General features: G+C 37.6%; 7 protein-coding genes and 1 non-coding gene across 14 annotated transcripts; 6 read left to right on the top strand and 2 right to left on the bottom strand.

Annotated features, from left to right (window-relative positions):
* Positions 1 to 108889: 108889 nt before the first annotated feature.
* LOC134675501 (neuronal acetylcholine receptor subunit alpha-3-like) lies at positions 108890 to 110207 on the top strand. The gene has a single exon (XM_063533765.1). The coding sequence runs from the start codon at positions 108999 to 109001 to the stop codon at positions 110205 to 110207; it is 1209 nt and encodes a 402-aa protein (XP_063389835.1). The 5' UTR covers positions 108890 to 108998.
* A 961-nt stretch (positions 110208 to 111168) lies between these two features.
* Positions 111169 to 112445, top strand: LOC134675497 (acetylcholine receptor subunit alpha-like 2). The gene has a single exon (XM_063533762.1). It carries the CDS (start codon positions 111233 to 111235, stop codon positions 112424 to 112426), a length of 1194 nt encoding a protein of 397 aa, XP_063389832.1. The 5' UTR covers positions 111169 to 111232; the 3' UTR covers positions 112427 to 112445.
* Positions 112446 to 114334: 1889 nt separating this feature from the next.
* LOC134675505 (neuronal acetylcholine receptor subunit beta-3-like) lies at positions 114335 to 115513 on the top strand. Its single transcript, XM_063533769.1, has one exon. The coding sequence runs from the start codon at positions 114398 to 114400 to the stop codon at positions 115511 to 115513; it is 1116 nt and encodes a 371-aa protein (XP_063389839.1). The 5' UTR covers positions 114335 to 114397.
* Positions 115514 to 116021: 508 nt separating this feature from the next.
* On the top strand, positions 116022 to 117365 carry LOC134675511 (neuronal acetylcholine receptor subunit beta-2-like). The gene has a single exon (XM_063533776.1). It carries the CDS (start codon positions 116115 to 116117, stop codon positions 117342 to 117344), a length of 1230 nt encoding a protein of 409 aa, XP_063389846.1. The 5' UTR covers positions 116022 to 116114; the 3' UTR covers positions 117345 to 117365.
* Positions 117366 to 117543: 178 nt separating this feature from the next.
* On the top strand, positions 117544 to 118922 carry LOC134675396 (acetylcholine receptor subunit alpha-like 2). The gene has a single exon (XM_063533604.1). The coding sequence runs from the start codon at positions 117679 to 117681 to the stop codon at positions 118885 to 118887; it is 1209 nt and encodes a 402-aa protein (XP_063389674.1). The 5' UTR covers positions 117544 to 117678; the 3' UTR covers positions 118888 to 118922.
* A 14261-nt stretch (positions 118923 to 133183) lies between these two features.
* LOC134675475 (uncharacterized) lies at positions 133184 to 144898 on the bottom strand. Its single transcript, XM_063533745.1, has 9 exons — positions 144792 to 144898; positions 144594 to 144715; positions 143391 to 143495; positions 141851 to 142520; positions 141418 to 141505; positions 140395 to 140487; positions 137959 to 138150; positions 136670 to 136777; positions 133184 to 135393 (listed from the first exon to the last, which is right to left on the bottom strand). Exons 1-9 carry the CDS (start codon positions 144820 to 144822, stop codon positions 135132 to 135134), a joined length of 1671 nt encoding a protein of 556 aa, XP_063389815.1. The 5' UTR covers positions 144823 to 144898; the 3' UTR covers positions 133184 to 135131.
* Positions 144899 to 146007: 1109 nt separating this feature from the next.
* Positions 146008 to 263543, top strand: LOC134675427 (solute carrier family 41 member 2). 7 transcript variants are annotated; one of them, XM_063533685.1, is made up of 14 exons: positions 146010 to 146388; positions 171921 to 172057; positions 204436 to 204528; positions 228480 to 228604; positions 240727 to 240831; positions 241523 to 241589; positions 247043 to 247155; positions 251482 to 251626; positions 252336 to 252482; positions 252827 to 252904; positions 253550 to 253697; positions 253816 to 254021; positions 254703 to 254851; positions 255786 to 263543. In XM_063533685.1, exons 3-14 carry the CDS (start codon positions 204438 to 204440, stop codon positions 255960 to 255962), a joined length of 1551 nt encoding a protein of 516 aa, XP_063389755.1. In that variant the 5' UTR covers positions 146010 to 146388; positions 171921 to 172057; positions 204436 to 204437; the 3' UTR covers positions 255963 to 263543. The 7 variants fall into 7 exon arrangements, with proteins under 7 accessions (XP_063389756.1, XP_063389755.1, XP_063389753.1 ...); XM_063533683.1 differs by having other exon boundaries at positions 146010 to 146682; XM_063533686.1 differs by lacking the exon at positions 171921 to 172057 and having other exon boundaries at positions 146008 to 146682.
* Positions 147240 to 147321, bottom strand: Trnal-aag (transfer RNA leucine (anticodon AAG)). Its single transcript has one exon. It is a non-coding gene; the product is annotated as a tRNA-Leu (tRNA).
* Positions 263544 to 288358: the final 24815 nt, after the last annotated feature.

The raw sequence follows: 288358 nt of genomic DNA, 5'->3' as shown, positions 1-288358 counted from the left end.
AGGCCCTCAGATAGCGTCATCGCCATACATTTTTTTATTCGTTTTGTGCTTGTCGATATACGATTGTCATTTTGGCTAGACCCCCAATGATCCCAAGCAGAAACCCAGGCCTAAACATAGCGCTTAAAGTGACGGACGCGCGTGTTTCTCCACTACAGTTGCAACCGTCCATAAGCTGCGGTGGCTGCATAATAACAGGCGCGCTTGTTTGCCACCGTTGTGGTATAAAAAAAACCTCCAACCTAAAACTAAGCTTATGACTTAAACCTCCAGTTTTCCGCTCTTGCCTGAAGGCAGGCTAAGCCGGCGTATAATTCGATTTGGATAGATGTTACAAAGACTGGCCTCCGATATGTAAAGTAGCTTTTAAGCACAAGGGGAGAAATGTACATTTTACTAAACATCCAACTGAAACTGAAGCCCACATTGTTTGTAGCCTTTGAAATGAAGACATTCGGTGAGAAGGATAGTTTTAGAATAGGTAAATACATACTTGTTAATTCGTGGGCATTTTGCAACCTCTGTATTCACTGTATTCAGTGTAAATAAATATTAATAGGACATTATTATTACACAAATTGACTAAGCCCCACAGTAAGCTCAATAACGCTTATGTTGTGGGTACTTAGACAACGATATATATAATATATAAATACTTAATTACATATGAGTCAGGAACAAACATCCGTGCTCATCACTTAAATGAATGCACTTACTATTATTTGAACCCGGGTCCATCGGCTTCATAGGCACGGTCACTACCCACTAGGCCAGACAGGTCGTCTATTTAGTGCGTCAATATAGTTTTATCATCGGTAATATCTATATAACAAACAAACAAACAAATTATTTATTTGCAAAAAAGGGTAATTACAGGTCTTATTGTTATACAGTATTATGTTTCACCTTTTCAGCTGTGTACAAACAGCATGCAAATCCATAAAGGCATCTTAAAAAATATGTAGATACATTTGAAAACTATAAAACTTTAACATTTTATTAAAATTATCAAATGATAATTATTTACAGCCATTTATATAGTTTTAACCATAACCATAACAATTACAGATAACATTTATTTACAAATTTACACAGATCGTTACTGTACTACGTTATTTAAAAAATCTTGTATACTATAGAAACACCGATCAAGAAGCCAATTTCTTAAAGTTTGCTTAAACTCATTGCTTTCGAGAGCTTTTATTTGAACAGGCAACTTGTTAAAGATCACAATACTCATATTAAAAGCATTTTTTTTATAAATGCTGGTCATACATCGTGGCTGATTGAGGAGATTTTTATATTACATTATATATATTATATATATTAAAACAAGTCTGAACGTTTTATGAAATAATTTGGAAATTGCTTAACAAAAGTACAAATTTTTAATATATATATGCAAGCCAAAGGCAAGATGTTGAACTGTTTAAACAAAGGTCTACAACTGCTATCTACACGAGCATTTGCAATGACACGTATACATCTCTTTTGAAGCTTGAATGCCCTTTCAACATCCACAGAGTTACCCCATAGGATGAGGCCGTAGTTGAGAATGGATGCTACATGACCATGGTAAGCTACAAGGGCAGCTTCACGAGATACAGAATCGCGTAACTTTCTTAAGGCAAATACAAAACGATCGAGCCTTGAACATATTGATGTTATATGTTCCTTCCAATTTAGATAGGAGTCGATATATAAACCCAAAAATTTAATTGTTTCAGTTTTCTGAAGAGCAGCACCGTCAAGGTTGATATTAAGATGAGGAGGGGTTGCCCCGTATGAATGGAATTGCATGTATTGAGTTTTGGATAAATTTATGAGAAGGTTGTTATTAGTTATCCAATTATTGATGTCAGTCAAGGCTTTATTAACATCTGCCTCATATGAACACGGATCTTGACTCCTTACTATAATAGTTGTATCGTCCGCAAAAAGAATGGATTTGGGCTGTGTGGCTTTAGGAAGATCGTTTATAAATATTAAAAATAACAGTGGACCTAAATTACTACCCTGCGGTACTCCTGAGACTACATTACGATTAGGCGATCTATATATTGTTTTGTGTATTTGATTATTAATTTCTACAAATTTAGAGATTTCTGTGCATTGCCTTCTATTATCTAAATAAAATCTGAGCCAATCGTTCGAATGGCCTCTGACTCCACAAGCATCCAATTTTTTAAGAAGTTTTGAGTGATCAACTAGGTCAAAAGCTTTAGTCATATCGAGGAATATGGACATAACTGGCAATTTGTCATTAATAGCTTCAGTTAAATATTTAATAAACTCAAAACATGCCACCTCTGTATTGAGACCTTTTCTAAATCCATATTGATTAGGGTGTAAGATATTATGTTTGGTTAAAAAATTGTGTAATCTAGTGCAAAAAGCTTTTTCAAATATTTTCGACAATATTGAGACAATAGTAATTGGTCTGTAATTATTAGGGTCTTCACGGTCTCCTTTTTTGAATAGCGGTTTTATAATGGATAGTTTTAGCTGTTCTGGAAAATAACCTTGAAGAAAAGACAAATTTATCAAATGTGACAGTGGGGTGCTTATAAATGATCCTGTTAGTTTTACTATTTTAGTTGTGATATCATCAATGCCAGAAGTGTTACTATTACTTAAAGACATAATAATTTTAAGGACCTCATTGTAATCTATTGGCATTAAAAACATTGTAAAAATATTATATTTTTTGAAAACTGTGGACCAAGCTGGTTGAAAATAAGAATGAAATGGAAGTTCCAGCATGACTTGTTTAATTTTTCTTAACAATAACTCATTAAATCACCCTTAACGCCCTATTAAACTTAAAACTACAATAGCGACTATTTAATAGTAATAACTCCAATAATACGAGATCTGACCTACTAACTACATGCACGCCAGATGGCAAGCGATGCACCAATACCCCACACACATCTTAAACTTTATCCCTCACCAAATAAAGTCTAGAATCGTTTGCTCTAAACGCAAACGACTTTGGTCATAATACAACAGAACATCTTATTTTGCATTTGATATGACGCGTAATACTTTGAATTAGGGTTTAAATCGGTTTACACGGGCGGTATTTTAGTGCGATTTGTAAGGGCAGCGGGTCAGAGTAGGAATAATAGCAGTAGTGCATTTTGCTATTGTAATGTCATAGCGAAAGAGCGTAAGTTGACTTGATTTCGTACGCACATTGTAACGTAGACATTTTCTTGGATTTTAAATTAATATTTTTGGGTTGAATTCTTTTTCTTCTTTCAACGTTTTTAACAATATCCCAAACTAACTCGATTGATTGCACTTCTTTGCATAATCTGTTGCATTCAGATGCACCGTTTGATGCTTATCTGTTGTCGGGGTTGTCATATGAGTAAAAATAATTAAAACTTGAGATATTTACTTATGTTGTCACTCCAGGAAAACTTTGTATGATTTAGGTATGATTTTTATAGATAGAAAATAATATTGATGTAAAACAAAACATAGAAATTACAGACTGACAAAGTGGCTCTGAAATGAAACATTATTAGATTTAATGATAAAATATATTTCTTAGGCTCAAGAAAGAGTTCTCTAGATAAATCAGTTCCGAATTTTCGAAGGATTTGTGTCTTCAGGGATTGGCACCCTACTTTTGTTTTTGGCCTTTTGTTCTCAACATATGAGAAGGTCATTCTGAGATGACATGCACTTTTGATGTGTGGACCCCTCCGGGGACGCACGCTCGCATGAGCCCTATTTTGTGATAAGACCACACATTCCACATGGTGGTCAAAATGGTGGAAGCAGTTCGAGTCCTTCGGTGTGTTCCACTGAGTAAGTATAAATGGAATTTAGTTGTGATCAATTCCAAAATGGCGCGAAACATTGTGGGTTTGTTCTTAACCAAGTTTTGGTTCTTTACAGAGTTGACTCCTGCTCGAGGGAAGGGAGCGCTCCGCCAGAAGTCCTAACAGCTTCCAGTGCGGTGAGCTAAATTTCCAATTGTTTCATTTTTTCTCTAGCGGCCATAAAGGGCATCGGCTAATATATCCTTTTCTCGCTTTGCAGGAGCCGGGATGTTTCTAGATGTTTCTAGAAGCTTTCGATGCTTCTAGATGTTTCAAGATGTTTTAAGAGCTTTCGATTTCTTATGAAATTTATTTTGAAGATGTTTGGAACTTTTAAAATGCTGTGGGATCTGTCCCACGCCATCTGCACTGGCCGGCTCCAACCAGGTCAGCAGCCAGCTTCCCGGGGATAGGAGGGGTCACTCCCCGCTGCTCCAGTTCCAGCAGCTGTTTTGAGGTCGGTCCAATGCATCCTTGAATTTTGTAGGGCATCTGCGCTCAGCTACAAATTTAAAATGTATTTGAAGAGAAGTAGTTTTTTTAATTTAAAGTTTTGAAAGTTCTGGTGCATAAAACTTAGGTATTTCGAAATTAAGTTTTTTTTGTATTTAATTAATTGGTATAAACCTTCATAACTTGAACCTGTGAAGCGACCCAACTTTACCACTGAGCTTTTACACTATAACTTTAGGTTAATAAAGTTTGTTAGATATAAATTTGTTTAATTGTTTCTCCTCTTAGCTTTCCTACAGCAAGGTTTCCATTTAGTTTATTTTATTTTATTTTGATTTTTTTTATTTTGTTAACATGGCTGTTTCCATTTTAGACAAGCCGGAGCTTTTCAATCATTTATTTTACCCCCTTACAAAACAAGCCATGTTACAACATATGACGGTTTATGAGATTTGTGTCGGATTATGATTTTATGATAAATTCAGCAGATGTAAGGGTGTGGTTGGCAGAAAACCGGTTTAAAAAGATTCATTAAGTATAGTTTAAATACAGTATACACATGTTTCTTTATTAGGATATGCGTATCAACGTATCAACTAATTACATATATTCTTTCTTTTTTGACTGTAGACATAAGTTTAAATAAGAAAATATAGTTTTATGAAAGCTACACTTACAAGCTATAATATTTATGATTACCGATTATTATTTAAAAAAACATTTGTTTTACATTTTATTTGAAATTAAATTGGCAATAGAAATACGAAAACCTCGGAATCGGTGGTAAACAAGCACATGGCCTGATGGTAAACGCCAAATGGACATCGCAAATATAGGTTGTCAGCGGTGTTACATTTTTTAAACTCATAAATTACCTTAAGGACCGAACTTTGCCAGGAACACATTTAAAAATTCAAAATATTTTGAGAAAACTCTCAGAGATAAAACCTCTAGCTAGATCGATTTTTCGCTCCCGAAAACCCATTAGATAGGCAGATAAAATAGGTAAGTAGGTAATAGGGTTATAGAGTTAGACCAAGAAAAGTCTGCAGCGATTTTTATAGCCCACATATTTTACCTATAAGTACCTATAAATTATGTGACACCACATTGACCGTATGTATATTTGTCACGACCATTGACTAGGAATCCTCTAGACCGAGTTTAGAGCAATTATTTCATTTGCTCTAAACTCGTCTAGAGGATTTCGACAAAGACATTTTCGACTCGAACATGGTGTAAAATGCGTGGCAGAGGGGGTAGCGCGACTATGCTCAGTCTGGAGGATGTGTTGTCTGTGGTCACGACCCTTTATATTTTATAAGTTCAATGCACCAAACCGTGAAGAGTGGCGGAAAATAGGGGAGGCCTTTGCCCACAAAATTGGCTATATAAAAAAAAAGTTCAATATACTTATTAATCTTATTATATTTTCATAATCTGCATGTTTTTCACGTCCACAATGACTATTAAACGCAGCTGTCGCAAAATAACAGAAAAGCGTTCAGAGATACTAAGTCGGGTAATTCAGATGCAGCTAGCGTCCTAAACGAAGTCTAGACTTCCAAAAGGTCGAAGGTATAAATACTATCTAGTTGGTTAAGTTCTTTCGTATATGTAGTCCTTAACCTCAAGGCATAACTTCCAAAAGGGCGTAAGTGATACGAATTAACAAGGGAGTTGAACCCTTTTGTTAAGTTAACTCACACTCAATAGATATCGAAAAGGTCTCAAGTATCTGGAGCTGTCTGGAAAGATACTCCGTTCCGTGTGAGGCAGAGTAACTTGCTGTCAAACCGCGCGTTATCAGATCATTGACATTTGGAATATCAAATTATCTTAGCTTTTAGCATTTCTTTGGGGGTTTGGATTATTCTCTAAAACAATTTTATTAGTATGATAATTATTCTGATTACTATATTTTTTCTTGTAATCTACCGAAAATGACCTACCGAAGCTTCTCGGAACTTAAAGTACTGAATAATATTCGATATTTTATTACCGGTCACAGAATATATCATGAGGAAACCGGTCCGGACTAATCCCAGTAACTATGTCTCCTTTGGGTGAAGGTTGCAGTCGCTAACTAGCTTGTTAAATACGGTGTCAATCTTAACCTTTTGCCTTGTGTATTAAGGACAGGATCCAAGACAATTTTTTTTTGTCTTCTTTTGCATTATTTTCGAGAACGATTTTTTCTGCTTTATACAGCACAATCGTAGTTCGAACCCACTATATTTTGACACATAAGATGAAGTTAAAAGTGTTAAAACAAAAGCCTCCGCACCCTCTAAAATGTCTTCAACCAATCCCGAAGAAAATCAAACTCATATCGATACCACGAAGATATCAAACTACGCTCATCTTTCACTCATTTATCCTCTAGCCGCCCAGAGACCTATAAAAAGGTCTCCTGTTCCATTCTAATTTGAACTTTGTGTTGACAAAATAAAATTTATATTTGCCTGGCAAGGTTTGACCTACGGGGGGCTAGAGGTTATATTAAAAGTTCCGAGTCCCGACCCAAATCCCTCGGGACTCCTGACGCGGGGAATTTGAGGTTATCCCGGTTTTTTAACGTTACATTTAACCTACTTTTGAGCACTCAAGTTTTTCAAGAGGCTAAAAAGTTTTTAGACTTAACATAGTTGAAAGTTGTTCTAGGGTTGGTATTTTTCCTCGGTATAATATAGGCTGATACATGAATTAATAATATGAAAATATGTATCAATGAATGTAGATCTAAGTGTTTTAAGCGTTACATTTTATATCTTCTATTACTGGCCACAGGTACAAGAAGCTTTAAGGTGACAGTCCATTTCCAATGACAGCTGCACTACCGTTATGGAAATTGACAATCACCGACGCGTTTAGTACCAGTAGTTCAGCTGCGGTCAGAAATAGAATGTTACCATTAGGCTCTATTGCCTGGTGTGCGACAATCTAGGCGTTCATACAAAGTCCTCAAGTATTCTTCACCATAAACAATTCCTTACTATTCTATTTTCTAGTTCTTAAAAGTTAAATCGTCACCAAGTTGCCAGTATAAACAGATGGCAACAAACTCGTACAAAAGATGGCGTGTGCGGAACACTTCTGCCTGGGTGCAAACTGACTAACTTTCTGACTGATGTTCAAAGCGTTAGCGGTAGCGAATATTTAAAAAAAGCGCTGATGGCCTAGCGGTAAGAGCGTGCGACTTATAATACGGAGGTCGCGGGTACAAACCCCGACTCGTACCAATGAGTTTTTCGGAACTTATGTACGAAATATCAGTTGATATTTACCAGTCGCTTTTCAGTGAAGGAAAACATCGTGAGGAAACCAGCCGCTAATCAGCCTCTCAACTCAACTGAACGGATTAAATTTTGTTATCAGTGCAAATTTTTCGACAAATGCTTCTCTCTTCTTCATTGCTTATCTTTCAAAGTTTCCCTTTACGACCTAAAACCTACAAATCTTTCTGTTAAGACTGAAGAGTATCGTTCGCTTGAAACAAATCATCCTGATGATGATTAACTCTGAACTAGCGTTTGTCCCGTACTGTGACCGCTTTCCTACTTTTCTCCTTCCACTCCGCTCTATCCTGGGCATCGGTTTCCGCTATCGGTTCGCTTGAAACAAATACTTCTTGAAATTGGACCAACCTGCCAAACTTTTAACAGAATCGAGCGTCGTCTACTACTTATAAAGCGATCCGCCTTGTATCGCGACGGGTTATGGGGTGTTACGTGATTCCTTTTTGATGCCGAGTTCTACGTGTTGTGTAATCTCGTAGAAATATTGACTTTTTAACTTTGTATATTCGCGGGAAAACATGTGAGTCTGTGAAATGGGTGACAGATTTACGGCGTGATTTTTCTAACTTTATTTAATTACACATATAATAAGCGAGAAAATTTTGCAATAGTTATTTATAAATTTTTTTTCGTTTTCAATAAAGAAGGAAGTTTGAGAAAATGTTGCTAATTAACAATTGCCTAACTTGTTGAAAAAAAAAGTTTGAGATAAATTTCTACAAGTATTACATGTGTTGACATGTTTGAAATATATTTTTTTTAAATTTTTCAATGAATATTTAATACCTTTAAAATTATATTTAATGTTACGTAATCGTTTTTACACGCCGCGCGCGTTTCTCGAAAATGAGGCGCGGAGGGCTGTGTTCAGCGTTGAATAAAAAGTATAAATAATGGAGATACAGTTCTGCAAGTATAGAATGTTTGATTGGAAATATCCTCCTCTTTTATAATATTAATTTTGGTTTCTTAAATATTAATACTTTTTGAGATATTGGGGAAATAAAAAATAACTACTTTTTCCTCCCTTTTTTTGCTTTAAAATTTTTGATATTTTTTGTATGCTAATACACGTTTCGAATACATTTTTCTAGACATCATGACAAATCTAATGAGGTATCACACTTATTTTTAAGAGTAGTATCTTGAATTTTTACCGTTTTCAGGATCTCAAACAGACTATATGAAAATTATTTTGAACATGATCATTTGAGTAGTTTATTTTGACTTTTTCTCTGTAAATTTCCTGCTTAAAAAGACGTAAGTGCTTTCCACACAGTGATGATATTTCTACTCTTTGACATTGCAAATGGCTACCGGCACAGTAAGATGCAGATTAAGGTCTTATAAAGGCAGTCCAAAATTATTTAAATAAAGATAGTTTATTATTCAAGTAGGCATATTACAATACGCTTATGAACGTCAAATAAAGTTACACCGGCTCCAACCCTACACCTCTGCCTCGAGAAGATTAAGTCCCCCCTCATTTGGAGGAGGGTATCCCAATATGGAACCGGCAACAAACTTAGGTTAAACATTCGATCGAAAAAATATACCTACCTGCCTAATAGAAAATACCACAAATAGAGCTAACTCTAAAACAATAGTGTTATACCGGGTGTGGCCTGTAATATGAGCAAAAAATTAAACTGTAGGCTGTACTCCTCATACTGACCAACATTTGTTCAGCGACTTTTAAAAATAACTTGTGGTTTCATTTTTAATACACTTTAAAGTTTATTCTAAGACGCAATGTATTGCGAATTATGTTATGTTTAAATGCGTGACAAGCAACGTCAATCACAATGATATGGCGCGGCGATGGCGTCCATTGAAGATAATATTTATTTTGTATGAAAAATAGGAAGTCTAAATACTTCATAACTTTTAAAAGTTGTTGAACAAAAGTGTCACCGTTTGAGGAGTACAATCTATGTTTTAATTATTTGCTCGTGTTGCAGGCCACACCCGGTATATTGATATCTCTCGAAATATTGAATTCCTTTTATCCCAAAAGGAATTCAATATTTCGAGAATATTCGAAATCCAACACAAACTTCAGTAAATTAAGCACCTCCAATTGAATTATCACCTGGAATTCGTAATCCTCCATAAATTACTTTTAAATACAATAACGAACTGGGAACTGACATTTGGAGCGGAATGCTTGAGTAAAGATAAAGAAAGGGGCACTTTGGGTTTGTTTTAGCTTTTGGTACAAAAATAAAGTTTATTAAGTATAATGTAATATAATATAACATATAATATAATAAGTATAATAAAGGGTGACTCACGTTAGACCGGGCCGTGTCCGGGCCGGAGCTTCCGGCGCTTACTTTTCTAATTAAATTTTTAAATATAATTTTGAAAAGTTGTTGAACCAAAGTGTCACCGTTTGAGAAGTACAATCTATGTTTTAATTATTTGCTCGTGTTACAGGCCACACCCGGTATATGGGGCCCAATACATTCCACGACTCTTCTCTTTCCGTACAGACTCTATACAGTTTTTATCGTTGAAATCATTAAGGATGACTCACGTTAGACCGGGCCGTATCCGGGCCGGAGCCTACGGCGCTTACTTTTTAACCGACTTCCAAATCCCAAAGGAGGAGGTTATCAATTCGGTTGTATGTTTTTTATTTTTATTTTTTTTATTTTTATTTTTTATGTTTGTTACTCCATATCTCCGTCATTACTGGACCGATTTTGAAAATTATTTTTTTGATTGTATGTATATGCATACAGATTGGTCCCGTTTTTGTCAAAATCCAGTTCTGATGATGGGATCCATGAGGAATCGACGGAACTCCTCAAATCTTAAAGGCATACATATGGTGATTTTTGTGTTTTTATCAACAAATCAAGCATATACATTCAAAAACGTGACATTTGATGAAGTGGAACTGCTGATGATGATCAGAACGGAACTCTTCAACGACGCATAGTTCACCTTTGGCGATTTGTCCTCTTCGTTATGTTTGTTAAGCAAGTTAAGTTTTTAAGCCACAATTTTATCAAGCTTGAGTTCTGATGATGGGATCCATGAGAAATCGAGGGAACTCCTCAAATTTTAAAGGCATGCGTATAGAGATTTTTGTATTTTCATCAGAAAATCAAGCATTTTCATTAAAAACTGTCGCATTTGATGAAGTGGAACTGCTGATGATGATCAGAACGGAACTCTTCAACGACGCATAGTTCACGTTTGGCGATTTGTCCTCTTCGTTATGTTTGTTAAGCAAGTTTAGTTTTTAAGCCACATTTCTGTCAAGCTCGAGTTCTGATGATGGGATCCATAAGGAATCGAGGGAACTCCTCAAATCTTAAAGGCATACGTATAGAATTTTTTGTATTTTCATCATAAAATCAAGCATTTACATTAAAAACTGTCGCATTTGATGAAGTGGAACTGCTGATGATGATCAGAACAGAACTCTTCAACGACGCATAGTACATGTTTGGTGATTTCGAATTTCGATTTTGACTTGGACTGGGACCCGGACTCATACCCGGATCCGGTTCGGACCCGGACTCGGACTCGGACTCAGACCCGGACTCGGACCCGGACCCGGACTTGGACCGGGACTCGGACCCGGACTCTGACTCAGAGACCCGGACCTTGACCCGGAAAACCCCTATGATACCTAAACTAAATAAACCGCTATGATTACCTACCATAAAATGTAGGTATAAAGTATGATGATGCCAAACCCCTCCCGCTCAAACCCCCATACACCGCACCGCATGCGCCGTTAAGTGGGTTAGGTTAGGTTTGAACTGCAATCCTCACAGAACCGAACAAAAGTGGGTTAGGTTTGGTTAGAACTGCGAGCCTTACAGAAACGCACTTAAATTGGAAAGCGCACGTAAACAAAATTAGAGGGAAAATGTCAAGTTTTGTATATGCACTTGGAGAAATAAAGAGAACCACGGATTTACAAACCTCGCTTGTAACATATTACGCATACGCCTATGCATGGCTAAGCTATGGCATTATCTTGTGGGGAAATAGTACGGACGCACCAGATCTCTTTATACTCCAAAAAAAACTCGTTCGCATACTAGCAAACATCAATGTACCGGATACATGTAAGCCACATTTCCAAAAACATAATTTACTGACTCTACCAGGAATTTATATTCTGGAAATATGTAAGTTCATTAGAAAAAATATTGGTATGTTTAAGAAACGAGAAGAGGTTTTATCAAGAGCTCACTCAGTCAGACACAGAAACATGCTTATGCTGCCCTCATCAACATTGAAAATGCACTCAAAAAGCACATATGTCATGGCAATAAAAATTTTCAATAAATTACCAGACGCACTTAGAAACGAAGAACTAGACTCTACCTTCATAAGAATTCTAAAACAATTACTTATCTCAAAATGTTATTATACTATTACTGAATATTTTGATGACAATTTAACAAATTCTAACTGTAACGACTTGACATTTAACTAATTTTTACTATTTAATTTGTTATCATTCTAATTTACTATAATAATAATGTATGACGATAATTATGATAAATCACTAATGTTAAATATTTATTACCAATTGATTATTATTATATTTCCACTGCAATTACCAATTTAAACATATCTTGTTTTGTATAAATAAACTGTTTAGTTTTTAACTAGTTTTTAAGACAGTGCTACGCCCTTGCAGGGTGACCATGTACCAAACCTATATGTAACACCTTTATATCCATGGTTTTTCGCATGAAATAAATGAAATGAAATGAAATGAAACGAAATGCTACTAGAAAAATGGGTTTGATTAGGCTCGAACTGCGATCCTCACAGAACCGAACTGCTATCAGAGAAGTGGGTTAGGTTAGGCTAGAACTACGACCCTTACGGACACGAAATGCTACTAGAAAGTACTGTTTTTACCTCCTTTTCTACATAGTGCACCATCTACCATAATCTTTCACCGGGCCCCATAGAAGTCGGTTTTTTTTCTTAAAAATTATCTATGACATGATCACGTGATGTTTTCCATAGAAAACGATGTCGGCATCGTTTTCACCCGTTGCGTTCGGACGCTCCGGCCCGGACACGGCCCGGTCTAACGTGAGTCATCCTGTTGACATCCGAGGGCGTTTTCAGAAATAAATATTGAAAACCTGATTCTTTCACATCTGGACGTTCTTGGGCTCATTCTACTCAGAATCGACAGCATTCTCCATCCCACCATTAAAAAGATGGCCCAAAATGTCCATTCCATTACGTCACGTTTTATTATGAAAAAAAATGTCACATTTTATTTTATCATCAGAATTGAATATGCGAGTGATTCTGAGTTGAAAGAATCCAAAAACACCGGGATATGTGAGATACGGGTTTTCGATATTTATTTCTGAAAACGCCCCCGAACGTCATTCCAAAACTTGGGCGCTGTTCTAAATTCAAAACGTCCGTAGTCGGGTAAACCTGTAGGTAGTGTAGGTGTGACATGATATAATACTATACTCCGCCTGGTGCTCCCTTCCGAGAACACGCGAACCACGTGACTGACACAAGCCTACGTCATCATGCTGTTCACAGACTATGATGACGTAGGCTTGTGTCAGTCACGTGGTTCGCGTGTTCTCGGAAGACAGTACCAGGCGGAGTATAATAATATACTCCTAATAATAGGATCTATATCTGAACCCCTAAAGTCTTTTCTCCTATCTTTGCATTCCCTAATATTGTTTGTCATAATGATCAGTTGTCCTAACACTAAAAACCCTAATTTTGTTTTCCCTAATTATTATTTACTTATCCCAATGTTATTAAGCATATTTTCTTCTTTGCGAGGGTCGCAGTTCTAACCCTAACCTAACCTACTTTTGTGGCAGCAAGTTCTAAAACCTAACCAGTTTTCAGACCCTTACATTATGAAAAATAATCGTTATGACAATTGATCGTTAGGGCATGTGACTTTAGGACAAATGTTGTTAGGGATTCAGAATGACACCCATATTATTATACCATGAGGTGTCACTAAAAACATAAATTTGGAAGCGTTTCTCAATATACTGATAACGGAACAAGTACGTTATCTAAGGAACAGATCTTAATCTATATATAATGGGTTTACATGTACCGTTCGTAATTATATTCGGGTGAAGTTTTCAACCATATTTTATGGTACAGTGATCAGGGTGTGGTGCAAGTTGAGAGCGGGTGGAGATTTCTCATTATATTTTTATTTTTTAGGGTTCCGTACCCAAAGGGTAAAACGGTACCCTATTACTAAGACTTCGCTGTCCGTCCGTCCGTTCGTCCGTCCGTCCATCCGTCCGTCTGTCACCAGGCTGTATCTCACGAACCGTGATAGCTAGACAGTTGAAATTTTCACAGATGATGTATTTCTGTTGCCGCTATAACAACAAATACTAAAAACAGAATAAAATAAAGATTTAAATGGGGCTCCCATACAACAAACGTGATTTTTGACCAAAGTTAAGCAACGTCGGGAGTGGTCAGTACTTCGATGGGTGACCGTTTTTTTTTTTTGCATTATGGTACGGAACCCTTCGTGCGCGAGTCCGACTCGCACTTGCCCGGTTTTTAATTTTTAACCCCCGACGCAAAAAGGTGTTATGAGTTTGACTGATATGTGTGTTAGTCTGTCTATGACACCGCAACACTTAAACGGGAATACCGATTTGGATGCGGTTTTTTTATTTGAAAGCAGGTGGCAAAGCTGGTTTTAGACACATTTTATCAAAATCTGTTCATCCGTTTCATTGCGTTAGGGCTTTTTAAAATTTATACAAAATATGTACGTTTTATATTTTATGTTTTCATCTTAACTGTGTGAAATGATTCGTGTCATATCTATTTCAGCATTCGGTCCCCTAGATTCAAGTTTACAAAAATATACGCACACTAAGTCGCAGGCAAAAGCTAGTACAGTCGCCATCAGATATATCAGGCGGCCAAGGCGCTCACAAATATCTGAACAAGCCTCTATTGTCAAGGCGTGAGAGTGTGTTCAGATATTTTTTAGCTGCTCCGATATATCTGATGGCGACTGTACACCGCCTCTATCACATCAAGCGTAGACGGAACTTATCGTCTCAGCCAACAGGCGTGGATTCTAATATTTCTAATGCTCTTGTAGATTAATTTTTTTTTCAAATCATGTGGAGACAGCCTTAAGCAACGAGCTATAGGCGACGACCAAAGAGACAGACGAAATATAGGCTTTTAGCTTGTTCCTTAGACCGTCTCAAGCGCAATCAAGCGCAGGCGGAACCTACATATCTCAAGCGCCGATGTGGATTCTAATACTCTTGTAGATTACAGTTTTTTTCAAATCATGTGGAGACCGCCTTCAAAGAACTATACGAAATAAACGCTATCAGCTTGTTCCTTACACCGTCTCGAGCACACCAAGCGTAGGCGCGACATATCGTCTCAGCCGACATCGACAGGCTTTGATTCTAATGCTCTTGTAGATTACAATTTTTTCAAGTCATGTGGAGACCGCCTTAAGACAACGAACTATACGAAATAAACGCTTTCAGCTTGTTCCTTACACCGCCTCGAGCACATCAAGCGTAGGCGGGACCTAACGTCTCAGCCGACAGGCGTGGATTCTACTAATACTCTTATAGATTACAATTTTTTCAAGTCATGTGGAGACCGCCTTAAGACAACGAACTATACGAAATAAACGCTTTCCGCTTGTTCCTTACACCACCTCCAGCACATCAAGCGTAGGCGGGACCTATCGTCTCAGCCGACAGGCGTGGATTCTAATGCTCTTGTAGATTACAATTTTTTCGAATAATTTCGGATATGGGCTTTTATTACACCGATTGTTACGATAGCCGGGTTAGTTAATAAATAATTTAGATTGAATTGCTTTATGAATGTTTTATAGGCTTTTGTTTTAAGACCCCTAGTGTAAATTTCATTCGATAGCGTGACGTGACGTATATGATGACGTATGGGTATATGTCAATGATGTTTTTGGAAATAAGTTTTTGGCAAAAAAAAACATTTTTGGTACAAGCTTTTATCGCTGACTGTACTTTTCTTTCCACAGGCAACTAATACTCATCGAGACAATTCTAAAAACCCCAAACACAATTAGGTTTCGTTGTTTTATCACAGAGTTCCTATGGCCACCTCCGGTCTCCATCATCAGATCTGCTCCACGACACCATAATATTGCATTGTCACCCGACTTACGTATGTATGCAAAATTTCAGCTCAATCGGAAACCGGGAAGTGGATCAAATTTAACTTGCAAGATTTGATTACAAACAGACAGACAGACAGACAGACAACGGTCAGGTGAAACTAAATAAAAGCTTGTCAAAAAAGTCAAACATTTCAGGCTCGCAGAGCATTTTCCGAGTCTAGACTTACGAAATACAATAACTAGAGTATTGTAAAATATGTGCTCATTTTTTACACACTTTTATTTTGCTCCACCGCGTATATTTCTTTGTATTTGCTTCAAATTAGGGAATGCTCCCGGTACTGAGTTTGTATCGCGAGAACCGGGAATTCCCGGTTCCGGTACTGTATTTGTATAGAAAATAAGTACCGGGAGCACTCCCTACTTCAAATCTTGTAACTTGTAACTTAAATTTGAACCACTTCCCGGTGTCTGATTGAGCTGAATTTTGGCATAATTCCGTATTTCCGATGACAATGCAATAATATGCTACCTACCATAGAGCTGATCTGATGATGCAGTCGGAAGGTAGCCAAAGGAACTCTTCGATGGAAAAACGTAAACACATTTGTCGTAAATAGCTATTAGGGTTCATGCATGTGTTGAATTAGTCTTTACGTTTAGGTTGCTATTTTTACTTTTGTATATTATGTTTTACTTTGTGCTCACATATTATGTCAAATGAATTGCGTGGAATGTTTTATATCTAGTTATAAGTCTAGGATTCATGCTCCTTTCATACGTGCTTAATATTGTATCTATTTATAAGTCTAGGATTCGTGCTCCTTTCATACGTGCTTATAATTAACGAGATTGACAGAAATAAATAAAACTCACTCTGCATATAATGCCCACTAGTTCAGAGATACAAATCGCCCGGCCATTCCTATATAAACCCGCGCCATTTGTAGCATATGGAGAGAACTCAGAGAGCTTAACTCTATCACTTGCCTGAACACTCTCCAGTAAATAAACTCAGACATATGTGTTTTTATTTCACACAACACATATTCCGGTAAATGGAGGTATAGCGGACTTCGAGACAGCACGACGGCCAGCGCGTTCCAGCGGCGAGTTTCTACGCTTCACCCAACGAACCCCTCATCACGAAAAGTTACAGTCTACACTCCACAGTTTGGTCCTTCTGAAGCCGAATGAAGATAGAAAAACGTACGCGCTGAGTTTCAAGCGACATAGCTTAACTCAGAATCAAGATAGAAAAACGTACGCGCTGAGTTTCAAGCGACATTGCTTAACTCAGACATCAAGAAAGAAACAAGTACGCGCTGAGTTTCAAGCGAACGTTGCTTGACTCAGACGGCAAGACAGAATAAAGAACGCGCTGGGCCTAGAGGTTCGCTTCGGCTCAGACCCAACCCCAATACCTTTCCGTAACCCATTTACCGGCTTGCCGGTCGGACCGTGCAGCGTGTAGGTCGTCCTCCGCTCACGTGTCCTGGCAACTTTCGTTGCATGTGTCACATGGTTGATACCCACACACTGCTTTCGAACGTTCTAGGCATAGCACTTTGCCATTGCGGGAGATTCAGTGCCACGAGGGATCCACGCTACGCTTAGGGCCTGACGTTACGCTCAGTAACGGTCAGTCATAGATATAGGCAGGTCAAGTTAGGGACCCCCGCGTGTGTTAAGTGAAGTGAAGTGGTTCCAGCCAGAAAGATGTCCGAAAAGGAAGCAAGGAGCCTACGACCACGCACCAAGGGCCCGCCTGCGCCCGCAGCCAACATGGACACCCCTACCCCCTCGTCCGGTAAGACTACGTCCGGCGAGACTAATACGTGGAGCAAGGGCACCAGTGGCAACCCGAATACTACCGGTGGAAACGAGTCGGTACACTCGGAAACGTTAGATGCCACGGTAGTAAATCGTAGTAGATTAGGTACGCTAGTGAATAAAGACATCAATGCGCCGCCATCGCCGTCGCGGGCGCCGTCTAATCGCGATTCGCATAGGAGTCGCAAATCGGTTAGGGAACGCGATAATAAATTGGCCGTGCTAATGGCCGAGCTCGAGGTTCGTAAAGCCCGTCTAGCCGTTGCTAAGACAGAGTCCGACACTGCAAATGTACGGCTGCAGATTGCGCAATTGAAGGCGCAGTCTGTCGGCAGCAGTGACGCGACCGTCGAAGCTACTAAGACAAAGTCCGACACTGCAAATTTACGGCTGCAGGTTGCGCAACTGAAGGCGCAGTCTGTCGGCAGCAGTGACGCGACCGTCGAAGAACGGACTAGAAGTTGGGTAGAACGACAAGCTAGGTTACAGCACGAGATCGCAAAGGAAAACGTTAAAATCCCGCCGCCGAAAGAGACCGCGCAAACGCAACCGCCGCCGCGTGCAGCCGTCGATCGGGCTAGCAGACCACCCCCGCGCATTGTAGAGGTACCGCACGGTACCTACGCGCCAATGTACCATAAACCGCCGGAATTGCCTACATTCGGCGGAGATATCACCGAGTGGATATCATTTAGGGCAGAGTTCGAAGATACGTCGCCCATGTTTAGTGCCGTCAATAACGTCAGTCGGATTAGGCGCGCACTTAAGGGCGAAGCTCGGACGGCCGTAAAATCAATAATGTACACGGTTCAGGATCCGTACGAGATAATGGAAGCGCTGGAGCGGCAGTTCGGCGACCCTGAGGAGATTGTTCTTACGGAAATTCATAACGTTAAACGCATGCCGCGTTTATCCGAAGACAATTCTAATATAACCTCATTCGCCGCGCATGTAGCGAATGCCGTCGCCACCATTAGATCCTTGCGTCAAGAGAAATACTTGCACGCGCCTGAGCTCGTGAATAAAATCGTGGATAAGTTGAATCTGATAGTGCGCTATGAATGGGCCAAATACAGGCAGTCTAACGTAGAATCACCCGGGTTAGTTGCGATTTCCGAGTTTCTTAACGAAATTAGCACTGCGGCCAAGCGCATAAACCGACATAAGCCGTCTAACAGGTCACGGAATGCAGTGAACGCGGTTTCCTCTGTGCGCGAACCGAGCAGATCGAGCCAAGCTCTCTCTGGGTCGCGCGCCCCCGCGTTCTACCGTGACACGTCTGACGAATCACGGAATTCAGGGAGTGCGGTTTCCTCTGTGCGCGAACCTAGAAGATCGAGCCAAGCTCTCTCTGGGTCTCGCGCCCCCGCATTCTACCGTGATACGTCTAGTGGATCGCGAGATGAGCGAAGCGCGGTTTCCTCTGTGCGCGAGCCCAGTCGATCGAGCAACGCTCTCACTGGGTCCCGCACCCCCGCGTCGTCCTTTCGCGACTATAGTTCGGATTCGGAGTCAGATTCCCACGAATCATACACACGTGATACGGAAAATAGATCGCGTTCTAATAAATCGACTATAGCTCAAGTAAAGCACCGCGATGGTAATTTAAAGAAAAAGCCAGCGTCAACCAGAGCTCAGCCTAGGCAGCAGACATCGTCTGTCTCTGTCTCGCGCGATGCGTGCGCCATATGTAAGAACGGCAAAGAACACAAAGTTAGTGAGTGTTTGAAATTTCTAGCCGCGACTATATCTAAGCGATGGGACTTGGCAAAGGGTGCTAGATTGTGCTGTAGATGTTTAGGCGCGAGTCACCCTAAGCCTTATGGGTGCCAATATGTCGCGTGTGGCATGAATCAGTGCGAAGCCGGACATAATAAACTATTACACGGTCGAAACGCGGCCGCGTCCGCGAGCGGTAATAGAGTCCCGGCAGCACCTGCAGTACTCAATGTTAGACTGCCGCAGACGTGTCACAAAGTCATGCCTGTAGAGGTGTCGGAACCGTTAGGTACCGTCCAAACCCTCGCGCCACTTGACGAAGGCGCGACAATGACTTTGACGCTACACGAAACTGCGGATAGAATCGCGCCCGCGGTACAATTGGTTGGGCACGCAAAGCCTAATACCGCGGACGACGAGGCCTTACAACTTGTGAAACGGCATTCTGAGGTAGAATCATTAGGCGTTTCGCAGAAGTTACCTAGGGCCGACCCCCACCAACGTGCGCTAGATTTACTAGAAGCCACCTGCGAAAAGATACCGGGGGAGCAAAGGTATCGCTCGGGCTTACTTTGGCGGTCAAATGACGAGAAACTCCCCAATAACCAAGCGCAAGCATTGCAACGGCCGTACAGTCTAGAACGAAAGCTAGACCACGATGCGAAACTTAAAGCCGAATATGCAAAGTGTATGTTGCTTGACAAAGGTTACGCGGAGAAAATAGACTCGCCACCGCCCCCCGAGGCACCCCGGACGTGGCCTCTGGCGCATTTCCCAACTTTTCACCCGCAACGCGGCAAAATGCGATTAGTTTGGGACACGGCCGCCACAGCTTGCGAACGTTCGCTTAACAGCGCGCTGTTGGCTGGCCCCGACCTGTTAAAGTCACTTTTTGGCGTATTAATGCGCTTCCGCGAAAGTAAAATCGCGGTGTTAGCCGACGTCAAACAGATGTTTTTACAGATCGAAATAACAGAGCAAGATCGCGATATGTTACGTTTCGTTTGGCGGACAGGGATCGATTGGGACAGGCCTATATCCGTCTCACTCGCACCCGCGTGGCGATCGTTCATTGATAATGTACGGTTAGTTCGCGCCACCGCTGGTAGTCTGGTTGCCGCCGAGGTTTTCAAAGCCGTATTGCTCGCTAAGAAAACGTAAAGAAACTGCATGAAGGTGACGTAGTAACGAGGAACGTGGCCCAGAGGCGTAATCGCCCAGCTATATCCTGGCCTGGATGGCCATTGTTCGCACACGCGCAGGTGACGTCCGCCGCCCAGTTTCTAGACTCATCCCCATTTACTCCGCGCATGAAGACGGTGTTAACACACGTGGGGGAGACTGTCGTAAATAGCTATTAGGGTTCATGCATGTGTTGAATTAGTCTTTACGTTTAGGTTGCTATTTTTACTTTTGTATATTATGTTTTACTTTGTGCTCACATATTATGTCAAATGAATTGCGTGGAATGTTTTATATCTAGTTATAAGTCTAGGATTCATGCTCCTTTCATACGTGCTTAATATTGTATCTATTTATAAGTCTAGGATTCGTGCTCCTTTCATACGTGCTTATAATTAACGAGATTGACAGAAATAAATAAAACTCACTCTGCATATAATGCCCACTAGTTCAGAGATACAAATCGCCCGGCCATTCCTATATAAACCCGCGCCATTTGTAGCATATGGAGAGAACTCAGAGAGCTTAACTCTATCACTTGCCTGAACACTCTCCAGTAAATAAACTCAGACATATGTGTTTTTATTTCACACAACACATATTCCGGTAAATGGAGGTATAGCGGACTTCGAGACAGCACGACGGCCAGCGCGTTCCAGCGGCGAGTTTCTACGCTTCACCCAACGAACCCCTCATCACGAAAAGTTACAGTCTACACTCCACAACATTTAAGTTTAGGCTCAATTGAAAGATCTCGAGAAGTACTTGATAGACATGCAAAGGAGAGAAAGTACAGTGGGCAAAAGTGTGTATCAAAAAATATTTTTGACGGTAACCTGTTAATCTTAGTCAGTACGAGTGAAATAGCCTAGAAACTCTATAAGTAGTCTGCATCTTTCGGTATTTAAATAAAAGTAAACAATTTGTAATTTTTCGGGTAGTTATAACATTTATTGGTTAACCGACCAAATATAAAACCGCCTCGACCAGTCACTGAACGACCGACCTGACTTTAACCTACATTATTTGAACGTGTAATGTTTTCATCTACCCTCAACTGGCTAAAGGAACCATTTGAGGGTAGATTTTGTTCTATTCAACCTATACTAAAGATACAGAGTATGAAACTTGACATTTTAGGAGAAGTTTCCCGGCGAAAGTTCCTCTAAACAAGAGCCTAAAGTACAGTCGAGTACGGAATTATTGAAAGTTCCCGAGTCGGTAGTTACCGGTTACCGGTAACCCTTCAATAAACTATGCGTAACCATGTAACCACAGGCATCCGTTCGGGCGTGAACCGCGCGCTTAAACATTCAACTATGCCTTATAAATTCATGGAAAATGTTTTGGAAATTTTGTTTTAAGATCCCGACGCAAAAAGGGATTTAACATGTACTTATCTGTAGCTGAACCATTTTGAGTGTACATTTTTAGAAACCAAACTTCCTACAAATTTTAACTTTATAGCTGTGCTTTAAAGTTAAAATTTGTTACCAAAAACAGAGCCACATGGCGACGGATCGCAAGAGCTGCGGTGGAGCAGAAATCGACCGTGACATGACCACGACCACTCTGTCAAGACTGTCAAGAGTGCACGACTAAGAAGAAAGCTGTGCTTTAAGAGCCATAATGAATTCAACGTTAAAACAGGTTCACTTAAATACTGCTTCACAAAAAACTATGGGTTATGAGAGTAACCGCCACTTGCACCATCCCACTAACTCGGGGTTAAGCGGTTAAACCTTTAAGGCCCATTGCACCATTCCACTAACCCGGGGTTAACCGATTAAACCTGGAGTTACCATGGTTACCAGTACTATTTGACAATAGGTTAACGATTGAACCGCTTAACCCCGGGTTAGTGGGATGGTGCACGTGGGCCTAAGCCAGTCAAATTGTACTGGTAACCATGGTAACTCCAGGTTTAACCGGTTAACCCCGGGTTTGTGGATGGTACAAGTGGCCCTTAGAGGTTAATAAAACTAGCTCTAACTGGAGTTGGCCGGTCGAAGTATTTAGCAGATGGCGCCAGCATAGCTTGCCCTGTCAATCCCTAGAATTGTGTCAAATTTTTGTTTTTAAATGGAATTTCATGCCCTGGATGCCAGCCCTTTAAGCCGAATCTTGTAGAAAAAGGGGCAAGCGATGATGGCGCTATCTATGCAAACCTTTGCACAGAATAAATAATAGTACTAGGTACAGAAGACTCACTCTCTAACAAAACGCGTCTGTCATGATCAGCACACATATGGCCGCTAGGTGGCGACAGCACCACGCGCGGCTTATGGCAAACCCCCAAATTGGGGTCGAACGGATGTACTTTTAGCTACCTGTAGCAAAGCGACGAAATCGCGGAGTGAGCCACGCCTGACCTTTGACAGTTACCAACCCCATTAAGCCTTTGGGCCCGATTCGAATTTTGAAATAGACATCTATTAGATATCTTTTAGACATCACCAAGATACGATAACGATATGTTTAAGATCTAACCTGTCAAATTTGACATTTGCGCGATTCTGGAGATACTCTTGAACGATTTCCACAGGATATAACATAGAGATCCAATTCACATCTAATAGATATCTTACTCTATCTAACGTAAAAGTGACATTGGTTACCCGAATTGCGCTGCAAAAGAGAACTAGTCGATATCTAAACTATAACAGTACGTGTCGTCTCTTGGAATATCTTGAAGTTCGAATACGGCAGTATCTTCCTGAAAATTCCAAAAGTATCGATAATACCAATACCTGAATAGACAACCTCCTTTAGTAAAGCCGTATAAGTCGTATAACACTTCGTACATTTCTACAACTCGCCGATATCATAGTCAAGTCTCTAAGAAAACTATTAAAGAAACTATGAACTATACTTGAGTACGTTCCATTGCGTTTTACGATTTCCCATCTTCAAATATCTGCATTATCAAATGTTAGTTCGCCAGGATTCTGCCGTTTTAAGCCAAAAGATGTAACTATAAAATCGTGATTCTTTAGGGGTATAACGTGTTATGGCTGCTCTATTCGATGGGCCAGCACCGGCCACTCTAAGGGGCGCAGCCATGCGGTAGAATGAGATAGTAATATCACTTGCTCCCTCTAACGCATAAATGCGTCCCTTGGAGGGGCCGGCGCTGGCCCATCGTGTAGAGGAGCCATTACTAGCCCCAGTGTTTATCTTACCCCAGCTGACCTTACATAGATAAAAACCCATTTATAACAAGTTTAATACGAGTTTAGACTTATTAACAATACATTTTATACGTCCTATACAACTTATGATTATTAAATTAAGAAAGTGATGTATAGACGGAGTAATCACTGTTTATGCTTATTTATTAATTGGAGTAATCACTGTATATGCTTATTTCTCTATTTATATAATTTATACTATTAGCGATTACATAATATCTAGCTTCGAAGCTCCGTAAATAATGTAACTCTAATTACGCCTTAATTCTCCTTAAATTAAACAAAACACAACGAATGTTCCGTCTCATCAACATACCTTGTTTATTTTGAAATGACGTAAGCGCCTCATACCACTCATTAAGTTAAGCTGTTTCTATGTAAGGAGCAGTGTGAGAAACAAAACTGAGGTGTGTTAATGGCGTCCGTGCATGTGTGCGTCCAAATTACGCGGCTACCGTGAAAAATGCAAAACTATTATGTATTTGGATGGCGTTATGCAACAGGTTGGTCTAATTTACATGAGGACACGAGAAAAAGACAGCCAAGGGTTACGTATACGTATGAGATTGAAAGTAAGATGATCTGCCAGTTATTTACAAAGCATAATTAAAATTATGTTGGAAATGAAACGGTAATTGGAGTCTAGTAGCGATATCAGCGGCTGTATGTCGTGCCATTGATATTTCAAGTCACAACTTCGAGTTGACTTTTACGATTTGGGCGTAATTTAGGCATAATGATTTTCACGTGTTTGAAAAAAAAAACATAAATGTTGGTTTAAGGTATATTGTTTTTATGTAATTAAAACTCCCTTTATACGTGAAATGAAAAGTCATTTAAAAGCACTAAGTCAGCAGTCATTTAAGTGCATTTATTATTGTTATTAATGTGTACTCAATTCAATTTGTTTATAATGCTGACATGTATTTTAATATTAATATGATATTATTGCATTTTTTTGTATTACTCGTATCTATGGGAATTTTAGCCTGATATAAACATTTAAATTTCATTTAAGAGGCGCTGGTGGCCTAGCGGTAAGAGCGTGCGACTTGCAATCCGGAGGTCGCGGGTTCAAACCCCGGCTCGTACCAATGAATTTTTCGGAACTTATGTACGAAATATCATTTGATATTTACTAGTCGCTTTTCGGTGAAGGAAAACATCGTGAGGAAACCGGACTAATCCCAATAAGGCCTAGTTTCCCCTCTGGGTTGGAAGGTCAGATGGCAGTCGCTTTCGTAAAAACTAGTGCCTACGTCAAATCATGGGATTAGTTGTCAAGCGGACCCCAGGCTCCTATGTGAGCCGTGGCAAAATGCCGGGATAATGCAAGGAAGAAGAAGAAGATAAACATTAAAATTTCATTGCAAAAAAATGTTATCACTTGTATGCAATTTTAATGAAAAATAAACAAAATTCTTGTTTCCTCATCGATTGCATAACGCCATCTCCACTAATGTATGCCTTTGATTCAGATAGAACTAATAATGTGAACGCAAGCCTGATGATGCCATTACCACACAGTAGCTTTTTGTTCTTTTTTTTGTTTTTGGATTTAGACATTAGAGGCCGTGTCGCGGGGGTTTTGGGATAAATTGAAGGTTGTTGTTAATCAAGATGTAAGGTATTTTATATGGTCATAGCCCATAAGAATTTATTCCGTCATTTTTTATTATTTCTAGGATTTCATTATAATAATTAAGGTACAATATATTTGTCATTATCTAAAGTGACCAGTGACTATTGTTTTCTTTTATTTCCATTCCGGTACCATTTTCACAGTATTTGTATGACGGTAAAAAAATAGAAGAAATAAAAAATGTATGGACATTTTGGGACACTTTTTTTCACCTATTAAGATCGAAATATTGAAAACAAAAACGAAGTGTATAAATTGTATAATACAACAGAACTCTGAATAAAATCCCTTTTACATAAATTTAGATCAAAAAACAGGGCCAAAATTTAATGAACCTACAAAGTAAGTGTAATGTAAGATGAGATCTAAAAGCAAGACGTAGTCTGTAAAGAGTTTAAAATAGAAGATTTAGGCCAAGGCCCTAGTCTAGACTAGGCACTAGCTCTCAACACATCTTTTGTAACTTTACCGGATCGGTGACAAAAGAGCCGTTTTATTTGATCTTGAGTTTTTAATTTTCTCATTAACATGTTCTTATGCCAGACAAGAATAATCTTGTAATTGTAATTATAAGAAGGGACATGTGTAATATTAGATTTATTAGCATTCCATTTATTTATTTTTCTTCTTAGGCTAGGTCATTTATAACATGAATATAAAAGTAAAATACAAAAACACATAAAAAACAACAAAAAATAAGTATAAACACATTATAAAAAACCTAACCTAGGGTGCCGCCAGCAGCGGGGCAGGGCCCAAGCTGCCGGTGGTCAGGGCCGCAGAGAGAGGAACCGGCGGACTATCCGCGCCGTGTCCAAGATCACCGCCTTCTGCATTAGCATTATTAATAGATGTAGCATAGCTAGGGTTTGTGTTTTTGCATGCCAGTTGCTGGTGAAGTGCATGTGCTTCTTAATTGCTAAGTCCATCTTTTGTACCATATTTCATGCAAAATAAAGATATTTGATATTTGTAAGTCTCTATGGGACACTACATACTGTAATAGGTACAACTTTTATTTCACCAAAGTATTATTCAAACTGCGAATGTCACAATTTCTAAAATAAAGAGCAAGAAACGCGGGGATCGAATGTTAAACCAGTCACAGCTGGCGGAATCGCTGGGATATTTGAAATTCCCCGCACTAGAGTACTTTACATTTTATATGTTCTTCATTTGTCTTGGTATAGACATATTGCACATAAATATCTTTAGTGCACCGAAAACTGGAGATCTGGAAGCAATCAGATCTCGATTTTTCGGTCACTCACATATTTTAAGACCAGATAAAAAAAAAATATGACAAAAACCAGTACATGTATATTATGGGTGTTGAAGTACCTGTCTTCTGAGCTAGGTAAAAATCTGTGTTAAGGGGCCCACTGATTATTAACAGTCCGCCGGACGGTATCGGCCTGTCAGTTGTTCGGAGCTGTCAAAATTATGTTCTAACTGACTGGCCGATACCGTCCGGCGGACTGTTAATCAGTGGGCCCCTTTACAGAAGTCAGTGTCCTCTCCCAGACAATAGAAGCTATGTATATAGGCAACAGGATTATTAACTACATTTTTTAGTTAATTTTCAAATTTAAAGCAATTGTTTTAATGCTAAAAAAACAAAGATTGCTCGATATGTTAATTGTGTTATGTGTTACTTTACATTGCGGGCCGAATTATTTTGTATGGTAAATATTTTCATTGTATTTCTAAGCAAAATTTAGCTCAATATACTTGTGGATCCTATGCTAACAACCGTTTAAATAATACACCTTATTTCGTAAATTAAAGTTTATATAAACGCCATATTTTAATCTTCTGAATCTTCTCGCTTTGAACTTGTACGATAGAAAGAAGAGAAATCTAATATTCAAGGATGGGTATTCCACAGCCGTGGGTATGGTATTCCCTTTTTCATGCACTTAGAGAAAAAAAAAACAGAATAATAGTAGCAAATACGCCCATAAAAATAATAGGAATACAAAATTAAGCGTAAAAACAAATAATCGTAAATAATAATTCCGACCGTCCAGCAAAACAGAAAAAAAACTCCCTTGCGATTCAGTTTCGTCAGGGTTTACAACTGATTAAATAATAAATGCTTTTGTCACCCCTAAATCGGGCCGTTAGGGCCACGTGCGCTCGTAAAGATCTTTACTGTTAGCTGTTAGGGTTGTCGCTAGTGCTGTTCCCCGGTTTTGCTTGTAGAAGTCTGAGTTTCTTTTACGTAGAGCACAAACTGCGGCCAGAAAGCTGGGCGTCCTAAATAAGGTGAAGCGATACTTCACACCTGGACAGCTTCTAACACTTTACAAAGCTCAAGTCCGGTCGTGTATGGAGTATTGCAGCCACCTGTGGGATGGCTCAGCTAAATACCAACTCGCCGCTTTGGACTCAGTGGAGCGCAGAGCCAGGAGGATGATTGGCGACAAGAAGCTAACGGCTAAGCTTCAGACTTTGGCCCATCGGCGGAAAGTCGCCAGCCTGTCGGTATTCTACAGGTTGCACTTCGGGGAGTGTGCCCAAGAGCTACACGAGCTCATTCCACCGTCCCCATTCTACCATCGGACTTTTAGACGCACGGCCGGTTTCCATCCTTACTTGGTAGATATTCCGCCAATTCGCACTAAGCGCTTTGCTTCTAGTTTCCTTATGCGCACTGCCAGGGAATGGAATTCCTTGCCGGCGTCTATATTTCCGTGCTCTTATAACCCGGCAACCTTTAAATCAAGAGTGAACAGGCATCTTCTGGGCGAGCTCGCTCCATCGTAGGCCACGTCTACGCCTCGGCTAGTCTGTGGCCATGAGTAAACCCATGCATAATAAAAAAAAAAAAAAAACGTATAGTTTTTAAAGAAAAACAACTTTTATTTCGACTCAGAACCACGAGGATTTTGTTTTTTTTTAAATAAAAAAGTTGTTCCCAGTTTTTAATACAAAGTTTGGAAGTCAGTTTTGTAAAGCTTTATAAAAAATGTAAGCCACATCCCTTTAAGCCAAATCCCATAGAACAAGACTAGAGACAGGTAAAACCCACGCTGGCGCCATCTATCAAAACCTTGTGGCTCCTCTACACGATGGGCCAACTCCGGCCACTCCAAGGCACGCATTTATGCGTTAGAGGGAGCAAGTGATATTGCTATCTCATTCTACCGCATGGCTTCGTCCCTTGGAGTGGCCGGGGCGTTGGCCCATCGTGTAGAGGAGCCATTGGACAGTTGCCAACCCCATTGCTTTTATAGTCAACTAAAACAATGTTATACTTAGATTTCTAGTCGAATAAAAAAAACTTTTCTTTCATTGATCGTGTTCGGTGTTAGAAAAACAAAAGAACGGAGTTAATTCTGATTAGATTTGTATAAATTTGAGTGCGGTTTTACTGCGGGGAATTTGCAGGTCGGCCGCGTTTAGGTTACGTTTACGATTGGGCGGTTTAAGGGAATTCTTAGGTGCAGGCTGCCATACAAACTCTCTCAGGCTCAACGTACAGTATATACCCGTACCACGCTGCCCTCCTAACCTAAAAGGGCGTATTTTCAACGAAAACTAAATGCAAATACCGCTTTTTAGCTTATGAGGGCAGCACGAGTCACTGACAATGTCAAAAGTGACATTTACGCCAACGTCTACATAATTTACACTATGCTATCTCGCTCGCACTAATACGTCAGTATGAGTGAGATGCATAGAAAGTAAGTTACGTTCAGCGTTTATGTTAGTGCCAAACTGGTGGTAGCCACACCACAGGAGAAGCCCCGATAGTCGGTATTAAGGATGAGTTACGGTAAGAGTGACATTTCATTTCCAACTGCAGCTGCAATACTGTTCATTTTACTATGGAAACGTTGTCAATTGCCATAGAAAATGAACAGTATTGCAGCTGCAGTTGAAAATGGAATGTCACTTTTACGGTAGATCGGGCCGGGACCGGGCCGGAGCTTCCGGCGCTTCGTTTTCTTATGGAAAGCACCACGTGATCGCCCATCAGCCGTCATAGAAAATGACATGCCGAACGCCTCGGCCCGGGCCCGGCCCGGTATAGCGTGAGGCATCCTTTGTCTGACAGCCGGAATCGAAAGACCGCCAGTAAATCGGCTAGGTTTATTCTGGTAACGCGGATTTTATCACCGCGTTCACTGTTATTTGTAACACTTCCACTGATTGCGTTCTTTCTATCTATGTTCGCAGTCTTGTAAGAACAAGGGTTTTTTAGGGTTCCGTACCCGAAGGGTAAAAACGGGTCCCTATTACTAAGACTGCGTCCACCAGGCTGTATCTCATGAACCGTGATGGCTAGACAATTGAATTTTCACAGAAATACACACCATCTGTGCGGCTATAACAACAAATATTACTAAAAACAGAATAAAATAAATATTTAACTGGAGCTCACATACAACAAACGTGATTTTCTTACCGTTTTTTGCGTAATGGCACGGAACCCTTCGTGCGTGAGTCCGACTCACACTTGGCCGGTTTTTAGAATTAGTCTTAGTTTCTGTTTAACATAAGAAAATGTTGAGATAATTCGTTGAAATTTAGGGTTATTTTATCGACGCCGTTTATTTTTCTATGTCTTTTCATTGGCCTCCCTCTAATCATTAAATTTCGCTTCTGAAATAGCTTAATTGACTAAAATGATGACAAGTTTCCTAGTGAAATGTTATAAACATACTATATTTTTTGGTAGGTGTGGATACTGGCAGGTTTTAAAGGCTTAAAAGCAAAAGCATGATGATGGTGGATGATGGTGCGTGTCATTGTACCTGTTTCTGTATCTGACTTATTAATATACTAATGGACCTAATGGTACTATCACTTCATATCGTAGGCATGCCGAAACTGGCTTTCCTTTTCTTTGCGAGCTATAAATAAACTGTTTGACTGTCTAAAATAGAGGCAAGCGTGGGAATCGAGTTCTGTCAGCCCACGCCACTGATCAGAACGAATCTCACATCTAAAATATGGTTACATTCTAACTTAATAAACATCTTTTCACAAAAATCCCCGTTTAACTAAACTTAGTGTAAACTCGAACATACATTAGCAATGTTCAACATAAAACCATTTAGCGTCTCCACCACTTTAGAGCGAGCGAGCGAGCCCCACAATATAACGCCACAAAGCAGCGATTACTGTACAATGCATATATACAACATACCCGTCACGGGAACGAGAAATAACCTCTACAAGCGCTCAAGCTATTTTCAACCTTAAAAGAAACGTCGAAGTCTTGCTTTTAAAGTGACAGGGAATATAGCTAAAATGGTCATAGTTATGTGACAAGATGATGCAGATTATTATATGTTTATGTTGTCAACATTATGATTGCCGTTAGGCTTGGTTTCTCTTTTGTGATTTTGAGCAGAATTGTCGGCTAGCGAAATTACAATTTAAAATTAGGTTCATGTCTTCTTTTTGTTATCATAACGACCCTAGCTTTAGAAAAAAAAACCGGGCAAGTGCGAGTCGGACTCGCGCACGAAGGGTTCCGTACCATAATGCAAAAAAAAAGAAAAAAAAAACCGGGCAAGTGTGAGTCGGACTCGCGCACGAAGGGTTCCGTACCATAAAGCAAAAGAAAAAACGGAAAAAAATGCAATAAGAAAACGGTCACCCATCCAAGTACTGACCACGCCCGACGTTGCTTAACTTTGGTCAAAAATCACGTTTGCTGTATGGGAGCCCCACTTAAATCTTTATTTTATTCTGTTTTTAGTATTTGTTGTTATAGCGGCAACAGAAATACATCATCTGTGAAAATTACAACTGTCTAGCTATCACGGTTCGTGAGATACAGCCTGGTGACAGACAGACGGACAGACGGACGGACGGACGGACGGACAGCGAAGTCTTAGTATTAGGGTCCCGTTTTACCCTTTGGGTACGGAACCCTAATTATGAAATGTTTAAAATTTATTGTTGTGAATGTTTCGATAACTCACTTGGGAAAGCATTTAGGTACAGTCGCCGTCAGATATATCCGAGCGGCCAAGTACGGAAGTTACGGAACCCTAAAAAAATTCATTGCAACTTTGCAATTAAAATTTTTTTTGTCACATTCCTACTCTGAAACCGAGATCATTTAGACAGTTCGACATTGACTCTAACTTGTAACTTTAACTAGTGAGGCGTATATCAATTGCCTCTCCTTTGATACGTTAAACTCTCTAATTAAACTATCAGGCCTATTGAAGTTCATATTCATATTCATATTCATTTAATCCATTGTTCTCATGCTCATCAGTACAATAGGTCTTACATTTTAGTCTTCGTAGGTGCATGACACCCTGCTAGGGTATACAATACAGGACATGTTACTTAATAACTAAACTTAATAACTAAATAAAATTTACAATTACAGCAATTATAATAGCAAAGTAAATGATTTAAACTTTAAAGTAATTATCATGCAATACTAGGTTTAAACTAAATTCAAACACTAGATTACCTACTTGATGTCAATTAATTTTATACAAAAAAGAAAATGTAAATGTATATGTTATTAATAAATTGATTGATTGAAAAATATAATAATAATGTTTTATGTCATGTCATCTTCTAAAAATTCGTCTATGGTATAATAACATTTCTCGATAAGCATCTTCCTTAATTTATTTTTAAATAACTTAATGTCGCTTAATTGTTTAACAGTCTCGGGGATTTTATTCATTATTTGGACACATCGATAGAAGGGACCATTTTTAACTATGGCAAGCTTGCTAGGCGGTAAGATGACTTGATTTTTTCGTCTACTCTCAGGTTTGAATACTTCCGTTCCGTTAAATAAATATGGGTGGTTCCTGACAAATACTGCTGCCTCCATAATATACATAGAGGGTAGTGTTAATATTTTATGGTCTCTAAAATGCTGTCGACAACTATTTGGAATGCGCGTATTGGTCAGAATGCGGACGCACTTTTTTTGCATAACAAATAGTTGGTGAGCATCGGTGCTCGCACCCCACAGGACTACGCCGTAACTCAGCCAGGCGTGCGCGTACGCATAATAAGCCGTCATAGCAGATTCTAAATTTGTATTTATTTTTAAAACACTAAGGGCATATACAAACTTTGCCAGTTTTGATTTTATATTTTGGATGTGCGATTTCCAGTTTATGCCGGAGTCTAGTTTAATGCCTAGTAATTTAAACTCAGTGACTTCTTCAATTGGGCTGTCATTGATATCTAAGTGCAAGTGCAACGGTTTCTTCTGAGTAGGTTTAAACTGAATTACTTTTGTCTTTGTTAGGTTAATGTCTAAATTGTGCTCATGTAGCCAGGTGGTGACCAGGCTAATGGTTTCTAGTAGGCGCGTGTTGCTTTCCGCACTATCACAGTTCACATATGTGTGATGTGATTATATTTCAATTCAATTTGTTACTTAATAATTATTTAGTACTAGTTTCTCCCAACGACTTCGTTATACGTGGGATGATGATGATTGAAAAAAAAACCGGCCAAGTAAGAGTCGGATTCACGTACGAAGGGTTCCGGACCATTATCAATAAATCACGTTTGTTGTATGCATGTTCATCACAATCTTCGTAGCCAAGCCGCTTAACATGAACAGGCGGCCTAGCCAAGGTGACAATCACTTGCGTTTCACCATCGAATCGCTTTGTGTCTCTCTAATCGCTCTTCCATATCCTCCTAAGGCCCAGCCATACAAATGGAAAATGCAAAATTTGCCACAGAAATTTGAACCTGCAATATAGGAAATAGAGTTGATTTTGCGTTGTTCAAAAACTGAACGAAACAAAGCAAAAGCAACTCTGTTTCAATCGTATATGATTTCAATTTAATTGAACTGAATAAGTACTATAGGTAGGACCTTGGGCCTTAGGAGGATATTAGTGTGACAGTGGCGTTTCGTTCGCTATGGTGCGATAGCGATTAGCATGTTGTCTACGGGACCAGGTAGGTACTATTTTCTCCTTGGCCTCGAGGAATTCAAATTCAAATACCTAAATCCAAATATTCTTTGACACAATGCCGCGGGGGCCTTATTTAGATGTAGGTATTTTAATTTAGATTAGTTTAGTTTTTAGGGTTCCGTACCCAAAGGGTAAAACGGGACCCTATTACTAAGACTTCGCTGCCCGTCCGTCCGTCCGTCTGTCACCAGGCTGTATCTCACGAACCGTGATAGCTAGACAGTTGAAATTTTCACAGATCATGTATTTCTGTTGCCGCTATAACAACAAATACTAAAAACAGAATAAAATAAAGATTTAAATGGGGCTCCCATACAACAAACGTGATTTTTGATCAAAGTTAAGCAACGTCGGGAGGGGTCAGTACTTGGATGGGTGACCGTTTTTTTTTTTGCTTTTTTTTGTTTTTTTTTTTGCATTATGGTACGGAACCCTTCGTGCGCGAGTCCGACTCGCACTTGCCCGGTTTTTTTAATTTCTTATCTTCTTTTTATTCAATTGTATTAAAACTAATAATACTGAATATATTATTATATACTGCGTATAACCTAGTTACCATGCATGTTAGCAGGCCCAAGTTAAGAGCTACTCGGTTGCTAAATATTTAACGTGGCCGCACGAAGGAGCTCATCAAAAATGCAGTGCAGCCTCCGTTTTAATTATAAGCCAGTTTGGAGAATGGCTTGTTTAAATACATTGCATTGTACCTTTTGAGGTAACTTGAGGGATTTATTTTTATTATTTTAAGCCTATACAGTGTCATAAGAAGGCTCAAAGTCACCCAAAGGGCAATGGAGAGGGCTATGCTGGGAGTCTCTCTGCGTGATCACATCAGAAATGACGCCACCCGCAGCAGAACCAAAGTAACCGATGTAGCCCTCCGAATCGCTAAACTTAAGTGGCAGTGGGCGGGGCACATTGCACGTAGAACCTATGACCGTTGGGGCGGAAAGGTTCTCGAGTGGCGACCAGAAGGCGCAGCGTGGGTAGACCCCCCACAAGGTGCATGGACTGATGACCTGGTAAAGGTCGCCGGAGTCCGATGGATGCGGGTGGCGCAGGACCGGTCTTCATGGCATTCCTATATCCAGCAGTGGACGTCCTCTGGCTGATATAATGACACAATGGTCCACTGCTGGGCAAAGGCCTCCCCCCTCGACTTCCCTTCGTCGATTTTCATTGCAAGTCGTTGAGATATACGTCCAGGTCATCCCGCCATCTCCGTCTGAGCCTACTAGGTAACTTGAGGGATAAGTTTAGATAAATACTAGAAATGCACCGGATATTCGGCTACTATCCGGTATCCGGCATATGGCTAGGTACCTACTAGACCTACTTATTTTATAGGTCAGGTTAGTAAACCTCTAGAGATGTGCGCCGATGGCAAAATCATCGGCGGCGGCGTCCGATGATTTTTTGACCGGCGGCGGCGGCGTGATCGGCGTGAAATCGGTATATTGTAGATACTATACTGGTATATTCTTTGCCAGTAGGTACCTAGCTAGAATACGTGTGAAAATCCAAGTCTCAAGAAGACACGTTACCGTTACTTCTTATCTAAGATCTACGGCATCTTTAACAACTCTGTCACATTTGGACATAAGATAAGATAAAGTTTCGATATTAGCACTTTAACACGAAGTATATAAGGTGTATAATGGCTTGGACACACCCACACATTGCGTGACCAGCGTATACTAGTGGAAGTGTGATGCGATTTGGAATAAAATGTTGTTAGCCAAAGTGCAACGTGACTAGAAGTATGTCCACATTTTAAGGTGCAGTGCGTCCAGTTTTTGAAAAATCGTAGCTTATTTAGATCTTAATATGTTGGCAAAAAATATGGATAGCAATCTTGAGACCTTTCTATAGTAAGTTTATCGACTCGTAACCTAATTATTAGTTTACGCTCGATAGAAAAAAATAACAAACATACCTACATGGGTATAATACGCTCCATTAAAATTTTGCATTACCTACTATTTTGCACTACCAAAACTGATCATCTCACCGATTACATTTTTTGTGTAAAACAAAATAAAAACAACATTTGAATAACAATAATATCAGCGATCCTGCACGCACGGCCGTCCGCTCGGTACTCGGCGAGCTGCGTTCGCCGAAGGACTTAAACTCGCGGCGCTAGAATATATCTTCTCTTCATGTTACCTGAAACAAAAGAAAAGTTTGTTATTTGTTGTTAAAATCGTACAGTCACGCTTCGTGATTGTTACTACAATTGGACGTAGTTAGGGTTTGCAATCCGGATCCGAAATGTATGAAATTATCCGGATCTGGATCCGGATCCGCGGATCTTCCCATACATTTCGGATCCGTCGTGCAATCCCTAGACGTAGTTTAGGCCAGGGTAAAAGATCCAATCCACAAAAAGTTAGTAAAATTTGAACTTTCTGTCAAACGGAAAAGTCATTCATTTAAATGACAAATTTTAGACGATGGATCTTTTACGCTAAACTACGTCCATTAGGGGTCCTAGCAAAAATGGACATTCCATAGGGGTCATCCATTAATTACATCACACGTTTAGGGGGAGGGAGGGGATCAAGAAAATGTGACATATTGTGACATGGGGGGAGGGGGGAGACACAAACTTTGTGACGTCACTTTAACGTCATCAGTAACCGAAAATTTATTTAAATTATTTTATTCGCTGTACTTACATTTAAATAACAAGTTTTTAATACGATAATCGTTTTTATTCGTTTAATTTTCTTTCCTAAGCAGTTTTGCGTTATAAAATTACTAATATTTATATCGTCAAAAATATTTTGATAATATATTAATAATACTTAGGTACTTACTTAATTCGATTTAGCGATTTCGTAGAAAAAATGTGACGTCACACTAGGGGGGAGGGGTTTGCCAAATGTGACCAAGTGTGACAAGGACGGGAGGGGACAAAAAACCTAGAAATTCGTGTGACGTAATTAATGGATGACCCCATAGCGGAAGTATTGAACAACCAATTTAGCTAGGTAGGACACTAATCCTAAAATGTGGATAACTTTAAGTCTTGTCTAAAATGAGGTTACTTAAGTACACGTACACGCTCTACATTGTATGAAGAAGTCACTAGATATTAGCAAAAAACTGTTTTTTCCGAAAATAAAATAAACCGCGTGGTATAGTTGTTTATGCACTTCTACTAATGGACAACATATCGGCGCGACGTCAGGTGATAACACGCACCTGATGATGATGGTCGTATTTGTCTACGTGACAGCGTGATAAAACGGTGTCAGTCTCTTTCTATCCTATAGAGTTAAAAAGTGACAGTTGTTTTATCACGTGGATTAATGTGGATAAAGCGATCCATAATAGGCTTGCTGATTGGTTAATTTATTCGTGATTTAAGCCGCTTGCTCCGTCTTGCCCGCCACCCCGTCTTCCCCCCTTCCCCTACAGTTAATTTTCAGATGCCATAAGGCCGAACATATCAGGGGTCAATGTGTACACGTAATAAAAATATCTACTGTACCATATGGTCTCGTGAATAAACTTTCATTTCAAATTCAGAAATTTTTGAATTCAAGTAATTTTATTCCAGCATCTGATTGGACTACACTTCGGAATTGAGTACCTATTTGCCGTCGGTTCCATTTTGGTGGCGACCGCGTTACAAATCGCTTTAGCCCCGGCGGCCCTGAATTAGACTCAATAAGCAACCTTTTTTAGGGTTCCTCTCAGTTTGATCTCACCTGGCGGTCTAGCATAAGTTGCGTTCTCGCACGCGAGTCCATACTTAAAGTCACGCTAGATGTACCCGGGTATGTCCTTAAACTGCGTCCAGGACCACCGGTGGACGGGCAGCAGCGTCCCTCAAACTCGGTGTACTCGACTGCGATCGCCAACCCGCCTGCCAAGCGTGGCGATTATGGCATTCACCTTTTACAAAGGGGAGGCCTATGTTCAGCAGTGGACGTCTTATGGCTGAGATGATGATGATGATGAGATGTACTTATGGAGTCGCGCGCGAGAAAGCAACTAATGCTAGACCGACTGAGAGTTACGGAACGCACGCTACAAGCGTGTACGCTGAGGCCAGCATCAAGGATGACTCACGCTAGGCCGGGCCCGGCCCGAGGCGTTTGGCATGTCATTTTTTATGACGGCTGATCGGTGATCACGTGGTGCTTACCATAGAAAACGAAGCGCTGGAAGCTCCGGCCCGGCCCCGGCCCGGTCTAGTGCGAGTCATCCTTTATTTTTTTATTTTTTTAGATACTTAATTCAGGCAACAAGGCCCATATTACAAATACCTTACAGACTAACATACATATGTACCTTTCGGCCAGAAGCGTGCATGCCCAGAGCGGAGTGGAATACATATCAAATGACACTCCTTTACTATACATAGGTTTCGTTACTTAATAGTTTCAATCCTTAGGGCCACTTGCACCATCCCACTAACCCGGTGTTAACCGGTTAAACCTGGAGTTACCATGGTCACTAGTACAACTTGACACTGAGTTAACGGTTTAACCGGTTAATCCTGGGTTAGTGGGGTTGTACAAGTGGGCCTAAGTAAAATTGAAACTATTTACACGCTTCGTGCTATGTTACGTTTGTTTGTAACCTAATCACAGGAATTGGCTTTACTACGTGATGCTTAATATTATTGATAAGTATTATATTAACGATACTCAGAATTCCAAATATACTGTCTTTTGATCGCCATTTGTCATAACACCCATTCAAATATGTCACGCACATGCCTACATTATTGTTGAAAAACCCAAAGTATGGCGGGATAATTTGGACTCCTTTCTGAGAGGCTGGCCAGATATACCGGGTGTGGCCTGTAACACGAGCAAATAATTAAAACATAGATTGTACTCCTCAAACGGTGAAACTTTTGTTCAACAACTTTTAAAACTTATGAAGAATTTAGACTTCCTATTTTTCATACAAAATAAATATTATTTTCAATGGACGCCATCGCCATGCCATATCATTTGTGATTGACGTTGCTTGTCATGCCTTAAACATAACGATATTTGCAATACATTGCGTCTTAGAATAAAATTTAAAGTGTATTAAAAATCAAACCACAAGTTATTTTTAAAAGTTGCTGAACAAATGTTGGTCAGTATGAGGAGTACAGCCTAAAGTTAAATTTTTTGCTTGTATTACAGGCCACACCCGGTATGTAGCACTAAACCAAACGAGTGGAAGAAGAGGAGGTAGGCCTTTGCCCAGCAGTGGGACACAGTGGGCAAATAAAACTTACACAGAACCCTTCGTCATCTATATATCTATTCGTACTCTCGCACAGCCCACTCCGACATTTTAAGCAAAGTGTCCCCTTTGTCCGTCTGATCTGCCCGAATTCAATTTATTCACCTGAAAAAGGTTTTATTATAAATATAAAATCACGAACATTCCTTGTCCTGTTAATATTCCACAGAGTTTCGTGAATACATCCAGTCTTTGTAAAAGCCTAGATGAAATCTTGGAATTCTATTTCATATTTAAATCTAGATGACGATTGGAGCATTAATTTGATCCTGAGAGTATTGTCAGTGGGGAGACACTCCTGACTTCGGTCGAACTCGGCTTCGTTTGGCTCAGCATTGCTCCGAGCAATTATTAGGGTTGGCACCACTTGACTTCCTTGTGCGTGCACGACCACAGATAAGATAATCACTTGAATTTTGACAACCCTAAATAGCCGAACGGGATAGTGCTATATATTAGAAAGAGATAGCATGATTCGACCCTGAATCGCTGTCAATCTTCGGGTTTGTAGGAAGTGTCCATTCTGTACAGTAGTACTATTATTTCTTCTGTGGTATTGTACTTAGTAGCCGCCTGTTGGCCAACGAATTTTTGCACCACAGCATTTGTGTTCTTCCTCGCGTTATCCCGGCTTTTTGCCACGGCTTATGGGAGCCTGGGGTCCGCTTCACAACTAATCCTATGACTTGACGTAGGCACTAGTTTTTACGAAAGCGACTGCCATCTGACCTTTCAGAGGGCAAACTATGCCTTATTGGGATTAGTCCGGTTTCCTCACGATGCTTTCCTTCACAAAGACACCAGTATAGTTTCATTATTAACTTCGTTTGAATAAACAAGAATTATTTTCGTGCGAATAAAGCGCTAGCTTGTAAAATGTATAACAATGCATTTATAGAATACTTAGGGGAGTAAGCAGATGTATTTCTAGACGGTTTAATTAGACTATTGCTATTGTTCTGCAGCTAATTAGCATTACTCGTACAGATCCCTCGAGTAATCTATAGATTGGATAAACATGGCCCCAGTTACGCTACGTCTTACGTAGGCGAACAACGCGCGAACGCGGCGCGGCGCGGCGCGGCGAAATCAATCCTTTGATGCCCATAGAAGTGTCCTACGTAAGCGATCTCGTTGCGAACGCGGTGCGGCGCGATTTGCACGCGAACGTCAGGCGGCGCGGCGCGTTCGCGCGTTGTTCGCCTACGTAAGACGTAGCGTTATATTCATTATAATCATTATAAAACAGAATTTCTGATAAGGTACTTGACTGTACATATTCGAAATAAGTTATTTTACACCATGCATGAAATAAAGCACCATAAAATTAATAGAGAAACGTAGACAGCAGTTATTTTAATTAATTAATATTTTTTCTTGATTTTCGAAGGCACGTTTTTCGAAGTGAAAACTTCTTTAGCGGCGCTGTGCACTTCTTGTGATGGGGAAAAAATATTAAACTCGCGACAGCGTAAGACACTTCGTAAGACGGACACGTGACCTGATCGAAAAACTGTTACAATGTCATTGAATTTTCATTTCTGCCGGCACTTCCAGTGTGCAACCCGTTATAATACGGAGTTATATATATATATGCATTCTACCACCATTAAGTATAGTTATATCAAAAACCCTTACCCCTATTTCGGTTTATCGTTATGAAAACAGACCCGTCACGATGTTTGATGGGAAAATATCAATTAGTTACTTCGCATATGTAAGTGCTCATTAGGAGTCCAATTTGCCTCTATTTCCATTTGCTTAAGATTAATGTTTGCTTAATATGGAACCCTAAAATCATCTTAATATAACTATAAACATCAATGGAAATCCATCTTTATGCGTAAGATATTTAGGTGCACACTTAAAAAGCATGTCGTCATGTTATGGGATGTTGGGAAAGATATGGAAAGAAATGTGACGGAAGACTCGAGTCATCTTCAAGGAACTCTGTTTTATACAAAAATACCAAAACATATTGTTTTTACATCGGGTTAGGTACACAAATCATCCAGCGCTAGCGCCTATTTTCTATTGCGATTAAAAATACTTAATAAAGGATTCTGGACTTGAAATACTTGGCAGGTAGGTCTAATAGTGATCAGTCTGGTAAAAAACAAGTCGTATTCTTCAAAACAACACATTTAACGAATTAGAATTTCGGTTAGTTACCAAATCTTAGCTCTAATCTAATTTAATTGAATTTAACACGCCACCGACAGACGTCTAAGTTAGCTACGAATTATCACATCAAATCGACTATGCTAACCGCGTCGCACATGTTCCTACCTTGTACTAGTTGTAGTACGAGAGACGGAGGCAAATATGAATATTACATTGACACTAACATATAGTAATAAAAATCATACCAATTATAATCAGAGCTCGGCAGGGGTGAGCCATTTTGACGTCACTTATGTCAAATGTTCATATTAATATAGATACACCTTGGAAAGAAATATTAAAATAAAAATTTATTAATTATAAATAAAGAATAGACTAGACTTAGACCACAAAAAAATATAATTAAACTAAAATGACAATGCCTTATGTACAAATGAACTTTAATAGTAGCATATGGATGGATATACATATTATTTGAAGAGGTTTACTAATAAAGCTTGCTATAAATTTTTTTTAGACAGAACCTACTTGTGGGTGAAAACACTTACAAAGGAGTGTCTAAGTTTAAATACCTTGGGTGCACTGTCACTGACACACATACAAGGGAGGACGAAACCAACATCCGAACTCAAAACGCCTTACGCTGCAGTGCTGCGCTCCATAAGGTTTTGGTGTCCAAGCTTCTCAGTAGACATATTAAGCTACGGATCTACAAGACCGTGATCCGCCCCATTCTGATGTATGGGTGTGAGGCTTGGACACTAACACTCAAGGAGGAGAACAGCCTTTTAGTCACAGAACGTAAGGTGTTAAGGAAGATTCTGGGACCCGTTAAAAGAGACGATGGCAGTTGGACGATCCGAAAGAATGCCGAGATAGAACATCTGATAGCCGAGCCGAACATAATAGGTGAGACCAAAGCGCATCGTCTCCGCTGGCTTGGCCATCTCGAAAGGATAGGTTAAGATCGGGCAGCCAAAAAGGCCTACTTGGGTCGACCAAATGGACGCCGTCCTGTTGGTCGTCCTAAATACCGTTGGGCAGATAGAGTGGAGGCAGATCTCCGTGAGCTCGGAGTCGGCGAAAGCTGGCGGGATACCGCTCCTGACCGATCAAAGTGGCGTGCTCTTGTGTTGGAGGCCAAGACTCATTTTGGGTCATCGCGCCAACCAAGTAAGTAAGTAAGTAAGTAGTATAAATTTTTTTTTAATGGCGACGTAAAGATCGTAAAAAAAAAAGATCGTAGCGGAAAGGCAGCCTAAATAAAATAATTTCTTTAGTTATTAAATTACACCACATATACCATCGAATGACAAGGCATGTCCATGTTGTGCAAACTCTGAAAACAGCTCACCCCCGCCGAGCTCTGATTATAATACATAGGCAAAGGGTAGATAAGTAAGTAAGTAAATAGTTATCCTTTATTGCACCATAAAGTTAGAAAAATAAATACAAAAAGTGAAATACAAGCATAAGACTAGGTAACAACAGGCGGTCTAACAACAACATCAACACAGGTAGGGTAGAAAAGGGGTTTCAGTCAATGTGTGGAAGGGCGGCACCGTCGTCGAACCCAAGCCACCTGGCGGTGGACTTAAACCGGTGGTGTGTGCCTCGGACGCACATGCTGGTGGTGCGTGTATCGGCGATACTGATCCTGCATCTCACCCAGCCCATATATGAATATTACAATAATGTAATAAGAATAAGACATAAGTGACATAAGTTTTTAAACACATACATACTTATTTAATGACCCTATTTCAGTTTAATATGTCGTTAACAGACGCAGAAGCAATATATGCAAACGGGTAATTGTTTAGGCTACTTACTTTATTTTTTACTTATTGATCACGTTAATATTTCTAAACGTTTGTGAGATACAGTTTGGTAAACATTGGTGCAAAAATCTGCATGTTTTAACCCTAGCAAGTAAATCCGAGCATCGAATGTAAAGCCAATAAGCCAAGTTAATGACATGTGTCAATTTAAAATGAAACAACTTTGTACTGGTTGGGTTGTCACCGATATAAAAATATTGAATTTTAATGATTTTATTTTAATTTTTAAACCAGCTTTGCGATTATAATGACTCGATTGTAGATCACTTAGATAACACTATCCTTTCAGCTCAGTCTCTAGAAATGTTCCAACCTGTATACATCCAACAAACTCATACTAACTCACATTTATAGACGGTTTTAAATATTACCTATATTCAACGAACTGCTTCAAACAACTGCCAGTTCTCGGCCTATAAATCGTAACTAAGTAATATGACGTCACGTGTCACAATACGGCTCCGAGGAGACAACAGTAACATATGTTATATTATTATACATATAGTCAGCTTAGTTAACAAGGGTATTCCAACTCGATTGTATGTCACAATTGTAAATATGTTACCAACTATAGTAACAAACAAACTCTTTATGAAACTTAATCAAGAAAGGGAGGGCCGGGAGGGGGTTTTCATAGTTCTTCGATCACAAAGATGCGAATATCTTTCTTCTATGAATTTATATTAATAATTTCTATGAAATTATAACTTTTATTCGTGGGACTGATGGGAGGAAGACCGATCTTTCTTTCATTTGATTTGCTTATACACATTTTTCACTTAGCTGAGATATGTAATTCTAAGCTTTCCTCTGTTTCTCGTGACGTCGACGTGTATATGTATTACCGATGAACAGCTGCCAGGGCCCGAGGCAAAGAGGCTCCGTTGCTCCAATCTCTAATTGTTTACCTTTTTCCTCCACCAGCTCCTCTCTTTTTATCTTTTTAGAGCAAAATGACATTTAGGTTGAATTAAAAACCGCGGTGTAAATGTTCCTCTAGCACAAAGTCCTCCAATTACCACGGATATGTGGCTCCAGAGCTTTTGACTTCGTTTTGCTGAGCCTCCATCTGTAGTTAGTTAGCTTAGTTAGTTAGTTAGCTCTGCGATAAACCCGCTTTCTTCAAGTGTTCCTTCGTGGCCTAATTTGCGTGTGGTTTGGAGATTTTTGCTGTGAGAACATTTCGTGTAGGTATGAAGTGATCCGGAATGGTTTTTCGCTTTCAGACGGAAGAAGTGCCTGGCGTCCGTTGGCTCGTTGGGCGGACGACATTCGGAAGATTGCAGGTGGATGAGATTGGCTCAGGACCCGGGATAAATGGCGTACTCGAAGAGAGGCCTATGCTCATCAGTGGCCGATAAAAGGCCGATATGATGATGATGATGATGATAATGAAATGGTGAAAGAAATATGGAACATAAGTAGGAAAGCAATTATTGAGTAACCCATTGAGTTCTTCATGCCTAGCCAAAATGACACTCGTACATCGACAAATGACAAACGCCAAACGATAAGAAAAATATGTATCGGCATGCATGACAGATGCTACGAAAAGTCATGTGACTATTTCCATACGTTATTTTTAAGTTTCGATTGCGTTTTAGAATCAACGATTGTCATAAACAAAGCCCGTAGTCTAGATGTTCACTTTAGCCTCCGCCTAGTATTAGTTATTAGTTGCATATCTGTGTATGTATTATGTGATCTGTGTTCAAGTAACATGAAACATGACGACTTTAAGTGATTGAGTGAGTTCGCTGTTTTACATAAGTCGTTTAAGCCGAAAATGAGATGTGTCACGTCTGCTGAATTTAATTGTAATTTAGATGTGTTACTGAGAAATGTAACGTAAGTATTAATTGAAATTCATGTGACATCAAGTGATAATTCAGATTTAAACTAAGATATTTGTGAAAGTAGCTTCTCCATTCTTGACGCAATTTCGTCTGCGTATAATGATAGTTTTCGCGACTAATAGCGATGGTTTTGGCGACCGGTCTGTCGATGGGCCTGGGTTTGAATCCCGGTAAGGGCATTTATTTGTGTGTGAACAGATGTTTGTTCCTGAGTCGTGGTGTTGTCTATGGGGTCCCTTTGTGTCACATAAAGTTTTAAGTCATAATGTAATGTCTATCATTAGTCCTAAAACTAAAACCGTTAACCTTTTGGACGCCAATGACGGATATATCCGCACCGCAGGTCCAACGCCAAAGACGGATTAATCGGTCACAGACCACAGAGCAACATAGATCTACGTGCATATGCATAAAGTTCAATTTCAGATTTGACAATTCGGTGACGTGGCGTCCGAGTGACAGCTTTTGTGTTTGACACGGCGTCAAACACACAGGTTTATCCTATAGATAGGTTAGGTTAGATTTGTTTTATGGCTGAAAACATTTTGGGAAAGAATAGCGACCCGTTTTATATGTATTTAAGTACTTGTACATTATATACAGGTTGTTTGGTACATCGTTTGCCAAATTAAAACAGCAAAAAGGTTGAGTCATTTGCTATCTTCTCAGGCCTAGAAATTTTTAATTTGGCGTAAATTTTTTTTTCACTTCTATGCCTGTTTTTCGTAAATTTCAAATTTCTACTTGCATAGTAGTAAAAAAAGAACGCGGCCAATTTTGTTTTTCTAGGCATGGTTAGATAGCAAATGACTCAACTATCTGCCGTTTTAATTTGGCAAACGATGTACCAAACACTCTGTATACACGGTGTAACATGAGTAAACCGAATAATTTTAACAGCGTATTCCTGATCATATTTAGAGACAAAAATGTCCTATAAACTTTTTTGATATTCGCCTAGTTTCAGAGGGGTGTCATTCTGAATCCCTAACAACGTTTGTCCTAAAGTCACTTGCTCTAACTGGTTTGTCCTAATGGGCACATGCCCTAACGATCAATTGTCATAACGATTATTTTCCATAATGTAATGGTTAGCCTAAGAATCATTTGACCTAAGCATTTATACCATAACTATCAAGATCCCTAAAGTTTTTTACCATATTTTCGAAATCCCTAACAATGTTTGGCATAAAATAACATGTTCTAACTGTTTTGACCTAATGGCTATTGCCCTAATGATCTATTATCATAACAGTTACTTTTCCTATTGATGAATTATCATAACAGTTACTTTTCCTATTGATGAATTATCATAACAATTACTTTCCATAATGAATGGTAATGAACTGTTGCCACAAAAGTGGGTTAGGTTAGGTTAGTACTGTGACCCTCGAAAAAACGAACTGCTGCCACAAAAGTGGGTTAGGTTAGGTTAGAACTGTGACCCTCAAAAAAACGAACTGCTGCCACAAAAGTGGGTTAGGTTAGGTTAGAACTGTGACCCTCAAAAAAACGAACTGCTGCCATAAAAGTGGGTTAGGTTAGGTTAGAACTGTGACCCTCGAAAAAACGAACTGCTGTCACAAAAGTGGGTTAGGTTAGGTTAGAACTGCGATCCTCGCAAAAATGAAGTGCTGCCATTGGTTAGGTTAGGAGGGAAATTTAAATTAGGACATACGAGTATTAGGTCAAGAAACGATAGGCTAAGTAAAATTAGGTAACATGATGGTTAGGATATACAATATTTAGGCCTAACAATAATTAGGCAAAAAAAGAATTATGCTACATAACATTAGGATAAATACCCAATATGGAAAGTGCCATTAGGGAAAAACATATTAGGACAAAAAAAAATCGGCCAGTCGATAATAGGGAAACCAAAATTAGGGTATACGAGTGTTAGGACAACTGATCATTATGACAAACAATATTAGGGAATGCAAAGATAGGAGAAAAGACTTTAGGGATTCAGATATAGATCCGTTTCAGAGATATTATTAATAAAAAAAAATAAGTTTTTATTGTTACATAGTGTTAGGTAGGGGAGTAAGAGGAGAACGGAAATACCATCTATCCGACCTAAATGTCAACCCTACCTGCACGCGCCGGATGGCGGCGGCGGCCAATCGGCTTCCGTGGTGCTCCCTGCTAGACAACAGACAGGGCTCTGGCGACCGAGCTAATGGCGGTATATCCATTCCCCTAACTGGGAAACTAGTTGGATGAGGCTACAGCGGCCTTGGAGAGGAAATAACTCCAGAAATGCTTGATGCAGAAGGAATTGGGGGTCCCACTGCAGTTAGAATTGCCCTTAGTACACCTTATGTCATGTCACTAACGAACTGTAGTATGCCATACAAACCGACTAGCACTCGGCGTCGTGGAGTTGCCGGGCTCAACGATGTAAAATCTGTTACTGGTGAAGAATCGAATGCGAAATGTTTGAAAGTCATCACGAAGAAGAAGGATAAATACTTGAAGATAAGTACATGGAACGTCAGAGGGCTCAACAAACCAGGTAAAATAGAAAATGTAATGGCCGAGATGGCAAGATTGGAAATAAATATATTAGGCCTAAGTGAGACTAAATTAGTTGACAGCGGAAATATATGTAGAGACGAATTTACACTTTATTACACCGGGAACCCACAAATTCTGAAATCTAATTATCATGGAGTGGGTTTTTTGGTGAGGAATGAATTAAAAAAATACATATCTAATATAATCCATATCTCGAACAGATGCATGTTGCTTAAAATTAATGCCCAACCATTTAATATAAATATAATACAACTTTACGCGCCTACAGCCGATAGCGAAGAACAAGAAATAGAAGAATTTTATGACGAAGTTAGCAAAGTAATAGAATCAGTAAAATCGCAAGAAGTTATTATAGTGATGGGAGATTTAAATGCCAAAATTGGTGAAGGCGAAGTAGGAAAAATTGTCGGGAAGTTTGGACTTGGTACAAGAAACGAAAGGGGAGAAAGACTTATTGACTTTTGCACTGAACATAATTTGGTAATTACGAATACTTGGTTTCAACATCCGCCTCGGAGACTCTATACATGGCGATCACCTGCCGATAAACCATCCCATATAGTCAGAAACCAAATAGATTATATAATGATAAATGATAGATTTAAAAACTCTATTGTTAATGTAAAAACGTATCCGGGAGCAGATGTGAAATCAGACCATAACCCTCTTGTCGCTAATGTTAAAATCAAATTAAAAAAGCTAAAAGCAAAGAACACCCTAATTCCAAAAGTAGATATAGACCGCCTTAAGGATGATAGTATTAAAAAAACAGTTAGCGTAAAGCTTAATAACTGCATTAACCCAATATGTCAAAGTGGAAAAGACCCTAAAACTATATGTTCAATGCTGGCTGTAAAAATAAAAGAAATTACAGTAGAACACCTTGCTCCAAAACATAACATAAAGCGCCATGAATGGATGACAGATGAGTTAATGCAGCTGATGGACCAACGCCGGCTTTATAAAAACTCAGATCCTGTTAAATATAAAAACATAGATAAACTTATTGAACATAAAATTCACGCTGCTAAAACACAATGGTTAATAAATAAATGTACAGAAATAGAAGAACTACAAAGAAAACATGACAGCTACAATTTGCACAAAAGAGTAAAAGAATTTACAGGCAGAAATAAGAAACGTATACCTAATGTGTTAGTGAACAAGAACAATAAACTAGTAACTGATGAGGAAGAAGCATGCGAGGTGTGGGAAGAATATGTGCAGAATCTATTCAAAGATGACCAACGAGAGGGTACATGGACAAGGGAAGACAATATGGAAGGACCTCCTATACTTAAGTCTGAACTTATAACCGCTCTAAAACGTATGAAACTTAAAAAGGCAGTGGGTCCGGATGGAATAATAGTGGAAATTCTAAAACTCATGCACGAATATAATATAGAAGAGATTAATAATTTGTTTAACAAGTTGTATAATTCTGACGACGTGCTGCCTGAAGACTGGCTTGTCTCATTATTCACACCTTTACCAAAGAAAGCTAATGCGAGATCCTGCGGTGACCACAGAATGATCAGTGTAACGAGTCACTTCCTTAAGTGGTTTTTGAAAATACTGCATGGCAGAGTATATAGAAAAATTGAAGAGAATATAAGTGAAACACAGTTTGGTTTTAGAGCAGGCCTTGGTACTAGGGATGCTTTAGTAGCTGTAGTAAACCTAGTTCAGAGATGCATAGACGTGCAGAGGGACGTCCATATGTGTTTTATAGACTTTGAAAAAGCCTTCGATAACGTACAACACAATAAATTATTCCAAATTCTAAAATCGATTGGATGGGATGGGAAAGATATACAATTTATTAAAAACCTATATTATAATCAAAAAGCAAAGATAAGAGTAAACAATAACATATCAAAAGAAGTAAAGATAGAAAAAGGTGTGAGACAGGGATGCATTCTCTCACCCTGTTTATTTAACATTTACTCTGAGACTATTTTCAAATTGGCACTCGAGGATCTCGACGTAGGCATTCGTGTGAACGGTAAGCTTATAAATAACATACGCTATGCCGATGATACTGTTCTTCTGGCTGAAAACCTCGATGACCTTCAATTAATGCTTGAAAAATTGAATGATGCACTTCAACAGTATGGTCTAAAAATTAACACTAAAAAGACAAAACACATGGTCGTTAGTAAAACAAGTGCACAAACTCCCCCCTTAAAACTAGGTTCACATAGTCTGGAAAGAGTTAGTAAATACAAATACCTCGGCTGCTGGCTTAATGAAACGTGGGATCCTGAGCAGGAAGTTAAAACTAGAATTGGTATAGCCAGGAGTGCCTTTCAAAATATGAAGAAACTGTTGACCAACAGGAAGATTAATTTAAACTTAAGGTGGCGAATGGTGAAATGCTATATTCTTCCAATCCTCATGTATGGCTCCGAAAGCTGGACGCTAAGGAAAAATTTGATAAGTAAATTACAGGCTTTCGAAATGTGGATCTATCGTAGAATGCTTAAGATAAAATGGACCGATAAAGTTAGTAACGAAAGAGTCTTGTTATTAATGAAGAAAAAGGTGGAAGTCGTAACAACTATTAAAGAAAGGAAAGCTAAATATTTCGGACATATATATAGAAACTCAAAATATGACTTATTAAAACTAATTATCGAAGGGAAGATTGAAGGGAAACGAGGACGTGGGAGAAGGAGAATATCATGGACACGGAACATAAGAGACTGGTTGGACGTGGGCAGTACAGAAAAACTAATTCGCATGACTTCAGATAGAATGGCATATAGACATAAGGTCGCCAACCTCCGGGATGGAGAAGGCACTTAAAGAAGAAGAAGTGTAAAAGGCCTTTTTGATGGTGATGTTGCTGGTATGGGACGTAGTCTATTAAATATCCTTATTGATAGATGTCAAAAAGTGACAAGTAACACTTAGCAAAAAGTAGGTTCTACGAAAAAAATTAAAAAATCAATTTTAAGTGACAAGTTTACCAATAACATTTATTTTTTATGTACAAATACATTCAAAAAATTGAAAAAAACAAAACAAAAAAAAATTTTTTTGGCGAAATTGACCTTAAGTCATGTTATATTTTTTACTTCTTTTGACCTCAGAAATGCGTGGTTAAAATTATTCGGTTTCCTCATGTTACACCGTGTATATCGTTGTCTGGGTACCCACAACAACAAGCCTTCTTGAGCTTACTGAGGGGCTTAGGAATATCCTATTATATATAAGCAAAAAATGATTTTCGCTATAAAAACTCCCCTATGCTCCACTCAAACTATCTCCATACCTTTAAACACTTCATTATGCGCGCTTATAACAGTTATAAAAGCTACTCATTAAAATAACTTCATTTATGAAAACACCCTTAATACCCGCTTGAAATGAACAGGGTGCTTCTAAAATGCCATTACAGTGCACATCTCAAGGGTGCACGGCAATTCTCACCTGAGCATAACAGTTAAATTTCTCGAAAGCCGTTGATGTTGAAATTAGGGGGATGATGCTAATGGGGAGGTTGTGGGGTATTTTTGGGATGGGGATGTTTTAACTCTACTTACATTCTTAAGTAGGTATGTAGGTATACAGGTGGCTAAAAAATCTAAAAATAACTGAATTTCCGTTGCCAGGGAGGTTTTGGGATTAACTTAGCAAATTTTAGTATGGGACCAACCCCGAAATCGCGTAGCAAAAATTTACCCTCCCATGGAAAATGGACCTGCCTAAATTTATGAATTATTTTCTTTTCTCTGGCAAACTCACTGCATAGTTAGCCTGGTCTGACTCTACATATAAATTAAAGTGAAAAGAAGTTTAACAGAGGTAGTAAAACTTTTCTACTAGGTAATTTGGTTACTTGTCCTAAGCGGTTTCGTCCCTGCTTTTGGCAAAAATGTATGAGTAGCGTCATCTCGCGTCGCGTCGCGTTCACCGCTCAATTAGCGCGGGTAACATACAACGCATGATTTGACAATTAAGCGTATAATCAGATCTCCGAACGCGAACTCAATTGCCTTAATAAAATAATGAAATTACTCGTCAAACACATTTTGGTATGAACTCGATTATCGCTGTTTAGCATAACCAAAGAGAATGTGAAATAGAGAGTTACTGTCATGGTAAACTATGTAGCTACAGTACATTCCACAGAACATTAACACTATTAGAACGCTATTTGACTTTGATCATTATTCTTTCACTGATATGTGTAAACTTGTTAAATATTAATATTAACGAGAGTAGGCTGAAGGTTATGGCGCCATCGCTCGAAAAAATAGCGCCATACCTTTGGCCTATAGTCGAGTAGATGGCGTTAGTATTAATATATAACAAGTTAACACATATCAGTGAAAGAATAAGGATCAAAGTCAAATGGCGTTCTAACAGTTTTAATCGTCTGTCGAAAGATGGCAGTAAATTTACAGTGGCTACATAATTTACTTTGACAATCCGCCTCTATACACTCTATTCTCTGTAGCATAACTGTCAGACGACAAATATCGTTTGGAGTCTAACTTTGGGAAGGGTGGGATGAACTTCAAATTGGCGGAGTTTTCCCGAGAATATTTTTTATTTTTTGCTCATTAATGTTGTTTAAAGTGTAATATTGCTAGCTTATTATGCAGTGAACTAACGTGGAAGTGTGCAGCTAATAAAGAATTACATAGGCTTGAACCGCGTTTTACCATTCTTTAGTCAACACCCGGCAATCCATCGTGGCCATTTGTAAAGTCTGCTTTGCTAAATTAAAAGTGACAGTTTCTTATTCTTATTCTTAACCACCGAAAAACTTCATGCTCTAGAGGCTCTCAGAGCACACTTCTGCATTGGCGAAATCTTGATGGAATCCATTTTTAAAAAGAAGAAGGGAGAGTGATGAATGTTAATGTTAATAAGTCACTTATTAAGTACATTTTAACATTTCGAAATTCTCATAAAATCTATTAAGATTATTGCGACATCTTTTTATACCCGTACTTCCCTTATTCTCGTTTTCTCAGTAATAAATATCCAGGGCTTAGTCCGAGGGCCCGCTACTTACATAAGTCCTGAATGTAGAACATTAATTCTAACTAACTCTCTTTATTAGCAGTAGATGTCGCTAAAAATAAACGTTATTAAATAAGCACTACATCTGTTAAGAACGGAAGTAGAATCTTTTTCTTATCAAGTGACAAGACTAAGCAGTCTTCAGTTTTTTTCTGTTTTAGATATTTAGATATTCTATGAAGCTCAAATTGCTTTTAAAAACGACTCATGCTAAACCGGGCCGGACACACCTACTCTAGAAATACAAGACCGTAAAAAAATAAAATTCCGTAGTACAATTTCATTGAAAAAAGTAAAATTTTTACACTAAATTTGCTAAGCCTTGCTGAAGCGAGAACGAAAATTCACGTGATCAAAAGCATTATTAGTCTCCAATCTCCATTATTATTGAATTTGGCCAGTCCCACAGCTTGCAACGTCTCACTTTCAGCACTCAGCTATATCAAAGTAATCCCCTTTGAATTTCCCCCTGTATTTAAATCCCAAATCCCTCATAAGCGTTTCTTTTCTTTGCTTCATGCTAATCAGATATTGAATATTTAGCGACTTTGGGAGTCCAAGTAAATATTTGTTGGCAATGTCAATCGTTGTTTTGTCGAAGATTTCAATTGTTGATTCTGTTGGGTTTTGGGAATTGTTTTTGTAGGGTTTTAAGTAGCTTTTGCGACGGTTTGCTTTTCGTGTTTCTGTAGTGCAATAAAATTAAAAAAAAAATCAGTTGAATTATTCCTTTGGCAAAGAATCTAAGAACTTGATTTGAGTTAAATATATACATTTAAGGTTAAGGCATATTTGTATACAGAACCCCTAGCGTAAATTTCATTCGATAGCGTGACGAGCGTTCCCATTATGTATAATTTCATAGTATGGGATTTTGAACAGCGCGCCAAGCGGGATCTTTTGGAAACTCAAAATCCCATACAAAATGACACTTAACGCAAACGCGTAAGTCACGTCTCGCTATCGAATGAAAATTACACACGGGGTAGGTACTGTACTATTCGTATATAGTTCGTTTTTTTTTAGCATTAGAAATTAGGTAAACAATCTTGAAGTGTCTTTTAATTGAAAAACATATTTTAAAAATAAGTTACGGCAAATATGTAACAATTATGAATCTAATACGGTCATTTATATTCTTCTGCTTTCATAAGTAATAGTTTTTGATTTTTAAAAAGCGTTTTTCAATTAAAAGACATGTCAAGATTGCTTACCTTCTTGCAAGTTCTTTCTAATGCTAAAACAAGTGCGAGTCGGACTCGCGCACAAAGGGTTCCGTACCATAATGCAAAAAAAAAACGAAAAAAAAGAAAATAAAACGGCCATCCATCCAAGTATTGACCACGCCCGACGTTGCTTAACTTTGGTCAAAAATCACGTTTGCTGTATGGGAGCCCCACTTAAATCTTTGTTTTATTCTGTTTTTAGTATTTGTTGTTATAGCGGCAACAGAAATACATCACCTGTGAAAATTTCAACTGTCTAGCTAACACGGTTCGTGAGATACAGCCTGGTGACAGACAGACGGACAGCGAAGTCTTAGTAATAGGGTCCCGTTTTACCCTTTGGGTACGGAACCCTAAAAAACTAACTATAGGTAAGTAAAGTACTATTGCAGATGGTAAGGTAATTGTGTGATCTAGCGGTGGTTGTATTCTTCAATTTTATATCTCATAAATATTTTACAAATATTCTCGAAGGGCAATATTTCAAAATTAATGTTTAAATGTACTAACTCACTATTCATCTAAACTCGACGTAAATATATCTTTGACTTTGTGTCTGAAGATTCTGTGAAAGCAGCTGTTCCGCGATGAGTTTTAAACCCCATAAAAGCAGAAAAGTCTTTTAAATCTACATTAAATTGAATTTAAGTGTCTTTATTAGGAACCCGTAGATAAGCGAAAACGATAAAGATTTTAATCATAGAATACCGATCGAGGGTAATAGCAGATCTCCAAAATGGCAGCCGGCATTAGCATAATGCTTCGGAGCGAAATCATATCTCACAGGGATCGTGCTAGGCGGAATTACATATTTATCATGAAAATACATGCTAGTGAGTATGTAATTCTTTGTGACTGAAATCCATGTTATAATTAAATTTTATAATACTTTTACGAGTAAATTCTAAATTGCATTTCTTTCAAAAAACCTCGCAAAATAAACATTATCTATTTGTGGCGTTCCATGCCTATAAGGTCCCTGTGCCCCGTGTGTATAATATTCTGGAAAGCCACATTTTTCTATCTATCGTATACTTCCATCTAAATCAAACAGTAATAATATACCTATGTTAAATAGAAATAGAGTGTAAATTGACTTTTTCCATTAAAAAAATTAGGTATGTACCTACAATTATTACAGTAGTACCAGTCGCTATCAGATAGGAGCGGCAAAAGTTCCCAAAAATATCGGAACAAGCACTTTAACACCTTGACAATAGAGGCATGTTCAGATATTTGTGAGCGCCTTGGCCGCTCAGATATATCTGTGGGCGACTTTACCCTAGTCCTTATGATATGCATTTAACATAGGTACTAACAGTTTTTGCACAGTATATCTTTTTCTAAAATTATGTTTTGTAAAAGGAAAGTTTACTACCTATTATGTATTTACATTTACATCTATTTAGTTTCTAATAATAACTTTAATGTTAAATATTTAGGGTAAGCTTTAGAATGATAGCAACTTAAGTAGGTGCATAAAAGTGTATAAAATGAGCGCTGTCTCGCCAACAAACTGCATTCTACGTAGTTTGGCGAGTAACTTTAAAATTGATTATGTATATGTGCCTTTGATAAATAAATTAAAAAAAAAAAAAAAGCGGACCCTAGGCTCCTATATGAGCCGTGGCAAAATGCCGGGATAACGCGAGGAAGAAGACTAACAGCTTTTAAAACCATTTTTAATGCAATGAAACCATTTTTCCAGTCACTCCTCTCCTATTATCAGACCCATCATATTGAAGAATGGCAATAAAAATCTATGGCATCAATATTTCAGAGTCCTAGCACGGATTGTCACTTAGCAAAAGGCAGAAGTGGCGCTAGTCTTTTTAGGGTTACGTGGTTTAAAATGAAACCAACTTATTTTTGAAGTGAAAACTTGCTGTGCACTTTTTGTGATGGGGAAAAAATGTTAAGCTCGCGACAGGTTACGTGACCGTAAGATTCGTAAGACGGATACGAGACCTTATCGAAAAACTGTTACAATGTCATCTAGTTTTCACTTCTGCCAGCACTCCCGAAATGCAACCCGTTGTTTTTTATATAACTCAAACGAGCAGACGAATCGTCCGATAGTAAACAATTGCCTTCGCCTATGTGCACCTGCAACAACAGAGGGGTTGTGCAGTACGTTGCGGCATTTAAGATGGGTTTACGCTTTTTTCGTCTTGAAGAGCTGTGTTAGATAACTGAAGAATTGTGATAAATAATAGACACAATTTATGAGCGTTTCTGACGTACCTTCCTTTTTTTTATAGACGGTCCATAGAGTTTTAGGTAATGTAGGTTATGGTTCACATCCTATTGCGTGTGTTTAAAACGCGCATCGCAACAACGCGTTCTTGAAATAATGTAAAGTATGATGAATATAATGATACAGAAACTGTACCTACATAATTCAAATAGGTCAATAATGATGAACGTCATAACGTAAGGATTCTAATGACATATCATACGTCTAAATCGGTTAAGGCTATCAGAAGTTATGGTGGAATAAAGAAACTCACTTACATATACTTGGTCAAGCAAATGTTATCAGTAGAAAAAGGCGTGAAATTCAAATTTTCGACGGGCCGAAAACCCTTCCCGCCTACAATTTTTAAATTTGCCGCCTTTTTCTACTGACAAGATTTGCTTGACCAACTATATATGTATAAACGCAATTATACATACAAACATAAACGCTGAAATCAATACTCTTTTTTTGGGCAGTCGTGTAAAAATGCTACGAGTGGGTTTATTTTTATTTATCTGAGTTTTTTACACAAAAAGACGAATTAACTACAGAACTGTACGGATACGAGTCGGAATCGCACTTGCCCCTTTTTACTCTATGCTTGGTACAGAGCCAATTCCAGCCATAGACGAATCCAATAAGGAACTTAAGTTAACTTTTTTTTTATTCACCCAGAAAGCGCAGATTTAGCTGGTAAAATGCCGGGTTTCTATTTGCGCTTCTCTTGGCATAATTAGTGGAAAGCTTTCTAAATGGACGGTATAGTTAGTATGACGTAGTTTTAAATGATGAGAAGAAAATTTACTGTTTCCTTTTTGCGTTGCCATCATTTTTTTTTCACACACTAATGCAGAAATTCACATTCCATCTTTGAAAAAAACAACGTGTTTAAAAACGTTGTGAAAATAAAGTGCAGTCATTAGCGCAATTTCATTCACGATTCTTCACATAAAAAGTAGGATCAACTATCCTAATACTAGAAAAGTAGCAGAAGTACTTCATACATCTAAGTTATGAACTTTTGATAGAAATATAACAAATAAAAGGATCGAGGGAATTTCAGCAGCTGCGCTGCTGGCATTAATGTCTATCATAAGATATAACAAATATTATTCCAAAACTCCTAAAGTAATAAAAACAACACAGCTAAGACTTGCTGGCTGAATGAGTTAAAAATTCCATTGCCAGTTAAAATAAAAAGTTCCACAAAAAGCTCTATGCTCCACAGATTAGATAAACTTAAATAACCTCAAAGTTCTAAGTTCAAATGAACTTCACTGCACCAACATACAAGCTTGAGAGGCGTTCTTGCAAACTTAACCCAGCGTGTTTACGAGTAACAATAACGAGCTAACAAGTTGACGCCTACGTGGCGCTGATGTTCTAAGTTGCAGAGGCGTTTTTAAAGCATCATTAACATTGTTACTGCTGGGCTTATTTTATTTTTAAGACTTTTTAAAACGGGTTTGTGATTTATATGGGTGGTATAAGCTACCGGAATGAACTGTTTTACTTTTGTTGAATTCAGTTGGGCCCAAAAAGGTATTCGGTCGTTTTTTCTCTTGATATCATCATTTTTATTTCTTTTTGGTGAGAAGTTTAACTAACAATACTCACTATTCACTTTTATAGGGTTGGATTTTATGAAAAAAAAAATGGTGAAAATATAAACCTTTATTACATTGGTTGGTAACACACCGCAAGTCGTAATAGTATACATTACGATACAAGTGCGAAAAGTAGGAAATTCGCAACAAGTGGCGATAAATAAATTCAAATGAAATCAAGACGAGTTGCGAATTACTTTTTCGCACGTGTATTGTACAACGTTTTACAGTATATATGGATTTTTAATTTTTGACATAGGCACGTACTTACCTATTGGCCTTTTCCCGCCGTAGGGCGCTAAAGTAGCACCATACCAGTATGTACTGTAAAAATAATTTAATTTCAAGATTGAAAAGCTCTCTTACTACGACCTTCGATACCCATACATATACATCACATTTGTCTACAATCTAGATTCAAATATTCAAATTCAAGAATGTAACAAGATATTGTATAAATATGTCAAGCCATTTATTAGTTGGATATTTAGCTTTGATCAAGAATCGGTCGTTAAAGCTGAATTTAATTACGTCTAATACGAATTCCCAATTTGCAAGTCAAAGCATTTCTATTAAGCCTATGTCTAAGACAGTATTAAGTACGCAAGTACGCATTCGAACTGTAATATCTAGAAATTAAATTTAATTCACTGGCAACACTATATTCAACTGTGAAGATCTTGTAACCATGCCATAGAAAATCAAGCTTTTCAGTGCTATCACCATGAAGTATACAGGATGATTCATGAGACGTGAGCAGGACTAATCCTGCACACTCAGTAACTGATAATTGACCGATCACCGTTGTATTTAGGTGAAACAACCACAATTTTTCCTATTTTTTAACTTTTTGGTGAGGGCAAATTTAATTCTCTACAATCATGGTTACCCTACAAGACCCACTTAATAACCATAAAACCTCTTTAACCGTAATGACAGCATTTGATTACGAAGAAATAAACTGTCAAACTTGAGTGAGATACGAGTTTTCAAAAGTAACCAGACCGTGATGACAGTGATGACAATCAATTTGACACAGAATATTAGTAGTTTAGTATTCTAATTTTAGGGTGACCATGCATGTCGTAAATAAATTTATTAATTTTTTTTTTCAACACGAGTAGAAAATTAACGTTAATCTCACTAATACTGATACGAATCAGTTGCTTATAATTTACAAAAGGCGCAGTCTTAGTCCTGCTCACGTCTCCTGAATCACCCTGTAGAGTAAAAGGAGCGAAATCTCTTATGGTAGAACAGTTGCAGTGTCCAGCGGTCAGCTGTAAATAATAGTTCCAAATCTCTCCACAGTAGCGCTAGAGTAGCTAAGGACGTAGGCGTTATGGACGTAGTGAAGTGCGCTGTCAATGATTTGATTTTTTTTAAATCAATATTAAGGTAATAGTAGTAGGTGATAGTTATCACGTAAAGAGCTATAAATAAAAACAAGGTTGTTTATTCCACTCTTTACCATAGACTAAGTGGTTCTAGGGATTTCCTTTAGCATTTATTTAGTATTCAAGTCTTTAATGCAGTTTACGCACTAGGACTAAGCGATTATTGATGTAATCATTTAATCGGCGACGTAGTGTCTCAACGTGAGGATACTGCTAATAAACTGTATTGTATGCCAAAGGCAATATTAGAACAAATTTATTTGCTCAAAGTAATACATTTTTGAAATCATATTTACTTACAATTAAAACAGGTGAGAGTACCGTCTTTATGCCACGAAGCTTGCTGAGTGGCCTAAGTAGGGTACGAGATTAAAACTTAAAATTATTAAGCTCTGAGCATGGACATTGGCTACCTATATTTGGAAATCAATTCTGGCGGAAGAACAGAAAATGATACAAACTTTACAAACTCAATTCCACATAACCGGAACTGCCTATGAAAATAAAACAACAGTTTTAAAAAGCGGATTACTTTTTTCCGTTTTTTTATACCCTTAATCCAACATTCCACCGAATAGTCACATTCAATTCACGTTCAAATAATTCAAACGGTTTGATTTAAGTTCGATATACGGTCCAATATTTTCTTTTCTTTTTTTTTAATTTAGAAGCCGAACTGACGCGTGTCCCATATGAAGTGGTTCCGGCTGAATCCAGTATCTCACTTTGAAATGCAAATACGGGAACTTCAATATACACGCTCAGGTTGCGCCGAATATCGTGCGAAATGAAAATTTTATATTAAATCGTGTTTTTATATTAAATCTGATCTGATGTACATACCTATGTCACAGAATAAATAATAGTACTAAGTACAGAAGAATCACTCTCTAACAAAACGCGTCTGTTACGAGCAGCACAGATATGGCCGCTAGGTGGCGACAGCGCCACGCGCGGCTTATGGCAAACCCCAAAATTGGGGCCGAAAGGATGTACTTTTAGCTACCTGTAGCAAAGTGACGAAATCGCGGAGTGAGACACGCCTGCCTATGTATGTTGTGAACTTAACCAGATATTAAGTGTTGTTGTTTTATTTACCAAAAACAATATACTGTAAAACCCTTAATTAGAGTCCAATACTACAATTATGGTTCACAAGTCCAACACTTAATTACTAGTACCAATACCAATGTTGTTTTTAATATTTTCTGTAATTACCAAGCGTTGTGTGCGATTGCCAAGTCATTAAGTCATGATATGTATAAAAAAAACATATATTTGTTTTTAAATATATTTTCAGAAACGTATGGTACATTTAAAACTTATATATGGTTCTAATATCTGGATCTAATATTGACATGGTGGTTATAGCGATTAGTAGGGATATATCGTGAAATATATCAACATAAAACCTAATTGGCTTATCGCTTTTAAATATGCTTGAATGGTTTTAAATATGCAAGTCGCTGAAAACGGAATTCTTCAAAACACCACGCCATCGCGGTCTATGCACCTCCCTAATCAAACGAATGCACGGAATAAATAATGTCAAAATGACAGTAGGAACTGTAATGACAGCCTAAGACACCTGAATCGGTAATAACATTCCTGGCTATAAAATTCAATGGGAAACCCGAACAGGTGTCCTTTCCCAGGGAAGCGTATTTGGATATTGGAAAACATTACACCAATGAGAAATATTCCGTCAATACGTTTTTGAAGCGCTGGTGGCCTAGTGGTAAGAGCGTGCGACTTTCAATCCGTTTGTTACCAATGAGTTTTTCGGAACTTATGTAGGTACCTACGTAATATCACTATATATCACCAGTACCGGTGGTTATATGTACCAGTTGCTTTTCGGCGAAGGAAAACATCGTGAGGAAACCGAACTAACCTCAATAAGGCCCAGTTGCAGGGTTGCAGTTGCAGGGAAGTGAGTCTAATTGAGCGTGACCTGACAGGTGAAAGTGAACAAACGCTTGTAAAAAGCGGAGCCAAAACACTATAGGTATACATATACCTACAACGCCTTTTCTTTCACGCTTATAATTCTATTAACCATAAACCTTACCATTATATTATCATAATTTACTTTTCTGTACATGTGTTCGTTTGTCTGTCATTTTTATTTTGTCTGGAAGAGATCCCTTTTAGGGATAAGTCCGCCTTTGTACATTGTATACTTTCTTTTAATTGTATCATAACCTGTCTTATGTATTGTAACCGGCTAGCTAGTGCGGTAAAAGAAAACCAGGTTATTTACAGTAAACAATATAATATGAAAATTTGTACAATAAAATAAACTAATTTCTGTCAGTACTTGAACCAAAACCAAATAAATATCGTCACTGGCCTTAACGTTGTTGAATCCCATGCATTCTTAGTCGAACCGTACGATCAACTGTGGCTGCGGGTGCAGGAATCAGCTTTAGCAATGTAGGCTCCACGCAGCAAGGTCCACAGAGAGGAAAGCTTCAGCAGCAATTATTCAAATAATAAGCAGCAACAGTAGTAGCTCTTCAATTTAAAAGTAGAAGAAAGGGCTGGAACAATCGTACGTTCTTAGACTTGTAGTCGAAACCTAACCCAAGCCTTATTCCGTTACAAGAACCAGTGACGTGCATTACGTACAAATAAGACTTGGATTAGGTTTAATTTCAACATAAACCTAAACTTAATGCTATATATACAATTATACAAACTTTACCTGCATTAGTGGCAGCCCTAGTATTAAACTTTATCACTAATTATAATCATACAGTCACATTAAAATAATAATTACAGAATTGTGCCATATCTGACAACATTTCCAAAGGAAAATTTTACGAAGAAAAAAAAAAGACGGCGATACCCTTAGTTTTTTTATTTACAACCGGCCAGTGTGCGCGGTGACTGTACATGCAGGTTTGCCATGTTACAGTATAATAAAGTGTTTACATACATACATACATAATTATCGAGTGTACTTAATGTAAAAATGCAAAAATATCAAAATGAATATTCCCTACAGCATTGCTTTCGGCAGCAATGCTGCAGCTAACCTTTAAGCGAGCTTGAAGAATATCAAATTAGTATAACATTTCACGTATCTGAATGCGTTCTTAGCAATACTGAGTAAAGTCATTTCCATTTCCATTCCTTGGTGATAGGCGATTTATTTAATAAATGTCGGTTTCACTTTGATGTTAATTACTTAATTGCGTGAATAGAAGTCTGTTATTTAAATAATAAAAATTACAATTACTTTCTTACCATATTTTGGTATCTTTTAAATGCAGTCGAATTCTTGTAAAGGAAAGATAAGATGCAAAGAAAAAACATTCTGGACATTTTCGGCATCAAAAAAGCAAAATGGTGGGAACCCGTTGCAACTTCAATCTATAGACAAGCGAAAATGCTTTGAAACGCTCGTGTATTATGGAGTTTGGAGAAAATTGAGCCGAAATACGCAAAAAATCTGATTATTTACATTGAAATTTATGAGTAGAACGAGCCAGTTACTTCGTTCGCAGCAAAAAAGTAAAAATATCGCTATTTTATCCCGTTGCCTCGGTAATGTGACACCTCATTTACGAAAATCAACGCCAACTCAACATACCAGGCGTCACTCACACCTTTAGGGTTTTTTTATTCGTATTCTAACCATTATATATTTTTGTTGGGTTTATGACATAACTCTAATCTAACTAATCAAACGTCAACATTTAATGCTATTATAAATAGAAATTAGAGCTTTTTATTTTATATTCTGACAAAACTTTGTCAGTAGAAAAAGGCGCGAAATTCAAATTTTCTTTTAGAGGACAACCCTTTGCGCCTACATTTTTTACATTTGCCGCCTTATGACGGAAATGGGTTGCCAAGCTACATTTAAACATAAAAGACTGCTTGCAATCGTATTTAAAAATAACCTGTAACTAACGAACCATAGAGTTGTCACGTCTCATTTCTGCATTAACTTTCAAAAGTGCGCCGAATATATTTTTCGTCTGTGATTTTCTTTTGTCTATGCTTCAGTGACTGTCTCCTGTCTCTTGCCCCGTGAATGAAGATCTATCATAACGTATATTGGTAGGAAATCTTAGGGCCAACTTATTCTATATTTTTAAATCTCGGACTCGCTTAAAAATGGAATGGCAATCCAGTTGGCCCGCCCGTTGCATCACAATGACAATTCCTCTGGCCTGGCTCCAGATTTTATTTGAAGAGCTTTTACTAAAACGGTTTAAAAGCTATAACGTCGAAGTTTGACAATGTCGTTAACATTTGCGAGAATTGACCAGTTAAATCAACCGTATTCTTTACGTGATTTTAATAAATTTATTTTTGAAAAGATAAAATACTTGCAAAGTCATAAAATATCTAAGTTTTTGCAGCACCTACATTAGGTAGTCATTTTATGCTAACTATTATTACATTTCATTTAAAAAAACCGCTCTTTTAACCTGTACTTTGCCACTGAAATCAATAGCTAGCAAAATTATAATCCAAAAGGTTTACTCTAAGAATTTTCTATTATTAATGAACGTAAAAGTCATTATAAATCAAAATTAATTAGAAGGTGCAGGTGTAACCTAATTATGATAAAGATAATTAAACAAAATACGGTGTTCTCAGTTCTTTCTTTCGCAAAAAGGCGATTCATTCGATGGAAAAAAAACGCTTTATACTCGCCGGCCGTTCCCGCCACGCCCCTCTATTATAAAAGAACATATGCCCCGGGACTTGTAATTTTCCAACCCCGATACTGATTATTCGGTCCATTTTACGCCTTCATAACGTCGATTAATATCTAAAAAATTGGAATTTGAAACCTTCATCTGTTATTAAATTATATAAAATTCACATACATACTAAAATGACAGTGTGTTGTTTGTTTTTTTAATAGTGTTGTGCTTTAGTAACCGATAATAACCGAAAAAAGTATTACTTGTAAAATTAAAAAAAATAACTCGATATTCTTCTTATAATATGACTAACATTTTTAAGGGTAGGTAAGTATAATATGTCATTTAACAAATATTAGTATTTTTTAGTTTTATAAATATTAGTATTACTTATACTTTTTTAAGTATTGGATTATTTTCGGTGTAGCCATCCAAGCTAACAAAGTATGGATGTATCATATTCATATATTATAGACGTCATATTTTCAAATTAATGTGATTTTTGTGACGACATTCCTACAGTTTATTAAATTTGCAAGTTAGACATTTCGACCTGTCATTTATTATCAGCGAATCATCCCGATCCAAATGGAGCACATCGTCCATATAAACGGAAAGCTTTTTGTAAAAACTTCGGCAATAAATCGTGAACCGGATAAGACCGGATTCACTTGTTCTTATATTCCGACCGAGGGGCTGATTCTGTTTTGGCAATTTGATATTTATTTTATAATTTGAATCTGGCAATAACGTCCAAATTACAAATGTCTTAACATTGAATGGGAATCAGAATCAGAATATTTATTCGCTATAACATAGGTACATTCTATTGGTCTTATAGAGCATAATTGCGAACGCTATGTTTTGCCGCTAGGCGTACGAATTTGTTTACCTATACTATATGAGCATTTCTCAAAAAGCCTGTATATTTCGATCACATCCTAGACTTCCACAAAAAAGTTAGTAAAGTGGGGTAATAGAAACATTGGGGCCGAGCTAACACGTGTCTTGTAGGATTATTTCCCGTTTCGCAGGATTCTTGTTTTGTTAGATTCCTGTTTCCCCGGATTTACTTTAGTACGTCACAATACGACTACACGAGAATCCGGCGAATCGAGAACTAATCACTTGTAAGGAATTCTCATTTTTCTCTTGCCCTTAGCAAAATAAACAATATTTGTCTTGCCCCACATGAACTTATCATGGAAATTGAGAGATACAGAGGCGGCAACAGACGCCGCAACAATTATGCTGCTGCAGTTGACATCCGAACGTAATCTTAACGCTAATTGGTGCTCACGGTCAAGGTCGAATCAAAATAAGTTTAAAACCATATAAAATTGTTCTAACAGAATCGGCCGTATATCCCGACTAAGTTTTACTTGTCCTGAGCTAAGAGCATCAATACGCGACCTTGGTAGAAATTTTCTTAGTACAAATTTGAATTTGTCTGAGCAAAATACGCGGGATAATATCACGATCCTAATAATATTTTTGATGTGAAGTTTGTGCCATTGTTTGTTAATTGTAATAACTACCCAGCGGATTTTATATGAAACTTTAAAATATCAGAATAGATAGGACAGAGGGGTTATACTTAGTTAAATAACTACATATAATGTACGGTGAGAATTATAGGTATAGTTAAACAACTTCGTTCGACACATACGAACTGCCGAATTCGAACTTCAAGATATTCACAAGTGACGACACGTACTAGATCCATTCTAGATACGTTTTAGTTTAGATATCAACTAGTTCTCTTTTACAGCGCAATTCGCGCAACCAATGTCACTTTTACGTTAGATAGAGTAAGAGTGACATTCCATTTCCAACTGCAGCTGCAATACTGTTCATTTTACTATGGAAATTGACAATGACAGCGACGCGTTTCCATAGTAAAATGAACAGTATTGCAGCTGCAGTTGGAAATGGAATGTCACTTTAAGATATCTATAAGATGTGAATTGGATCTCTAAGTCATATCCTGTGGAAATCGTTCAAGAGTATCTCCAGAATCGCGCAAATGTCAAATTTGACAGGTAAGATCTTAAACATATCGTTATCGTATCTTGGTGATGTCTAAAAGATATCTAATAAATATCTATTTCAAAATCCGTATCGGGCCCGAAGTCGCGGGGTTTTGTATACCTACCTACTTATCAGTCTACGAAAATAAGCTGGTACTTAGCAAGTAATAACATCGGAGCGAAACGCACTGAGAATACTTAAGTCGGCACTGAATTTGAAACTTTGAGGAAATTCGTATTCATAAAGTGGAAACCCAGAAACTAATATAAAACATAAGCTTCGCTTTAAAGTTGAGAGCGACGTTTCAAACGGTAAATAAATTAAGTGCTCTCGAACTATTCAAAAGAGTTGCTTACTTTGAGGGTTATTGAAAATAGTAGCGCTTTGAGTGCAATGACTTCGCAGAGGTATTTTTACGCATTTTTCAATTTTCATCTGCTTATTTTAACACAAGCATGTCACACAAATACAATTCAAAGCAAACGAATTTTCTACAAGAGAGCAAGTAAATGAAATAAGTAAATAATGAGCCTTGTTTTCCCTTTGACTTTTAGAATAGCTCAATGGGAATTCTCTAATAATTTTAGTTCTGAAAATTCAACTACTCGGAGGGAAATTACACTCAATATCATTAAAAGCTGGTCACTCTGCGGTAAATCTATATACAAACTAACATGTTTCATAGCTATTAGTTTGCAATGTTAAGTGCGTTAATCTAGATGCGGCTTCAAACATAGCGTCCATTGCATGACGCTTAAACATCTAATTTACAACGCACGCAGCCGGCAGAGAACAGAGCTCGCAAAATTAACGTCTATTTCACTTTCAACTGGCAGAACTAGACTACACTTAACTTCCTTAACCGTTTCACAGAAAGGAAAACAAACACGCATCTGTTGTAAAAACCGACAAAACCGTATATCTGTTTATACAACGCAGCGCATCCCTAAGGTCTCTTACATCACGACAGCTGTCAAACAAGTCGGGCAACAAATCCAGTGGTTCGTGTAACGAGCGACGCGTGTGTCGTTACGTCACGGCTAATCCTGTATTAAGCCCAATGCGTTCATTCATCTTGAAAAGTAGCTAACGCGGTTCGGCTGTACCGTACTGGAACCTAGCAAAAGCCAGTTTGTATTTATTAAAGAAGTGAATCAAATCAAAGGGAAAAAAAGAACTATCTACTGCAAAAACAACGCAGTAGTCCAATATTACAAGATCCACAAGTTAATTAAGTACCAATACCAATGTTATTTATAGTATTTTCTGGGTGTTTTTCGTCATTTATGAAAATGTCTTGCTCCAGAACTAAAGATCTTGAAGAAGAGAACTTGGCTTTAGTAGAGATGAGAAGTACCTATTTTGGTACTGCATAAAAGTTGTTCATTTATAAGAAAGCAAACTAATAAATACATTTCGGCTAATATAACGACGTTATTAAATCTCAAACTAGGAACTAGCTTAACTGGAATGGATCCTAAAAGGAATCAGTTTGCCTTTGTATAATACTTGTCAGTTCTGAATAAAATGTTGTTTCGTGTTTATTTTACACAAAGAACTTGTGGTCAGTTTAAACAGTCTCTGGTTTCGAATAGCAACGTAAATAGGACAAGGGTACCCAGAATCATTTTGCGGTAACTATCGGTTACAGCACAGCACTAGTTAAGAGAACAGGCTACCCATCAATGTCTGAAATATACCTAAGAAAACTTTCTTAGAAAAGTTATTACTGAACAGAATACTAGAATGGAGAAGAAAAACTCCTAAGGGAAATAAAAATAGTTGGCTTAAAAGATTCGCATCCAGGTTACTGTTTTAAAAAAAATGGGGAAAAAAATTAAAGGAATGGAATACGCAGTTTGAGTGACCGAGTGAGTGAATGAATCATGAATGATATAAAAACGGCATTCTTTAGCGTTTGAACATAATTGTTAAAAGCAAACAGATAAATGTATGGCGAGTGTCAATGTTAGTCGAAGATAAAACAAGCCAAAGGCAATAATTGAACAAAAAACTGACTAATATCATAGATTACGATTCTACAAACTACAACGCATTATCTTACACCTACACACGCCATAACCTTATATTTACTGACTTATAACATTTGACTCTTTTAGGATTAGATCTAAAACACGACTCAAACCGGATTCCAGAAACGTCTTTAAAAAATAATTCCCTTTGAGAAAATTCTCAAGAGTTAGGTGTTATATTTAGAATGAGGGTCGTTTAAAGTGACGCTTTAATGGGGCGCGGCCATTATTTAACGATACGAGACGGATGTGTCAAACTTGGGTTTAAAAAACCGAAACACTTGTCTACAGAAGATTAACTCACTCCAATCGGGAATAGACTAAAGGACGACACACACTAACACATTTTTTAAAGAGTAACCCCACTAATTAAAAGTGTTAGTCAACTTTCTACTTAATTGTTAGCATTGCGTCTAAAGCGTTTTGATGAATAAATAAATGTAGTACCGTGGTGTATATGTAATTTTATCGTAGTTTAGACCCAGGGCAATTTTAGCGCTTTTGAATTTGGAACTTTCTTTTATTTCTATAAGCGTTCAAAATTCGAATTGAATTTGTACTTGTACAAGTACGCGGGAACTACATAGGTAGATGTGGTTTTGCGATAAACGAGTTTTAATGTCGGCAACGCGCATTGTAACTCCCCTGGAGTCACGTGCGTCCGTTGGCTTTACCATACTTTATGCTTACTAAATACTAACCATAAGTTTGTTTGCCACAAACGTAGTATAATGAAAACCCTATGCAACTTAGTTTTCCAATGACCTACGACTATTATTTCTCCCGAGATTACAAAACTGAAAACTATCAAAACTTTTAAAATACCTTATTCTAAACAGCCCTATTTTCGTATCATCGGTTTAAGTGAATGCATTTATTTCGATCACAAAGCACCGAGCGCATGCGAAATGCGACAGATATTTCGAGAAAATTCCTTTTAACAAGTTTATCTGAAAGTTCAACGTGGGAGTCGTTTCAATAACAAAACTAGTAAAAGTACAAACACATTTCCGATACAAGAATATTCAATACAAGGGTATTTGAATACTAGATACTAAAAGGTTATTTTTATTTTATACGTCGCATCCTTACTTAATGCTCTGAAGAATTTTGAATTGGTGCCATCGTCTCGTTTATATCCCCACTTCGTAGATAACTACCTACGTATGAAGAAAATCTTTGCTTCATCATGGTGACAATTACGTGACACCTGACACTTGACAATTCACCGTAGATCGCTGGTTCAACAATATTGACGCTAAGTACCGTCGTCTCTTATACTGACAATTTCATGTACAGAAATGTGTCAGATGTCAATTGTCAAGTTGTCAAATCGTTCCTCCCAAGAACGTGCAAAATGTTCCTTTGCACGGTTATGACATAGGGTAGTTCAAGACGCGAGTATGCAGGGTTTCCGAGGGTGTTTTTTTATGTTGCTTATGTCCATATGCCCTCCATGGCCGACGCTGACCGCTTCCCATCAGGCAGCTCATCTGCTCGTTAGCTATCAGATTTAAAAAAAAACTTAATCTACAGGACGAATCCATTAGGTAAATTAAAACAAACTGATAAGATACGCGTAACTTTCAATCTTAACACAGAATTAATTCAATTAAAAGTGCGTGGGAACAAAGAATAAACCCTCTCGTCTCACTCATTCATTAAAAACGCTTACTAATTGTTTAATGGGCGTTTAATCACGATTTGTAACGCGAGAAGATAGCGGGTTCCATTCCTAAACACCTTTTTTGTGACGTGGTTTTACCTCGTTCTAATTGGTTACTGAGCACAGACCACTTACCTACACTTACTTACTAGATTAGAGTTAGACCAAGAAAAGTCTGCAGAGACTTTGATAGCCCAAGCAGTGCAAGTGCAAGTGTTATTATAACGTCGACCTTCTATGAAATTATGACGTATAAATAACACTTGCACTGCGTTGGCTATCAAAGTCGCTGCATACTTTTTTTGGTCTAACTCTATCATTATCATACTGATGCGGGACTCACGCGACGTCTTCTGTGTGTCCGAGACAGCGCTACATACGTATGTAGCGATTAGTGACGCGTATTTGGAATGAGAGGAGATAGCGGGTTCTATTCCTATACACCTTTTTTGCCACGTGGATTATGCAATCGCGGAGCGGAGTGCGGATCCGCATCCGCTCATACATACATCATACAAACGTATATTTAAAGCATAAAGTATATAGTTTACCACGAAATTGTCCCACCCCGCCTCAGCGTAATGCTAACCCGAAAGTCAGCGCTTGTCTTCCGGCGAGACCATTTGTGAGTCACGAACGCAACCGTACAACGCAGCCTTATCAATAATCTGAATACTATATATAATAGTAATCTGATACACGAATATTAACACTTAACGGTACGCTTGGCTTATCATTTTAGGAATAAAATGCGACTATTATGGAACCTGACGATGACGGTCCGTAACCGTAATCGCTTCATACGGAGTCTGTGTGTGGTAGTCTAAGTAACTGAATGAAGCTAAGCTCGGTGTACGGTTGCTCTCATTCAGGTCTCGACAAAGAGACGCAAAAGACTAAGCCTTGAAGTCTGGTTTAATTGCTTCACGCTTAGCGGTTTTCAAAGAGCTGCTTGACAGATTTTGATGTGTTTATAATTTACTGAAATGACAGGTCGATTCGATATACTGGCAAGCTAGCTTTATCAGTAGATAAAGGCACCATTTAAAAAAAAATGTACGATACAAATTTTGAATTTCGCGCCTTTTTCTACTGACAATGTTGTCTTGCCAGAGTAGGTATATGTATATCAAACTTACTATGTTAGCTAGCTCTCTATATTACTCAAGTAACCAATACACAAAAACTAGTAATTACCTTGTAATATATTATGTTAAATAAAAAATAAAAATAAAATACACAAAAACTATTGATTTATTCGCTTCACGATTATGACTCCTTCGGCCATAAATATAGCTGGTCAAGCAAATCTTGTCAGTAAAAAAAGGCGCGAAATTCAAATTTTCTATGGGACGATATCCCTTCGCGCCTACATTTTTCAAATTTGCCGCCTTTTTCTACTGACAAGTTCTGCTTGACCAAGTATATTTTACGATATCAAAAACTACGATTTAAAAGTTTTAAAATGAACACTGGAACTCGACACTTAGCGGTTAAAATCGGTAAAAGCACAACACTATTAAAAAAACAACAACATTGAAACGTCATTGTTCAGAAACGTTCCGCATTTCGCTAAATTAACCTTCTCTAAACAAACCGACAGGCGAGATAAACAACTAATGGCATCGCACTTAAAAGTGCATTATCCGAACAATATTAGCTTTTAGCTGAATGCAATGCAGTATGACTTCAGACTTCTAATGCTCTGTCAATCCGGCGGATCCTGTAAGGAAATGGTGTCGAGTATGCTATTCCGAACGATCCTGCAGCCTTGCCAGGGATTTATAAGGATCCCGGATAGCACTGTTACTTTTTTAAGGTTCCGAACCCAAAGGGTATAAACGGGGCCCTATTACTAAGACTCCACTGTCCGTCTGTCTGTCACCAGGCTGTATCTTATTAACCGTGATAGCTAGGAAATTGAAATTTTCACAAATGATCTATTTCTGTTGCCGCTATAACAACAAATATTAAAAACAAAACGTGATTTTTTTGCCGTTTTTTGCGTAATGGTACGGAACCCTTCGTGCGCGAGTCCGACTCGCACTTGGCCGGTTTTTATGATATAGGAGGCAAACAAGCAGACTCCTGATAGAAAGCAATTACCGTTGCCCATAGATACCCCCAACATCAAAGGGTTTGTTAGTGCATTGCCGGCCTTTAAGATGGAAGTACGCTCTTTTCTTGGAGGTCATATATCTGTCCATTCCACAGTTTAGCTGTGCAAGGCCGCAAGTTAGAGATACAAATCTTTATTTGCATACCAGGTATTTTATACATAAATAAAATATACACATGGACCCTGAAAAGGGTGTAGCAAAATAGGAAGTTAGTTTCCGGGGAAATGCACTGTTGAGCTACAGGAGTGGTACAACATATTTCACACATCGACAAACAATCCACCATGTTCAATATGACAACCTCGGTCAACAGCAGTCTTCATAAAGCTAAGATTTAATGAGCGCTGAACGCCAACACCGAATAGCCCAGACCTTGCAAATGTTGACACTGCGGCCGGCGTCGGCAAACATGCCTCTTGCGGCCGTTCGCGAGGCGAGAACCGAGATCTCGCCCGCCCTAATGTAAACTGACCTATCAGCTAGTCATACACGCTCAGATCTGTCTGAAAGTCGTGTCTGGCGGACAAATCTGTCATCAACTTAGTTGTATTTATATTATTTTATATCTCATATTTCGATTGGCAATTTACTCATCATCCTGCTTTTGGAACAATGTTGTACTGACATGACTGCGACTGGTATGAAATTTTGTGGTAGTCAGCAGCAATAGTTGCTAAGCGGGTGAGGTGTTCAAAATTACCTTGACACACTCTTATTCTCTTAACAATAAAGTCGCGTCAAGATCGTTTTGATCACCTGACCCGCTTAGCAACTTCTGCTGCTGACTGTACCTAATCGAACTTTTTAATGTCTGGGCACAGAATAAATAATAGTACTAGGTACAGAAGACTCACTCTCTAACAAAACGCGTCTATCACGATCAGCACAGATATGGCCGCTAGGTGGGAACAGCGCCACGCGCGGCTTATGGCAAACCCCAAAATTGGGGTCGAACGGATGGACTTTTAGCTACCTGTAGCAAAGCGACGAAATCGCGAAGTGAGCCACGCCTGGTCTGGGATAAGGGCTCATTTAGACGGTGCGAGAACTCGCATGCGAGTTTCATTACATTGCGATATTTGATCGGCTGACTGGATTGGTGTAATCTCAATGCTCCGCAATGTAACTAAAATCGCATGCGTGTTCGCGCGCAGTCTAAATGAGCCGTGACACTCTTGAGCCCGCTCTACACTCGTGCGTGAATCGCGGTGCGAAGCCGCGAACGCGAGTGTGGAGCGGGCTTTGGAATACCTAAAATCTTTTTAAAGGTTTCGAAATCGAGATATTACCTGCTGTTAAACTAACTATAATGTATGAACTGAAAGTAACACTATACAATTTTCTCATTCCGAGTCAGCTCCAACTCCGATTCGTGTAGGCTAATGTAATAGGGCCCTAACGTTAAATGTTTTAAACATGTTGACAATGCTCGGCTGCGGTTTGAATTGGAATAAATGACTTCATAGTGCTATTGTATTCAATTATTGTAAATGTATGTTGAGTTATGATTATGCTTATTAATATTTAATAATAGATGAACTCAGCACTGCGGTCATGCGAGCATTTACGAGTAAGTTTTGTCACAATCCACTTGCTAAGTGATATCATTGTTTTTTTTTAACGCAAAGGTGTCAATCAATCCATCGAGCCAATTTGGCAGTAGGAAAAAACTGCAACTTATAAATGTAGTTGCGACGAGTTAAACTCGAACTATGTTTTTTCTAAATACCTATAACAGTCAGAGCACACCGGCTACGTATACTTATATATGAGTCACGATGCGCGCTGAAATGTTCGGGTCGTACACGCGCACTTCACGCAAGCGGTATGCCGTCTCTTATAAGGATCCGTATATTACAACATGTTGCACATCAGCCATTATATTGGTTTGACTTTACTCTGCAAAGTATATCATTACAAAGGTACTTACCAAATCTAACGGCTCCGCGTTGGATTCGATCCTTCTCTTCCCTTCCCTCAGAATAAAAAAGGGTATTTTGTCCATCTAAGCTTTATACAAAGTTTCAGAAGGGTACTCCTCAACACATTTGATAAGCAATTTCGTCGTTTACAAACACATATGTACGTAATTTATGCCCTTTATTAGTGTCGAAAGTAGACCCAAGATGCGTTGGGACGACGACATCAAAAGGACTGCGGTGAAGAAGTGGCTTCAGGTTGCAAAAGACCGTGACCAATGGCGTAAAATGAAGGAGGCCTACACCCGAAGGGTAGAAAAAGGCTAAAGAGAGAGAGAGAGAGATTAGTGTCGATTTACCCATCGAATGCACTTTTTACCAAAATTGCAATTAGTTTCCAAATTTCAATCGGCAAATAAGTGCAGAGCGCGGACCTAAGTTTATACCACTTCGGCGACTTGTTTACACCGAGTCTCAAACATCAGTTTAAAGAGACGTCAGTTAGATACTCGTACTAGTGTAGGCACTTATGGCCAAATAATAATAAATATTTGGTTTCGGCGTTCGGTACAGGCTACTATAGACGACAAAACTGCGAACAGTTGAAAAAGACCTAAAAGAAGCTCATTTAAATAAAGATGTACCGCATGACCGCGCTAGATGGAAATTGAGGACAAGGGAGGCCGACCCCAAGTAAATGGGAACAGGTCTAGCAGGAAGAAGACACGACTAAACTGCCTGTAGGAAATTTGGGCAGAAAAAACAAACAAGGTAAGGTTAAGAAATCTGTTACTTTCCTCCTACCCGTATTAAAGGGAGTGCAATTCATATTGGTATGGAGCCTAGGGTTTTTTGACACAAAACAAAACTGTATCTTGCATCCCCCCTATTAAAGGCTTTTACTGAGATCTGATAACTTTTTTACAGTAAAAGCTAGTAAAGTTTTGTACACCATGTTTACATGAAATGTTTTTGGTGTGATTTGTATGGGTCTCTATTGTTTCCCAAAAAGTTTTAAGTCATAATGTAATGTTTGTCTGCATTTTCGTTAGACATATATAATTTGGTTATTCTCAGAAACGCGTAGCTTTTCAGGATTGTCATAAAACAAACCTAACCTTACCTATCTATATTGATAACATTAACCTTACGAAAATCCTGAAAAGTTAACGGTTTCAGAATTATGACTAATGATAATCTGACAATCATTATATTATGACTTTCAATAATTATGTCAAACAAAGGGGGACTTGAATTATTAGGCGGGCGTTGCTGGCACCCTTGTATCTGTCAATTTCCTTTATAAAATTAGTTGGTTCGTGGTCGCATTACTGCCGCGATTATAAGGCTTATTCCCACAAGTTCTTACCGGTTTAACTCGGTTTTGGTGGTAACTAATGGATATTTTTGGGTGGTAAAAATTCCCAGTAGTTACCACTGGTAAGAACTTGGTGGTAACTAGTGGGAATAACCCGATTATGACGTTCAGTCATTAACATGTTTTCAAGGAAATTGATAGATATAGGGATAAGAACAAGTTTCGGTTTCGGTATCGACCGTAAAACTTTCGGGATAACACTACTCTACTAGTTTTTAAACTTGCAACTTTTCAAGTGTCTTCGACATCTGCTTTGTGACGCTTAACTTTTGTCTGCTACGGAATTTCATTATGGTGTATTGGGATTATTCCGTAAACTGGTTAATTAAATCTTTAATCATTCTTGCACGATAAACTGACGAAAACATTGTAATCTAATCCCAGACAGCTGGTTTTTGGCATATATATATATATCGGAATTACCTACCTCTTGTTGTATTGCACTAAAAAATATTTAAGTATATTACATAAGAATAATTTTCACTATGTTTTCGAAAATGTCTCACGGGTGACGGAATGGCTGTGGCACAGTTAATAAAAAAAACCGGGCAAGTGCGAGTCGGACTCGCGCACGAAGGGTTCCGCACCACAATGCAAAAAAAAAAAAACAAAATAAAAGCAAAAAAAAAACGGTCACCCATCCAAGTACTGACCCCGCCCGACGTTGCTTAACTTTGGTCAAAAATCACGTTTGTTGTATGGGAGCCCCATTTAAATCTTTATTTTATTCTGTTTTTAGTATTTGTTGTTATAGCGGCAACAGAAATACATAATCTGTGAAAATTTCAACTGTCTAGCTATCACGGTTCGTGAGATACAGCCTGGTGACAGACGGACGGACGGACGGACAGCGAAGTCTTAGTAATAGGGTCCCGTTTTACCCTTTGGGTACGGAACCCTAAAAAGACCCAGTTAGGCCTTTATAAGGTAGAGGAAATATATTACCCACCTGATATTGAACTTTATTTCAAAGTGATGGGGTTCAATTTTGCATAATTCGAGACACCCTTATGCCTTATAATAAAGGGTTAAATCTTAAATTTTAGGTTTTTCTAGTAATATTTGTAAACAATATTTTCAGTATGAATCATAAAGCACGTAAACTTTCAACTCTTTCTATAAACCTATCGGAATAACCTTAATACACTTAACTCCAAGGTTGGCAATATTGAGAGGCGTTTAAACATTGAAGACACCAGCTTTCTGTTTGATTTCTCTGTAGACTTTAAAGAGTTTAAAGTAACAATTTATTGCAGATAGAGATTTTCATTAAGCGAGAACTTACAAGTTTGATAGACTCAAGTACTTACGAGTAAGCGAACTTACATTCTAACTTTAGTACTGTGTTTTAATTTAAATTTGAAGTGTTAGAACTCCCATTTGAAGTATACTCTGCTACAGTTTCGCATTTAATCTTCAGACGAGATGGTAAAAGAGTGTAACAAAATTTTTATATTTACACTATTATAGCGTTTTTTTCGCTAGTGTAATATAAAGAAGCACACAAAATACTTTAGGCATTATCCTAACTGAATCGACAATATCAAAGACTGTCATGTCTAACTTGTCTTATGTAATTTTAAATTTAAATGTAAGAGCCTCGATAGAGAGTACCATTTTGTACCATTTGGAGTTGAAACTCTAGGTCCATGGGGTCCCAGCGCGCATAACGGCCTGGCCACGACATTGGTCTAAGGCGATCGGCGAGGCGGCGGGCGGGGCGGAAAACGCGAGCGACCGCCAGGCATGCCACGTACTTTCAGTACCGGCGGCAGCGACTAGGAGCGGCTGGGACGTAGACGTATTTAAAATCATGTTTTTTTTTCAATAGTGCCTAGAATATATTTCATTGTTTGTCAATGGGTGCATGGGCTAAATACAGGACGACAAATTTATTTACATCTAGTTTAGTATTTTATATATTGTATACATATATAAAGCACCCAAAAAAAACGAGTACTTACACAAGAATAAGTGTGGAGACGTCACAACATACTTAAATACGCGAAAGTACATTTAAAATTTCAATAATAAACCCTTCCGTCTCCATGTCGCTCGAAAAAAAAACAAAATGTTTTGTTCCGCATCGCCCCGCTCGCTCCGTCGCGCCTACTAGGCCGGTCGCGCCGCTCTAAACTCGTGGCATCGCCCGCGCTGCCCGATACAAATGTTCGAGTCGCGCGCCGCCCCGCTCGCCGCCGCCGCCGGTCGCCCGGTGCACGCCGCGCGCGTTGCCGCTCGGCGACAAGGCTCGTGGCATGCATTATGCGTCGCCGGGTTATTGTTTTTGCGACTTACCGCCGGTCGCCGCCGCCGATCGCCTTAGACCAATGTCGTGGCCAGGCCGTAAGTTGTTCGCAGAAATCGCGAAGCGTCTGGTTGACGTAACTGGTGACCGAAGAGCTGGCGGCTACCTCGCACAACGTATCAGTATTGCGATACAGCGGGGAAATGCCGCCACCATCCTTGGTACAATGCCTCAGGGGCCTATTTTAGATTTAAGCTAGTTATTAATTTCGTTTAGTTGTACCACTGTATATATAATTGTATGTAAATAAATGATTTAACATTAATGTAAATTTATTATTATAATTATAATATGTAGTATATTCCAAGATACATATGATCAGTTGATCACCCACCAGAATAAAGTTTTTCGTAATCCAGTCCGCTAACCCCCCATATTTAGGTACATTCAAGTGGCCGTTAGCGGCCGCTATTAAGCTCAAAAGTGCCACATTTTTTTCATTTGTAGTCCTCTTTCGCACTCAATGTTCATATGTACATATACGTGATGACTTCCCTTTCGCACACTTCAATTATCTTTAAACCTAAGCGTCAGTGTAGATCTGTGGTCTTCGCTTTACCTATACAGGGTGATCAATCTAAATGGGTCAGTATGGAGAAGTCAGAAACTATAAGAGATAGCGAAATCTGTTCTTAGGAACCATGGCTTCGATTTTAGATTTAATAATAATGGCATTAATTTTTTTTTTAAATCTATCATACATAACCGGGATTCGAACATGGTCAATATTCTTGTTGTTTGTTTGTATGGCAACTTTTAAACGATGCGTGATAGCTGGGGGGTGCTCGACCAAATATCATAGAGGGCCCCGAGACAAAACAAACTACATTAAAAAAAATTCAAAATGGCCGACGTTTTTTAATTTTTTCAAGTTGGTCCGAGCGCGCTGAGATTTGGCATGCGACGAGCCTAGGAGCCCAAAATTACCATGTCAAAATTTTTTTTGAAAAAATCTAAAATGGCGGCGAACACGGCCAAAGTCAAATTTCCAAGTAGGTTAAGCGAGCCTGAAGGGCGAGCTTCAGGCCGGGAGACCGAAAGCTGATCCCGGCGGAAGGCCGAAGGCCCGGAGCCTCCACCCCGACTCCCAAAACGCGAGGCCGAAGGCCGAGCTGCATGAATGCGGTGCTTCCAAGCGTTTTACCAAATCAACTGTCTTGATGCGCGAAGCCGGCGGGCCGAATTCCCGACGGCGAAGCGTCGAGGCTTGCGAAGGCCAAAGGCCGAGCTCCGCGTAGGGCTGAAGGCCTGAAGCGTCACATGAGAGGGGGCAGTTGGAGCTTAAACACGACCCAACACTTTTCCTATTGGGAGTCGGGGTCGGCCTTCGGCTCTCCGCCGGGGTCGGCCTTCGGCTTCCCGGCCAGAAGCTCGCCCTTCGGGCTCGCTTAACCTACTTGGAAATTTGACTTTGCCCGTGTCCGCCACCATTTTGGATTTTTTCAAAAAAATTTTTTGACATGGTAATCTTGGGCCCCTAGGCTCGCCACATGTCAAATCTCAGCGCGCTCGGACCAACTTGAAAAAATTAAAAAAAAGTCGGCCATATTGAATTTTTTTTAATGTAGTTTGTTTTGTCTCGGGTAGAGATGTGCGCCGATGGCAAAATCATCGGCGGCGGCGTCCGATGATTTTTTGACCGGCGGCGGCGGCGTGATCGGCGTGAAATCGGCGTGGCATAATTTTTGATACTGCATGAGAACGTGGCTGTAGAAACTCTACATTAAAGCCTTTTGCGTGTTTACTAGGCTATCCAAAACATATTATGTGTGTTTTCTAAATGATTGCCGAAAATGACATCCCATCATGTCACTTGGCAACCATTTATTACCAATAGCAATGTAACGATTACCAATGGTATGTTTAAATATTCAAATAAAAAGGATACTTTAAAACGCTACATTTTAGGCAGTATTTTTACTTACTTTGTAAGCGGAATACAAATAAAACGTACACGTCTCTGACAGGTTGATTCGCTCAACAGAATGTCTTTCAAATGTCCCGTTTTATGATTGTGATTTAAGTTCCTATAAGTAGGTATAATTGTTTAGGGATAGCTTATTACGAAGCTTAAACCTGACTTTTATAATTTTGAGTTAAATATACATATATTGTTAAGTCAAAGAGCTGATAATCACCATAAAATGACTATGAATTGATCGTCTGTAATTTTTAAATGAAATTGTATATTATGTGATAAATAATTCAAATCATATCTATCATATGATGACGCATTATGCGTGTCACCAGCATCACACGAGAAATCATAAAATACGCAATTATAATCGTGGTGACAGCTTGCTGGAGATTCTAAGAAGAAAATAGCATGTTTATATCCTAGGATATGAACCTGCTATTTTCTTGACTTTAGTTCACTGATTAAATTGACAATCAAGTGACTATTGATGTAAAACAAAATGCGTTCTACAAAAAACTGTGCGATAAAATATCAAATAATAACCTGAGATCCAGAAACTAGATCTTGTTTAAATTAACGCTAAATCGTTATCACAGCCTACACCGCACCGACAACAAGTGCGAGTCGGACTCGCGCACGAAGGGTTCCGTACCATAATGCAAAAAAAAAAAAAACGGTCACCCATCCAAGTACTGACCCCTCCCGACGTTGCTTAACTATGGTCAAAAATCACGTTTGTTGTACGAGTATGGGAACCCCATTTAAATCTTTATTTTATTCTGTTTTTAGTATTTGTTGTTATAGCGGCAACAGAAATACATCATCTGTGAAAATTTCAACTCTCTAGCTATCACGGTTCGTGAGATACAGCCTGGTGACAGACGGACGGACGGACAGCAGAGTCTTAGTAATAGGGTCCCGTTTTACCCTTTGGCTACGGAACCCTAAAAATGATGCTAATTTGGTTCACTGGCAAATAATAAGCGAAAAATCATAAGGACCTTTAAATTATACCTCTGACACTATCTACTCACTACGTAACATGGAATAAGAACCGACAGGTATCAAAATTTTCCACGCCGATTATACGCCGGTCAAATTTATCGGCGGCGGCGGCGTGGAAAAATCGTCGGCGGCGGCGGCGCGGCGGCGCGGCGCACATGTCTACTCCATACTGACCCATTTAGATTGATCACCCTGTATATATCAACACTGATTTGGCTCACGGAAAATTACATATTCGTGACTTATGGTAACATTCCATTTCTGACCGCAGCTGCACTACTGGTACTGGACGCGTCGCTGTTATTGTCAATTTCCATAGTAAAATGAACAGTAGTGCAGCTGTCGTTGGGAATGGACTGTCACCTTTATGTGCCCGCTTAGCTGTCTTACATGAAGCGAGATACTGTCGTCATTCATTTAGGATACCTAACTGGTATATAATCTGTGTAATAAAATTATATTTCTAATTCTAAAAACTTTCAACAATAATCTTTAGAACTTATTTCAAACAATTCACAACTGCTGCTCTCGCAACTTTTTCCGAAGCAACTCACTGAAAATTAAGAAAACTTGCTATTACAACGCCTTATCTAAGTACTTCGTTAAGTGGATTTAACTTTGTTCTTACGAACAAGCGTTATCTAACTCCTAATTAAGTATTATTTATGATGTAGCTCCTAAGTTTCCTAATTACTTATGCCTTTGCGAGAACTGAGTCGTTCAAAGTCAATGTTTAAGTTACGTTTTTTCTGTTTATTTCTCACTGCACCCACCTTGACGCTTTTCTGTTTTGACCTATGGTTGACTGGTAGAGAATGCCTATAGCGGCATTAAGTCCGCCTGTTGTACTCTTTTTGATGTGCAATAAAGTTTAAAATAAATAATGGGTCAACGCTGACGAACTTGTATGAACTGCATAATGGAGAGACGCAACAAGACAATCCCTGATCATTTACGCATGAAAAAGAACCCTGGAGAAAGTCCGAAACATGTTGTTTCGACTGACGTATTATCATGCCGCGATCAGAAAGGGATTAGAAATAACAGATTTCCATACACTTACGTCAAAATCAATATGGATTGACAGCTATCTCAATCCCTTTCTAATCGCGATTCAGTAATAATACCCCTCAAAGCGTAGCCAAGATGGCATTTCTACATTGACAAAAACGCTAAACGAAAAGTAAAAAAAATATATCGGGATGACAGATGCTACGAAAAGTCACGTGATGATTTTCATATATTATTTAAGTTTAGATTGGCGTTTTTTATCAACGTTTGTCATCTTGGCTAGGCCCCAAGAGGGTCCTACTATGTACATAGTTCTCAGTTTGGTGGTTTTAATTAATGAGCGGCTAAAATAAATGTGATAATTGCAGTTGTAACATTTTCTAGAACGAAAAAGTAATAAATATTGTACCCACGCAGTAGGGTACAACACGCTATTTGCTAACAACCCCTGCTACCGTACAGGGGCTGCTTCTATTCATAATAGGCTCAGTTTTGCAAGTAAATAATCCATTCCATTGACTGCTTTATACACGTAACATTAAGGGTTACTTTCCACCGCGTTGAAAGTTCTACTGTTGCCAATTTATGTCGCTTATTATATTTTACACGTGCCGAATGAACACGCGAAACAAGCAACTATAGCCTTTATACTCAACTGCTTAGAAACTATAAGATTACAAAGTAGAGCCCCTTTATAGTTCCGACCCGAACCCTTTTGTCGCCGAGCTCGTAAATTATCTATTTAGGTTTGCATTTGGCGATAAATTGGTTTTTATTGTTTGTTCAATCGTGAAAAAACATGTCAACAGTTGCTGATATTGATATTTGTATTATAAATCTTTTTCGGTTCGCTTCATAATGCAATTTTAGCAGAAAAGCGTTCGTTTGCTGTGGCGGCGAGTTCATAAATGGATCCGATAAGCCGAGATTCATGATCCAAACAGGAATAATTGCCTCGGTAATGTGTTTTTTGCCTCGAGACAAAAGTCGGAGTCACAAATGTCGTATGTCAAAACCGATCAACCTCTCCAGAGGAATTCCGATTGTATCTATCGAGTTATTAGTACACGAACTCTCTTATCTCGGACATCGGATGTACGGATTGCGAGCCGAGCTTACCTAATCTGTACGACTACTATCTCGGGTCATAGGCCAAGAGATACCGTAAGCCGCTTGCTACAAAGAACCTCTTTAAACAGCCGACAGTGAGATCTATCTTTATCTGTGTAAGGTTAATTTTCGTTTGACCTTCCCGTGTTAAAAGTTTCAACCGATCCGCATTTCGTTGAAGAGTACGTTTTAAAGAACTCTCTATGTGGAGCTTGACCTATTTCCGAACGTGATGGATGGACTCGTTTCTCATTTTATTATCGAGCATGATCATTACATTCCGAATCTTATTACCGACATGTACGGTCGGAAACTGATTAGTTATGTTAGAATTATTAGTAAAATCATTTGAGGGTATTTGAGAATACTATTTTGAGTAGCGGCCGCATGTCGAGTACTATCGGGTCTACTTATAGTGAGGGATTTAATATTCCCGGCTTCTGTCAGAGCTGTCGGGTGTTTCCTTTCGTTTTCCAGTCCGTCTCATCCGGTTGTCCAAACAATTAGCCCCATGTTCCCTTTTTGTGCGTTCTTTGCATAATATCGTCGGAGCGTAGCTTAATTTTTGTAAGAGCAAATATTGTTTTTTTTTGTACACTTTGAAATTTGAAAAGCTTTTTGTCTGTTGGTTGGATAGGCGAGTTATTAAACGTGACAAAGCAGGAACCCAACTTAAAGCTGCATTAAGAAGTTGAAACGCGGAGTCTGTTTAAATTAAAAATGTATTTCCTGGAGATTGCAAACTCGTCTAAAGCACAATGGTGAGATAAAAGGAAACTTCCGCGGGGTAGTTCATTAAACGAACAATTAAAGGATGAGTCACACTTAAGACGAAAGTGGTCGACCGCGCCATCGCCTTTTCATACAAACGTAATCCTAATTTTTCTCTCTGGATATTAACACATTTGAAAATATTTTGATGCAGTTACATGTGCCCCTATGTTTTATTTTTATAGAAGCGTTGTATGAAAATTGTTATACGCTCCTAATTCTAAAATAAAGTCATACGACCCCTTCGTTTATATTATGTTTGTACAGAGAAGCGGCCGTCAACTTTCCTCTTTATCGTTCCGAGTCCGAGCGTTGACTGACAAATAGCATCTGACAAAATTGCTTAACCATGTATTGGTCAAACACACAATCACAACAAACAATTTTAAATGTAAAGTTACAAAAGCATAGACAGTGGTATCTTCTCTGCATATAGTTACTGAGTAACCAGAAAACGTAGTTATTTCTGTTCCTCCGGCATGCTCATAAAAAAAACAATCCATTTCTTATCAAAACGATTCATATTATTCCTGAGATATTTGCGATAGTTGCTTCCACGGATCCAATGAAAGGTTATTTTTATGCAAAGGCCAATTGAATGTCAACTACATTTTTATAATTCTGTTCCAAGTATTGAAAGGTTTTTAAATGACAGAATTATCTTTATGCATGGAATTCTTACAAGCCGTACTTGTTAAGTACAAGATAAGCTTTATTGAATAAACTAATTTATGCAAATGTTTAATACTTACACTATGAAATAAAAACTTCCACGTCTGAGACTTCATTTTCATTCGTAGGACTACGGAATAGAACAAATACTTAAAATAATATCGCCCGTCTATTTTTTTCGAATTATTTGAAATTTTATTACTGTGTGTTATAAATAAGATGACTATTCTGTCACCGGAAAATGATTTATTCATTCTGTGACGGAAAAACGGAGTTTTACGTAAATTTCGGGACAAATTTTCAAAAATCCTGAGGTACACGCAACTCAGTCAACATGGTAATACGTTCCCAATAGATTTTACATCAGTATGCAACTGTCGCTGCACAAAGGTACCAAACGAACTGCACTTTCCCGATTTTTCCACTCTTTCGTCAAAGTGAACAATTTGGGAAATGAGTGCGAGCATATGGGTTGCATACTGATATGGGGATTGATGCATCACTCGTTGCGATGAATTATTGAGTTGGTGCAAATTCGGTGCATATTGGATGACTTACCGTAGGTGCAGCGATGATTCGATCATGTAGATTATATCCTATTATTCCTATGCCATTGGGTTGTCTAAATACATACGGTTTATGTGAAAACGTGGAATTATATGTACATACTAACAAGAGCCTGTTGTCTTTTTACAAATGGAAACCACATTATATTTATTTATATTTAAATATTTCGTTTTTCGTACAATATTTTGCATGACAAAGCGACCTAAAATTGTCATACACCTGTGTTAGAGTTAGAGCAAGCTAAGTTGGCAGCAATTTCGATAGCCCAGATTGTGCAAAGTGTGCAAGTGTTATTTAAACGTCATAATTTCATAGAAGTTTGATGTTTAAAAGAACACTTACACGATCTGGGCTATCAAAATCCTTGCCATCGCAGCTTGATCGAACTCAATCTACATCGTTTATGTGAAAAATATTTTTCTGAACGAATGTCTTATTTCTTGCGATATTTTCACAACAATCATAACCAAATCTAATACTTATTTATAAATGAATAATGCTTAATATTATTTCGTAGAACACAACTAAAAGCATTAAAGTTTTTGTATAAACTGGATTCGTGCTACATGAAGGCTAATGAGCACGTATTGAAATATTAATATTAAAATACAAACAATGTTAGCAAATATTACCCAATTAACTTACAGTAATAAACCGTATTCACTAACAAACAATAATTAATACATTTCAATGTAAATGCAATTGTTGGTACAATTTAGTTATTTGATTTTCATTCGTTAAATTGTTTAATTGGTTGGTACTATATCAAAACTAGAGTCCGTCTAAGCTAACTCTGCACTGACCTAGATCTGAGACCTAGAACATAGAATCGGCAATCTTTTCAGAAGCTAGAAATGCCAAACACTAATCACTAGTTTAGTTTTATAAATGTCACAGAGCCGTTGTCTAAGAACTCCTATTCATTTCTTGGGTGAATTTTTACCCTGTTGGTAATTCATGCTCCAATTCTGTAAAATGAGTTGACATTTCAAATATTATATCACAAGTACAGTCAGCAGTAACACTGGCTAAGCGGGCGAGGTGTTCAAAATTATCTTGACGCGACTTTATTGTTAAGGGCCCCCCCACATTTGGCGTCTTTCGAGCGTCGGCGTCTACAATTCTATGGCGCTGCACGACGCAACGTCGACGCAGCGACGACGCAACTGCGCAGCGACGTCATTTTCCATAGCGCTGACCAGACGCCGACAGACGCCGACGCTCGAAAGACGCTAGATGTCGGGGCGCCCTAAGATAATAAGAGCGCGTCAAGGTAATTTTGAACACCACGACCGCTTAGCAACTTTTGCTGCTGACTGTACGTAAACAATATTCATAATTTCCTTAATTAGGAGCAATGTAGGACCATTTCACGGTATCTCCAAAGAGCCGAAGCCGAGCGGTTTGCTATCCCTGACCTAGAAAATGATACTAACATCACAGAAAGTAGGTATAATCTAGATCCCCGGGATTTCCACGATATTGTGCGAACTTAGACGGGTTTCTGGACAAAGACCTAAAGTTCTTAAAGGATAGCTAAGGCTGCTTGAACAATGTTTGAATAATAAGTGAGCCCTGAGATCGTAAGTAACCTAGTTTTTCTAGGCTTTAGCTGTTAGCTTTAGATCTAAGCAGTCTTGAGTTGCAAATTCTGGTAAGCAGTATATTTCATGAAATTTTAGACAGATGACAGATTTTTTTGAAGTTTTGTAAACACGATTTGCTAGTTGTATGTACTGATCGTAATTTCATTTTGATCAATACTGTTAACAAATAAACCCATTTTAATAGTGTTTATACTAGGTATTCTGTATGAGTTAGATATTAAATTGAAAAGAATAAATACAAAGATAATTTGCGCATTTAATAAATTTTAAATTGCATATGCTCGTTTGTTTTTATTAGTTAAATTTAAAATATTTACGCAGCTGTAAATTTCGCTTCCTGGATTTTGTATATTGATAATATTAAAACGGGGATTAAACCGTTACAATGCCATTTAATATGTATTTAGTGAGCTACATCAAATAAACGATGAATGGTACCGTTTATTTATATTGCAAAATGTAAACTACACACACACAATCACAGTTAATACATTGTATGATTTTAAATTCCTTTACCTTTTGTATAAACAAATTATTTTTGTCTAATACATTGTTATTTAACACTGGCTTTTTCTACGAAACTAATGACATTATACTTACAAGCGTAAGTGTTCTTATTACCACAAAAACATAAATCAATAGATCTTTAATAACCACCTGTCTGGTTATTATACTAACCTTGACATTTCACAAACTAGGCAATTTTACGACATTTTCTTCTGCGATTTGTGCATCTTGACATTTTAAGACTACCTATACAATAGACCTAAAACAAAGTGGCGGAATTAGCGGGAAATAGGTAAGCAGGTAAATAGGCAGGTAGGTGTAGGTATATATAGTTAGTCAAGCAAATCTTGTCAGTAGAAAAAGGAGCGAAAATCAATTTTTTTATGGGACGATAACCCTTCGCGCCTAATACCTACATTTTTTAGGGTTCCGTACCCAAAGGGTAAAACGGGACCCTATTACTAAGACTTCGCTGTCCGTCCGTCCGTCCGTCCGTCCGTCCGTCCGTCACCAGGCTGTATCTCACGAACCGTGATAGCTAGACAGTTGAAATTTTCACAGTTGATGTATTTCTGTTGCCGCTATAACAACAAATACTAAAAACAGAATAAAATAAAGATTTAAATGGGGCTCCCATACAACAAACGTGATTTTTGACCAAAGTTAAGCAACGTCGGGAGGGGTCAGTACTTGGATGGGTGACCGTTTTCTTTTTGCTTTTTTTTGTTTTTTTTTTGCATTATAGTACGGAACCCTTCGTGCGCGAGTCCGACTCGCACTTGCCCGGTTTTTTAAATTTGCCGCCTTTTTCTACTGACAAGATTTGCTTGGCCAGCTATAGGTGGTTAAACTTCATCTAATCTTCGAACTCGGACCAGGAGTAGAATCGGATGTGGGATTAGGATCCAAGGCTGAAATTTAAAAAAAAATCGTATTAGTGAACATTTTAGGCAAGGAGAGAGTACAGGGTAGGGAAGTCCCTTCCGCTCACATGGCAACACTGATTTCGTTGTATGTGTTCTCTAAAAGGAGAGACATGGTAGAACAGTTATTTGTACAACAAGAGATCAAAGTTCGATATTTCTTCGAGTGCTTATTTTGAGTCCCGTGCAAGCGAAAGATTCTATAATAGATTTCATCAATTCAACGAACGGGTTTTAATTCATATGATATTATTATTTTTACGCAAAAGTATAGCCTTATTTACTGATACATATTTCGTTTCTGGAAAACGATATTATTATTCATTTCTACAATAAGTAGGTGCCCGTACATCGCACAATACACCGGCATTTTGAACGTTGCGTCATCGCGTCGCGGCGTTGCTAGCCGAACTGAGCGTATGTCAGGAGTCCGTCAGAACTCAGTCGCGGGGCGAGGTAATCCGAGTCGGGGCGGGGCGGTGCGTGTCCGTTCTGTATGATAATACTATTACTTATTCTGTGCTTATAGGAAAGGGTTCGACCGGTTTTACACGAGGTTTTACATAAAAACGCGGTCACCATTTTCTTTTCTGGATATAGACATTAAGGAATAGTTATTTGTACAACAAGAGATCAAAGTTAGATATTTCTTCGAGTGCTTATTTTGAGTCCCGTGCAAGCGAAAGATTCTATAATGAAAGATTCTATAACTCGCTACGCTCGTGAATCTAATTTAGAATCTTGAGCGTAGTAAGGGATTCAAAAGCGCACGAGATGTAAATAACTTTGATCTCGTGTAGTACACAAAATTTTTCACCCTAAGCAGTGAGAACATACCTAGAGGGACAGAGATAATAGATATGCTTATATCGAACTTGTATTAGACCCCGCATGTTGAAATGACATTTGACTATAAAGGTCACTTGATTGACATTTTGTCCCACTCAGTGAGCAAAATGCGATTTTGCTCACTCATTTTGTCTCACTCAGTGAGCAAAATGCGACTTTGCTCACTGAGTGAGACAAAATGACTCAGTGAGCAAAATCGCATTTTGCTCACTGTTTTTAAGAAGCAAAGTACCCTTGTTCGAGCTGCTGAGGTGAAATTGTCATTTGCAAATCGGAAAATTCAAAAAATATAGACCGAATTTTCCGACAATAGTAGAATTTCGCGTTTGTCAGTACAAAAAGGCGCCAAATTAAAATTTTCTACGGTTCACAGCCGTATTACGCGCCTAATTTAGTAATTTTTTTTGCCGCCTTTTTCTTCTGACGGAATTGGCTTAGCAAACCATACATATAATAAAACATCCATTTGTTTGGGTCATTGATTGCCATTCTATTGATTTAAAAAAGACGACTTCATAGATAAGTACATAGGTATTAGCCGCCAGCCCCATCTTTTTTTCTTAAAGCGGTAAGCCCATATTTACTAAAATCCTCCAGCGTATAAAGGCACACCTAGGTTCATAATCTTAATTCCCATTCGGCTTTTAGAGCTAACATTGTTAATTATTTATTCATTAGTGTACGGGGAGTTGGGCTTTTAGCTTAAGCATAGCCTAATATAATTAGGCTAGATCTATTTCAGAGTTTAACCAGCGCTCGTACAGTTTAAGCTCAAATGTAGGTGCTTTTTAAAATATAACTGATTTAGAATGAAAAATGTTTAATAAGTACTCATATAAAAAAAAACATTATAATTCTAATAAGAATGTATTACTAAACAAGTCCTGCGTACCGAAGAAAGCGAATAGATACTTACTGAGCGGAGGCTGTATTAGAATCACGACCAAGGTCAATGGCCACAAAAAAACAAAATGCATCGTCTATGGCACTAGCGTAACTACGGCATACCTTTAACAAACATTCTTGTTTATCGTACCTACCTACCTCTCTAATAAAAACATAATATCTAACAAGCATCCAACTTATTAGATTTGATTTAGTACCTACGAACTTGTGAGATGATCAGGTAGATAAACGTAATATATTACAACATAATCTTGTTTCTGTTATTAACTTACGCGTACGAGATTGTTTAACTGTTATTTCAATTAACATGTTTATCTACATTCGCCTCATTATACCTTTTCTATGTTAAACAATGCGATATAATTAACAATATCACCGTTCCTAAGATCGCATGATTGCCGCGACTTGACATTTCCACCCCTCAACTAATAAACACGAAACTTTTATGTAACGAACATGCGCGTTGTGAAGTAAACAAACTTGAACTTTCCAAAACTTAACTTAACCGATGTACATAACTCTGAAACTTACCTTGAAAAGTATACGAAGTTATTCCCAGTAGGAACTCCGCCTTAAAAGAAACAATCCAGTTGGATTTAACACAACATTCCGGTATTAGACACAAGCTCAAAACTTGTAGCTTCACACACACTATCGTTACCGCACTTTTTGAGATAAAATTAAAACGGAACACTTAGAAAACACACTTCAAAGCACTATGATAGAATACTAAACAAAATTAACACTAGTTTAAGAGTCAAATGTTACGTCTTTACACTTAAAAACTTAAAAACCCGTCGTAAACACTCAGAGCAACACTCGGCACGCGACGGCCATCTTCCGCCCGGTTACGAAAAGTTTGAGGTTAGGTTCAATAGAGGGCGCGGTACTTGGGAACTCCTCGACAAACGTAATATTTTCTCTATTTCTTACATAATTAATTGATTGCTTTAGCACTAATTTATTTAATAAGCTCATACAAAATGCACGAAATTCTTTTTCTTAAATAAATATGGATCTTGCCCTTTGTTGTTCTTTTGATTACATATTTTTAGTTCTAGCAACACTAGAAAAAATCAGTATTACTACACGGAAGCGTAAACTTCTAAAATAGTAGAAATATTCTTCATATTTAAAAAGCTTAAAAAAGATGTGAAAGCTCTTTTACGAAAAAAGAATAATTTTATTTAAATATTTGGATTAAAGTAAAAAATGACGTAAATAATATAATATATAATTAGTGCAAAAAGCACAACTAGCACATTGCAAAAAAGCTTTGTCAGCAAAAAAAAGGCGAAATTCACAATTCAAAGTTTTTTTTCTTTTTGCCACTTTTAGTGATACACAATAGGTATAGTCTGACAAGCCATTTCCGTTTGTAGAAAAACACGGCAAAGTTAAAAAAAATGTAGGCTCCAATGCCATAGAAAACTTAAATTCCGCGACTATTTCTACTGGGAAAGTTTGTTTGACCGGCTATACTTAATGGCCTCCGGCATGCCTAACCTGAGTAACTAAAAATAATTTATAAATTCGAGTCTTAGTTTAACTTTGTCAAGTTGAAAAAGAGCCGAGCAGAGTAAGATCTATCCATCATATCAGAGTAATTATGTTATACTTAGTAATGTTTTGGCCTCGAATTGTGGTGCATAATTTTAATAACCGTGCATCGAAAAGCCTTCGCGAAAACGTGAGATAAATAATAATAATAGAGTCTTTGCTCATTAAGTAGTTAACTCATGCATATATCTATTTTGTACTTAGAGGTCTATTAGTTTAAGAGTTAAAGTCGCACCAAGAGAAGACTGCAGCGGAATTGATAGCCCACGCAGTGTGTTATTTTTACGTCATAATTTCATAGAAGTTTGACGTTTAAAATGACACTTGCACTGCGTGGGCTATCAAAATCGCTGCAGACTTTTCACGGTCTGACTGTAAGAACTTCACATTAGTGTGTGCTTAGGAGTTATTGTATACCGACTAGTGGCAACATTTACGGCCGTCACTGTCATTGTCACTTGATTGTTTTGACTTTTTTGTCAAGCAATTCTATTGTTTTTGTTTTGTTTAAAACCCTTTTTCTTCGTTAATACTGTTAATAGTTAATTGTTATTTCACTTGCTATTTTGTTTATAGTCCAAGTAAAGTGGAGCAATCGATGAAAGCAGTGGAATGTTGGAGCTACAGGTATAAATTGTTTAAATTGATCAATGATGATGAATGAGCGAAGTTGTACAACTCGAAAATACATTCCAGAATTTATTGTAAGGTCAGCCAGGGCAATTTGGCAATGTTTGATGTTTGACGTTTGATATGGAACAAAACAACTACTCTAAAAAAACCATTAATGAGTCTAGAGTAGTCTAGAGCTAGAGCCACTTAGGGCCACTTGCACCATCCCACTAACCCGGGGTTAAGCGGTTAAACCGTTAATTCAGTGTCAAATTGTACTGGTAACCATGGCAACTCCAAGTTTAACGGGTTATTGGAATGGTGCAAGTGACGCTTAATTGCCACATGCACCATTCACTAACCCGGGGTTAACCGGTTATGCCTGGAGTTACCATGGTTTCCAGTAAATTTGACACTGGGTTAACGGTTTCACCAGTTAACCCCGAGTCAGTGTAATGGTGCCCCATTGCACCATACTGTGCTCAGTACACCTTATAAAGTCCTACGTACCCTCTTCACGTCAGTTTGTTTGTGTGTATGTTCGCTATAAACTCAAAAACTACTGAATGGTCATGCAGTTTTCACCTATCAATAGAGTGATTCTTGAGGAAGATTAAAGGCCACTTGCACCATCCCACTAATCCAGGATTAAGTGGTTAAACCGTTAACCCAGTGTCAAACTGTACTCGTAACCATGGTAACTTCAGGTTTAACTGGTTAACCCCGGGTTAGTGGAATGGTGCAAATGGCGCTAGGTGTATAATTTGTTAACCCCCTGAAAAGCCGGGGCAGGTTGCACGTCTATAGACTGGCGAAAGTGTGTAATGAAGTTGCATTTGTGCCATAGTTGCAATTGCCTTGGATGACCTTACAGAAATTAGGGTTTGGGTATACTGAAGAAATAAGGAGTGAAATTATTGTTCTAAACCTTATAACTTGTTATCTACGACTCAATGATTAGGTATATGGGTATACCCTACCAAGATCATAATTACCCATGTTTCTACCCCCAAAAAGTAAGATGTGATATTGTCATGAGCCATACTTAATCATTGCTGATTTTTAGGGTTCCGTACCCAAAGGGTAAAACGGGACCCTATTACTAAGACTGCTGTCCGTCCATCCGTCTGTCTGTCACCAAGCTGTATCTCACGAACCGTGATAGACAGACAGTTGAAATTTTTACAGATGATGTATTTCTGTTGCCGCTATAATAACAAATACTACAAACAATAAAATAAAAATTTAAGTGCCGGGGTTCCCATACAACAAATGTGATTTTTGACCGAAATTAAGCAACGTCGGGCGGGGTCAGTACTTGGATGGGTGACCGTTTTTTTTAGCCTTTTTTTGCATTACGGTACGGAACGCTTCGTGCGTGAGTCCGACTCGCACTTGCCCGGTTTTTCTTTTAATTTTCATTGCGACTCTGATATCTGTATTTACAATTTATTGATTGTAATAATGTGGTACGTCTCACAATAAAACAGGAAAAATATATTAACATTTATTCCTTTCACTCGTGGTGGCATAGCCAGTCTGTGTACTTTAGTCTCTCCGATGATGTTAGGTTCAGCCATTCGGGCTACAATTTCTATAAAAATGAGATTCATATTCTCTCTAAAATATTATTTTACTCTAAATATTTATTGTCGTAATACTAATAGCTATACTTGTTTAACTGTAATAATTTATTATTAACATAATAAGTAACCATTATTCTATTCTATTCTATTTTTAAGTTTCAATGTTTGTACGCCAATAGGCAAAATGCAGAGCTCTATTTATTATTTTATATATAAGACCCTAACTGTACCTGTGTACCACAAATAAATTTTACTTTAAGTACTTTAGAAATATGTATAGCTAAACATTACTATTAGTAAGAAACTTATAACTAAGTTAAGAAAGTATTGATTATGTTTAGTACTCTTACTTACACAAGTATTCAATATCTGTTAACACGCTTGAAATAACTTTTAAGCACTAGGTACTCTAAGTTTTAAGATCTCAATATTAGGTATTAGAACCCTCAAAAGTCGAAAGTGCGACCTCTAGACTAAGGTTGGCCTTTAGCTTTGCTCTACCGAGATAACAACAGAGGAGCTACCGCGAAAACCGTAATTCGCAAATTGCGGGGATCTTTCTCTTTTACGCCAATGAAGGCGTCATAAGAGTGACAGAGGAAGATGCCCGCATTTGCGAACTTTGATTTTCGCGGTTATATATAGCCCAGTATATGAAATTGGAAAGCTAGGTACTTTGAACTTTACCCACAATTATCGACAAAATACGGTGAAATAGGGCTAAGATGGTCGGTTTTTTATCATGTCATCATGTCACATTCTAACAAGTATGTAAGTGCGAAAGTGACGCATGACATGATAAGTGATAAAAATGCCGCTGAATGAGTTTTCAAATGTCAAATCTGCTCTTATGAGGCAGAACTCGGGCTTGCTGGTGCCGCTGCCGGCTCATTGATTCTATAGTTAATAGTTGCTAAATCAAAACTAAAAGTTGCTAAACTGTTTTTGTGGGTGTTACAATTTACAAAAAATGTCTAATTTTCGGTTTATATTAAGATGCTAAATTTAATATATCACACTGGCGTATGGGTTTAGCAAATACCTAGAGGATTCTGTCCAGTCACATAAAACAATAACCTATTGTACAAGTGACATTAGAAAACCAGTTCGGACATCGAAATTATTGAGGGTAACTCCAAATAGGTATTGTAGTATTAGACTATAGTTGGGTGGTTTTACTCATATAATATCGGAGCGGCCAAGTCGCTCAAAAATATCTGAGCACGCCTGTATTGTCAAGGCGTTAGAGCGCGTGTCCAGATATTGTGAACACCTTGGCCGCTCCTATATATAATGGCGACTGTACCTACTCGAATTTTTCTGTCACAAGATAAAAATAGCAAACCGAAAGTGGACAAACAACAAAACTAATATCGCTGCAATTGGAAAATGGCATTAAAACTGGAATTGAGTTTAGAACACTTCTCGCCCAAGGGGCCGGAACTATCGGGTGGAAATAGTGGAATCGAGTTATTTGTTAAAATTGCTGCAACAAAGGCGAAATATGTCCACTGAGCACAACTTATTTAGCTGCTGAAAAGCACCGAAAGCATACAACCAAACCTAGGTATCATTTTTAGGGTTCCGTACCCAAAGGGTAAAACGGGACCCTATTACTAAGACTTCGCTGTCCGTCCGTCCGTCCGTCTGTCACCAGGCTGAATCTCACGAACCGTGATAGCTAGACAGTTGAAATTTCCACAGATGATGTATTTCTGTTGCCGCTATAACAACAAATACTAAAAACAGAATAAAATAAAGATTTAAATGGGGCTCCCATACAACAAGCGTGATTTTTTACCAAAGTTAAGCAACGTCGGGAGTGGTCAGTACCTACTTGGATGGGTGACCGTTTTTCTGTTTGCTTTTTTTCGTTTTTTTTTGCATTATGGTACGGAACCCTTCGTGCGTGAGTCCGACTCGCACTTGCCCGGTTTTTTTCTTTGTAATATTACAATTAAATATATATATAATAACTCTTTTTATAATGCTGAGTGACTGGGATTACATATCAATTTTTTTAAATTCATGTATGAGAATATGTATTCTTTTTTAAAAATGAGGACCTCCATGAGAAAAACTTATTTACAATTGACATTTCTTCTTCTCGCCTACAATAATACCTTTGATAATACCCTGTATATATAATAAATGGCTACAAATATAATGACCACCAAAAAATACTTTGGTACCCTAAATAAAAAAATCATGCTTACCAAAAAAAATTACTGAACACCAAAAAATTAAGGCCTAAAATTACAAATGTACCACCATTTTAATTACGACTGCACTTCAAATTGTATTCGAATACCAAATATATTGAATGATTACCAAAAATCATTAATGATCACCAAATCTTGAAGACCAAATAAATGCGATATTTTCACCTAAATAAACCACTATGATACCAAAAAATTTATACATATTACCAAATAAAGTAAAATGATGCCAAAATTACTAGCCCCTCCCGCTCAACCCCCGTACCCCGCACCGCATAACTTAGGTAGGCATACTGAAATGCTACTAGAAAAGTATGTTAGGTTAATAATAATAATAATAAGCCCGCAGGGCAGCTTGTGGCGAGCTGTTGGGGAGTAACGACCCCACGGACCCGAGTGCTCCCGAGAGTCGGTCAGGGTCTCCGTCTCCGGCGTGTCTTCGTCGGTCGGAGTGGACCCCAAGGGGACCCACAGGACTCTCAGCTCTGGCTTGCCTTCATTGGCCGTCCAGAGAGGAGTCGTTAGAGCTATATGCTCCAGGGGTGGAAGTGAAAGATGCATAAGACGCGAGTTGGCACAGTGGCTGGTAACAGCCACTGGGTAGAAAGCGGCGCACACCTCTCGACACCCCTGAGTCGCTCACACCGGTGTTGCCCCTGGTCGTCTTTACGACGGCAGTTTCAGGGGCCCATCTAGTAAGCGGCGAGTCACCACCTGCCTCGATAACGTGTACTAACATTGTTATGGCAGGTGTCCGGACCTCTCAGCAATAGCCCAATCTTTTGACCAGCCAACATTCATTACCATAACCAGCACTTTTCTCCACTATATTTACAATAGCCCCTACGCCTGTTGGGACCGATTTACGGGTATCTATTTGTACCCGTGAATGGGTTCTAGCAGGTGTATTACATTACAGCAAACTTCTCCAAAGGGCCTCTACGTGTTGGATCTGTATCCCCACGCACGCCTATCAAATGACCGGGATGTATATACCCGTGACTTTAAAAGAGATACAAATAATAATAATAATATCTTTATTGCGTTCATGTTGGTACAAATAAATACAGGTGGAAACTTACAAAATTATGGCGCAACATGAGACCCTGTTAGGGTATTGCAAAACTATAACTAAAAACTTACACACAAAAAATCTATACAATAATAAATAATACAATTATTTTTGAAATTTATATAGGTCAAAATACTCTTGTATGGAATAAAAACAGTTCTAAATTAAATATTTTTTCAAATTGTTAACAAATTTACCATATTTTTCCTCTTTGGTTATCTCTTTAGGTAGGTTATTGTAAACTCGTATGGTTGTCATGTGAGGGCTCTTACTACTCATTTGCAAGTTACTACTTGGTAGGGCTAATCTGTCTTTATGACGCAGGTTCATGTGATAGGTGCAATGATCTTTGGCCTTAGAATATAGGGTTGGGTGCTTTCGGATGAATTTACAGGCTTCTAAAATATATAAAGATGGTAGAGTCAATATACCGAATTTCTTGAAGAACGGTCTGCAACTATCGGGGGTTCTTATATTGGCGAGGATCCTGACGCATTCCTTTTGTAGAACAAACAGGTCTGAAACCTCGGTGCTGTTACCCCATAGAATAATCCCATACAGGAGCCAAGATTGTGTGAACGCGTAAAAAGCACTCATGGCCGTTTTTAAATCTGTTGTTTTTTTTATGTTTCTAAGAGCATAGGTGAAACTAGAGAGTTTTAAAGCAACTTTTTCTACATGCGCTTTCCAATTAATGTTTTCATCAACAGTTATACCCAGCAGACTACAATTGTTTATTTGTTCAAATTGGAAATTTAAATATTTGTAATTTAATTCTAGTGGTTCTCTCTGATAAGGTCGAAAATGAATTAAATTTGTTTTTGTTAAGTTTAATTCAAGGTTATGATCGCCAAGCCAATTTATTATGATATCGAGCGTAGTATTTAATTGGGAAACTGCGGCATTTTTATCCTGGCTAGATAATACAATGGAGATATCATCTGCGTACATAAAACACTTAATATTATTTGTATTCAATATTTTTGGTAGGTCGTTCACGTAAATCAAAAATAAAATGCACCCCAATACGCTGCCCTGTGGGATAGAGCATGAAATTTGTCTCTTTTCCGATTGTACTTGTGCTATCGTGTTCGTGTTTTTATCGTGATGGCTTATTTCAACATACTGTACTCTATTTTCCAAGTAAGATTTAAACCAATTATGAATAATACCACGGACTCCTATCCCATACAGCTTATTTAGCAGGATGTTGTGTTGGACCCGATCATATGCTTTGCTCATATCGAGCAACAAACCAAATGCATATTGCTTTCTATCGATAATACCAATAATTTCCTGAATAAATTTGTGGACAGTTAAGACGGTTCCCCTTTCTTTTCTGAAACCATATTGACCATCATCAAAAATATTAAATTTATCACAAAATGATACTAATCTTTTGGCCATGATTGTTTCAAATAATTTCGAGAACGTTGGTAACATAGCAATGGGACGGTATTGGCCAGGGTCGGTCTTGTCACCTGTTTTAGGGATCGGTTTTATAACTGCTATTTTTAGGGCTTCTGGAAACTTTCCTGTCGAAAACGATTGGTTTATCAAAAATGTCAATGGCACAGTTAGCTCGTTCGCACATTTCTTTACGAGCGATGGAGGTATTTCATCTGTCCCGTAGCTGTGTTTGTTTTTTAGTCCGCGTATACATTTGTTAATTTCGTCATGAGAGGGCGGGAATAGATACATGGTATTATTTGTTGGATTAAGAACTGGGCGTCCATGCGTATTATTGTTGTTAGCGTTTACCCCTATAGACGAAAAGTAGGTATTAAAGGTATCTGCGACAACAATTGCGTCCTTGATTGACTTATTATTGACCTTAAGGGTAATATTTTTAATCGATTGTAATTTTGATTGAGGTTTTTTTCTTAGTTCCGCTATTATCTTCCAAACTGTTTTAATTTTGTTATTTGAACTATTTATCCGTTTTTTGTTCCAAATTTTTTTAGCAATTGTCACGGTATTCTTAAGAGTTTTAGTATAAGTGTACAGATACTTTTTTAGTATTGGGTCATTTGACTGGGCGGAGAGAATATTGAGAAGGCGTTTATGCAAGCAAGATTTTTTTATTCCTTTAGTTAGCCATTGCCTCCTTCGCTCTATTTTTATTCTTTTAACTTTTTTAGGAATGCAAGAATTAAGTAACGTATTGATTTTACTACTAAACTTATTAAAATTATCATCAATAGTTTTGTTAGGAGAGAGAATTGTAAGCCAGTTAATGTTTTGTAATTCTTTAATAAAATTTTGTGTGTTTTTTTCTGTAAATGTTCGTTTGCAGTGTAAGTATTCGCCACGTTTAACTGATGTCGTTTCTATCACGCCTTGGATTCTTACTAAGACGCTTTTATGATCCGAAAACCCAAGTTCATTAACCTCAACGTTTAAATGATCTGCATCCATATTTGTAAATATAATATCTAAGCACTTTTCTGCGCTTTTTGAGATCCTAGTTGCTTCGGTTACATGCTGTTTAAAATTATAAGTTAACATTTGATTTAACAAACTCTTGGACAATGTGCTTTTTGTAAGTACATCTGTGTTTAAATCTCCGCCTATAACGGCTTTTTTATTCTTGTATTTTGAATCAAGTATTTGCAAAAGCTGTTTAATTTTTTTGAAGAATAAGTCAGGATTTCTGTTACTATTTGGCCAGTAAATTACAATCAGTATTAATTTTAACTCAGGTATTTCTATGGCACATATTTCGAATATATATTCTACACTTAAGTCATTAATATCCACCAATTCTACGTATTGCATATCATCCCGGAGAAAAATACAAACACCTCCTGCTTCATAGTTAGACCTACAGAAGGAGCTACACAAGCTGTAGCCCTCAAGTCGGAGCAATTCCATTTTTGGCGCAGTTACCCACGTTTCCGATATACACAGTGCGTCTAAGTTAGGCTTCTCCTCGAGTAAGGCTTCTAATAGATGAAGTTTGTTCTTAATACTGCATATATTTTGGTAGAAAATGTGTAGATCGCCAGGTTTAGGGTCGAAAATTAGTTTTTTTACTTCCAGTAGGCGTCACTGATGCTTGGTTCGAGTGTGATAAGTTAGAGGTTATATCCTGCTGAGAAATTTCGTTATCCTGTCTTTCACAAGTTTCTTTTGCTTGATTTGGCAAGTTGTGTGAGTCTGTGTGTAGTTTCCCATTTATAATTAGTACATTATTTCTAATTACTGCGTGGTGTCCCTCCAGGCGGGCTGTGCGTAATTTTTCTCTTAATTGTGCTCTGTTTTCCAAGGAACGCTGGTCAAGGTACTCCGTTATTGATAGTCCGGTAGATCTAAATAAGTGTTTATTCCCTAGTAAAAATTTGGTAACTTTCTTGCTTAAAAGTTCTATCACTATAGGTCTCTTGCTATTTTTCCTTCCGATCCTAAAAACGTCTTCAATGTAACTAACGAGATTAACATTCATAATTTCCTCGAAGACGTGTAACACGCGATCATAGAGCTCGTTTTCATTTTCCCAGTAGTTGTCGGGCAATCCGTGCAGAACAATTTTTTTACAGTTGTTTTCTGTTTCATGATTTCGGGGGGAGTTAGAGGTCGGAGATCCTAGTTTCATTTGGTCCAAATTAGTTTTTATTTCTTGTAACTCTTTCTCTAATTTTGCATTTTCGGCACGAAGTTCCTGGATTGTGCTACTAATTCTTTGTAAATCCGTTTTTTGTTTATTTTGTTCTACCTGGAGGTTGCAATTTTTAAGTGTCATCTCGGTTTTAAAACTTTCTATTGCATTACTCACCTCTACGAGAATGATACGTTTTAAATCATTAATTAGGGACTGTTTATTTTCGTGAAGCTTTTTGTCTAGGAGTTTGTCAATTTGCTGCAGTAATGCCGGCTCCGACGACGCTTGAGGAGAGTTAGAAGTTTTAGGTTAGGTTTGTACTGCTATCAGTTAAGTGGGCTAATAGGTTAACACTGCGACCCTTACAGAAACGAATTGCTACTAGAAAAGTGGGTTAGGTTAGGTTTGAACTGCGACCCTTACAGAAAAGAAATGCTAGTTACTAGAAAAGTGGGTTAGGTTAGGTTTGAACTGCGACCCTTACAGAAACGAAATGCTAGTAGAAAAGTGGGGTAGGTTAGGTTTGAACTGCGACCCTTACAGAAACGAAATGCTACTAGAAAAGTGGGTTAGGTTAGGTTTGAACTCCGACCTACACAGAAACGAAATTCTACTAGAAAAGTGGGTTAGGTTAGGTTTGAACTGCGACCCTTCCAGATAAGAAATGCTACTAGAAAAGTGGGTTAGGTTAGGTTTGAACTGCGAACCTTACAGAAACGAAATGTTACTAGAAAAGTGGGTTAGGTTAGGTTTGAACTGCAACCCATACAGAAACGAAATGCTACTAAAATTTATATGCTTTTTTTATATGCGAAAATTTTGCTTTGCTTTAATTAGGATAGCAAGATTTAAAAATTTGGTTATAATTTTACATTAAAATAGAGTTCTAATTTTGGTGGTCATTTACGATTTTTGGGTTTACAATGATTATTTTGGTGTCATTTTATTTAATAGGATAGCACGATGTAAAAATTTGGTTATCAATTGACATTAAATTGGGGTTTGAAATTTGGTAATTATTTCCAATTTTTGGGTTAATAATGATTAATTTGGTGTCATTTCCTTTAATAGGATAGTAAAATGTAATAAAATTGGTAATCATTTCACATTAAAATGGTGTTATAATTTTGGTGATCATTCATTATTTTAGGGTGGTAAAGTAGATTTTTTTGGTATTAAATTTTATTAAATCTGGTGATCAGTTAAATAGCAGCCATAATAAATTAACAATAAAAAGCGAAAGATTGTAAGGTAATAATTAAGCATTACGGGCAAAAGAACGTCTTCATAACTCTTCGGATTTCGCACGCGACCGATGATTAATGGGGTGAAATTAAACAAAAATGGGTCTTGTACAGGGTATTGTGGAAAATTGTACTAAACAGCGAAGGTAGATAGAAACTTAAAATGAAATCGAATCTTGCCCGAAGTTATTTATTTAAGTACCTACAGATAATGATGGTGATTATATTGTCGATTAATTGTTTCAATAAATAAATATTACAAAAAAAATTGTTTTAAGTATATCAAAGTGGGAAAATAATTACGCAACAACCCTATAAATGTTACTATGAAATTCTACTTTTAAATTCGATATAGTAACCTAATATGTTTCTTTTTTGGAGCAAAGGAATTTTGTAATATAAGTGGAAACTGTCTTATGTTTTAATCTCACAACTTATAACTAAATAATGAGTTAATTTATGCTTAATGTTACATTTTTCGTACTTTTAATTTTTCTTGCACCTATTACTACTTGTTCTCAGTTTGGTTAACTGGTAGAAATCGCCTTCTGGCATTAAGTTCGCCTTTTGTAAAATTTTTACTGTGCAATAAAGTTTAAATAGGTAACCGTCTGCTAGGCAAAGTTTCAATACCCTTAGCCCAGAATTAAAGTGGCTGAGAGGCAAAGAATCTAGCAAGGTAATTTTTTAGGTCGCCGGAAATTTCGAATTTCTTTTCACGAAGATGCTGTTTCAAAGCCCGAAAAAGATGATAGTCGGAAGGTGCTAGATCAGGGCTATAAGGTGGGTGGGAGCTCGTCTAGAAATTTACAGGTAATTTTCGCCGTATGTGGTCTTGCATTATCATGAAGTAATGATACTTCGAGACGTATTGGCCTTTTTTCTTTAACAGCGTTCGCCAACTTCTGTAGTTGATTCACGTAGGCTTCGGCATTGATAGTTTGATGGTCGTCTAGTAACTCCCAAACAACATTCCTTGCGAATCCCAGAAAACCGACAGGAGAAGTTTCTGGCCAAGTGGACTGCTTTTAGGCTGTGTTGGAGGCCGTTTATCGGTAGGCATCCAAAATGCTTTTCGTGTAACGTTCTCATACAAGACCCAGGACTCGTCTCCAGTGATGATTAACTACAGGAAGCTCTTTCTTTGGGGGCGCAGCAGCAGACTTTCACAAATCTTGACAAAACTTTACGGTCGACTGCAGATGGCGATCTATGGTACTGTAGTGATATTTTGGAGTTTTCTCTAAATCCCTGGTGGTGGAAGCCGGATGCAACTCAAGCTCGCGCCGCAATGCTTCTTCGTCAAAAGTGACGGGGCGACCAGTATGAGGAATGTCTTTTAGACTTGTGTCTCCTTCATTAAAGCGCCGGAACCAATTTCGTACTGTGCGATCGGTAGTAGTGTTTGGGCCAAAAGCAGTGTTAATCTTATTTGCTGTTTCCCTTGAACGGGTTCCCAATTTGTGTTCGGATAAGTAAATCGCTCGAAGATGTTGTTGGTTCATTTTTTCGATTTGAACTAAATCCTTGTAATAAACCCGCGCTTATATACCCTACGTGAAAGATTCGAGAACATACTACTATTTACTAGATTTATTTTAGAATATTCCCGAGTCTACTGAAAATATCAAGAAAATTTAGAAGTGGGAAAAATATTATGCAACAACCCAACAGATTCAATAGAATTTGGATAATACCAATCACGATTTTCAATTTAGAATTTGTATATTCTTGTTGAATATATTGCATGCTCTTGCTAAAATTTTTTTGTGTAGGTACTTACATATATTTTCCAATTTCCCTTTTATTTAATTAAAATAAAAGTTTCTCCTGCAGGCGTATCTGTCCTTGATAAAATAATCAAGAATACCAACACAGTTATTAATTATGAAGTCAAATTAATCTGTTCGATTTAATTCATAACTCCGTTTTGTGTTTTGTGGAAACCTTATGTTCCCAGAAATTCTCTTAGAAATCTCAGACCGCAAGAAGTTGGAACAATCTTCAAGATAACTTGGATTCTACATTCTTGTACTAAATCATTTGGCTTTGAAGCTGTATGTCTAAGTGTGTTGTTTGGATAGCTAGTGCCATTGAAGTGAGTGTGCCTTAAATTGCGTCTAACAACTCAAACGTATTGTCAGTGGCGGATTTGCAGCCTTTGCCGCCCTAGGCCCCAGGCCCTGTAACCGCCCCTTTCTCAGCACCCATCATATTGACTACATTTTGAGTTATTTCTTGTTATCTGCAGCGAGTTTTTAGTCACAATTTGCCGCCCCCAAAAAACTTGCCGCCCTAGGCCCGGGCCTACTTGGCCTTAGGGCAAATCCGCCACTGCGTATTGTGGACTCTGTTAATTGTCAGATTAAGTAATAGCAACATTATAGCATTAACTTGGACCTAAACTAACTGACCAAACCCAAAATCCCTTACCAGCCAACGGACTATTAACCCAGGATTTTTATTTTGTTTTTTCATTCGCAGGATTTTAGTTAGCAACTGGCAATCCTGTTACCCAACTGTGGTCGAAAGCACCGCAAAGTTTAGGGTCTTAGAAATGTTTTGTGGAATCCGGTCCTTGTTCATCGGTCTTCTGTTAATTGGATTATTAAATTATCTCCCTAGGTAGGGCCACTTACACCATCCCACTAACCCGGAGTTAACCCGTTAAACCACCCAGTGTCAAATAGTAGGTACCTACTGGTAACCATAATAGTAACTCCAGGTCTAACCGGTTAACCCGGGGTTATTCGGGTAAACCTGGAGTTACCATGGTTAACAGTAGGTAGGTACACTTTGATACTGGGTTAACTTAACGGTTTAACCGGTTAACCCCGGGTTAGTGGGATGGTGCAAGTGGCGCTTATAAATCTACTTCAAGGGCTAGGTGCCATGGCAATGTCTATTAATAATAATTTTCAGAAGTTTTTTTGCAGTTTTCTCTAGAGAATCAATGGGTTTGATAGAAATTAATTAAAACAATAAAATCGAATATATAGGTCTGAATAAAAGGCTAAAGGTACCTTATGGGGGTTGGCGCTTACCTTTTTTATTAGATCTTAAAAAAGGCGCTTATTAAATAAATAAATAAATAAACAAAAATGTTATTTATTTAGGTATCAACCCATTACATTACAATAATAATTACATGTTAAATATTTTTTATAAATGAAAGCTATAACTTAAAAAGTAGGTACTAATTCATCATCATCATCATCATCTCAGCCATAAGACGTCCACTGCTGAACATAGGTCTCCCCCTTGGACCTCCATACGTGCCGGTTGGAAGCGACCCGCATCCAGCGTCTTCCGGCGACCTTAACAAGATCGTCTGTCCATCTTGTGGGTGGACGTCCTACGCTGCGCTTGCTAGTCCGTGGTCTCCACTCGAGCACTTTTCGACCCCGAGGTACTAATTAAATTAAATTAAATAGGTGCAGCGGAAATCTCGCTCACACAGTAGCAAGTTGTGTATACTACGTTTACAATGCTGTTCGTCGATTCGCTCACTCTCCCGACAAACGACCAGTGCCTTTTACGCATTAACGCAAGGCCGACAACGCACTTGAAACCCCTCTGGTGTTGCAGGTGACCATGGGCGACGGTAGGTAATTACCATCTAGTGTTTCTCTCGTCAGCTTGTTTACCATCTAGTGTTTCTCTCGTCAGCTCGTTTGCCTACTAGGTATGACATACAAAAAAATATATTTTTTATGTATTTTGAAAGCAGAGGAGCGAAGTTTTCCGAAGGAAGTGTCTCGTTTCAACAACAGTTATTGACGTCTAGTTACTTAATTACGTTCCTTATTATATTTAGACGAGGCCATATTCTGTTGAGGAAAAATCGTGAAAATTAACAAACAGTAGGCGCCTATTTCACCAGCTTGATAATTTGACACCTGCATATCGTGAATGTTTACATGTTGTACCAGCAATGTACGGTGAAATATCAATCTCAGGCGACAATTGTCTGCGTGGTGAAACGGGGCCAAGAAGTTTTACAAACCATTGGCTGTACTCTGCAAATGCTTGGAACTGTCTTTTTTTTCAGTTCTGTTCCAACCCCATGAGTAGCACAAATTGTTTATTACTATGACCCATATGTACCTATTCACCTCGCAGAATATTGGCTAAGATTGAAAAACATTCTGTATAATTCTAAGTTTATACTAAAAGCAGTTTTCCTGGTTTTCGCCTTATGATCATTACAACTCATACAAAATTAAACTAGTTGCGCCAATCGTCACCGCAACGACATCAAAACTCCTACCAGAATCACCAACCAGGTCAAGTACCTATCCCTAAAAACTGCCTACATTTTACGATTACGAGTGGCGTTTTTAATAACGCTAGCGCGAATTGAACGAGTGGGGTCGAGGCGTTTTTCATAATGCCTAACTGAGCACTCAACTTTTTATAGTGTTGGGTAGAACTCGAGTCTCCTTTGAGTCTTCTCCTTCAAGACTCGACTCAGTTTCTCAGACTCTTATGATTAAGTCTAACCTCGAGTTCTTTTCAACTTGAGAGACCCGAGTCTTTTGTAGAGACTTAATTGAGTCCTTTTCATATTCATATCATTTATTTTCATAATAGGATTTAACCATCGCTTTATACAAACAATTTCGAAAATGCATTGTCTTTATGTCCCTATAATTTGTGGATTAGATACATAAATCATACAATAACGCCATAATTCTTTACTGTTATTTAGGGAAAACCTATAAAATTGGTCATGGAGTCTTTATTCGGAGGCTAGAGTTTTTTTCAGTTGCTCTACAAAAGACTTAACAAACGACTCGTCTCGGGACTTAAAAGACTCGGAAGATTTTTAAGCGCTGAGTCTCGTAAAAACGAGCTGAATTCTTAAAATTCAGACTCAAAGGACTCGTTTTCCTACCAATACTACAGTTTTTATAGCAGAGATAAAAACACCTCAAGAATTTGACGACTGACGACATACCGAGACAGTTTGGGAGACGCTTTATGTCTATCATAACGGAAATTACACTTATTTTTTTGTTGCGACGTGATTTTTCTTGATTGTCGTATCGAAATGTTTATTAGTGAGGTATTCTACTTATAACTTCTTGAATAAATATTAGGCTCTATGTATAATATTGTTATTTTGGCATTTTCATTCCGTGTAAAAACACGGAAAAACTAGGTAATTTTCCCCGTAAACATATACAACCTAAGTAAATATTTGTGATCACCGTCTATTTTGTTTTCTCTCAGGTGAGTATTTGAAGTAAGTAACTACCTATGTACACTTTTACCTACCTAAGTAGGTAGTTTATCAACATTCGGAAGAGGGCTACAATTTAATTGCTATTTAAGAAGCTTGCCAGACGAAAAAAAAGTCAAGATACGAAAACGACATCTTTTTCACCGTCAGTTCACTAAAATTTTAAACCTAACGCTTTTACAGTAGAGCTGAAAATCGAGTACAGTAGTTACGTGAGATAGGAGATTGTAACTATTATTGATCAAACGGGGAAAAAGAGGGTAATGCGTCAATTAAGGGTGTTTGCTAATGAAGTTACCTTTTTTTGGTGTTTCTACTTTCTGTAGAGTGTTTCGGGAGGATAATAAAGAGAGACATTTTGTGTTCTTTTTAACCGACTTCCAAATCTCAAAGAAGGAGGTTATCAATTCGGTTGTATGTTTTTTTTTTTTTTAAACAGAACCCTAAACTCAGTAACTTACTGAGTCCCTCAGGAGAATCGACATAAAAGTGCGCCAGACGAATGTTTACGTAATTCGAAAAAAAAAGTTTAACGAAGTAGACTCGAGAAGTGATAAAGTTTATTTTTAAGTTTTATACAGTTTTCCTTTCAATTTCATAACAATAAAACTTACAATCCAATTTTTGTTAACATTACTTACCACACTAAGGCCCTCAGCACACGGCACGGCGTCGTAACGTAAGAGTTGCGTAAGCGTATCGTAATACGCGCGTAGAACGAGAGCGCTACGAGCAGCTACCGCAAAAACCGAAATTCGCAAATTGCGGGGATCTTTCTCTTTTACTCCAATGAAGACGAACGGCCCGATTAGAACTTTAAGATCGCGCCGTTAGACATTCACTCAATATAGATTATATTCACTAGATATGAAATAGTAAAGATATGTGACGTTCCACGGCAAAAGGTACTTTATGGCGGCTGGCGCTTACGCTTATTATTAACGCCGCTCCAATATCCAGTCGGGGCAATGGTACCTTTTGCCGTGGAACGTAACATATCTTTACTATATATATCTTATCTAGTGCATCTCTAATTCATTTCCCGAATCGCGCCGGTAATAAGAGTGACAGAGGAAACTTGCGAATTTCGATTTTCGCGGTTATAGCCCAGGACTGGAACAAGCGTCGTCGTAGCGTAGCATATATATTGATGGAAACAGAACGATTACGCTTACGCGACGATTAGTACGCATATATTACGCGTCTTGTACTCGTAACGTTTTTACGATACGCCTTATGCGTCTCTTACACTTACGCTCCGTGTGCTGAGGGCCTTAGTCAGAAGTTCCAAACCCTTTTTATACTTTACAAATGTAAATATTCTCAAGATCTGATAATAGGAAAAGCTCTTTCTTATTCTTCACTTTAATTGCCGCATCATCCTTTATCGTTACATTTCCACAAAGTACCTGTAATACGGGAAAAAACAAAAACGAGGTCCGTCGGGTGCTCCGGGCGCTGGCAGACTGATAAATGACCTTCAGGTTAGGGCTTTGCCTCACTGCAGTGAAACTATTTCTCAGAAAAATATAAGGGATTTCGTAGTTTTTGTAATGTCTGTCTACTGTGGCAACTTACGCTCATATCCAGACTTAGAAAACGGATTGAGATGAAAGAATGTTTGATTCATAGACAGTTTATTCCCTATTGCCTGCCGCCCTACCATATCAAAATATAGCCTTGAATAAACCGTAATAATCTACCAACAGCCGATATATAATTTGTAATAAAGGGAGAAAGCTGGCATGGACCGCCACACGTATAAAAAGATACTTTGTCATTAATAGAATAGAACCCTAAAATATATCCTATTTCTCAAATTCCAGTTCTAATATATTAATTATACCTACTTATACACTGTTAGCTTGTGCCCGCGATTAATTTTGTCTGCGTGGTATGATGATGATTGATAAAAACTATCCTATGTTTTTTTTTATTAGCCTATGTGTGTGTCCCACTGCTGGGCAAAGGCCTCCCCTCTCCTTTTCCAGTCCTCTCTGTGCTGAGCAAGATCCCGCCAATCCCGCTGGAATGCATCCAGGTCGTCCCGCCATCTCTTTCTCGGTCTGCCTCTGCCTATGTAATGTTAATAAATAAATAAATAAAATAAAATAATGTCCTACCTCGGGCCTTAAATTATCTCTATACCATATTTCATCTAAATCGGTTCAGCGGTTTAAGCGTGAAGAGGTAACAGACAGACAGTAACTTTCGCATTTGTAATACTAGTACAAGTAGGGAGGGTGTAGAGTTGGCATTGTACACTACGCTTTACTACGGGGGTGTTCCCACCTGACGCGCTGTCACCGCAAGGTAACGTTACACGCGGAAATTATCCTCGCTCATCTATTGTGCATTCTGAGGGGGTAAGAAGGGGGGACCACAAAACTTACGTTTAACTACGGGTACAGTAGTAGTAATAATAAAACACTTTATTGTACAAAACAAAACAGGAAAAATAATAAGATTCGTCATTAGTTCAAAGGCGTTACGGCACCATTCATGAAACATTATAAGTTTTCAGAGGTAATTTAATGCGAGATAATTTGGAGCAAGTATCAAAGTAGGTATTTCTGATAAAATTGTACTAACCTATTCTACTCAAGGTAGGTATTGAAAATCTGTTTCATATAAAATACTACCGAATCAGCATTCCTGCTTTGTAGAGAACATATTTACTCATTAATGTGATTAAATAGTCAAAATAATAATAACAAAGACGTCACTAACTGTCGAATTGGTCAACAAAAATACAAGCCGAATATAAGTATTAAAACGCACGCTACCTCGCACAACGTATCAGTATTGCAATACAGCGGGGAAATGCCGCCAGCATCCTTGGTACAATGCCTCACTCAGGGGCCTATTTTAGATTTAAGCTAGTTATTAATTTCGTTTAGTTGTACCACTGTATATATATTGTATGTAAATAAATGATTTTACCCATAAAAAAAAAGTAGTAAAATACATTTATTAAAAAAAAATACTGTCTGGACACAAGTAGTAAAATTAATTGAAACATTTCAAGATAAATCTTGTTGAAATAACATCACCAGCCGAAGGGCTAAACAGACATTATCATTCGTATAATAGGGCAGGCAAGGCCATAACTCCGGGCTATCTATTGAGGCGGGAAAAGGCGGGAAAAGGTGTTTTTCCCACGTAATTAATGGCCACATTATTTCCTGCATTTCCTGCGAACCTTTAGCGGATTTTACTAATCGTGTTTCTTCCGGTTGTGGATTTGACGTGCGCCAAAGTGATTTATATTTATACCTAAAAGATATGACCGTATGGGCAAATACAACATTGTGTACAATGAAATATACGTGACTTATCGACCGGGATTGGTCCATGTCCATAGACGAATTGTGAGCTTATAGCGTATTTGTAATACACGTAGACAGACGACAGACAGTTGATAGTAAATTGACATTTAATCTACACTTATCAGGCTGCACAGCACATGTTCATTTCCAGTTGAAAGTGGGCGTACCTACCAAATGTCCACATTTAACCAACAACCATGAATCTGTACGCATTCATAACACTCTCCATCTTAAGTCTCTGCTTTTGCGAAGAATGTCGCTTAACCCGACCACCAGAAATAGAAACAGAAAAGAACTTAAGGAGAAAGCTTACCAAATGCTATGCCGAAATTTTGAAGCCCCCGGTCAATAAAGACACAAACACGGTAGTCGTGAAGATGGATTATCTACTTCAGTCCTTTCATTTCGATCCTAACGAAGAGATACTCACGTTATACAGCTGGAACTATTTCGATTGGCAAGATGATAGATTGACGTGGGAGCCTGAGGATTACAAGGATATAAAGTCGACGCAAGTTTCAAGTTTTGACATTTGGAGTCCCGGGCTGAAACTGATAAATACGGCAGATGCGGATGATTTTGACTTCTTCTACACAAAATGCAGGTTGAACAGCACAGGCCACGTAAAGTGCGTTATCCGGACAGAACACAGAGTCTTCTGTACTTCTGACTTAACCAATTGGCCTTATGACACAAAGAGTTGCACGCTCCAACTTGACCAGTGGCGACCGCAGGAAACCAAAGTGTTCTTCAGCTTGAGCCATATCAAATATGTAATGGGGGCGTATAAAAATGCTGGATGGATGATCGCTCGCGAAAAGGTCTTCAAGAATTTAACCACTGGAATACAGTCTACCGTTAAGTTTTATTTTGAAAGACTCGCAGAGGGCTTAGAAGTTATTATAGTGGTACCAGCTTTTGTGATAAGTGTGCTGACAGTGACGGCTCTCCTGTTGGACTATCGAGACATCAACCGATTCGGGATACTGTGTATGTCTTTGATCAGCCATTTCATGTTTTCTAACGCAGTAGCCGATAACACCCCTAAACATAGTGCAAATACTCCTGTTATTTTGTCGTTCATTAGTTGCTCTACTCTTGTGACTGTAATTTGCTTTGTATTGTCGTTTTGCTATAGATATTTAGGAAAGATGAAAACTCAACCCCCCACGTGGATTGTTTCTTATAATGATTTTGTATTCGATGGCTATGGAAGATATGGAGTATTTACAAAATGGGAGGTGATTGAACAAGACCCGGATGTTCAACCGAATGTAGAATGGGTTAACTTTATTAGTATTGCAAATAGCCTCTGTGTCTTTGTCGTCATTATTACTTATATATATTTGCTGTCGGCTTATATACCAAAGAAGCCAGTTTTCACATTCGTTTTCGATATAGCTTAAGGAAGTTCAAGTAACCGTCGTGATAATGTAATAAAAATGCTTAAATATAATTCTTTATTAAACTACATATTATATTAGACATTAATCATCATGTTCATTATTTACTACCTGAAGACGTTCACTGCTGGACCTTCTTGAGGTACGAATGAGATAAAGATCTCAGGTTCTTTTTATGAAGTGGTATAAAAAGTTACGTGTTTTCGTTCTCACGCCATCATACGTCCACAGAAATAATATCCAACAATCTATGGTTCAATATATAAATAAAAAATAAAATAAAATAAATAAAATAATATCAAGATAATAATAATATTTATTGAAATAGTATCAAGGATAGCAATGGCAAAAACAGCTTTCAACGCCAAAAAACATTTGCTTAAGGCTAGGATATCCTTGAGTACAAAAAAACGCCTATTTAAGATATACATCTGGAGCATCGCTTTGTATGGGTGTGAGACGTGGACAATGCTGCAGAAGGATAGGAAACGATTAGAGGCTTTTGAGATGTGGTTGTGGAGAAGAATGGAGAGGATAAGTTGGACGGAGAAAAAAACGAACGAGGAAGTGCTGCAAATCGTTGGAGAGAAAAGAAACCTACTGAGGACCATAGAAAATAGACGAGGCAAAATGATAGGTCACTTGATAAGACACGACACTTTCTTTAAAACTATATTAGAAGGCAAAATCGAAGCTAGGAGAGGAAGAGGAAAACCACGAGCAAGCTATATACAACAACTAAAAGCAAAAGCAAATGTCGTGTCTTACAGGGACCTAAAGAACCTGACCGAGGACCGCGAAAACTGGCGCATACTCCACCGACAAGAGCCATGCTCTTAAATTATAGAATAGAATAGAATAGAATAGAATGTTTTTATGATGATGAATATCTACATTTTATATCTTAAAACTGTGAACCTCTTTCAAATGATGCGGTGTCAAATGATAGGTAGACGATAATGTCAGGGGGCGTTGCTGTACTATATTTCAGGCAGGCATCTCAGTGTTAAAACAGGTACGACCGAGTCATGTTCTCACAAATAATCACACTAATATTTTTCGGCATACTTTATCCCTCGTATTCGCAAGATTGCGTAATGTTGCCTTCGAAAGAAGATGCATGGGATAAAAAACTGCACACGGATAAAATGGCAAATTATCGAGTCAGGCAACCGCCGAGAAACCAGTCTTGTATACTGGTCAAAGTGTTTTTCCGACTTAAGACATTCGGTTTTGACGAATATGAAGCGAAATTCACAGCAAAAATATGGACTCGAATGATTTGGAGAGATGAACGCCTGACTTGGTCGCCTGAAGAGTACGGAGGAGTCAGCAAGATGGTCGTGCTCCCAACTGATATTTGGACGCCATCATTAAAGCTGGTGAACAGCGTCGATCCGGACTACTATTCGATGGATATAGAAGAATGCCGCGTTAACAATAATGGCGAAGTTATGTGTGTCCCGGAAATAATTTACGAATCATTCTGCTTTGCTAAATTAGGAGATTGGCCGTTCGATGTTCAGAATTGTACTCTCCAGTTTGCAGATGGTGATAGACTTTCTTCTTCCCGATTTCGCTTTAAAGGAAGAGCTATGGCCCTTGACGATGCAGAATATGGCAATGGCTGGAACATTATGCTGATGGATCCGAAGGAAGACCCGGATTCGGACATACAGTTGTCGATTACTTTAACATTGGAAAGACAGGCGTCCGGTTTAGTAGCTGTATTGGTTGGCCCTTGTTTCATTCTCAGTATACTGACCACAACACCTATTTTAATGAACGTAAATGATTATATCCGCTTGGGATTTTCTTGTTTTAGTCTCATAAGTCATTTTACATTCTTGTTCTTTATTGACGAGTTTCTACAGCACAGTGGCGATACCCCTGGTATATTATTCTTCGTCCGTGATTCAATAATCTTGACAATAACTTCTGTGTTTTTTACGTTTGTTTTAAGCAAAATTGCAAATAGAAAAAATGTGCCATTTGAATGGGTGTCTTTAGTATCAAATAAAGTGTTTTTTAGCTTTGGTCAATACTTGATTTTACCAAGATGGAGAGTGGAGCCTGATTATAAAGATACTAAAGTGAAAAATAAAGAGATTTGGGCAAATACGGCAAATATTTTAAACAGTGTTTATTTGGTTGTAGTTATTATTGTTTATGTAATTTTGTTTAAAACTTACATGCCTAAACAACCACCAGTTCAATACTGACTGTAAAATAAGGAATAAATTTATTGCACAAGAATATTATATACTACGTCGAGGAGAGTCGGTGAAAATCTACCCCAATAATATAAATAGTTAAATTAAATAAAAAATTTTAAAATAAATTTTGACAAAATAACATAACCAGCCGAAGGGCTACACGGACATTATCATTCGTATAGTAATAGGGCAGTCTAGGCCATAACTCCAGGCTATCTATTGAGACGAGAAAAGGTCTTTCTTTTCTTGCATTTCCTTTTCCATTTCTACTAATCGTGTTTCTTCCTGGTGTGGATTTGACGTTCACTTGATTGATATAGGGTAAACCCTCCAGTGAATGAACACCCCCCAGTGAATGAACAAAATCACGTTTTTCGTCTAAAATAAGAAATATAGCAATTTCTTCCACTTGTCTTATTTTTTTTCTTATTAACAACTCTATTTCCTATGCAATGACAACCCGTAATAAATTTATTTTCGACAAGTTAGGATGTGACTGGCGTTTGAAGTTTACGTGTTTCTGGATTTGAAGTTTTGTATGAAAATATTAGATCCCAGATAAGAACAGTGTACGTTTGGACCAACATATGAAGTGCTTATTTAATTTTAACCAGTACAAAGTTTAGTTATTTGGTTAGATTAAGAGTTGAACCTTCTATTTATGTACACTTTGTCGGCGTATTATGCGATTAAGTCTTTATTTTTTATAGTTCCATTACTGGCTCATCAAATGTTCTGATACCAGTAAATGAACAGTGTGTTCATTTACTGGTGTCGCGTAGATTTCATTTTTTCCCCAAATGTATATGTAAACGCAATCGTATTGAGCTTGTTTTTTGTGATTCTGCATAGAAAACGATTCTGATTCATTTAGCCAGTATTGGAACAAACCAAATTTCTATAGTTCATTTACTAGATTTGTCATGCCTATGTATGAACAATACAAAATTTGGCTTGTTCATTTATTGGATTTCTACTAATTCTATGTATGAACAGTGTAACCACGAACATTGCAGTGACAAGTTTATTATTTTAAGCATTATTTGGTGAGCATGACCCCTTTTCATCAAAATATTGGTTCTTGTTTTAATGGTTGATTTTATATTTTCATTTCAATATGTAACGGGTTTCTATGTTATTGGTAAATAACCATCATTTTATTACATTCTAATCGATTCGAAGTCAATATGGAGGGATAAAAAGATATAAACGCTATCGCTATACCTATTAAAATAGAGCCGGAAACGGTGTTTGTGATAAAAATGATTTTATTATGCTAATTAAAAAAAGTTAAATAATGTTCATTCACTGGATTTTTCGGTGTTCATTCACTAGTTTTTATGTTCATTCATTAGGTTTTTGGGTAGTTTTTGGTAAATTCTGGTATAACTCAAAAACTATGAAAGTAATTAAAAATCGCAGAAATTACTTTCTTATTTATTAAATGAGGATTGATTAAATTGCAGTTAATTATTTTAATTTTTAATGAATGCTGAGCAATGATTTTTCAAACTTGGATAATTGCTTAAGTGTTCATTCACTGGTGGTCTTACCCTATACACCTAAAATATGGCGTATGGGAGAATAATTACCCCTGTTACCTATATGTACATGGCAATAATTTATCGGTATAGGCTTATTCACAGTACTACCTACCTAAAACCATACATGGTCCCAAGACGAATTGTGGGCTTCTTTTTCATTTTTATAATATCTCGATTAGCTACCTACATAGGTAAATATAATACTCGTAGACAGACGACAGACAGTTGATTGCAAATTAACATTTAATCTGATACTTATCACGCTGGTCAACACATATTCATTTACATGTAAATGCAGTTGAAAGTGGGCGTACGAAATTTCCACATTTCACCGACAACCATGAATCTGTACGCATTCATAAGTTTCATAACACTCTCTATATTAAGTCTTTGCCTTTGCGAACAATGTCGCCTAAACACCCGACCACCAGAAATGGAAACAGAAAGAAACTTAAGGAAAAAGCTTACTGAATGTTACGCCGAAACATCGGAGCCCCCGGTCAATAAGGACACAAACACGGCGGTCCTGAAGATGGATTATCTACTTCAGTCCTTTCATTTTGATCCTAACGAAGAGATACTCACGTTATACAGCTGGAACTATTTCGATTGGCAAGATGATAGATTAACGTGGAAGCCTGAGGATTACAAGGATATAAAGTCGACGCAAGTTTCAAGTTTTGACATTTGGAGTCCAGGGCTGAAGCTGATAAATACGGCAGATGCGGATGATTTTGACTTCCTCTACACAAAATGCAGGTTGAACAGCACAGGCCACGTACAGTGCGTTATCCAGACAGAACACAGAGTATTCTGTACTTCTGACTTAACTAATTGGCCTTATGACACAAAGAGTTGCCTGCTCCAGTTTGACCCATGGCGACCGCAGGAAACCAAAGTGTTCTTCAGCTTCAGCCATTACATGCAGGCGTTACAAAATGCTGGATGGAAGATCGTTCGCGTAAAGGTCTTCAAGAATTTGACCACTGGAATACAGTCTACCGTTAAATTCCACTTTAAAAGACTCGCAGAGGGCCTAGAAGCTACTATAGTGGTGCCAGCTTTTGTGGTAAGTGTGCTGACAGTGACGGCTCTCCTGTTGGACTATAGAGATATCAACCGATTGGGGATACTGCTTATGTCTTTGATCAGCCATTTCATGTTTTCTAACGCAGTATCCGATAACACTCCTAAACATAGTGCAAATACTCCTGTCATATTGTCGTTCATTAGCTGCTCTACGCTTTTGACTGTAATTTGCTTTGTATTATCGTTTTGCTTTAGATATTTGGGAAAGAAGAAAACTCAACCCCCCACATGGATTGTTTCTTATAATGATTTTGTCTTGGATGGGTATGGAAAATATGGAGTATTTACAAAATGGCAGGTGATTGAGCGAGATCCGGATGTTAAACCGAATGTAGAATGGGTTAACTTTATTAGTATTGCTAATAGCGTCTATCTGTTCATAGCGACAGTTACTTATATTTACTTGCTTTCGGCTTATATTCCAAAGAAGCCACGCTTCACATTCTTTTTGGATACTTAAGGCAGTTTACTAGTATATAATTACTTCCATTTTCCATGTAAATTAATATAATTAATTAAAGTAACATACCTACATATTTAATTGCAGATTGTTATTTTGTGTTTCTTCACTAATTACTTATATAAAAACAACAATTAAGTTAAAAAAAAAACAAATGTATAATATACGAGAAGATGCAACAAGCTATAGTTGGTACTCATCCAAGAGTATTTTCCACCCTTGAAAAGTTTTACAAACAGAGATATGATTATAATAGTTCGAGTTTGTAATGTCTCCCACAGACTGATTGTCGTACATTTATACATAGGTAATATTTCTTTTTTTTAACTAAATTATTAGAGATTAGATAAGTTTTACGCGTAGTCCCAACCATTATTGACCTAGTGTTATAGATCACTCGATTAGAAGTCCCATCATTATTATACCATTGAGAGCATTAGAGACAGATTTATGCTCTTTGGACAATTTATCGATAACGGTACAAGAGTCATCTTCGTCAGATTAGTTTAACAAATAACACATCGTTATCTCAAAGTGGGCGTTTAACATATCAAATTCGCTGATTCCATTTCTACAACTAAATAGCAGTTAGCCACCAAACATGGCCTCGTACACTTATATTTGTATATTAGCCATTATTATTAAGTTCAGTGATTGCCAAAATTGTGCTTTAGAGTCCTTATGGCCATCGGAAGTTCCGGTGGAAATGAGGCTGAAAACTAAAATACTCAATTGTTATGATTTTTTAGAATCACCAAACAGTAACACCACAAACAGAGTAGAAGTAGATGTGGTTTACGTCATACAGATGCTGAAATTTGACGATCAAGAAGAAGTACTTACTATTTACAGTTGGAATATCATGGAATGGGACGATGCTAGATTGAAGTGGGATTTGGACGAATATAAAGGTATCAAGACTACGGTTTTAAACTTTTATGAAATCTGGACACCAGAATTAAAGGTCAAAAACAACGAGATTGAAGATTCCGAAACGTATATAACTATTTATGAATGTTTAGGGAACAATACTGGGCATGTCAGATGTGTACAGTCTATTGTACAAAATCTTTTGTGCAGTTCTGCAATGAAAGATTGGCCGTACGACAGAAAACACTGCACTTTAAAGATAGATGATGACTCCTGGTCACAGAGCGAAGCAAGCATTGTGTTCACAAAATTTAAATTCTTAGCATTTGAGGACACGTATACTGCCTGGCGAATGATACATTCGCAGGAATATCTGAATTTAACTGGAGATTATCAAGCGTCTGTAGAATTTGTTTTGGAAAGAGTGGCAGTAGGCATCGAAGCTGCCATAGTGGTGCCAGCTTTTGTGATGTCCGTGCTGACTATAATAGCGTTTTTCTTGGATGTCAACGCCAACGTGCGGTTAGGTATTTTATGTGGCAGTTTATTCAGCCATTATCTATTTTTGACTGAAGTAAACAAAAGCATACCGAAGCATAGTGTAGATGCTCCTAAAATTTTACTGTTTATTACTGGTTCTATGTCATTAACGTTGATGATCATATTATTAACATTAACCTTGAGGTATTTATGCTCACGTAAATCTTCTCCGCCTGATTTAATCATTTCAATTAATTCTTTTGTTCTTAATGGATATGGTATGGTGAAGTATTTGTTTTTCCCAAGGTGTAGCGTTACTGTTGCCAGCAAAACTGTTTTGGACTCAATAAGTCAACAAACCGAATGGTTTGATTTCTCTAACATTATCAACAACATTGTCTTCATAGTTTCTGTAATTACTTACATCGTTATGTATTCCGTTTACTTGCCTCATGAGAGTTACATACCGCCAATTAATTAAATTCCTAATCGAAAACTCACATCGTGCAATCGTCTGATTAATAATGTGTTTTAAAAATTTTGGAAGGGCAAATGGCTGTTTATTATGATTGGCATTAAATGGTACAAAAAATTACATATGCTTTATCGTGTTGTTATCATGCCATCGGCCGTCCACAGCAATAATGTCCAACAGACCAGACAATACCATCCATCTAGTGTACAGAATAATTACTTACCAACCATGAAGCACTTGCACATGGAGCGGTGTCATATAACAAACGATAATGTCAGGGGGCGTTGCCGTACTAAGCTTCGGCCAGCCAATTCAGTGTTAAAACAGGGACGATAGAGCAATGTTCTTGCAAATAATCCTTCTGTTTCTCGGCATACTTCAAGCCTCGTATTCGCAAGATTGCGTTATGTTACCTTCAAAAGAAGATGCATGGGATAAAAAACTGCACACGGACAAAATGGCAAATTATCGAGTCAGACAACCGCCGCGAAACCAGTCTTGTGTTCCCGTCAAAATGTATTTCCAATTGAAGACATTCGCCTTTGACGAATATGCAGACAGATTCACAGCTAAAATGTGGACTCGCATGTTTTGGAGAGATGAACGCTTCACTTGGTCGCCTGATGAGTACGGAGGAGTCAACAAGATGGTTGTACTCGCGACTGATATTTGGACCCCATCATTGAAACTACTTAACAGCGTCGATCCGGACTACTATAATATGAATATAGAAGAATGCCTCGTCCACAATAATGGGGAAGTTATGTGTGTCCCTGAACAAATTTACGAATCATTCTGCATTGCGAAATTGAAAGATTGGCCGTTCGATGTACAGAATTGTACCCTTCAGTTTGGAGATGGTGATAGACTTTCCACTTCCAGATTTCACTTTAAAGGAAAAGGTATTACGCTTGGCTTTGCCGAATATGGCAATGGTTGGAACATTATGCAGAAAGATTTGAAGGAGGATCCGGATTCTGAGGTACAGTTATCGTTTACTTTAACAATGGAAAGACAGGCGTCCGGTTTAGTAGCTATTTTGGTTGGCCCTTGTTTCATTCTCAGTATACTGACCACAACACCTATTTTAATGAATGTAAACGATTATATCCGCTTGGGATTGTCGTGTTTTAGTTTCATAAGTCATTTTACATTCTTGTTCTTTATTGACGAGTTTCTACCAAAGCACAGTGGCGATACCCCTGTTATATTATTCTTCGTCCGTGACTCAATCATCATTACCATAACTTCTGTATTATTTACATTTGTTTTAAGCAAAATTGTAAAAAGAAAAACTGTGCCATTTGAATGGGTATCTTTAGTATCAAATAAAGTGTTTTTTAGCTTTGGTCAATACTTGATTTTACCAAGATGGAGGATGGATGGAGGCTCCACCGAGCCTGATTCTAAAGATACTTATGTAAAGAATAAAGAGATTTGGACAAATATCGCTAATATTTTAAACAGTGTTTTTTTGGTTATAGTTATTATTGTTTATATAATTTTGTTTATATCTTACATGCCTAAACAACCACCAGCTCAATATTAAATGTAAAATGACGAATAAAATGGTTGGCGCATAAATGTTGTTTATTTACGGAGATTGTTTTAGCTAAGTTGACAAGATATGTACAATACGTGAAGTAGGTATAGTCGGCGCAAACTTAGCAAAATAAATACAGACTCTATATTTTATTACCTTCAATCAAATGTTAGTACCTATCTGTTTCTGGAACTTAACCTCTTTTAACTTAACAACGGAGCCACGTTGGTGCCGTGGAAGTTAGGAAGGGCCCTGGTGTGGGACGCAACATGTGTCTACACCTTTGCGCAATACCACATTCAGGGGACCCGCTGACCCGCATACGGGCCGGCGCTGCGGCTGACGAGGCCCAAGTTCTCAAGCGCCGCAAATACTCGACTTTGCTCAACGACTATGAGTTTGCGGCGCTCGCGGTTGAGACTTTGGGTCCCTGGTCAGCCGACATGAAAACATTTATAGGAGCACTATCGGCGCGGCTGGTTGACACCACAGGGGACCCCAGGGCTGGTGCGTAACTCTCTCAACGTATTTCCCTTGACATACAGAGAGGTAACGCCGCCAGTGTCATGGGGTCCATGCCGCAGTCCGACCTGTTGGACGGGGTGTTCTTTTTAGGGCGATTCTCAGAGATGACATTCGGTGCCTGACTTCGGTGCCAAAATTTTTTTTTAACTTATATAATATGCGAGTTTATTTCCTAAAATCTACCCTTAATATAAAAAATACTGGTAGTGGAGGCCTCCATTAGAACCTTATAGTTTTCAAGATATTTGAGATTTAAAAAACACCGAAATCATGTGCAGGCACTGAAATCAATTGGCGTCATCGAATTCAATAATGCTTACACCAAAATCACATTTAGGTTTTATATCTCAATTATATAATTATTTTAATCATATTTTTCAATCCTATTTGTTTATAAGCGATGTAACAAGGCTAATAATCTCGAAAGCTTACATAAATTTAATAGATATAGACTCAAGATTTTAAAATAACCAAATTACGGCTTGTAAATCAACATCTCTAGAAGATATCCCACACTATATGACTGGCCTCATATAATAGGGTGATGTGTGGTCCTGAAACGAGTTTCAGACATGTCGACATTGTCGACCACAAATTCGCACATTATAATCATTTATTCATTGTATTATTATATCCATGAAGGAGAAGATGTTTGTTTCACGCAATCCGACCGCACACGCATCTAAAAAAAACTTATGTTACCTGCACCCGATAAACAATACACTCTTGAGTGGTGTTCAATGCTCATTAAATATTTAATGTACTTATAAAGCAATATGATGCAATACGGAAAACAAGTATTTTTTTTAATAAAAGAGTTTAAAAGCGTGAACTCCGTCAATTTAAAACTATAATATTTGAAGTAGTCGAGTAATGCTTGAAGATCCAATTACCAATTAATTATGATCTCCAGCACCCTCAAACACTTGAGCTAAATTGTGACAAAGTTGTTGACAAAGACATAAGACATTGAGGATTGTTAAAACATTTGCTGTTTTCAATTTGTGTCTATGGCTATCCTTTAGAAATATCGATCAGTAGGTACGCTCAGTGCATTTGAAGCAATCTCGACATTAGAATGCTATTTTATTTTTAATCCCTTGTTCTGTACATCCTGTCCCTTGGGTTCACCTTGCATAGTGCTTACATACACAAGTTATTTTAAAAGAAGTGGGATCTAATTGACTACATTGATTTAACATGGCTGACATGTTTAAAGGTATCGAGGTGTAGGGCCTCCGGTGATATAGAGGACAACGAACATAATTTACTTAATTGGTTGGAAAAGAATATCAAGACAGAGAAAGAAACATTGTGTCTATACGTCTGGTTTAAATAACTACTCATAGTGAACTAGTGATTTTGTGTACCTACTATGACATAATTTACTTACAAACATAATTTTACGTTTGTATAACGTATCTTTCACTTTTTAGACATGATAAATTAGTACAACAAACTAGTTTACAAAGCAGGATTTGAATTCAGTGATCACTTTTTTGATATCGGTGGTCAAAAAATCCACCGAGACCAGGGAAATCAACACCAGCGATATCAAAATTAATCACTTTTTAGCAATTACAGAAATAGCATGAACGATACAGAGGAGATGTAATAATGGTGGATTTACGTACTTTCAATGACTTCTTAATCACTTACATAACGATAATTGCACTAAAACTTTCGGAGTAAATTGCACCACCGATCTCAAAAAACATAGGACCAAACCCAGCGAAGGACGGAGAAACGTTTAAAAAATCACTTTATTGTACTGTGACTGTACCTCTACTTTATTCAACGGTTAAGACACAACTAAAGCATACTATGTATGAGACACTGAGTTCCTGGTCTACAACTTTGAAGGAGTACTGACATGTTTTGCAAATTACACCGATATCAGTCACTAGCCCGGGACACATCGTAAATTTGGTTTTATTCAATGTGTTGAGCAAACACATTATTGTGATATAAAGAATATGATAAGCTAACTAATACCCTATGCGTGAATACCCATAATAACTCCGATCTAATGCCCCATCTTGAGTAATAATTTTTTGTTTCATAAAATCTGGGTGCGGGACACGCCCACCGAACATCATTTTTGGCATTTGAATATCTTTTTCTTGTATTATATAAATAATAAATAAATATTTTGATAGTGTCCCAGACAGAATATAAGCTGAAGATCATGCCTAAATTAATTCAGATTTATTGAACAGTAAATTCAATCATCGTGCCCCGGACACGTAAAAACGGCCCTCCTGAGAAATGCCCTTTATAGTTTTTTTTTTTTTGTAGGTAAGTATATTTTATAGTTTGTATTTTTATTTTATTTCTAGTTTTAATATTGTATCCGTTATATGTATTTTCTTCACTTAAGTAACTTGGTAAATAAATATATGCCTCTTTTATGTGTTATGATAACGGTCTTGGCCGAAGTCATATTTTTGCTTTTTTTTTCGAAGAAAAGTTTTGTTACTCTCAGATAAAAAATAATTATTGATTATCTCTAAAATGTAAACGTCTTTGAGAAAGTAACGTAATCTAAGACTAGGAATACACCGTTGAAATTACCGGAGTTTAAAAAAACACGGTGTCTGTTAACGTTGAAATCAAACACTTTGCATACCATCAAGTTTCACATTTGTCCACATTTAGGTGGACAAGGGTTAATCTGCTATTGCTATGATATAAAAGTGTATCTACATAGAAAAACGTATAGCGACCAGGAAGAAAGGTGTTTGCGGCCGGAGTTTCATTTGGTGCGGCTGTCGGGCGACGGGGGAGGTGAGTAATGCTGTTTTGCCGGCGCCTGCCATTTCGGCACTTGTGCGATTCGACAACCAAATATAAAAAAGTGTAGTAACAGGCTTATTCGCAACAACGTGTTACGCGGAACTTAAGTGGGAATGGGCCGGCCATATCTGCCGCAGGGATGACGACCGATGGGGCCAGCGAGTACTGTTCTGGAGACCTCGCCTCGACTGGGAAGCCGGTGGAACGGAAAACCATGAGCCAGGTGGTCGGACGACATTAGAAAGACGGCAGGGCCGACCTGGCATAGAACCGCCGCATACAGAACAACATGGAAATCAATGAAAGAGGCATATGTTCAGCAGTGGACGCAAATATGCTGAGAAGAAGAGGCTTATTCGCAAGAATTCTTAAAAAAATAAGGTTTAATTGTTCTGACATCACAGGTTATAAAACCGAAGTGGAAAGTTAATTTTAGCTTGTCGCCACGAGGTACTGAAAAATATCTGAACACGCACTCTAACGCCTGACATAAGAGGCATGCTCAAATATTTGTGAGCACCTTGGCCACTCCGATATATCTGATAGCGTCTATAACAAAGCTTGTTGTCGAAAAGGAAGGTAAGTGACGCGAATAAGCCGCTCCTATCATTTGTCAGCGGCCGGCGACAAAAACAACGCTAATTTTAATGCTGCGCCGTTTGTCATTTTTACGATTATTAGCTGCCTAGGAAATTGTAATTCACTGTTTACCTACTGCAGCGGCGGTGTCGTGGTCACATTTTTATCACTTGTCATAGTCGTCACGCTATGCGTGACAGATGATAAAGAGCCGACCGTCTTACGCTACGTCTTACGTAGGCGAACAACGCGCGAACGCGGCGCGGCGCGGCGCGGCGAAAGCGGCCGCCGCCGCGCCGCGCCGCGCCGCGCCGCCTGACATTCGCGTGCAAATCGCGCCGCACCGCGTTCGCAACGAGATCGCTTACGTAGGACACTTCTATGGGCATCAAAGGATTGATTTCGCCGCGCCGCGCCGCGCCGCGTTCGCGCGTTGTTCGCCTACGTAAGACGTAGCGTTAGTCCTGCAGCTTGCTGCTGCTTACTGCTGATTAGGGTTAATTAAAGATATTTCGATATGAATGTACCTTATAGTCAAGGTCTATTGACAACGACTGATTTCCGATTGCAAAGTCAAATAGTTAATATTCATATTTCAAAGCCGATAAATTATTTTTTGCTCTTTATCCGTATGTCAGGAATGGGGACGGAACACGAAAATGTCAGGAATTTTTAGAATTGATAGACTTTTTTATAAAGTACTTACCTTTTTATTCACTTAAAGTAATACAAAAAATAAATTTCATAAAAGCGGCTAAAGATCGGCTCAATCGCTAACGGTTAGACACTCCCCGTCCCTCCGTCCCAAAGTCGTCGTCAAAAATGAATGCCAGGAAAAATACCTATTCTGAAATCAGGAATATTGTCAGAAAATTCTAAATTTGTATCTGGTAACCCTACTTATTTAGCTAGCGCCGCGATTCGGGAAATTAATTAGAGATTCACTAGATATGAAATAGGAATGATAATTTTACTATATCGTATCTAATTAAGTAATTAATCTCTAATTCACTTCCCGAATCGCGACGCCGATCTCTCGAACAACTTTGAACAAGATCGGCTCGCTTTATATTTCGTCAACTTTATCTATTACGTTCCATATCATGCATCTTAAATAAGTTTAAATCTAGTGCAAACAACGCTGCAAGTAATTTCAGGTCATTGCTTGTTAATAGTCAATTACTCGTGAATTTGGGGAGCATAGACCACGTCCATGCATGAGCGGAGCGGTGGGCGGTTTGGTAATTGACTGAATAATAAGTCAGAATAATGTCTTTTCTTCTTTTCATACCAATTCTAATTTTATTCCACGGTTTTATCACATAAGCGAACCACATCAAGAACGTGAGTTGCTTGGATTTGGCTAACCTCTAAGTTATTAATAATAAAACTCTTTTTTTATATTAGTTCCTTAATTTTACGTTATTAATAAGTTCTGTCTATTTTACTACCTGTCAAACGGTAGTTTTATCAGTAAGGAGACACTCCTGACTTCGGGCAAACTCGGCTCCGTTCGGCTCGGCATTGCTCCGACCAATTATTAGGGTTGGCACCACTTGACGTCCTTTTCCGTGCACGACCACAGATAAGATAATCACTTGAATTTTGACAACCCTTAAATAGCCCGTAGTAATAGTGCCGTACATTAGAAAGGGATAGCATGATGCGTCTCTGAATCGGTGTCAAACTTCGGTTTTGCAGGAAGTGTCCTTTCTGTACGGTAGTACTATTATTTATTCTGTCGTTTTATACGCGTAGTCTCTTGCTACTTACGTAAACAAAATTTGCTGTTTATCTTAACGACACTGGCATTAAATTTTGTTTCTCCTATATTATAAAACGAGCATTGATGGGTATATACATGATAAGAATGCAGCCTTACGCAGTCGGCTCTCGTACTAACAAGGGTGAACTCGTTAACAGCGTCTATGAGCATGTAATCAGTTCAGGCGGCTTAGCGACACTGAGCCTAGACCGAGCGACCGCTGAAAAAACACTCATGTAACTCATTATTAAAAGTAATTTCTTAGAAAGATCGGTAAGTATAATTTTTTCTCGGGAAATCAGTAGGCCGCCCCGGTACAGCAGATACCTATCTACAGAACAAAACAATATAAGACCCTTCTTCCCTAAGTTAAGTTTATATCGAAAGCACCTAAATAATACAGAATCACACAGTCTTTTTCTAGGCTGCTTTTAAGGGATGACGTGTCAGTAGGTATATGTGTCGCAGTCGGATCGTATAATCCGCCGTATTACATTACGGCTAGCCGTTTTCAAAAACAGGGGCGTTTTGAAATGCGGCGGTTTAACGATTAGCCGTATTGAATGCGGCTGAATGAGAATCCGCCGGAATGTATTCGGCGCCATACGTTCTTCAACACGGCACAATGTACGATGCGGCTAAACGTGGGCCGCCTTATTGAAGAACGTATCCCAATGACAATCCGGCTAATCGTCGAACCGCCGCATTTCAAAACGCCCCTGTTTTTGAAAACGGCTAGCCGTAATGTAATACGGCGGATTATACGATCTGACTACGACATATGTACCAACCAGTGGCGGCGCGTCAAACATATCCTTTACAACTCTGCTCAAACGTCCAAAAACAGGCAAGCCGGTGGGAATCGGCTTTTATGGACGCGCCGCCACTGGTACCTACCTAATTTTTTTTATTAATTTAAACTTTATTGCACATCAAGAAAAGGACAAATGGCGGATTTAATGCCCCATGGCATTCTCTACCAGTCAACCATAGGGCCAAACAGAAAAATATCAAGGTGGATGCAGTGAGAAGCGTTTAAAAGCAATCAAGTAATGAACCTCTAGGTCCATGGGGTCCCAGCGCGCATAAGTTGTTCGCAGAAATCGCGAAGCGTCTGGTTGACGTAACTGGTGACCGAAGAGCTGGCGGCTACCTCGCACAACGTATCAGTATTGCGATACAGCGGGGAAATGCCGCCAGCATCCTTGGTACAATGCCTCAGGGGCCTATTTTAGATTTAAGCTAGTTATTAATTTCGTTTAGTTGTACCACTGTATATATGTCGGATCGTAAAATCGGGCATATCGAGATATTCCTAGGCATATCATGAAACGCCGCCATTTCATGATCTGACTAACGACTACCAGTCATATCGTTCAAACCTCAACGTTTGACGATTTGCCTGGCTACGTTTAGGCATATCTAATAAGTAGGGTGTGATATTCCTAGGCAGATCATGAAACGCCGGCATTTCATGATCTTCCTAGCGAACACCAGCCATATCGTGCAAACCTCAAGGGGTGATATTCCTAGGCAGATCATGAAACGCCGGCATTTCATGATATGCCTAGCGAACTCCAGCCATATCGTGTAAACCTGAAGGGGTGATATTCCTAAGAGGCAGATCATGAAACGCCGGCATTTCATGATATGCCTAGCGAACACCAGCCATATCGTGCAAACCTCACGGGGTAGATTTTCCTAGGCAGATCATGAAACGCCGGCATTTCATGATCTGCCTAGCGAACACCAGCCATATCGTGCAAGCCTCAAGTGGTGATATTCCTAGGCAGATCATGAAACACCGGCATTTCATGATATGCCTAGCGAACACCAGCCATATCGTGTAAACCTCACTGGGTGATTTTCCTAGGTAAATCATGAAACGCCGGCATTTCATGATCTGCCTAGCGAACACCAGCCATATCGTGCAAGCCTCAAGGGGTGTTCCGTTCTTAATGTTTAGTTTTTAAGTAATTAATCAAATTTCTGCGCGCTTCTACCGTTTATCGATGCAAAGCCAAAACGCACTTCACAACGATACAATATTGGCATTTTAGCCAATAGGATCGTCCAAAACTCTCGGGCGGCACGCTCAGGATGAGCCTCAGCAGCGCCTCTGTTGGCGAAAAAGAGAACTAGCGAGACGCCGCGGCATGCGGATCGACCGCTATCGATTTAAATCACATTATATGTATTAAGCCTCCAAAACTAAGTGTTTTAGTGATATATCGTGCGTGACAAAAGGCCTAAGACAGTTTAACGTACCGCCGGCCGGCGTGTGAAAGAGGAGAAGGTGCTGAACGTAAAAAAAAAACTAGTGGCATCGAGAGGATTCCGCCATTGCTGCAGTACCAGGTCAGTCCAGTGCGTGATATCCTTTGGTTATTTAATCGTGTTGTACCGTTTATTACCGGCGAGTATAGATATTTATGCTCGATCCTGAATGTTGTGAATTAGCATTGCATCTCATTCCAAAACCGCGTCGTTTTGCAACAAGGGGTGATATTCCTAGGCAGATCATGAAACGCCGGCATTTCATGATATGCCTAGCGAACACCAGCCATATCGTGCAAACCTCACAGGGTGATATTCCTAGGCAGATCATGAAACGCCGGCATTTCATGATATGCCTAGCGAACACCAGCCATATCGTGCAAACCTCACAGGGTGATATTCCTAGGCAGATCATGAAATGCCGGCATTTCATGATATGCCTAGCGAACACCAGCCATATCGTGCAAACCTCACAGAATGATATTCCTAGGCAAATCATGAAACGCCGGCATTTCATGATATGCCTAGCGAACACCAGCCATATCGTGCAATCCTCACGAGGTTATTTTACGATACGCCCGGTATGAAGCTAGGAATATCAACGAATGCCAATGCTCTGATCGATCTGCCGCCTCTTTTATAAGGCAGATCGTGATATGCCTGGGCAAATCTTAGTCAGATCATGAAATGGCGGCGTTTCATGATATGCCTAGGAATATCTCGATATGCCCGATTTTACGATCTGCCGCCGACATATATATTGTATGTACCTAAATAAATGATTTGAAAAAAAATCAAGTAATACAGACAACAAACATTACAAAAATTGGTAACTTCTTAATAGTTGACATTTATAAACTGTTTAGACGGCAAAGGTTTCACTCACGTGAATTTTTAGTCGCTATTGGCGACATCTTTCGGGTCCGTCGGGGGTCCTTCCTCAGGCTCGAGTGTTAAGTAGTTTAAAATATGTCTCACAAAAGTTTATTTTCGGTTGACATTTATCTTATGACGTAGATGAAATCTCAGCCGTCTCTCCTACTACGGTGATAATCTTTTTAATGTAAACACTAGCGGCCCCGAATCGGGCCATGTACGCCATAGTTCAGAAAATTGTGAACCAACAAACAATCCTAGGCAAACGTTGTTAGCGGTCAGGGTCTGGAGATTGAGGATTTGGGACCCTTCTTGGAAAAATAACGAGATTCACAAACCTAAAGGTATGTAAATAAATAGGAAGATTCCTTATCGCTTATAGTGCGACATAAAATTTAGTAAAATGGAACTAAGAAAAGGAGAAAACTGCTATAAACGAATTAAGATTTTAACTCGCTTCATTCGGACGAGAATTAACCTAACTCGTATTGTGGATTAAGCTACGTTAGGGGTAACTTTTACGGCATTTACTCTGTATGCACTAAACTGTGGTTGGACTGAAATTTTGTTTCAAAAAACCGGGCAAGTGCGAGTCGGACTCGCGCACGAAGGGTCCCGTACCATAATGCAAAAAAAAAACGGAAAAAAATTAAAAAAAAAAAACGGTCACCCATCCAAGTACTGACCACGCCCGACGTTGCTTAACTTTGGTCAAAAATCACGTTTGTTGTATGGGAGCCCCATTTAAATCTTTATTTTATTCTGTTTTTAGTATTTGTTGTTATAGCGGCACCAGAAATACATCATCTGTGAAAATTTCAACTGTCTAGCTATCACAGTTCGTGAGATACAGCCTGGTGACAGACAGAGGGACAGACGGACGGACGAACAGACGGACAGCGAAGTTTTAGTAATAGAGTCCCGTTTTACCCTTTGGGTACGGAACCCTAAAAAACATAGTGAAAAATAAAGTGTCACGAAATGGCCCCATCTCAGCATGTTGCTGGCGACTTCCAGCGCTGATCTTCCGATGAGACTATCAAGTGAGAAATAATAATATTGTTTTTAGGGTTCCGTACCCAAAGGGTAAAACGGGACCCTATTACTAAGACTTCGCTGTCCGTCCGTCCGTCTGTGACCAGGCTGTATCTCACGAAACGTGATAGCTAGACAGTTGAAATTTTCACAGATGATGTATTTTTGTTGCCGCTATAACAACAAATACTAAAAACAGAATAAAATAAAGATTTAAATGGGGCTCCCATACAACAAACGTGATTTTTGACCAAAGTTAAGAAACGTCGGGAGTGGTCAGTACTTGGATGGGTGACCGTTTTTCTTTGTTTTTTTTTTTTGCATTATGGTACGGAACCCTTTGTGCGCGAGTCCGACTCGCACTTGCCCGGTTTTTTGAAACAAAATTTCAGTCCAACCACAGTTTAGTGCATACAGAGTAAATGCCGTAAAAGTTACCCCTAACGTAGCTTAATCCACAATGCGAGTTAGGTTAATTCTCGTCCGAATGAAGCGAGTTAAAATCTTAATTCGTTTATAGCAGTTTTCTCCACTGCGAACTGTTCCTGCCTTCATTTGAGCTTGGGTTGTGGTCCAAGGGTTAAGAGACGAGCGGTCATTTGAAGTCGGCAATCTGCATTTGGAAAATCACCTTTCGTAAGATTAGGTACATATAAAAATATTTTGTGTAAGGCCCGGGTCGTTTTCACCCGCCCATTTTTTTATTCGGTAGACTAAAATGACATTTCCTAGTATGATTTTTTTATTTGCTCGGGATAATATAATGCTCGGGAGTGGTCGTTTTCAGCCGCCGCGTGCGGCGTCCCCCCGAAAACGACCACTCCCGAGCATTCCCGAACATACCATTCAGACGCCGCGGGCGGCGGGCCGCTGTCGGCCGCGGGCGGCGGGTGAAAACGACCCCGGCCTAATATTTTTAAATGTGTTGTTACCTGTAAATTATTTATTTTTGTCTTCCTTTATGTAATACATATCGCGCATTGGATTACTATGTAAAGTGGTACTGTATACTTGATTATTAAATAAATAAAAAAATCATACTAGGAAATGTCATTTTAGTCTACCGAATAAAAAAATAGACTATATATAGGCACATAGTACTTGAGTATGGAAGGTGCAAGCACAACTGCTCGCCCTTTAATTGTTGAGCCATTTAGGGTTCAAGCTAATTTGGTTATCAATCCTAACGGTGTGAAATGTCCAATGTAAAGTAAATCCGAAATAGCTCGACAGTTAAAGTCCGTGACTGTAGATATGTACCTACAGGCGCCTAGCTTTTCAAAGATTGCATATACTCTCAGAATTTGGGACGGGTACCGCCGCGCCGTGGCCGGGTACCCAGTGGGGCCAGTGGTTAGGGCGTAAGCTGAAGCTGACGTCCTGTCGGACGCCCCAGGTATCGCTAAAGCGACATGGTGGAGGCGGATCTGCGCGAACTCCGAGTCAACAATAGCGTGAACTAGAGGACCTAGATGTAGCATAGACCTGTGTCGGCTTCGGAGTCCAAGTCTCATTTTCGGTCAATGAGCCAACGCATTAAATAATCTAGCACTACACCTTATAAAACAAAGGCCCCCGCTGCGTCTGTCTCTGTTCGCGATAAACTCAAAAACTTCTTAACGGATTTTCATACGGATCATAACGGAGTGATTCTTGAGGAAGGTTTAGGTGTATAATTCGTTAAGCTTTTATGCTTCGAGCAACACCGAAGGGAGGCGGCATTCGCACTATTTCCCCTCTGCCGAGGTACAAGATTAGCGCGTCAATCTAATCTAGCGCGGGTAATAAAACTAGTTGCACTTGGAGTTTTCACTAGACCGAGTCCAGACGCGCGCGTGAACACTGCTGCACAAAAATGCCCGTTTGCTCGGTTTTTTGTTATAAAAAGAGGTCGGGGACATCAAATTTACAAAAAAAAAGTGTACATTTCACATGTAATATTTTTTTTACATATCATACGTTAAATTACATTTAAATACAATGATTATATTTTAGTCTAAAGTAATTGTTGGATTTATCGATTTTGCTCGCTCAGTACAAATTGCGGATCGGTTGAGCGACAAATCCGACTTCTCATCTCTCAGAATACAAGTAATGACATACTTCAACCAAAATGTGTTAGTGTGCGTGTTGTGACACTAGTCACTCGTCCGTACACAAAAAGAGATCGAGGTTTGCAAGATTTGTCTTTGACGTGTGTCATTTTCTATGTATTTGTGTCGTCATTACAGATTGGATTTTGTATGTAAGTGTGTGAGAACTGCGACTGTGTGCACCTTTCCCCCCGCGAAAAATGGCAGAAAGATTTGTACGGTGAGATATCGCTTGGGCCCCTCCCTTCCGACGTGTCGGAAGCCGGTGTTGCTCGAAGCTTTTATGTAACCCGTGCGAAGTCGGGGCGGGTTAGTTTTATATACAGTTCACTTGTCACTTGCACCAACCAGCTAACCTAATTGAGCGTGCAGTTGAGAAAGCGGCCAGTGGCGTAAATGCGATTTGTCTGTTCTGGAGTCAGGCGGTTCAGTTCCAACTAGACATACATACATCTACATCTAACAGCAATACACTGACCAAAAGTATACCTTATCTCTTTGCATTAAGGTTTAATTAAAGTATAGACAGTAGTCAATGCTAGGTAAAAAGCTTAACTGCAGTGTTGTACAATCAACGTCGTATATAGCAACCAAATAGTTCGGTATACCATATAATTTGTATGGCGAAACTATTTGAATACTTTGGATGCTACCTACTTTATGACGCTGACTGTATAGTTTAAAATGCACTCACATCACACTTACATACAAGAGGGGCTTTAGGTAAGTTTTTATTTATATGTATACTGATGTGTTATTTGAGAGCAGGGGTCGATAATTTAGGTATTTTCAGAAGGCATTGCCTCAGTACGGATGATTATTTTCAAGGATTTCATAGAGCCAGTGCGTCCAGATCAGGGTCGGCACTACTCGTCACAGACGTAGATACCTACTGCGACCCAGCTGCAATAGGGTTGGCAACAGAGATGGGCATTAATCGATTAACTTTTTAATCGACTAATCAATCGATTAAAAAAGTTAATCGTCAAAATTAATCGGCGATTAATTTAATCGCGATTAATTTAGTCGACCTAACATACGATTGAAATTGAATTAATCTTAATATTAATCGATTAAATTTCTCGATTAACTCTCGATTGAAAGTAGACAGGACACTGGTGGTCATTTTTGTATGTAACTAAAAATCAAAACTTCTTGCGTACACATTAAAAACCATTCCAGTGTTATAAATGTGCTTCAATAGTATAAGATGGTTACATTGGTTACTATAATAATGCGGATAACTTAGCGCGGCATCTCTAGGTAAGGGTTTAGGGCTTGTAGCGCAGGTATAAAAATTAGAAAGAGAACGACGTATGTGTATGAAAGAGCAAACACATTACTTACCTCTTATCAGTTGTTTTCTATAAGGTTTCAACTTGTCAATGCAGTAATTACTTACTACTTACATCGAACGGATACTATCCTATCGAAGACGGTCGAAATTAATAGTCTCCAAGTGAACATACATAAAAATTCGTCTGTTACTTATATTATTTATAAATGTTTCAGACGAATTAGGCACCTCGTCCTTTTTTTTTAAGTCGGTTAAAAAGACCATATGTATTGCTAAAATTAATCGAGAGAAAATTAATCGAACTAATTAATCGATTAAAAAAATTAATCGCCGGTAATTAGTCGACGATTAATTTAATCGTGACAATATTAGTCGGAGCTTTTCGACTAAAATTAATTAATCGTCACTTTTAATCGTTGCTCGCGATTAAGTCGGTTAATTTTAATCGTTAATCGTCAATCGATTACATTTTGCCCAACTCTGGTTGGCAACTGTCAAAGGTTTGCATAGATGGTGCCATCGTAGCTTGCCCCTTCTTCTATGAGATTTGGCTTAAAGGGCTGGTATCCAGGGCATAAAATTCCTTTAAAAAAAAAACAAAAGTTTGACACATTTCTAGGGGTTGACAGGGCAAGCTATGATGGCGCCATCTGACTTTGACCGGCCAACCCTATTTTATATGGAAACTATGCAGTTGGCATTAGTATGAGCCGGGTCAGCCGGGTAGGTAAGTGTCGAATAAGTTTTTTTTATGATATAGGAGGCAAATGAGCAATATATCGCCTGATGGTAAGAGATTATCGCCGCTCATGGACACCCGCAACACCAGAGGGGTTGTAATTGCGTTGCCGGCCTTTAAGATAGGAGTACGCTGTTCTCTTGCAGGTCGTATCGGTCCGAAAATACCGCATGCGACAGTTCATTCCACAGTTTAGCAGTGCGAGGCAGGAAGTTTCTGGAGAAACGCACAAGTTTAAAAAAAACGAAACATAAATATCATAATTCTTTAATTATACGTACAAAATTATGTGCATTTGTTACACTAAACAATCATAATCACATTCATAACAGTAAAACTTGTCTAAATTTTATTATAAATCACTTTTCTAAAGTAACAAGCGTACGTAACACAAATACATATTATTAAATATTTTCAACGCCAATTGGTACCTAGGTAATAGATTTAAGGCGTAGGGTCAAGGCGGGTACAATGGCTCAACGCAAACAGTGGCTCAGTCGCCCAAATATCGCTATGTAGCACCCTAAAAAACGAGTAGAAATTAAAAAGTGGTAATACTGTAGACTTTTTAATTTCTACTCTTTTTTGTCAGACTGTCAGTGTTTCCGAGTCAGTGTTGCCTCCTTGACCCTATTGTAAAGATTGTAAAGGATAAGACCATTATTCCCACTATACTATAGTACGTTTTTTAGCATCAGAAAGAACATGAAAGAAGGTAAGCATCTTCACTTTTAATTGAAAAACGCTTTTTAAAAATCAGTAACTAATACTTATGAAAGCAGAAGAATATAAATGATCGTATTAGATTCATAATTGTTACATATTTATAAAATGTGTTTTTCAATTAAAAGACACATCAAGATTGTTTACCTTATTTCTAATGCTAAAAAAATGAACTATACAGTATAGCCACTTTTTAATTTCTACTCTTTTTTGTCAGACTGGACGTGTTTCCGAGTCACTGTTGCCTCCTTGGCCCTATTTGTAAAGATTGTAAAGGATAAGACCATTATTCCCCCTAGTTACCACCAAGTTGTTACCAGTGGTAACATTAATCTGGGGAAAATCATTCCCAAGTTATAGTTCGTTTTTTTAGCATTAGAAAGAACTTGCAAGAAGGAAAGCGATCTTGACATGTCTTTTAATTGAAAAACGCTTTTAAAAAATCAAAAACTATTGCTTATGAAAGCAGAAGAATATAAATGATCGTATTAGATTCATAATTGTAACATATTTGCCGTGACTTATTTTTTAAACGTGTTTTTCAATATAAAGACACATCAAGATTGTTTACCATATTTCTAATGCTAAAAAAACGAAGTATTAAGTGGTAACTTAATGGGAATAACCTATTCGATGAATAAGTTCTTTATTTTGTATTTAGGTACCGGCGAAAATAATAAATAAATCAGGTGGAAAATTCACACAATTATTCGAAATTGCGATTAATTACAAGTTTTTTTTTAAATTAATATAATCAAATTATGTACAGTATAAATATCTAAAATCAGTCTTCCGGAGAACTGTCTTATAAAATACATTAAACAAACTAATGTATACTTACCTTGTAGAAAGTGTTAATATCTCCAAATACATATATGAGATAAGTTGCAAAATATAGTATACAAATACAAGTCAATATACAATACAGTTATTAATGTCGAAATCTGTACAAAAAGTTGTTGGACATGGAAACTAAAGTAAATATATACCTCGTTTTTTTCAGTTAGAAATTTTATAGAAGAGAGCAAGCTTCTTAGTGGCGGCACAGAATAAATAGGTAATAGTACTGGGTACAGAAGATTCACTCTCTAACAAAACGCGTCTGTTACGATCCGGACAGATATGGCCGCTAGGTGGCGACAGCGCCACGCGCGGCTTATGGCCAGCCACCAAAATTGGTGTGGAACGGATGTACAGTCGACGTCAAAGATATGTTTACATTTTTCGCCTTATTACAAGGGAGTAAGGTGCAAAACTGTAAACATATATTTGACCTCGACTGTACCTGTAGCTACCTGTTGCAAAGCGACGAAATCGCGGAGTGAGCCACGGGAGTAGAGGAGGATTTTCCATGGTATTTCACGGAAACGTACGAACGTGTCTCTGTACAAAAAGTACCGAGGTTGACTGAAGTAGCACGACAAATACGAACGTTTCCGAGAAAATACGATGGAAAACAATTATACACTACATCTGTACCTCTAAACCTCAAACATTCTAGGTCGTTTTTTGCCTGAGAATTTTGGACCAATAGGGATTGAGGGGCTAACTAGTTTCCTTAGGTTTTTTCTTGGCAGAAAACTGTTCTCCCAAGATCTTCATAACCTGTGCATGGGTCTTCCCTTCCTTCACCGTCCCATAGTTTTCTTTGACATACATGGCGAATTCGTTCGCGCCGGCCTTCCGCGCAGGTGTGGACACTACGTGGCCATCTTTGGTCTTCTTATTGACTATGATCTCGAATGTACCGCGGCAGTACCCGCAGCATTTCTTTGTTATGTCTATGGATTTGGAGTGGCGTTGGATGCTGCGAAAAGACGGTACAAATTAGTTTTGGCTAAATAGAGTTTAACAGGAATGGCGAAAAATTTAAAAACAAAAGTTTGACGCAAAATGTCGGACTACGATTCCTGCAGTAATAATAGTTGGCGTTGTTTTTAGGAAGCTTTAAGAAGTATGTTTTTTACGGTTCCGTACCCAAAGGATAAGAACGGGGCCCTATTACTAAGACTTCACTATCCGTCTGTCCGTCTGTCCGCCCGTCTGTCACCAGGCTGTACCTATCTCATGAACCGTGATAGCTAGGCAGTTGGAATTTTCACAGATGATGTATTTCTGTTGCCGCTCTAACAACGAATAATAGAAAAAAATATAATAAATATTTAATTGGCGCTCATACAACAAACGTGATTTTTTTGCCGATTTTGCGTAATAGTGCGGAACTCTTCGTGCGCGAATCCGACTCGCACTTGGCCGGTTTTGAAGGAAAGACGTACCTGTAACCGCATTTGGTGCACTTGTATGTGTATTTGTAGTGTATCTCCATGACATGACAGCGCGAGATGTCGCCCAGCTCGGGGATGGCTCGAAGAGCGACCTACCTTGCTCCGTAATAAGGTTCAATTTAGATTGGCAAACAATACTACCTGATTGTATGTAGATTCATGGTCTACAGAGATACTACACCATGTAGTACGTACCTGTAGCCGCACTTGGTGCACTTGTATGTGTATTTGTAGTGTATCTCCATGTCGTGACAGCGCGAGATGTCGCCCAGCTCGGGGATGGCTCGAAGAGCGACCTACCTCGCTCCGTGATAACGTTCAATTTAGATTGGCAAACAATACTACCTAGTTGTATGTAGATTCATGGTCTACAGAGATACTACATCATGTAGTACATACCTGTAGCCGCACTTGTATGTGTATTTGTAGTGTATCTCCATGTCGTGACAGCGCGAGATGTCGCCCAGCTCGGGGATGGCTCGAAGAGCGACCTACCTCGCTCCGTGATAAGGTTCAATTTAGATTGGCAAACAATACTACCTGGTTGTATGTAGATTCATGGTCTACAGAGATACTACATGATGTAGTACATACCTGTAGCCGCACTTGGTGCACTTGTATGTGTATTTGTGGTGTATCTCCATGTCGTGACAGCGCGAGATGTCGCCCAGCTCGGGGATGGCTCGAAGAGCGACCTACCTTGCTCCGTGATAAGGTTCAATTTAGATTGGCAAACAATACTACCTGGTTGTATGTAGATTCATGGTCTACAGAGATACTACATCATGTAGTACATACCTGTAGCCGCACTTGGTGCACTTGTATGTGTATTTGTAGTGTATCTCCATGTCGTGACAGCGCGAGATGTCGCCTAGCTCGGGGATGGCTCGAAGAGCGCGGGACGCCCTGGAGAAAAATATTACATTATGATAATTATAAGTAGCCCACCGGATTAGCAAGCTGAAGTGGCAGTGGGCCGGTCATATTAGCCGTAGAACCGATAACCGTTGGGGTAGACGAGTTCTCGAGTGGAGACCGCGCATCGGCAAACGTAGCGTAGGACGCCCTCAGACTAGATGGAGCTTCGCAAGACTGGATGGACTGGATGGATGGATGGATGGATGGTTAGATGGATGGATGGATGGCTAGATGGACTGGATGGATGGACCTTCGCAAGGCGGCTGGCAAGACCTGGATCAGATTTGCCGCAAATCGTGCTCAATGGCGTGCAATATGAGAGGCCTATGTCCAGCAGTGGACGAGAGTAGGCTGATGATGATGATGAATTATAAGTATGCTATGTTGGTCATTACACTACAGGTGATAATGCGCAATAAGAAAGCCGATGTGTGCAATAACCAATACACACGTGTTTCATACCTTGTTGTGCAACACACGAGGAAAAAACCAAAACTTATACATTAAACTTTTAATGGTTAAAACAGTGAATGTACAATAAAAAGTGTCAATTGGATTACAAGACATTGTGGAACATAATATATTCGATAATTATGTACCTGTTGTGGAGTGTCTAAAATGTAGACACAGGCATTAACATTAAAATTTTACATGAGACATGAGAATTATATTGAGGTGCGGATTCTGTCTTTATTAGATTTTTTCATGTTTATTCCTATTTAGTATTTTAAATGCTTACCAATACAGATGCACCGGATATTTGGTTACTTTCCGGTATCCAGCCTATCCGGCCATTATTTTACTATCCGGCCGTATACCGGATAGTGACCTAATATCCGGCCGGATACCGGATAGTAACAATGCTTGATTTTGGAGTAAACAAATTGGATTTAAGAAACAGACACGGTCATAATCGTACTTGCTTATTATTTTAAAACAATTTAAACATTCCACTGACTTGCACGCGCACTCATTTTGAATCTAGAAATGTGTCCGCGCGAACGTTCACTAGGAAACAGGTAAACAAACCTGCAGAATGCGCATCTGAAAAACCGCCGCTATAATTCCGCTGGCCGAATAGTCGGCGGCCGGATACCGGATATTCAGCCGATGGTCAGGCCGAATATCCGGTATCCGGCCAAACAACCATCCGTTGCATCTCTACTTACCACTTCTTCCACAGCGGCCCGTGTCCAGCCCTGAGTTCTGAGTCCACCAGCCAAGTCGCGGCATGACACAGCTCGTGTATGAGCGTGTCTCGGACCCGTTGTGGCGTGTCCAACACTTTCACTGAGAGCTTTATCGAGGAGGTGCGGATGCGGTCGCCTCGCGATGATTTGACTAGGCGGTTTGTTGTTGTACTGGAATGTTAAGGGGTACAAATTATTAATTAATAAATAATATATTAGTGACTCAGTGCGCTTTAGACCTCGCGAGGATAGACTACTAAAAGACTACGAGGTTTAAACTGAAATAATGTAAGCCTTTAAAAAAAAATGATTCTACATAAAAATCCTATTTAATATTGATAAAAAGCGGCGCTCTTTGCGCTGGTGGCCTAGCGGTAAGAGCGTGCGACTTGCAATCTGGAGGTCGCGGGTTCAAACCCCGGCTCGTACCAATGAGTTTTTCGGAACTTATGTACGAAATATCATTTGATTATTACCAATCGCTTTTCGGTGAAGGAAAACATCGTGAGGAAACTGGACTAATCCCAATAAGGCCTAGTTTACCCTCTGAGTTGGAAGGTCAGATGGCAGTCGCTTTCGTAAAACTGCTGTCTACGTCAAATCATGGGATTCGTTGTCAAGCGGACCCCAGGCTCCCATGAGCCGTGGCAGAATGCCGGGATAACGCGAGGAAGAAGAAGAAGAAGAAAAAGCGGCGCTCTCTCCCTAGAATCTGTCAATAACCGTACGCAAAAATAGTAATTACTATACCACAAGTTCAGTGTCATATGGCAGTACCAAAACCAGGTTGATTTTTGTTTAATTATTTTTATGAAACTTATGTTGAACTCGTTGGACGGATATACAACAAAAGTAGCACGGCATTATTCATGCATTATGCCGGGATGAAGTTATTAACAAACTGGCGGTCTCTTGGAATATAAAGGGTATCGAGGTCGGCGATAAGAGGTTTTTTTTTTTCGATGTGGCGCGCGCACAGCTCTTGTGAGCAAGGACCCGCTAAGGATACGGGCGAGCCTTGCTCATATGCATATCTGTCGCCAGTTTTCCCTTAGTCGCCTTATACGACACCCACGGGACGAGATGGGGTGGTGCTATTCTTTTCTGATGCCGGCACCACACGGCACAAGGCGATAAGAGGTTGAAAAACCTTTGATTCGAGGGTGAGGAACATAGAGCTTCGCTCCAAAACCCATGTCGCTGATAGCTCCTCTACACGATGGGCCAACGCCGGCCACTCCAAAGGACGCATTTATGCGTTAGAGGGAGCAAGTGATATTGCTATCTCATTCTACCGCATGGCTGCGTCCCTTGGAGTGGCCGGCGTTGGCCCATCGTGTAGAGGAGCCATGATGTTGGGGTGAAGACCGCCAGGCTATAGTGGGACTGGGCTGGACATGTCTGCCGGATGCATGATGACAGATGGGCCAAAATAGCCACTAGCTGATAGCTGGCATCCCCAGGGTAGTCATGGCAGAGGCAGCCGGGAAAGAGATGGCGGGACGATTTGGATGCATTCCAGCGGGATTGGCGGGATTTTGCTCAGCACAGCGAGGAATGGAAAGGGAGTATTCTGGGGTAACTCAACTGAACGAGAATTGGTGTTTATGGCTCAAAAGAAGTGTCTGCGTTCTGCTTGTGGACTAAAGATACCTAACTCATGCAAGCCATACTTTATTACTTTGAAAATATTAACTGTGCCATGTTTATATATTTTTGAAATTGCTATGTATGTCAAATTAAATATTAATCAATTTCCTTCTTATAATAGTGCGCGACAGGGACACAAAATTTCATATCAGCAATCAAAAACAGCCTTGCGTGCAAAAAGTGTTTATGGCATGGCACCCAAATTGTATAATAAGCTACCTAAATTGATAAGAGAATCCGAAATGCCTTTATTTAAGAAATATTTGTTGGACTTTTTGGTACAAAATGCTTTTTACTCATTGAAAGAATATTTAGACTATATGCCGCATATTTTATAGTATAATGTAGTATTTAAATAACGTGACTGTATTATTTTTGCATGCTGCATGGTAGGTCATAAGAATCTAGTCATAGTTTTAGGTAATATTCAATATTTCTATGCCTATTCAGGCAGGATGTGCTGTTCAGAAATTGTATTTTACATCTTTATTGTACCGCATTCAAGAAATAAATAAATGATATGAGAGGGGAGGCCTTTGCCCGGCAGTGGGACACACACATCATCATCATCATTTCAGCCTATATACGTCCCACTGTTGAGCACAGGCCTCCTCTCATGCGCGAGAGGGCTTGGGCTATAGTCCCCACGCTAGCCCAATGATTTGGGACTTCACATACACCTTTGAATTTCTTCGCAGATGTATGCAGCCACACACACATAGGCTAATAAAAATGAAAAACGTCACATGACGATATGGGACTTACCCGGCGGTACTCCTGAGTTTGCTGTCCCACACGATCGGCAGGTCGTTGTCCAGAGCATTGTTGAATACCACCCTGTTGAATTCCTCGTATAACCTGAAGTGCAGAAAAATAAAAGTTGTAATTTTGTCACACTTGCTTGTAAATGAATGAATGAAAATCTTTATTTCAGGCAACTATTGGCCCATACATAAATACTTTAAAAACTAGCATACATATTATAAAAATATATTTTAAAACTAAACACTAGAAAATCACATTATGGCTTCGATTCAGTTCGCAACCCCGCAGTGTCAGGGAGCCGGCCGCGGAACCGCCGAAACTTGACACCCTTCGGCCAAAACTTTGCCAAATGTTGCTGATGTTACATACTCCCAAAGAAATGTAGCTTTTAATTCATCATCATCATCATCATATAAGCCCTTTATGCCCCACTGCTGAACATAGGCCTCTCTTCGAGTACGCCACTTGTCCTGGTCCTGAGATAATCTCATCCAGAAGCGACCCGCAATCTTCCGAATGTCCTTCACCCAACGACCAACGACTAAATCTAGTCAAAGGTCCCTCATTGTCGTTTACCATAAGGGCGAGATTTGCTTGTATCTTTATACGAATAACCTGTCAAAGCGTCTTTATGGCAAGCGACAAATTATGAGAGTACTCAGGGGAGGGGGTAGGGGCAAATATCTGAATTATAAGCTTATGAAATTGGTGGAAATTATTATAAATATTGGGGAATGTGGCCAGCATTATGGGCACCCTTCCGCAGGGATCGGATCTGGGGGACTATTTTTGTTAGTTTTAATTTAGTTTTTACTTAATTGTAAGTTATTTTATAAGGTTAGATTTAGATGCGTTAAAATGTATTTCTTTTTTGTGTAACAATTTTTTTTGACATAACAATTTTTTTTAAATTAATTGTAATATTTTTTTTGTTCGGTAAATATGTGTTAAAATTTAATATATAAAAATTTATATAATAAATAACAAGTTAAATAACTAACGATCTTATAAATGTAATACTACCTGCGTGTGAGTTGCTCGCGAAGATTCTTGTAGTTGTCCCGATACTGGAACGCTTCGGGGTGACACCGCCACGACGGGACGTTGTAGTCTGAAATATAATATATCTTATTATATATTAATATATAATATATCTTTTAGTTCATAATTTTTTCCTCTATTATTCCAACTGTCACTCATGACATACAAATGCATACTTGGTCTCCCGCTGTATAGGCCTAGCCTAGTGCAGGGCAATAGAGGCGAGTTCAGATATTTGTGAGCACCTTAGCCGCTCGGATATATCTGATGGCGACTGTACAATGCAAGTTTTATTGAGCTTACTGTTTAATTGGGGCTAGGCCGATTTGTGTATGATTCTTCCATTATATTTATTTATTTATTTTAAAGACACGGACAGATAAAACTTAAAAAGTTTATAAAAGTCAATTGTTACCTGCCAAAGACCCCATAAAAGTCAGCCTCTTAACATTGTCCGGAGTAACAGTGACATTATCAACCCGCTTCGCTAAACTGTCCACATCTTCATCCAAATACTTCACTAACTCCGTCACTGATTTACCCGGAGGTAATTTCTTCTTGACAGTCGAGTTCACACTTCTCTTGACAGCCGGTTTCTCTGTCTTTTTGACAGTCGGCTGAGGCGTGACAATTTTCTCTGTAAACAACTTCTTTTTAGATGATTTCTCGCCTTCCGCACCTTTCGTTACATGTTTTCTTTCGGAATCTGTCAAATATAGTTCTTTGGTCTTTTTTATTCTTACATGAATATTTTCTTTGTCGCTGTCATCATCATCATCATTAAAGTTAAGTTTCTTTGATATACCATCGATATCATTTTTATGCGATACAGTTTTAAATAAAGTTGGTATGGACTTCCATACTTCTCCGTAAATGTCGTCAAGTAATTTCCTTTGGGAGTGATGTATTTTCTTTATCGAGCACTTTTCTAGCGACTCGTTGGCTTTGTCTTTGGGCGTTGAGGGTACGGGTTCGGTTCTCGGCGTGGCGCATAGTATTTGTTGGGCCGGTGACCACCCTCCTATGCTGGGTCGTGATTTTAAATTCTCTCGAAGAGGAGATTCGTTGGAGAGGTTGAAGGAAACCTGGAAAATGATGTAGGTAATATTTGTTAAACAATGCAGTGATATTTGTTAATCAATACAGTGATATTTGTTAACCGATGCAGTGATATTTGTTAACCATTGCAGTGATATTTGTTAACCGATGTAGTGATACTTATTTGTTCAACGAAGCAGTGATATTTGTTAAATAATACAGTGAGAAATAACAAAGCAATTTAGCCCTTTGAACGTCACGCCTATCGTCATCGGGACCCTTCCGGCTCGGCCATCGAGCGACTTGCCACGGCGGGGGGCATAGGTTGGAGCGTGAGACAGCGATCGGACCTTTCGCTCCAACCTATGGTTATCGCTCCCGCCGTCGCAAGTCGCTCGATGTCGTGGCGGAGCCGTTATCGGAATGCTCTTGTTCTTCTTCTTCATCGAAACCTCATGACTGTGGGTCGTGACCGCCATAAGTCGCTATAGCTTGGATTGCTCTCCAATCTGGCCGGTCCGGCTTTATTGGAATGCACAAAGGTTGAAATTATTAGCTGTTGGAAGGACCAAATAATGTCATGCTTCTCTATCACACTTTTGACATCATCATCATCATATCAGCCAGAGGAAGTCCACTGCTGGACATAGGCCTCCCCCAAAGAGTGCCACAATGACCGGTCTTGCGGCACCCGCATCCAGCGGACTCCCGCGACCTTTACCAGGTCATCAGTCCACCTTGTGAGCGGTCTACCCAAGCTGCGCCTTCCGGTACGTGGTCGCCACTCGTGAACCTTTCCGCCCCAATGGCCATCGGTCTCATCTTTTGACATTAGTGAAAGCAATTTGATGGAAGCCATTTTTTTTAGAGAAAAATATCTTAATTAAAGGGATATAAAATGTGTACAAGTTACTTACATTACCAGCTTTACTGGGTTGTTTCACCTCTTTTGGTAACTCATTTTCAAATTCATCCGAGTCATTTATAACTATTGGTGATCCAAGTTTTGGTGTTGATTGTACCTGAAATTATACAATAACATGTACAGTGAAACCTGTACCAAAACGTCTTTAAGTATTTAAGTATTTATTTGCAAAGAATAAGTAGGTACAATAGTGTCTTAGGTGGTGACAATTGGTTGCTTATTCTGCTATTTGTACTATACAAGTTGTACTAGCATGCAAAAATCTTAAAACTACTCCTAATCTGGCTGTATATCTTCAGAGAGGAAATCTTTTACACTGTAATAGCTTTTATCAGTCAATAGCTTCATCAATTTATTTCTAAATCTATGTACAGGTAGTTCTCTTAACGTTTTTGGTAGTTTGTTAAAAAGTTTCATGCACATAACAAAACAGTGATTAGAATATAGTGCTGTCCTGGGAACACAGTTATGAACCAGCCTTCCAGGATCCCGTTGATTTCTAGTAGAGGCGCTTTCAGCTGTTGTAAATAAATACATATGCTTTTTTACAAACATGCAGATTTCCAAAATGTATAAACATGGCAGCGGTAAGAGTTTTTCTAACTATCCTATGTCCTACCCTGGGACTCGAACTATCTATACACCAAATTTCAACTAAATCAGTTCAGTGGCTTAAGCGTGAAGAGGTAACAGACAGACACACTTTCGCCTTTATAATATTATATTATATAGTATGGATAGCTTGTTAGTTATTTAGAACACCTTATCACACCTTACCCTTAGGATGGTATTCCCCCTGTCCAAATTTCTGATCAAATTTCCTGTCAAAAGGTGAGACGCAAATACACATTGGACCAAGAAATAGGACAAGTGGAATACTAGGGTGGTATTTGCTGCTGAATTCATAAAATACTAGCTTTTTCCCGCAGTTAGCTTAAGTATAGTGCCTGGAAAAAATCTAGTGGCGATTATTTTGAGCATAATATCCTTAATTACACCACTTAACAGGCAATTCCACCCCCCTTTTCACCTCTTTAGGGGTGACTTTCGACATAAAAACTATCCTCCGGCCACTCAAACTAGCTCTATGCCAAATTTAAACTAAATTCGTTCAGCGGCTTAAGCGTGAAGAGGTAACAGACAGGCAGACACACTTTCGCATTTATAATGTTAGTAAGTATGGATTTAAACTTACTCGAGGGAAGTCCAGCTTTAATCTATCAAACGAGTCGTCTAGAATAAATACATCAGAACTTCGGTTGGGTTTAATCTCTTCAAACTTCGTCTTGTTTTTCTTTAGTGACAGCTTATTGAAGCCTGAAAACAATACAATTTTGTATTGAAATTAAATGTTTAACTCAACACGATATTTGACACGGTATGCAACACGTACGGCTTCTGACTTGTGTCTTCTTTGTTTCCATTTTGTTACTACAAAGAAATGGGTGAAGAAAAGAAATAAAATAAAATAAATTAATTCATGATAGAAATGCGTCCGTTACTTTTTTATTGTATTGTGAGGTGCAAATGTCAAATTTAAAGTTAAAGCTATACCTACGTTTCTGGTGAATCAGCTGTTAAGAAAACAAAAAAAACTTTCCTGTTTAAACAAATAAAATAATAAAAATTATAAAAATATGGTCAATAAATGCGCTCAGCTTGAAAATACTTATTTCTTTAATTTAATTAGAGTAGCATGCTCAAAATATTAGTAAAGCGTAGAACGAATCGTAGAAGTGAAAAGTAGAAATAACCCATAAATAACCATGAGTTGAAATTGACAGTTCAGGCCGGCCGTGTATATGCGCCATCTGCATTTTATAATGTGTACTACAGCGCTACTGCCCGTCGCAAAATATTGTTCTGCTATCTGCCGCTAGATGGCATTTATACTATCTCTACTATCTCCCGCTAGATGGCATAGAGGATGTTGGTGAACTTTGGTAAGGCCGCTGTTCTATCGTCGACGGTTAGCGAGAAACGTAATTTAGAGCAAGTTTTTTTCCAAGAGAGAGTGTTTAGTGAAAAAATATAGGAAACCGTCGACGAATTAATAGCTTATCTTTCGCGAGAATAGTAATTTCTTCTTCCGTTTCTTATTGCAGGGGTACCTACATTTTAGTATAGATTAATCAAATTCAATCTGAAAGTGATTATTTATGTATGTATCACGATGGCATAATATTTAACTTCACGAGCGAAAGCAAGTGTGCAAAGTCTCGTTTTTGCTACAGTTTGACCACTATATGTTAAACAATAATTAGACGGTTTATCCGATTTAAAGCACCCAAAATAGGCAAACACATTCATAATCATAATCATAATAATTAAGGATTAGCTGGATGAGCTATCCAGACAAGTCAAGTGGTGTACCTAGAGTCAGACTTTTCCTATAGCCTGGAGTTCTTCCTCAGTGTTGAATTAGGGAGATTGCGTTCTGCCAAAAGATACATTTCTCATGTAGGTACCATGTAGGCATTATATTATTATTATTTAGCTAAAGTTCACGCTAAGTTTGATTTTTGTATCACAATTACTTACTTTGTCAATTTGTAATAAAGATTACCTACAATCCCTGATTGAGGAAGTAACGATACAAAGAATAATTACTTCAATTACTTTGCCGCGTTCATAGAGCTAAATTTAAATTTAGAATTTCATGGTGTTTACCAGCAGAACCTTGCCGGCGTACCTTTCATTTCATTTTACGCAATATTTGAGACGTGCCAGTGCAACGCGCATCTGGGTCAAGTGTTAACTTTTATTTATTAGGAAACAGACAAACAAATCCGAGATGTACTATTTATAACCTCAAAACTTGTTTATACATTCAGCCGCCATTTTCCAATTGTCAATTTCACCCCTGGCCTTAAACTTGGCGCATGCGTAGTGAGCGCGTCGCAAACATCGAATTATGGCGTAAATAATCTAGTTTTCACCTAATTCAGCGCCTAGAATGTTGTCATGGACGCTTAAAATATTATAAAAAGGTTTTTGGTGCTCAGTTTTATATGATAAAGTTTCTAGGTTGTGAAAGAGTTCCGATTTTGAATTTGCAGTGCGGCGCGGCAGTGACCTCTGACACCGGCGGCCATATTGGCTAGACACCGCGTTCTAATGGCTTGAACCGTAAATCGTATGAGATTAGGGTTCGTAACGGTCTATTAAGGCTGGTCTCAGCTGTTTTCAAAAATCGAATGTCTGCTTTACCGAAAAATCGCCGACGTTCAGTTTGACGTCAGTTACCGAACGGCGTGGACGATTTAATATCCGACCATGTAATGGTGAGTGCGTATAAAATACGGCGAAATGTGTCTAGAACGTCTAGAACGTGTAGAAAAGTAGTGTTTATGTTTTATTTTTACGTGAAATGAGTTTAATAACGTGCTTTTTTTGTTAGAACACAGTGCATCTAGTGAATGTCGTGTGTAGAGAATTTTTCGATGTTGCATTTTTGTATAGATTGGACTTTTCGTTCTTAGAAATTATCTAGATGTTTTATGAAAGCCTAAGCACAAAAATGTGGACGGAGATTCTAGAATCGATATTTTGTTCGCCTCGCATGGTGACCACGTGGCTTCATACACTTATTTACTTTACAGTTATAATTTAACCTTCCCTATATCATTTTAAGTTCTTAACCTAATATCAAGTGGACAACTTATTAAATCGTGGGTTTATTCTTATTATACTGGCACTAGCACTATTTTATTTAATTGTTTCAACGTTGTGCAATCATTAAATATATGTAATCAGAACAGAAAATAAATGAAATAACAATCATAATGAAAAAACAATTACTCAACAATTATATATGCAAAAAAATAAAAAGCAAAAATCTTGGCAGCGGTGGGATTCGAACCCACGCCTCCGAAGAGACTGGTGCCTTAAACCAGCGCCTTAGACCGCTCGGCCACGCTACCACTTGTGCAATAAGGCGAAATTATAACTTATTAGCGGTAACACAGCATTCGTTCATTCTATAGATAATAAAAAATTAGATTACATTAATATTTATGTTTATGTAATTATTACATTGTAATCGGTAAGAACTTGTAATTTACAAACATACATACAGGTATTGATAATCAAAAAATTTAAATTTTGTTCTTATTGAGATACCTACTTATATAATATATCGAATTATTAATCAATAATTCGATATTTATTACATAATTTTAAACAAGTATGAGAAAAATCGGTAGGTATTAGTAGTAGTAGTTCACTTTATTGTACACAACACAGGTTTACATAATATTTACAAAAATAAAGGTACAAAGGCGAACTTATCCCTGTAAGGTATCTCTTCCAGCTAACCTTCGATTAGATGAGGGGAGAATTCAAATTAGACAAACTTAATTACGGAATGCACATTAACACTGTAAAAGTAAACTAACCTGAATAGGTGAATAGAAACCTACCCAAAAAAAAGTTAGGTAATTTTATCTAAACAGGCATTGTTGGAACGTGTTGGTAAAGTTACAGCAGTTGACGGTATTTTATAACAAAATGCCACCGATTAAAATAAACATAGTAGCAGAGTGATAAATAAAGAAGACTATAAACCTCCATAGTTCTACAGCGCGAGAATTTGGCAAGATTTATGTTTTAAAATATTCATAATTTTAAAACATAAAGTTGGTCTTGTCTAACCGCAGTTATAACCACAGAAGTATTATTGTACTACACTCATTTGATTACCTATTCAAAAGTATTATTTGTGGCATAATAAAGCAAATGGAGTTGAATATTATGCCCACCATAAATGGCTCCGTACGCGGTAAAGGGTTAAATAATACCTGTATTATTTTAGTCTATGTAAGTACAAAACCTAGTTTGTAAGTAGCTGATTAACAAATGTGGACTGTATTGTCTGTTAGGCTGAAATGATGATGATGATGATGATGATTGTCTGAATAAAGAAATTATTTATTTATTAATTCTTTATTTTAATGGTGCGGTCTATAATGTTAGTTTTTTTCACCTTATCTAAGAGCTCACTAGATGGCGTCCTTAAATAAGAATGTGCCTAAAATTTTCTTCTTTTATTTATGCTTTAATTATATTTTTGCGAGAATTATGGAGCTCTTGGGGCGCGCGCGAGCCCGAGTCGCACTTGGCGTTTTTTAGGGTTCCGTACCCAAAGGGTAAAACGGGACCCTATTACTAAGACTTCGCTGTCCGTCCGTCCGTCCGTCTGTCACCAGGCTGTATCTCACGAACCGTGATAGCTAGACAGTTGAAATTTTCACAGATGATGTATTTCTGTTGCCGCTATAACAACAAATACTAAAAACAGAATAAAATAAAGATTTAAATCTTCCTTACAACAAACGTGATTTTTGACCAAAGTTAAGCAACGTCGGGAGGGGTCAGTACTTGGATGGGTGACCGTTTTCTTTTTGCTTTTTTTTGTTTTTTTTTTTGCATTATGGTACGGAACCCTTCGTGCGCGAGTCCGACTCGCACTTGCCCGGTTATTTTTTTCAACTTTTTGATGAAATCATTAACTTATCGATAAGTAGTGCTTATTCTGAAAACCCAGGGGTTACCCAAACATGCGAAACGTGTTTTCCATTTTCCTCACATAGTCGTGATTAGAATAGAAAATTGCTTAATCGGCCTATTTATAGGCATAACTCGGCACGCGCGGTTTTCCTGCCCAGATGGAAAATGATGGCTATGTGTGGGTCACCTTATTTATTGGCTATACAAGGGCTAGAGGCTATCTAATTGTTAAAGGTTACCTAGATTTATCTAATTACCTGCATCGACTGTATTTCCGGAGGGAAAATCAACTGTACATATAGTGGATACAGTGGTGCCTCTCGACACAGGCATTCAAATTATTTTGCTTACCGGGTCAAATAAATGTATTTCTTCTTTCTTCTTCTTGGTGGCACTTGCGTTTCAAACCGGAGGTCGCGGTTCAAACCCTGGCTCGTACCGCCAATAAGTTTTTCGAAACTTATCTACGATATATGATAATTATTTACCAGTCACTTTTCGTTGAAGGAAAATACCGTGAAAACCGGGGATTAATCATTAAGATTAGTATGAACTCAGTGGCGGATTTCCCATAAGGCACAGTAGGCCCGGGCCTAGGGCGGCAAGATATTAGGGGCGGCAAATTGTGACAAAACATTCGCTGATGATAACAAAAAATAACTCAAACTTAGATCAGGCTGCAAATTCTCAAAAAAGTACCTGTAGAGGGAAATGCTTGCAACAAAATTTTTGACTTTGTACCTATTTTTATTTGAACTATCTAGTAGGTGAACATATCAAAAGTCCCCGGCCATAGCCCTTGAGCCAGGGGAAGAGAGAGGTCTCCGAAACTGCCGGACCAATTAAGTTGAAATTTGGCACACATATGTAAGTTTGTGACCCAAAGATGGACGTGTAACGTAAATAATAGTACATTGTGCAACATGGGGCGTAAGTTGAATATTGCAAACGAGAGTAAGTTAAATCGCGACGGCTTGCCGGAGCGATTTATAGCCTCGAGTTTGCAATATTATTACGCCCTGAGATACACACAATGTTTTTCCTCACACTTGCGATACAAAAAACAAGTTTAAAGACAAAAAACTGTTAATTATGGCACTAGAAACTTCATAACTCCCTAGGGAAAACGAATTTTCTATAACTCCCGCTACGCCTACGTGCAATTCCACATTTACTGAGCGAGTGTGATGAACATGAATTTTAAATATGGCCTCCATATTTTGGGGGGTAAATGAGAAAATTTAAAAATAAAGTTTTTCAAACTATATCGTGTTACATATCAAATTAAAGAGCTCATTGTAAGAATCTCAGATTTTTTTTTAATTTTAGGATAAATAGTTTAGCAGTTATTCAAGAAAATAGTTTTTAATGTTTTTGTAGGTACATGAAAGTCAATGTTATTGGTAACCCATATAACCATTCCAGTCGCAGAATCATCAAAGTGGTAACTAAATGTCAGATGTGTCGTAACAGAGTCCACACAATGTGTCTAGAATTGTTTCGAAACAAAGTGTCGTCGCCGTGTGTACACTTTTCCGTAACAAGGTGTCGACACATTTGTGTGCACTTTGCGTGCGGTTTGCGACTAAATCTGACAGCAAATTTGTGACAGCAAATGTCAATATAAAATACCTCTTGAAAACCAAGGTTTGTCAAACTACTATTAGTGTCTCGTGTGCTCGTAAGTAATTCTAGTAAGTCATCATGGGCGATGCAAATGATAATAATCGACCAAAACCATATAAACACCCAACACCCGTCAACCTTTTACAGAAAAGTTTTTAAAGAAATGCAATAAGCTACTTAGGTCAGCCAACGAATGCTCAAAAAAGTTGTAGAGGGAAATGCTCGGAACACAATTTTTGACTCTGTAACTTGGTTTGGACAAGTTAGGAGGTGAACATATCAAAAGTCCCCGGCCGTAGCCCTTGAGCGGGGGGAAGAGAGGGGGCTTTGACTGTCCCATTTTCCGGTTTTTCGATTATATCTCGGAAACTATGCATCTTAGCGACATGGCCACTTATACAAAATGAAAGTTAATTTAATTTGTTACAAGTTTATTCCGTCAATTTTTTCGATATGTTGAATAGTTTTTGAGATATCCGCTCTTGAAAGTTTATTTAGGGCTCTCAATTTTATCTTGATATATCTACATCAGTGAAGGTGCTAGGCCGTGTATGGTATCGTTTTCGTATAAATCTGGGTTGCTGAATCCATTTAAGGTATCACATTGAAACCATTCCACAAAATTATAAAATCTTTTTAGGGTTCCGTACCTCAAAAGCAAAAAACGGAATCCTTATAGGATCACTCGTGCGTCTGTATGTCTGTCTGTCTGAATACACAAAATAGTTTACCTATAGATGACAGGAAAACCTATTAGAAATGTGCAGTCAAGCGCTTGTCGGACTTAATGTACGGAACCCTTAATACACGAGTCCGACTCGCACTTGGTCGGTTTTTTTTTTAACTCCTCTTGACGCTTAACCGCTGAACCGATTTCGTTGAAATTTGGTATAGAAATAGTTTGCGTCCCGGAACAGGACATAGGATAGATCTTATAACCAAAATCATCTTTTGAAGGTGTGAAAAGTGGCGTGGAAATTTGTACGGGAAATCAATAACCGCTGAACCGATTTATATTAAATTTGGGATGGTCTACATCTTTGATTTAGTTAAAAATGATAAAAAAAACATGACTTCAAACCTAAACTTAAACAGTATTAACTTCAAGAAGTCAATTCTGAATTCCCCCCTACACCTCATTTCACACCTTTGAAGGATGATTTTTGAGATAACTTATTATGTCCTGTCTCGGGACTCAAAATATATGTGTACTAAATTTAAATTAAAACTGTTCAGCAGTTTAAGCGTGAAGAGGAGTTTAAAAGAAAGTAAGTTTATATGTTTTTACTTTAGAATGGTGTCAATGTGATACCATAACTAAATTTGGTACTGCGAATTTATACGAAAACGATACCAAACATGGCCTCGTAGCTTTACTGTTGTAGAAGTCAAAATAAAATTGAGAGCCCTAAATTCTTATTACTTGACAAACTTGTGTAGAAGGAAAAGGAAAAATAAAAGTCTTCGGCAGGAATATAAGACACAAATATAATTTTTTATGCGTTACTATTTCAATTATCAAATATAAACATACCTTGATTATATTATTCTAGTGAGATCCTCACAGATAAACAAAAACATTTACTTAAAAAATTACAAGGTCGAAATGTCACGGAACTTGTGAGAGTAATACGTGAAAAATAAAAACTTTTATGACAAAAAAATCTGGACACAATTTAAGAAGCATACAATTGCGTCGAGGAATCATCTGTATTTTTGCTTGTTTCATTACCTCCTCGCTTCTTTTTTTGTCCTTTGTATTCTGTAGCAATTTGTTAGATCTGAAAATAAAGGTAACTTGCGTCGTCACGGATGTCGATTTATAGGTTTTAGGGAGTGCAGAATTCGAAAACGATGATCATTTTATAATCCAAGATGGCCGCTACGTATTTTGTCATAAAAGTCGTCATGAATATCGTTTTATAGGTTTTAGGAAGTGCCGATTTCGAAAATGATGACCAGTTTGGAATCCAAGAAGTGTGCCGTGCACTTTGTCATAAAAGTCGTCATGGATATCGTTTTATAGGTTTTAGGGAGTGCAGAATTCGAAAATGATGACCATTTTGGATTCCAAGATGTCTGCCGTGCACTTTGTCATATAAGCCGTCATAGATGTTGATTTATAGGTGTTAGGAAGAGCAGATTTCGAAAATGATGACCATGACCAACAAAACGACATCCATGTCGACTTTTAACATAGTGCATGGCCGCCATCTTCGATTCCAAAATAGTTATTATTTTCGAAATCTGCGCTCCCCAAAACCTATAAAACGACAGCCATGACGACTTTAATGACATACTGCATGGCCGCCATTTTGGATTCCAAAATGGTCATCATTTTCGAAATCAGGGCCCCCTAAAACCTATAAAACGACATCCATGACGACTTTTATGACATAGTGCATGGCCGCCATTTTGGAATCGAAAATGGTTATCGTTTTCGAAATCTGCGCCCCCCAAAACCTATAAAACGACACCCATGACGACTTTTATGACATAGTGCATGGCCGCCATTCTGGATTCCAAAATGGTCATCATTTTCGAAAGCGGGGCCCCCTAAAACCTATAAAACGACATCCATGACGACTTTTATAACATAGTGCATGGCCGCCATTTTGGAATCCAAAATGGTCATCGTTTTCGAAATCTGCGCCCCCTAAAACCTATAAAACGACACCCATGACGACTTTTATGACATAGTGCATGGCCACCATTTTGGAATCCAAAATGGTCATCATTTTCTAAATCTGCGCCCCCCAAAACCTATAAAACGACATCCATGGCGACTTTTATGACATAGTGCATGGCCGCCATTTTAGAATCGAAAATGGTTATCGTTTTCGAAATCTGCGCCCCCCAAAACCTATAAAACGACACCCATGACGACTTTTATGACATAGTGCATAGCCGCCATTTTGGAATCGAAAATGGTTATCGTTTTCGAAATCTGCGCCCCCCAAAACCTATAAAACGACACCCATGACGACTTTTATGACATAGTGCATGGCCGCCATTCTGGATTCCAAAATGGTCATCATTTTCGAAAGCGGGGCCCCCTAAAACCTATAAAACGACATCCATGACGACTTTTATGACATAGTGCATGGCCGCCATCTTGGAATCCAAATTGGTCATCGTTTTCGAAATCTGCGCCCCTTAAAACCTATAAAACGACACCCATGACGACTTTTATGACATAGTTTTTTTTTTTAATAAGTTCTTTATTTAACATAATGTATTACAAGGTAATTACTAAATCTAGTGTACATTTGCATCCTAAACAGTCATATCAATAAATTAATATAGTTTAGTGAGCTATAGGCGCTCATTACAAACTTTTTAACAACTCAGTGTTTATGACTTTGACATAGGTAACATCATACGTATACACTAATGCTTTTATAAGTAAACAACAGCATAACTATTAATACGTTCGCATAGATAGCTTACGTTTTTTTGCATACACAATAAACACTTATCACTAAAACATTTAACCTCATCTAGAAAGTTAGATATATGTTATAATTATAAAGTAAACAATAAGCCACCATTTTGGAATCCAAAATGGTCATCATTTTCTACGCCCCCCCAAAACCTATAAAACGACACCGATGACGACTTTTATTACATAGTGCATGGCCGCCATTTTGGATTTCAAAATGGTCATCATTTTCTAAATCGGGGCCCCCTAAAACCTATAAAACGACATCCATGACGATTTTTATGACATAGTGCATGGCCGCCATCTTGGAATCCAAAATGGTCATCATTTTTGAAATCTGCGCCTCCTAAAACCTATAAAACGACACCCCTGACGACTTTTATGGCATAGTGCATGGCCGCCAATTTGGATTCCAAAATGGTCATCATTTTCAAAATTGGGGCCCCCTAAAACGTATAAAACGACATCCATGACGACTTTTATGACACAGTGCATGGCCGCCATTTTGGATTCCAAAATGGTCATCATTTTCGAAATCGGCACTCCCTAAAACCTATAAATCGACACCCATCTCGACTTTTATGACAAAGTGTTTGGCTACCATCTGCATGCAAGACATTTCTATTATTTTTACGTACAAAAATAATAGAAATGTCTTCTTCCAACCCCCCCCCCCCCTTCCTTCCTTCCTTCCGGCCCCCTGTCAACTTCCAACCGAGATTTAATCGATAATTTATTCGATTAATGTTCAGATTAATTCAATTTCAATCTATGTTAGGTCGACTAAACTAATCGTGATTAAAATTTGAGGATTAACTTTTTTTATTCCATTAATTAGTCGAATAAACAGTTAATTTATTAGGTCCCATCTCTGACCACGTCATTTTTACACTTTGAGAATATCTGAAAACAAATGAACACAAGGAGCCATTTTGCAAATCCAGTAACTTTGTTATTACTTTTGACAGCGCGTGTCATGTGTCTACACAGAGTCGACACAAAGTCGAAACATTTGCGACTACTTTGTGACTGCAATATTTCTCAGCCTTAAACCATATTTATACATCATAATTAACAAGTTTCGTAGTATGTAAAGCGTTATTTCTGTTATTTAAGTATAGTATACGCATCGAAGTACTAAAAATGCATCAAATAATATATTTATGAACACAAGCACTGAGAAGTAAACAATTTCATTTCCGGCTAAACTAAAACAATGTGGTGGCGCGTTGATTATATTACACTTAGTTTATCAAATCACTCGAGCAGTTTAATTCCCCATAATAATTTAAGTCCTATTGTAATATAAATGCAAACAATATATAATTACGTCTTGTAATCCGTTTTAGAGATGGCGTATTAATGTCACTTATTTTTATTTAACTATTTTTCCATCTGACAGTTTCCATTTGACAGGAACAAAATGAACGAATGAACGAATGATTTTGGCATAAAGTAGTCGCAAACCCGAAACAATGTGTGCACACGGCGACCACACTTTATGTCACTTTGTGTCATGTGTCGACCCTTCCCCATTTCTGGTAACTGTGTCGACACGGCGACGACTCTGCGACTGGAATTGTGACCGAAACAGACGGTGTCGACACAAGATGTGTCTATGTCGTAGTCAGATCGTATAATCCGCCGTATTACATTACGGCTAGCCGTTTTCAAAAACAGGGGCGTTTTGAAATGCGGCGGTTCGACGATTAGCCGGATTGTCACTGCGATACGTTCTTCAATAAGGCGGCCCACGTTTAGCCGCATCGTACATTGTAGAGTGACCAGTTCTTTCGGTCGCCTACGTAATCGGAGTTTGACAATGTTTGCAATTTAATTTATTTCTACCATTGTCCCACCGCACTACATGTATTTCTTTTCCAAAACATTTCCTTCACAACTTAAATAGACGGAGCCCCGCAAGCGGGGCTCCTATTTCTGGGCGGTTTGCCCTTCGGGCATCTGAAGTTACCTAACGAACCTAACCTAATTACCTACCTACGCTTTTTTCCCCAAAGTGTAATGTTTTCACGGACGTCTCACTTAATCAATAGGTAGGTAGGTTAGGTTCGTTAGGTAGCTTCAGATGCCCGAAGGGCAAACCGCTCAGAAATAGGAGCCCCGCGAAGCGGGGCTCCGTCTAGTTAAGTTGCGAAGGAAATTTTTTTTTAAAAGAAACAGTCCGACAAACTCTAGATTTGATGGACACCCCAGCGTTTGTCAGGCAGCGCCACGAGTGTTAAAAATGGGAACTAAAAACTGTCAAAGCGGCGGCTAATGTCTCGCTGTATTACATTACGGCTAGCCGTGTTGAAGAACGTATGGCGCCGAATACATTCCGGCGGATTCTCATTCAGCCGCATTCAATACGGCTAATCGTTAAACCGCCGCATTTCAAAACGCCCCTGTTTTTGAAAACGGCTAGCCGTAATGTAATACGGCGGATTATACGATCCGACTGCGACATCTACACCGCGTCGTAACGGCGACTGGAAATGGTTGTATGGGAAACCTGTCACTTAAAATGAATAAGTATTTGCTTATTTTTTTCATAAAACCTATGTGCCTATGATCATGTCACAAGGACATATAGTTTCTAAGATATAATAAGCGAAAAACCGAAAAATGTGACCTTCAAACCAAACCCCCCGGCCCCCAACTTTTGATATGTTCACATCCTAACGAGTCCAAAAAAGTTACTAAGTAAAAAATTTATCCCAAGCATTTCCCTCTATAATATATCTTTCCGTTGCCTGATCTAAGTGTAGTCAATATGATGGGTGCTGATGCTGAGAAAGGGGCGGCTACAAGGCTTGGGGCCTAGGGCGGCAAAGACTGCAAATCCGCCACTGTATGAACTCGTACTACAAAAAAAAAAACAAGTTATACCTATAGTAATTTTTTTGCGTTTTAGAAAGAAGGTAAACAATCTTCACGTGTCTTTTTTATTAGAAAATCTTGAAAACGCTTTAAAAATTAGTTTATTTTGATATTACTTATGAAAGCAATAAATATGTAAAAGATCGTATATGATTTCTGATGATTTCTAATTAAAACATAATTGGTGTGACTTATTTTTCCATCGTGATTTTTAATAAAAATACATGTCAAGATAGCTTACCTTCTTTCTAATTAAAAAAAAACGAATTATAGATTTCAAGACAGTTTTACAAGCTAAGTAATACTAATAGAATCCTAAGTGCCAGCTGGCGCCCCGCTTTCTAGCTAGGCTAGATTGCCTAAGCGTTTCTATATTTACCTGACCGTGACCTTACGGACCTCCGATCGATAACGGTTTGGCCTTCAGAGGTCACAGACAGCCCGAGGGATGCGTTGCTAGGCTGGATTATGTATAGAGTCAGAAAAAGTCTGCAGCGATTTTGATAGCCCACGCAGTGATAGTGTCATTTCAAACGTCAAACTTCTATGAAATTATGACATGTAAGTAAACAACACTTGCACTGCGTGGGGTATCAAAATCTCTGCAGACTTTTCTTGGTCTAACTCTATGTGGCTTTCCATCAGAGGTCATCAGAATTTCTGTTGGAATTTCAGATGGAAATGTCCTTTTTGCACTTGAAGCATAAGAACCCTTCTGTATTGGAAAGCCACATATTGTCACGCTTGTAACAGCGCGCTCATCTCACTTTAACCTTACAGCTGGGATAATATGATGATGATGGATGCATTTTCATACCCAATTTTATGTCAATAAACGATAACTCATATAGGGCCGAATTTCCGCCAGGGCCCAGGCCTCCTAGCAATGCTTTTTATATGGAGGACACAGACAAAACATCCTCCAGACTGAGCATAGTCGCGCTACCCCCTCTGCCACGCATACGGTAATTTTACTCCATGTTCGAGTCGAAAGTGTCTTTGTGTGACGTCCGTGTCTTTGAACGGACCAATCACGTCACGGGACTTCGCTCACCTCGTCCCGCGCACCCCCGCACTTTCGGCATCAACGGTTGCATGAAATAATTGCTCTAAACTCGGTCTAGAGGATTACTAGTCTATGATGGAGGATGAGGCTCCCCTAAATTCTAAGTGTCATAATAAGTAAGTGCCTGGGGGCTCTAGGTAAGTATCCGGGCTTGGAATCATGCTAGAACGGTCGGAATCCAGGCAGAAGCTTCTGAAACTTCATTTTCAATGACGGGTGATCGGTGATCACATCATCATCATAATCATAATCATATTTATTTGCAGAAAAAGGGTTAATTACAGGTCTTAAAGTTAGGTTAGTAATGATCCACCTTGATCCGCTATCTCATGACATCATGCAAATTATTCTTAAAACTATCTTTGAAGGGTACCTACACGGAAAGAACATGTCTAGTCCATTTTTTTGAAAAATGAGATATTAATCTCAAAATGTAGAGCTCTCAATGAACTATTAGTGACATCTTCGGTTACCTGTGTAGTCATAAATATAACTCCTTTTTTTCTTACTTTAAAAACACCTATACACGAAATTAATATGGTTAATTATGTACATCGTTCCTTTCAAACCGCAATAACTAAAAATGTTGTCAGTGACTAGACATGTTCTTTCCGTGTACCCTTCATTTTACAAAATTTTTTTTATCAGTCATCTTTAAAGGGGGACACCCGAAAACCATAAAGGTTGACTCACACTAGACCGGGCCGAGCCGCGCCGGAGCTTCCGGCGGGCTACTTTCTATGGAAAACACCACATCTTCACCGGTCAGCCGACATAGAAAATGAATGAATGAATGAAAATCTTTATTTCAGGCAACTAGTGGCCCATACATAAACACCTTAAAACTAGCATACATATTATAAAAATATATTTTAAAACTAAACACTACAAAACACATTATGGCTGCGATGCATTACGCAACCCCGCAGTGTCAGGGAGCCGGCCGCGGAACCGCCGAAACTTGACACCATTCGGCCAAAATTCCTCGTTGGTGAAGGTCGCTAGATGTTCAGTCGGAACGCTCAGCACAAACAAAATGAAAATGACATGGTGGACGCCTCGGGCGGGACACGGCCCGGTCTAGCGTGAATCATCCTTAAATTCCGTGATTCACTTTTCGTACAACATATGAACAGAATTTAAAGAAGCTTTATAAAAATCCCCGAAATCGAGACGTTGCAAACAGTAAGTACATATACGTACACACAAGGACACCTGGCAAGGTGAATACAATGGATCCGTTATAGGGAGGGAATGTCCCGTACATCGAGGTGAACGAGATCTTGCATTAACGAAGAAGCGAATGAAATGAATGATGAATGAATGATACACATGCGTAAGGAAAAAAGTCGCACGATTTAGGTAGCGGTGTTATTTATGTGGACAATCATATAGGCATATTATTACTTGATTCATTGCCCGGGTTTTCGTGGCACTTTTGAACTGTCGTAGTTAGTTCTCTCTTACTCAGTTTCAATGTAGAGTCTGTGCGGAAAGAGAAGAGTCGTGGGATTTGAGGGCGCGCCAATGCTATTTTATGGTTTTTGCTATGCTGACAACACTGGTCACGTGATTATAGTACGACACTAAAGGTCATGATACTTGAATCCCTTTTGTTCCGGTTTTTTACCACTTACTAAACGGAGCCTGGTGGTGGTGTCGGCTCGTCAACTCAATCCTCTGATTTAGCGCAGGCACTAGTTTTCTTTTTGAAACACACTTGTTTTTATGTCTCAGATACTAAAAAGTGACTGCGATTAACAAAAATGCTAAAACTAGTTAAGAATCTGCCCAATACAACTGTAATTTTAGTACCAAACAAGATAGAGTCTCATTTATGTACTGCCTAATCTGTGCAGTCCAACAGTTATTAAAACCGGGTAGATCGGGTAGAAATTGGGCAATAGAACTGTAATTTTATCTGGGATATATTTCACCCATTGTAAACTTGACTTGTAATGTATGTGTACATTATTAATAATAAATATGAATATGAATAAAAATAGTGCATAAGTAGGTAGGCCTTATTGGGATATGTCCGGTTCTCTCATCTCACGATATTTTACTTCGCCGAAAAATCACTGCTAAATATGAAATATAATTTCGTAACTAACAGAACCTACAAATAAAGAAATATTTTATTAGAAAAAGTTTTATTCAGAACCTAGTAAACGAACTTAAAATAGAGAAATATTTTATTAGAAAAAGTTTTATTCTTTGTAATCGAAGTCTGAATTAAAATATTCAATGTCACTTATGTTTGAGCTAGCTTCAAAACAACCAGGGACACTCATAGAACTATCTTCATCTGAACTGGATGTGCTTGAATCCGGCACGTAGATTACGAATTCTTGCATATCACCGACTTAGCGGTCTTTTATTCGAGATACCGTAGGTACTTTTACATAATCCTGAAAAGGAAATTACATATAAATATGCATAAAATGGCAAGTATCAAGACTATTTGTCAGTTATTTTAAAAATCATGAATGACCTGCATATTTATGAAAATTAATATATTTTGAATGAATATACTTACCGATTATGTACCGGAGACAAGTTACTTAGGGGGCTTATTAAATAGGTACATATTTAATATTAAATACAACATCAATACCCGCGAATAGCGGAAACACGTTCCGCGACTTTTTGTAAGTCGATAGTCGGCTTTTAGCCGTTTTCTTCCCGCTGACAAAACTGAACAATGTTAAATATAATTTTCCTTGTGGTTTTATGTACGGTTTTATCGTGTTTTGAAAATATTTTATACATAAAACTTGCGGTTTTTGTTAATAAAAATATACATTGACAGAAGTTTGTTTACTTTTTACAAGACAGGTGTCAAAGGTTTGATTGCCATATAAAATTTAAAATGTTAGTTCCCGTTTCTGCCACGACTCTTCTCTTTCCGCACAGACTCTATGTGTCAGCATTTGGTCAGCATCAAAAGTAGCGAGTCAGACTATGCGTCAAAAGTATTTACAATGACAGTAAAGAAATTTCGCTATACAATAGGTACCTATAGAAAAAATCTGTAGACATATTTGGTGATTTTTATTATTGTATATATACCGGGTGTGGCCTGTAATATGAGCAAAAAATTAAACTGTAGGGTGTACTCCTCATACTGACCAACATTTGTACAGCGACTTTTAAAAATAACTTGTGGTTTGATTTTTGACACACTTTAAAGTTTATTCAAAGACGCAATGTATTGCGAATATTGTTATGTTTAAGGCGTGACAAGCAACGTCAATCACAATGATATGACGTGGCGATGGCGTCCATTGAAGATAATACTTATTTTGTATGAAAAATAGGGAGTATAAATACTTCATAATTTTTAAAAGTTGTTGAACAAAAGTGTCACCGTTTGAGGAGTACAATCTATGTTTTAATTATTTGCTCATGTTACAGGCCACACCCGGTATATGTTAGTTTGTAAGGTATGTATCTATGGGCCTTAGTAGCCTGAAAATAAATGCTTTGATTTGATTTGATTTGATTTGATTTCTCTCTTTGAAACATAATTCAGCTGACTATAGGTACTTTAAACTAGATTTACTAATCGTGCTATATACGTACAATCGCCATCAGATATATCGCAGCGGCCGAGGTGTTCTAAAATATCTGTACACCACTTTGACAATAGAGGCGTGTTCAGATATATTATATACCTACACATATCGGTACTGTTGCACTGGCAATAACCTAATCTTATTTAAAATACATGTCATTTTATTGCAGGTATATGACCGGCAAAATTTAGTCGTTTTATCAATTTCCTATGAGTAAATATTGTTTTCCCTCGAATTAAGAAGGATATTAGCCATTGGTAATAAAACTCGGAACTTATCAATTGTACAGTCCCCATCAGATATATCGGAGCGGTCAAGGTGCTCACAGATATCTGAACCCGCCTCTATTGTCAGGGCGTTAGAGTGCGTGTTCAGATATTGTGAACACCTTGGCCGCTCTTATATTTCTGATGGCGACTGTACGAATTATTTTTGGTATGTCATCGAAATATTTTATCGTTCTATTACCTACTTATGACGTAGGTCGATGAGTGAGTATGAGGATTTCCTGTGCCAGGTGGAAAGTGCCGCGATTATCATTGTTTTTTCACGTTTTAACCCTTAAATGCATAGTGTTTTCTACAAACCATTAGACAGCTCACAGTTTTAAAATAAAAGAGGCTTACGTTCTTGAACGCACCTTTATACCAAACGTCAAGTAATAATAGGGTGATGATTTAAGAGTTAAATTTACGCAATATTTTTAATTTATAAAAATTACATTCGTTTTAAGACGAAAAGTCGGCAAACTTGGAAAAATCCACAACTTGATAATTTTTAGTATGTGATTTTGAACGGTTTTTTCGGGGTATGTAATTATTTTATATTTAATAACTTTATCATAGGTATATCACAAATTGTGTACTTTTCTAATGGTAGTAAAAAAAATCATTTATATAACTATTACTGAATATTACGTACTTACATAAATATGATTTAGCCAATTCAACTTCTAACACTGATTTTGCAGTGAAAATCGAAGTTATATTTTTTTTACTATCGGCAAACAGTTATGTGATACATATACCGGGTGTGGCCTGTAATATGAGCAAAAAATTAAACTGTACGCTGTACTCCTCATAGTGACCAACATTTGTTGAGCGACTTTTAAAAATAACTTGTGGTTTGATTTTTAATAAATTTAAAAGTTTATTCTAAGACGCAATGTATTGCGAATAGCCATAACGTGAGTCATCCTTTAAGGTTGTAGGTATGAAGATGACGGCAGTCTACCCATGACCCATGCTATCTGATAATAGAGAGCAGCTAGACAGATAATCATTGAAAAACGAAAGTTCATACTGTATCTATGAAATAACACTACAGATTATCACTGAAAAATTAAAATTCATACTACCGGAACACTTTTTAAATATATAAATATAGAAATGCCACATATAAAAATAAACCTCCTTGAGGTTTGAACTTCGGATTTGTCCCAACTCACCCCATTTTACGGTAATAATATTAGAGGCACATGACAAACTACTCTGCGGTCGTAGTAGTATTAGGTATATAAGGAGTTACGTTGAACTGTGGCTATTATTCGTATTACTTATCCCTTTACCAGGCCAAGGGAAATATTCCACCCACATCTTATATCGGTTACCGTAGTCAGGTTTTAACTCCAAACCACCTACAAAATATTTTGTCAATCCCTGAAAATATTATTTTATGATCTTCATTCACAACACGCTTCTAAATTGCGTAATATATCTTTGGCAGCCATTTCAATTCACTTGAACGCTAATTTCAGCAAACTACGGAGAAATTCGAACACTTTCCATAATTTCTATGAAACAGAAGTACATAGATCGAACAATTTTTTGATATTTTGTAGATTTTGAGTGTTGAAAGCAAATGTAATCGTAAACATTGCTAAATATTCATGCATTATTGTGTATGACCAGAATTAGGATGTGGGTTGACATTATCCCATGGCCTTATTAGAGTTTAACTGTGTGGGAGCTATTTTTCCCATGGCCCGGTAAATTGTCTTGTCATGTCATAAAAACTCACGTAAGTAATAAAACAGTTTTTGTGTTCAACCTAGAGCGAATTCATGTACCTAGCTATAAAATCTCCTTTTAAAGGCTTTCCCTGAAGAATTTCTTCTTGTAGATAGTATCATAAAATTGAATAATTGTGTTGCTTTTAACCAAAAAGTAATGAGGTAAGTATTTATCCCATTGCCTGTGTTACATATATACAGGCTGATCAATCCAAATGGGTCAAGATTGAAAAAACGTTTGAATGCCCTTATTATTAAATCGAAGCTATGGTTCCTAAGAACAGATTTCGCTATCTCACAAAGTTTCTGACATCTCCATACTGACCCATTTGGATTGATCGCCTTGTAATATAAACGATGTTTGCAGTTAGACAAATACAAAAACACCATTCTTTTCATGAACATTATTTTATTGCTTGTTGCTGAGGTTATTACAAAAAAAAAAACGCTTACAGTTTTACTACGGAAAAAATAATATTGATACCATAACTTCGGGCCCTCCATTACAAACAAACTTAAACGAATTAGGTACCTACTCGTATTTTTGATACAGCCTGTATACTTAAAAATAAATAACAAAAACCAAAGAGCCCCAAAATCTAATCGGGTCATGGGAAGAATAGTTCCCACACAGGCAAATTCTAGCCAGGCAATGGGATAGAGTCATCCCACATCCTAATTCTGGTCATATCACAAGGACGCAGGAGTATTTAGCAAAATATATGATTATATTACCTTACAATCATTAAAATCATGAAAATAACAAAAAATGGTTCTATATATCTGCTTGTGTTTTTCTTAAATTCAGTAAAGTGTTCGAATTTGTAAACAAACCACTAACATCACTGGTCAAGTGGATTTAAATGGCTGCTAAAGATATATTATTGGATTTTGAAGCGTGCCATGAATGAAGATCATAAAATAATGTTTTCAGTGATTGATATAATGGTTCGTAGGAGATTTGGAGTTAAACCTTGACTATTATAACCGATATAAGATGTGGGTGGAATATATCCCTTGGCCTGATCAAGAATATAATAAGACAAAATCCAGTATGACAGTTCATTACTTAGACAGGCGATGGGATAACCGTAACCCACATTTTTATTTCTGGTTTAGAGGAAGATCTCCGACTTTCATAAATACATTTTTTACAAGGCGTTCAATACGGTTGCAACAGCATATAAAGTACGTATTAAGACACGCTGGTTCTTCGGGGCCTGGTAAAGGGTTAAAACACATATTATGTTATTGCAGCTAAAGGCAAACAAGACATTGCTGTAGTTATTTTTCCAGTTTTTCCCCTACTTTTACACAACGGATACCTCGGGCCTTACCATGATGTCCTTATTGCGATTATTCTTAAGAGACGGAGTTATGAGACTTATATATACAGTATGTAAACTAACGAAAAACATTTATTCAAACTTGTTAACGTGTAGGTCACACTGAGCAATTTTTACTATGGCATCAACCCCGAAAAAATTCACCGTGACCCACAGTCACAGTGACCCATTCATTAACGGGCTTAAAGAAATGTTTTTCGTTAATTTACATACTGTACTTATAGCTCCGTCCATTAGCAATTCAGTTTAGGTCCTAAACAGAATCGTAATAAGGACAACATGGTAAGGCCCCTGACTGAAGCGAGGCGACGTCAGAGCTACGTTATTGGGGGTTTATTTGACTACAGACAATGACAGATAGTGACGTGGCTTGTGTATGACTATACCTGTGCAAAACTCACGTATCTTTGAAAAAATAGTCTTCTTTTGGTCGTCTCATGGTATTTTTCGCTCGCAACTGCTGCCTTGTCATATAACATATAACATAAATTTTGTCTTAATTGCTCTATCAAAAAAAATACTTTGACTGAGTGTACCTATGTCCGTAAAATGGGGTGAGTAGGGATTACGAGGGCAGTTGGGTTATGAATGGGGTGAGGTCAAAACTCACAGACAGAGAAAACATTCCAGCTCACCCCGTAGTTAGGTGATGACGGATTTCCTACTATTTCGTGTTTATTTCTAAAGTTATAAAATGAAACAACAAATTATCATTGACTAACTAATATTCATACATCCTCAACACTTTTTTTGTATATAAATCACATGTTTGTGCCACATATATAAATACACTTTTAAAATCCAGGTTTTAACTTCGATTTCGTCCCTACTCACCCCATTTTACGGTATTTTTTAAGGGTACTGATCTATCGCGTCTCGTTCATAAAATACATAAAAAATAATATCTAATATAATATTGGTAGCCGCACAACACTATTCAATAAATTCCAATAGTAGGCTAATACTTCTAGGTAATCATAAGTAAATATGTAAGTACCTATATCTAAACAATATTACAACTATAAAGAATTAGGTACAGTCGCCATCAGATATATCGGAGCGGCCATGGTGTTCAAAAATACCTGAACACGCACCTTAGCGCCGCGACAATAGAGGCGTGTTCAGATATTTGTGAGCATCAAGGCCGCTTCGATCTAATGGCGACTGTAACCTCAAGCGGCATTAACAAAGGCCTATTCCTAATCCATATTAATTGGCATCTAAGTATAAAAGTTTTTCAATCTAATCTAATCATAATGACTAATTAATCAAAAAATGAATAATCATAATACGTCAGTAACATTATTGCCCATAATAGAGAGTTATTTTTACATATTACCTAATTTTATATTTCAAGTACCTAATTTTATACTCCAAGCGGCATTCAAGAAAGTCATTAAGGATGTGGCATCTATATCAGTTTATCAATCTAATCTAAATAAAATCACTAATTAATCAAAATCTGTCAAAAAATTAATAATCAAAATACGTCCGTAACATTATTGGCAATATGTAAATGTAAGTTATTTTTACAATTTTACCTACTATTATATTTCAAGCGGCTTTCAACAAAGTCATTAAGGATTTGGCATCTCTATCAATTTTTCAATCTAATCTAATCAAATTCACTAATTAATCATAATCTACCTATCAAAAAATTAATAAGTAATCAAAATACGTCACTAACATTATTGACAACAATTGTATTAGTATGTAGGCATTTCCGGTAATAGGATAGCAAAATGTAATAAAAATCACTATAAAGAAAATTACCTACCGTATGCATGAATTCTATAGCAATTTTTTTTGTATGATTTTTTATACCGAGTGTGGCCTGTAACACGAGCAAATAATAAACTTTGTGTATTAAAAATAAAACCACAAGTTATTTTTAAAAGTCGCTGAACAAATGTTGGTCAGTACGAGGAGTACAGCTTACAGTTTAAATTTTTGCTCATATTACAGGCCACACCCGGTATAACTACCATTAACCTTTTGTATAATAAATCAATTTTAATTCAAAATTTACACGGATAACAGTATTAATAATTATCAAATTAAATACGTAGATAAAAAAAAAAATATGTCCCGACGGGTTTGTTGCCGGTCCCATATTGGGGGGTTAGAGCCGGTCATAGATTAGTATATGTTATTAACTGAGCCGGTGTAACTTCATTGGAAGTTCAAATTCATATTCAAATAAATAACTTGATCTGATGGATTACAATTTGAAAATATTCAAATTCAAAATGTTTTATTTGGAAATATAGGCAGTACATCCAGTGATGGTAATCTTAAATTCTTACAATAAGTGTGAGACCAACGGGCATGCAAAATACATATACATACGTAGAAACGATTTCAATTTTAAACATATTGTTAGTTTAAGATATTAATCACTCCAAGATATCTTCCTCAGTCGTTCACTCTTGACAGAGTGGTTGTGATTAGAGATGCACCGGATATCCGGTTAGTATCTGATATCCGGCCTATCCGGCTATTATATCACTATCCGGCCGGATACCGGATAGTGACCTACTATCCGGCCGGATACCTGATAGTAACATTGCTTGATTTCGGAGTAAACAAATTAGATTTAAGAAACAGACACGGTCATAATCGTACTAGTTTATTATTTTAAAACAATTTAATATTTCCATTGACTTGCACGCGCACTCATTTCGAACCTAGAAATGAGTCCGCGCGAACGTTCACTAGTATAGGAAACAGGTCAAACCTGCAGAATGCGCACCAGAAAAATCGAAATGTAGGTATATAGTTCCGCTGGCAGCATCCGGCGGCCGGATACCGGATATTCGGCTGATGGTCAGGCCGAATATCCGGTATCCGGCCAAACAACTATCCGTTGCATCTCTAGTTGTGATTGTATGATGAGACGTATCTATCGTGGATAACGCGGCCCTCGCAATGCGCCTCCATTTGCCACGGTCTTAGCGTTATATTACGGGAACATTGGACTAAGGTGGTTTGTGTCGCAGATTTGGTATCGTCTTGGGTCGTCCCATTCGTTTTTCGTCAAGTTCTTATATTAGTCCTATTCTGCTTTCATCACTCATTCTACATTGAAAGCCACCGACGATTGTGACGAATATAGAATGATTGACGAAAGCAGAATAGGACTAATATAAGAACTTGACGAAAAAAGAATGGGACGACCCAAGACATTATGTACCACAGATTTTATCAGGTCTGTCCAGGGGGCCGATTTTTGAATTTCGATCGCTCGATTTCGTCACTCGAAAATCATTGGAAAACGGTGAAATGCTAATTTTTGAAATACGAGTGATCGAAATTTGGAATCTATTGGTATTGGCCACTCGATTTCAATTCTATTAGTAGAATTTAAATGCCTAGTAGTGGAGATATTATTTAACGAAATACACGAAATCGAGTGGCCGAAATCGTGACCGCTTGCCTTGCACTCCAACCACTCCAAGATATAGGTTGCCTTAAATCTAAATTAAAATAATGTGTAGAAAATATGAATAGAAATCAATATCAAAAAAATTATGCATGTGTATATTCACATGTACGTAACAGTTCCTATTAAAAAGACTAGTTTTATAATATTAAAACCCGCATGTCAAATGTTTAATTTAGTTTAAAAATAGTGAATAAGAATACAAAAGTCGCAATGTGAAAGTAAAATAATGAGCAAAAATAGAAATTAAATTTTTAAATACCTAACCTATGTAATCTGATTCATAGGATGTAATCCATTCATTGTAATAAGCCTACTTAAATTATAATTTATCTTTATCAAAACGTATGACGTTTAATTTAAGTCTTTTTTGGTGCTATTTATAGTATTAATATTAATTATGATTATATCATGAAAGTAATTTAATGATTGACGTCAATAGATTTTAGGCATTATACGATTGATTAGATTGTAATCATTTAACGGAATTAATCCGCTGTCATATTTTAATTGATTTTTCTTATAATATAACTTGCAATAAAAAAGTAATAAATTAAATTAAAATATTATTATGTATAACATAATATTGTCTTCGGTTACCGCGATAATAACTCATGAAATAAAACTATTGAAACGGATTATATCGCGTATATTGAATTCATACTACATCCCGACGTTTCGAATAGTCATGCTTGTTATGAAAAAAAAACCGGGCAAGTGCGAGTCGGACTCGCGCACGAAGGGTTCCGTACCATAATGCAAAAAAAAAAAAGCAAAAAAAACGGTCACCCATCCAAGTATTGACCACTCCCGACGTTGCTTAACTTTGGTCAAAAATCACGTTTGTTGTATGGGAGCCCCATTTAAATCTTTATTTTATTCTGTTTTTAGTATTTGTTGTTATAGCGGCAACAGAAATACATCATCTGTGAAAATTTCAACTGTCTAGCTATCACGGTTCGTGAGATACAGCCTGGTGACAGACGGACGGACGGACGGACGGACGGACGGACGGACGGACGGACGGACAGCGAAGTCTTAGTAATAGGATCCCGTTTTACCCTTTGGGTACGGAACCCTAAAAAGCTGCACTTTAGGAGGAAAGCAAGCCGCTTGGCACGATGATAGTGGAGGCCCATTAAAACATTTTTTTTCGAAGAACCAGTAATTTCGTCCTTTAGGAGCCGAGGTGAAGCGAGGTCTGTTAAAAACAGAAAAAAAAATGTATAAGTTTCACGGATCATCCGATTTCGTTAAATTTGGTGTCAATTGAAAGAAAAGTACATTTTATATATAAAAAAAAAAATATTTTCATACGAGTACAAAAATAGTGTGAAAAGATTGATAACCTATTTTTTTCCTTTACGGTTTATTTGTGCAAATAGTGTCTTCCACATTGAATAATGTTTAGAAAAAAGTACTATAATATAAAATTAAACACATTTTTCATAATATACTGAAAACTGCATCAAAATCGGCCAAGCAGTTTATGAGATCCATGTTTCAGAAGTTGGCTTAGTTTTATTTACAATTTATTTTATAGACCAAGAAGCACGTAAATCTTAGTAAATTTTAAGTATCTTGTGGGTATTTACTTCTATTTATTTTAAAAATTCTGGCTGGAGGCTGTTTTGCATGCATCATGCATGTATAAATCGGATGACAATGCAATATTATGGTACCATCGAGCTGATCTGATGATGGGGACAGGAGGTGGCCATAGGAACTCTGTGATGAAACAACGCAATCTAATTGTGTTAGGGGTTTTTAGAATTGTCTCGATGAGTATTAGTTGTCTGTCGTAAGAAAAGTACAATCAGCGATAAAAGCTTGTACCAAAAATGAAATTTTTGCCAAAAACTTACTTTAAACTACTTATACATATTAGGTCAGGAAATGAATGCTCAAAAAACGTTGTAGAGGGAAATGCTAGGAACACAATTTTTGACTCCGTAACTTTGTTTGGACTAGTTAGGAGGTGAACATATCAAAAGTCCCCGGCTGTAGCTCCGATGCTGGGGGGTAGAGGGAGGTGAGAAGGTTGAATTTTTCGGTTTTTCATTGATATCTTGGAAACTTTGCGTCTTAGCGACATGAATACTAAGACAAACCGAAAGCTGATAAAATTAGTTACAAGTTTTATTCAGTCAAGTTTTTCGATATCTTGAATAGTTTTTGAGATACCCGCTCTTGAAAGTTTAGTTAGGGATTTTAATTTTATCTTGATATCTATATCAGTGAAGCTGTTAGGCCATGTTTGGTATCATTTTTGTATAAATCGGGGGTGCTGAATTCATATATGGCATCACATTGACACTATCCCGAAGTAAAACCAAAATTTAAAAAACACATGTTTTTTAAAATCCCTCTTCACGCTTAAACCGCTGAACCAATTCCGTTGAAATTTGGTATAGAAATAGTTTCAGTCTCGACACAGGATATAGGATAGTTTTTATAACCAAAAGCATCTTTTGAGGGTGTGAAAAGTGGGGTGGAAGTTTGTATGGGGAGTCAATAACCGCTGAACCAGTTTAGATGAAATTTAGGATGGTATACATCTGTGATTTAGATGAAAATGATAGCAAACATGACTTCAAACCTTACCTTAAGCAGTATTAACCTCGGGAATTCAGTTTCGTCGACGAAGTTGAATTCCCCCCATACTCCATTTCACAACTTTAAAGGATGATTATTGAGATAAAAAGTATCTCATGTCCTGTCTTTGGACTCGAAATATCTGTATACCAAATTTCAATTAAATCGGTTGAGCGGTTTAAGCGTGAAGAGGAATTAAAAAAAAAAGGTATTTGTTTAAAGTTTTTATGTTTTTTCTTCGGAATGGTATCAATATGATACCAAAAATGAATTCAGCACCCCCGTTTTATACGAAAATGATACCAAACTCGGCCTAGCAGCTTCACTAATGTAGATATCAAGATAAAATTGAATGCCCTAAATTAAACTTTCAAGAGCGGATATCTCAAAAACTATTCAAGATATCGAAAAACTTGACTGAATAAAACTTGTAACGAATTTTATCAGCTTTTGGTTTGTCTTAGTAGTCATGTCGCTAAGACGCAAAGTTTCCAAGATATAAGTGAAAAACCGAAAAATGAGACCTTCTTTCCCCCCTCTACCCCCCAGCACCGGGGCTACGGCCGGGGACTTTTGATATGTTCACCTCCTAACTAGTCCAAACAAAGTTACGGAGTCAAAAATTGTGTTCCTAGCATTTCCTTCTATAACTTCTTATTGCTTGGCCTATATAGGTACTTTAGGTTGCTGAATTTTAACATCTTTTTACATTAACTAGGTACTAATGTAGAGCCACACTATCCATAAAAATACAAGCCCAAACTGGAGGGGGGCAGGATCACTTAGCTTATCCTGGCACATCCTTTCACATTTATATCTAATGATTGACAGCCCTTGATATGTGTGCCAGTGTTTAACTTATCGACAACCCTACACCTTATCAGAGAATCACTGATTGAGCTGTCCACCTGATATTAACGGCACGGCCGTACCTGTGAGTGCGACAGTCGAACCGCGCCGTCCGACCGCATCGCACGCGCAATTTCGAACGCAATTCCAAATTCGAACGTCGAACGTAACGTTTTCAGGTCACAGAGAATGTAACTTTTCAAACAGTGAAACTTAGTGTATTTATTTTGGTGAATTTTGTGTGTGTAAAAATTATAGTTCTATTTTTAAAATCCTGTGATATTAGTTTAAGTGATCCAGTGAATAAAAACTGCAAGTAAGTTTTTCTTTACTTTTTTGGATTTTTTGTGCTTGTATTTATTGATGTTTTTTTAAAATGTAAAGTTTAGCTTAGCGCAAATTTTATATATTTTAGTATATGCATGTTATAATTAAATTATGTAGTTTGCCCGATTTATAATATTTTTAACTACATATGTATTTAATATTAATTATACAAATTTGTAAATTAGCGTAACACGTTTAATTTACGTACTTATAGTCATTAGCTTATCGTCCACTTATCATTAAGTACCTATGTCGTTATATCCATGGTAATATCACTCACATACCAATTTGCACATGCATGTTGCAATACAAAAATAATAACAAAAACATCGTGTAAAAACCAATAATAAGTAGGTACCATAATTTATTCAGTAAGGTAAAGTACTATACATGTTTCAAATTCAATAACATTTATTATTCGTCTTTACACAAACACGCGTCATATTTTTCACAAAAACAAATCAAATACTTACAGTAAAAATGTAAAAAAGCTACAGACAAGAAATAAAAAGATAGTTTAAATCCGTACCGAGTTGAACTAACTCCTAATAATAATTCGCAATGTCAAATCAGCCCTACGTCTGGACGCAAGTCTGAGAAAAAGAAAAAAAACTCGTCCAACTGAATTCAAGGGATCTCACAGAATATAACGGCACAGTCACTGTGAATAATACGCACGACAATTGACGCACGTGTTTTCTCAGCCGGCGGGGCTCTGACAGTAAGTAGTAATTTTTATGACAATGCTGTTTACTGTTTAAATTTTCCTTTTACGCTTTGCAGTTTGCAATTTTTTTAGGCTACAAATATAATGACCACCAAAAAATACTTTGGTACCCTAAATAAAAAAATCATGCTTACCAAAAAAAAATACTGAACACCAAAAAAATAAGGCCTAAAATTACAAATGTACCACCATTTTAATTACGACTGCACTTCAAATTGTATTCGAATACCAAATATATTGAATGATTACCAAAAATCATTAATGATCACCAAATCTTGAAGACCAAATAAATGCGATATTTTCACCTAAATAAACCACTATGATACCAAAATATTTATACATATTACCAAATAAAGTAAAATGATGCCAAAATTACTAGCGCCTCCCGCTCAACCCCCGTACCCCGCACCGCATAACTTAGGTAGGCATACTGAAATGCTACTAGAAAAGTATGTTAGGTTAGGTTTGTACTGCTATCAGTTAAGTGGGCTAGGTTAACACTGCGACCCTTACAGAAACGAATTGCTACTAGAAAAGTGGGTTAGGTTAGGTTTGAACTGCGACCCTTACAGAAAAGAAATGCTACTAGAAAAGTGGGTTAGGTTAGGTTTGAACTGCGACCCTTACAGAAACGAAATGCTACTAGAAAAGTGGGTTAGGTTAGGTTTGAACTGTGACCCTTACAGAAACGAAATGCTACTAGAAAAGTGGGTTAGGTTAGGTTAGAAAAGTGGGTTAGGTTAGGTTTGAACTGCGACCCTTACAGAAAAGAAATGCTACTAGAAAAGTGGGTTAGGTTAGGTTTGAACTGCGACCCTTACAGGAACGAAATGCTACTAGAAAAGTGGGTTAGGTTAGGTTTAAACTGTGACCCTTACAGAAACGAAATGCTACTAGAAAAGTGGGTTAGGTTAGGTTTGAACTCCAACCCACACAGAAACGAAATTCTACTAGAAAAGTGGGTTAGGTTAGGTTTGAACTGCGACCCTTCCAGATAAGAAATGCTACTAGAAAAGTGGGTAAGGTTAGGTTTGAACTGCGAACCTTACAGAAACGAAATGTTACTAGAAAAGTGGGTTAGGTTAGGTTTGAACTGCAACCCATACAGAAACGAAATGCTACTAGAAAATTTTGCTTTGCTTTAATAGGATAGCAAGATTTAAAAATTTGGTTATAATTTTACATTAAAATGGAGTTCTAATTTTGGTGGTCATACTGGTCATTTACTATTTTTGGGTTTACAATGATTATTTTGGTGTCATTTTATTTAATAGGATAGCACGATGTAAAAAATTGGTTATCAATTGACATTAAATTGGGGTTTGAAATTTGGTAATTATTTACAATTTTTGGGTTAATAATGATTAATTTGGTGTCATTTCCTTTAATAGGATAGTAAAATGTAATAAAATTGGTAATCATTTCACATTAAAATGGTGTTATAATTTTGGTGATCATTCATTATTTTAGGGTGGTAAAGTAGATTTTTTTGGTATTAAATTTTATTAAATCTGGTGATCAGTTAAATAGCAGCCATTTTTTTATAGTATTTTAATTATTATACTAGTTATCTGTCGTAATGTAAAGATGTGTCGTGATTAGAACTCAGAAAAAAAAATGAATACCTCATAATTTTATTTTGGGTTCCATTCGTTTACTTAAGTAACATTCAGACATTTCTGACAAAACTTTTAACTATGTCTACCTGAAACCAAAATTAAGTTTCATGTTGAATTGAAATTTATTTATAGTTAATTTAAATTTAGTTAATAATTAATTTATTCTTAATTAATAATTAATTTATTCTTAATTAATAATTAATTTATTCTTAGTTAATAATTAATTAATTTTTATTAATAATTAATTATTTAATTATTAATTTCATGTTATTGTTTGATGAAAAATATAAAAAATGTTTTTTTTCAAGAAGTGACCTCGCTGTTCGCAATAGCTGTGGCGCAAAAACTCGCCGTCTTCTGCTTTATTACATTTTCAAACTCTATTTCGTTACTAAGGGTGAATGACCTCTGGACTCTTACTAAAATTTTAGCTTAAAAACTAAACAAGCTATTATAGACCTTAAGGGGTTGACTTATGGTACTAATTTAATATTTCTGGAGCTGAAGTGCAAAAGGGTTATATTTTATATTTCTTCTAAATCAAAGACGCTCACATTATTTTTCTTTTAATAAAGTATTAAATACACTTTTGCACCACAAAGAAAAATACAATAACAGATTTACATACAATGTAAATAAAGGTAGCAATAGGCGGCCTTATCGCTGTCTTTAGTTTCTGTATTTAATAAAATAGAAATATATTTGTTGGGTAGGTACCTAGGCTAATTGTAAGTCAGGTAATTTAATTGTAATACCGTAAAACGGAGTGAGTAGGTTTCGCGGGGAGAGTTGGGTTATGAATGGGGAGAAAAGGTTTGAGAGGGGGATGAGAAGGGATTTTAAGGCTACTGCTACAAAAATAATGTATTCCAATTTAAAATGGGGCTATAGTAATACGCATAGTAAAAAAAATCGATCCAACAATCTTCCAAAATCACCTTTGTATGAAAAACCCTCTCACCCCAAATACGAGGCACTACGGGGTGAGGTGGGTTTTCCTCTTTATCGTCAAAGTTATGAAATGGAACTACCCAAAATAAAATACAAACGTCCGAACCACTTATTATATACACCATTCAGTTTTCACATGTAAAAATAAAATTTTATCGAGGTTTGAAAGTCAAATTTCACCCAACTCACCCCATTTTACGGTAAGTAATTAAAGATTAGAAACGAGTGTTTAAGATTTTAAAATAAAAAGGTACCAGATATCTGTATAATTGCCTAAAAGCTTATTGAGCAATTAGACACTCGAAAATTATTATTATTATGAATAAAGAATTACAAAAAAGCCTTATCTTTGGTAATCATGTAAGTAATAATTTAATTGTAATCAGTAGTGGAAAGTTTAATAGCTATCTTCCATATATTTATAATTAGCAGGTGATGGGTTTTCAAAGATAAGTAATCCGAAAAATAAAACGCATTTCGATCAATCAAACGATAACAATCAAATCGAATAATCAATGATACGTTAATGTTATTATTGAACCCCTGCTGCCGTATTCGAACTTCAAGATATTCACAAGAGACGACGCGTACTAGATCCATTCTAGATAAGTCATAGCATGGTATAATAATATACTCCGCCTGGTACTCTCTTCCCGTCTTTTCTAGGTCACCTGACTGACACAAGCCTACGTCATCATGCGACAGCGCTATATGATAATATGCGATAGCGCTATATATAGCGGCCATGTTATTGTGACGTAGGCTTGTGTCACTCTGGGAAGAGAAGACCATGTTCTCTTTTGCAGCGCAATTCGGGCAACCAATGTCACTTTTACGTTAGATAGAGTAAGATCTATTAGATGTGAATTGGATCTCTAAGTCATATACTGTGGAAAACGTTCAAGACTATTTCCAGATTCGCGCAAATGTTAAATATGACAGGTTAGATCTTAAACATATCGTTATCGTATCTTGGTGATGACTAAAAGATATCTAATAGATGTATATTTCAAAATCCGAATCGGGCCCCTAGTGTAAATTTCATTCGATAGCGTGACGAGCGTTCGCGTTTGCGTTATGTCTATTTTTGTATGGGATTTTGAACAGCGCGCCAAGCGGAAAGTTTTGGGAACTAAAATAAAAACACACAATTATAAGATGTGTCACGCAGTGTCAGTATCTAAAGCAGGCCACTGACGAGCCTTCTAAATGGATGCTGTTAGAATGGATTCATCCAAATGGACGGCATCCTAATATTAAACATTGCACGTTCTTGTGACATTCACGGACCGATTTTGGATTGCAGCCACGCTATTTGGACTGTTGGAAGGCTCGTCAGTGGCCACCTTTACGTCTCTAATCCATATCGTTTCTAGATCTATTAATTGACGTATCTTAAAGTTCGAATCGGGTAGTTATTGTTCAGAAGGAGAAGCAACAAAAGTGAGGCACGAGATGTAAAAAAAAACCAATCTCGAACAACGCGCGTGCGCAGCGCAAGATTTAACCGTTACTAAATCGAAAATAAAAATTTAGTTCATAGATTATAAAAACTGTTTTGTAACAGGCTGATGTTTTCTTTTTTTAGGGTTCCGTACCCAAAGGGTAAAACGGGACCCTATTACTAAGACTTCGCTGTCCGTCCGTCCGTCCGTCCGTCCGTCCGTCCGTCCGTCCGTCTGTCACCAGGCTGTATCTCACGAACCGTGATAGCTAGACAGTTGAAATTTTCACAGATGATGTATTTCTGTTGCCGCTATAACAACAAATACTAAAAACATAATAAAATAAAGATTTAAATGGGGCTCCCATACAACAAACGTGATTTTTGTCCAAAGTTAAGCAACGTCGGGAGTGGTCAGTATTTGGATGGGTGACCGTTTTTTTTTTGCTTTTTTTTTTGTTTTTTTTTTGCATTATGGTACGGAACCCTTCGTGCGCGAGTCCGACTCGCACTTGCCCGGTTTTTTTATTTAACATGTTCACTGCGGGAGGGGGTCGAAATACCCCATGCAAAGTATGGTTGAAAAATAGGCTCGGACCAAACTCCGCATTTGCAATTGCAAAGTGTAGCGAAGTCATTAATGTCAAATTTCTATGAAAAACTTTGCTTCTATTCCTCACTTTGTTTTATTCAAGTTGGTGCAAAGTTAACTTAGACGGGTTGTATTTAAGAAATTCACGTCCATACATATAAAAAAATATGGCTGTCGTAAACTTCATCAAACAGTATATTGCTTATTAAATATATTAAAAATGGGTCACTCATGTATTTTCAGTCGAAAAACGCTCGACATATTTCACTCCGTACCGAGGAGTGTCATCAGGAGCTTGCGTTTACGAACGAAACATGTCGAGCGTTTTTCGACTTAAAATACGTGAGTGACCTGTTTTTAATATATTTAATATGTCTGTGTCTCACTGAAGTTTTGTTATTAAAATTATATTGCTTATCTTAATAACTATCCTATTCAACTAAATAGAGCACCACTATATGTATCACAATAATGGTTACATGATATTATATTTGGTTCAAAGATTATCTCCTACAGATGCCGCAGTACAAATAGTTCGGCCCCTAAGAAAAATACAAAGGGTATACGAATCGCAGTCGCTGGATATCTTTAGAGCTTACCTAATTTGCTCGAAATCACCATTTTGTAACGATCAGATATATGGAAGCGAACAAGCTTAACATTTCTTATTATTTTTTCATTAAAAGTATTTAATTGAATCAAGCATTTTGGTCTTAAGTAGGTATTAATCATAATAATTATTTATATAATAAACATAGTATCGTTATTTAAGAAAATACATTTTAACTCGCATACAGACGGGTCAATCGCGAATTTATTGTATTACCTTTATTTACCGACGTTTCGACACGTCTATAAATGTTAATATATGTTCAAACGCGAAAGTTTTTAATATGTATTATAGAATAAATTTTTGCTGACTTTTTTAATTTACGTCGCAATACCAGTTGTACCTACCTTAGATGAGATGAGATAGCTACTTGGGCAATGAACTTAGAACGTTTATATAGTGGACAAAATGGTCTGTGATTCGGTTCGATTTTAATAGGTATATGTTATTTAGAGCATTCGTTAATGAATAAAGAAATTAGGTAGGAATTAGTTGTTCCGATGATATATTTGATAAACGTATAAACAGAACCCCTAGAGTAAATTTCATTCGATTGCGTGACGCGTTCTCGTTTGCTGTATGTATGTCTATTTTTGTATGGGATTAAAAAAGAAAAAAAATATAAATAAATACAATACCATACAAAAAAACACTTAACGCAAACGCGTACCTACGTTATTTACGTCACGCTGAAAAAATGTGACGTCACACCAGGGAGGGGTTTGCCAAATGTGACCAAGTGTGACAATGAGGGGGGAGGGGTCAAAAAACCAATAAATCCGGGTGATGTAATTAATGAATGACCCCTTACCGAAATACCGGTCAAAATCATAGCCCTCCTTTTGCGTTGCCGCAGTCGGGTAAAAATAGTAAGTCGGTATAGAATGGCATGGCCGCGCTAATCCGGACGGGCTATTAACGAATTACCTACCTAGTTTCCCCGGTTATCAACCGGATATTTTTATGGTATAGTAAAATAACACACTTTAATAGTTATTTTATTCATTTAATCTTTATTGGACAATACACGGCGGACTTAAGGCCGTAAGGTTTTATTGGTAATTTATTAAAGATTAAATAATAATAAAACTATGTAAACGGATTATGTTGATTATATATATCGCGTATAATGCGTTATTATAATAAGTATATATGCGCTATACAATAAATAGTAGTGATGTACCGACTATTGATTTGGCCGACTAGCCGACTAGCCGACTAATCGGCGCTCGAATGGCCGATTAGTCGGCCGACTAGTCGGCTAGTCGGCCATATCATTAGTTTCGTATAAGTTCAGGTGAAAAACAATAGTTTTGCTCTTTTGGTTGCGCTATTCATATATTAGCTTGGCTAAAAGGTGTTCTCTATAGGTTCAAAGACCTATCACAAGAATCCTCGTTCAATTTCTGTCTTTCTTTTATTTTATTTTGCGATCCTGATGAGCAGACCGTCACTACACGGTACAACTTGTAGGAGGTATTTCCAAGTGTCAGCGTCTTTACGAGCAACGTGCCCTGTTTATAAGTCTCTAAATTTTGCAATAACATTAATACGAGGGACGTCTGAAAACTTCTAAGCCTAAGATACAAAAACACAATTTTCAAAGGTAAATCACTGTTTATTTTTCGATATAATCTCCTCCCAAATCAATGCACTTTTTACATTTTTTATATAGTGCTTTTAGCCCATTAAAAAAATATTCTTTATTTTGCCCTTCAAAATGCTCCTCTACGGCCGCCTTCATCTCTTCGTCACTAGTAAATCGCTTTCCCCTCAACTCTTTCTTCAAATTATTGAATAGAAAATAGTCGCTAGGGGCTAGGTCGGGGCTGTACGGTGGGTGGTCGATTTCGTCAAAGCCAACTTCCTTCAAAGCACGCCTCGCAACATGAGCGGTGTGGACGGGTGCGTTGTCTTGCAAAAACAAAATTCCTTTCCTTAGTTTACCTCTCATTTTTTCAACTATTGCTTGTCGTACCTGTCTTACAAGATCTGCATAATAAAGTGCATTTATTGTGGAACCCTTTTCTAAATAATCGATTAAAAGAATACCATCACAGTCCCAAAACACCGTAGCCATTAACTTAGAGGCCGACTTTTGCACTTTAAATTTCTTCGGCGGCCGTTCCCCCTTCTCAATCCACTGCATTGATTCGGACTTACACTCCGGGTCATACTGTCTGATCCATGTTTCATCGACAGTTACTATTCGGGAACAAACTTCGTCTATATTATCTTCGCACAAGTCTAAAAACGCCTGGGAAGTTTCAACACGACGTTCTTTATCGAAGGCAGTAAGCATTTTCGGCACCCAACGAGCACTAACTTTACTCATGTGCAAATGTTCGTGTAAAATTTCTCCGACTCGTTCTTTACTTATACCTAGGACCTCAGCTATTTGCCAAACCTTAATTCTTCTATCTTCCAATACCAACTTTTTGACTTTGGCTACGTTTTCTTCGGTCACTACCGATATTGGCCGCCCTGAGCGGGGGTCGTCTTCGATGGATTCCCGCCCGAGTTTAAATAAGCGACTCCACTTTTTGACTGTGGCATAAGAAGGCCCAGAAGCACCGTAAATAATAGCCATTTCCTCAAAAATACACTGCGGTGATTTTTCACTTTTTGTAAGGAACTTAATTACAGCACGATGCTCAATTTTCGTAATATTCGCTGGTAATTCACACATTATGTAGTTTCTAGTTGAATATCTCGAAACAGAATAATAAAAATCTGACATATTGTTTTCTTAATAATTTATTTTTAAATGGCCTTTCTAGCGGCCAGTATCATAAACACATATACAACCTCGAAATACCTTAGGCTTATAAGTTTTCAGACGTCCCTCGTAGTTCCCCATGGCTCCACCATAAAAAAAAACAAAAACTGAATTATAATAAAATCCTTTAAGTATAGAACTTAGCCATGAAATTACACGAGAATCAGTTGAGATCGACCTGTAGAGGAAAACACCAGCCCACCACCATACGATAACGATCAAACGGTCAATTATATGAACAAAAGTTTTCACACCCTGTATAGGTATTTTGGTAAAATAGACATAAAACATTTGGAAATATTAACTGTTGGTTTCTTTTTTTCTGTTTTTCTTTCACTAATAAAGTGCCGACTAATCGGCCATTTTTGCCGACTAGTCGCCGACTAATCGCCGACTACAAATGTGGCCGGATAGTCGGCTTTCCCGACTAGTCGGCGACTAGTCGGTACATCCCTAATAAATAGATTATATAATAGATTTATTTTAGAGGGTTTAAATTCAGATAAACAATAAGTTTCATCCGGATATTCCGCACCCCTGCCGAAAAAAAATCATGATCCCTATAGAAAACTTTATTGTATAAACAGATGCAAAAGTGCGGTATGCTATGCACGTGTTTATGAACGTAATGCATTCATAGAGTCTACAACTCACTGTACGATATGCGTGATGAGAGAAATAAAAACTAATAATAGAAAAAAATAAAAAATAATTTCGTTTCGTAGTACCACTGTATACCGGGTGTGGCCTGTAATATGAGCAAAAAATTTAACTGTAGGCTGTACTCCTCATACTGACCAACCTTTGTTCAGCGACTTTTAAAAATAACTTGTGGTTTGATTTTTAATACACTTTTAAGTTTATTTCAAGACGCAATGTATTGCGAATTTTGTTATATTTAAGGCGTGACGGCGCGGCAAGCAAAGGCAATCAAAATGATATGGCGTGGCGATTGCGTCCATTGAAAATAATATTTATTTTGTATGAAAAATAGGAAGTCTAAATACTTCATAATTTTTTAAAGTTATTGAACAAAAGTGTCACCGTGTGAGGAGTTCAATCTATGTTTTCATTATTTACTCATGTTACAGGCCACACCCGATATATATATCTTGTAAATAAAAATTATAGCGTAAAGAATTAAGTAAGCCAACTGTCAAGGGGAGCCGTTTAAAGGCTGATCCCATTTGCCGGGTGACCGGGATCGAGTGTCCTACTTGTCTCGAGTTACGTATCGAATGACGTAGTGCACGTGCCGCCGAAATAGACTACTTTCCTAATGTGTAGGTAGTGTTGAGAAAAAGGCACGTCCATGGTATAATAATATACTCCGCCTGGTACTCTCTTCCCGTCTTTTCTAGGTCACCTGACTGACACAAGCCTACGTCATCATGCGACAGCGCTACATGATAATATGCTATAGCGCTATACATGTTGTGTCTGACCATGGGGCTTTAAATCCAGGGCTTGATTTTACTCGCTAAACTGAGCTACTTTTACTATGGGACCAACCCTAAAATCGGGGAATTTTTTTTGGCTTTTCCATAGAAAACGTTGACATCTGATCAGCCAAAATGTATGAAAAAGTAAAAATTTATTCGGGATTTCGGGGTTTGTGCCATAATAAAAGTAGCTCAGTTTAGCGAGTAGAATCGAGCCCTGGATTTAAAGCCCCATTGTCAGACACACCCTGTATATAGCGGGCATGTTATTGTGACGTAGGCTTGTGTCACTCTGGGAAGAGAAGACCATGTTTTATTAGACTATGGGCACGTCATAATCTCACGTTAAACCCTACTTGTCCAATTTAAAGGGCACTGGGGACAGATCTGGGGGGCCTAAGATAGGTGGGTAAGTTTTATTTATTTATTTTATTAGTTTTAATTTATTTAGTTTTTACATAATTTTAATGATAGTTTATAAGTTTTGTTATTGAATAAAGTTTAATTTAACAACAAATATAAATATAGTATTACTTAAAATGTCTAAAGCTAATAGTAAAAACTAAGCTAAAACTAAAATACGTCTAAATTAAAAACTAAAATGAATCTAAAAATGGCCTCTGCTGCATAGTACCGAAGACGCTGACAGCATTTCCTCTCTGGATAGTTAGGCTAATACCTACTTTGAGCAGGGAGGAGGGGGGTTTATACAAATAATCTCTATAGGGGTCTATGGGCCAATAGTTGCCAAAAAATAAATATTTTCATTCATTCATAATTAAGAGAGAACAGTACTTAATTAAATAATTAATTAATCGAGCCTCAGTTTTCCTTCGACCCCATAAACTATATAAGTCGATAATTTCCACAATATCTTTGTTCAATATTCAGTACCAAGGTTTTACCTCGGTTAATGATAATGACAATAATTATTGACAGACTAGTATCACTACTCACTACTACAATAACTTTAAAAGGGAAATCTATTGTCACCAACAGTCTAGTATAATTAAAGGTGATCACACTGTTAATCATTTAATTGTCTTGATCACAAATGTAATGAATCAGTTAATTGTGTCAAGCCAAACCTTTGGAGTGAAACATGTCGAGCAAGTTTCGACTTAAAATATGTGAGTGACCGGTTTTAATATACCTATTTAATATATCTGTTTGAGGGAAGTTTTGATTTTAAAATCTATATATTAAAAAAAAACTGTTTATTTTCACTTAAGGGGTCAATACTTAAGTACTTAATTCGATTTGGCGATTTCGTAGAAAAAATGTGACGTCACACTAGGCGGGAGGGGTTTGCCAAATGTGACCAAGTGTGACAAGGAGGGGGGGAGGGGTCAAAAAACCTAGAAATTCGTGTGACGTAATTAATGGATGACCCCTTAATAGGTTAGGTTTAGTACATTTCGATGCTAGTGCGGAAGGTATGTCATTACTTCACGAGTACCGAGATATCTTGCCACGAGCCACAGGCGAGTGGCAAGACTCGGGACGAGTGAAGAATGACATTTCCGCACGTGTATCGAACGACGTTTTTTAATACAGTTGCGAAAAAATAAGAAAAACATTGTTAATCGTACACTAAACAAAAGTGGTAACAGTGACAGCTCGGTTAGACGTCGTCTTTAAGTATATTATATCTATGGGCGTTTGGCAGCTATTCCGTTCCATTCAGTCAACTTATTAAGAACGGAATTTTCAATATTGAATATTAAAAAATAAACGTGTTATAATGATGAAGAGGTAAGTAATTAAATATGAAATATGTAATATTTTTCGTATTCTTACATTAACGGTAGGTTTTTATGCTGATTACGACGTTTAAAGGGAACTAATATTAACACTCATCAATAAGTAGTCGTGAATTGGAACAAGTATAAATTTAAAAAAATTGGAAAAGTAAAAAGCACTAGTTCGAGATAACCAACTTTCCGCACGCTAAACAGCTACGTAAAGTAGCACTTTTTGAGCAACTGTATTAAAAATTATATTATGACATTATTTCTCACTACTGCAACGCTGCACCGGTAATGTAGCTGCGGTACCTACTCGTAGTGATCCTTAAGTCTTAATCGTAAGCCTTATGGCTGTCGCGGAGTAAATAAACCTGCTATTGACCGTGAATGCAGTAATTATGACATCGTGAGCGGCGCGCGAGTTTCTCTAATTACTGCTTTTACTCCTTAGATTACAGCACCTTGATAGAAACGACGTATTTTCATAGAAAATTCAAAGCGTTTCTTACATTTTCTCCTAAGAAAGCGCTGGTCTAAAAGTCCTGTTTTCATTAAAATCTGTTTCACTTAGGCCTTTTTAGAATGGGTAATGTAAAAGATTTGCGGTGTTTACGCCAACTAGTCTTAGTCTATGATTCTATGGTATGCAGTAAATCGTTTGGGTTGGAAATCGGTGGGTTTCATTTCATCTCTAGTGATAAATGAGGGAAATTATCAAACGTTGTTATTAGTTTGCCTGCTCCTTAAAAGCTGGGTTACCTTAGTTATAATTAATTCATTGCCCATTCAAGAAAAAACCCTTATGGGGGTTTTATATTCTTTTTTAATTTATATCTTCGTTAGTTTTGAATAACATTTGGCTGGTTTGATGAGCTCCTCATTCAGAGCGAGATAAATACGAAATTACACTTCCCAAAAAAAAAATTTAAGTACCTAAGTAATTTTTCGTCGACTTACCAAAATACCATAAGATAATCCGAACTGTGTCTAACTAATGGAGGTCACTCACGGGTTAAGTAAAACGTGAGTGACTCGTGTCGTGTTAAACATCACATAGTCGGATTTCAATCGTGTTACACTTGGAATTAATTAAGTCGTCAGTTCTCGAAAAAAAATCATTATTGGTTAAATACTTAACCAATATTTCTCCCATGATCCGCTGAGAAAAGTGGGGTCAACGTCAGGACGATAATAATGGATCACACTCATGGGTTTGTGTAAGATAGGTACTTACCTTCTTCCGCAGTCAAACAGTTCCGCTAACAATAAACAAAGCATCGATGTATAAAGTATACCATTAAATATTCCACGTATACAACTCAGATCACTATACTGCAGCAAATTGGCCTTATGTAATTGCAATAAGGTTCAAATTGATAGTTAACAACGCAATAGTTTATCGGCACTATCGGAAGGTCAGTTTGTCTCAAATTCTATGTCATTAGTGTCATTACGTATGCTAGTCATGACGCTGATGAGTCGTTACATTGACATTACAATCAAAATGTAGGAAACATTATATGGATAAAATCGAAACCTCCGATGTATGCGGAGATAAATGCAAAATCAGGATTTTGCTATGGAGAAAAACCTGTGGAGCAAATTTTGACATAGAAACATGAGTACGATTTCAATACGAGTATATTTATTATTTATATCAAAGTTATTACTTTTTTAGGGTTCCGTACCCAAAAGGTAAAACGGGACCCTATTACTAAGACTTCGCTGTCCGTCCGTCCGTCCGTCCGTCTGTCACCAGTGGCCTATTTTATAAAGCTACAATTTACAATTTACAAGCGGAAGTCTCGCTCTATCACATAGGGTTAGAAAGAGACTTCCGCTTGTAAATTGTAACTTGTAGCTTTATAAAATAGGCCACAGGCTGTATCTCACGAACCGTGATAGCTAGACAGTTGAAATTTTCACAGATGATGTATTTCTGTTGCCGCTATAACAACAAATACTAAAAACAGAATAAAATAAAGATTTAAATGGGGCTCCCATACAGCAAACGTGATTTTTTACCAAAGTTAAGCAACGTCGGGAGTGGTCAGTACTTGGATGGGTGACCGTTTTTTTTTTTTGTTTTTTTTTTGCAATATGGTACGGAACCCTTCGTGCGCGAGTCCGACTCGCACTTGCCCGGTTTTTTTTATAAGCAAATTTGATGCAGATCGAGCGGGATAGATCTTTTAAGACTAATTACGCTCAAAAGGCAGGCGCTACTGTAATCTGACCCGTGCAATGTTTGATGTAATATACCATTGTTTGATAACACCGCTACCGTTCGTCGGTCTCACGATTTGTTGATAAAGTCCGCGTTGAACGGTTTTAGGCTCCGTGTAATTTAATTTTCGTCTATTAAAGAATCATAGATTGTGCAATGATATGAAAAAATTGTGCCTCTGCTGTGTTTGACAGCTGGATGGTGCTGTACGGCACCCAAGAAAGATGCTTAATATATATTATGCTTTTGGTATTTAAACATGTAGGTATAATAAATATTTCATCTAACTTAACTTGTGGGTAAGCGGAGCAGACCTTCGGTTTTGTACCAATAGCCATAGTAACCAGCGGTCCTTGGTGCGCTGATGTTAAAAAAGCGGCCACCCCATGACCCCAGGTCCAGCGCATATTTGTCAGCGGTGTCATCGAGTTTTGAGTTTTTATTTGTGGCCAACTTTCTGAATATCACGTGAAAAGGTGGCTTCTTCAAGTGAAATAATACATGATATGTCTCGGGCTAGGTATAATTTGTAATTATGGCAGGGTTTCAAAATCAAACAATATTCTGTGGTTTAGTTAATAAATACAGCAGCATTTTTCTTCTAAACAAGCTATATTTTTCCCGGCCCTTACAAATAACTGGCGCAGAATGTTCTCGTACAAAATCTTATGTTGTTACCATTTCAGCTGACAACATTTTACTATCAACAATTTCCATCGTTCAATAACATTTTGTCATAAGTGAGGTTTGTTTAATAGGAACATCCGACATTTTTCTTTCGACTAACTGCCGTATTCGAACTTCAAGATATTCACAAGAGGCGACACGTACTAGATCCATTCTAGATACGTTATAGTTTAGATATCAACTAGTTCTCTTTTGCAGCGCAATTCGGGCAACCAATGTCACTTTTACGTTAGATAGAGTAAGATATCTATTAGATGCGAATTGGATCTCTAAGTCATATCCTGTGGAAATCGTTTAAGAGTATCGCCAGAATCGCGCAAATGTCAAATTTGACAGGTTAGATCTTAAACATATCGTTATCGTATCTTGGTGATGTCTAAAGGATATCTAATAGATGTCCATTTCAAAATCCGAATCGGGCCCTAAGAAATATTTTCTCCGGCCCTTACAAAAGTCTTGCGCCACGTGCACCCGACCGGAAACTTACGCAAACTACTAAAAACCAATTTGTGAGAAACCGCATTATCTTAATTTCGATTAAAATGGATTGAACACGTACATTCTGCGTCAGAGATAGGGTTAATTTGAGCCTTAGTGCTTTGAAATAAGGGTACAAAATAGTCATAAAATCGCTCCACGTGTGTATATATGTTTCACAAATTCACACTAATAATTTTTCCCTGACGAATTGGTCTAGGTACTTAGGTCTCTCTCGACAAGATTAGGGTATTTAGTTGAAAACCTATTCAACGGTACCCTACACCTATTTTAACCCCTGACACAAAAAGAAGCATGTTGTAATGATACTAATGTCTGTCTGTCTGTGGCCACAGAATAAATAATAGTACTAACGTACAGAAAGGAAACTTCCTACAAAACCGAAGTTTGACAGCAACAGTCAGGTTCAGGGTCGAATCATGCTATCCCTTTCTAATATATGGCACTACCCCTAATAATTGCTCGGAGCAATGCTGAGCCGAGCGGAGCCGAGTTCGACCGAAGTCAGGAGTTTCGCACCCCTGCTGTGGCTAGGTCTGTGGCTTCGTAGCTTACGAGCGTCCGTTACGACGGATGGATCGATTTCGATGCGGGTTTTTACATGAAAGCGAGTTATACTAAAAAAAATGTTGTTTATATTTTACCAATTTATCGGCATGATAAGCCCGCTCTACACTCGTACGCGAATCGCGGCGCGAAGCCGCGAACGCGAGTGTGGAGCGGGCTATAGAAAAATGTACCTACCTACACCATAAAAACCTTCTTTTTGTAGTGTAACTTTGTACCTAAATACATAGTATACATTTTACAAAAATTAATTAAATTATTTAAGTTAAGTCATTCACCTCACCACACTGACGTTATCTGCATTAACTCCAATATTAATCAATACGTGACTTTACATGCGTTTCGATAATACCACCTTACTTAATCGATTATACGCATTGGTAATCGATTTGTCTCAGTGCGTAATATGCTAAGATAATTCGATACGACTGTATTAATAACGTAGCATACTAAGCAGGTAGGTACATACCTACTACTTTTATCATAATGAATTATGCGCAAATTGTTTTTCGGTTCCGAAAAGTTGTTTTCATTTCTCATGCTCTGAAAGTGGGTCATTGTTGTTCTATGAAGTGAGCAGAAAGTGATACGTTTCTGCAATAGAGCATTTTACATTCCAAGTTTACGTTTCTTTTTTTTACAATAAGCAATTAAAATTTTGGTTTTAAATGGATTTGATGGACAGTTTCCATTCTGATATTTCATATATCCGTCCATAAATAACAATACCTACTTAAATTGTTGATTGATATTGAAATTGTTGATTGAAAGTAACTAACTACCCTCAAGAAATAGTATAATAGGTTATACTCAGTCATGTTTTTTAAGTACACAATGTACACATGTATGTAGTTTACTTTCCTCGAAATGAAAAATAGAGCGTTTAACTCTGTAGAAAGGCCGGACTCTAGGTATACTATTAGGTTTTAGGTCTCGGATTTATACTATCTCGACTGAAATGAGTGTCTTTCATCCCTTGTTTAACAACCTTCAAGTTATTGTTGGATGTCAATTAAATTAATATTGTAGGAGTAGATTGTATCGATGTCTTTGGGCAATTTGTTAAAAACTTCGAGGCCTGGAACCTATACTTACTCATAATGTCACTTACGGCTGTTTTGGGCGTGGGGCATGCAGCACGTGAGTCGATTCCGAATGACCGGATCGTCTTACGTCTATTCCAGTAACAGGAAAATTCAATTATCTCGTTGGGAAGCATTTTGCAGATGCGGAAATGTGTATCCCTTGTTTATGGTTCAGTTGTTAGGCGGCTGTGGGTAGCGGGTTCGAGTTAGGCCGCGTTACGTCGAAAACTAGATCTCGATACGATATGGATCGGATCTGTCAGTGTCATAAGTGGCGTTCTTCAAACAAAACGTCACTTTTGACACAGACAGATCCGATCCATATCGTATCGAGATCTAGTTTTTGACGTTTATCAAAATTAGAATCAAACCGTTTGTTGTGGTATGAAGTAAAAACACTTTTTATAAATGAAAATGATGTATTTTCATTAAAACAAATTAAATTAATACAGAGCGTAGTTATCTTAGTATGGGTTGAGAAAAGAAGAGAGTGAGTGAACCGGTGAATGGATAAAGTAATAGAAACATTCGGTCAATTAAGGTTGCGTTCAGAAACACCGTTAAATGAGGGCTGGATAGGCTGGAGGACTGGCTGGGGAGGGGGTAATTTAACAAAAATCTGAATACCCAATTTGGGTATGTCAATGTATAACTGTATGACGGTTTGGGTATGTCAATGTATGACGACCGGTCTGGCCTAGTGGGTGACCCTGCCTGCGAAGCCGTTGGTCCTGGGTTCGAATCCCAGTAAGGGCATTTATTTGTATGATGATACAGATATTTGTTCCTGAGTCATGGGTGTTTTCTATGTATTTAAGTATTTGTATATTATATATATCGTTGTCTGAGTACCCACAACACAAGCCTTCTTGAGCTTACTGTGGGACTTAGTCAATCTGTGTAAGAATGTCCTATAATATTTATTTATTTATTTATTATTTATTATAACTCGAAGTTCTGAAGTCCAAAACACAAAGACGCCGGAATGTAATAGGTATGACACATATAGTTCGTTTTTTTTTAGCATTAGAAAGAACTTGAAAGAAGGTAAGCGATCTTGACATGTCTTTTAATTGAAAAACGCTTTTTAAAAATCTAAAACTATTACTTATGAAAGCAGAAGAATATAAATGATCGTATTAGATTCATAAGTGTTACATATTTGCCATAACTTATTTTTAAAACGTGTTTTTCAATTAAAAGACACATCAAGATTGTTTACCTTATTTCTAATGCTAAAAAAACGAACTATAGATACGTACCCACATTTGTTTTTTTAAATCGATTTTGTTTTTCAAAAAATCATATAAAACAATTGTTGCAATTGCACAAACAACAAACACCTACGTGAAAAATAATACAGAACCGCAACATAGTAATTTAAATATGAATAAAAATAATTAATTCCAAACTTATTGACGGTTAAGAATTGAATAAGTATGACATTTTAAAACAACAAAAACGTATGTTTTTATGAATGAGTTTATTTACACAGAGATTTTAAACACCACTTAATGCTTTTTTAAACCAAATAAATACAAGTTTTGAAATAATCCCAGTTTGGGCTTTTTCGTAAAAAAAAACTTTTATTTTAGGGACCGTTAAAAAAAATAAAGAAATGGATGTGGTGGTAAACCAAAGAGTAGTATTAAAATAATATATTGGTAAACTATTAAATATGTCAGCCGGGAAACCTCAACTTAACGGATTTACAAGAAGAAAGAGTATCCGCGCGATAAAAACTAAGTAACCTATGTATTTATTATTTATTAAATAATATATATAAATAATAAAACAAAACGTGAATAAACCAGTCAATTGATTAATTTAACGCTTTTTTCCACTAAATGGCCACTACTTGTATAATATAAACAAGCTCATAAATAAGTGAAATGATTGACTTTTGTTACCGACACAATGAACAATAATTTTATTTCTTTGTAAATGTTCGTCAGTCCGGCTATTAACTATTGTTCAACAAATATAAATAGTCATCCTATAATAATATATTAATTATTATTTATATGTTAGTACTTTCCTAGTAGGTAAACAAGTATCTGAAATTATGATAACTCAAATATTAACCATCCATAGTGATGACTTACAGCCTGTAGATGTCATGCCGTTGACGGAAAAATGACGTCACACTACATAGAGTATGATTCCAATCCTTTAAGGTGGTTCTCCTTATCCGAATTTCATACAATTGTATTTACAGATTTTCTCATAATAAGTTGATTTCCCGCACTTTATACCTTGATCCATATCTTAATATGGATCGTTTGTTTTAGCCAAATGAAAAAGTATGACCAATTATTTAATAATATTATTTAAAAATTCATTTAAAAATTTAGAAGATTTTGCTCTAACGCTTGTTTGTGTGAGTGATCTTTACACTATCCATGTGAAACAAGATGGCGAGGTTAAGTTTAATCACAACCAACAAAGATGTCACATTACCACAGGCGACCTGACTAAGTAGTACCTAATATACTCGATAGGTGGTATTAGCGTAAAGGTATATGTTTCACAAAATATATTGTACTGGTTAATTATTTAATAATAATTAGTTATTAAAATGGTGCAAATAGGGATAATCGCCGGTTGGTGTCACATTACATTTAGAGTAAATTATCTTATTACAAAACAATATAATATAGAAATACTTAAATACATACATAGAAAACAACCATGACTCAGGAACAAATATCTGTGTCATCACACAAATAATTGCCCTTACTGGGATTCATAAATAATAGCAGATTAAGATTTTTGTCTGTAAACTTCCTTAATATTGTGTGAAATAAAAAGTTCAAATATACATTTTTTTTGTCAACCTCTTTAGTTAGGTAACTGATATTAAATACTTATCAATCAGTACAGAACGTCAACTTACTTTCTTCTTTCATCTTATTCACACTCGACTAAATATAAATACTTAGATTGGTTTTTTGAATTCTCATTTTTATTTTATTTATCACTATTTGTTTTTTTTAAACACTCCATAACATTATCAACAAAATCATACTGATACAAGGCAGCCGAATTTACAAATATCAATTTGATAACACGCGAAAGCACTGACTACAGCAAATTCGAGTTTTATTATTAGACAAGTTTTTTCTATACCTATACAATAAAAAAAGAGAAAATATTCTTAGAAGTGTTGCTATATTATATCAGTTTGTTTCAAGTTTCTATTTTGCCCAGGCACCCCAATGAGGCGTATAGACGAGCATAATTATAGACCGACCGCTTAAATGAGTCCTCGCCTGCGCGGTAGCGGGGTAGGACGACTAAGGGCGGCGGGGAAGATGCGGGCGCCGTACGCCTGCTGCCCGCACCTACACTGCCACCCTTAGGCCCCCCCCACATCTGGCGTCTTTCGAGCGTCGGCGTCTGTCGGCGTCGGTCCAGCGCTATGGAAAATAAGATAAAGTTTATTAAGCTCAAAAGGTTACATTCATACATAATTTCATAAGTTATGTTACATAGGTATATCTGTCTAATCTCTTTCGTTGGTACTTAATTTAGGTATAAACCTGTGCTATAAGTACCAGCTACCTTCCCTTTGTCTCTATGTACTTTACATGTATATTGTACAGGCGAGTATTATTTATAACTAGCTACATACTGTTAAGAAACTTATGCAAAATCTATAACAAAATCTATAACAATGAGGAAATATTAGAAGTTATCTATAAAGATAGCAAAAAGAATTATAAAAAAAAAAAAGTTTTTTCAAGAGCTCCAAAGTGTGTGTATGTGTGTGTGTGTGTGTGTGTGTGTGTGTGTGTGTGTGTGTGTGTGTGCGTGCGTGAGTGTGTGTGTGCGTGTCTTTTTTAAAGTACACTAAATTGAAACAGTAATAGTTATGTCATAGGATGCAAAAGAATTTCAGTGTCTATGTATGATTTGTTCAATAAATATTCTGTCAATGTCGGTTTGCAGGTGTATTTATTAAGGCCATAAATGTTTAGGGACGAATTAAACTTATTATACAAGAAGCTACCTAGAAAATAATAAAATCTCTTACTAAATGCTGTTCTACAAATAGCATGTCGTGGAATCATTTCTTTTCGCCTACCTCGATGTGTTCTGTGGATATTAGTAACTGTGGAAGAAAAGGATTCGGAGTGTTTCTTCAATACTATTTGGAGTACAAATAGTTGCCGGACTGTGAGTACCTCACATGTTTTATACAGTTCCACGGTTGGTAGTTTATTAACAACCCCACTTACGCGTCAATAGGTTAGTTATCAAAATGTGTAGTATTATAATACATCCTGTATGTTAAATTACGTCAAAAGCATAATAAACAATGTGTGTACCTAACACCTAACAGCAGTTTTAATAAAACGACGTCTAATTTTAAATAATGTCTTCATTGTCTATTATTTACCTATCGGCCCTATTCGAGCAATACTTATAAGAAGTCGTAGCGGTACGATACCGTCACTCAGTACTGTTATTGTCAAAAGTGACATTTCCTCAAACAAAAAACGTAACTTTTGAAGCTAACAGATCGGTATCGTATTGCTGTGACTTCTTATAAGCATTGTTCGAATCGGTCGTATGTATATATAATTGTATAATATATATTATTATATTAGATCCATTGAAAAAATAAAGCTGGCCAAGCGCGAGTCAGACTTGCATATACTTAAAAAAATCCGTATCTTAAGGTGAGGTATGCCCGGGGAAAATTTTCAGATTCTGTCAAATTACCCCATTTCACACACAAGCACACGTCACGCACACTACCTCACTTTACCGGGACAGGTCAGTGACCCATCCTATTTTTTTTAAGATGCAAATGAGAGTATTTTGAGTTTCGTCTTAACAACTAGCCTCCTTTGAGGAAGAGAAACTGTAAAAAAGTTCCATTGAAAGAAGGAAGACAAAACGATATATTTTATGTTGCTCTCCTTGTCTGTTCATGTCACATGTGACGTACTTAAATGTAAATTAACTAAATAATCGAATTCATTAGATACTCGAACTAAATAAACCGAATAAATACAGAAGTCGTCAAATGAAAAAAGTTATTTAGGTACTACTCTAATCAATAGGGCTTTCGATAAGGCACAAATCAATTCAATGACAATTTCATTAAAATCATATGTGTATTCCGATGATATTATTATTATATAACTTACCTTAGCTTAGCTTCAATTTGTATATATTTAGTTATACTACCTAGCTACTAAGCAAAATTTGCATGCTTCTTCAAGTGAAATATAGGGGAGAGCGGGGACAAAGGTAACTGCGGGTGGAAAGTAACTATTGCTCTGTAGGTTTATCTAATAGACAAAATACCACTCCGCTGCTATTAAGCGATAGACAGTGGTGCCCCCTTCACTCAGTCAGCGCATTCAGTCGAAACGAGCGCCACGTGCTATTAGGTTGTGTGAGAGGACGCAACGTGACGCAAAATTTTTCGAATCAAAAGTACTTTTTTTTACTTTTAGTTCTTTGATGTTTATGTTGTATTAAAATTCATACATTTTCTGAATATTTGCATATCCCCTAGAGTGGCATTGTCTGGCTAGGTCTCTATGGTGGCGGGGAGCCGGGAGATGGACAGATATAACAAGCCGTTGAATGGCGGCGCCTCAGATTTAACGGTGGCTTGAGGTTGAGTGGTGCGGCAAATTTAGAAAAATATACGTCAAGTGGCGGCGCCTCCATGGGTGGTCATCGCGAATTTGACGTGTGCTAGAAATTTGACCAATTCTCAAAAATATGTATGATTGAATTAAATTCAGCATAAAATAGCTTTTTTGATTGTATAGGTACCAATGAATTTCATTATATTTATTTGAATTATGCTGGACTTGATCAAATCTCATATTACCAATTATTTTTTCTTTCATGTATAAAAATATGTATAATTAGGAAATAAAACAATTGATTGAAAAAAAGCAGTCTTTATGACAAAACATTACATTTAACACGATTCACACAGTTTATTTCACTTTTTATCACTGCGTATTCCATTTGTGTACCTTTGTAAGGACAATGTTGTTAGCAAATAAATTTCTGGTTTCTGAATGTTCGCGGCTCGACGGTCGGTGCGTACGAGGTCTGGTGGGGCGTGAACATCACGCCATTTCAAAAAACATTATTTTACGCGGGAATTCAACCTTTAAGGAATACCATCCTTGTTTAATGAAGAATGCATCTTGCAAAAGTGAGCAAGCAAGGCATAGTTTTAATGGTTTTATTTTAGGCGCAAAATACGGCGTCGCACAGAGGCCGGGAGACGGTCTCTGCCACACACGGGCTTGTTGTGACGGAACCGTCTCCCGGTTCACCGCTAATTGGGGAGTGTCTGGCTCCCGGCCTCTGCCACGCAGGGGCATGTTTTAAAAATGGCCGCGCCATTTTTCCTACCGTTCAACCGGAGGCCCTGCCACCCGAAGGGATATTGATTAGATTGATTGCAATTTATTTTTCTCGCACACGTTGCGTTTCAAATTCAAAGATATCTTTCATGTTTTCAGAAAAATGCGGTCGGGTACAAAAGTAACAAAGCCATACAAAAGTAACATTTACATCCCATACAATATACCTATTGGATCTATGCCATATTAGTAAACGATGTATGCCATATTTGTAAGTGAAAAAACTCTGACCCCTGAATTATCTGATTAGATAACATGTTTATAAGACAATAATTGATCTCATCACTTGAAATAAAAACAATTTCTAACGAGGAATTAATATTGATTTGTTTTCTTAAAATACTAATGTTCATGTAGTTGAAATGCAAATATTAAAGTGTGTTATCAATAATAATTTACATGATTAGTAGGTACTTTTAGGGTTCCGTAACTCAAAAAGAAAAAACGGAACCCTTATAGGATCACTCGTGCGTAGGGGTCACAAAACCGTGCGTATTTTATAAAACCGGTTTTTCGGTTTTTGTGAGATTGCAAAACCGGGTTTTCGGTTTTTTCGGTGATTTCGATCTTACGTATAATTTGTAAAATAAGCAATTATTTTTAGGTTCAATGTTTTGATATTACGTCTTCCACGACATTTCTATTTACTTTACCAAAACCATATCAATAAATTAATCCAAATCCATCAATAAAGTTTTTAACTAAGCAGTAATTCTAAACCGGTTTGCCTAAGCAACCTATTATATGACAACGGTGTTGACATAGTCCTCCTTCTGGAAATACACCGCTGATGATGCCCAACTCGCTAAACGAGATAAAATACCGGGATTTGATTTGGTAGCGGCATTATAATACCATAAACAATTAATATAGAACTTCGACATGCGGCCGGTCTTCTCTTACTGCCCTGGTCAACGTGATTTCAAATAACATCGATGGCAAAAATATCGCCACCACGATTATTCAAATCGGCGGAACGCGGATATGCAGCATATATAATCCTCCACGTAGCTGCTGGCATACTCCACGCCTTCCTTACTTGGAACACCCATCCCTTTACATTTGAGACTTGAATAGCCACCATACCGGCTGGGGATAAAGGAAATCTGACGCCAACGAGAAGGCGATCATGGACTGGGCAGATAGGAACAAAACAACACTGTTTTAGTCGTTTCTCACAAAGGCAAAGGAACTTTCAAATCAGCTCGATGGAGAAGTGAACCCGGACCTAGTCTTCACAACAAGAGCAATAGACGGTACCCCAGTGGCCGCCGAGCTGTACGCGCTAGCGGATTTTCCACACTCTCAACACAGCCTAGTATTAGTTGTCATAGGTCTGAAAAGGTCTGAGTCGTATCCTGCCTAACACCACATCGCGGAAGTTTGCTTATGCTGATGATGCCCTTGTGACACAAAAAGACAGCTTGAAAATTGAACTAAATATCCTGGAAAAGGACCTGGATCTATTAGATGACTATTTCTCTCAGTGGCGTTTGTGCCCCTGCCCTTCCAAGACCGAGGTGTTCTGCGTTCACCAATGCAACAAACTAGCCAACACGGAGCTGATATTAAAATTCAGAGGCAATCTTCTCCGACACAACTTTCTTCCTAAATATCTCCGAAGCATCCTGGATTGAAGCCTTAACTTCAAGGACCATCAAAGTAGTCTATCTGCAAAACTGGGCAAATAGATATAACGTTGGAGACTAAAAAGCTGTTCATTTATACAATTAGTGCGTATAATGTATTGTTTTTTTAATTTGCTCTTCAAAATAATGAAACTATGTTTACAAAAGTGTAAAATCGAAAAACTCGAAAAAGCCGGTTTTGACAATTGGCTGTAAACCCGGTTTTTCCGGTTTTTTCGATTTCGGTGAAACCGGGTTTGTGACGCCTACTCGTGCGTCTGTCTATACGTCTGTCACAGCCAATTTGCTCCAAAACTATTGGACAAATTAAGTTGAAATTTGGTACACATATGGAAGTCTGCTACCCAAAGACGGACATGTAATATAAACAAATGAATTTTAAGTATAGGGGGCTATTTTAAGGGGAATATGAGAAAATTAGAAAACCAAGTTTTGCAAACCATATCGTGTTACATATTAAAAGGGCTTATTTTGAGGATCTCAAATATATATTTTTTTATAATTCTATATAAAACAGTTTAGAAATTATTTAAGAAAATAGGCAAAAAATGACCGCCCCGATCTCCGATAATATAGGGTCTAAAATTTTGAAAAAAAAATACACAACCTTCTACCTCTAGATGACAGGAAAACCTATTAGAAATCTAGAGTCAAGCGTGAGCCGGACTTAAGAAAGAAAACGCGGTTGGGCTGTTTTAAGGACACAGCCGTAATGGTTTACGTGAAACTAGCTGTGGACAGCTTTTTCGAAAGCCGATGGCCGAGCTACGCGTAGGGCCGTAGGCCCAAGCATCCCTCAGAGGCTTTTTAAAACGCACGGCCGAAGGCCGAGTTGCGGGAGGTTAGTGCTCAAACACAGAACAATTATAGTTCAATTGTCTGAATGCGAAGGTCGAAAGCCCTGAAGGCCCGGAGCCTCCGACAAGTGCATGCTCCCCTGAAAGGAGCTTGTCGATTTTGTTCTATCTTTTGCTAAGTGATTGGGCCCAATACCTACAGATTACTGGAAAAACGCGTAAGAAGTCTGCAACTAAGCGTGAGCCGGTCTTGATAATAAGAATTGTGGATAGGCTCTGTCAGGGTCACAACCGTAATTGTTTACGTGAAACGTGGTGCGGACAGCTAGTGCGAAGGTTGATGGCCAAGCTCTGCGTTGGGCCGAAGGCCTGACGCATCCGAGAGAGGTGCACCTCCACGCAAGGTCGAAGCATGACCTTTAGGAGGTTAGTGCTCAAACAGAACAAATAATTGGTTTAAGTACGAGTAGCTAAGTGAGAAGGCTGAACTGCCGTATATCGCGACCATCGAATTTCGCAAATTGCGGGGATTTTTCTATTACACCAATGAAACCGTAGGTAATTAGAGTGACAGAGAGAAATGCCAGCAATTTGCGAACTTCGAGCTTCGATTTCCGCGGTTATAGCCCTGTTATCTTGAATTAACAGAGATACACCTAACAATGAAAAAAAAATGTAGGCACTATGCTTAACATAATACTTGAACAAAAAAAATGGGTAACTAACTATCCTAAGATAGCCAGCTGTGTGTGGACAAATTGAATAAACAGTTGAATGTACTTAAGAACTTCGCTTTGCTCGCTCGTTCAAAAATGTGTGCAGTACGGAACCCTTGGGACGTGAGTTCGACTCGCACTTGACCGGTTTTTATTTTGATTTGATATGTCATATTATATTAAATTAAAGCCCACTGTGTCTTGTTACTTTTGACCCACAACGTGTTACTTTCTGCACGCCAACGGGGTGATTAGTAACAAAAAAGGATTTTTTAAAAACAAAATACACAATTATAATGTTAGTCAAGACGTTAATGTACAGATCATGCACTGACGTTATATATGATACATTAAACTCATCAAAATAATAAGGGTTAACCAGAAACTAAGGTCAAAGTACAAAGTGTTACGTTTCTCCCCGCTCTACCCTACGCATCCAAAATTACTGTCCACCTATGTTCATCACTATATGTATTTTTTGCAAATAAATATATGGTTATCTTTATCAATAAATTAAGTCCTGGCAGGGTGGAACTTTCATTTTGGCGGATTCTTTCTCTCTGCATCTGACTGTACCTATAGCTGTTACGGCAATTTTTTGGTAAACTTACGGTTATATGTTCAGACTCTGAATCTCTATAGTAATTTAAGACGAAAATATTTAAAATATATGGACATACCTCTGGTCCTTGAACTACGTCCAAAGAGAGGTATGGGAATGGGAACTGAGAATGACATCTCGCTTCGTGTGGTATGGCACAGCACAGCGGATGTCATTCCAGATCTAGAGCAGAGCTCAACCTTACAGAAATCTGCAGCCAAATAACACTAGCACTAGACTCTACTCATAGTGTCCTTCCTGCCGGTGAGTATGGTTGCCAGTTATCAACGAGGGGTGCGGAGTGTTAGACTCGGCAACGCGCATGGAGTTGCAGGCGTCCAAAGGCTACGAAGATTGCTTATCATCAGACGGGCCGGGCCGTATGCTTGTTTGTTAGCGACGAGGTATAAAAAATAAAATTAAATATGCACAGAATATCATTGAATTAAAAACTTTGTTTTATTTTATAGTAAATTAGTATAACACTCGATACACAGGCAATCACAATCCAGGCCGCAGCGATTTTGGGCTGTAAGCCTCGTAGGCCAGTAGGTATATATCGGCCTCACAAGCCGCAAAAACTGGCTAGGACTGAGTCTAGACCGTAGCCGTTTATTTATTCTTGATTTCATGAAGGTTTGCAGAACAGTACGTAACCGCATTATACATCTATCTTAGACGGACCTCACAGCAACAAAACAGGTTTACCACTGCACGATTTTCAAGTAGTACACGAAATATTTACATAATGTTCCGTATTAATAGGTAATATTTGAAGATCAAAAGTTCTGTAACATAAATACAAGATCACAACATTGTCTTCACAGTTCATTGACGTTGACGTACAAAAGTACGTCAAATAGGTATGCAATATTAATACCAGCATAATGAAAATTAATTCCAATCAGTAAGTATGAGTCTTCAAACTTTTTTCATTCTAAGCCGGGTTTCAAGGAGCAAATTACTTAAATGATATTGGAATCGTATTGTTTTAAGATAGTTTACTGCCTTTTTCAACCATTATGCCCCAACAAATCAAATCTAAGATGAGACTCGAGCTCCATCTGATGATAATTATTTACCCTGTTTTTTTAAATAGTATTTGTCTACTGGTATACTTTTTCGTATATGTATATGATTTAATGTCGAAATACATGCCAAAATCAACTGTCATTTTAATTAAATTTGCGATACGTGTGCTTTGATCCGAGCCCAGCGGGCATCTGATCAAAGAAGTTGCGTGCACGGAACCGCTGATATCATATTTTGGAACTTATTTATTGAATGTGAAATTAAAAAAAAAAGTAATCCTGGTAGTCGCTCAAGCATAGAATTGCGCGTTATTAGAAGCAGTTTTCATATTTTTATCTTTTGTGCACAAATTGTTACGAATCTTGAAAGTCCGTTTTAGACCTATGTTCGTGATCGTTTTCTATCGAGCAAAAGTCAAAAACTTAGGATTCTAATCACTCTAATCAGTAGAAAAAGCCCTCAAGTTTGCTAATTGAATGTATGGCAGCTGTATCGTGATCCAAAAAAGAGCTACGGCTTTTAAAAAACTCCGTTTTCTGAACTCACTGCACCTTAAGATGAAATGGTGCTCCTTTGTTTTATTTATAAATAAATAAATAAATACTATAGGACATTTTTACACAAATTGACTAAGCCCCACGGTAAGCTCAAGAAAGCTTGCGTTGTGGGTACTCAGACAACGATATATATAATATATAAAATACATAGAAAACAACCATGACTCAGGAACAAATATTTATATCATCATACAAATAAAATTCGAACCCGCGGGACCATCGGCTTCATAGCCAGGGTCACTACCCACTAGGCCAGACCGCGGTCGACCGGTCGTATTTATGCGAATTAGGGAATGCAATCCCGCATGAGGAACTCAATCCCGGTATTCCGCGGGATTGCCATTTTAAATCCCGCGGGATCCCGGTATTTGCGGGATCCCGCAAGTTAGTATACAATTTTACGAATTAGTACTAAATATGAAGGTTGAAAACAAAAAGTAAACTAAAATTAGAAATAGTACATTTTGTATTAAAAGAATACGGTATAATGACATTAATGACAGTAATCAAGAATTTAAGAACGTGTGTAAAGGCTTAATTAACGCGATTTCGTAAGTCCTGTACCACTCGTGGCACACAGTGTTTTTCATCACACCTGTGAGGAAAAAAGAGGGAAAACAATAAAAAATCTGCCTAATTTCGGACGTACCTACATAACAAAATTCCCTGGGTACAAAATTAAGATTTACGGACCGCGTCGCCTACGTAAAATGACACCTTTTACGAGCAAGTGTGATGAAATAAATAGACAAATTCGGGTAAAATGCTCTTCCGTGTCATTACCCCTTTCCCCCGTAGATGCATTTAGGCTCCTTGAAGAATTTTCGCCAGTAGGCACGTGCCCGAGCCTGTGTTCCTTGTAGTAACACGTAAGAACCACGTCGCTCTTCGATCCCGCAAATCCCGCGGGATCCCGCTTAATTTACGAGCGGGATTAATCCCGCAAATTGCATGTGGGATCCCGGTATTTCGGGATCCTGGTATCCAATACCGTGTATTCCCTAATGCGAATAAATAATCCTAAAGTTAGACCAAGACAAGTCTGCAACGATTTTGATAGCACGCGCAGCGCAAGTGTTATTTTAAACGTCAAACTTCTATGAAATTATGACGTTTAAATAACACTGCGTGTGCTATCAAAATCGTCGCAGCTTTAAAAACCTTTTCAAAAAAAATTTCTCACTTTTTGTAACGGGAAAAAATCATGGAAAATAGTCTTCGAACAACTTCAACAATACAATAGACAACAATAGCCAATTATGAGTAAAAACCATAATCTTATAATAGTAAAAACACATCGCTTAGTTTCTTTGTTCTTTAAAGACAATAATTGATGACTATAAAATATTTTTCACCTCAGCAGCTCGAACAAGGGTACTTTGCTTCTTAAAAACAGTGAGCAAAATGCGATTTTGCTCACTGAGTCATTTTGTCTCACTCAGTGAGCAAAATCGCGTTTTGCTCACTGAGTGAGACAAAATGAGTGAGCAAAATCGCATTTTGCTCACTGAGTGAGACAAAATGTCATTCAAGTGACCTTTATAGTCAAATGTCATTTCAACATGCGGGGTCTAATACAAGTTCGATATACTTGGGTTCTATTATCTCTGTCCCTCTAGGTATGTTCTCACTGCTTAGGGTGAAAAATTTTGTGTACTACACGAGATCAAAGTTATTTACATTTCGTGCGCTTTGAATCCCTTACTACGCTCAAGATTCTAAATTAGATTCACGAGCGTAGCGAGTTATAGAATCTTTCATTATAGAATCTTTCGCTTGCACGGGACTCAAAATAAGCACTCGAAGAAATATCAAACTTTGATCTCTTGTTGTACAAATAACTATTCCTTAATGTCTATATCCAGAAAAGAAAATGGTGACCGCGTTTTTATGTAAAACCTCGTGTAAAACCGGTCGAACCCTTTCCTATAAGCACAGAATAAGTAATAGTATTATCATACAGAACGGACACGCACCGCCCCGCCCCGACTCGGATTACCTCGCCCCGCGACTGAGTTCTGACGGACTCCTGACATACGCTCAGTTCGGCTAGCAACGCCGCGACGCGATGACGCAACGTTCAAAATGCCGGTGTATTGTGCGATGTACGGGCACCTACTTATTGTAGAAATGAATAATAATATAGTTTTCCAGAAACGAAATATGTATCAGTAAATAAGGCTATACTTTTGCGTAAAAATAATAATATCGTATGAATTAAAACCCGTTCGTTGAATTTGTGAATGTTAAGCCAACATTTAATATTTAAAGTACCTAAGGTAACTAGACCTTCTACACAGATATTCCTCGTAAATGTTTTATTTTTAGTTTAACACTCTTTTCACAAAAAAGAACTTGTTGGTCGCGGGACATTCGCGTTTGATTTTTAATTTAATTTTAAGAATTTAAGAAATAATCTACATAATTATTTCTTAAAATGTTATATAAAATAATCAATAGGCATCAACAATAAGGTACATTTAATAATGGCGTGTTGAAAGTCCAAGTACGTGGAGGACTATAAACTGACAAAGCCAATTCAATAATTGGAGCGAATAAAACATAAACCTATATTTTGTTTTTTTACGTATTTCGGTCAAATTATGCAACGCAGCGGGCCGCTCGTCGTGTCTTTCGGCCGGCCTCGGCAATCCTCGGCTTCGCCTTCCCCGCGCGCCGCACGAGTCAGCCCTAAGCCACTTACTCACACAATGACGCGTGTACAGACGTGCCGTGTACACATATAAACGCAAATGATTTTCGATGTATGGCGTGTCCGCCCTGTGCTATAAGCAAAGACACATATGTAACTTCGTATAAGATGAATAAAGTCTAAGGAAAAAACGTGCCTCGGAAATCAAGAAAAAGTCATTCTCGAATAGATGCCGCACACACCTGTAGCCTACAGTCGGCTAGATGGCGTGACGACACCGTTTCATATTTAACAATTTTAACACATGGATATCAGTGAATGAACATGGATCAAAATGATATAAAAATAACAAAATCATTTATCCATATAGGTACATAAATTTTTTGATAATTTTATACGTTTTGGTTTTGAGTTTTTAAGCTATGCTATAAGATTATCTGGGTATAATGCCTTTCATTTAAATATGTTAGCCGCTTTAGTATGATTGAGAACTAAATGTCAAAATCAAAACATACAATACAATACAATACTCTTTATTGCACACCTCACATACACGTAGTTTACAATAAATGGACAATAACATAAACAAACATCTACATAAGCGAACAAAATCTACAAACAAAATCATACTCACATTAAATTTATAGTAGGTATTAGTAGCAGTAAGGTAGGTAAATACTCATGGTACAAGTAAAATATACGTAAACAATACAAAAAAATACAATATAGTACAATAAACTCTTAATTGCACGCCTCACACATTATCACGTTTTTTTAGTCTCTTTTTCCCACTCACGTGTCACGTGTCACTTTTATCACGGATTATTACATATTTTTAGTATTATGATATAATCGGTATACCTGTAAAAGCACTCACCGCTATCTCAGATCAAATAATTCTATGCCTTCGCAAGGCATTTTGTCATTCATCCAAATTGCGATGTATTTTATTCTAAACACCATATCTATTTATTTACAGGCATGGTCGGTGCCCCAGATGCCATCAAACCCGTGGATAAGATCGACGACTACTCGCCCCAGCTAAACGGCAACCCCATCTTTACTATTAGCGGTAAGTTGTAGTCACATTCTAGCCATGATCAAAACCCCACATCCCATCAAAACCCGAGGATAAGATGAACTATTCATCCTACTTACACGGCAACCCCATCTTTATATTAGCGGTAAGTTGTAGTCACATTATAAGCTTTTTGTCGAAGCCTTACATCCCATCAAACCCCGAGGATAAGCTGAAACATTCATCCTAGTTACATGGCAATCCCATCTTTACTATTAGCGGTAAGTTGTAGTCACATTATAAGCTTTTTGTCGAAGCCTTACATCCCATCAAACCCCGAGGATGAGCTGAAACATTCATCCTAGTTACATGGCAATCCCATCTTTACTATTAGCGGTAAGTTGTAGTCACATTATAAGCTTTTTGTCGAAGCCTTACATCCCATCAAACCCCGAGGATGAGCTGAAACATTCATCCTAGTTACATGGCAATCCCATCTTTACTATTAGCGGTAAGTTGTAGTCACATTATAAGCTTTTTGTCGAAGCCTTACATCCCATCAAACCCCGAGGATGAGCTGAAACATTCATCCTAGTTACATGGCAATCCCATCTTTACTATTAGCGGTAAGTTGTAGTCACATTATAAGCTTTTTGTCGAAGCCTTACATCCCATCAAACCCCGAGGATGAGCTGAAACATTCATCCTAGTTACATGGCAATCCCATCTTTACTATTAGCGGTAAGTTGTAGTCACATTATAAGCCTTTGGTCGAAGCTTTACATCCCATCAAAACCCGAGAATAAGATGAACTATTCATCCTAATCCTAGTTACATGGCAACCCCATCTTTACTATTAGCGGTAAGTTGTAGTCACATTATAAGCCTTTGGTCAAAGCTTTACATCCCATCAAAACCCGAGGGTGAGCTGAAACATTCACTCTAGTTACATGGCAACCCCATCTTTACTATTAGCGGTAAGTTGTAGTCATGTTATAGCCATGGTCGAAACCCCACATATCTTCAAACCTTAGGATAATAAGATCAACTATTAGTACTAGCTACGCGGCAAACCCTCTTTACTATAGCGTTAAGTTGTAGTCACATTATAGCCATGGTCGAAACCCCACATCCCATCAAAACCCGAGGATAAGATGAACTTTTCGTCCTAGTACACACATCCCTGCCAGGGTTAACCTCTAGCCGCCCATACGTCAAACCTTGCCAAGCAAAATGAAATTTTATTTTGTCAACACAAAGTTCAAATTAGAATGGAACAGGAGACCTTTTTATAGGTTTCTGGGCGGCTAGAGGTTTGTGTCAATCAGAGTCAGATGAAATACATGCATGTTTTATTCTGGTTTATGGAGTTAATATCGGGTTGAGTGGCTTTTATCTTTTTCATGCTCTATTTAGTTTACGAGCAAGTTGGTTACATATCAGAATACCGAAAATCGATTTACCTACTGTTGAATCACCTATGCTTGATTCACCTATTTTTAAATTACCTATCGATCATTTTACCTAAACATTGACTGACCTAAGTTTATAATACCTAAGCTCAAATAACCTAATGGACGAAACACCTAAAGCTGATATACCTAATGAACGATGTACCTAAACTTGATTTACCTAATGGACGAAATACCTAAAACTGTTAAACCTATCGCACGAAATACCTAAAGTTGATATACTTCCTGAACGAATTACCTAATGTCGATATGCCTAATGCACGGAATACCTAAAGTCTATATACCTAGTACAAAATTCATATCATTTTGCCGAATGATCAAGTGGCAACTCCACCCAATAAATCGTATGATTTCCCAACCTTACAGTAGAAACTGTTTGTTTGGATAGCAACTTAAAAATACACTTTTTGAAACGCTACTTTTTAAGTAGTAGAATGATTTTGTAAGTCTAATCCAACATTAGTTATCTTACCTTATCTTATCAAAAACTTAATTTTTGTAAGTTAACATCATGACGATGAAATAAAAGTCGGTTTTGGCACTGTTTGGTCGCAGTTAACCTAACACGCTCCTCCTCGCTTTGCTCGTCGTCGCACCTATCTCGACTCTGGCAAATGACTATACCTTATATTATAATAAAAAATAATAAGCCAATTGAATGATTTGGCTAAACAATAATTAGGTATATTTTTGATTTTAGGTACATATTTCGTTCATTAAGTGCATCGACTTCAGGTATTTCGTGCACTAGGTGTATCGAATTTAGGTATTTCGTTCATTAGGTATGTTAACTTTAGGTAATTCGATCATTAGGTATACCGACTTTAGGTAATTCGTGCAGTAGGTATATTAACTTTAGGCAATTCGATCATTAGGTATACCGAGTTTAGGCATTTCGTGCATTAGGTATATCAACATTAGGTGTTTCGTGTATTAGGTATATTAGCTTTAGGTATTTCGAGTATTAGGTGTTTCAACTTTAGGTAAATCGAGCATAGGTATTCTGAGCTTAGGTAGACCAATTGTAGGTGAAACGTGCAATAGGTAATTCGTTCATTAGGTGTTATGAGCTTAGGTTAATTGATCATTAGGTATTTAAAAAAATAGGTGAAACGAGCATAGGTGATTCAACAGTAGGTAAATCGATTTTCGGTATTCTGATATGTAACCAGCAAGTTATATAACAACATTTTGTTTAAGCACCTATTAAAAAAAGATCAACGGTACTTTTAACCTTAAGCTGTTTATTATGAAACCAAAAACAAATATAAATAAATTAAATAATCCGCTTATCCACTGTCTGATAACGCAAAGGTTTCCACGAAAATGTATTCATTTTAGACATATGTAACACCGTACTGCTGTAATCAGTGCAAAATATGACAATGTAGGGCTTTAGCCATTATCCACCAGATATGGCATGATTAGTATTTTCTAGTTTAAGGTGGTTATTATATGCTCAATGAATTTAATTTCAGTACAATTCCGTACCTTGTTACAGCGATAATAGTATGGGGGAGGTCCCTAGCGATAGCGACTTTCATATTGATTGATACTGTGTCATAGTAAGAAATGATACGGAAATTAATTATATTCTTTGATTGTACTGCTCTATGAATAAAGGTTTAGCGCACTCCCGATTGATAATCGTCGGTTTCAAAAAAGAAAATGAAAAACAAACTATTCGCACGTTTATGAAAATGTTTGACTTTTCAGGGATTGCATTTCTGTCGAAAATATATTTTAAAATTCGTTTAAATTCATTAAAATTCGTGGCAATATCGTGACGTTGGTATGAATGTATTTATTTAATTAACAAGCTTTTATTTTTAGGCAGGTTTCCAAATAATTAAACTACACTGTATCGTATAATATACCTAATTTACTAGACATTCCTTTAATATTTCAATATGATTATGTTACAAGTTTGCACAACTGTCTCAAACTGTGTACACATATTGGCAGACGCTGGATTAGTACTAATTGGGGGTATTAGTTATGTGTACAGTAAGAGATAATTTCCTCCGCTAGCTAGCTAAATAACATGAGGAAATATGAAGGAAAAAGCCGTTGACATTTTCTATCGATGGCATCGATCGCTTGTTGTGGTAGTACAGTCGCCATCAGATATATCGGAGCGGCCAAGGTGCTCACAAATATGAGTACGCCTCTATTGTCAGGGCGTTAGAGTGCTTGTTCAGATATTGTGAACACCTTGGCCGCTCCGATATATCTGATGGCGACTGTACCCAAAATAGGCGCCTTTTCGTTTAGTTTTCTATTAAAACTTTATGTAATCGTGTAGATATAAATTTCAACTTTTCAGTACCGGATAGCACTCGTTTATCTGATATCATTTTTTTTATAACAAATCAGAATTTAATTAGCAATTAGAAACAATCAATCAATTTAATCAAGGAAGCCACTAACACCCGATTAACGCAATAAACTTGATTTATTAGTATTTTTTGGGATAGGCCTCATTAAGTGATGATACTGATGATAATAATTTTAATTACTTACTTCGTTTATTTTATTACTTACATTGGATACAATATTAAAACTAGAGTTAAACTAGAAATTTATTTTATTTATAACTAGACGGGCCCGCAGCTCCGCTCGCGTAAATGAAATAAAGAGTTTGTCTTATGTTTACTTAAATACCGATATTATTATGTATTGAATTGAACCCTGCCAGGGTTTATAACTGTGATAGGGACTTCTTATTTGTAACCGATATTTGGATAACTTACTTCGCAAATTTCTCAAAAAATTATGTGATTTGATAAAATGCAAGATTGTATTTTTTCATCTACGTAGGTATTTATTTAAAACTTGTTTCAACATAAAATTATGGGGTTGCATTTGAATTACGCATTATAGGGAGGGGGGAGGGAGTAGGACCCCCCCCCCGAACCCATCCCCAAAGTTAGGAAATCAATAGTTACCACGAAAATATTTTTTTTTATTTGTTGAGGTTATGTTCAATAATACAACCAAAGCATACGAAAGGGAAACCAATTTTGAATTTTGTATACATATTTTTGAGCACTATGTCCGTATACATGTTTTTGACCACTGTATTTCGTTTTTGACAGCGAGTCAGGTGTGTTGTGAACGCAACTTCAAACTCGCATAAAAAAATCTCCTAAGGTCGCCTCCAGAAACGCGCGAACTAAATTAACATGAGTTTGACAAATAAAATGATACCAGGAATAGCAAAGAAAAAATAGTCACGGGTATATGTCGATAAAATGATATCGATAAGTAGGTAAGTTATTGCAATTACTACCCAAGTCATAATTATAAAGGGGTCACAACCGATTTCGATTTATATGAATGTGACGAGAAAAGTGGTTGATTCAATTGTAAGATTGTGATGTGACGTTACCGATCAAATCAGGAGGTGCGGATGCGAAACTAACAAATTTCTATGTTAGTATGCAGGTTTGTGGGCAAGTTGTTTATTTAAGAGCTCGGTTGTCGCCATAAATCTAAAATTGGTGATTTAATTTTATACATGTGGCCGGTAGATGACACAAATGAAATGAGAAATTAATCACATTTCCCCGTCTGGACCGGCCTTTTTTTGTATTTTGAGCCAAAATCTTTGTTTCTATGTTATCACCTAACTTGTTATTCTAGCTGTAAGTTTTCCTAACAAATAAAACAAAATAAATAAAATAAAATATTATTACAATATGGTTATCCAATATCCTTGTCTCTACTATTCAATTGCGTAATTTTCTAAATACCAAGTAACATTTGTAAAATAACTTAAATTACTTAAAGATACATTTTAACTGACCGCGCAACAGTAGCGCCCCTAGCGGGGAATTTTCGCGATATTCTCTAATTCAAACTTTTTAGAAAATATCGATATGCACAGCACTGGCCAAACTGTGGTATCATTTGTGCATATTGACCTGTCAATTTAGTTCGCGAGATTCTGGAGGCAACTGTAGACACGAATTGGGTGTCATTTGAAAGTGGTGACCAACCCCTATAAAATGCCACCCTTCCCCCCGCCCCTCCCTATAATGCGTGATTCAAATGCTAACCCAAAATTATTATTTATTTTTATAAGCCCAATTGCAAACACGTTCATTAGAATAATTTCCGCCTTAAGACGAAACGGGAGCTGAGCTAAAAGTCAATTTTGAGATTTCAAGCTGAATATACCCGTCGCTCTGACGGGGCGTAACCGCGGCGTGAGAGACTGTATTTGTATGTGTAATTGTGTAATGCACGCACACAGACGCGTGCGGCGCGCCCGTACTCGCGCTGGCGCGCACCTCACTGATTGCAATTTGCATTGCCACTTTTTGTTACTGCTACTACTAAGTAGGGTAATTCGCCAGTAACTGGCCACTTTTAATAACTGGCCGCCCTAAACTAAAAATGAATCCTATTCACCTATAAACAGAATTCATTTTAGTATAAGGTTTCAATAACTTCAATAACTGGCCACTTTATACTAAAATTAATTCTATTTATAGGTGAATATAATTAATTTTTGGTTTGGGGTGGCCACTGACGAATTACCCTATTGCGATTGAACTTTTTTACTTAGGGGTCATCCATTAATTACGTCACACGAATTTCTAGGTTTTTTGACCCCTCCCCCCTCCTTGTCACACTTGGTCACATTTGGCAAACCCCTCCCCCCTAGTGTGACGTCACATTTTTTCTACGAAATCGCCAAATAGAATTAAGTAAGTACCTAAGTATTATTAATATTTTATCAAAATATTTTTGACGATATAAATATTAGTAATTTTATAACCCAAAACTGCTTAGGAAAGAAAATTAAACGAATAAAAACGATTATCGTTTTAAAAACTTGTTATTTTAATGTACAGCGAATAAAATAATCTAAATAATTTTTCGGTTACTGATGAAGTTAAAGTGACGTCACAAAGTTTGTGTCTCCCCCCTCCCCCATGTCACAATATGTCACATTTTCTTGACCCCTCCCTCCCCCTAAACGTGTGATGTAATTAATGGATGACCCCTTACCCGGCTTACGTTTACGGAACTCGATATCGAATAGGGTAATTCGCCAGTAACTGGCCGCCCTAAACTAAAAATGAATTCTATTCACCTCTATACTGAATTCATTTTAGTAGGTATAAGGTTTCAATAACTGGCCACCTTATATTAAAATGAATTCTATTTATAGGTGAATAGAATTCATTTTTGGTTTGGCGTGGCCAGTTACTAATAGTGGCCTGTTACTGGCGAATTACCCTATTTATGTACTTAGTGGTTAATACTAGTATCAAGTAAGTTTTTTTTTTTCAATAATGCTCAGAAACGAAGTATAGACATGACAAATATAAATATTAACGTCTTTGTAAGGCAGGATTGGACATTCTATAGAGTAAGAGTAAGTGTATGAAACAACCAATTCAGCTAGGACTAGGGAATGCTATCTAGATCTCGCAATTTCGAGATCTCGCTAGATCTCGCACGTATTTTCGAAATTTAACCTAGTTGACAGGAAATCTCGATATATGCAATCTCGGTCGAGATCTCGATTAATATATTCGAGATCTCGAACAAGACTGAAAGTGAAATACTTTGTTTTAAGTAATATATGACCTTAGATTCATGTTGTTCAGGCAGTGCTATTATGTGTCCGGCTTTAGCTCTATTATTGTTACGCAGTTTCTAAGTAAAGGTAAATAATGGTTTAACATCGATAGCATTTCATAGAAGTAAAGTAAAAATTAAAATTGATTTTATGTTAAATATTTAATTTGTTGTTGTTATTTTCAAAATATAACATGAGGTACCTTAAATAAGTAGTATGTCGGCGGCATATCGAAAAATCGTAATCCTTGGCGTATCATGAAACGCCACCATTTCCTGATCTAATATTAACCCAGGCATATCACGATCTTCCTTATGAAAGAGACGGCAGATCCATCAGAGCAATGCATTCTTTGATATTCCTAGCTTCATAGCGGGCGCATTGTAAAATAATTGATCGAGAAATCATATACATATTTTCAATGATTTTGTAAATGACTACAGTTATGACTACGGTTATTAGAAACCAATTATAGTATGTTTAATATTCTTTCTAATGGTATGCATCACCAATTGATCAGTAAAATAGAACCCGAGAAATAATGATCAGTTGAGGTCGGTCGCCCGCCATTTACGTGACGGAACAAAATTCATCATTACTTTGTTATATGTATAATATCATACATCAATAAAACTTATGTTTTTGGAAAGCTAATGAAATTTTTCGTATATTTTATAATAACATTAATTGCGATAAAGTTATAATTTATTGAGTTAGACGCATGTTTTGTCAGTACTTATGCCATCCATGCACGGTAAAAAATCATATATTTTAAATATTTTGTAAATGACTACAGTCATGACTACGGTTATTATAAAACAATAATTGCACGTTTAATACTCTTTCAAACGACATCTCACACGAACCGATCGGTCCCATAGGACTAAAGACGTGAACAAATATCAATGCTGGTCGGCCGCCCACTTTTTCCTTCCTTTTTTTCGACACGTCCCCCCCCCCCCCCCCCTCCATAAAATAAAAACCGGTTTATTCATATTCTGGAGACCAGGAGGAACACGTCCATACCAGTTTTAGGTATTTAGAAGAGATGTCGACGAAAATCGTGAAGGAGACGACTTTTGTTTAATTAGCCTATAGACTATAGGAATATCAGAATACCACACCTTGAGGTTTGCGCAAAATGGCTGGTGTTCGCTAGGCAGATCATGAAATGTCGGCGTTTCATTATATTCCTAGGAATATCTCGATACGCCCGATTTTACGATGTCTATATCTATGGAATTCTTAGAGATTATTGATTAAAATAACACATTTTTAGTTAATTTGTCAAATTCGATCTCGTCGAGATATTAATCTCGATCCCGAAAATCTGACTGTCGAGATCTCGAAACACCCAATCTCGATTCGGATTTTTTGTGCGAGATCTCGAATCGCCAATTTTGGTGCGAGATTGCATTCCCTAGCTAGGACCTTAAATTGCTCGACAATTACGGAGCGTGACTGTACCTAAAAATTTTGTAAACCCATAACCATGCAATAAAATATTTTTGATTTTGATTTCTAATTTGAAATATTAGAATCAAAAAGTTCAAAATAGATTGTACCTATGTAACTACAAAAATGTGTTCCCTCTCAACGCAAAACCCCTTGTGTCTTAGGAGGATCTAGATATTTTCACACAAGACGGTTTATCGATAACTTCTTACATCACTAGATTATCGACATTAAATGTCGACTATTTCCCATCACTTTTCTGGCTGTGTACGTATTTAGAAACTTGACTCCGCCCCTAAAATTAGTGCGGTAGGGACAACTGCAGCTGAGGCGAAAAATCCTGCGTAAAAATGACAAAAATCGAGGTTTCGTAGTCCTCTTTTTCCTCCTCCAAAACTTAACCAATCGTAACCAAATTTGGAAATCTAAATGATTATGAAATTATCTGTGTCGGACCGTTTTGCTTTTTTGGCTAATTGATATCAGTTTTGAATACCACGCCTCTCATTGCGGCATAGTCAATTAGGCCATTTTGGCCATTTTTGAAGGGCTCTAGCGCCTTAAAAAACAAATATATAAAAAAAAGCAAAACGGTCCGACACAGATATTGACAATATTAATCTGTGTTGAAAAAATCATTGCTCTAGCTTCAAAAACCACGGAGGAAAACGAGGACTACGTTTGTATGGAGAAATGACCACTCCTGTTGGCTCTTAAGACGAATATGTACGACCACCGCCCATAAATCGCATTTTCATACAAATGTAAATAGTCCCCATTTCCCTGTCTGGATATTGACATTACTTACGACGGCTACGGTGACGCAACGACCGAAAATGAGTCCTGGCTTCCGACACCAAATCACACCATGTTTCCCGGTCTTGCGATAGCTCTCGCCAGTCGCCATGGCCGAGGTTGATCAGATCTTGAGCAACCCTTGAGCTCCAAAATATCTGAGCATGCACTTTAACTACATTATAATTTACATTGTTCAGATATTTGTGAACACCTCACCTCACCCGTTCCGATATATCTGATGGTGACTGTTCAGCAAGAAGAAAAAATCCTACCTGGTCGAGTCGCATCGTATTACGCGAGAAAACAGTTCCCGAATTGGTTATATCTGTAAAGTCATTAAAGTATAATTATCACACACACATTATTACGGGCACCATCCCTTAAACTGATGGGTTCTCTGGCCCATCTCGGAAGCCGTGAAAGTCAATCTGAATAATATAACTCAAAAAGAAATTTAAAACAATAAAATACAAATTATTAACACGATAATCATACGATAATATTAATTTGATTGATATGTCATGTCATAAATGGCATAAGGCACTCGTATGGGCTATGGACTAAGGTTGAGGTTGGCAGCACTTTTTATTTTACTTCGTGTAAAAAAACTCAGAAATACCTGTATACCAACATGACAAACATAATTTAGGTTACTTTAACTTACGGATAATTTGGTCTAGGCTGTAGCACCACCAAACGAAAACAACCGAGAGTTGCCGAAAATGGGCGAATATAGTAAAATCAAGATTGTTATGAAAATTTCTTTTACTTATTGTAAATTAAATACGCATAGAAAGCGATAGTTTTTATGTTCTAGTTTTATTCCTATATGTAGATAATAGATTTAAACAGTTTTTTCTTATCATACGTGCGTTGTATTCGAGATACGTGTCAAAAACTTTTTTAGAAATTTGTAAGGCGCCATCTCTCTTCTTCGCTGGTTTTTTATCCCGTTCTGGTTTTTCAATTTTATATATATGATGATGATTTAGGATGGAAACAGTCGATAACATTTGTATGATAAAAAGTGATTTGAATACATGACTAGTCCAGCATATGGTTTCAAATTACTTAGTTTATAATCAGTGATCGCAAAACCATCAAAAGTTATTTATGCCTCAAAATAGGACAATATTTATTAAACCCATATTATGTACACAGTATCTTTATAAAATTTCCAGCTTATACTCAAAAATTGCAGTTTAAAATTGTTAAAAAATTGTGTCATGATCCATACTATATTTATTTTTGCGATAAATTGTCCGAACTCCGAAATAAAAATAGTATTTTTTTCTACCAACTAGGATAATCTAACTATGTATATTGTTAAGTATCTATGTTATGAAACACACTTTTCCATTCAAAATTAATCCTTTGTTTACCTAAGTAAAACAATAACAATCCCAATTATACAGTGATATAATAAAACCTATGGTTCCTTATAAGATAAAAGAATATATTTATTATAAGATAATAAATATCTAACTAGACTTATCTTAGACTTATCTAGTAGTAGACTTATCTAAAACTAATTTAAAATAAACAAATTACTACTAAACAAAAACAATACTTTTTTTTTGGACAGTCGTATTAAAACTATGATGTCGAGGATGCTGGCAGCATTTCTCCGCTATAAGTTATTGTCCCGGCTGTTCACCACGACTTCCATCGAACCTTCCAATCCAGAAAGGAAACTATAAACCATATCGGTAAATATCAAATGATTTGACAAACGTTTATGAATTTACGAGTATGAATAATACCATAAGTCTGTATCTATTGTAATACTAATATATACGATACGAGTAGGTAGGTACGTTGCGCGTGGTATCTCACTTAGGTGCCGATTGAAATAGATTCTACAATATTGTGATATTATCATGATTTGATGTGTCCTCAATAATACCTATTAATCCCCTTCTATCTCGATACCTATCCATCATCCAATGATCTCGTTACTCGACTAAAAATGCATTAATCCCCAGATAGTGGTAGATTATAGATTACATAGAAATTTTATTAAGTTGATAATATTAGATTAATTTGTAATGATTAGTGTCATTAAGTACATAGTTTGAAAGTCTTTTTCTAATTGATTACTTGTCTTTACCCATCAAGGAACCATTGTTCCTTCATTAAGCAGGCGTTTGGTTTTATTTTTTTATTTATTGTTACTTAGCAACTATCCTTACAGGTTAACCCTAAAGGGACCCATTGATTAACAGTCCGCCGGACGGTATCGGCCTGTCAGTTAGAACAAAATTTTGACAGCTCCGAACAACTGACAGGCCGATACCGTCCGGCGGACTGTTAATCAGTGGGTCCCTTTATACAATGGTGCCTTAAGGGGCCCACTGATTACCAGTCAATATCGGCCTGTCAGTTAAACGCAAAACTTGACAGCACCGAACAACTGACAGGCTGTAATCTAAACTGGTAATCTGTGGGCTCCTTTACTATAGTGTGTAGCTTTCAAATAGAGCTCAACGGCTAATCCTATTGTATATTGTTAAGTAAAACCGCACGTGCTACTTACCTGCAAAAAAGGGTCTTCATTATTCTATTTGGCACCTGAGCGCGGGCTAGTCCAACGCTCAAAAAACCAGTGTAGGTGCGCTCTCCGATAACGCGCCTTTGTTACGCATCTCGATGACACATTTTAGACTGGTTCTGTAGCGTTTGACTCGCCGGCATTCAGTAACCAAAGTACGTATTTTTTATGCAGGTGGTTGTGGCACGTGGCATGAGCGGTTTTACTGAACAATAGACAATAGGATTAGCCGTCGAGCTCTATTTGAAAGCTAAACACTATAACTATGGGACGGCCTCTAGTCTGGGATGCCACATGTGTTGACACCCTCGCGCCGTCCCACCTTCCGGGCACCAGCAGAGATGCTGGTCATGCCGCGTCCATGGCAGAAGACCTCAAACGCCGCAAATATGCCACCCTTGGCAGTAGTTATATTTTTGAGGCGTTTGGGGTCGAAACGCTGGGGCCGTGGGGGCCAAGCGCGCGCCGTATATACAGGGCCTTAGCGGAGCGCCTTATAGATGCCGCAGGAGACCAGAGGGCTGGCCAGTATTTTGCTCAACGCATAAGTATTGCCATACAACGTGGCAATGCGGCCAGCCTTCTGGGCACACTGCCCATCGGCAGTGACTTGGGGGACGTTTTTTATTTATAGGCTTTTTATTTTAAGTTTATTTAGTTTAGAGATAGTTTGTATTATTATTTGTAAGCTAATCTAATGTTTTATATTTACTTAATAGTGATAAATATATACCTATAACTATGTAATTTATATTAACTTATCACATACCCAATAGTTTAGCTCATTTTAGATTCCATCAACTCTCAATAGTACTTACATCCTGGCGGTCATGAGTCATGGGATACACGCAGAGACAGCACTCGCCAGGGTGTAAGGACTATTGAGAGTTGATGGAATTTAAAATGAACTAGAGTAGGCTATTGGACTAAATACTGGGCTGTGATAAAAAAAACCGAACGCCTACTTAAAACGATATGTAAGTAATGTATTATTGTTTTATTATTATATTATAGTAGGTACCTATGAATATAATCAGTAGGCATGACGTATGTAATGTTATTTAGGTGGCCCATGTAAGTACTTACTTGTTTGTACAATTCCTGGCTTACCTACTAATATATTTTTTGTTTAAACAATTTTGATTAGTTTCTACAAACATTGATTTGAAAATGATGATTTAACCGTTTTTTATATAATAATACCAAACTTTCGTCTACTTTAAGATTTTTTATATTAATTATAAGATTATGCGCACTAGCATCTACCACTAGCGACATCTAGCGATTATCGTCGAAACTACTACGTTTTCCTTAAGGCGCATCAACAATCAGTAATAATCTCATTAGATTAGGGTGAAAAATACTTCACACTCGTAATTACGTGGAAAAAATGGATGTAATTAAAACAGTCAGATGGTAGTCGCTTTCGTAAAAAATAATCGCGGGATTAGTTGCCAAGCGGACCTCAACATGCCGAACGCAAGGAAGATGATTTAGATGATACATACATAAACTAGGTAGGCTTAAAATAGTTTAAGTGTAGACGTATTGAAAAAACCGGGCAAGTGCGAGTCGGACTCGCGCACGAAGGGTTCCGTACCATAATGCAAAAAAAAACAAAAAAAAGCAAAAAAAAAACCGGGCAAGTGCGAGTCGGACTCGCGCACGAAGGGTTCCGTACCATAATGCAAAAAAAGCAAAAAAGAAACGGTCACCCATCCAAGTACTGACCACTCCCGACGTTGCTTAACTTTGGTCAAAAATCACGTTTGTTGTATGGAAGCCCCATTTAAATCTTTATTTTATTCTGTTTTTAGTATTTGTTGTTATAGCGGCAACAGAAATACATCATCTGTGAAAATTTCACCTGTCTAGCTATCACGGTTCGTGAGATACAGCCTGGTGACAGACGGACGGACGGACGGACGGACAGCGAAGTCTTAGTAATAGGGTCCCGTTTTACCCTTTGGGTACGGAACCCTAAAAACGGTCACCCATCCAAGTACTGACCAGTCCCGACGTTGCTTAACTTTGGTCAAACATCACGTTTGCTGTATGGGAGCCCCACTAAAACCTTTATTTTATTCTGTTTTTAGTATTTGTTGTTATAGCGGCAACAGAAATACATCATCTGTGAAAATTTCAACTGTCTAGCTATCACGGTTCGTAAGATACAGCCTGGTGACAGACGGACGGACGGACGGACGGACGGACAGCGAAGTCTTAGTAATAGGGTCCCGTTTTACCCTTTGGGTACGGAACCCTAAAAACGTCATTAAAATTATAAATATTATAATATGGTTAGAAGGAAAACAATGAAAGTTTATTGAACTACATGACTCAATTCTCGGAGCAGCATTCGAACGTCAAAATTAATTCTTGATCCGATATTACTACAGTGTACTATCGCATCAATATACGAAATTTCGAAATTTCTACATACTAAAAAGAAAATTGTGTCGTTTGAAATTTTTCTGAAGTTTCCGACAACTTTTCCATTTTTTTGGAAAAAATTCGGAACTAACACATCTGTACTTACAAGTAATATCATACAGATCAAGATCAGGCTTTCATAGTTCGAATGCCACTTCCGTAAAATGTCGTTCACTTCGTTCATTATGTTATGCTTATGATGTACAATAAGCAAAGATGTCCGATATGCATTTAAAGTCTGTCTAGCCATTTCCGTCAGTAGAAAAAAGCGGCAAATAAAAAAAATAGGCGCCAAGGGGTTATCGAGTTATCGTCCCATAGAAAATTTGAATTTCACGCCTTATTCTACTAACAAATATAGTTATTTGACCGGCTATATTTCTGCGTGTAATGGTAGAAATACAATTTAATAGTCATATTTCATGTTCTTCTTTTTTTTCCCCGGAGTGATTGAAATACGTACATGATTGTTACATATCTTAGGCGCTAATTGTACATTTCTTTGTTATCGGCGGCATAAATTACTTTATCTTAATGACGAGTTCGAGCCCCTAAAATAATATATTACTATGATATGAGAATAGGGTGCATTCATAATGAGACATTTTTTTCGTAATAATATTAGTAGGAATTCGCAAGTCTAATAGGGAATATTACACGAAACTCTGCGTAGGGGGCGCCACTACCACAATCCATCACAATCTTTTCAAAATTACGCTTTTCGTGTTATATTCATATTATTATTCATAATGTCAAAATATTATGATATACTATGTATAGGTAGTATATTATATCTTACCCGGTAGGCCCTTGTTAACAAACCGCCTTGATGTATCAATGTCATATTTTATTGTCTGTGAAAACTTCTCAAACAGATTAAGGCACAGTATGTTTAAGTTACTCTATCGTTTACTAGATGCGCTAGTGCTGCACTCTGGCGGCAGAACATTGCAGTAATACCTACTATTCTTGCAAGTAAAACGGTCAGGACATAAGTACATAGAGGTTAAATTACGAACAAAAAAACCAGTTTTAATTGGAACCAGTTATTGAACGTAGGTGTACGTTATCTGCATGAAATGCTTTGAAGTGCTTAATTAAATAAGATAATACTGAATGAATTCGGAAATTGTTACTTATGCCTAGTTTAATTTTCGAAAAATACACAATATTGTATTTTATTAAGGTTTTTATGTGACCGGGAAAACGATGCTATTCGAGTAATTTTAGGTGGATGTTTGCTTCTAACTAGATTTCCAGGTATTGTTTTCGTCGCAGCCATTAAAACAGTTCTTGTTACCCGATTAACTAAACTAATATTTATTTTCTATAGCAAATACATCTTTTGAATATTCGTAGGTAAGGCAAACACACATCCTTAATAAATCCATATCATATCTATAACCTTTATTACAATCAGAATACGCCTGTTTTACTTTGTCCTAAAAAAGTTAATCTACCCAGATGCGGGCATGACGACAGCGACACAGACAATGTAAAGTATGGCCCTGTACGTAACCGTGACTTTAAAATGTGAGTGGACGTGCCTTATGTAACTAAGTAAATCACTTGTTAATCAGAACAGTGTTTCGCCAGAGCTCGCACGTATCAATACAAATTAAACATTTAATTAACTTTGTTAAGGAAATGCTTTTTTTGCAACGATTCAGGAAATCGCCCGGTCCAATGCGCGCCATTCTTTCTCTGACGGTAGTAGGTTTAACGTGGATTTGTGTTTAAAACTGATAGTAAAAGTCAACGAATCACAAGTCGAAAATGTAATTGTGATAAGTTATCAATGATAAGACGACGCTGGTAGTCGCGAGTGTTTTTAGTGAATAATAAGTGAAATTATTGCCAAAAATGCCGTCAAAAGTTGTTTACTTGTAAAAAATATTAAAAAATTTACTTGTGAGTGTTTTCGGTGAATAAATCGTAGAATAAACGCCAACTCAAGGCTTAGAGAGTTGGTTTAAGTCCTTGGCATTTTAAAAGTAATACGTACCATAGATATATGCCAAAGTGAAGTCATTGTGTTGATAAATAAAAGTGAAGTGTCAAGATGTCGTTGATAAACATGGGCGCTAAATTGGAGTTGTTTATAGACGGATATTTCAATAGGATGAATGGATATAGCACTATAGGTAATGTATAGTTTTATATATATTATCATTGTTATCCTTATCTTGACTATTCTTCGGTGTATGTACGTTATTATTCTATTTCATGACTAGGTTGTGAAACTTGGAGTAGGTACCCATCTATAATGAAATTCCTATGGTTTCTCTGATAAATCCCTACTAATATTATAAATTCGGAAGAAACTCTGTCTGTCTGTCTGTTACCTCTTCACGCTTTACCTTACGCAACCGCTGAACCGATTTAGATTATTTTTTGTATGGAGTAAGTTTGAGGTCTGGACACAGACAAAACATCCTCCAGACTGAGCATAGTCGCGATATCCTCTCTGCCACAACATACGGTAATTTTACTCCATGTTCGAGTCGAAAGTGTCTTTGTGTGACGTCTGTGTCTTTGAACGGACCATTCACGGCACGGAACCTCGCTCACCTCGTTCCGCGCACCCCCGCATTTTTGGCATCATCAGTTGCATGAAATAATTGCTCTAAACTCGGTCTAGAGGATTCCTAGTCTATGGGTCTGGACAAGGAGATCTACACACGAAGTCGCGAGCAGACTCTAGTATGTAATCTAAAATTTCCTAATACCCGACCTTATTGTTGTATAGATGTCGGCGGCCGATCGTAAGATCAGGCAGATCGTAATGTTCCTGTGTATTGTTTTGAGGATAGTCACATTAAACCAATATATAGGTAAGATAGGTTCGTTAGGTTGCTTCAGATGCCCGAAGGAGAAACTGTCCAGAAATAGGAGCCCCGCTACGTCGACTCAGGGAAGGAGTTAAAGATTTTCACGTTTCACGATATGCCTAGGAATTTCACGATATGCCTGATCTTACGATCGGCCGCCGACATAGATACAATACAATTCAATACTCTTTATTGCACACCTCACATAGATTTTATGTTTATGGAATTTTGAGACCAACAAACATACGCACATGACGCAGTTGATAATCATGTTTATGGTGCCAATGGTGCCATCTTTACTAATTATTATAAACAAATTTTATTATGGACGCACCGTAGCACAATATTGCGTAAAATGCCAAATATTGACTGGTCAAACATTTAGGTAGAAGTTAGAAATAAACTGCTGGCAATGTTTGGCATACTAGGCAATGTTAAGCAAGTTTACCGTGCTTATGTCAAAAGTTTAAGAGGGTAAACGTTTTTTATTCAAGAATTTACTTAGTGTTTCGTAAATCACTACCTAACTTCTTCTCTCTAATTTTGGTAATTACTAAATAATTATAATTTTACAAAACGTCCTTTTATCCTATCCTAAAAATTTTAATCTGTTAGGACAGCGGTCGGCAACAGGCGGCCTGCGAGCCTCCCTGGCTATTTTTTATGTAGGTAATATTGACCAACACAATGGCTGATAAAGTCATAAATATTTACTAAGCGCAGCCCGCGTCAACTTCATTAACTACTATGTGGCCCTTGGCTGCTAAAAGACTGTGGATTGGGCCACGTGTAGATGCATACCGCCATCGCTTGCCCAATCCTTTGAGGTGCGGCCGAAAAACCGACACCCGGTCAACCCATCGCCATCCCGCGCGCCATAAGCCAAGCAACACCACTACCCCCACTACACGTTGGCCCAACATATAGGACCAATAGGTTGGGCCATCGTGTAGAGGAGCCATTAGGAACATAAACTTGCTCTCAGGTGAGACATAAATTACCTATAAAAAATTCCGTGACTGGAATTTAACAAAACCATTAAACATGCAATAAATTAATGTTGTTTTGTATTCTTCCATAATAAAGCTTAATAATTATCATTATCAGGTCGTTAAACGCTTGGTACGATCAATATCATTTTCCTCGCGTTGTCGTAGGCACTAGTTTTTACGAAAGCGACTGCCATCTGGCCTTCCAACCCAGAGGGTAAACTAGGCCTTATTGGTTATTGGTATTAGTCCGGTTTCCTCACGATGTTTTCGTTCACCGAAAAGCGACTGGTAAATATCAAATGATATTTCGTACATAAGTTCCATCATTGGTACGAGCCGGGGTTTGAACCTGCGACCTCCGGATTGAAAGTCGCACGCTCTTACCGCTAGGCTACCAGCGCTTGATATGAAATATACTTAATTATATTTATCAATATGGAAACATCCCAGCCACGTGTTCAAAATAAATAATATTATTTCTCTATTATCACCTGTTAGCTGACCAACTATGGACTTATTTAATATCTTAACAATAAGGTTTACGTATTGTCAGTAAACATCGTACAGTCGCCATCAGATATATCGGAGCGGCCGAGGTGCTCAAAAGTATCTAAACACACACTCTAAGAGGCGTGTTCAGATATTTGTGAGCGCCTTGGCTGCTTCGATATACAGTATGTATCAGAACGAAAGGCAAAGAAAGAGACCCATTAATGTTTAGGTTAGGTTATACATACTGTATCTAATGGCGACTGTTACAAGTGTACATAGGTACTTGTTTTTCTTTAAGCTGTATCTTTAACTGAGTTGTGCCAATAATCAGTATTCTACCTATTCTATAATTAACTTTATTGACATGATTGTTCTATTGTTAATATTATTAACCGGCATGTGTTCGATTAAGTACACAAACATATCGCGTAAATTATTATATTATAACGTTCATTAACAGCTGTTCGGCTACCCTGTTCAGTGTTATATCAAACGCAAATAAATCGGTAAGACCTACATATCGTACGCAACTTAATTATGTTTGTTGTACGGCCGAGTAAGTATAAGCCGAAAACTTATTGCCCTACATACCATTACTACTGTTACGTCTATTCACAAGCATTGCACTCCGCAGTAAGTATGTGGCTAGTATAACCTGACTCTGAGATTCGTAACAATATTAATTTATCGGCTTTGAAATAGGTAAATAAGCCTTTGGAGTTGGTTTTTCAGAGTAAAAAGATACAGAGAATGAATATGATTTAACTATTGTTATACATATCTCTCGTGGCCAGGTCTCAAAATTTTCATGAAATGCTATTTTATCCTCTAGCCGCCCAGAGACCTATAAAAAGGTCTCCTGTTCCATTCTAATTTGAACTTTGTGTTGACAAAATAACATTTCATTTTGCTTGGCAAGGTTTGACGTATTGGCGGCTAGAGGATATGATTGATAGTTCGTGATATGGTTAATTCTTTTCATTTTCTTTTACACATAGGCCACTTTGCACATAACACTGGTCTGAGGCACAATAGTTGAGTTGGTCAGCTTTGCAAATAACACTGTTACGTACAACAACAAAACAAAATCGAGGCGGAACCTTGGTGCTGCTGACCTAGTTCACTTTCCCCAGTGCATTTAGAACCTTGCCGTTGTCAGATGCTGAATGCAACGCTGTGGTAGCGACACGAGAAGCACACGGTGTTTGCTGTGGTAAAGTTATAACACGTTTATTAGTTCTATAACTTTTGATTAAAAAACCATACTATTATGGTTCACAGTCAATGTGTTAAGCACCTCCGTTACGTGTACAGTCGACGTCAAAGATATGTTTACATTCCTCGCCTTATTAAAAAGGAGTAAGGTGCAAAAGCCTAAACATATTGTTGCGAACTCTTTATATTTTGACAAATATTTAAATTTGTATTTTTTTTATGATTCTTTATATCATATGTCACTCTAAAATAAATGGCTAAACGTTTCGGGTGTATTTTGATTCGAGCTATATTTTCTCTCATTTCCTTCATCTGGCGACCGTGTAAAATAATGGAAAAGTTACGTAAAGAACGAAGTATAGCTAGGAGGCTATTCACAACCGCAAAAAACGATATTGTGGCTAAGTTAGAGTCGACCGACATCGACGAAATCACCGCGGCCTTTAACAAACTCCAGCTTCGAGCCGATTCCTTGTTCAACGTCGACCAACGTATAAAAGAACAATGGCTAAAAACGGACGAGATGACTGAAGATGAAATTTACGAAGACTGCATGACCAGCGATAAGTATGAAAGCGACTGGGAGCGTATAAAAGTCATGTACGACAACGTTTCCCGGAAGAACGAACGCAAGAAGAGGTCTCGCAAGTCTAGCGGCAGCGATGAGTCGAATAATACAGATAAATCTCATCAATGTTGTGAGAAGTCGGCATGCAGTTCTGCATGTCATTCAAGACGATTCCGTCTACCGAAATTTGAGTTACGGAAGTTTGACGGCAATACGAAAAACTGGATTGGTTTTTGGTGTCAATTTCAGAAAATCGACGACGACGAATCAATAGACGACGGAGATAAGTTTCAGTACTTATACCAATGTACTGTTCCAGATACTCCAGCGCGAGAGATCGTCGAGAGCTTTCCGCCGTCGGGAGCTAACTATAAGAAGGCTGTTGAGCAATTGAAGTCCAGGTTTGCACGTGACGAAATGTTGATCGACATTTATGTGCGTGAACTGCTTAATCTTGTATTAGCACAAGCAAAAGGTAATACTTCCTATAAATTAGGCCACTTATACGATAAGTTAAATACGCAATTACAAGCACTACAAAGCTTAGGTGTCACTATAGATAAATACGCTGCTTTACTTTTCCCTTTAGTTGAGTCCGCCTTGCCCGAATCTGTTTTACGAGCATGGCAGAGATCCCACGTACTCGACGAGAAGAGCGACGATCATCTGAACCGGCTTATGCAGTTCCTGAAACGCGAGGTGGAGTCGGAGGAGCGGATCCAGCTTGCGCGTAGCGGGATAGCATCGGGTGACAGTTTGCATAGCGTTTCTACTCAACCTACCGCGGCATGCTTGGTATCAACGGATAACAGCACTAACTTCCGCGAAAATGAAAATGGTTCAGAAACGAGTACGTGGGGATGCTCATCCAGAAGGGCAAGGAGAAGGACTCGTATTTAAGGGTAGGTGATGTAGTTTTTAGATACAGATTATTAAGTGGTCTTTAGGGATGATTGTGTACGAGTGGCTGAGGTGCGCACAGCAGATGGACAATTAACACGAGCCGTTCAACGCCTGTACCCGCTTGAAACACAGGACTCTACCGAGATCTAGAGAAGAGTTTTGGGCCTCTTGCCCAAAAGGTGGGAGGATGTTGCGAACTCTTTATATTTTGACAAATATTTAAATTTGTATTTTTTTTTATGATTCTTTATATCATATGTCACTCTAAAATAAATGGCTAAACGTTTCGTGGATATTTTCTTTTCGGCTATATTTTCTCTCATTTCCTTCACATATCTTTGACGTCGACTGTATGAGTGATCAAAACGGTTCAAGTTTTCTTTTTTCATAGCAGAGAAACAAGAAACCTTGGCGGTAAGCGGATTCTGTGTAGAAACTGAAACTGCAGTACTTACTAGTGTCATCAATATCATCATCTCTAGCTGTTTTCGGCTACAGCGACTGCTTTTCTACCGCTGAGAGCGTCGCTGGTGCGCTCTCAGGTGGCTGACGTAGCCAATCTTTGCAGCAAATGTGCACTCGCTGCAGGTCAGCACCACTCCGACCTAATTATACGTGATAAGCTCGCACTTAAATGACTTTTAAAATCCACACGAAATAGACTAAATAGGTAGGTACCTATAGATAACTGATGATAAGTGATACCTAACTATTTCTATATTCGGTACTATGTATTTCTACACGGTCTTTTTAGGGTTCCGTACCCAAAGGGTAAAAACGGGACCCTATTACTAAGACTCCGCTGTCCGTCTGTCTGTCACCACTCACCAGGTATCTCATGGACCGTGATAGCTAGACAGTTGAAATTTTCACAGATGATGATGTATTTCTGTTGCCGCTATAACAACAAATACTAAAAAGTACGGAGCCCTCGGTGAGCGGTTGTCTGGTTTTTTAACCTGGAGTAAAGTCCGTTATTTTCAAGGGTACATTCCTGAGCTTACATTACGTAACTTTCTTAAAGAAATCGGTTAAAGTTATTATAATCTAAATACCTATTCAGATCAATCAGTTTTTGGTTTCTGTCATCTTCTGTCGGTCTTATCTCATCTCAGCGTATCTCAAGTGTTTATTACTTTATGAATCATGTGGCGTGCGTAAATCACTGATTCAGTGTCCACTTGATTTGACAATAAACAATAGACAATAGGTGCATATAATTTATTATCTATTGATGGGTCACTTAAAACCCGTAAACCCGCGGTTGATGAGAAGTTACTATATTATACATATACAGTATACAGTGAAAAGTTGGTGTTATGCTATAGTTCGTTTTATTTAGCATTAGAAATAAGGCAAACAATCTTGATGTGTCTTTTAATTGAAAAACACATTTTAAAAATAAGTTACGGCAAATATGTGACAATTATGAATCTAATACGATTATTTATAGTCTTGTGCTTTCATAAGTAATAGGTATTTGATTTTAAAAAGCGTTTTTCAATTAAAAGACATGTCAAGATCGCTTACCTTCTTTGAAGTTCTTTCTAATGCTAAAAAAACGACCTATAAGTTGTTAAACTAGATGTACAAATACAAGATAATATGAGTACCTATGTTGTTTTAAACACTACGTATATACTAGACTTATATCGATCGGAATATGGACCCTGATTATTTTGTTTTGTAAACAATACAAAAGGTAACCACGGTCCATATTCCGGTTGATGTAACTCTAGTGAAACTAACCGTGAATAATTCAAAACTGTCACACATAACATACTGCAATTGTAACTGCAGCTGCAACTGTATAGTTGCAATGCAACATAATCTTTCGATAAACCAGGCGTGGCTCACTCCGCGATTTCGTCGCTTTGCTACAGGTAGCTAAGTAAAGGTACATCCGTTCGACCCCAATTTTGGGGTTTGCCATAAGCCGCGCGTGGCGCTGTCGCCACCTAGCGGCCATATCTGTGCTGATCGTGACAGACGCGTTTTGTTAGAGAGTGAGTCTTCTGTACCTAGTATAGGTATTTATTCTGTGGATAAACGCATTAGCGTTTATCCACAGAATAAATACCTATACTAAGCTCAAATGGGACGGGCAAGACAAGTCAGCCGTATGCCGGATGACCTGTGGGCCAAAACAGCCACCCATTGGGTCCCACAAATTGTAAGGCGTCACGGTAGACCTCGTCGGAGATGGCGGGACGAGCTTGACGCTGACAGAGACTGGTGGGAGACTTCTGAGGATAGGGATACGTGGAAGAATAAGAGGGAGGCCTCTTTGCCTAACAGAGGGGCAATTATGGGTTCATAATAAATAAATAAATAAATAATAAGTTCCCTTTTTATACTTATCGCGTGAAAATCGCGACAATTATAACCAAATTAAAAGTTTTGCTCTTGAATAATTAATTAATTACAGAAAAACTGTACTTATTAATTTACCGTGTAATTTACGTGTCTTTTCCATTGTTTAAGAATGCATAAAGCCCTTGTGTTTTTTTATTACAAAGTAGATACTCGTAAAACAGAATAATATATGTCCAAATTATAGGGTAGGTAGCTATGTTACAAGTAGAACTTATATCAAACTTACAATGCATATATATATATTAGTCCTTGAGCACCTGTATTTTCTTTTTTTTTACCAATTTCGAGGAATATAAACTAAACTTCAATTGTTTTGTCGACAGATGAGAAACTGGCAGACACAGGGGTCACGATGGGTTCTATAAACAGCAACGGGGACCTCTGCCCGGGGGACCCGCCGGACAAAAAGATTACAGAAGCAGACGCAGAGAAACAACCACTTTCTGGCGTGAGTACCTACCTACATGTACTACTTATCTACCAGTGGCGGCGCGTCTAGATGGTTCCGTCTAGAAGCCGTAGCTGAATTGCCCTTCCTTTCTTCATAAGTTTAAGGAAAATAGCCTAAAAGCCTGAATATCAGACAAGCTGATGGGAAACGAGTTCTATGGACGCTCCGCCACTGTAGTATCTACACAACTGCAACTACAGAAGTTCTCTATGCTGATGACGTTTGCCTTATGGTATGGCCCAGGTTCTGTCAGTTCTGTTTTACTTTGGAGCCTTAAAAAAACACCACTCTTACGTTAGAATGCATTTTAATAATACGAAAAAATATCCCTCAGCGCAGTCTATCCTATTTCTGTATACATGTCCTCAAGGGTATCAACTTGTACAATGTTGATGAGGGTACCTATAGGTAATAATAGGTTCGAGTCACACATGTGAAAAATTCTATACAAAATGACCTACTTATTTTCTTACCTCATGAATATATTTACAGAACCGCGAATCACGTAACTCCGTGACTGAACAAGTAATTTTTAAAGCAATCCGACTGTGTGATTAGATAGATCAGCGGTCGGCAACCTTTTAGCAGCCAAGGGCCAAATAGTAGTTACCGAAGTTGACGCGGGCCGCACTTTGTTAATATTTATGACTTTATCAGATATTGTCGTTTGTCAATATTACCAATTACATACAAAATAGCTAGGGAGGCTCGCGGGCCGCAAGTGAGAGGTTCGCGGGCCGCTTGTTGCCGACCGCTGAGATAGATCATTGCGATGACCTGACTTTACGATTAGTTAGATACCTACTGGGATCATTAAGATGACCTGGCTTTATTTGGCCGTGTGATCCGTGTCGTGAGGCGAGATTGTGATCATTCAGAAGCTACTTAATTGAGAAAAACTGGTGATTGATGTTAAAGAATAATTACGAGGACATAACGAGGGCTTTATCTTTTAATTCCTTAACTAAGCATATGAGAGTTCAAAATGATGTACTTTTAACGCACTGTCTTTTGTTTTGTTACCAACAACAAAGATTTATCGCTTTGCGCACCTGAATATATGTACTATGTGTTCTTAGTGAGATATATCCAAGGAAGCATCTGTATCTAAATATGCATGTGTGTTCAATAACTGTTTCTTGTATGATTGTTTCTGTGTTATCTCCGAAATATATAAATAAATAAATAACTTTGTGTGCAATAAAAATTACCCATGTCTTGACTGTAGACATAACCTAACAAATATAATTTAGAAATGAATGAATAAATAATTATCAAAATTAATAATATCGTTAGTAAATTTTTCTATTCCATTAGTAGGTATATTAAAAAAAAGTTTTTATAAATAGGTACGTTTGGACCAGGATCTTACACTTTATAATTTCAGAATCATCTGTATGTATATTTTATATTTTTGTTTCTTATTTTGGTTAAAAGAAAATAATATTAACTATTATCGCCCATTGGGCTCTTTCATAATTTTTACTCTTAAAGAAGATAAGTATACAAACATTAAAAATTACGGCTATGATAAATCTGTACATACCTACTTAACAAAAAAAATGCAATAAAAATATTAAGTATCATTTATATACAAAATAATATTAAAATTCATAAGTCTATTATTTTATTATTTAATAGCTATGTTTTCAATGCATTTTAATTATGCTCATAGTATCTTAAAACTAAGCAGATAGTTAATTAACACGGTTGTAACGATTAGTGTTATCATAAGTACCGTAACTAATTGGTTTACCTTTGTTTAATACACGAACTTGAACGTGAGGGTATCTCAACATCGTTATGGCAATTCACATGCTGAGCAGAGTGACAATTAACAATGCATTATTCTCTTATATTATATGCAAGTACGACAATTATAACAAGAATGATCCGAGCGTTTTCACTAGAGATGCAACGGATAGTTGTTTGGCCGGATACCGGATATTCGGCTTGACCATCGGCCGAATATTTAGTATCCGGCCGTAGAATATTCGGCCAGCGGAACTATACCTACATTTCGGTTTTACAGGTGCGCATTCTGCAGGTTTGACCTGTTTCCCAGTGAACGTTCGCGCGGACACATTTCTAGGTTCGAAATGAGTGCGCGTGCAAGTCAGTGGAATGTTTAAATTGTTTTATAATAATAAACAAGTACGATTATGATCAAGACTATTTCTTAAATCCAATTAGTTTCCTCCGAAATCAAGCAATTTTACTTTCCGGTATCCGGCCGGATAGTAGGTCAGTATCCGGTATCCGGTAATGTTGGCCGGATAGGCCGGATACCGAATAGTAACCGAATATCCGATGCATCTCTAGTTTTCACATTATCCAATCCGATATCGGATGTAGAATACTTGCGAGGGCGTGCCCGGGCGCCGTCAAATATTACCATTATTTGATAATTTACTATTTTGTCTTTTATTTATACTAGACTATTCAATAGATCACATTGTATTTTGACCTTTAACTTTGTGATAGATGATGGTTATCAACAATGTTTTCTAAGGACTTTTCCCCTTATATTTGCATTATTTCCTATTTTCCTTGTGCGCATTTCCGATGTTAAGTACGGTTTTGTAGGAGTTATATTCGTCTTTATTAAGGAATATTCCAAACAAAAGCAAAATCAGCAAATATCCTTATCTTTCTATCAATAAAACAGTCTATTGTAGACACACTTAACACACATTCTTCACCCGATTGCTCAACGGTAGTATATCAAGGGTTTGCCAAGCACTCCATTTCACTATATCGTTTATCGATACGTCACGATCTCTTATCACTTATCTCGAAATGACTCGCACTTTGCCGACATTCATTGTTATTATACTATCGAAACGTTGCTTCGCTTTTCTGTTTTTTCTTTTAATTTTTCTGTCAAAATTTTATGCCGGAAAATCACCCAACAGTAGCCCAGCAATGCACATATAACTATGGTTCACAAATTCAATATTTCATTAACTACTGAATCGTAAAAACAATCTATCCCAGCCATACACTCGCCATCACATATATCGGAGCGGCCAAGGTGTTCACAGATATCTGAATACGCCTCTATTGTCAGGGCGTTAGAGTGCGTGTTCAGATATTGTGAACACCTTTGGCCGCTCCGATGTATCTGATGGCGACTGTACAAATGAAAGATCCAAAATTTGCCATTGAAATTTGAACCTATACTGTAGGAAATAGACTTGATTTGGTCTGTGGAAATCGTTTATAATTCTACGAATTGTTGAATAATCTCAAAAAAATTCAATTCATATCCGTTATTAATCTATTTCATGATAAGATTAAGATTACCTACACCAAGAGTTTTGCCAAAACCCTCAAGTAATATCGTAGTTGTAAATGGAAGAAAGAAGGGAACACACGTTTGTAATACGCGTTGTAAGTATTATAGGATAATCATAAACAAACCTACATCCAGACAGTCATAAATAATAGATTGATAGACAGGTATGTACAGTCAGCAGCAGAAGTCGCTATACACTCCAGGTGCTCAAAGAGAGGTAAACGTTTAAACTGTCAAAAAGTTGTTGACTGTCATGGTAGTATTTACTTGTGAGCGCTCAACGTGTCACAAATATGTTAACAGTCGCTATTCATTAATTTCTACACTTACAACAAGTCATTGATACCTTAGCTGTCAAAAAACCAATGGTATCTAAGCGGTCAAAGTGTCAAATATATCTGAACAATATGGAAAAATAGACTTTAAAGCATACAAGTATGGTCGAATATTGAATGAAAGATAGCCATGCTAATTTCAGGTAAAGCGTTTTGACAATCATCGAAAGCAGTACAGTCTTGTCATCACATACATCTATCTCACGTTTTACCCTTCAACCATTTGACAGGAGCCTCTCGGTCAACTTACTGCAAACTATCTAGACACGCGGCAGCGTGTCAAGCCAAGTTCAAGCAAAGGAACTGGCTAGCCAGCGCCAAGTGTAATATTACACGAACCACTTGGTGCCACTTTTGGCCCTTCTATAACTCAAAACATCTTTAACGTAAACACATAAAACTACGTGTGTTTAATTATATCCATAAGGACATCTAGAAGCCCAAATTTCATGAAGCTAGCTCAAACGGTTATAAAGATATGAAGGTCAAAAAGTCGTAAATTTTAAGACTGACTGACATACCTATAGTACCTAAACCTAACCTACTTCCAGATGACCTAGAAGGATGAAATTTGGAATCCAGCTCAGTTATTGTGTGAAAGCGTAGGAAAAAATCTAAAAATTAAAAAAAGTTATAAAATAGGGGGGGTCCCCATACAAAAAAACCATTTTTTATTGTGACTGACATATAAGTACCTAAACCTAACCTACTTCCAGATGACCTAGAAGGATGAAATTTGGAATCCGGCTCAGTTATTGTGTGAAAGCGTAGGAAAAAATCTAAAAATTAAAAAAAGTTATAAAATAGGGGGGGTCCCCATACAAAAAAAACATTTTTTATTGTGACTGACATATAAGTACCTAAACCTAACCTACTTCCAGATGACCTAGAAGGATGAAATTTGGAATCCAGCTCGGTTATTGTGTGTAAGCGTAGGAAAAAATCTAAAAACAAAAAAAAGTTAATAAATAGGGGGGGGTTCCCATACAAATTTCTTTTTTATTGTGACTGACATATAGTACCTAAACCTAACCTACTTCCAGATGACCTAGAAGGATGAAATTTGGAATCCAGCTCGGTAATTGTGTGTAAGCGTAGGAAAAAATCTAAAAATAAAAAAAGTTAAAAAATAGGGGGGGGGGGTCCCCATACAAAAAACCTGTAATACGCGCTAAACAACCGGCCAACGGTGTGTCGTTGGCGGCGCGCGGCACCACATAATTAATACAAAGAACAGAAGTAAAAAACATGCAGCGGAAACACAAGAAAAAACATTAAATCTCAATACCTGCCTAGTTTTCTTTACAAAAAGTATTGATATCCCATCAAAAACATAAATGTAAAAAAGGAGAGCCAAGTTCAATACAAAAATTATGCTTGGCTGTGGGGTTCGCCGCAAAAAGAATGGAGATTTAAATGAGTGCCAAGTTCTATGCAAAATCCAAATATGTATTTATAGGAACAAAATAACATTATAAACAAGTATTAAACTCTATTTCTTTGCTTTATTGGATACCTATAACAATTGCTGTTATTTAAAAAAAATGTGAGATCTTAAAGTAGGTTAGATTTGGCTTGGCCAGTTTTTATCAGAATTACAAAATATATATGTTGAATAACTTTATAAAATGACTGATGTAATGAAAACTGGCCAAGTCAAATCTAACCTGCTTTAAGATCTCGCATTTTTTTTAAATAACAGCAATTGTTATAGGTATCCAATAAAGCAAAGAAATAGAGTTTAATACTTGTTTATAATGTTATTTTGTTCCTATAAATACATATTTGGATTTTGCATAGAACTTGGCACTCATTTAAATCTCCATTCTTTTTGCGGCGAACCCCACAGCCAAGCATAATTTTTGTATTGAACTTGGCTCTCCTTTTTTACATTTATGTTTTTGATGGTTTCTTTTAACAGAATCGTCAAGACGAATGACACATACATAGCAAAAGCTAACTGAAGCCAAATTTAGAGCCAATTGTCAAGGCACGTTGTGGTCTCAGTAACAGGCATTTGCTTTTCAAAGCAGAAGACCGCGGGTTCAAATCTCAGTCGTACGCACCTAGAGATTACAGCTTTTTTTTTTTGGGTTTCATTTCTATTATTAATTTGTGTCTTCTGGTTTTATGTTAATTTCGCATTAGTTTATATAATTTTTGAAGATACTCGTAATGTCACATGTAGCGTATGTACGACTTTCTATCAGGACGTTGTAGGTTTGAACCCGCAGTGGGGTTTACTTAGATTACTCCTGTGCGGAATGCCATTTGATATTTACTGCTAGGTTGGATTATGTTTAACACCTTTACTGCCCGTGTTCGTCACGTATGGCCACGGCTAGCCTCTATTACAAAGCCATAAAGTTTACATGTCAGATTGAGACGGTGAACGTGTTACGTTTCAATTCAATTATTTTCTCCTTCGTTCTTTGATCGATTCGGGGCATCGTATTTTAGTACATACAGGGTAGCCAATTTAGATCGGTCAGTATGGGAAAATCTAAAACTATAAGACATACACCAATCTCATGTTAGGAACCATGCCATCGATTTTAGTAACAAGAAAAACTGCATTCATACATTAAAAAAAAACTATGCAAAATGTAAGTATTGAAAATAAAAACCGGGCAAGTGCGAGTCGGACTCGCGCACGAAGGGTTCCGTACCATAATGCAAAAAAAGGCAAAAACAACGATATAGTCCAAGTACTGACCCCGCCCGACGTTGCTTAACTTCGGTCAAAAATCACGTGTGTTGTATGGGAGCCCCACTTAAATCTTTATTTTATTCTGTTTTTAGTATTTCTTGTTATAGCGGCAACAGAAATACATCATTTGTGAACATTTCAACCGTCTAGCTATCACGGTTCGTGAAATACAGCCTGGTGACAGACGGACGGACGGACGGACAGCAGAGTCTTAGTAATAGGGTCCCATTTTACCCTTTGGATACGGAACCCTAAAAATGCTGGTCTCTTCGAAAACTGACTAAATTAAATTAAAGGATATGGAAACAATGCATTTTATTAATTTCAGACATCATGTTTCATAGTAACATTTATTGCTTAAGACCTACACAATCGATATCTAAATAGAAATAGTCTTAGTTTTATTTTTCAAAACGTTCGGGGTTTGATTCCCGAGCTGAGTACACATTTTTTTAAATGTACATATGAATGTAGTTTTTCGTGTTACTAAAACCGATGACATGATTCCTAAGAAGAGATCGGTGTATATCTTATATAGTATCAGATTTTCCCATACTGGCCGATCTAAATGGGCCATCCTGTATATATTTTACTACAATAAGTGGGCTAAATAAATATATTAACATAGGTATATAATATGATGTACGGTTTGGAAGAACAGCCGCATATGACAGTTAAAATAAAAAAAAACCGATCATTCTAGTAGAACCTACTTATTTATTGTCTAAGTTTGACACTTAACGATAAAATACTTCTTTAAGAAAGGAGGTGTCAATTCGTAGTGCTACAGTATTTATTTTAAAGTTAAACAGATAAAATGTTGATGCTTAGTTACCATTGAAATAACAACTGCTTAGCAACTGGTGGCACCCTGGCTGCTGACGTACGTGATTGGCAGTGCGTGTAGGTATTAATGACAGCAGCTTGAATTTGAGTGCTTAGTTACCACTGACTTTTTAACCGTTATTGTCATTGTGATTAAATAAGGGTGTATGTGTTAAAGAAAAACTCAGAAGTTAAGGTATTTGTGACGAACTGAAAGCCTACGTGAAAATGACATCTTAGATGTCCTTATTTTTGTGACGATTGAAGTGTATATGTTTTCTTGGACACCTTGCCCGCTCACGTATATCTGCTGCTGACTGTACATACAAAACACTGATAACTCAACAACAACACTATGTTCATTTTCATCACGCGTCTTACTGCTTACTTAGCTTACTGCTAGCCTTTCTTCGCAGACGTTCTGGTTGCCCTTGGCATAGGCCTCTCCCATATTCCTCCACGCGTCGCTGTCCAGAGCCTGTCTTCTCCACAAGGCTGCAGCCACCTGCCTGAACTCGTTTTCCCATCTCGTTTTTTAACCACCATCATTTCTTTCCGTCTCTTGGGTACCATGTTGTGATGTCTCTTGACCATTTTTCTCTTTTGTGTCGAAGCATGTGGCCTGCCCACTTCCTTCTCCTTCCTTTGTTTACTTCGATTATTTTTGTTCTCTTTCTAATGTCCTCCAGTTTTATTCTATCTCTAAGTTTACAGTCGACACTGTCCCGCGTTTACCGGGATTTAAACTCGCGACTTCCTGCCTCGAGCTACTTAGTCAGGCTGAGCGGCCGCTTAGCCTGGAACCAACTAGAAAAACACCTAGAAAGTAATAGTACTTTAACATTGTATTATCTAGACACGCGGCAGCGTGTCAAGCCAAGTTCAAGCAAAGGAACTGGCTAGCCAGCGCCAAGTGTAATATTACACGAACCACTTGGTGCCACTTTTGACCCTTCTATAACTCAAAACATCTTTAACGTAAACACATAAAACTACGTGTGTTTAATTATATCCATAAGGACATCTAGAAGCCCAAATTTCATGAAGCTAGCTCAAACGGTTATAAAGATATGAAGGTCAAAAAGTCGTAAATTTTAAGACTGACTGACATACCTATAGTACCTAAACCTAACCTACTTCCAGATGACCTAGAAGGATGAAATTTGGAATCCAGCTCAGTTATTGTGTGAAAGCGTAGGAAAAAATCTAAAAATTAAAAAAAGTTATAAAATAGGGGGGGTCCCCATACAAAAAAACCATTTTTTATTGTGACTGACATATAAGTACCTAAACCTAACCTACTTCCAGATGACCTAGAAGGATGAAATTTTTTTTTTTTTTTTAATCCTTTATTTATTTAGGGACTTTTAATCTTAAGATTACGCCAGTCCCACCGTACCTTAAAGGATGAAATTTGGAATCCAGCTCAGTTATGGTGTGAAAGCGTAGGAAAAAATCTAAAAATTAAAAAAAGTTATAAAATAGGGGGGGTCCCCATACAAAAAAACCATTTTTTATTGTGACTGACATATAAGTACCTAAACCTAACCTACTTCCAGATGACCTAGAAGGATGAAATTTGGAATCCAGCTCGGTTATTGTGTGTAAGCGTAGGAAAAAATCTAAAAACAAAAAAAAGTTAATAAATAGGGGGGGTTCCCATACAAATTTCTTTTTTATTGTGACTGGCATATAGTACCTAAACCTAACCTACTTCCAGATGACCTAGAAGGATGAAATTTGGTATCCAGCTCGGTAATTGTGTGTAAGCGTAGGAAAAAATCTAAAAATAAAAAAGTTAAAAAATAGGGGGGGTCCCCATACAAAAAACCTCTAATACGCGCTAAACAACCGGCCAACGGTGTGTCGTTGGCGGCGCGCGGCACCACATAATTAATACAAAGAACAGAATTAAAAAACATGCAGCGGAAACACAAGAAAAAACATTAAATCTCAATACCTGCCTAGTTTTCTTTACAAAAAGTATTGATATCCCATCAAAAACATAAATGTAAAAAAGGAGAGCCAAGTTCAATACAAAAATTATGCTTGGCTGTGGGGTTCGCCGCAAAAAGAATGGAGATTTAAATGAGTGCCAAGTTCTATGCAAAATCCAAATATGTATTTATAGGAACAAAATAACATTATAAACAAGTATTAAACTCTATTTCTTTGCTTTATTGGATACCTATAACAATTGCTGTTATTTAAAAAAAATGTGAGATCTTAAAGTAGATTAGATTTGGCTTGGCCAGTTTTTATCAGAATTACAAAATATATATGTTGAATAACTTTATAAAATGACTGATGTAATGAAAACTGGCCAAGTCAAATCTAACCTGCTTTAAGATCTCGCATTTTTTTTAAATAACAGCAATTGTTATAGGTATCCAATAAAGCAAAGAAATAGAGTTTAATACTTGTTTATAATGTTATTTTGTTCCTATAAATACATATTTGGATTTTGCATAGAACTTGGCACTCATTTAAATCTCCATTCTTTTTGCGGCGAACCCCACAGCCAAGCATAATTTTTGTATTGAACTTGGCTCTCCTTTTTTACATTTATGTTTTTGATGGGTATAATTATAAAATAACATTGGTATTAATTTAATATTGAACTTGTGGACCATATTTGTAGCATTGGATTATAGTTGGGTGGTTTTATATAAACAGAAAAATATGAAAAAAATATAGAAAAGTGAAACAGTGACTCGTATAACAATGAATGTCTGGCAAAGTGCGAGTAATTCCGCGATAAGTGATAAGAGATCGTGACGTATCGATAGCGATATAGTGAAATGGAGTGCTTGCAAACCCTTGATAAACTACCGTTGAGCAATCGGGTGAAGAATGAGTGTTAAGTGTGTCTACAATCTGTTTATTGATAGAAAGATATTTGCTGATTTTGCATTTGTTTATTATATTCCTTAATAAAGACGAATATAACTCCTTTGTTGTGATGTGTTTATTAAAACAACAAAAATGCTTTGAAATGTTTATTAGCTTAGTAGTTTTAAAGGGGCCCACAGATTACCAGCCTGTCAATTGTTCGGAACTGTCACCTTCTGCGTTTGACTGACAGGCTGACATAGTCCGGCGAACTGGTAATCTGTGGGCCCCTAAACAATATAAACGCACCCTGAGTCCCCATTAGATTAGGAATACTAATATACCTTGTGGTTGAAATGTAATAGAAATTTCAACAAGTTACTGTCAAAAAAAAACTTCTTATTTGCAAATATACTTCTAGAGACTTCTAATTAGCCTAAAACTCGCTGTGTTGTGTTTTTTCGATACGGAAAATTTGTATGAACTAGGGAAAAAGTGTATACGTATATATAGGTACATGTTTATGATAGTGACTATGTATTAACACTTATACGTCTTGGCATCCTGCAGTTGTAAAGTTATACCTAATAGAATGTTTCGTCTGAATAAAGAATAAAACGCGCGACATCCTAGTTCTGAGATTTTGCAGATCAAATCATAATCATTGTCTACGAACGATAATCAGTCTGTATTCTCATCTTCCTTAAAAACACGTGCAAAAAGTTTTAAACAACAAAAACAGTAAACTCCTGTTCGCCCTGTAAACGCTCTAATGACAATCCACCAATGTAATGATAATGAAGTAATGACATAAGTGCAGGAAATGACAGTTTTTAAACCGCCTTGCCGCCGCGTATTAGATTTTCATTGTGCGGGTAATGTTTGTGAAAATAATGACGGAAGTAAATGTCGATGTTTTAGTCGATTGTTGAAGTGCATTGCTCTTAACGGTGAATAGTAATGAAATTTTGTGATAACGTACGGTGTTATAATGCTGATGATATATACCACTTGATATAAGTACCCAGTTAGGACTCGATGAGTCCTCTGCTTTAAGACCCAGTTTTTCAGACTCTTATAACTAAGTCAAAACTCGAGTTCTTTTCAACTTGTTAGAGACCCGAGTCTTGAATTGAGTGTTTTTCAGAGAACTTTAATTTTTTTACAGAAAAATTCAAAACGCAGTCATTGTCTTCAAAAAACGTTCATTTCCTTTAATGCTAATAGTATTATACTCTGCTAGTACTTCTATACTCTTTTAGAACGAGGTCTCCACGCTATGCTAGTTCAAAACGATAAAGGGGCCCACTGATTAACAGTCCGCCGGACGGTATCGGCCTGTCAGTTGTTCGGAACTGTCAAAATTTTGTTCTAACTGACAGGCCGATACCGTCCGGCGGACTGTTAATCAGTGGGCCCCTTAAGTAAGAAGGGTGACGCCGGAGTAGCTTTTAGTGGGTATACCTACTTTCCCCCTCTCAATATAGGAGAGGATGGCTGCAGGATAGTCCCACATATCCCACAAGGGCTCCCCAGGCCGGGGGAATGCGTAACGCTTTTTACCATTCCGTCAACAAAAAAAGGCTAGGCCTCCATAGCACTCATACTATCAGAAACATTGGAGTTACAGTTTTGAATGATTCACGGTTAGTTTCACTAGACTTAATTATATCGACCGGAATATGAACCGTGATTAGTGATTACCTTTTGTATTGTCCCGGTCGATATAAGTCTAGTGGAACATTGAACAATGCGTAAATCCCGGCCGAAACCCTCCTATAATTATACTTAGGTACTTACCTACTATAATTCTGGCTAGCACGACGTTTATTCGGGTATTCGGGTTTGCACGACGGATCCGAAATGTATGGGAAGATCCGCGGATTCGGATCCAGATCCGGATAATTTCATATATTTCGGATCCGGATTGCAAACCCTAATTCTGGCCAACTTTACTGCCCCACCTGCGATAGAGTTTTTAAAAGTAAGTTCGGCTTTGCCAGCCATATCAGAGCTCACGCTCGTAATTAGCGAGGGTCGCCGTTGCCGATTACGGCATGGATAACTATAGTGGAACATTTGTGTAAGTCAACTAACAGTTTCCTTTGTTTGTTTACAGAAAAAGGAGGAAAAATGGTGGACGACAATGATGCAGGTGGCGGTGCCGTTCTTCATCGCTGGCTGCGGCACCATCGGCGCCGGTATCGTGCTAGGGCATGTCAGGGTAAGCTGTCGTTTCTATTGTTAAAATAACAGTAAGTTCAAGAAGGACCCGAACCCGGACCCGGGTATGTCCTTAAACTACGTCCAAGACCACCGGTGGACGGGCAGCAGCGTCCCTCAAATTCGGTGTACTCGACAGCGATTGCCAACCCGCCTGCCAAGCGTGGCGATTATGGCATTCACCCCCCATAAGGGACTTTGGGTCTTGTGACTGGGATGATGATGATGAAGTTCAAGAAGGCTTGTGTTGTGTAATAAATACTTAAGTAGGTACACAGAAAACAGTGAAACACCCATGACTTGAGAACAAATATCTGTACTCATCACACAAATAATTGGCCTTATCGGTATTCGAACCCGAAATCCGACAATACCAGGCCAGTCGTCTTTTTCTTGTTCTTAATCATATGCTCTTGGCAGAGTATTCGTCATCCTACTACTTCTTACTGTACCAACTGTTCTAATATTGTTAATAATAATCTGATCTGCGTCTAGCGGGAGGTGAATTTTTAGCAAAAGGTTTTTTTCCCTTGGCTATTATTATCTGCGATTAAAGAATTTGACTATTACAATTTGTTTAAAATTTGATCACTTTTTAACGTAATTACCTAATAAAATTATGATTGCGGCAATAATACTTAAGAAAATGTGTGTTTACTTCATTAACTTTAAATGTATTTTTTTCATTTCAGAACTGGGAAGTGTTTTTGAACGTCTCAGCTATATTCGTGTTGGTGCCATCTCTCTCTGGACTTAAAGGTATTTACATTTACATCCCTTTCAAGTCATTAAGGAATTTATTTCCTTGTAAATTACTTAGTTGTTGTTTTTTTTTTATTGTTGATAACGTTGTTAAGTTGTGGTTGATAATGTTTGTTTACAACGACGTCGACAACGATGACAGTTTTCAATATTTTCAAAGACAACACGTTCAAGGCCCTCATAATTGCTACCACGTCGATAACAATGTCACAGGCGTCACAGCGTTGCTAGCAACAGAATCTTCATTTACAATACAATACTCTTTATTGCACACCTCACATACCCGTAGTTTACAATAAATGTACAGTAGCATTCAGTTCTGGATTGGAACATAATAATCCAAAAGTAAAAAAGTTAATGTAAGTAAAAAAGAAAAATGCCAAGATGTAAAAATAAAACATAAACAATACTTACTGGACTTTAGACTACTTGTCCCTCTCGATGGTGACATGAACCCAATAGGTTATTTACTAAACGGGGAGTCAAGACGCTCGGCCATCGGCCATACACCTCAGCATACAGCAGCATAGCAGCCGGAATGTATGGAACTGCCAAATTATTTTTTCTCGATTTCGGCGTTGCGTTGGTACTAATCACTACGCAGTGTATTGCTGGTGGTGAAATTTCACCCTGTATGTATAATGCTAAATATTGATTATTTACATCTTGTTTACATCTTCCGAATTCCCTTACCTTGATTAATACCAGTCGTCGGGTTTATTTTTATTTACATTCTTTTTGATTCTTTGTATAGCGCCTCCGCCGTTCTACTCTGTGCCTCCAAGTGCTCTGGCGATAAAAATCTGTCATTTGACTCAGCCCAAGATTGCACGATAGGTAATTGCGCATAATTGCCCCATTGTTGACGATGATGCGCCGGACTTACCCCGAACATTAGGGTTTTGCGCTGTATACCAGTGGCGGCGCGTCCATAAAAGCTGATTCCCAACCGGCTTGCCTGTTTTTGGACATTTGAGCAGAGTTGTAAAGGAAATAAGTAAGCCAAATTAGCCCCGGCTTGCCTATGGATATGTTTGACGCGCCGCCACTGCTGTATACGATGGTTATCGAAGATCTGTCGTATAAAATCACGTTAAATCATATCAATGTAAATGATCTTTGAACGATTCTGTAAACAGTGGTTACCTTAACTGCAAGATGAAAATTTGGTGTGGTCCATAAAACGGGGGAAAAATTGGTACACAGGTTAGGTGATATTCTAACATAACTCATAAATACGAGTATAGCAATCGTCCGGGGTCGAGAATACCCAACTACTTACGAGTCTACGTACTTTCATATAATTAATTATACATTGGCGGGTGTCGCTCGGTGTATCCCTTTCATCTCCTCAAACTGTCAAAAGGGCATCATGGCATCAACGTGTTGGATTCGGCTTCGCGAACGCCGTTCCGTGATGGGTTTTTCATAGATTTAACTATAAAATTGTTAGTAAATTTAATTTAAGTACTACAAAATACTTATTTGTAAGTAGGTACTTAAATGTACTAACAATATTGCGGGCTACTCAAAAATAATGTTCTAGTATACAAACAATGTGAAAGTAAACAAACGAGACAAACAAAATTATTACAAGTAAATTACTATTAGATTATCATTGACTTACTTAAATTATCTTTATTTTCCAAGGAAAATTTTACAATTAGGTGTGTCCATTTCCGTAACAATCATGAATCATGGCACTCATCATTGTTATTGGTCAATATTCGTTGTATTGACAAAAGGATTTCCCGTATGCCTTATCAATATTTTTACATGACACACTGATTGAATCATCAAAATAATTAGAATGTCTATTGTCTAATGTCTTTCAGGGGTTAGGTAAACGTCCTACCTTACTCATAAAACGATACAAGCCTTAATTCGTTCATTCATGTTTTATCCCTTTCTTACAAATACATAAATCAAAATGACAGATTGAAACAAACGATTAATAGCTGATTGAGGCTTGTAGAGCGCCAGAGTGGGTCCAATAGTTGGGTCGTATGGGTCAAATTTTTTGTCGTAAAAATAACCTCAGATACTATAATATCTTAAGTGTTCCGTACATAAACTATTAATATTTCTCAAGTTTATCGTTATAGATACCAGCCTATATTGTTTATTATCTAGTGGAGCGCGCACCCGAGCTGCATACGTCGCCATTGTTAGTAGCTCGGTACTTACAGGGCTAGCGTGTCTTATTTGGAATGTGCAGCTTTTTGAGCAGTTGTGTTAAAGTCTATAAGAACCCTACCGTGTTCTGTATTTACGCAAACATCAAAGGCGTCGGTCCACTGTTACTTTTTACACTGTGATTAATGATTTAGGTACCTACACAAGTCCTAACGAGTCGACTTCACCCGACTGATAAGCTTGCACTATTTTATTTATATACGAATAAGACCATAAAAAGACAACAAGTAAGTAAATAACTTATGAACTAAATATATCTATTGCACTTGCTTCTGATAATGATTTGAGCGTTCTGTATACATCGCACGCGCACTGTTTATGTACCTATGTACTGTTGTAATGTCTATTTGAGTTATTAGTAAACAAAAGGGATGATAATCTCCTAAGGCCCAAGGTCCTACCTATAGTACTTATTCCGTTAGATAAAATTTAGATCATGTTCAATTGGAACAGAGTAGCATTTGTTTTGTTTCGTTCAATTTTCAAACAAAACCAAAATCAACTCTATTCCCTGCACTAAAGGTTCAAATTTCAGTGGCTAATTCTGGATTTTTTATTTGTATGGCCGGGCCTTGGGAAGATAGTAAGGAGTGCAAACACGTTTGGGTCTTGATTAGGCGTCGCTAGGGTTGCTTGTGTATAAGATAACTGTAGTTATGTACATTAATTAGTGACTCCTTGTGGTAGGCCAGTAACGTGTTAGTTTCTAATATTATATTGTTTGCAACTTTGCAAACTAAGTAATTATTGGTAAAACCTTATTTTACAAGCTTTTATTTAGTTTCACCTGACCGTTGTCTGTCTGTCAGTTTGTAATCAAATCTTGCAAGTTAAATTTGAACCACTTCCCAGTTTTCGATTGAGATGGAATTTTGCATGCATGTATAAATCGGATGACAATATGATATGATGCATGGTGTCATCGAGCTGATCTGATGATGAAGACCGAAGGTGGCCATAGGAACTCTGTGATGAAACAACGAAACCTAATTGCGTTCGGGGTTTTTAGAATTGTCTCGATGAGTATTAGTTGCCTGTGGAAGGAAAAGTACAGTCAGCGATAAAAGCTTGTACCAAAAATGATTTTTTTGCCAAATTTTATTTCTTAGACGACACCTAGTTACGTAGCAAGTGGAAATCCGTGGTCTGTGCTTACCCCTCCGGGAAATAGGCGTGATTATATGTATGTATGAAACCTAGTTAAATAGGACCTGAATTGTAACATCTTTATATAACCTATTTAAATGTAGGTAATTCAGCTTCTAATTTTCCGTAATATTACTATTATAGAAATACTTATATACTATATATACTGCGTCAGAACTGCGTAAGTAGCGTAGATTTAGCATTTGAGGAAGCCACATAAAGAGTAAGGGATGCATGACCTAGACTAGAACTACTAACGTAAGTACCTAAGTTTACCTAACGTCTTTGCTTATAGACTTAGCTTAAAACTTTGATACGTTTTAGACGCGTCTAATAATATCTAATTAGGTACATTATTATTGATACCTAAGTATTTCATTTATTATTTCATGTATAGTGTTAAAATATAAATAATTTATCAAAAAAACGATTTCAAGGATCATATGAAGATGTTGTGTGAGCTAGTTCAATATTAAAAATCTTTAAAAACAGGGTGTAATTTATTCAACAGAAATTAAGGGACTAAAATCACAGGGAAAAACTATGATATTTCAAAATATAAAAAAAATTACCTAAGCCTATCCTAAAAAAACCGTTATCTCCTACACCTAAAAAATAATACGAAAAGTAATCTATTAAAAAAGTGCTCGGAAAGATGACTAAATCACGGGCGAACATTACGATATAATAATAATACATACCTACCTAAAGATAGGTAGGTACAGGGTATAGGTTATTATGGGTAGGCAAAGGTTTCGTATTAAAAAAAAACCGGGCAAGTGCGAGTCGGACTCGCGTACGAAGGGTTCCGTACCATAATGCAAAAAAAAAAAACAAAAAAAAAAGCAAAAAAAAACGGTCACCCATCCAAGTACTGGCCACTCCCGACGTTGCTTAACTTTGGTCAAAAATCACGATTGTTGTATGGGAGCCCCATTTAAATCTTTATTTTATTCTGTTTTTAGTATTTGTTGTTATAGCGGCAACAGAAATACATCATCTGTGAAAATTTCAACTGTCTAGCTATCACGGTTCGTGAGATACAGCCTGGTGACAGACGGACGGACGGACAGCGAAGTCTTAGTAATAGGGTCCCGTTTTACCCTTTGGGTACGGAACCCTAAAAAGCAGATTTTCGGCTCTGTTGAAAAATCACAAATATGTTCTAACTGGGTAAATTTCACCCTTTGAACCTAAAGTAGGTAATCGATATGTTTTTCCCCAAACGCTGCAACGTTACCTACGAACATTCCAATACTTATTCAAGAAAAACATTTTATAAACACAAATGACGATCATTCCGTTGTTAACTTCTGTTTTCTGAATAAATACATGATTTTCTCCGAATACAATGGCCCGACGACCGGTTATGACCCGTATTATAATATTTTTCGCACAATTTGTCGAAAACATGTCTTTTACATTATTGTCGTGTTAGTTTTAATATTAGTCACGCGAAAATGTATTTACATGTACGAGAGGTTACTATGATTTAGAGTACTTAAGTATGGCATAAATGTTTAAGTGATTACAATAATTGCGTGAGAAACAAAAACAATTGTAATTGACAAATCAAGTAATTATATAAAGTACAGAACTTACTCATGAAACTTTAGTAAATTAACCGAATTTTAAAATTTAGCGCTATAGAGTCTATAGCATAGACAATGGTTTAGCCACATAACAATAAAATATTGCGAAATCACGGCAATGCCACTGAGGAATTATGGGTCTTTAAATATTCGACATATTTATAAACAACTTGTGACATCGACGACAAAAAAGACACGATTCCAGCCTTATCGCTTCTTTAAAAAGTCCTAAAAATTCTGCATAAAAAAAAAAAACGATTTAATAGTTTATAAAACTGCCATATAAAAGGTTGAAAAGTTGACCTCGGCGGACTTTCTCTGATCAGATCGGGGAAATCTTGAAGAAAGGCCAGGTCAAGAGCACCCTAAACCGAGCGTGTATGAGGAATGTTATGAATGTGAAGGAAGCGAAAGAGGTATGTCAGGATCGTAGCAAGCGGAAATCCGTGATCTCTGCCTACCCCTATGTATGTATGGTAAAAGTTGTTATTAAAAACCATCTATTTTTGTTCGCAGGCAACCTGGACATGTGTCTGGCGTCCCGTCTGTCCACGCAGGCCAATCTCGGGAACATGACGTCCACGAGGGAAATTCTGTCCATGGTCGTCGGAAATGTGTCGTTAGTACAGGTAATTAATCTGTTTGTGGCAAGGGCCTGCGTGTAACAACAAGGAGATCTGTTCTTTCCAAGATATTGTTTTGGCGGTTATGCTATATACACTTGCAGAATATGTACATATGCACTGATGTTAAAATATTTGTATTGTAGGTCCATGTATGCATTTACCTCTTATGCGAAACTAAGAGAAAAAACGAGTCAAATTCGGAAAAGAATATATATGTGGCGCTCAATTAACGTCGGTGTGACTAAAATAGGTACATGAACTCCTAGTCGCAAACACAAAGTTATTTTTTACCTTTACTTTTTTTATATCTTCCACGTATTGGAAAATAATGGGTCGAAAGAGGCAATTAAATCTATATATATAAAACAAAGTCGTGTTTGTTCCAGCATCCATAACTCGAGAACGGCTGGACCGATTTTCATGGTTTTTGATTTGTTCGATTAGTCTCGGCCTAGAATAGCAGAATAACTATTAAAAACATTGAAAAAATTTGCGAAAACAAAATAATGAAAGAATGATCATTCCCATACAAAATGTTCCTAGATATCTTACCTGTCAAACATGATAGCTGTCCTGTCGGTACGATACACTGGAGTTCCGCAAATTGAATATTATATTAAATCAAGGGTTTTGAGTCGATAACATAGATCCACAACATTCGAATTATCGCGTATTTAGATTTTAACAATGCAAACAATAAATAACAGAGATCGGACAGATTGGCGTCATTGCTCGCATAGTGTGGACATGAATCCAAAATTGATTAAATAATTAATCATTTAATTAATTTCTTACCTGAGGTTTAATTTTGATTTCTAATCAATAAATAACAAAAGGATTTCTTATAATGCAAATTTATTTAAAAAAAATCAGTATTCTTTCCAAATTTTTTGTAGGTACTCATTTTTTTATATCAAAAATATATTTCAGTGCTATTTATTAACTAGAGAACAAAATTAAATCTCAGGTAAAAAAATAATTAAATGATTAATTATTTAATCAAATTTGGAGTCATGTCCACATTCTTGCGAGCAATGACACCAAATAGTGTCGCTGTCACAAAAGATTGTCATTGTTGGTTGTCAAGCTTTATAGGTGCATTCAGAAACGGAATAAAACTGCCCGACGTCATGAAGCCGTAACAGACTACCGCACCTTGCTCGGCGGTATGGTTTTAACGAACGTGCTACCGCCAATAGGAGTAAAATTTGCGAACTACGTTGTTCGCGGTAGGCCCTCTGACACACTATTGAAAGTACGCCGGGACACACCAAGTTCGCGGTCCGGTGCGGTCGTCTGTTAAAGCCAGCAATATGTTAAACAGTTTTGAACGCACCCATAAACGAAATGACAACCAACAAATATGTACATATACTGGGTCAAGCAAATCTTGTCAGTAGCAAACGGCGGCAAATTTGAAAAATCGTGGGTTAGCAACACTGTGTTCGAATAATTCGAAAATTGCGTGTCATCTGTGTTTTATCTGTGGAATGTGGATCGCGAATGACAGCCATCATTATTGTTTACGTTCGGAATCGATTCTAATTCAAGAGATATTTCTGCTGAGTTACCATTAAATACCAATATATTAAATAAGATTGTGCTTAATCAAAGCTAAGGTGCCTACAATGCCTACAGCGCCAACTGAGGAATCTAATAAAATATTAAAATCCAGTAGGACATCTACCTGCTGAAGCAATGATTTTAATCATACATTCTTGTTTAACGGCATATTCCACTTCTAATTTTATTTTGAGATCTTTAAATTAGTTAATCATTTTTATCAACAACACACCGCTTTTAAATTGTCCGTCCATACCTATTAATAACAATTTCAAACATTTTCAATAGTGAATCCGCAACTGACAATTTGAATTGACGTACGTAATAGGGCGCGCTCGGCGGAAAAAAAGTTTTGGTTCGATGAACATTGTACATTGCTGCTTTTCTTAGCGCAATACTACTCTTTGAGTGTTGCCCTACTTTAGTTTGCTTTACATTGCTACTGACAAGATTTGCTTGACGCACTATACATACTAAATAATAGTACTACCTTACTCTTTGGTACTACCGTAAGTACATAATGGACACTTCCTACAAAACCGAAATTTGACAGCGATTCAGGGATGAATCTTGCTATCACTTTTTAATGTATGGTACTATCCCTTTCGGCTATTTAGGGTTGTCAAAATTCAAGTCATTATCTTATCTGTGGTCGTGCATGCAAAAGGACGTCAAATGGTAGCAACCTTAATAACTGCTCGCAGCAATCCTGAGCCGAACGGAGCAGAGTTTGCCCGAAGTCAGGAGTATCTCGCCACTGTCTGAGGTGCCAACAGGATTAGAAAAACCGGCCAAGTGCGAGTCGGACTCGCGCACGAAGGGTTCCGTTCCATTACGCAAAAATCATCAAAAAATTACGTTTATTGTATAGGACCTTACTTACATATTTATGTTATTCTGTTTGTTGTCATAGCGGCAACAGAAATACATCACCTGTGAAAATTTCAGCTGTCTATCACGGTTCATGAGATACAGCCAGGTGACAGACAGACAGACGGACAGCGAAGTCTTAGTAGTAGGGTCCCGTTTTTACCCTTCGGGTACAGAACCCTAAAAAACAGCGTTAAATTTACGTGTCCTGGATGACTGACTGACTGACTCATCATCATCACGCAGAACCGAAACTACAATTAATGCTAGAAAGTTGACAACTGCACACCATTACAGGTTACATTTGTAATGTGCAGAGAGCGCAACTTTGGTGCCGATGACGTCATTATGACGCTAAGTCGCATATAGGATGTTTTTTTAAAACTACATTGTAACACCTCAATGATTCTTAATAATGATAATATAATTATACAAAAAATAATGTAAACATTAAAAAACGATACGAAACGATCTCCTTCTCGTTCAATATGCTTTGTTGTTTTCAAATGATTCTTTATATTGCTTGCTTTTGCTGTTAAATTTTTGTCACATTTTTTAATTTTTTAAATCAGAAAAGGAAATTTCTGCAAATACGGGTGCATGACTCCATAGCGACTTCAAACAATAATATTTCGGTTATATTTTACTAATACAAAAATAAGTAAACAGTAATTGGTTGTCATTTCCAACAATTTTGTTTTTAACATGACAAAGACAGTTATGTTTTTATACGCGGCCAGTACGTATAAAAACTCTCAACTCAAGTTTCAATATCAGTAAACTAAAGAGGCTAATAAGTTGTTATTTGTTTAATTATCTATAATCTAGATAACAACACTCTGTATTTAGCTTCACGTCATACGTCTGTCATCGGCACCAAAGTTGCGCTCTCTGGTAATGTGTAAAAGAAATAAGAACAGATTTTGAAGTTAGCACCTCCATTTTATCGGTCATAATCTTACAATCGAATAAAAGGGAATCGGCGAGCAAAATGGAGTTTGCAACCACACCACACCATCTGATTTGATCAAACAATTTAATCAGATTGGAGCACAACTGTTTCCGTCTGGACTGGCATTAAGTTTAAGATAGTAGAGGGACTAATCGATAACAATTTTTTTCAGGCCTGGCTGCAGGCGTTCGGAATGTTCATTATGTATGAATGACAGATGGGAACGGGACGTCGCTCTACAAAATGCATGGTGCTGTCTCGCTTACACATCATGTCAATCAGTACCTACATAAAATTCCGAGCGTGTGCGGCCAGGCTAATCCGTGATGTGCCAAAAGGAGACATAATATAGATAGGTGATACGAAGTTCACCGGGTCAGCTAGTGTCAAATAAACTTTTCTTTAAAATAACCTATGTATTTTCAACCATTGCAGGAATGAGTATACGAGTACGTACCTATATTTCAACATTCAGTAGAAATTCATACGTAACGAGATTGTCCCCTATGGGCAAAGAAACAGCCTAAAGCAAAGGCAGTTGTAACTCAACTATCTCAGACCATAAATGTTATTAACATCCCTGCATTCTATCTCCAACTGCATACATCAGTTTTAGTACCAGAACGATTGTTGAGCATTAGACTTTTTGGTCGTTGCAACATCTATTGTCAAATAGCAGTACTGATAATTCCGCTACTCGATGCTAGATGTCGACTGCGAAAGTAATAGATAACAGTCTTTTTGGTACAGTCGCCATCAGATATATCGGAGCAGCCAAGGCGTTCACAAATATCTGAGCACGCCTCTATTGTCAGGGCGTTAGAGTGCGTGTTCAGATATTGTGAACACCTTGGCCGCTCCGATATATCTGATGGCGACTGTACCAAACCTGATGTATATAGTGAGCACTCTATTCTTACTACATATATTTCTCTATGCTTCAGGTACAAGCCATAGTAGCAGCGACGGTGGTAGCCATCTTCGCCATCGTCATCAACATCATCACCGACAAAACCTTCAATGGGGACTACGTGCTGCTACTGATCTCGTCAGCTGTGTTCACTGCGACTACGACTTGTTTTATACTAGGTAAATCTCACTGTCTTCTCTCAAATTCGTGGACATTGCTTGAAGTTTCCGTTATTTATTTATTGTATGGCATAGGTATATACATGTTACTGGATTACAGTTTCCATAATTGAGTGGCAGTGGTCACTAGGCAGAAAGCAGAAAAGGTGACGTAGGGATGTCAACTGCAACTGCATTACTGTTCCAACGTCGTTGATGTATCCGCTGTATCTGGCAATTCCCTTGATAGAATGAGTGAGGGAATGAACGACATAATCGCGGCAGTAATGCAACGGCGAACGTCATTCATTTTTACACGACTGCCCAAACAAAAAGAGTGTATTGTTTTCAGCGTTCATGTTTGTATATATAAGTATATTTATATCAAGGAAATTACAGCGACGGCAACAACAGTAATGCAGTAATGCAGCAGCAGAATATTTGACATCCGAACGTCACCTACCTCCTTCCTTCCTCCTCCTTCCTTCCTCTTTCTTCCTTCCTCCTCCTTGAATGGCAACTACTAGAACTAGAACTAGAGACTAGAAGATGCACCAAGAGAATCTCCAACATGTTTTCCTTCACAACAGCCTGCAAGAAGAGACTGGGCAAGGCCATTATGAGTTTGGGCAGGCATAGGCTCAGCAGTAAAGTTGACATATTTTACCTAAATATCATAGTGACACAATATGATGAATCATCATTGATTATTATATCTCTTCAATTGCAGATTTCGTACTTGTTATGGTGATCATCGGCTCTCACCGTTTCAAGGTGAACCCGGACAACGTGGCCACGCCACTAGCGGCCTCTATCGGCGACATCGTCAGTAACTCCGTCTTGGCTGTCACTGCGCAGTACATGTACGAGCAGATACGTAAGTGTTTGTACCAGATTGCTTTCTACATCATCATAGCAATGCCAATCTTGGAGACAGCAGCTTTTGAGAAACAGAGTAATTTTTTGGAATTATTGGTGCAGATATTGAAGCCCGTACGTCACAATACACGTCAAGATCCTAGACGCAAGCGCACAAATGTAAATCTTACTTAAAGGTTGAAGGTTTCTTTGAAAGCGTAGGTATTATAAGCGTTCTTGGCGCTGTTGGTAGCATCTTTGGCATCCAACATGCAAATGATGATACTATAGTATGTTTCGTTTAAGAAGCATGCAAAATAAGTAAAGGATAATGTCTGAGAAGTTCTGTATTTGTTTGTCTAGATATAATTCCTCCCAAGGAAGAGGCCACAGGCCAAGAGGTTCAGGCTGACGTTGGCCCCACGGAGCCCGTTAAAATTGGTATTAGTTACATGCCTGCCTTTAGTGCCTATTTATTACATATTTGTTAGTGTGTTGACTTCAATATTAGTTAATTAGCTAGCTATCAATATTATCATGTAGTGTAGCAGCACTGTTGATGCTTTATTAAATTTATTTTCTTTCTATTACGTTATCATGTAGCTTAATGTTCCAGCTATAATCAAATTAACATTTTCATATTGCGATAAGGCGGGATGCCTCCAGTCTGCGAAACTGTGGGGCACAAACATATTCAAAAGGTGGTACAAATATGCTTGTGCGTTACAAGTTGTGCTGCTTACTGGTGGAATCCCGCCTTTAGGTATTTGAAAGTACAAACACTACATAGAAACACTACCTATTTAAGTTTTTAACTTAATGTTGCATGGTTTGTAGTTCTCTTCAAATATCTTATTTTACCATATTGCTACAATTGCTACTGACTTTAGAGTATATAGAATTGTAACTCATTTGTAGATTTTTTCTTTTTTCATATCCTGATTTATCTAAATTAGGGAGCCTAGTTAAGAGACAATTCGTTCATAGAAAACGCCATGGAAACAATAACGTTCCTTATAGATCGCATCGATCATCCCGACACTCTCATTCAACATACTTTTGAATTGAGAACACCTTATCTTCCAGAAACTTCCCTGTGGCAACCCATCGTGATCATCTGTGTGTACTGCAGCCTGCTCCCCGTCTGGGTATTCATCGTGTATCGCAATAAACACACAAAACCTGTCCTCACAACTGGTTGGACTCCTGTTATTTCTGCGTTGTTCATCAGTGGGTGAGTCATCATCTGTTAAAACGTTAAAACTGTTTTGGTATGATTGAGATTGGTAGTTTCTTTGATTCCATGAGTAATCTTGAGTATTGTATATTCATCTTAAACATGTCATTCACAGAATCGGTGGTATCGTCCTTGACCAAGCTGTGGACCGTTTCACGGGCTACGAGGTGTTCCAGCCCATCGTCAACGGCATCGGTGGAAACCTGGTCTGCGTACAATCATCCAGGCTAGCAACGCATCTGCATCAAACAGCGATTCCAGGAGTTCTGCCCGAGGGGTCCAGGCTTGTGGAGTGGCCTTGGAAGACGCTGTTCTTTGGAAGTAAGTGTTGAATGTTTCTGTCTAAGTACGTACGAGGGGGGGGATGAGGGACGGCCGAAAATGGTGCAGAATGGAGACTTGGAGAGCTCTGGGCACAAAACAATGACCTCATGTGATCGGGGCTGGCGAACCGCAGTCATGGTGAAACGAGGAAGAAGAAGAAGCTTATGTGTTTAGTCTTTCTGATTTAGCAGACTGTCTACTTCACACTCCTGAAGTGGTCGTGGAATATTCTTGGAGTCATAACTGGTCATACGAGTTTGGAGGCTGGATAAGTTGCCTTATAACCAGCAAAGAAGTGACCCCCTGCCTTCGAAATTTCTACCTAATTTGCACTCAATTATATTTCATATCGTATTAAGCGGGTGTATCGAGAATTATTTTGTTTCCTTTAATTCCAACGTTTTGACGCATGTCAACCTTTCAAAAGTCATCCAAGATATTTCCCCTATAATTTAACCTCTCTGGATGACATTGGCTCGGGACCGGGATAAGTGGCGTAAGTATACTCGAAGAGAGGACTTCACTCAGCAGTGGGCGATAAAAGGCTGATATGATGATGTTGATGATGGTGGTGTTTATGATGATGATGATGATGATGATGATGTTGATGATGATGATGATGATGATGATGATGATGATGATGATGATGAATCTAACCTTGTCTGTATAATGTTTCAGCCGCCGCAGCCAAGGTGGCCCGCATGCTGCTAGTCCTGGCCGTGTTCGGCCAGATCATCTTCATGATCGTGGCCGACTGGATCTACATGGGCTACGTGTCTATTGGCGTCGCCTTCGGGATCACGTATCTCATCTGCTCCTTGTTGCAAGTAAGTATTTATTTATTTTAATTTTGTTGTTATTCATGTTACCTGTCGTGATTGTTTCACCGGATGATCTCATCGGAAGATCAGCGCTGGAAGTCGCAGCAACATGCTGAGGTGAGACCGTTTCGTGGCACTTTCTCTTTTTTATGTTTCTCTGTGGTATATGTTTTTATTTTGTGTTTGTGCTAACGAATAAAATTCTTTATATTTCTATTGATCTGTTTTTTAGCCTGTAGGATACAGGCAATTGTTTTGAAACGTTAAGTTTTTCTTTTGTACCCTTCTGGGTAAGCCTCTATCAGGTGTTTTGGATAGAGACTTTGTCTAGTGCTTTGGTATTCTTTGGCTGCAGTAGCACCATTTTGTTTTGCCACCTGGCTAGTGGATGTCCTCTGTTTCTAGAGCTTAAAAGCCTCAAATGGGGCCATTGCATTTATCTCACTCATTCCTTTTTCACCTTTAGATCTCTTACTGTATACTTCATTATTTCCATTAAGATTACCTATAACCTACCTAAGGTTACCTTAAGCTATTTCAGGGTATACATCCTAATATCCAATTCCGAACAATTAATGCGAGACTCTTTTTCCTAATTGAATCGGCTTTTATGTGATTAATCAACTTTGAAACTTTTATATCAATTTTGTTTGACTTACTTATTTTTAACATTGCGCCATTATTCTTAAATATATGTTTTTAAAGATTTTTGGATATTTTATATTTTAAGGACTCACTGTCTCAATATTATGAACGAATGCCTATTTTCTCTGGACACATTTTTATTGTTTGGTAAGTAGTTACGAACTTCTGCCACAAAACCAAAAATGTGTCTAAAGAAATTAGAGGGACAAAAACGCTCTCAAATTGACCTCACTACGTACCATTTTGGTCAAACGGGACATAAGTTGAATTTAAATTAATCCTAATCTATTTTCAGGTAATGGTGCTTCTATACCTGGCGTACATGCTAATCCATCTCATGTGGAAACGGAAGAAGGATCCCGATAACGCAGCCATCCCTTACCTGACGGCTTTGGGGGATCTCCTAGGCTCTGTGTTCCTCGGCCTGGCGTTCGTGACTCTGGCCGCCATTGGGGAGGACTATGGGGTTTAGCTTTGACTTGTAAGTCGTCAGGGCTATAATTGTTAATTTCCAGTGAATGGAGGCTATCCATTTAATAAATAGAGCTATTAGGAGCAACGGACGAAGGTGTAGGTAGATGCATATCGACATTGCCTAACTTGTCTAGTTTGATGTTTAGACAATTTTGACAACCTATTTAGGTACTCTACGAGGGCAAGTTTAATATGTATCGGCATTTATTTTTTCTGTTTCCGATTGTCATGTTTTTTTAAATTTTATCCGCTGCTTGATGTTTAGGATCATCCAAATTCCATTTCCTCTTATACAGGGGAGTGGGTAATGTGAGATTCGTTTTTACGAGTTTTTGTTATGGTTACGGACTTTTATTGTTAACTTATTTAGGTTTTTTTTTTATATTGGACATTTTGTAGTGTAAGTATTGACTATCAAATTAGCTTAAGCCCTAAATGGCTCAATCATTAAAGTCCGTAACCATACTGTTCGGAGGGTGAAAGATTTTTACAAGTTTAAGTTTATAAATGTGTTATTTTTATTATTTTATAGTATACCAAAGCTACGCTTTAAGGTATCTGTGCAATTTTAATACATTCCTTCATTTTAATGTCGTTTAGTATTTTATTTGGATTTATTGTAAATATTCAGTATTCAAATTCAATAAAAGAGAGTAAATACAGTATTTTGCTGAAAATTCTGAAATTATAAAGACATTTAAGTAGTTTTAGCGGTGCCAACGTTACTTATGTAGGTACTTCAAAATGACGAATAGATTAGGTGTGATATTTTTATAATGGTTTCGGTGGACATACTATAATAATAGAAAAATAGTATTAGAAAGCATTTATAAACATTATTAAGCATCAAGACAAGGGAAATGTCATCTCTGACTTTTTGATGAAAGAGTATTTTCTTGAAATGATAAAGCTAATTACTTAAATAAAAGTAAACAAACATTTGTACATTTTCGGGTAGTTATAATTATAACATTTATTAACCAACCATATACAAAACCGGCTGGATCAGTCACTGAACGATCTGACTTTAACCTACATTATTTGATCATGTAATGTTTTCATCTACCCTCAACTAGGTTAAGGAGCCATTTTAAGGTAGATTTTGTTTACTTTTATTTAAATACATAAAGATACAGAGTAGATGTAGAAGCTACATCCTAAATTTATGTTTTGTTTTTATTTTTAATTGCTTTGACTTTGATAAAGTCTCATGGTATCTGCATCACATTAATCGCATAATATCTTCAAAACGTTTTATAATCTTTAGGCATATTACTTTAGAAATGCCGAAAAAATACCAACCTATTTATATTTTAGACTAAAATACAGTCTGTCATACTAAATTGTCAGTAGAAAAAATTACGGTCGAATTCATAACCTCCTCTTTTTGGAAGTTGGTTAAAAAGACATGAAATCAAACGTTCACGCCTTTATTTTTCGCGTTTGCCTTTTTCTAGTGACAAAGTTATACATGTTTTTTTTATTTAATTTGTTATGTAGATGATAATTATCGATCTTTTACTAGGTGACTCGCATGGAGGCCTTAAATTAGTCGATTAAAAACAAAGACGTAGCTACTAATGTGATATTTTGCTAATTATTCCCTAAATGATGACTTTCTCTTTTGCGACAATGGATGGACAAATTAATAGATTCGGTAGGGGTGATCAAGATCAGTATAATCTTCATTCGGAACTGTAATTTAGATAGGCATTTTATGTAATGCTGTATGTTTTTTTTACATTATAATACTATGATATATGGCTTCATTCAGGTTAAATGCAAAATATGCATAAAAAGTATTTTGTAAAATGTAAGCTCAATGATGATTGTCGCTCATTTTAGTCGAACAGTTTTTTTTGGGAAATTAGTACTGCGGTAGGTTCTAACTTGGATGGGATGCCTATTTTATTAAGTTTTAATGATCATCTCCTGAATCACCCCGTAGGTATACGAAAAACGTTGGAATTATTATCGTGGAGTAGATTATACCATATCGGAGTAAATTGTGGAGTGTAATTAGGTAGTAATAGTTGTTTCTGCTCTAACATGAAATTTGTACTACTTGTATTAGTAGTGCGGTTACCATTAGTTATAATAGTAGTTTATGTGACTGCTACATAATGAAAGGCATTAAAACACGAGTGTGGGTTTATGAAACGAACGAAGTGAGTTTCACAACAGGATCACACATGTGTTTTAATACCTTATTATATACAGTTATGTAGATTGTTTTATCTTCACACATATTGTAAGCTCTAAATGATGTGTTCAGAAATCGCAATAATTATTGAGGGTGTATGATATGTGTGTAGATTAAATTAATTAATTTTACTGTTTGAGTGATTACTTAACGAACTATTATGTAGTTTTATACCTTTTTCCGAGTCCATGTTCTTTGGTGTTAGCTGATGTCTAATAAAATAAAAATATTACCATCTAAATATATCAAAAATTGACCCATAAATTACTTAAGTAATTGTTATTTGAAACCTGTGGAGCTAAAAGAATGGACATGTTCCACATTCCAATAATATTTACTGACATATCAAATGATATGCTATCAGTAATAAGTACCAAAATAAAACATTAAGTTTTACCATTTCCGGACCGATTCGAGCCTTCAAGAAAAGAGCGTACCCCCATCTTAAAGGCTGGCAACGTACTTTCAATCCCTCTGGTGTTACGGATGTCCATGGGCGACGATAATTACTTACCGCCTCCTCAGGATCCTACTATTTAATCGCAATAATAAAAGTATTTAGAATACAAATCTAAAAGTCTTAACCTTCTTAGTTTTAAATAATCCACAGGTTTTAAATAGCCATATTTAATGATTTATAATTATGAGAAAAAGTCGGAAATATAAAAGTTAGTTTTTAAAGATCAAGTTCGGTTAATACAATTTGTATCTCTATTCGATGGATGTTAGTTTTAGAGTTAGTTTAGCGAACAGAGTACAATAAAATTTAGTAGACATTAAGAATCCTAAATAATCAATTAGGTAGTATAAAGAGCAATTTTAGTAAATATATAAATGGGTTTATTGAGTGAAACAAATTGTAACATTTGTAATTAACTTTAAGTTTATAAAACTTATATAGACATGAATTTATTAATTTAGTTCGTGCTAATGCAAAATCTGACACGGCTGCATTGAGATAAATATTACTACTATAGAGAAGCCATACCAAATAATAAAATTGTCGCAATCAGGGGTCGGAAACCGGTATTTGCTCCATACAAAAATACCGGTATTATTACGTTCGGTTTCGTTCTTTGGTTTATGATTTCATTTTTAGTGAGACATTCTAATAATACGAAGTTGTTACCTAAATATATGACTCAGTCCTTCATACAAAGCATATAATAATTCAAAATATTGGGCTATTTCGGGGTTTTAAAAAAATACCGGTTCCGAGCCCTGGTCGCAATCGTAACCTGTACCACGTGACCAAAACGTCGTAAACACCGTAAAGTTCTTGGCGCTTACGCGTTTAGGTCGCGAGATTCACGCTCCGCTTCTATTGGCTTCTCTACACGATGGGCCAACGCCGGCCACTCCAAGGGACGCATTTATGCGTTAGAGGGAGCAAGTGATATTGCTATCTCATTCTACCGCATGGCTGCGTCCCTTGGAGTGGCTGGCGTTGGCCCATCGTGTAGAGGAGCCATATGGTTTGTTGTCAAATCAACAACAACGTGTGGTGCAAATATCTGTGACGTTTCTGTACGTAGCAATAATAGTTTAATGCTCGGCTGTAGGTTTTATTTCTAATTTATATCATTGTTAATAATAATAGTGTGACGAAATTTACAGCAATTGACAAGTAATAATTTAGGTTATTATAACATGTTCATTGTAGTATTGTGTTGTTAATAGCTTTAGAACGGTGACAGCCGTCATCTCAATACATATTTTCGTTTTGTGATGATTGACCATGCCAACAGAAAGTTGCGTCTTATTAACGTCTTATTTTGCGTAGTAAGTTGCATATGTCGGCGGCCGATCGTAAGATCAGGCAGATCATAATGTACCTGTATAATGTTTTGACGATAGTTACATTAAACCAATAGATAGGCAGGATAGGTTCGTTAGGTTGCTTCAGATGCCCTAAGGGCAAACTGCCCAGAAATAGGAGCCCGCGTGGCGGGGCTCCGTCGACTCAGCGAACGAGTCAAAGATTTTCACGTTTCACATAATGCCTAGGAATTTCACGATATGCCTGATCTTACGATCGGCCGCCGACATATAGACACGTGTACATGTTATAGATAGTATTTGAACACGTTTTAAGTTTATAAATTGTATGAAGTTGTCATCTGTCGCCGTACCTGAGGGGCTACCGCGAAAACCGAAATTCGCAAAATGCGGGGATCTTTCTCTTTTACTCCAATGAAGACATGATTAGAGTGACAGAGAAAAATGCCCGCAATTTGCGAACTTCGCGGTTATAGCCCAGAGCTATGTTAAAAGTATTCTAAGCCACTGTTATTATTAATAATGATATCTGAACTGTAATCAGGCTATGACTAGATTTAGTAAAAATGTAGCCTTACCAGTAGTAATTTTTAATTTTTAATAATTGGTATTATTATCAAGCGGTTAAAAAGGTCTATAATGACACCTTCCCTAAAATGTAAGGCACAGTAACCTGATTATGCTTTGACAATTCGTTATGGTTTTGATTTTTTTGATACGACTAATGGGTGCATACGATTTGTAGTGTAAGCCGCGCGTGTAGCAATGCACCAAGGAGAAGTTTCCAAAGTTGCGAAACTTTCCATACGGAATGTTCTCAGAACTTATATTTTACGAACCATAAAAATTATTCAGGAAGTCGCTGGACACAGCCGTTATCAATTATTTTAACTGACTGTCTTATTTACGAGTTTATTAAAATAATACTAATAGTACATTTTTTGATAATTCTCATAGGGAATGTTCTCATTGGAAATTTAATTTAAATTCTCGTGTAAGTTTCCGGAAATTCCCGAGAATGTTACTGATCTTTTGAGAATGTTCTGCAACTTGTACATTGCTACGCGCGTGATATAGGTTCACGCATTGGCATTACCTTGACGAGATCAAATTCGTATTAAAACCATAACAAATTATTAAATTAGAATTGACCCCAAGGTATATTTTAAAAACATAAATTGCATAGTTCTGCAATTTGCTCACATGTAAATCAATAAACAAATTCTAAAATATATTATTTTTACTACCTCTGACATGAAATGCCATATATAGAATCAAAGCTTAAAAAACCTATTTTTTAACTGACAACAAAATATAATGGCAAGTAGATATAATAGGGAACTTAAGTGGACCGTAACGTTTAAGTATAGTTTTGAATGAATGATGTGATATAAATGAGATTTTAAAACTATGTTAAAAAATTGTTATATAGTACGTAATAACTAAAATTGTTGAATTTGTGATCCGTACACCAACTCTATTGACTTGTAATTAAAACTTGGTTTTGAAAGTAATAAATACTATATACCTATTAGGTATATGTATGGCCTACAAAGAACTATCATTGCGATAGACAGGTAGTCTAAGAAAAATATGTGACCTATAAGGGAACCGAACGAGACCACAAAATATATGTTCTATGGTCATTGAATTGTCAAACGTCAAGTTTTCATAACCAGTACGGATATTATGGTCGTTTTTGTCTAGGTGACAGCGTGATAAAACGGTGTCCGTCACTTTCTATCCCACGGAGTTAAAAAGTGACAGTTATTTCATCACGTGGATAAATGTGGATAAAGTGATCCATAATACGCCTGCAGAGCATAATGTACGCAGTCGCACAGCACCATCTAGTACCCGTTTATAATGTAAAATCACCTGAGTTTTTCTTAGACTACACTTCTTACACAAACAATGGATCTATGAAACCTATAATTGTCAAAATCTAGTAATTTTGATGTTAAAGTCTTCAGAGTTAGTGGCCAGGGGCCTATTACATAATAACATACAAGCTAATACTATTAGTGATATTGTATGGAAAAATCACTAATAGTATTAGCTAGTATTTTATTATGCAATAGGCCCCAGTTTGACTTGTTCATGTTCATTATGTACTTCTTATATACATGCTTGTTGCTGGCTTCATATAGTCTCAAATTAGGCTATACGACTGTTTTGTATAATATTGTTCAGTAATAACTCCATTATTCATTCGTATACATTTTAATTAAACATACACACACGAAATTAAAACCAAAATATTACTTTAATAATCCGCGAGAACGCTTAACGCCTAATTCTATTCACTATACATGTCGGCGGCCGATCGTAAGATCAGACAGATCGTAATGTTCCTGTGTTATGTTTTTGACGATAGTTACATTAAATCAATATATAAGTAGGATATTAGGTTCGTTAGGTTGCTTCAGATGCCCGAAGGGCAAACTGCCCAGAAATAGGAGCCCCGCGTAGCGGGGTTCCGTCGACTCAGGGAACGAGTCAAAGATTTTTAACGTTTCACGATATGCCTGAATTTTACGATATGCCTGATCTTACGATCGGCCGCCGACATACACACACGAATTGGTCCATGCAATCAATAATAATAAAGTCCAGATACTAATGAAAGCATTTCACAATATATTGCCGCTTTAGGCTATTTTTCATCATATTTTGATAAATTATATACGGTACAGGTACACTATATTAAATTTTTGTGATGGTTAATACATTCGGCCTCAAAGTTGAAAAGGATTATTAAATACCTAATCCCACGTAACAATATTGTGATTAGTTTTGATCCTTTGTTACGTAACAATTTATTAATTGGGGCATTATCTATGAAAAGGGACCTTATTGTAGATGGCGCTTACGCCGCACAGCGTCGCGCGGCATGGCATTGCATTTATATATCGGAGCATCGTTAATAATGGCGTAAGCGCCATCGACAATAAGGTCCCTTTTAATAGAAAACGTCACAATTATGCATAGTTTCTGTTTTTATTATATTTTGACATTATCATGTTACAATAATGTAAACAATACGTACTAATTACGTCTATTTAACTTTGATTTGGCCTAATTTCAGCCATATTTTACATTAGAAACTGATAAGTTTCAGGAAATTTAAAAAACAACTTTTTAGTTATTTTTCTTTTCATGCTAAATACAAACAAATGTTCAAAAAAATCTTGTTCCCACTTATGGCTACTTATTTTTGTAATAAAATCAGCCAAAATGTGTTTTAATGGAGCCAAATAGAAATAGCTTCCCGGATATTTTTATATATTGGACTAAATGTTAGTGTTTCTTATGAATTTAATTACAATTTACATTTATTTTGAGCTATGATATTGATTGGGTTTTTAAAAAGGCTCTTTTCTGTTATTCAAAATGTTAATATACCTAGTGTAAGTATGAAATTCAAGAAGGTCTCCAAAATGGATTCGAGCCTTTTTTTAAACGCCATTTTCTAGTAGAGTAAGCGGTCTATAACCTATAATTATGAATTCTGTGATATATAGCGTTATTTTAAGTTATTTCGTATGTGAATGCGTTTAAATATGTAATTTTATTTGAAAATAAAGTAAATGAAATTATGTGGGATTTTATTTTAAATTAGACTAATTATCCTTTGGCAAAATTAACCTTTCGTATGTGTGTGGTGGTTAAAAATTGTGGGTTGGAATCTAAATCGTGCCGTATAGAGGAAATAGTTTTCAAAAATAAAATGCAAAAAGATGACAAAAATTGGGCTAGGATCCTCAAGTTATCATACACAAACATGAGATTAAATATTTACCTGCTAAAACACACTTTTTACAAGCTTTTATTTAGTTTCACCTGACCGTCGTCCGTCTGTGTGTAATCAAATCTTGCAAGTTAAATTTGATCCACTTCCCGGTTTCCGATTGAGCTGAAATTTTGCATACATACGTAAGTCGGGTGACAAAGCAAAATTATGGTGTCATCGAGCTCATCTGATGATGGAGACCGAAGGTGGCCATAGGAACTATGTGATAAAACAACGAAACCTAATTGTGTTTGGGGTTTTTAGAATTGTCTCGATGAGCATTAGTTGCCTGTGGAAAGAAAAGTACAGTCAGCGATATACCTTGTACCAAAAATGTTTTTTTTACCAAAAACTTATTATATATGTAGAGAGTGTAGAGAATAAGTTCCCTTATATTATATTCCATCACTCTTCTCTTTCCGCGCAAACTAGATCGCTTCGCTCACAAGCTCACAGATGGCGTGCCATTCACGATCTTCAGCTGTAGTTGAGGAACCACAACATCGCAGTTGTAGTTAGTGAAAATTCCGCTAGATGTCACTACTGGCAACATTTTGAAACCCTTATTATATTTTTCTATCGCTTTTTACAGGAAATTAACATTTTTGGAAAATACACGATTAAACACAAAATTTTAGTAAAGGATAAGTTTCGAGACGTGGTAAATAACAAATGATATTCCGTAGGTGCATAAGTTCCGTAAAACCATTGGTACCAAAGAGAATAGATAGTACATAAACTAGGAATCCTCTAGACCGAGTTTAGAGCAATTATTTCATGAAACCGATGATGGCAAAAATACGGGGGTGCGCGGGACGAGGTGAGCGAAGTCCCGTGCCGTGATTGGTCCGTTCAAAGACACGGACGTCACACAAAGACACTTTCGACACGAACATGGAGTAAAACTACCGTATGCGTGCCAGAGGGGGTAGCGCGACTATGCTCAGTCTGGAGGATGTTTTGTCTGTGACGACACCATTTGATATATATACGAACCAGGATTTGAACCTTAACCCTTATCTTGGCATCGTAACACCCGTGATACATGGAACTTAAAAAAATCTAGCAGGTTCACTTTATTACCTAACACAATAATTCTGCCATCAATATGTCGAGCTACCCTCCTTACTTATAGAAAATAATAATTGACACGAGTGTCATTGTAAATTCATTAGTAATAATCAACATGGCGCCGCGGAAACAATAGATTTCGGTTCGTACTGGAAGTTTTGCATTTATTTCTTATGTTAGTATATATTTTTCCATAATCTACATTTTGATATCTTTACTGTCTCTTAGTGCATACATATTTACAATGCCTTCGAATTTTAAAACATTTAATACACAGAACCTTACATGAGACTAATATGTATTATATTTGATACACTGCCAAGAACTCAGAAATGTACATATCGAAAGGATTGTATTACATTTAATACATTGCCAAGTTATCGTCAAAATATTTTTACATGATTTTTTTATTTTTATGGGGTTACAAAAACATGCTTCAATTATTTAATATTAGTTGTTGTATTATTTAGTTATTAAACTTTGATTTTTTTAAGTACTAGATGTTATTTAACTATACATATATTCGTACGCTGTAGCATTATTGCTACGCCGTAGCCCGTAGCACGGAAAAATATGTGTATGGCAAAAAATGGCCCCAAAGTAAAAAAATGTAAGTTTTTTTACTTTTAATTATTTGTTTACTTTTTATATTTTACTCAACTTTTTGCTGACGACTTTTTTGAAAGTTTACGGGATCTAATTTTCCGCCCATGTGATCAGGTATTCGTAGATATAATTTATTTTTACAGGTTTAATAGTCATCTGATGCTTTAGATTGCGTTTAATTAGCAGTAAATGCTAATTTCCGTTGCATTACATGTTTTATTTTTAATTAAATCTTCATTTTTCTTCTAAAAAGTAGGTAACTATTTTGTCGAGTTATTGGCATTGTATCAAATATGATACATATGATTTTCCGAAACTGGAAAATCGAATATTTTTTTTCTTATTTTTTAATAGCTAGATATGCTCAATAGGTGACAAAAAATTAAAAAAAATATATATATTTAAGATATTTTGAGCCTTGCCAAGATAAGGGTTAAAATTGCTAAAAGGTTCAAATCCTGGTTCGTATATCAACAAAGATATATCTTACTCCGTACCTATAAGATAACGATATCTTTGTTGATATACGAACCAGGATTTGAACCTTCGACCTCCGGATTTAAGTCGGACGTCACATCCATTCTGCTACCACCGCTTCATCATTAAACCAATTATCGTTAAATTCATTTAATTATATATCTACAACAACAACGTGCCACGTACGCTCTTAATTACTAACGCCGCTATCCTGAATAGCGAAAATTACGAAAACACTAGTGGTGAAAATCCAAAATAGGAAAAAGCGGAACAAAGGAGGTTTTCCTCAAAGGATCGGTGGACACGGGAAATTGCATTTACAAGCAGGAAATATTTCACGCTCTCCCGACCGAAACCGGCGGGAAACATCTAAACGAAACGCACATGTTAAACTCGTTTAATATTATTCAATAAACGATGCTGAAATATCATTTTACAGTACCTACGGTCGTATTTTCCCGCACTAGTGCGTAAAATAGCACTTTTCATGCGTATGTCAAAATTTTAAAGGGCGATATTCCGCATTTGTATCGTAAATAACTATTTTATCCTTTTTGCATTCATTTTTGGATATAATGGCCAATTTTGTAATATCAATTGTTAATAAAACTATAGGGTAATTGTGTCAGTTTACCGCCAGTGTCAGTTTCCGTCCACTTGACGGATTAGCAGATAATACATTTCATTTTTAATTTGCTACTTGCGAAATATAATTTTTATGTAGACAGATAAATTGTTTAGACATTAAGGAGTGCAATAAGTCCAAATTTGTGCAGCAATGGAGGTTTATACGCTAATTTCGTCAACTGGCTGAAAACTAGAGCCGGACGTAAACTGGCGCAATGACCCTATATGTCTTTAACAAAATCATAGAAATTAAAACTATACCATTATCTTCAAAATATTATCTGGCTTTGATACACGAACGCAAACGTTTGTTAAAATGATCTATATTGCCTCTGTCGTAGATTTTTTTTGACTAGGTACGTATTTTTGAGAAATCCTGTAAAATTCAAAGATATGAAATTTTTTGACTTACAATCAACTGTTAAATAACAGTCTTAATTTGTCAGTAAAAAAATCAATATGATTGCAATGGGCCTAATTCAATCTGCCTGCCAAAATATAATATCAGAGCCTTAGGATTTCGGTCTCTTTAGGCTAACCTAACATATGCACCCAACTTCAGGCTACATCCCACCCTGCACCCTGAAGTCAGCCACAAGCACAGAATCCCCTTACCCTCATGAGGCATGACCCTCTTTCCGACCTATGCCATTACCAGCTGTTATCATTAAAAACGTCTTACCAACCGAAAAAAGCCTAAATCTAATCAATATTCCTGAAAAACAGGTCACCCGTCCTTGCCTTTCGACAACTCGAGTAATATAACTATAGATATGTACAATCCAGGTATAGCCAGCTGTTCTCTTCGAGTTCTGATGTGGACCTGAGAGTTAGTCCGATCGTTATTGGAGATGTACCAATAGATATCCTTCCTTAAAAACTGGTTCCGTTCCCGCTTGGATTGTGGATCTATCTTTGTCTGGTTGGGGTTAAAAGAAAGAGGAAGGTATATAGGTTATGGAGAGTGTAGGTAGAGGGAATAAGTGATAGGCTAGTGGTAGAATTGCGACGGGCAGCAGGGCGCCTGCGCGCCCGCGGCGAAGCTCTCAGTCCGCCGCCAGCGACCGCCTTACGCGCCTCGCGCGCCCAACACCTAGCCACCCGCCGTACTATTTTAAAACAACTCCACCGCGCATGCGAACTATCGATCCGCCTTACTCCAAATGGTCCCGTATCTAGGTTAACCGGCTAAAATTAAAGGTGCGTTCCAAATTCAAGGTTGTAACCGCCGGCGCAGCGCCGAAATAGCGATATCGTGACTCGGAAAATGGAAAAATATGTGCTTAATGCACTGCGCCAATAAGGGCGAGAGTCCCGTGGCCGGCACGCGGCAATGGCTGCCAATTATGTAAGAATCGTCGTTTGTTTCGGTGTACAAAAGTGCTCCTAGAGTGACTGTGATCGATAAGCAATATTTATTCGTTTCTGGATCCACTTGGTCAGTAAGTACTTAAGGATAAATATAATCCGAGCCCCTGTCCCGGTAGCATACCTTTAGATTTCCCCTTTGAAAGCTACGAAATCGATTTGCCCGACTAAAATGATATCACTTTCAGTACTCAAGCCAGACGCGAAACTGTGTCAAATGTATTTATGTTCGGTGCAAGTTTAATTTTGAGTAGTAATGTGACAATGTACGAAAAGGCGGCACTCGCCTATTTTCGTTAGTAACCTAGTAGATAGCTCGCCGTCGACTCACTCTTACGACAGATGGCGCTACAGGCAACTATTGACTTTTCAGCAAAGTCTTACAAACATTTGGATCTCATAAAAAACTACCCAATTCACATAAAAAACTAATCTAGACCTTATTTCTACCAGATAAGGTATAAATTCATCTGAAAACATGACCTCTCTTAATCCTCTTTTCATTGTAGCTTCCATTTCTGAAAAGCACACTTTACATGCCTACTTTCCAAAGCTCATATCTAGTCTAATCGAAAGCAAAATCTATCCTATTATGTGCGCCACAAAGTTCAATTTCCATGTAAGAGGTTATGGCACAAAATTCAGTCGATACAGACAACTTCGCGACTATGATCCCAATAATATGTACACACTTAACACCGACACAAACCGACATTCCATTAATTTGCTGTAGACAGTTAAGTACATGTCTCCACTATCCATGTCAATAGAGAGTCCCTGTCAAAAGGAACTCTGGGCCACTATCGATGTGTGCAAAAGTAACATTATAATGGGATCGTTAGAAATCACTTTAATATTGGTCAATAGGGTATTTTCCTACTAGTCAAATCAGTTACTTTTTAGGGTTCCGTACCCAAAGGGTAAAACGGGACCCTATTACTAAGACTTCGCTGTCCGTCCGTCCGTCTGTCACCAGGCTGTATCTCACGAACCGTGATAGCTAGACAGTTGAAATTTTCACAGATGATGTATTTCTGTTGCCGCTATAACAACAAATACTAAAAACAGAATATAATAAAGATTTAAATGGGGCTCCCATACAACAAACGTGATTTTTGACCAAAGTTAAGCAACGTCGGGAGGGGTCAGTACTTGGATGGGTGACCGTTTTCTTTTTGCTTTTTTTTTTGCAAAAAGCTTTTTTTTTTGCATTATGGCACGGAACCCTTCGTGCGCGAGTCCGACTCGCACTTGCCCGGTTTTTTTAGAACTGTCAAAACGATTTGCTAATATGGAATTTATTTGAAACATTACATCGTGACGTCACGGTTAACTCACCTACTTATTATATTTCTATATGATTTATTAATTAGAACTTGTGTTTAAAAATAACTCCTATCAGTGTTTTTCTAATAATTATCTGGTGCTTTATTTCATGCATGGTGTAAAATAATTTATTTTAAATACAGTATATAATACCCTATTTTGCATTCATAGTGGTCTAGGATTCCATTCGGTTGGGAGTAGCGTTGAAAAAACCCGGAAAAATACGGGAAAATTTAAAACGGTCATTTTTTCAAGTTCCTTTCGAAAAAACAATGCAAATTTCTGTATTATTCTATATCCATAATTAGCAGATAATTAAACATTTAAAAATATTTAATAAAATAAATTTAATTATATTAAAAGGGGAATTTTTGTAAAGTTCCGTACCCAAAGGGCAAAAACGGGACCTTATTACTAAGACTCGGCTGTGCGTCTGTCCGCCTGTCTGTCACTAGGCTGTATCTCATGAACCGTGATACTCGTCGTAGCTAGACAGTTGAAATTTTCACAGATTATATATATCTGTTGCAGCTACAACAACATTAACAACAAGTACTAAAAAGTACAGAACCCTCGGTGGGCGAGTCCGACTCGGTTTTTGTTAATACCCGGGTCAAACAGAAAACTGTGTTACGTCTTTCCTGTAGACATACACAAGAGTTAAGGGCTATAAAGGTTAATTTTCTTATTTAATCCTTACCCACGTGAAAAGGTCCTCCTTTTATTTAGAGAACTATTATAAAATCATTACTTACATGCCCACAAGCTGTTAACTATTGCCCACAGGAGAGAAAAATGTACAATTCGCGCGAACACACTAGTTTCAGTGTGGGCATATAAGTAATGATTTTATAATAGTTCTCTAATTAAAAGGAGGACCTTTTCACGTGGATAAGGATTAAATAAGAAAATTAACCTTTATAGCCCTTAACTCTTCTGTATGTCTACAGGAAAGACGTAACACAGTTTTCTGTTTGACCCACCCCTGTACTAATGAAATGAAACGGTATGAAATCGTCATAATTACAGGAAAGAAGCTCAGAATTGGAGATATTAATGTTATCATTTACTGAATTAATTAAGTCTACTTCGGGAAATCGAACGTAGAACTTCATTTATATTCGCATTTAGAATAGATATAAGTTAATTTTCGATTCCCAAAACATTTCTTCATTTTTGCCTTACGTTATACAGTCTGTGGCCTGTAAAACGAGCAAAAAATTTAGTTGTAGGCTGTACTAACTGGCTACCCACATTGGACGATATATACTTGTTACGCAAACATACAACTATCACATTTCAGTTGACACAAATTCTAACCGGTCACGGATATACCAAATTCTATCTAAAACGTTTTCACAAAATTGACAATGACGCGTGTCCCTGTGACGACGTCACACAGCAAACAATTGATCACCTTATTAAAACTTGCCCAAGGTTCCTTTACGCAAGAACGATCCACGATACCATATGCACCAAGTACAACATAGACCCACTGAATATAAACAAACTTACGGAAAAAGAAGAAGCCCTCAACTCTTTTTTAAGGTATACTAAATACATAATAGATAATTTAAAATCATTTAATAAATAATACGAACTTAAAGGCAATCGGCCGCCCGTACTCCTAGCGAGGACCGATTGACCCCACCAAAAAACATTAAATAAAAATAAAATAAAAAAAAAACTCCTCATACTGACCAACATTTTATTTGTTCAGCTTGTGGTTTGATTTTTAATACACTTTAAAGTTTATTCTAAGACGCAATGTATTGTAAATTTTGTTATGTTTAAGGCGTGACAAGCAACGTCAATCACAGTGATATGGCGTGGCGATGGCGTCCATTGAAGAGAATATTTATTTTGTATGAAAAATAGGGAGTCTAAATACTTCATAATTTTTAAAAGTTGTTGAACAAAAGTGTCACCGTTTGAGGAGTACAATCTATGTTTTAATTATCTGCTCGTGTTACAGGCCACACCCGGTATTTAAGCTCTTAAGAGGGTATTGAACAACCGCTACTACTACTCCATACAAATAGTAGTCCCCATTTTCCTATTTGGATATTGACATTATTGAAAATACATTTTTACATAATTTGATGTGTAATTTAAGTATGGGTAATGAACTTTCTTTTATTGTATTACAACTAAAATAACAAAATAAATTAATCATAAATCTAGCCCTAAATTAGCCTGAGGCATTGTTCCCAGGACGCTGGCCGCGTTCCCCCTCTGCACCGCGAGGCTGAGTTTTTGTGCAAAAAAAGGGGCAGCTCGTAGGTCGCCAGACACCCAGACCAGTTTGGTAGAAATTTCTTTAACTAGTTTTTTGGTGTCTGACGACCAAGGACCGACCTTCTTAGACTTCTTTAATATTACAGGGGGGAGCAAAAATACTTCATGATAATTAAAAAATCTAAAGAAAATCAAACAAAATAGCATACCTATGGTAAATATACATCAAACTGTGTAAATATTGTGTAAAAATACTTAAAGAAAAGAGTATGAAGAAACGGTCTTCCACTATCCTTTGAACCTATTCAGTGCTAATCACAACACGTTCTGCCGTATTCGAACTTCAAGATATTCACAAGAGACGACACGTACTAGATCCATTCTAGATACGTTATAGTTTAGATATCAACTAGTTCTCTTTTGCAGCGCAATTCGGGCAACCAATGTTACTTTTACGTTAGATAGAGTAAGATATCTATTAGATATGAATTGGATCTCTAAGTCATATCCTGTGGAAATCGTTCAAGAGTATCTTCAGAATCGCGCAAATGTCAAATTTGACAGGTTAGATCTTAAACATATCGTTATCGTATCTTGCTGATGTCTAAAAGATATCTAATAGATGTCTATTTCATAATCCGAAACGGGCCCGTTGTCGTTTTGCGTGTACGATGCATATCCGCTTCATACCGGGAAATCCATGGTATCAGCTACGACGTAGCGTTACGACCGTTGGTCAGCGGTGAATGTCTTAAAATTTTACGTAGACTTTAATGATCCGGAGTATGAAATTATTTACTCAAGATAGAACCATATCTACCATACAAACATACAAACCGAATTAATTTACGCGTCTGACGTCAGTCAAAGGTATCCGACCCTACTAAATCCCCCCCTTTTGGGCGATTATCCCTTAAACCATTCCATATAGGTAACACGAATACCAAGCGCTTGAATAGCTAACGGAATTTGTATTAGATCATACAGGGGTGTGGGCTAAAATGACTTTACCGTGTTTAGAAATGGGAAGGAAAGAGTCTTCATTTTTCCATGTATTTTTTAATCATATCTGAAAGGAAAAATTAACGAAGACTCTTATCACACTTAAAGATGTCCCGGACCCGGGCCGTTCTAGCGTGAGTCATAGTACTATTTACTGCAGGGGGCCACTGATTAACAGTCCGCCGGACGGTATCGACCTGTCAGTTGTTCGGAACTGTCAAAATTTTGTTCTAACTGACAGGCTGATACCGTCCGGCAGACTGTTAAACAGTGGGCCCCTTTAAGACCTACACAATCTATATCTAAGTATAAACTGTTAGTTTTATTTTTCAAAACGTCCGGGTTCGATTCCCGAGCTGAATACATATTTTTTTTAAATGTATGAATGCAGTTTTTCTTGTTACTAAAATCGATTACATGTTTCCTAAGAAGAGATCGTCGTATGTCTTATAATTTTAAGATTTTCCCATACTGACCGATCTAATTGGGACACCCTGTATATAATAGCTAGTGATATATTCGAAGGATCAACCAAAATTGTAAACATACGTATATTTTCAGATTGTCTGAGATAAAAGGTAAAAACCCGCGCAATGGCCATATCTTTTGTCGCAAGTTTCGCTCGGAACGACATAACTTTATTTCCTTCTAATTTCTTAGCTTTACGCCTTAATATAGTTATTTAATAAAAGCCTGGGCCCTAACATGAGCCATTAAAAAAGTAATAGCGTTAGTACAAAACGGTTGTGTAAGAAATCCAGGGGCCGGCAACCTACATAGGATACGACCCCTGACATTTACCGAGGGCAGGGTTCACCAACCGTGCGGAACTTTTGCTTGCTATAATTTTACTATGCAAATACGTATTAATTGCTAGCACTAGCACGCTAGTTTTCACTTTTAATGTGTATTTTTTTAGTGATTCACCGTTTGAGAATGGTTTACGATGTAACGTTTAATGGGGAGTTAACATAGTATGTACGTGTTACGCTATTTCAGTGTAGGTAATAAATATACCGATTTCTTACGCAACATATCAGCTTACAGTACTTTTTTTAATCGATTATTTTACTGACATAAATTTAAGGGGTTTCAGGACTTTGTATCTCTATACATACCTACCCACCTACGGAATTAACGATCTATAGCTTACCTACTCTTAAACCACGTTTAATACCGGGTATGGCCTGTAATACGAGCAAAAAAATTAACTGTAGGCTGAAATCCTCATACTGACCAACATTTGTTCAGCAACTTTTAAAAATGATATGGTTTGATTTGATATACTGATTGAATTGAATATACTTTAAAGTTTATTCTAAGACGCAATGTATTGCGAATATTGTTATGTTTCAGGCGTGACAAGCAACGTCAATCACAATGATATGGCGTGGCGATGGCGTCCATTGAAGACAATATTTATTTTTTGTGAATAATAGGGACTCTAAATATTTCATAATTGTTCAAAGTTGTTGAACAAAAGTGTCATCGTTTGAAGAGTAGAATCTACGTTTTAATTATTTGCTCATGTTACAGGCCACACCCGGTATAAGAATACTGGATTAGACTATCCGTTATTAACGTACACAAGTACAAATAAATCTGATACACACACACCCCGAAGCCGCATCTGAACCGAAATATTCAAAATATTGTCGGTGGCCTTTCTTTTGTAAAAAATCCGCCAAGTGCGTGTCGAACCACGAATAAATAAATAAATATAAATATTTTAGGACATTATACATAGATTGACTAAGCCCCACAGTAAGCTCAATAAGGCTTGTAAATACGAATAGAATAAAAAAAAGACTAATAAGAATTCGCTTATAATTTTAGAAAATACAGTGCTCTCAGTTTTGGCACGGCCGAAATATTCGGCAATTTTTTTGGCAGAAACCGAACCTTCGGCCGAAACATGATTTGTGTGTTGAATCCGAAACCGAAACTTCGGTCGTATACTAGTAACAAGTTAACAACTAAAAGCTAAAAACTATCCCAGGTTTGCAATATAATATTTTAAGGCTTGGCCACACACAGAGCGCGACGCAGCGCCGCGTCCACGCCGCGCGACCGCGGCACATGCTAACAGGTTACCGACGTCAAACAGACTGCGTCCCGCCGGTATCACGCCCCGCTTCTGTCGCGCCCCGCGCCGCGCGGCCCCTAGCGTCCACGCGGCGCGTGCGCAGCGCTGCGCCGCGCGGACGCGGCGGCCCGCCGCGTCTCGCAAGGTCACGTCAGTAGGATCGGACGTTAGGCAGCGAGCGGTGCGCCGCGTTCCCGCGCGGCCGCGCCGCGTTCACGCGCGCCTTGAGGGCGTGTTGAGAGCGTGAGGCCGGCGCGATCGGCGCGCGCCCTGTTTGACCAGGCTTCACGTCGGCATCACGCGGCGCGGACGCGGCGCTGCGTCGCGCTCTGTGTGTGGCCAAGCCTTAAAAACTTTCGCGTTTTGAATACATATATTAACTCACATTATAGACGGGTCTAACGTCGTCAGTAACGTCGGTAAATAAAGGTAATTGAATATAATTCGCGTTAGACCCGTCTATAATGTGAGTTAATATGTATCCCAGGTTAGCAACAATGACGTCATAGTCTAGGTCTCTAAGGAGTAGGTCCATAAAACCGGAGCCGCAGTAAAGTTGATTTAAAATCGCACCAGACTGCAGTCAATAGTACCTATGCATAGAGAAATATAGTAAGAATACAGTGCTCGCTCTATACCGGGTGTGGCCTGTAACATGAGCAAATAATTAAAACATAGATTGTACTCCTCAAACGGTGACACTTTTGTTAAGTATTTAAAGTTTAAAAATTATGAAGTATTTTGACTCTCTATTTTTCATACATAATAAATATTATATTCAATGGACGCCATCGCCACGCCATATCATTGTGATATTTGTGATTGAATTGACGTTGCTTGTCACGCCTTAAACATAACAAAATTCGCAATACATTGCATCTTAGAATAAACTTTAGAGGATATTAAAAATCAACCCACAAGTTATTTAAAAGTCGCTGAACAAATGTTTGTCAGTATGAGGAGTACAGCCTACAGTTTAATTTTTTGCTCATATTACAGGCCACACCCGGTATAGATTAGTTTTGGTACCAAAACGACCATTATTTTCGTAGTCGACATCTCGCATCGAGTAGCGGAATTATCAGTACCGCTACTCGACACTAGGTGTCACGTGTGTCGCGACTCACGAAAATTTTATTGGACAACAATTTACGACTAATATTAAAAGCAGAATTAAGGAGTTGAAAAAAGAGTTCCGGTTAATCCAGTTATAATATTAGCTGAAAATTGTTGAGTATATTAGACTTTTCGGTCGGTGCAACTTTAGGGTGGTTCACGTTTGTATAGGAAAAATTCAAACTCTAACTAGAAGAAGCGGCACCCCCTCATTTTGTTACACGTGTTACGTTGACAAAATACGCCAAGTTTTGTAATCGTATCTCAACTACAAGATTTCATACAACTTCGGAAATTTTCAAAGGGGTTGAGCACCCCCTTGTAGTTGAGATAAAATTACGAAAATTGATGTATTTTATCAGCATAATAAGTGTAACAAAATAAGGGGGTGCCGCGTAGGAAAATAACAAAAAATATTTTTTGAACCACCCTATGCAACATCTATTGTCAAGTAGTAGTACTTAATGTTGACTACGAAAATAATAGTCGTTTTATTTATGCTTACTCATTTCTCTATGCCCAGGGCGAGCGAACTTCAAGATCGTATCAAAATCATTTAAAACTATAAAAAAAAATCTGAATCAGGCTCCTCGTTTCGATTGACCCTAATGTCAATGACAAACACGCGTATTCGGGAAACGAGATAATCACAAGATCTAGAAACGATATAGAGATCAACTAGATTTACATTAGATATCGACTAGATGTGACTTGGATATCTAAGTCATAACTTGTCGAAATCGTTCAAGAGGACCTCCAGAATCGCGGAAACGTCAAATTTGACATATCTATCTTGTCGAAATTGTTCAAGAGGACCTGCAGAATCGCGGACACGTCAAATTTGACATATCTATCTTACAAATATCTTTAAATTATCCATATCGTAACTTGCTGAGGTCTAGTAGACATCTAATACATTTTCAGAATCGAGCCGAAAAGCGTGACAACTCTTCAGTGACATCATTATCTCTAATATGTAGAGATGCCCCGAATAGTGAATTATTATGAAAACTGTTCGCCAACAAAACACAACGTTTGTTAAAATATATTTTTATGTTGAACAGAATTAATGAATGTAGTTACGAGTCAATCAAATCAGAATTAATGAATGTAGTTAGAGTCAATCAAATCAAACCCATGATAAAAATAAAATATTTTGTAATCAAATAATGCTCAAAAACGTGCCTTCGTATTTAACTACTTTCCAATAATACATTTTAAATATTAAATATACCTACTTTTTGTTTATTCTTTGGTGTAATTTTTCTTTTTAGGTAGGTGCAACAGATATTCGGTATTCGGCCGAATAGTACGCAACATTCGGCCGAATACCGAATATTCGGCAAAGTGGCCAAATAGGCCGAATACCGCATAGTTGCCGAATAATCGTGGCATCTCTACTAATATGATCAAATTACCATAAGTTATTGCCATTCATAAGTTATTTATTTGTCTTTCTACTGTCTTTTTCCTATGAAATAAACTTTTTACTTCTAATTGCTACGTCATGAGCTGTTATTAAAAAAGTTGAAATGGTAGCTACTCCCTAGTCTACAATCTACATGCAATAACGTCACAGTCTAGTCGTAGCTCCATAAAAACTCGACATCGTTGTAAACTTGATTTAAAATCCTTCAAACTATGTACAATCGAGGAAAATAAATTCTTGACACTTCGACTCTATTTCAATGACGATAAGGTTGAAAATCACATATCTCTGTTTTAGTAACCGTACATTGTTACACAAAACATAGCTTCACTACACAACGGTTCGTATGTTCTTTTTAATTCCAGGGATCCTAAAATTCGTTTAAAATTCGAATCACTCCATCGATCAATCTTCCGCACCGTATAAAAGTTCAAATAAAATCCGCTACTCGACAACAGATGGCGTCACTTCAACATGGCCGACTTTTATTTATTTACACACCGTTTTAACGTGTTTTCCTCACATTGTAATGTGTAATAAAGATTATATTTATTTTTTGGAAATCGGTCAAGAGGTAAATACGAAGACAAAGCTTGATGGCTCGTAAATTGACGGCTATTTGCGGATTAAAGTTTTTAGTAGCTATTAAATAAGGTTTTAAAAGTAATGGCGGCAGCATCCGGTTATTTGAGGACTTACGTACATTGTTTATTATTACGGAGCTAATTTGATGCTGCCGTATTAAAAAGTTAATGAAAATGGCCTCTATAATTATTCCTTTGCTAGAATATTTAACTGAGGAAATTGGTTTTTAGCAAAAAGAATATGGTTGTCTGAAAAGTCGGTTTACGGGCGATAATTTTGCGTGATAACGTCATAAGAAAACATTACCATTACATTACGTAACGTTACCATGGAGATACGTCCTCAACGTTACCATGGAGATTTGTCCACAACGTGACACGTTTTTACGGTGTTCATCGATTAATAAGACGTTATCACGTCAAAACCAACTGATTAAAATAACAGAATAAATACTTAATACTGACGTTTCTCTCGCCTTATTTTTGGGTAGGTACTCAAGTTTGCATTAAGTATAGTTACAGAGACAATTATTTGTAGGTACGCATTGTCGGTTGGTATGTGAAAATCGGGTTTCGAACTTGTACCTAACCGTAGTATAGTCAGCCCGTAAAAAGTCTTCAGCGATTTTGATAGACCAGCAAGTGTCATTTTAAACGTCAAACTTCTATGAAATTATGACGTATACATAACACTTGCACTACGTGGGCTATCAAATCCGCTGCAGACTTTGTTTGGTGCGACTATACATAACACTTGCACTACGTGGGCTATTAAATCCGCTGCAGACTTTGTTTGGTGCGACTATACATAACACTTGCACTACGTGGGCTATTAAATCCGCTGCAGACTTTGTTTGGTGCGACTATAGAAAATGCGTACAAATAATTGTCAATTAAGTATTATAACAATTATAGCATCAACGTGGACTAAACTAACCTAATCCACAATTACTTAATGATTCTTTGAACTACCCACTAACCCCCACTGAATCTGAATCTCCACGTGTAGCAAAATGTCACTCATATCCTAATCTAACACGCTCGAGTAACTCCAAAAAATCCCTTTCGCTACTCTACTATAATAGTTAAAGGTGACAAATGCAGTACAGTCACCGGCAATAATATGTTACACAACGAAGGCCGCATAAATATGTGACACGCTCTTATTGCTCTACAAATAAGATCGTGTCACATATTTTTGCGGCCTTCGAAGAGTGACATATTATTGCAGGTGACTGTACAAGTAGCCTTATGTTCCTTATGCTTTCTGGCAAGTTTGCACGTCATAAGTATATGCCTTCAATCAGGGCTATAACCGCGAAAATCGAAGTTCGCAAATTGCGGGCATTTTTCTCTGTCACTCTAATTACCCCTTCAATGAAGTAAAAGAGAAAGATCCCCGCAGTTTGCGAATTTCGGTTTTTGTGGTAGCCCCCCTCAGAACGTTTTGATTCATTGATCCGAACAGTGCGAAAGCTCGATAAAGTACCGTAAAATGGGGTGAGTTGGCTGAAATTTGACTTTCAAACCTCGATAAAATTTTGTTTTTACATGTGAAAACTGAATGTCGTATATAATAAGTGGTTTGGACGTTTGTATTTTAGTTTGTATTTTATTTTGGATAGCTCCATTTCATAACTTTGACGATAAAGAGGAAAACCCACCTCACCCCGTAGTGCCTCGTATTTGGGGTGAGAGGGTTTTTCATACAAAGGTGATTTTGGAAGATTTATGGATCGTTTTTTTTTTATTAGGCGTATTACTATAGCCCCATTTTAAATTGGAATACATTATTTTTGTAGCCTTAAAATCCCTTCTCACCCCTCTCTCAAACCTTCTCTCCCCATTCATAACCCAACTCTCCCCGTGAAACCTACTCACCCCGTTTTACGGTAACTGAAGAATTGAGTAGGTAATATACCACAAAACAACCGTCAAAAATATTTTTGATACACACTTTTATTGCCGACTATATTTTCTCTCCTTCGCATGTCTATCAAGTAATTCTCGAGGCCTTTCAAATGAGCCCAAGGTGTTTATGTTTTTGCATCGATGATTGCCTTTGGCTACCTTCCGACTGCATCATCAGATCAGCTCCATGTTAGCATATATTACATTGTCATCGGAAATATGGAAGTATGCGAAATTTCAGCTCAATCAGACACCCCCGGATAAAGATAAAGATAAGATAAAAAATAGTTTATTCAAGTAGGCATATTACAATGCGCTTATGAACGTCAAATAAACCTTTACCGGCTCCAACCGTACACCTCTGCCCCGAGAAGATTTAAATCCCCCCTCAATTGGAGGAGGGTATCCCAATATGGGACCGGCAACAAACTCGGCGGGACACATCTTTTCAAAACATTATCACATCTTATAATTAACATGCATTACGAATAATTACAAAAAATACAATTTAAATTACTATAGAAGAATATAAAAAAATTAATATATTAGTATAGAAGTGATTCAAATTTAAGTTACAATACAAGATTTGAAGCACCATAGGTTATACGTTATACGCAGTGAAGCCAAATAAAAGTGTGTAAAAACATCATACACGATTAAAAAAAGGTACGTAAATAGGTATGTATCCAAAAATATATATATTCTATATGTAGCCGGTTGTATTTACACAGGGGACCGATTTTTGAATTTCGATCGTTCGATTTCGTCACTCGAAAATCGGTGGAAACGGCTCAAACGGCGAAGCTAATTTTTTAAATACGAGCGATATAAATTGGGATTCTAGTGGTATTGACCACTCGTTTCTATTAGTAGAATTTAAATAGTGGATATATTATTGAACGAAATACACGAAATCGAGCGCTCGAAATTCATAAATCGGCCCCCAGAACGTCGCGAGGTCGGGACGCCAAATCGGTACCCCGAAACAATAATTCATATTTAAAGATCCCTTAACGCATTATGAAATCGACATTTGCATATTCCCACATAATATCAAATTAAGTACTATATCTTGATAGCGCTTTTAAATGTCAGGCTATAACCTCTGGCATTTTCCGATAGATGGCATTGGCAGACGTGTCAAACCAGTGAACGGAGACCCGCAACGCCCAGCCGATGTTTCCATTCGTTTTTAGTTTCGATTGAACTGGCGACAGGGGAGGGGTATAGTTATAGTGGTCGTGTACAATACAATAATAACAATGGTTTATCAGTTTCCGTGTTCGAGCGTTTAGATGGGTGTCCGAACTTGTAGATACGTGATTTACGTGAATACTCAGACTCAATTGAATTACTCATAGAAAAAAATTGTTATTTGTCTAAGCGCCACTTGCACCATTCCACTAACCCCGGGTTAACCGGTTAAACCTGGAGTTACCATGGCTACCAGTACAATTTGACACTAAATTAACAGTTTAACCGCGTAACCTCGGCTTAGTGGGATGGCGCAAGTGGCCCTAAGGGGGCAATATAATAATAATACCCGAGCAAGCGAAAAACTCCAAAATTGAAATGCGAGCATAGCGAGTGGTTCGAAAAGTGGAGTCTTGAGCGTTGCGAGGGTTTCAAGGCACGAGGGTTAAACAAACTTTGCTCCCGAATGAAACAGATTTTTTCACCAGACGAGGGAAATACTATAAAACATTACAAATCAAATTCCAATCAATATTATTAAATACATATCATTAATAATCAATGATGCCAGCCAACATAAGCAAGCAACTCTTAACTACGCATTAATCTACCTAGTTTAATTTTGCACACATGTGAATAAAATGCATCTTTCTCATCAGTTTCTGAAGTAAAAAGGGAGACTACGAGCTAGTGATAAATACCTATAACTAGTATAGCTATACATATCATTATGAACTTATACCGGGTGTGGCCTGTAACATGAGCAAATAATTAAAACATAGATTGTACTCCTCAAACGGTGGCAGTTAATTTCAACAACGTTTAAAAATTATGAAGTATTTAGTCTCCTTATTTTTCATACAAACTAAATATTATCTTCAATGGACGCCATCGCCACGCCATATCATTGTGATTGACGTTGCTTGTTAAGCCTTAAACATAACAAAATTCGCAATACATTGCGTCTTTATATAACCTTTAAAGTGTATTAAAAATCAAAATACTTACAAGTTATATTCAAAAGTCGCTGAACAAATGTTGATTATAGTATGAGGAGTGTACAGCCTACAGTTAAATTTTTTGCTCATATTACAGGCCACACCCGGTATATTCTAATCTTTGAGCAAAATTATGTAATAAGACTAACAGTTTCCCAGCTCACAGCAAACCGTCGGACGCAAATATTTGTATATTTTGTATACTTGTTTATTTATACAAAATATTGAATCACTGGTCGTTCCTTAATTATAGTCCGGAAGTCTGTGTTTGATCTTAATTGCCTGACATAACGTTTAATTAGCCATTACATACTAAAATTAGATTTGATATTTGTTGAACCTCTAATTTTATTTAAATATACACGCTCCTGCTGGGACCCTCAAGGCCCCCAAGGCCTTAATGTATCTCTTTTCGTCGGGAATTTTCTGTTATCAAAGAGAATAGGTAGTATACATGGTGTGACCATGGGGCTTTAAATCCAGGGCTTGATTTTACTCGCTAAACTAAGCTACTTTTACTATAGGACCAACGCTCAAATCGGGGAATTTTTTTTAGCTTTTTCATAGAAAACGTCGACATCTGATCAGCCAAAATGTATGAAAAAGTAAAAATAATTCGGGTTTTCGGGGTTGGTGCCATAGTAAAAGAAGCTCAGTTTAGCGAGTAGAATCGAGCCCTGGATTTAAAGCCCCATGGTCAGACACACACTGTAGAGGGTTATTTTCATAGTAAACTTTGTAGCCATCTATCGACACTCGATTAAAACTAAAAAAAAATGTATAAAATTATGGATAAACGATTTTTTTTATTTAGTTAGAACTTCATATGACTTTGACCAAGTTTTTAGTTTAGAATAAGCAAGCTTAGCGATCTGCTGATGAAACATAAAAAAAACCGGCCAAAAGCATGTCGGGCTATACTCCGTGTAGGGTTTTGTAGCTACCCGTCCCTCAACATAGACTGCTTGCAAAAACTCAAAAACGGCTAGACCGATCAGGTTCGCTATATTATTCCTTGAAAGTAAACTTTACTTTCACGATTTTTTTTCATATTTTTTGGACCCATGGTACAAAAGTTAGGGGAACTAGAGGGGAAAACACAACTTTTTTTCTTTCAGGTTTATTATTTCCGAAAATATTAAGTTGATCAAAAAGTCGCGCTACATTCTGGAAAAGTTATGCTACGGCCTACGGCGTAGCGCTTCGTGTAGCCAAGTAGATTTCCAGGTAAAGATTTAAGTATGTAACAGGAAGATTTAATCCGTAGTAGGTATGCCACATATATAAATAAGGAATAAAAAACTGGTCAAGTGCGAGTCGGACTCGCCTTTCAAGGGTTCCGTACATCACATAATTTTCAACATTTTTTTGTACGTGAAACGTCTTGAAAAACCCGAATGGGTCAATCAAAAACCAGAAGTCATGAAGTTTTCTGGCGTGGTGGCTTATATCTTTACATCTCTGAAGATTAAATGCCGAACAGTACAAGTGTCCAAATGCGTAGAGCTGAAAACAGTGAAAACTCGAGCATCCGACGGGTCGCGCTTCCTACAACTTCCGAAAGTGTTTTAAAAGCGAAGGCCGAAGAGAGATAATACTGTGAGGGGGCAGGTAGAGGAGCCTCACAGGGATGATGGGAATGAAAAGGCAGGATCCAGAGCGATGAGGGGTATTTATTATTTAAATAAAAAGGCACCTGTAACAATACAGGTTACGTGTTAACAGATAGGTATGTATAAAAATACTTTCGTAATTCAGAAGGTTAGAAATCAAATAACTTACAATATGTGCCTTGGTGATGATGTAGATATATATCTGGAAGGTGTGCAGGGCCACAAAACGAGCACTATACTGAACTGCACGCACTTATGAATTATTACGTTTACTAATAAAAATCACACTTAAACGGTCGTGTTTAGAAACTTGGGAAGTACAGTCCGTTAGATAAAATGATGTTTATCGATCAAAGTATGTGATCGAACTGAAAATAAAAATCATTGAATGGAATTTGGAATAGGATTTGAATTTCAAAAAGGAATTTAGAATTTGTATGGTGCCAGAAATAGTATGAAGGTCGATAGTGTAACGCTTCGTTACACGCACCGTTACACTACCGGGGTCGCCCTGGAAGGGAAAATCCTGGGGCTTATGGCCAAAGGATTTTTCCGTAATGTAAATATAATGTAATGAATATGGGTATGAGTGATAAATTTAGAAGGTGGGGATGTTATATACAATGTTTATCATACAAGAGAGGCGATTTAAACATGCATACCAAAGGTCATTCATACATCATCTTATAAAATTTTGGTTAATTGTTTAACCAAAATAAGTTTCAATAGAGTACTCCTTTAAGTAGAGGACGTACTCATTAAATCGCTCTCCATTAGTATTAAGGCTTATTAATCAGTAACCACCCGCTGAATATTAATGAATCTAAATATAATATCTACAATAATGTGTACCTACAAAGAGTACGATTGTTGAAATTTATTCAACAAAATAATGCCGTATGGAATGTAGGATTACTACAAAATATCATAAGATAATTCCTTAATGGAATTAATAAATGTACTGTACGGTACGTATGTACCTAAGTACGTAAATATGAACGTTATGTCAAGGGAAGAAATATATAAATAAGTATTGTTCTAACTCTGGTAGAGTTAGCTTTGAATAACGTTATATGAACGTAATATAACGTTATATAAATTAAATAGTATAAATGAACGTATAAATTCGTACTAAGTAGGTATGTACGAAATGTAATGAGTCCGAAATGTATAATGGGGATGAGATATAATTATAAATGTATAACATTATATACAATATTTTACAAGTTAGGAGCTTAGGAGAAAAGTAGCTAAGTTTGAGCCAAATAAGAATCTAATTAAGGAAAAACAGTATGTTATTTTAGAATTTTGGGGAGAGGTTTAAGGTCTCTAATATGCCATCGTCCGAGCATTTTGCCGGACATGTCTTGTAGGACATATACTAAGGGTGATATTTTTTTTAGGATAGAACATTTAATAAACTTGGGTGCAAGTTTAGCAGAATAGTGTTTAGGAGAATTACTAATTGCGTAATTTCGTTTCCAGACGATGTCATTTTCGTTGAATTCGAAATGTTGGTGATGTTTATTATACGATGAAGAATTGGTTTGGTGCGCTCTCCAAAGACGGGCTTGTACTTCGGAGAAGACAGGCTGGAGAAGACCAAGATTATCAGCGTATTCGTCTCTGGGCGCGAATATAATATCATCTGTGAGATCAGATTTATCGTATGCTGATCCACATGTGACTAATTCGCGACCAAATACAAGGAAAGAAGGAGTATAATTTGTTGTTTCATTTACGGAAGTATTAATAGCAAATTGTATCTTATGTAGGTTGATATCCCAATTCCTGTGGTCATCCTGTATGAATGAGGATATTGCTGTGGTAACAACTTTATTATATCTCTCCACGGGATTTGGTTGGGCGCATTTAATTGCGCAATAGTGTATTTTTGGGATCTGATAGGAGTGGAATAAATCCGTTGTCTCTTGACTAACGAATTGAGGACCATGTCAAGAATTATGGTCTGTGGGATTCCGTACACTAGGAAAACTAGGTTTTCTAGAATATGAACGATTACTGATGACGTAGCACGTTTAATCGCAAAGAGGAGGCAGTATTTTGAAAAACAGCAAGTAACGACAAAGATGAATCTGTTGTGTTTTAGTGTAGTAGGCAAGGGGCCGATCAAATCTATTGAAATGCATTGAAAGGGTCGAGAGCATTGCTTAGGTTTACCCATTAGGCCAAGTTTTAGTTGGGTTTGGTGTTTGCAAGCTAAGCAAGTCTCGCATTTGGCAATAAAATTTGAAATATCTTTGTACATTCCTGGCCAAAAATATTTCAATTTAACTTTATTGTATGTTTTAAATGTTCCGAAATGAGCGCAAGTTGGGGTGGAATGATTTTCTGTGATAATGGGTATTCTGTACTCTAGTGGGATAACTTCTTTCCAATTATACTCAGATTGGAGTAACGAAGGGGTTTTTGAGTATCGGTATAATTTATTATTATGTATTATGTAATCTGGAGTGGTGTTGGGGTTAGAACTGCATTTAGCGTAGATATTATTATACCAGTCGTCATTGGTATTAGAACTATTGTAGTTAATAACGTCTACTGAAGGTAAGCGTGATAAAGCGTCAGGGATTAGATGATCTTTACCACGTTTATGTTTAATTTCGAAGTTAAATGTAGATAGACGAATACTCCAGCGGGCTAGACGTCCGGTTGGATTATCTAGATGGAGAAACCATTGTAATGCGGAATGGTCTGTGTAGATTGTGAACTTTAAGCCGTTGTCAAGATAGCAACGCCAATGTTCTAGGGCTAGTAAGACACTTAAGAGTTCTCTTTCTGTAATTGAGTAATTTCTTTGGGGACCAGTTAGGGATTTGCTCATATAAGCAATGGGTTTCTCAACGCCATCAAATTCTTGGGTCAGCATGGCACCGATGCCGAAGCTGGATGCATCACAGTGGACTGCGAAGGGTTTTGAGAAGTCTGGGCAAGCAAGAACAGGGGTAGAGACTAGAGCTTCTTTAATGGATTTAAAGGCATTGTCTTCTAGTGATGTCCATTTAAATGGTGGTGCTTTTTTGGAAGTGGAGGTAAGTTTAGTTAGTGGTGCAACCTTTGTGCTGAAATCGGGAATAAAGCGTCTATACCAACTTGCTGTACCTAGGAACTTTTTAACTTCTCGAGGAGTTGTGGGAGGTGGGATGTTAAGTATTGCCTTAACCTTGTCAGGATCTGTTTGAAAGCCGTGTTCATTAACTATGTAACCAAGATATTTAAGTTCTTTTTTGAAAAATGAACACTTGGGGAAGTTTATAGTAATGTTGGCTTGTACTAGCCTTTGGTAAACTTTATTAAGTAAAGTGATGTGTTCATCGAAAGTATTACTTATGATGATAATATCATCTAAGTAGGTAAATACTGAGTTATCAAGGTTTTCAGAAGGGAATAACGCATCCATAAAGCGTTGTTGGGTAGCAGGGGCATTAGTCAATCCAAAAGGCATTACGCGAAACATGTACATGCCTTTTGAGGGTACATGGAAACTAGTTTTAGGTCTATCAGAAGGGCGTAGGGGTATTTCCCAAAATGCTTTTGCTATGTCTATCGATGATAGATATTTAGCATTTTTTAGATTATCTAAAATGTCAGAAATGAGTGGGAGTTTGTAGGCATCTTTGCGCGTAATCGAATTTAGCTTACGGCTGTCGATGCAAAAACGCCACGTTCCATCTTTTTTAGGAGTTATTATGACAGGGTTTAGCCATGGGCTTTCACAGGGTTCGATAACATTAAGCTTTAGCATTTCATCAACTTCTTTGCATAAAGCTTTTTGTTTCTCTGGAGAAAGCCTATAGCATCGCTGTTTGATTGGTGGATGGTCACCGGTATCTATGTGATGTTCAATGAGGTGGGTTCGTCCTAAGGGTTTGGTTTCTGTTGAAATATTTTTAAATTTTTCAATAATAGTATCTGAAATTAACTGTTGAGTTTCAGAAAGGTTGTGATAATTAGTGATGTGTTGGTCGCAGGTGGAAATAACTAGGGTATCTATATGTTTATCAGAATATGACGTTATGTCAGGTAATATGTGGGGAGCTATATTGAATTTTCTCCAAAAATTTGTGCCTAGAATCAAGGGTTGCTTTACAGTAGGGATAACATGAGCGGTAATAATAGCCACAATATTTTTGTACGAAATTGGTAGTTGAATTGTACCAATAGAGTATATAGGGTAGCCGTCGGCTACAGAGCCTACGACTTTATGGTCGTAATTTATGGTAAAATTGTGGGATAAGAGAATTTTATGGGAATTATTTCCGAAAATAGTTAAAGCACTGCCACTGTCTAAGAGGCCACATAAAGTTAAATTATTTGTCTGGATGTTGACATAAGGTCGTTCATCGTATGGATCTTGAGTGAAAAGTGCTGATGTAGTATTGTATGATGACATAAATAATTTAATGGTATCTAACCATTGGTTCCATTCTGTAGCAGTAGTTTTATTTAAGTTACTTTTCTCCTTTATGCGTTTTTTGGAAATTTATGGCAAACTGTACATTTTGCAAAAGTGACATTTTGTTTGCCACAGCGGAAGCATACTATATTTTTACTTGTACAAATATCTAAAGAATGATCGTTTGTTCTGCAACGCGGACAGGAGTAACGTAACGTAGAAGGTGGTGCTGTTACAGTATGGACCGGTTTATTAAATGGGAATGGTGGTATGTACGGTTGGGAAGGGGGGGTATGGTTAGAATCTTGTTGAATGTTGGTATAGTTGCTAGAGCTATAAGTAGAGGTAGTATTACAGCTTTCGTACCATTTGCACGATTGGAATAATGTGTCTATAGACGTAACATCTGTAGGAACTAATCTGGAACTGTAATAAGGGCTCATGTTTCTACGGAGGATATCTATTTTTTGTTTTTCAGAAAGGGGTTCATGTAATTTGGAAAAGAGGGCTTCCATGGCTGAAAAATACATTATTATTCGTTCATGTTGTTTTTGTT

This window comes from Cydia fagiglandana, chromosome 22 (assembly GCF_963556715.1).
Source record: "Cydia fagiglandana chromosome 22, ilCydFagi1.1, whole genome shotgun sequence".
Classification (NCBI taxonomy): domain Eukaryota; kingdom Metazoa; phylum Arthropoda; class Insecta; order Lepidoptera; family Tortricidae; genus Cydia; species Cydia fagiglandana.
This window is presented reverse-complemented; position numbering and strand designations above follow the sequence as displayed.

What these genes read in the sequence shown, in the direction of transcription:
- LOC134675501 (XM_063533765.1), top strand. Translation starts at nt 108,999, where the DNA reads ATGAATCTGTACGCATTCATAACACTCTCCATCTTAAGTCTCTGCTTT.
- LOC134675396 (XM_063533604.1), top strand. Translation starts at nt 117,679, where the DNA reads ATGTTCTTGCAAATAATCCTTCTGTTTCTCGGCATACTTCAAGCCTCG.
- LOC134675511 (XM_063533776.1), top strand. Translation starts at nt 116,115, where the DNA reads ATGGCCTCGTACACTTATATTTGTATATTAGCCATTATTATTAAGTTC.
- LOC134675427 (XM_063533686.1), top strand. Translation starts at nt 204,438, where the DNA reads ATGGTCGGTGCCCCAGATGCCATCAAACCCGTGGATAAGATCGACGAC. An exon ending in ATCTCTCTCTGGACTTAAAG is followed by an intron (nt 241,590 to 247,042) that starts GTATTTACATTT and finishes TTTTGTTCGCAG; the next exon opens with GCAACCTGGACATGTGTCTG. An exon ending in TACGACTTGTTTTATACTAG is followed by an intron (nt 251,627 to 252,335) that starts GTAAATCTCACT and finishes CTTCAATTGCAG; the next exon opens with ATTTCGTACTTGTTATGGTG.
- LOC134675497 (XM_063533762.1), top strand. Translation starts at nt 111,233, where the DNA reads ATGTTCTCACAAATAATCACACTAATATTTTTCGGCATACTTTATCCC.
- LOC134675505 (XM_063533769.1), top strand. Translation starts at nt 114,398, where the DNA reads ATGGAAACAGAAAGAAACTTAAGGAAAAAGCTTACTGAATGTTACGCC.
- LOC134675475 (XM_063533745.1), bottom strand. Translation starts at nt 144,822, where the DNA reads ATGGAAACAAAGAAGACACAAGTCAGAAGCC. An exon ending in GAAGACACAAGTCAGAAGCC is followed by an intron (nt 144,716 to 144,791) that starts GTACGTGTTGCA and finishes TATTGTTTTCAG; the next exon opens with GCTTCAATAAGCTGTCACTA. An exon ending in TTTTATGGGGTCTTTGGCAG is followed by an intron (nt 141,506 to 141,850) that starts GTAACAATTGAC and finishes ATTATATTTCAG; the next exon opens with ACTACAACGTCCCGTCGTGG.